This window comes from Sceloporus occidentalis, unplaced genomic scaffold (genome assembly GCF_023333645.1).
Source record: "Sceloporus occidentalis isolate IW3139 unplaced genomic scaffold, rSceOcc1.0.p SCAF_4, whole genome shotgun sequence".
Taxonomy (NCBI): domain Eukaryota; kingdom Metazoa; phylum Chordata; class Lepidosauria; order Squamata; family Phrynosomatidae; genus Sceloporus; species Sceloporus occidentalis.
This window is the reverse complement of record NW_028316984.1, coordinates 124372450-124631078: the sequence shown is the minus strand read 5'-3', so window position 1 is coordinate 124631078 and position 258629 is coordinate 124372450. Positions and strand designations below refer to the sequence as shown.

Genomic DNA, 258629 nt, shown 5'->3' with positions numbered 1-258629 from the left:
AGAGCATCCCTGAACTCGTTTTTAGACAATACATGATACATACCCAGGTTGCTATTTTTCCTCTTTTATTCACACTCATTCAACAGATAATTAAGTTTCTCTATGACTTCAGCACAATTAATGGTTCACTTCCTTTAAATATACATGCAAGAAATGCTCACTGTTAGCATGACACAGTTTGCCTTAAGCTGAACAAGCACAACACAACTTCAGAAGAACACGGAAATAAAGAGGGAGACACCAATCTCTCTTTCTCCGTGTACATTCTTTGCACTCTTATTCTAGTCTGAATGCTTAAGTTCTTTTTAATTCTAATGTCAAAGTGTACCATAGGAAGATATTTTTTTAATTTTTAAAATAATTTTTCCATTAAAATAATTTGAATGAACTTTCTTTCTGTACTTTATGTCATTTTGCTTTTGATGCACTATTAATACAGAGGTGGCAAGGACAATTCTATAAATTCTGCACTCCAACTCATTGTTATAAAATTTAATATTATTAGTTCTACATTCACCCCCCCCCCCCCCCCCGATTCCAGTACTGTACATTCCACATTTTTACCACTTTATCAATAGGGTGTTGGGTGGTTCACACATATATGAAGTTGACTGATTGCTCTACATTTGATTAACCAGATCTGAATGTATGAACAGACTCAACTGAAATGTTGTAGGAGAAGATAATGGAAGGGGTGATAAAATGGTCTATCCATGAAGTGAGCTCATTGATAGCTTTACTCATGTAAGTTGTAAAATGTCATTCAATGAGTCAAGTGATGAATATGCATGGATAAACTGCCATTTATTCTTAGGTATTGATAATTAGCCCCACCCCAGGCATGAAGTATAATGGGATCATAAATTGTGACCATTATTTTCAGTTGATCAAAGAGACAGGAAAATGTGTGTGTGTCAAGTCACCTGTTGACTTATGGCAACATCATGCATTTCATAGGGGTTTCTTAGGCAAGAAATACTCAGAGGTGGTTTTGCTAGTTCCTTAATCTGGAACGTAGCCTACAACACCTAGGTATCATTGATGGTCACCCATCCAAGTACTAACCAGGGAAATATAAAGTTCTAAATTGGCTCTCATACATTGTTGCCCAAGCATGTCCTCATAGTGTGAATTGCAATATGGGGGGTTGGCAAGAAAGTCTGATGTTGCCTAGACATCTTTGCAAAACATAATTAGTTGCTGTATTTGTTGGTTTACTATTCATAAGGCATGATTTGTATTCTTGGGTAATCAACATTTACTAAATAAATAACAACAACAACAACAATTTTTACTAATAATACATTATTATTTTACTCTGCTCCTGAGGCCAATTTAAGCCTTCCTGATTCACCAAAACTTCCTTGTCCTCTTCTTGACAGCTTTTGTGGTTTCTCTTCCATTCAGGTAGAAATAAAATGCATGTTTATTGAATTTTCAGATGACACCAAATTAGGAAGACAGAATCAGAATTCAAAATGAAAGATTAGAGAGTTGAGCCAAAACTAACAAAATGAATTACAATAAAGAGAAATGAATAAGTACAGGAATACCTGGTTAATCTAAATGAATTTAAGTCTCCAGGACCAGATGAACTGTGTCCAAGGATATTAAGGATATTAAAAAAACTGGCAAATGTAATCTCAGAGCCATTGGCAATAATCTTTGAGAACTCCTGGCGAATGGGAGAAGTCCCAGCAGACTGGAGGAAGGCGAACATCCCCATCCTCAAAAAGGAGGGGGGGGGGGGAAAAGAGGATCCCAACAACTATCATTCAGTTAGTCTGACATCAATAACAGGAAAGATTCTAGAACAGCTCATTAAACAGAGAGTATGTGAACATTTAGAAGGGAATGCCATAAGCACTAAAAGTCAGCATGGGTTTCTCAAAACTAAGTCATGCCAGACCAATCTGATCTCTTTTTTTGATAAAATTAACAGGTTGGTAGATGAAGGGAATGAGGTAGAGATAGCATATCTTGATTTCAGTAAATCTTTTGACAAGGTCCTCCATGATATTCTTGCAAACAAGATAGTAAAATGTGGGTTGGACAATACAATTGTTAGGTAGATTAGTAATTGGTTGACTGACCGAATTCAAGGGTTGCTCAGCAATGGTTTCGTTTGATCCTGGAGAGAAGTGACCAGTGGGGTCCCACAGAGCTCTGTCCTGGGCCCAGTGCTATTCAACATCTTTATCAATGACTTGGATGACAGATTTGGGGGCATACTTATCAAATTTGCAGATGACACCAAATTAGGAGGAGTAGTAAATACCCCAGAGGACAGGATCAAATTTCAAAATGACCTTAATAGATTAGAAAGCTGAGCCAAAGATAAAGATACGGTTAAGAAGTGACATGATAGCTATGTTTAAATATTTGAAGAGATATCATATTGAGGATGGAGCATGTTTGTTTTTTGCTGCTCTAAAAGACTAGAATATGAAGCAATGGGTTCCACCTAAACAGTATGCAGAACTTCCTGACAATATGAGCTATTTGACAGTAGAATATGTTGCTTCAGAGTATAGTGGAGTTTCCGTCTTTGGAGATTTTAAACAGGGAATGTTTAAATGTGTAGAGAATGTGCAGATTGTATATTCCTGTATGGCAAGGGATTAGACTGGATGACCATTGTGGTATCTTCCAACTCTGTGATTTTTTGATAAAGCTTAGTTATTGACTTTAAGCCAAACTGCACTGTTAAGTTTGGTCCAGCCTGTGTGCCTTCACTGGAATGTGATCCCAACACCTTCACTGAATTATGTCCTTAATTTATATGACACAACCTTCTTTGATTAGCTAATATGCTATTAGTCAGTTACATTGTAAGCTTAGCTTACAACCATGTAAATATTCCCCTTTCACATTCATGATCATGGTACCATTCTCATTATCATAAATGCTCCTGAAGCCTACCTTAAAAGCCAGTCCCAAGTGATGGAGTTCTACAGTGCTGATGAGTAGGGTGCTGCAGATATCACACTAGTGAGTGATGGTGTGAAGAGCAAAAGCAGAAACCCTTTTCAGTGTCCTATTGCAACTCTTTGTTACACCCAAGTTAGCTGGGGGAAAGTGGCTGGTCACATCCTGGAATGCTCTGCTTACCAGTGCCACAATTCAGTCTCTCAGGGCAGGTGACTGGCTTTTTAGGTGGGTTTCAGGGTCTGGAACAGAAGATGGAATGGAGCTACAACATCACAGCTATGCCTTTAATGCAGGACCTCAGCCTCTGTTTAACAAATTATTCATTTATGAAAGTTCAAGTCAATGTCAGCAATGGGCAAACATGCATCAAGCACAAACATAGCAGTCCCCTTCTAATGCCTCTCATCTGAAGGAAAAATAACCCACACTGGCACAAAATAGCCATAGAAGTTTGCAATACTCTGAAGTTCAATTTGCAAGCAGAAGACGATTTTCAGGGGCAAGGAGCTCACCTTGAAATACATTTACAGATTGCAAACTGGGTAATTTCACAGTGTGAGACAAATACTATCAAACTTCATTTCAACGCCATCTCTGCTTTCAAGTAAGCCTGTTTAGGTGTCAAGAGTGAATTTATATAATCATTTATGATAGGTGGAAAATGTTACCATCTCCTGGCATTTCCTGCTAGTGCGCGTTTCTTGTGAATATGGGTCAGATTTATGTTTAACTTCATCTTGAAGAATGATATAAAGCAAACAATTTCTTTTCACACAGTGGTTTAATTTAATTTGAATCACACATGCATAGAATCAATTGCAAACTAGAGAGTTGCAGAGTGAAGTTACTAAATAATTCATATAATTAATGATTGTATAAATTGACCTTTTAGGGAAGGGACACTTTATAGACATGGCCCTTTAATGCCACCCCCAAAGGGAAAATATGCTATTTAATTTAGAGCAAGACTGAAACCCATATTTCTGACAAGTAAATGTCTGTGCCTTCCTCCTCAGTCAGCATTACAATAACGTAAGATTGCCCTGGCCTACATAGATCATCACTCACAAGACCTTCTTTCCCTGAAAATTCCACTCAGAGTTGTAAAAGGAATTGTTATGGGAGTATTTAAAATGAGGGTGGATAGCTTGGAGGCAAAACAGACCACCACAAAGGAGCAGCTCTGGATTGGGGCTGCAGCAACCGCACACCACAGCCCCAATCTAGCATTTTTCCAGCCCTAAAAGAAGTGGCAAAATGCCACTCCTTTTGAGGGTAGAAAAAAGCCGCCCTTGTCTCTGCTGCCGTGGGTCTTCTGTGTTTCTTAGGTGTAAATGCTGCAATGCAGAAACGTTGTGATGCCGCCCACCGTCTGGTTGGGTGGGCAGTGTGATGCTTTGGGGGTGGAATCAGGGTGGGCAGCATGCAGTCACCATGCCCCCACTCCACCACAATGCTGGTGTTTCTTGCTGGTCTGCACAGCCCCTTGGTCTCCCTTATAATGATTTTAGCATACCACCTCATGAGAGTCCTGCCGCAATTTCCGCAATCCCCCCTCCCTGGTTGATTTTCCACCAATGTCATACTGGTCATTCCTTCCCCACTGATGGTGAGCAGAAAAACCAATTTGTATGAGGAGTTCTTGGAAAAGAAGCAAGAGAGCGCTTTTTCCCCCTGACTCCCTCAGTGATCCTCATGCAGGCCACTCTTACTGTCCTGGGACAGGGGGAATAAAAACAAATATTTCAACTCCCAGAGAGGAAAGAAGTAAGTTGTTATACATGTCTGCATGGATACATGCATATATAGCCCCCACCTACTGCAACAATCTTGCCATATGGAAGTGGGCTGGCCAAAGGGCAGACAAACAAGGCATCCAAAAGGAGGGAGGGTGGTGGGGCAGTTCATTCCCCTGCTACCTCCTTAACACTAATCATAGAGATACCACTGCTTTCCAGTGTTCATGTTTTTGACCTTGGACTGGCTACTACTTACAAATCTGTTTCATTTCTTGCTGGCTTTTTTATCTGGATAACTGACTTGTACGATCTCTGGACTGGCTGAAGACCATTCTCTTGCTTCTCCTTTATTCTGATGGATTCTCTGTGACTGACCTTGTTTGAATTAACTGCTCAATAGCTCTTGTATTCTAACTACCTGATTCCTGGGACACTTGCTGAGTGGCTTTGCAGGAACCACCTTGATAGCCAAGCTGTACTGCTTCAGTTGCAAAGCACCCAGCTGAGTCTTCTACCCTCCCTTCAGCCATCAGGCTATCAATTACTTTTATATTCCTAATCATGCTGTAAGAAAAAAAATGATTGCCAGCCCCACTTAAAAGAATAATAATATTCTGTACAATTTCACCTTCAAAACTTACTTAAATTGTAACACCATCATGACCAGAAGAATAAACTGGAGTTTCCTTCCATTTCCTTGGTAGAGGATTAAAAAGAACAGGATTCTGTTATAATTATGGCTATATATTAGTTCCTGTATCAGAGACAGTAAGCTTCTGAATACCTGTTGTGGGAAAACATGGGTGGGAGAGGACTACTGTACTCATATCTGGCTTCTGGTCTTTCCACAGTGTCCACTTGTGTGGGTACTGTGGTAGCAGAATCTTGGACTTGACAGAGTTTTGGTTTGATCTAGGATGGCCCTTCTTATCCTCTTATGATGGTAAGCATATTTACTCCAGAATGAGCACTATTTTGTTGTAGCAAAGGATAGTGGGTTTATTTTTCTCAAATAAATATAATAAAATGTACATGATAACCATGTACATACCTAGCTGGCTATTTCATAACTCTAACATGTTTATAGAAAGTGGGAATGGATGCTGTGGCAATTAATGCCACCCCATGGGCGCTTGGATGCCCATGTGTACCTGAATGCTTATTCCTTTTCTGCTTGCCATTTTCCTTATTACCTGGCATTCTCTGAATGCGCAGTTTGGGGGACCCAGGGTTACAAGACCATGCTTATGGCCCTCAGGTTCTGCCTTTACATTGGGCATACACTGACTGGGAGTTATGAGGACTGATTTTTGTTAAATAAATAGTTATGAAGAAACCACAGCTATTGTATTTCCTTCTAGGCGTCATGATAAATACATAGCAAGGTACTATGTGGTGCTTCACTTACATCCTACTCATATCAATGCATATTTTTATCCATTGATTGGGGTTCAAGAATGTTTCAGTTTGCAAATTAATCTCAAGGTATCCTATGGAAGAGCAAAGCCGAAAGACAGTAGAAAGAGTAGCCATTTAAATATACTCCCCATTAAAAAGAAGCAGGGCATCAGAAAGAGTGAAACAATAACAATAACAAAAAGTTCAAAGAGTTACACAAACTTGTGTAATACTTGCATACGCTAATTCATATGCATAAATGCTAATCTGTAAATGTCAAAAGGGATTATAACTCTTCTAAACACACTGATGTAAAAACAAACAGCCTTGTGGTATCTTAAAGCCTACTTATTACTGAGGACTGAGTGGGAAGAGAGAAACCAGTGGGTATTCTGTGTCAGGAAGATATGTACTTTCTCCTGTTATGTTTTCTGCACCTGCCGCAGAAGACGCAGCAGGAGAGATATGGTGCCTATATCCTGATGTGCATTCTCTACCTGGGAAGCTGACTGGAGAAGACACAGAAGAACACAATGCTTACAGTTGCTCTTGGTTTGTGTGCTTTTCTGAAGAGGAACTATTGTCTAAGAGCAAGGCAGCTCACCACAACCAAGCCCCCTCAAAATAGAGGAATATCCTCTGAGAGCCCTCCATACCGAAGACTCTTCTTTTTGAACCAGGACAGGTAGACTAGGGCACCATTCCCACTATAAAAAGAATCAGATTTCTGAGTGAATTAAATGACCCTAGTTCCCATTTGAAACTGGTTCCTGTCACGATGTGATCGAATCTGTTATGATGAAGTGAGGCAAAGGCAAAAGAACTGTTGTTTTTTTCCAGAAACCAGCTAAAAAGAGGTTCTTTTGAAAAAAATGTGATTCCAAAGCTTGTTGAGCAAGTGGGAAAGAAAGATTGGAATAACAGCATTCTGGAGGGGAGGGACTAATGGCAGAGGGGTGTTTAACATCTCTTCCCATTTTTTGGAAGATGTCATCCCCCCCAAGGGCTGTCTTGTCATTATTGGTGTGATGTTTGGTTCCTTTTTAAAAAAATAATAATAATAATGCTAAGCGATGAAGCTACAGAATGGTTTAGCAACTACTTCCAAAGGTGCTAAACCTCTCTGTCCCTTAAGCACTTAACTGTATTTACAAAAGAAAGAAAGAAAGAAAGGAAAAGAAAAGAAAACATGCCCTGTCCTCATTACAAGCCTCTCTTGGTCCCTGTGCCCTCCATTTCCATCCTCCTCCTCCTCCTCCTCTTCTCCCTTCCTGGCATGGCGATGTCCCTTCTCCGTCCCCCAAGCTCCCTTCCCATCCTTGCCTCCGTCTCCTCCTCCTCCTCTCTTCTCCGCTCCCCCCCTCCACCTTGCCTTGTTCCATTGCCATCCTTGTCACACTATCTCAGCCTCACACTCTCTCAGCCTCCACCCCCTCCCCCCATTTCCAAGCTGGGCTTACGTCAGATGATTGACAGGGGAGTTTAAAGCGGTGCTGCCAGTGTGAACCACAATCGCCTCAAAAAACCTCCGATCACACAGGGTAAGGAAAAAAACCCTTTCATAATGAGAACTAGGGGTCTTTTGAAATCGCTTTCCAAACCGAGGCAGGAGCAAATCACGAAGCAATTCATCCTGCCAGTGAAAATGACCCCTAAGATCCTGCATCACACAGTTTCATGTCCTTCCCTCACCCAAGCAGATGTCAGGTCTAAGAAGGGACCACTGTTTTTTGCTTACCAGAGAACAGGAGAGAGAGGGGAAAGGCAATTCTGATGAGTAAGAAAACAGCTTGGTTTGGGGTGCGGGGAGAAAGATGGATGTTTTCACAGGTGGAGTGCATCCCTCTTTTCCTTTTCCTTTCCTCTCCCCTTGGAAACCAGACCTGGCTCACATCCATTGTCTGAACTGCTCCCCCTCCCAAGTTAACACCAGCAGAAGTGTTTGCTTCATCTAGGGCTTGACACCTATTGGGGGGAGCCTTTTGACATGGCACAAAGGGGCAGAGAATAGACCCCCTGTGCCCCATCTGTAAGGGGAAAAATGTCAGAAGACCTTTGTACAAGGAGGAATAGGATGTCAATTCTTTCATTATGCTGACCACTTTAGCAGTTTTCTCTTAGAAGCTCATGCAATATTGGCCTTGACTAACTGTAAGCTTATGTAATCTTGTGTTTGTTTTAGTGTATGGCTGATGTGGGAGGCATCAGTACCCATTATTTGCTGTGATTCATCCTTGTCCAGTTAACATAAACATAGAGGTTTAGTGATTAAAGCAGATATCCTTAATTAGCTTGCTTGAATTTATCAAATGAAAACAGATGTAACTGGATACACACATCCAATGGAGTGCAGGTGTGATCGATCAAAGAGGCAGTATTCTGTAGAAAGCCCTGTGGACTAGCATTGCAGGAGCTTGGTGCAGACCAGAAAGGGTGGCAAGGTGCTGCATGTTGGCCAGAGAGGGATACCACCACTGTTGCTTCTCTGAGATGTCCAAAAGCTGAACAGAGATGCGAGTTTCTTCTGTGGAACCTGTTTGGTTTAAAGTGTTGTTGTTGTTGTTGTTGTTGTTGTTGTTGTTGTTGTTGTGTGTCTTCAACTAATTTCTGACTCATGGTGACCCTAAGGCAAACCTATCATGGGATTTTCTTGGCAAGATTTGTTCAGAGGAGGTTTGCCATTGCCTTCCCCTGAGACTGAGAGCGCATCTGACTTGCCCAAGGTCACCCAGTGGGTTTCCATGGCTGGAGAGGCAACTGAACCCTGGTCTTCAGAGTCATAGTTCAACCCTCAAACCACTATGCCATGCTAGAAAATGCATTTTACAACATCTAGAGCTCTTGTCTACTAAGTTAGCATATATGTTAAGCTTTCCATACCTTGGTGTGATCATTGTCCCTCTATCCAAAAGAACTACTTGGCTTCGGCAAAACACTATCCAAAAGAGATGTTAAATATATGACCATTAGCCACACTTACATATGCATTTGTCACTAACAGGATGCAGCCCATGGTATAGACCTTTAACAAGTTTATACGTGGACAACTAGTAGGAAGAGCTGAGGTAAGAAACACTTGGAAATTGGCAAGTGTTAGAATGCTTATGTCAAAGATACTCAAATATTTTCTTAGATTTATTGAGTAATGTTAAAACTTAAACTATTGGCTGATTCCTAAAGGTTTTGTTTGTTTGTTTGTTTTGGAACAAGCATGCATGAGGCTCCCTGTGTTAACTCTTAATGGAGCAGGTGACATTGATTTCCAGCATTATCACTTGAGTCAATGTTTCTTGAAAACAAATTCCCCTGTGTTCAGTATGCTTTTCTCCTAGGTAAACATGCGTACAACTGCAGCTTTATGTACCAAAATGTTTTGTGCCAGCCCAATGGCCTCTGAAAGCAATTTGGAAGAAATTCCTTCCATACATCAGCTTGTTTGGAAGCAATGTTCAGTCAGACAGCCATTGAACTAGCATTCCCATTAAGCTACATGACTGAATAGGTACTTGAATTAGGATCTCTCTGGTTTACTTGTCACCTTGTATTTATTATATTGTACTGAATCTCTATTGTCTTGTCTGCTACATCCAGATTAGGCTACATGTTCCAAGGAAAAACCTAGAAATTGATAATAACAAGCACAATTAATAATAATGAGTACAGATGAAGGCTTTCATGGCCAGCATCCATAGATTTTTGGGCTTTTTTCGGGCTACATGGCCATGTTCTAGAAGAGTTTCTTCCTGACGTTTCGCCAGCATCTGTGGCTGGCGTCTTCAAAGATCTCTTGGAGGGCCCCAGCAACGGCAAAATGGTCGGCAAAGAGGAGGAGGCCTCCAGCGCTGGTGGCCCCCGCCGGCTTTTTTGCTGGCCTCTGATGGGGCATGGGGCCCCTTCAGGGGCCGGCAAAGAGGAGGAGGCCTCCAGCGCTGGTGGCCCCCGCCGGCTTTTTTGCTGGCCTCTGACGGGGCATGGGGCCCCTTCAGGGGCCGGCAAAGAGGGGGAGGCCTCCAATGCTGGCGGCCCTCACCGGCTTTTTTGCCGGCCTCTGATGGGGCTTGGGGCCCCGTCAGGGGACCGCAAAGAGGGGGAGGCCTCCAGTGCTGGCGGCCCCCGCCGGCTCTTTCCCAGCCTCTGACAGGGCCTGGGGCCCTGTCAGGGGCCGGCAAAGAGGAGGAGGCCTGGCCCCCGGAGGGTGGAAGCTCCACCCCCGGCACGCGGCCCCGCCCCCGGAGGGTGGAAGCTTCACCCCACGGCTTCAGCCCCCCAGTTGTCTGAGGGACAGCAACTCAGCCCCCCCGGCTCAAAAAGGTTGCCTACCCCTGATCTAAATTATTTACACCTGTAATTGTTAAACATGAATCTTAGGCGCGTTACAGATGCGCTGAAGGGGTGTATTAGGGTTAGGAAGGGGCGTGGTTGGATTGAGAAGGGGCGTCACTTCCGGATGCCCCTCAACCCTAGTACGGACCGAGTCCGTACAAAATGGTGGCACCTGTCCACACAGGGGCCGCCATCTTGACATAGCGGACATGTTGCTTCCGCACGTTGCACAACGCAACTGATGCCGTGAGTGCGCCATTGGCGCCTTGCGGTGTCATAACGAAGCCACAAAGAGAAGCACCATTTTGGGGCTTCTTTTTGCAGCGTGGAGGAGCCACACGGTTTGTACGCTGGGGCTCCTCCGCGCTGCAAATGATGGTGGCGGCAGACCGCCTGTTTTGGGCAGTCTGTAACGCGCCTTAGTTTTAGGGTGAGATGGAAGGTGGGATTAGCTTGGAATGGACAGAGTTCTGTGCTTTTGGTGTTTATACAGTAGTTGCCTAGATTAGGTTAGGTTCTTTAGTGCCAGACAACCAGACCAGAGATGTAGTATTTCAGAAATGATAAAGCCATGGGTGAGGGGAATGATGAGACTTCTTATAGAATTTATATCTTTGTAAGTGGCCTTATGTCTGTGGGAAATAGAATTGAGCAGTTTCACAACATACAGCAAGGGACTGCTGTGATGTCAGTAGGTGGAGGAGCTAGTGAAGTGACTGATGCACATTGGGACACTCTTGCCAGTGCCCTGATACTCATGGTCAAAATTTAGTAGGAGGCATCCAATGCTAAGTACACAGCATAGACTGAGAGATAAAATTGTGGCCAAAAATTGGAGGGGGGGGGGAAGGAGTATTAACCACCCTCTTTTACAGATCAAAAGTCATTTTATTGGTTTAGGACTGTAATTATATATTTGAACACACACACATATGCACACACACACAACTTTGTTTCGCATACAACTATGTTTGATATACAGTTGCCAGCTTTGAGCTTACACAGAAAGCAAGCCCTGGAAGAATGAATTTATTTATTTATTTATTGTATTTATACACCACCCTTCAGCCCTAAAGGCTATCAGAGCAGCTTACAATTATTATTTTAATTAGATGGTTCCCTGCCCTTAGGCTTACAATCTAAAAGACACAACACAAAAGGAGAAGGGAATGGTGGTGGGGGATGAGATCTGTGTGCCCCTTGTGCTTCCATGAGCACATGCCCCATTATTTTTATGGGGCTTGAGCATATGCTCTTTTCCCCATACGCGGGGGGATCCAGAATGGATTCCCCGCCTATGGGGAGGATGGACTGTATAAAGCATAGTTTATTCAGAATGAAATTACAAATAGACCTTATTTTCTACAATGTTTATTTTTTGCTACAAGTGGTGCTATAAGGTCCTGAACTGTAAGGAATACTTGAACTGATCACAGAATCATAGAGTTGGAAGAGACTACAAGGGTCATCTAGTCCAACCCCCTGGGATGCAGGAAATCACAATCAAAGCACCTCCAACTGATGGCCATCCAGCCTCTCTTTAAAGATCTCCAAGGAAGGAGACTCCACCGCTCTCTGAGGGAATGTGTTCCATTGTGGAACAGCTCTTACTGACAGGAAATTCTTCCTAATATTGAGGTGGAATCTCTTTTCCTGTAGTTTGTATCGATTGTTTCACATCTTAGTTTCTGGAGCAGCAGAAAGTTAAGGTTTATATTTTTTACATATTCTGTTTTAATTCATAACTGTTTTAACATTTAAAATGGTTTCATGTTTTTAAAAAATCGTATTTATACATTTTAATGTACTGTTTTTACATTGTATTGTTTTAAATCTGCTGTTCACCATCTTGACTCCCTATATTGTGAGAAAGGCGAGATATAAGAAAATAATAATAATAATAATAATAATAATAATAATAATAATAACAAACAAGCTTGCTCTAACCTCAACATGACATCCTTTCAAATATTTAGACATAGCTATCATATCACTTCTTAACTTTCTCTTCTCCAGGCTAAACGTAGCCAGTTCCCTAAATTGCTTCTCATAACGCGTGGTTTCCAGACCTTTCACCTTTTTGGTCGCCGCTGGACACATAATGCACTCCTTTTTGTCAGTTTGAGCAATAGGCCAAACAAACAAATCAAATAAAACAAGACAGTAGTAAACAGAGATACTTATTTTGTCTCCACTAGTTCTGCAGAGTATCAAACACATATAGAGCTAAAACAGATAGGTCAAAATAAAGCTGCTTTGGGTCACTTTGGAGGTATGCTGTTTAAATGATGCATGTGTCATAAAAGGCCGGAGGCCTCCTAAGGACTGGAGCGCAGCTTTGGTGCAGCTTCTGGCCTCTTAAGGTGTGTGTGTTATTTGTACTTCCAAAGTGACCCGAAGCAGCTTTATTTTGGCCTGTCTGTTCAGGCCCATAATTAACTAATAAATGTCTTCCTCTTATATAGTTTTTAAAATTAATTTTGGGGCAGTAAATACATGAACAAGAGCCAGCGTGGCATAGTAGTTTGAATGTGGAGCTACAATTCTGGAGATCAGAATTTGATTCCCAGCTCAGCCATGAAACTCACTGGGTGACTTTGTCACATGTTCTCAGCTTCAGGGGAAGACAATGGCAAAGCATCTCTGAACAAATCTTGTCAAGAAAACCTGATGATAGGGTTGTCTCAGGGTCACTGTAAGTCTGAAATGACTTGAAGGCAAACAAATGCGTGAACACCTTGTCTAAAACATTTTATTCATTATTTTGAAATAATATTGGAAGAAAATATTCAGAACCTCCCTCATTTGCTGGAATAAAAGTGATTCATAATCAAATAGGGGAAAACTGTAAAAAAAAAGCCACACACAACTTTCTACTTGGGGGGGGGGCTTCATATTTTTAAACTAGACACTGCCAGAGCTGGTGAAAGCTGTGGCAGAGACCTCTAAAACTGCCAGGCAGGAGGTGGACTTGCCAACAGCAACCAAAGAGATTGATTTAGAGCAGCTTGATCAGGAGCCTTTGAGGAGGATAAACAGAGATAAAGTACTCTGTTTCTTTGGCTTTGCTCGGTAAACCTTTGACAGATTGGGCAGGTGCTCACAATCTGTCCTTCTTCCAAGCAAAAGAGGCACTTAGAGTGACCATTTGTCAGGGCTGTTTTCTCCCCACCTACTTTTTCAAAAAAGCTTTGATGTCAGTACAATGTCCAGGCAAATGCCCTACTGTAATAATGTCTGACTGTGTGAAAGAAGCAAAAAATGAAGAAAATCCACTAGAAAGCAACTACACCAACAGTAATAAAGTAAAAAGAAAGATTGCTACTCAGCCATGTTAGACTGAGATGACTTTAATGCAGAATTTCCTCACACTGTTGCTCTCGTGGAGGATGAAAATGGGAAGAGATGCTGAGATGGGCCAGATAGCATACTCCATGGGGTTCAGGACAAACATCCTGGAATGTTCTGAATGTAGCACTGTACAGGTACAATAATTATTTGTATGAAACACAGATACTACAAAGAAGTATACAAGCTTCCATCTGCACCCTACAATGATCCTGTACTGAGACTAGTTTGTCACTTCATCTCCTCCTAGTGTGTATCAAGCTATATAATTTTGGTAACAGTTCTTTTGTGTATGTAATAAGACTGACCATTTGAAAGAGTGGATGGTATATTTCTAGGAGACTCACATTGTGTGTACAGAATGTTGTTTGCATATGCTAGTTTGTATAAAAACAACTTTATTGCTAGCTACAACTATTTGTTTCAAAGGACCCTTGCAAAATAAGGTGTTGGTGGCTTTCATGCAAATTTTTTGGTGCAAGACTGTTGATCAAGCAGGTGATGGATATTTGTAATTAAACTAACCGACACTTATACTCTTGCAGCTGAAGGATCAGTCACACTTAAACTCAAAGGTTTTGTAGGTCACATTGTGAACCACTGTAGGGTGGCCATAAGTCAGAAAGGACTTGAAGGCACAGGACAACAACAATGGCCAGCAAATGGACTATTAAGCAAGTTATTCTTGGTGAATGCTCAGTGCTCAAGTCCCATTATATAGCAAAGGGAAAGTGGAAACTCCTCTTGGTGTTCTTTAGGCACTTGGACAAAGTCATCAAAAACAGATATACTAGCCCAAGAAAAATGACCTGTGCTTGGTTTCAGGACCTCTCATGGATACCAAAATCTGTGAATGCTCAAGTCCCATTATATTCAATGAGGTTATAATATGGTGTTCCACATATAAATCAATCAAAAATCAAGGTTTGTTTTGGGAGTTTATATTGTTTGAATATTTTCAAGCATGGATAAATGACTCGTTGCTTCACCTGTCATCCCAGGTGGACACGACAGCCAGGAGTGTCAATTATCAGCTCTGGATGATTCACCAGCTGTGACCCTTCCTGGAACAGGAAAACCTTGAAATGGTTGTACACTCCCTGGTAACCTCTCGTCTCGATTTCTGCAATGTGCTCTACATGGGGCAACCTTCCACGTTCGAAAGCTGCAACTGGTCCAACACATGGCAGCCTGATTGGTGACTGGGGGTTCCAAATTCGATTCTATCACACCCATTCTAAAATATCTTCACTGGCTACCTATTAGCTTCCGGGCACAGTATAAGGTGTTGGTTATGTTGGGCCGTAGAGAGACACACTGTGTCCACTACGACCACGAGTTGATCCACGCAGGCAGGACACCATGAGAAGGCTATTGGAGAGACATCTGCAAAGGTTTCAGGCAGAGAAGGAAAAATTCCTCCTGTGCAGGATTCAGCCTTGAGCTCCTGGCTTGCAGAAAATAAACACTGCTGGACAGCAACACTCTCATTCAAAACAAGAGGGCTTTAATCACTTGTTACAAGCTATTTCTTGGATCGCACAGAGTACCAGACAGCCGTCTTGGTTACTCACAGCTCTATATACAGACAAACAAAGGGCTTCGCCAGTCACCAACCACAACAACTGAACAATGGAGATAGTCACCTTCTCCCTTATATAGGTGGTCTTCTGTGAAGTCGATAGCCATGACACCAATGAAACCTTTCTGGTTTCATCCCCAGGGCAGGTTGCATCATATCATATCCCATGATGCACCCCTTCTCTGACTTCATGTTGCATGTTGCATCAGATGTCCCATGATGCACAGCTCCCAAATGCTGACTCACATACCTGCCACTTGAACCGTAGTAACCTCTGCTCCAGTTCCACCTAGTGGCCACATCCATGTCATTTCCAGGCCAAGTGTGCCACATGGTCCTGACAGGTTATTACCTATAAAGCCCTACATGGCCTGGGTCCAGCTTGCCTGAGGGAACGCCTCCTGAACTCTCAAGATCCTCAGGGAAGAAACTTCTACAGTCAGAGAGAACTAGACTGGTAACTGCTTCCCAGAGGATGTTTTCTGCTGCCGCTCCAAAAATCTGGAACGATCTGCCAGACAAGATCCACCAACGAACATCTTTGGAGGCCTTTAAGAAGCCAATAAAAATGGATCTCTTCCAGGGGGCCTTCCCAAACTGATCCCCTAATCTCACTCTCCACTTGATTAAATTCTCTTCGAACTGATTCGTTTTTGACTGATCTTATTGCCCATTGTTTGGGAATTGTTGTGGGGGGAGGGAGTGGGAATCTGGAGTCTAGTGTACTTTTATCTACCATTTCTGTGCTTTTGATTTTATTGTTTTCTATTTTTTATATGCTGTTACCCGCCTTGATCCAACACAGGGAGAGGCAGGTTATAAATTATTATTATTATTATTATTATTATTATTATTATTATTATTATTATCCTCCATGGATACAGGAGGCTGATTGGATTTATTCATACTGTAGTTTTTAATGCATAAACCAAAATATAAAGGAAACCCACGCTAGGTCACATATTTTTTGTTGGTTCATATACTCCTGTACTTTTTCTCCAAAGTACCGACTGTTGCATTAAACAGCCAATCATCAAAATACAGCCATCAAAATACAGGATTAGAAAGTGAAGATGTGCCTGCATCAGTCTCCTGTGTCCCAAGCTAGCTGCCACTACCTGCCATTCAAAATATTGCCTTGTTCAGTTCTGAAGCCTTCCTCTTCTGTCTTGTTCTTCCCAGCAAATGAATGTACTCTGCATCACCAAGCAGTCATGCACGCCTCTATGTAGTAGAGTCTGTTGTGAGTGTCCCCACCCTGAGAGGTTGACAGGTTTTTTCTCTAGCGGCATCTTCTTGAGGAAAGTTGAGCTGGCCCCATTCCTCTTGAGCAGGGGTAGGCAACCTGCGGCCCGCGGGCCGGATGCGGCCTGGCAAGGCCTTGGGACCGGCCCCAGCCTGGTCCTGCCGCCGATTGCCACCGGGGCCTTTGGGGGGCAATTGTCTATAGAAGCCTCAGAAACATGCATTTATATTAACATTTTTTAAAAAAATCAGCAAATTTTTTTGCGTGTCCTCCATTTTTTAAAAAAAAGTGTCTTCCATTTGAAAATGTTGTCCTACATTTGTCCTGGTTTATTTATATATTTAATTTTTTAATTATTTATTTTTTGGCTTCGGCCCCTCAGTTGTCTGAGGGACAGCAACCCGGCCCCCGGCTCAAAAAGGTTGCCTACCCCTGTCTTGAGTTTCTGTTGAGCAGCTAAGACTGAATTGTTTCCTTTGGCCATCAGTCCTTAAAACTGTGGCTGAGAGCTCTGGCTGTTTTAATGTTAAAAATTATTTTTAAACAAAGTGGTTTTAGTCTGTTTTTAAATAGATTCTTTACCTGTGTTACCTGTGAATATTTGATATTTATATCTATTGTACAGTGAGCCCTGGCAGACTGAAAGGTGATGAATAAATGTTATAGACAGATGAATAATATTGCAAGATTCCATAGAAGACCATTTATGGCCCATTACATATTAGGGCTTCTTTGAGTCTCATTCTTGGAAGATGAGATATAAAACAATCACATAAATCAGTAACCACAAATGATAAACTTTTTTTCTAGATAGCTGTGCTGGTTGGGGATATCATATATTTAAATGTCCCCCATCTAAAAACTGTACATTTTAAAACAGCATGTCATAGAAGGCTAGGCTGAACATAATGCTTTGACATGCTTATTTTCTATATCTAATGAGTATGCTTTAAAGGGAGTATATTTCATATGCAACCTTCCCATCCCACTGGTCACTAGGTGTACTTCAATACAGGAGAAATGCTCCTGCTTGTACAAAATAGACAATATGATCAGACAGTAAAATAAAATCTCAACACTTCGTACAAGTTGGATGGTACCATTGAAACATAAAAGACTATTGAAACATAAAGCACTCTGCTATCACATGAGTGACACAGCTGAAATGATACAGTTTTCTTTCTTGAGAAAGTAGTCAATCCAAGGCTGTTAAGGCATGTTGGTAATGCCTTTCCAGCTCTGTTGTTAAATGGATGATTACTTCCCCTGGTATTGATGCATCCCTGGGTGCAATTTAAAAAATAAAAGAATTCAGGCCTTTGATTTTAAAGGGGATACTTAATAAAGGGTTGTAAATTTCTCTTACGAAAGCTCTCACTTGATTTACTGGCAATCAATAAGCCATCTTTCCAGAGAATCCAGAACATCAAAGCTTGTGGGGCCTTTGGCCCTTTTGACTGACAGGTAATCTAGCCTGAAAGATTATATTGATTGCAAGTAGCTTTCCAGACACAACGTGAACGGATCATTGGTATGCAGTGGTGAGTTTATCATTTCGGATGTAGACATTAAAACTAAAGAAGTAAATACAAAACTGGCCTTGTAAAAATAGATTTATCAGTGAGCTCAGGAACCAAAAACAGATACATTATTGTACATAGCTGTGTAGTACCTGGAGAGCCACAGTTTCTTCTGTCCGAGGTCATATTTCAGTAAGTGAGACAAAGATGGTCCAGGGTGCCATTTAAGGAGAATGGGAGAAAAGCCACCCTTTGACGTTTTGTCACAAAATTGGGGCTGGCAAATGAGGGGCACCATTAAGCCCAAGCATGAAGAGGTACAAGAAGTAGGAGGGAACACTTTACCTGTTCCTGGAGGTCTGAGGCAGAGACAGCTTGGGAGCTGAGATAAAAATGAGCAGAGCTGTATTTCATAGCTGAAGAACGAAAATCATTTCCCCATCTCACAATGAGATCTCCAGGTCTTATGAGATTTACCCGAGCCAATCAGAGTCAGTAAAAGCTATGCCAAAAAGGCTGCCCCACTTTTATGGCCCCATTTGTAGGCTGCAAAAGTGGAGCAGCATTTTCTGTTATTTTTCTCAGGAGGCAAGTAGAGCTCTTAAAATTTTAAGCCTCTGGAGGGGACTTACCTTGATGAATTGTGGAACAGCACACAGCCGTTTGTGTGTATTCTTTTTCTGTTTAATTGCTCTGCTGCCACTTACATCAGTGGGGCTTCAAATCAGCAACCTAGTGGGGCATCATTTCCCCCACAAGGCTTCTAGAAGTCCTTGATGTAAAGAAGTTTCACTGCAGAAATGGGGAAATTCAGGGCCTCATTTGTGAAAAGCACAATGAAAACTAATCTCTTCACCTCTAGTACCTGCAAACAGAAAGGTGAAATAGGGGAGGACATTTCTTCCCAACTTCAAAAACCCAAACATGTCACAAATTCCATTAAATTACAATTCAGCAGGAGAAGGGGAGAAAGAATTCCCACAAGCAATCCAGCAAAATGGATTCTATGGAATGCTAGCCATTACCATGCAATCAAGGAAAGAACAAAAGCTGTATGATTTCCTAACTTTACCTTCCATCAATACGCCTTCCCCCAAATTATTTAACTGAAGAAATCTTACTTTAAAAAATTATTGCCCTTATGTACAGCATATGATGAAAGAGATACTTAAAGGAGGATTTTGGTGCACATAATGGAGTCCCATTTCTGCCTGGGGCCATCAGAGGGCAATGCTGAAATGCTAATATAATTAAAATTACAAGCAATATCATGGTCTCATTTTAAAATACAGTTAGAAATGAGAAAGGAAAATAAAGGAATGCTCCCTGTATTTTTAAAAATAAACTGGATTAATATGTCGCCCTTTTTCTTATATAAGCATCTATATTAAGTTCTACATTTTAAAAAACATTTAATGCTTCCAAACAATAATAAAGTAAGAAGACATGTAAAAAAGTACCGTGCATATGCCATAATTCAAAGGTGACAAAACTTTTGTTAACCTTCCAACATTGCCACGTTGGTGCCCACAGTGACACCTGGCTTCAGCTGGATCTTGAATACTCTCCCTTCTTGATATCACTCAGGTTTCATTTGATAAATAGGTTATAGGCCAAATAAAACAGCCCTCGGTAATGCAGTACATGTCATCTGGACTTGTTATTTCATTGTTGGCCATCAATAACTATAAAGAGCTCCAGAGTATACTTAATCTGAAACATTTCCAGATATTTTCAGGATGCCTTTACCAGGCATAGATTTAAATCTCTAAATTCCTACAGCATTAAATATAAAACAATGAAAATAATGAGAAAAAGAAACCCATGTAGTTTTGAAGGGGCAGGGATTTTTATGTGACTGTTAGAAATAAAAAAATAGGCATTTGTCTTGATAAAATTCTGCCTTTTCTCAATTAAGCTAGAAAAAAAAAAAACCCTTCTATTTTGCATAAAAGCCTCCCTTAGGCCTCAAATAGCCCGAGGGCATCCCTTTAAATATGTTGCTCCAGAGACTAGGGAGATAATTTCATGTCATTTTCATGCTGACCCAGACACAGGATGGGATTGGGCTTTCCATAGTAGCAAAATAGGCCGCCAGAGCACTCTTTGAGGATGGGTGATAGGCGGCAGTGCTGCAGCAGTTTTGCATACAGTAAAATCAGTTTTAATCTGTTCCAAGTCAATCCCATCCCGTGCCTGGCTCGGCATGAAAATTACATGTGATAAACTCTTAGGATGCAAAATAATGGATGCAAGCTACAGGAAAAGAGATTCCACATCAGCATTAGGAGGAACTTCCTGACAGTAACAGCTGTTTGACAGTGGAATATGCTGCCTCAGAGAGTGGAGGAGTCTCTTATCTTTGGAGATTTTTAAACAGATACTGGATGGAGTGCTTTGATTGTGTATTCTTGCATGGCAGGAGTTGGACTGGATGGCTTTTGTCGTCTTTTCAAACTCTACGATTCCATGTCCCCAGGTGTGAAATGTTGCTGCTGGGGCAATTGCAATAGTGACAATTACATGGTGTCAGTGTCTCCTCTTCTCCTTCTGTCTCACCCCCCTCACAATTTCCAAGTAGGGAGGCAAGGTAAAGTAAGGGGAAATCAGGAGGAGAATGCAGTGGCTGAAAGCACCCTGTCACGTGTTTGACTTGTGATAATGGCTGCTATAAAATCACTGTTTTCATTTTTATTAACTGATGCTAATGTAGCAAAAATGCAACTTGTGTGAAAATGACCTCAGTTCAACATTCCCAAGTCCAAGAAAATTTTAGGTGGTAGACCTTACTATTTGATGTTTTTACCCCCAACAAAGGTAAAACAGTTTCCCCTACAACTGGTACTGGATTGGCATGTTTTACCTCAACATCAACTAAAGTTTCCCTGATGCAAAAGCATGAAGGCTTCTTGAAAAATTCAGTGTCCTCTGCCTAACAAAGGGGCCTGTGGCCTCACAAAGGATGGAGATATACTGGATTGCAAAGGAAGTATCTTTTTGTGTGTTCCAAATGGATATTCAATTTCCTGGACTTTGAAAATCTCCTAGTAGCCACATGGCCAGAAGGAGGAGGTCCCAGCCTTCAAGAGATACTCCTCCATACTATCTGAACTTAGAACAAAGACAACAAAATGCAGGCCTGTGACTAATATCTTCATTTCCCCCCTCCCCCCTATATGGTTTTAACATCTTGTCTGATGAATAAGCCAGTGGAGCTTTGAAAGCTTGTAATATATCTATTGTACATTTTGATTGGTGGAATTTTTTTATGTGTAGACTAGCTGTTAGAGGCATTGAAACATATGCTCTGTCCGCAATATACAAGGGTATGTGAACTTATGTTATGCCTTTTGAATACATTGGCCTCTTCTCACTCCAAACAGGAAAGGTCTGTTAAAAATAAATGAAAATAGGAAAATGCATTTTTCAAGTAGTTTGACATTTCTTAGATCTGCTCTAAAAAAAGCAGGAGGAAAAAAGCAGAGAAGCAAAGTCTTAAAATTCTGGCAAGTCTGTAAATAGACCTGCTGGAGCACAGCCAATATCTGTCTTGAGATGGTGATTACAAAGTGCTTTAATTAGTAACGGGGGAGTGTGTAATGGAGAGGGTACATTGTGAAAAGCGAATTGAAGGTATATAGCAGATGCACAGGTTAATAGTGGCAACTTGCTTGCCTTCAGGCATATCTGCACCAACTCTGTTTTTTTCTTACAAGATTTATTTAAAGCAACTTTTTGTAAAGTTGTATTTAAAAAAAAATAAAACTATATACTTTTATTATTATATGCTTTATATAATATTAAAAGCTATAAATGCTTTACATTTTAACATGTAACATATTAATGCAACCAATGGCCATGAATAAAATGTGTTCTACTAAACATTAGGAATAATATTCTGATGGCTTGTTTTATAAGCCTTCCAAAGTGGTAGATTTCCCCTCATTTTAAAGCAGAGACTTGATGGCTAGTTATCCAGGATTCTGTAGTAGCAGATTTCCTGCACTGAGGATTAGACTAGATGAACTCTGCAGGATTTTCCTACTTTTACGTATAAATTGACTATGTGCAATCTGCCACTGAAAACAGTGCAGAGAGCTATCGTAGTCTGTGTACCTTATACGATTTCCTAAAAGTTGATCAGCCATCTACTTCCTTTTTCTTTATATTAAAATTTCCAGATTTTATTTAGTGTACTATGGCCATCCACAGAGAGTGCAGTAGATACCTTGTCTTGTAAGTAAAGTATGAGGGTGAAATAGCCACCTTGTCTTCTAGGTAATGTACGTAGAGTGATACAGGAGTGACAAATGTGTAATGCAACATATATGTGGGGTATTCATTTAAAAAAAAAAAACCATAGTAGCAATCTTCAAGCCCTTAGGTATGTGCCTAAAGCAGCTCTTTAGATCTGGATCTACATAAACAACTGCAGTACTTTAGGTAAGAGAAACTTAGCTAATGCATTGCAGGGCAAATAAAAACTGCACCATTTATGCCTTGCTATTTAAAATAAGTTTTTAAACCTCATTTTAACCCGAGGTTTGCTTTAAATCCTGTTATGAAGTGCTCAAATTCCCAATATTCCTCAAAATTTATGGCCCCTTCAGGGGTTTAGTGTTTTCACATTAGAGTACTCAATATTAAGATACATGAATATGAAAATATAACTGCCTTTGAAGGATATTTTAACATCCACCAAATGTGCACGCTTCAGTGATATGCTGGGCTAATATGTCATGTTATCAAGTGATTTCCTAGACTGAGCTGGGAAGGCACAGTCCATTTATATTGCTTTATTTATACCTTATTTAATATTTTTAAACCCCCTCAAAACAACCCAAAAGTTATTCCCTGGTAACCAAATGCATAGTAATCTTGGACAGGGGAAAAATGCAAACAAACCATTAAAATGCATTTATTTTAAAAGTCCAGATCTAAGTATCTCAGCACAAATGCACATATATACATCTTAAAGTGTTGTGGGGGAGGGGGAGGACAGTTATTTAAAAAGTATACACTGCATTCAAATAGAACCTATTAAGACAGGACCTTAAGGTCAAGCTGAACATTACTCCAAAGACATCTGGAGCAAGCCATGTCTTCCTTTCCTGTGTTAAAAAAGCAGCATGGGGAACCTAATCCAGACACCAATTCTACTGTGTTTGGGGTGGCAAAGATTTAACTTCCCTCAACTCCACAGTAATTCTGATTGAAAACTGGCTCCTGTGCCTGTAATTTGAATGGTCAAAAAAGTATCCATTAATAGGAAGTGATTTTTTTATTTTGGCATTGCAAAAATACTATGGGCCAAATTATGAAGGAAAAAAATTAGTTGCTGGGTACATCCTTAAAATACTAGGTAGTCTGAATGATGCCCAAGTACTGCATCATTCTAAAGGCTGATTCACACCAAGCTGTAGCTGTGTGTACTACATGTCTTTGCTGTAGTAGATATTTAAAGTATACAAGTAAAGGTAAATCCTTGAACAAGAGCTGGTGTGAATAATCTAATGAGATTGATGTGCAAAGTGTGAATCAGTCATCATTACACCCAGCAAACAATAAATTGGTACTAAACTGCACTTTACAAAGGGTAAAAAGGTAAACAAGGTTTTTCTTCATGGAAAAGTTTGTATCTCACACATACGGCATGAGAATGATTTCCTGATGAGTTGCAGCTCTGACATTTGGTATCTGCATAGGCCAAGGCACTTCAAATGACCAGGAAGAGATAAACATAAGGCATTTATGGTTGTATCCACACTGGTGCCACAACAAACTACAATTCCCAGAATTCCATAGCATTGAGACATGGCAGTTAAAGTGGGGTCAAACTGGATTATTTCTGCAGTGCAGATGCAACCCATATTCCTTTCCCTTAAAATCAGGGAATCAAGGAAGCTCCAACTGGTTCAGGCACCCCAAAATCTTACATTTTGGCACACACAGAACCTGAAATAATCCCAATATAACATCTACATTGTTAGATGTGTGGCAGTGAGGACAGGAGCAGGAGAGAGATCAGCATCTCTCTTTGTCAAAACAAGACATTCAAGAGTGTACTCCTAAATCCTTAAACTACTCCTCGAAATAAACTGGTTCGCTCACTGAAATTATTACAAAAATCAAAATGGGAGCTTTTGAAATCTTAATTTGGAAAGTGATATTAGGTTCCTGTAATCACCCAATGAGTCTTAAAACAAGAGATTTTTACAACCTTATGGTCAAACCAGGGCATACAGTTTATCAGATAACAGAATAAATCTTTATGCAAGTGACAGGCCTAAATCCAATTGTTAATCCCAACTAGAGTCAACACTTCGGTTAACTCCATTGCTCCAACAGATATATATTAGTTGAGACTAATATTTGGATTTAATCTATACTGTTCTGTATGAGTTCCTTTTCAACTTTGGAGATATTTAAACAGGGAGAGATTTCCAGTAGCCACCAGCAACACCATACAATGATTGCATAATGCAAGCTTCCATTTACTCATATATTATGTACATACTTACAGACATAAATAGACAGTTTTAAAAATACAGCAAGAGATGTTTTCAAATATAGGAGTATATCTAGGTGCATGTATATATAATATAGTCTGACACATGCACACAATACTCCTGAAATACCTTAAAAGTATAACATGTTCCAGAAACCGGCAACATGAATCTAAACTGAAATTTTGGAACTGTTCCCATGAACTCAGCATACAACATTTGTATCTAGCATGGCTAAGGCCACCTGCACCTTCCTCCTGTTTGTATGCCCTTGAACCAAACTGAGAAATTGTTTAATGGAGGCTTGCACATCTCTAATTCATTTCAATAGGCCTTTCCATTGGGGAAGCTCCTGCGAGAGCTGCACTGGTTGTGTGGGAAGAGTCCAAGTGACTCCAGACTTCTTAGCTCCTCTCCAAGCCCAAACCAATATCCAGAAGAACTTCATAAATAAAAGTTTATAGTTCCCTGACACAAACTGAGTTAATCAGAGAGTCACTTTGCTCAGCTGGAACTTCATGTTCAGTACTGTGATAGTCCAAACTTGTGATCGTGCTTCTTGGTGGAGTACTGTCCACAGTCCCTGGGCTCCTTGCTGTTGCATCGTCTGTGCTTGCCACACTGCCAGTTCGAGATCGATAAGGAGGTAGGTCTATGTGACTTTGGGATTCTGTTTCTGAGGAATAAGGAGGCGGCGGAAGATCAAACCATGGGGGTCTGCTGTAGGGTATAAATAAAATATCATGTCACTGGCTATATGGAAAAGGAAGTGGACCATCTGATTTTTTTTCTAGCAAGTTATGAAATCATTGTGCTGAAGCAGAGATTCGTGCAAAATGGATATGATCTGACTGGTGAAGTTTCTGTGGAAGTATCTTTACTGCGTTGTATAGTGGCAAATGTTATTTTGTCCAGAACTCCAGAAAACTTGGCTTTGACTGTTTGGCTCACACCTGTCTCAACAAACTTAACTTCTCTTAGCCAGGTGTGATTTTACAAACCTTTGATTTAAAGAAAAATCTGGCAAATTAATGTTTAAATGAACGATTTTCACAGACCACTTAAAGAAATACTTTTCAAAAAGTAGAGCCCCTGCCTGAAGTATGCGAGAGGTATCTGAATTGTTTTTAAGTACTATTTATGAAATGCACTGTAAGTGTGTGGATGTGGATGAAGCTGGGACTATTATAAGGAGGAAGAAAAAAAATGACTCTTTTTTAATGGTACATTTGTAACTATCTTAATACAAATAATGAAAGCTGAGATCATGTACTGAGAGATGTGGTTATGTTTCCCACTCCTGTTTTAAGCCAGGCAGCCTACCAACAGGGGAATTTCTGAGGCAATGAAGGGTAGGGGTAGTGAGCAAATGACATGTCCAACCATCTGTACAGGCCATGCTGCAACTGGTAGTGGTAGGGACCCTGTGGAGACTTGTTGCCACTGCATGATGCAACACACCACACTACCAGGCAAAGGTTGAGTGCAGCATTGCTCTCTGCCCCACTCACCAGTATCTCAGAAGGTATCAGTGACGAAGTGAACTAACTAGCTTCTGGTTTCTAAAAAGCTAACCTGTAGCTTCCATGACAGTTTGTTGTTATTGTGTGCCTCCAAGTCATTTCCAATTTACGATGACCCCAAGGTGAACCTAGCATGGGATTTTCTTGGCAATATTTGTTCAGAGAGAGGTTTACCATTCCCTTCCCCTGAGGTTGAAAGCATGACTTGCCCAAGGTCGCCCAGTGGGTTTTTCAAGACTGAGCAGGCAAACCTGATGAAAGCAGACATGCCATCAGTTTCTCAGAACTGCATCTGAAAAGTCTGAAGCTAAGCCAAAATTTCAGGATAAATACACAAAGCCCCTAATTAGTCATTAGCTATCACAATTAAGTATGGAGGGGAAAAGTCCTACAGGCTACATCTTTTTCAAAAGGAGTTTTCATTTTATTGTTGCTATCCAGATGTCTTCTCTCAAGGTAACAATTTCACTGTAGGAACATTGCACTTTTCCAAGGGCACAAAACTCAATACTTTGTCATAGGGAAATAAAATGTCTCCTCCCACAATTGGGGATTGTGACTGTGAGTGCTCTGCAGAAGAAGACTGCAGGGATCTCATGGGCACTTAGTGATGCCATTAATGGTGAATGACAACTCCCTGCCCCCTTTGCTTGTATGCCATCTTTTAAAAGATTAATATTATCTTAAATTATTTATTCCTTAGAAGTTCAACATTCCCATGCAGCATCAGCTGTGTACCCTTTTAAGGAAAAGTGGTGAAAAACAAAGAAAAAAACACCTTACATTATCAAGCAGCAAGACTCCATTTTTTAAAATTTTAAAAGATTATGTTTAGTTCTTTAAAATTCTGTACCTCACATTACAGATGGAGTGCACACACCTCTCATTTTTTAAAAAGAGCAGCAAACACACTAATTGTGGGTTCCTAATTAAATAACACATTACTAGAGTTGGATCAAGGCTATTTGGAATGCAGCGCTTAGGAACATATTGATCTAGGCCAGGGATTGGAATTATGTGGCTGTCCAGATGCTGGATTGCAAATTCCAGTAGCCCCAACCAGCACAGCTGATGTGAGGAAAGGTAAGAGTTGCAATTCAACATTTGGAAGACTGAACAATTCTTATCTAGGTAGAGAACAAACTTTAATGGGCTGGACCAGTTAGTGTGTCTGTGTATATACATGTACACACACACACTGCACATTTAATAGAGAAAAGGCTGTTCGTCAAGTCAAATTTCATATTGTCACAAGAGAAATGACAAAGAAAATGGAAATCTGTAGGTAGATTTAATGGAAACACAGCAGGCCTGCCATATCCACAGATTCCTTATTCATGGATTCAACCATCCACAGCTTGAAGATATTGAAAAAATATATAAAATCCAAAAAGCAAACCTTTTTATTGAAAGGACACCATTTTATTATGCCACTGTATTTATCAGGACTTGAGCGTCCACAGATTTTGGTAACCATGAACCCTGGTGGTGCAGCAGTTAAATGTCTGTACTGCAACCACTCACTCACAAACCATAAGGTTGCGAGATCAATACTAGCCAAGGGCTCAGGGTCTACTCAGGCTTGTATCCTTCTGAGGTCATTAAAATGAGTGCCGAGCTTGTTGAGAGCAATTAGCTTACAGCTGTAAACTGCTTAGAGACTTCTTAGGTGGTATGAAGTGGTATATAAATGAAGCTGCCACTGCTATCCACGAGAGTCCTAGAACCAAATCTCAGACGATACCAAGGGCTGTAGATTATTTGAATAAAATCTAACAAGATGATTAACTAATTATATGGTCTACTAAAATAAAATTTTACAGCTACATGTAAAGCTCCTACATACAAAAATCAGGATAGATGGGTTAAGAATGTCAAGTACAAGAAAGCTAATGTCATATAGAAACAGAACTCTTCACAGAAACAAAGTTGCAATAGTTTAGAAGTTCCAGTCATTTTATAACTACTTAGTCCTGAACTGTATGCTTGCTGAACATACCTTTGGTCTAGTACAGCTTCTGAATAAGAGGGTGGGGAGTCTATATCTGGTGGCGGCCTATGGTAGGCCTGGTTGGACATGTACTGGACCCCATTGTTGACATTGTAGGTGACGCTGCACTGGTGTGGATGATCCAGGACGACTAGCCGGGACAGGAGGACAGGGTGCTGCAGTCGATGCACAGGAAGTGTCATGAGATTGTTGCGTTTTCGCTGATGGTGCAAAACCAGAGCAAGAAGAGCCACTACCAGTACAAAAATGGCTGAGCTTCCAATGATTGCATAGGTAATGCTGGGATAGAAGATCAGCTGAGGCTCTGTGGTCACATAATTCTGGTTGCTGTCAGCTTCTGGAAATCAGACGAAAGGAGAAAGGTAAGATTAGTCTTTGTGGAAGAAATGTTGCATTTTCTTCCATAGATGTATAATGTTAATATGCTGCTGGCTGGCTTCCCACTGAGTTTTCCTCTTTTTAGGAAGTGTGGAAAATGAGCTTATCAAGAACATATGCATACAAAATAGAGACCAGCTGACTTAAATGGCACATTTCCTCTAGCTTGCCTCAGATGTTTCTGCTTTGAACAGATGTGCTCAAAGACTGTAGAGCAAAGGAAGATGCAACAGGAAAGACACAAAGATTTATTCAGCCCTGTATCAGCATTTACAGATTTATTCATTCATTCATTCATTCTATTTATTTATATCCCGCCTTCCTTCCAGTATAGGAACTCAAGAAGCTGACAGATTAGCTTTTAGCAAATAGTTGAATGGGCAAAGTCACATCGTTTCCACGTGGTAAGCCTTACGGCAGAATTCAAATCAACCAAATCTTAGCAACAGAGGTTCAAATTTTTTCTACCAGCCCATTTACTTATCACTTATCACCTCTACCTATCTTTTCTATGCATTTGCAATGCAGTTGCCTGCAGGTGGTGAAACAGATGACTATGCCATTCTGTGTTAGTTACTGGCTTTGACCATGTAGTGCCAGCTGTGTCATCTTCCTTCCACGCTGAAAACAAACTGAATGAAAAAGGTAGCTGTTTTGTTTTGTTGTTTTTAGCTAAGAAAATAAAATAAAAGGAAGAGGAAATAATTACAAAGGCTTCATTTTCTTTATGTATTTACTTACTTACTGGAACAATATTATATCAATATTGTATTTTGCATGCATCTACTTGCTGTTTTTGTTGCAAACGTTTGTTGTTGGTAAGCAACAGGCTGCACATATAGATCAATAAGATGTAATTTGATAAAAAAAAAGAAGAAAGAAATTCAAGCAACTTCTGTGGTTTTCAAAAGACTGAAAATGGTTTTCTGGGATTCCACAAACTGTGTGTATCCCCAGTATCTTAAAGCTAAAATCTAGTCTCCTCTGTTGTAACATTTCAGAATTGCAACTCCCTGTATGGTGAAACTCAAGATGCATATTCCATGACAATTAAAACAAACAACAACCAGCAACCCCAGTCAGAATATTTTAAACATTTCCATTGAAATAATGCTTGCTGTGCTACACAAGGAAGAAAGGAAATAATATGATTAGATAATATAAGTCATACTTTACTCTATTGTGTTTGAAAAAATGCTAAATAAGAGCCACTAATGTCCTATGGCGTTATTACTGGAAATGTCTTTCCCGCTACACGCCACATTGAAGCCTTCCCAAACAAGTCTGCATTTCCTGATCTTGACATTTCCCTCTCTGATGGAAAGTAATTGTAAGTAAAGGAAAGTCAGTGTGAGACAACTACTCATCTCAGCAGAACTCGGCTGTTGCTATTGCTGCCTCTGGGCTTATTGCTTATAGTCCCAACCACAACATAATTAAGAAAGGCAAAAAAGAGAGAAAGAAAGGCAAAGAAATGGAACAAGGATTTAGATTGCTGTAGCTATAAGTTAACAGCACATGCTTTGCATGCAGAAAATCCTAGGTTCAGTCTGGCAACGTCAGGCTCAGCTAAGAAGGAAGCCCTGAAACCCTCGCATGGCACAGCCACACTTGACAGTCCTGGGCTAAATGGACCAAGGGAAGCCTCCTATGTTCCACTATGAAAACTTAAAGACTGAGTGTATGGCAGGAGAGGCAACCTGGTGCCTTCTATTTGTTTGGGCTACAACTCCTGGTACCTTTGGCAACTGCCAATGCTGCCTGAAGCCTATGGGAGCCATAGTTCAAAAGGTGATCTTGCCTATGCCTCATATACAGAAAGGCTTTCATGAATGCTGCCATCTTTAGGATCTTGCCTTAATAACCACTCAGTTTTGCCTCAACTACTTACTTGGCAGTATTTTAGAATGTGGCCACAACATCTAGAAACAAGTCTACTGTAATTAGCAGAGCTTAGCACCATGCATAATTCTGTTCAGCTACTGAATCTAAAGACTATTAGGGGAGAGACACTTTTTTTCTATTTTGCAACAAGGAAATTTCATGCCCCTGTTCACTCCTTCAACAAATTAGTTTCTCTGTCAGGATTCTGGCACATCCTGTCATAAGAAGTGATTGGCTGTTATTTTGGTTACTGAAATCCTTTGCTCTTTAATATCAGAAATGCATATATTTTAAAAGTAACATTTTAAAGATACTATGAACTGGGTGTAACATATAATAGCAGCTTGGAAGTTTAGCTGGTGAGAGTTGTAGTGTTTGTTCTGGGGAAAAATAAATTGCTTGGCTAGAGAATGCACAGATCTTGGTACTGAACTCCATCAAGGTCAGTCTCGTGAGAAACCTGAAAGGGCTAAAAGTGAAAGTATATAAGAGGGGCAGGTAAACATGAAGGTATGCAAGTATGTTTTGGCCTATGAACAAATCAAGGCAACACACACAAATTAACAGGGCAGAGTGTTGCTTATTTTATGCTTGCTTTTGGGATTATGGTAGTACAGATGTCATATAGTTAACTTCTCTAGTTACTGAAATAAAGTTTTGCTACTGGAATCAGAAAAGGAAGATCTCTCTCTCTCTCTCTCTCTCTCTCTCACACACACACACACAGAGGAATAGAAATTGAGAATATTGTGGTTAATATGTTCTATGTACAACAGCTGCATCACACTCTCACTATGATATACCTACCTACTCCCCCAACCCACCCCACACAATGCCTAAGACCAGAATGAGGAACAAATGTGATGCCCCTCAATAGTGAACATCATTAAACTTGACAGCCTTGATGACTAGAAAAGCATTATTTATACTATGTTTAAGCCACGGCTGATTGGCTGACTGAACATTGGATTTACGTGAGGAAGACCAAGTACCAAAATTTCCCTCAGTCATGATACATGCTGGGTGACTTGAAGCCACTCATCAACTCACAGCCCAACGAACCTTGCTGAGCTTTTGTGAAAATATTGGGAGAGGAGTCCTGCAAGCTTTTCCAAGTTTTCTACTGGCACAGTGAAAGTGGCTAATACAATCAAAACTACAAAACAGTATGAAATTGCATGAAAGATACAAAATTGGGCTAGGCAGCTACAGCTGTCAGAAAACTGAAGCTTGGAACTTACTATAGTGTTGAATAACGGATGCCAGCAGGAGAGGTGAACAATGGAAAATATTGCTGGGCCCCCTCCTCTTCCTGCATCCCACGATGTGGGAGTGAGTCATCCCCTGTTTGCACAACAGGGAAGGCAGAGCTACACAAAGAAAATGTTTGCTGCCAGCAGATTGCTTTCACCAAATAGTGAAAACAGCTAGGTTTCTGGACTAGGACTTCCAGAATGCCCTTTCCATTTTCCTCTGGATGTAATATACCATGGCAGGAGATGGAAGAAAGGTCTCTGGCAACACTTTCTTGGATACTCAGTTTACAGTTTTAGAGAAAAGTATGGCTTTTTAGTTCTGCTCCAATAATTTTCAGCAGATGTTTATTCAGTTCCAACTATCAAGTTCCCTGGTAATATAGGTGTAACATTTCTGTGTATGATGCCAGGTATAACATGGTGAAAGATGCAGAATACTTTTTGTTCTCTTTTATGACAAGATTGTAGAAAAGCTGAATTAATTCAAATGTATGCTGCTCCCATTCTTCCCACTCTTTGCAGTATGTAAGTATTCTAATACTTAGATACTAAGAGACAGTTAATCAAAGTTACTACTGCCTATTAAACCTCATTATCTGAAAACATGCTGACTGTGCACATTAGAAACTCTGAGGATAAAAATATGTATAAGAGGTCTGTGAATAGTTAAAACTGAACGGAAGGTTGGTAATGGAAACATTACAGGGTGCACTTGTAAGATTGTTTTATTAACCATGAACAAATTACACCATCTTAAAATCATTGACAAGGTCTAGGACCAATTGTATTAAGCCTCTTAGACACTGAAATTGGAGCACCCATTACTTTGTCTCTCTTGAATCCCTCCACCAGCCCAGCTGCTTCACACTTCATCAGGATTAAAAGCTTTTGAAAGACATAATCAGAGCAGGCATCTGCAAATTTACTGAACACAAGAAACTGGCCATCTTCAACAAAAGGTTCTATTTTAACACCTCATGTATGTATTGTTCATTTATACCTTTCTCCCCCCAAGAAGTTCTTGAATCTGCTAACAACAATGAAATACACATTAAAAACAAACTCTTTCTGTAAATATAACACCTTCCCAAATGAAAAGATACAGCCAGTATCCAAACAGCCTCTTCCTTCAGCTGCTGAAAGGCAGTCTCAATAAAAAATGTAAGCTGGAATTCTGTATGACCTGTTACATTGTATAACTTTGTGTATACCTAGCTATGTAACAGAGGAACAAAGAAACCACATTACTGAATTGTGAAGATGCCCACCAGCACGAGCAACCGATGGACACTGGTATGCAATGCACATCACTGTACAATGTGTATCAGAGTGCAGTGTGCTTATTGTACACTGATACGCACTGGATACTGATGTGCATTCCTTACTGGTGAGCATCACACACATTGTAATGTAACAGCATCCCTCTACTGGATACGGATATTATGCAACTGTGCAATTTTAATTCCTGAAATTGTAAATCTTGCTGGTAGTGACATCTGTATTTCTCCCTAATGGGAGTTTATATTTTTGTACGTTCTCCCTTAGCGAGAAATAAAGATATGTCACTGTCTGGACACTTTACTTTCATCACATTACATTGACATGACATGTAAGGCATCATGCATTCATTACATTACATTACTGTGTATTCTAGTATATGGCAAGTAAGATGTTAGACTTTCCTAAGGATTAAATATTTATCTCATCTCCATCTCTCTAGCATACTTCTCTATAGTTTACATATAGAGGAACATTACCATCTAAAGCAATGCAACTCAGCACTCTATCCACTGAGAAATACCATCTCATTTGGTATGGAATTATATATCTCTAAACAGGCATCTGTGAACACACAGGTTTTCATGGGCTGACATTCTTGAGTACTAGACTAAAAGATTAAATCAGATGACAGGCAAGTATACGGAAGGTGGGCTGGGGCTATCTCCTGATCAAGACCCAGCTCAGATCCAAATTAGGGACAACAGACAACATTGGCAAGTCTTCTGAATGTATGTGATGGAAAGCACTGTGTCAAACACTGATTGCTCCAAACTGTGCCAGGGCTAGGGGACTGGTATTGCTCCCTGTTTTCTCTCATTTTCAGTGTGGAAGAGTGGAAAGGGGTGGAGAACAAGACAAATCATTAAAGTGAGAAAATGAGCTGAAAATGCATGAATATTAAATTACAGGTTAATCTTAAAAGCTATAAAAGGAAGGGTGTTAAAAACAGTGAGACTGGAACATGACATGAAAACCAGTTGAGAGTGCTTAGATGATTTATCACTGCAAAGTATTTGTAGGGTAAGTTAGGGTAGCACTACTACTGGGACAACTCACATAAAACTCATCACCATGGTAGTTTCAGAAAAAAGGCACTCCATACTGGCGGGGTACAGACCGCCGCTTTGCGGCGGTCTGCCGCCGCCGCCAGTAGGTCCGCGGGGGAGCCGGAGCCTTCAGACGGCCCGACTCCCGCGCGGACCGAAAAAGAAGCTCCAAAATGGAGCTTCTTTTACCGTCGCGTTTGCGACGTAGCGAGGCGCCAGGGGCGCGCTCGCTACGTCACAAGCGGCGCGACGCGTACGGACGCTCAGCGTCCGATACGCAAAGATGGCGGCGCCCATGTGGAAGGGGCGCCGACATCTTGTTCGTATAGGATACGTACTAGGGTTAGGGGGGTGCGGAAGCACCGCCCCTTCCTAACCCTAGTACGTATTCTATACGTACTAAATGGCGGTATGTATCCCGCCACTGATTTGTATCCTGGCTGTGTTCAAATACTAACCAGGTTTAACCCTGCTTAGCTTCCAATATTAAATGGGTTATTGTGCCTTTAGGATATTTAGGCCACCTTAACTCCAATTTATGCCTATACATATATTTTTTTGGTTGTTGTTGAGGTTGGCATTCTCTTCTACCCTCCACAATGACAAAATCACCACCCTCAATTTAATGTGTAGCTGCTTCAGTCCCTCCCATGGCCATTTCATGACTGGTAGACAACAGGCCATGGGATCAGAGATTATGTCCCCATAGCCAATGCAGGCTGATTACTCAATTCACTAAGACCTCCTTGTTCTATATCTGGCTACAAGGACATAGATATATGCTTCTTCAGTCCCTGTCCTGCTCCCCACCAGCCACAGGATGGCAATGGGATAGGAGGTTGCAGCAGCCTGACACTGAATTGGGGTGTGTGTGTGTGTTGAACGGATAGCTGTAACAGAGTTCCACACATGGAACTATTGCACTATGCTGTGCCAATGTATGAATCAGCCTTTCAGATGAAAGTTCCACTCAGAGAATATGATGTTGACTAGGTATTTGAATTGGCTTCTTTCAGATCTAAACATTTACCAGTATAGGTAATCCAAAAATTTGCAACTGTTTTACTAATGACATCACTCCTTAATGAAAAACACACTACACACAATACACACATATTTTACCAATATGTAGGAGCTTTATGGGTTATGCTTAGGGCAGATTTATATGATACAAAGAGCTCTGCTGGATCAGGCCAAAGGCCTATCTAATTGACCATTCTGTTCACACACAGGCCAGACAGTTTCCTATGGAGAGCCAAGAGTAGGTCAGGACTGCAAGTGTACCCCTAGCTTCACAATCCTCAACAATTAATTCCTGGAGTCAATATATGGCTATCCTGACTAGCAACCACTGACGGTTCTATCATCTTTGAAATTATCCAATGCCCCTTTAAAGCCATCCAAGTTAGCCACTGTCGGCTATACCTTGTGGCAATAAATTCCACAGCTCACTATGTGATACGTGTGTAATGAAGTACTTCCTTTTATTTGTTCCAAATCTCCCACCATTCAGCTTCTATGGATGATGCAGGTTTTTTTTTTATTATGAGGGAGAAATGTCTTATCTACTTTCTCACACCATGCATCTCTTATACATGTCTTATCAAGTCTCACCCAGCTGAACATTCCCAAACATATAACCTTCTCTCACTCAACAATCACTCTAGTCCCCTGGTTATTTTGACTGCTAGGTTTTGTTTTTGTGGTGGTGGGGGGTGGTGGCACTTTTTCCAGCTCCAAAATGTCTCTTTTCAAGTGTGGTAACCCAAATACACTTTAGAAGATCTACACATATAGGACGGAAGAAAACATCTGTAGGAGATGGCAGGAGAAGGATGAATCTTTACCATTCGGCAGTTCTCCCTTACAATGGCCATTTCTACACCATCCCTGGTTAGACTCCAAGGCTTGAAATAGCTGGAATGAAGCTGTTATGAGGTGAATCAGAAAGTATGGGGGTGAGAAGAATTAACTATGTCTTCTTCCTGCCTGCTGTACGTCTGTTACAAATGCTCTGCTCACTCCTTCATTCGAATGGATTGTGGGAATACAGTTCTACCTTATACTGTAAACTTTCTGCAAAGGAAACATGCCACTTTATGATCCATATATGTTAAGTCAGCTGAGTGGACACAAATATAATGTATTTGGTGCTATGTGGAAACAGCAGATTAACTAATAGTAACATATTGCTATGGGTACTATACAGTATTGGTTTGTATGGGAGGGAAGGCAGGATAATAAGAAGGTTCACTTACAATACAAGGATTTAATGAGCTTGCGGAGTCAGCTGCAGTTAGCAAGAAATACTGCTAGCTTAAGCGTGATTTAGATATACTGTAAAGTGTATTTTAATCCACTTTTAAATGTAGTGTAGTCATTCAAAGAATATTTTCAGGAAGTGCTGCTCTGAAAAAGTGCTAGCACATCTATCTGATCTGGTATATTACTTTTATGAACACAATTCTTTTAAAGAAATATTCAAGGGAATGAACCCCTGCAGATATCTAGTTTTGAAAAACTAGCCAGGGAGGGTTTAGGGGCTGCAAAAGCTGGTTGGGGGGGGGGTATATGTAGCCCTAGGAGCATACTTTGGACACCTCTTCTTTAATAAATAAGGGAAATCTAAGCTGCATTCCTTATTTATTATCATAACTAGTTCTGTCGTACATGATGAACAAATGATCACACAGCAAACACGATAGGATTGTTAGTCTACATGGCTAATCAAATTTGACTTTGGAAGATTCAATCTTGATGTACCTAACATTAAAATCCCAGAAATCTCCCATGTTTATTATTTCATCTTTTGAGCATTTCCTCCACTTGCAAAACTGAGATGCACATTTTGGTGTGCACACATGTTTTTATGGAATTTGGCCCTGCAGTTTAGCTCAACACTATTGGAACTTATCCTTGTAATATACTTTGCAGTGATTAAATTGTAAGAGTTGTTAACATTTAAAATACCTGATCTTTGGAAAGACTTAACTTTTCTTATCATAATGTCTCAAAATATTTCAGGATTTGCAATCACCATCTGGAGAACCTGTACATATAAAATATATATGTAAAGTAAAAATGAGACCCACATATGCTTGCATTTTGAACCTGCTGACATTTCTGTATTCCTGGATGCATACATTTGGTAAGTATGTTGTCTTTCTTCAAACAGTAAGGGCTGTTTGATAATGGAACATACTCCCTTGGAGTGTGGTGGAGTCTCCTTCCTTAGATGCCTTTATACAGAGGCTGGATGGCCATCTGTCGGGGATGCTTTGATTGAGATTTCCTGCATGGCAGGTTGGGCTTGATGGCCCTTGTGGTCTCTTCCAACTCTTTGATTCTATGATTCTATAAGCAATCCATGTGGTTTCAGTCTCCAAAAAGATAAGTGTCTAGTGTCCAGATTTAGAAACTTTCAGCACCCCCTAACCAATATTGAAAAATCATCCTAGAAACCAGAAACAACAAAGAACTTTTATTCACTTTCTGAGGGTAGCTCCCTGTTTATGGACATCATGTCCAGGGCAAGTCATTTGGTGCCTACACTGAAGACTTTTAAACTGACACTGAAAACATATCTTCCTTTCAACATACTTTTAACTAACATTTTGATGTCAACTGCTTCTATTTTTAACTGCTTTGCTGCTTGGTTTTATAATTATATTGCTTTTCCCTGCTAGAACTGTTTACTTACTTGCTGCACATTTTTAGAAGTTTTAATTATAGTTGTGTATTTATGATTTCTCATGAGTTGTGCCTGATTATTTAAAAAAAAACTTTAAAAATACATAGTGAGCTATCATCATTCATTTAGTGATTATCATAACTAGTCACTCATTTAGTGAATTAGATCATTGTCTGCTGCCCAACTACAATGGAGTAGGAGACTGGGAAGAACCTCATAGCTTCACTGTAAACTCCATTTGTGCCCTGCCCTGCATATTAAGCAGGAAAACTGGGTGGGTCCCATCTCTTGCAAAATCATATTTATCTAGCCAGCTAGAGATATTTGGCATGCCTGAGCCATTACTGGATCCCAACTCCCTTCCCACTGGTGGAGAATAGACTAGGTTGTGCCCCACACAGCAAAAATGGTGCCAGTGATGGGCAACAAACACTCTCAATGCTTACAAGCCACCTGAGGCTTTAAATACCCAAGAGACCTGAAGGAAGATTCAGCCCCAATTCAGTGTTTTCAATGTGCACATCAATAAAACAGTTCTCTGCACGCTGTTCTCTATACACTGATCTATATATTCAAGAGCATATCTGGATACAAACTACCTCCCAGGACCAAATTACTTGGGGCATAGCTCACTGAAGCATCCATTGAAATCATGGACAAGAAAATGACCCTGCCTTCTGTTGGGATGGAAAAGCACAAAGGTTCTAGTACTTCTTAAGCCCTTTTCAGCTTTTCTTATCTAAGGATTCTTACTGCATGTGGAGTCCACCGGTGGGGAGATCATGGATGGCATCATGGCTTTAATGGAGAGGCCGGAATGCCACCTTCACTGGCACAAAGTTCTTAATTGAGGTGGTTCTCACACATTGATTATCTCTCACTTGACTATACTTCTACCATTCATCCTGGATAGCAGGCTGAAAAAAGGGAAGGCCTTTGTTTAACAGCAACTTGTCACTGGAAGTGTGGTTATCTGCTTTTACAGAATGAAGCAACATTAATAGCTTGACTCATTATAGGCATGATATCTGTGTGTACCGTATACCAATAAAAAGGTCTGAAGATCTCATACTGGGAGAAAAAAAATCCCTGTGCGCCTGACAGCTGTGCAAATTAAACCAAAAATGTATTAAAATGAACTTCTAATATTTATGATCACATAAGGTAACAGTTTATTTCAGAGTACATTTATGTGCCCTAGTGTAAAAATCTGAAAATGTCATCTAGCCCCAAAGGTACATGATTGTTAAGTGGCCACACAGCAAGACATATGAGAATGTACTTTATTTGGATACAAGAGTAATAGTTGTGAATCACTTCCTGCATTGCTATGTATTTTATATGTATTATCCTATTATTTCTTACATTGTACGCCATAGGCAGGTTTACTCTTTTATATTTATTGTTTTTATGTACAGCGCTGTGCAAATCTACAGCATTATACAAATTAATAATAATAATAATAATAATAATAATCAAGAACTTTTAAACTTTTCACATCATTTCTTTTTAAAGGAAGAGGAGCAATACGCAAGTGAACAAATCACATCCTTAAGAGTATTTACAAATTCCCAGAGAAAGGAAAGACAGTATTATGCACCAGTGTTAGTTTAAGAGGAAAAGGGGAGGGCAAATCTTACTCTAATAGCTAAGATAGCTTTTAAAAACCGAGAAAACAACATTTCTCTACAACAACATTTTTAATTCCACAGTTGCAGAAGATAGTTAACAAGAACTTATTCAAGTGTGAAATGCATATCTGCCTTTAAGTATCATAATTCTTATTATCTTTGGGAAGTGGAAAGGCTTTACATTGTTTTAAAATTCAGACTTGCTTTCACTAAGAATTATTATTTTTGACTAATGAGTTTCTCTTTCTGAACTAGACAATGTTTTAAAAATAAAAAAAATAAAAGACTGAGCAAAGGATACACTGGAAAAGAGCTATTAAGTAAAATAAAATAAGAACTGCCTTCCTGCTTAAGTAATAGAACTGGAATATTGGTTCTAGATGGTTTTCTATATACCTCTTTGATTGTGATTGTCTCCCACCTCCATTTTATTAAAATACTGTATAAACCAAACAGTATCAGAAAACACTTATCACATTTACAATTTCATCCAAGTAAGGAATTGTAATAGATAGCACCTTATATTAAATTTAAAAACATAGCAATTTAATGAATATTATACGTATCTTTGTAAGTTGGAATATGAAACACCACTGGGTTTCTATCTGCACATAACGATAAAAATTATCATTATGTCTGCCTTCATTTCTTGCAGAGCACATTATATGAGCTTTTCCATATAGGCTATGGACCAAATTTTGTCTTTACATTGTACAATGGACAAGGTGTTTTGACTTTTCCCTTTTTTGAACTATAACTAGTTTTACTGCTAAGCAAGCAAAGTAGGATCTTATTCAATTATGACTCATTGGCATCTACAAATAGAGAGAGAAGACTTCAGAAAGGGACAGTTCCATATTCTGGTTGCTGATTATCCCCATTTTGGGCAACACTTCATATCAGAACTGGGCATCAGGGGGCATAGCCACCACTTATGGATACAGCTTCCCTCAGTCACCCTACATCACTAGCATTTATCTGGAATTACCTTACTAATATAACTCAGTTTGGCAGGTATTAAATACCATTGGCTCACAACTTTAAGAATGTGTTCTCTCAGTTTAGCAGATAATGAATTCACTAATGACATTTTACAGATTTTGTTTCAGAAATTTACTTCAGTTAGTGATAATACATTTTTCTCACAAGCTGTTTTTATTCTTGGGAAATGTGAATATATCCCTGAGATCAAGACAGTATAAATTTTGCTGACTGGAGAAGGATCCTGTTAAATTCAAACCTCCAGACTGGCAAGATTGAACAAGCTGTAAGACAACATTGTATATATTTTAGTTTATACTTTTCAGCTCTAGACTATCACCTGCTGCTGTGTGCCTTCCAGTTGTTTCTGACTTATGGAGACCCTAAGGCAACCCTATCATGGGGATTTCTTGGCAAGATTTGTTCAGAGGAGGTTTGCCATTGCCTTCCTCTGACTATCACCATCCAACTATTAATACCCGAATACAAGTTTATATTTAGGAACTCGCATATAGAACCTATATGTTTAATAAGTAATATACAAGAGAGTTCAGAACAGATGGGGGTAAGACAAGAAAAACAGCTATATTTTTGTGGGGTTTTGGGACTATGTGGCTGTGTTCTGGAAGAATTTATTCCTGACGTTTCGCCTGCATCTTTGGCTTGGATTCAGAGGATGACAGCCCTCTGAAGATGCCAGCCACAGATGCAGGCGAAGGGTCAGGAATAAATTCTTCCAGAACTCGACAACATAGCCTGAAAACCACACACACACAAAAAAAACCCTATGGGTGCCGGTTGTGAAAGCCTTTGACTTCACAGAAAACAGCTATGTTTTCAACAAACACCTGAAGCACACTAGCACTGATGTTTGATGTTCTGCTGAAGGGAGATCATTCTCATGAACAAAGCAGATAAGTTCAGAAACAGTAACTTATTTTAAAATGAAATGAATATAGAAGAATCTAGTTAAACTTTACTGTCAGGAATCTAGAACTACTCATTAAAATAATTTGCTAATGCAGCTTGCCTATGGGGAGCCAACATGGACTCCATACCATAAAAACAAAATGCAAAGGGAAAGCACCTTTGGGAAAAACTGAAAGATAGATATTGGTAGCATGAGCTTTCATAGACTTGAGCCTACTTCCTTGGATGCATTTGGCAGAGAGGAAAGGCCAGGGATCGACCTATATAGCACTCTGTGTATGAGATAATGTCCATGAGAATGCAAAACTTTGTGACTGAGGAAAAGAGGTGACAGGTTCAGTTTTAATAAATGTTGGGAGACAAGGCACTGCCTAAAGCAAAGGTTAGATAACCATATTAATGAGTACAGGGATGTAGTGTGGGATCCAAAAGGATGAACTGGCCAACAGAAGTCCCATGAGGCCAGCTAGTGATAAAATGTGTGTAGTGTGCCAGAAAACCAATACTCATTCATATGGTCATCTACTAACCTTGGTTTTAGGAAACATCCTTGCCTTGTCCCCCAACAACTATAGTTAAAGCTGAACCTATCACCTCATCTCCACACCCACAAAGTTTTGCATGCATATTCTCACACAGAAACAGTTATACAGGTCTGTCCCTGGGCTTTCCACTCCACCAAATGCATGTGAAGAAGTAAGTGCAAGTCTTTGAAAGCTACCAACTTCTGTCTTACAGTTAGTCTCAAAGGTGTTGCAAGATCCCTTTGGATACTGATTTTCTAGACTAACACGGCTATGTGTTTGAATAAAAACTAAAGAAGAGATCAAGAAGTAGGTTCCCCCCCTATAAGGGCATCAACGTTCTCAGAGAGGATAATGTAAAGAGACAGATCAACAGGACACTTATCATGCATCCTCAAAACAGTACTATGGCATGTTTCCAGAAAAGAAAGAAACAACTACAGCCAATGGGGAAAATATGATACCTGGGCCCAGCATGCTGGGGGGAAACCCTGTGAGATTCCCACATCAGATAGTTTGTCATGCATTATTCTAAGTAATTCTAGCAAGTGATTTTTAAAAAATGGCTGAATCATAGCGATAAGTGAGGTGAAAAGGGAGGGTCACCTTGAAGTATGGAGAAAAGCTGATTTGGGAGAATCCTGCTCCAAGTCGGAATATAACTCCCTTTACTTACTTCCTACCCAACTCACTCCTCATATATACCCATTCCTTACTGGCTTACCAGCCTGGTATTCTAGTACAACCATTTGCAAGCTCTCACCTTCATGTCCCCTTCTTCAGTGACTGGAAGATGTTGTTTTTCAAGGGCTATAGCAATGTTTATTTTATTTTAGAAAATGTTGTCTCTGGCCTGGTAAACCACCACAGTATGAGGTTCCAGTGGCGAACCAGCAGTGGTGCTGGAATGCCACTTAGCTGGCAGGAGTGAGGGATACTGGTGAACAGAAAGGCGCTGGCTAGGTCGTAGCCACTTAGGAGGTCTGGGTAGGAGTAAAATGAATTCAGACTGACTCGGAAAAAAGCCAAGTAATTTCTTCCTGCAAATCCTTAAATTGTTTGGCTTATTGCCAAGCCAATTTGATGCGAGCTGGGAGGAGAAAGAAGGGAAGGGAGATTGCCCATCAACATTCCTAATGTAGCCTGAATAATTGAAGTCAACTTTATGTATCTGAACTGAATAAACCTGGGCTAAAGATCATATTTACTTTGCCAATTCCACCCTTCTAGATGTTGATGAAGAAAGCCATGCTCAATTGAATTAATTGAAGATGCAGTGATGGGAGGAAGAAAACTTTGACTAACTGTGCTTAGTATTAGCTTTGCAGCTCCATGACTCGTAATCAAACATGATTTTGAATTCTGTTAAAAAGTAGCAAATTTGAGTTATTGTTGTTACATTTTTGACTACATTTGGGATTTCAAATGAAAACCTGTTCTTACAAAAAGAACCAACTGCTGACCAGTCAGAATATAATCTTGTTTTATTTTAAATACTAAGTACAAAGAAAATATTTCAGGAACTTTGAATTGTGCCTGGTTCTTATTTCCTTTGTAGAGGATCTACAGTTTGCCAGTTGTGTGGAAAATATGAAATAAGCTCCCAGATCCTAAAACTGCAGTTGCCTCATCTAGTTTTAGTTTTTTTGCCTCATATGCAGTTATATTTCCTCCTAAAAGATCAAGTTTCCCATTTTGAGATTCTCCTAGAACCAAATTAATCAGTGGAGCTGAACTGCTCTGAGTGGTACAGAATATCTTTCCCACTTTTCCACCAGAATTTGGGAACAGCTTTTCTGGTCAGATGTAGTCTTAGCCATAGGTATTAATATTTTGTAACTTTCCATTTGTACTATTGTAGTATGTTCTATGTTGAGCTGACAAAAACATGAATGCAATTGCTAACTGGGGCTGGCCACAGGAAAGACAGTATGCAGCTGATGATCGAAACCCTTTTATTTCCTTCTTGTTTTCTTTTCTAGTTCAAGATGTAGGTGCTTACTGATAAACTTGTATGCAAACTATGCAGGGAAGATGGCATAAAAAGTGCATATGGTTAGCACTTCCAGAAGCTAGTTGAGACATGACCTTGGGAATCCCTGTTGGTATTTCTGCTAAGTTATCTCAGTGATCAGAGAGGAAAATAGGGATTCTTTGCCCAACTAGTTTCTGATAATTGTGCCCTGTTTGTGGAACTGTCCTCACAAAGAGACTCACCTGGTACTTGCACTGCAAACTTTCTCATACCAGAGAAAGACTGTAGAAAGCCCAGGACTGTAGAATGCTTTAAGTTGAAATCATTTCAGTTATTGATTAGGTGTTATTGCTGCTTTTTAAACATTGCTGAGCCCAGTAGTTCTGAGATTCAGCTACATACTGGCTGACATCCTGTTCAGCAATTATGATGTCGTTAGTCTGACTTATGACATCACAATTCATTTTTACAGTTATTGAGCCATCACAATTACCAATCCCTCCCCCATACCTGCTTTTTACACTGCATGGCATCCCAACATGACGATTTCCACATTGCCAGAAAACGGGGAAAGGAGAGCAGTGGCAGGTCCAAATTTCTTCCCCTAGTTGGTGTGCTGTGACAGGCAGCCTCAGGACCCCTTGCAAAGACATGTCACTGCTCATGCCCCCATTCTGTGGCCACTCAGAAATGGCTGTGTTGGAAAGGTAGTGCAGTTAAAAGGGAATGTTTTTGGAGAGTAGTATACAGAGACACAACTGCATCTGGATAGCTATGTCTCCCAATGCAGGATTTCAACCTTTTGTTTGTTTTTAGGTTGCTGCACATACTGTACTTTATTTTTGCAAATATTATTTAATGCAATCAAACAAGTTCACAGTAAAAAAAAAAAAAAGGGGGGGGGCAATGCAATTTTAGGCTGCATCAATAAAAGTATAGTGTCCAGATCAAGGGAAGTAATAGTGCCACTATATTCTGCTCTGGTCAGGCCCCACCTGGAATAATGTGTCCAGTTCTGGGCACCATAATTTAAAAAGGATGTGGAGAAACTGGAGCGTGTCCAAAGGAGAGTGACTAAAATGGTGAAGGGTCTGGAAGCCATGCCCTACGAGGAACGACTTAGGGAGCTGGGGATGTTTAGCCTGGAAAAGAGAAGGTTAGGAGGTGATATGATAGCCCTGTTTAAATATGTGAAGGGATGTCATATTGAGGAGGGAGCAAGCTTGTTTTCTGCTGCTCCAGAGACTAGGACCCGGAACAAGGGATGCAAGCTACAGCAAAAGAGATTCCACCTCAACATTAGGAAGAACTTCCTGACAGTCAGCGCTGTTTGACAGTAGAACATACTCCCTCGGAGTGTAGTGGAGTCTCCCTCCTTGGAGGTCTTTAAACAGAGGCTGGATGGCCATCTGTCAGGGATGCTTTGATTTGGATTTCCTGCATGGCAGGTGGTTGGACTGGATGGCCCTTGCGGTCTCTTCCCACTCTATTATTCTATGATTCTAGTTTTGAGCTTAATATTATGGTTTTAAAATGGCCCTTGCTCAGTGAATTCTAACAAAGTAACCATCTGATTTTGTTTTTGTATTTCAATTGTTATAACTAGGCTTATGGTGTAGTGGTTTGAGTGTTGGACTATGATTTTGGGGACCAGGTTCAAATCCCCACTCAGCATGGAAACCTACTGGGTGACCTTGGACAAATGACACCCTCTCAGCCCCAGAACAATCTGTGATAGGCACAAAGCAACAACAACAATAAACCAGGCTCTAAGTCTGGAATTGCTTTTCTGTTGAGGATAGGTAGGGAGAAGTTAGATCAGGAAGTGATTATAGCGTTCAAGGTGATTTGAAATAGAATGGGCTCTGACTTTCCATGGTTTAAAAACAGCAAAATAAAAGCCTTTCTTTCTGTTTAGACTAGGCTGTCAAAATCAGGAATGAATGGGAGGGGGGAAAAACCCTCAGACAAAGATTTGTGCATGAAAAGACTTGTATGCATGCTCCTCATATTAAAACTTTTCTGGGCTAACCATATGCTCAGAAAGGCCTTATTCACAATTCTGTGCCTGAATTTCTGAGACACTGTTTTGCATCTGGCTCCCTGGACCTCAGAGTCTTAAATAAAAAAGCACAGAGACCCTGCAAGTCTAAAGTCTTCCTGTAGCTGTTCTACGAGGAAAAATTAATTCTGAGCCTTTGCTATGGAAATCAGTTGTGAGTATAATCAACCTCAGTTAGTTTGGACACCATGACACATTTCTGGACAACAGGATATGTGATTTTGGCTGCGATTCTGAAATCTACATTTATTGTTATTTATTCCAATGATTAGTAATGTGTTTATAATTTACTAATGTGTACAGTTTGATTCATTCCACTGAAATTAATAGACAATAGTTTGATACAGGAGACCTGTATTGGTGTGTATGGTGGATCTGACACTCAAGCCACAACACTGGCTCAGACTGATTATATTTCCAACTCCCCGCCTCGGTAATGAGCTTAATATCAACCACCTACTAAAAGACAAAAACAGTGAGAGTTGAACAAATGGAGAAATAAAAGTTTAATATCCTGCTCTTCACACGCATATCATACTGTTATCATAGCCTCCTAGTACAGGAGTGATGACATAAATTTTAAGAAGCTACATTCTTTTAAGCAACTGGCACAGTTTAGAATACTTCTAGGTATCACTACCATCCTTACTAGCTGAAAATCAAATCTGGGAAAGTTACTTTTAAAAAACAATTAAATATACTTCCAGTCCTGATAATTAGTTATTGTTTCCATAAAATGTAAAAAGATGTCTTTGGCCTGATACAAGCAGGCAAAAAGCGCTGTCCTGAGGCTGAAATTAGGGCTCGGGAGAGCGGAGCGACTGCACACTCCCGAGCCCTACTGCACCATAATGGCAGCCCCCATCTACACAGGGGCTGTAGATGGTGTACGTGTGGCGTAGTGCCCAAATGGTGCCGTGCCACACGGATATAATCAGTGCACGCGAGGGCGATAATGGCACCGTGCACGCACACGACCTAAAAAAACCATGCCAGGAGTGGGTTCTTTTAGGACTCCCGGAGGTTGCAGTGTTTGGTTGCTGCAGTCTCCATGTGGAGCAGAAAGGGGCAGCGTCTCGGCACTCCTTTCTGCCTGTCTGTATCGAGCCTTTATTTCCTATTTTCCAAAAGTAATATCTGCATCCTACAAAATGCTGGTCTGTGGGATAAAACACAATCTCTGTGGTTCACCCTGGTGTGTCCTCAATACCCTTGACAGAACATGAGGTACATACATCATGAGCAAGCACATGAACCAGAGCTAGTGACTCTACAATCCCATCACTGTAAAAGTTACAGTTATACAGCAAAAATACTGAAACTATAATATGATGATGGCCAGAGAATGGCAATGGCAAACCCTCTGTGAATAAATTTGCCAAGAAAACCCTGTGATAGGGTTGCCTTAGAGTCACCATAAGTTGGAAATGACTTTGAAGGCACACAACAAATACACATGCACAGATTGAAATTATGCTGCAATATAGTAAATGATTGTTCCTAGCTCTAATGTCAGCGGCATGGTAAATCCACTTGTGAATTTGAATTTGAAGTTTAAAAGAGTTACTCAAGATGCTGAACCTCAAAAGACCTGTGACTTGGGAAGTTCCTTTAAAATTCAGACTAACACCCAGAGTGGATTAACTGACTTGGACTAGCCTCTACTGGATACATTATTAGAAAACAAACAAATTGCAAGCAAGTTCTGTTGAAATCCATCTTCATTATAGCAGCTATAATAAACCCATCACATCTGAACTCTGCCACTGGACTGCATCATTTGACCATTCACTTCCTCCCTTCCAAGACAGGCTAAGGAAGCCTATGGACCAGAAAAATTTGTCACATTTTGTTTGTTTGTCATAAAAAAAAAAAAAAAACTAGTCACAGCAGTGTGATGGCAGAAGTGGGGCTAACCCTCCCCAGTCCCAGTTGTTAAACATGAAAGGGTTTTTAAGGATATAAACAATTTATTCTTTATTTTAAAACACTATTTCTCACTTCTAATTTATGTAACAATGTACGACACAATACAGATTAGCCATACTCAGGCACTTGCAATGCTGTCACATCCAACTGAGTTATGCAAAGTGCAGGTACTCTTCTAATATTACTAGATCAGCATGAATGCATTATGAATTTCTGGCTATTGGCAGAGTGGAAATGCCATTAACTTGTCACTAGTATGTGTGTGTTCAAGTATAATTAATTATATTCTGATAGCAAAGACTATTTCCTCTAATAGATTCTCATTTTGCTAGTTAAATACATAAATGGCATATTAGAAAAATGCCACATGCTGCCATCTGTTTCCTTGCCTCACAGAAGCAAGAGCACCCTGCATTGGATCAAGTTCAGAATGTCTCCTATTTAGACAATAAAGGACATTACCCAGGGCTTGACCAATATATAATCTCATCCCAATGCCAATTTCATTAGACCACTTACACACAATTGGCAATTACATAAATTCTAACACTTTACAAGCAAAGCAAAGGGGCATAAAAATAGTCACCTGTTGAAATCATGTGTAAAAATAACTTGGATTTCTTTTGTAGATGGAATCAGCAAAGCATGTCTGCAGTAAATTAAGATACTACAATACCTGGGACTCTATCCAGTCCCTGTTTATTCCCTGTTTGATGTACACATTGCATGAAGATTCAGTCTTACTTCAGTGGGTTTTCAGAGAAAGAAATTAAAGAACTGCTTTAATTACAGAATGAAGGAAACTGCTTCACTTGGCAGGAAAAAAAAATCTTTTTCATTGCATGCAACAAAAGACTGACAGAAGTAAATTTATTAAAGTTAGTATCTTTGCAGGAAAATGTTCTTCTTGACCATAAAATTAACTAAATGCCATTGAAGACAAATTACTAACTAGATGGAGTTTTGATTCATCTCAGTAGGGCTTCTCTCTGTCAGGGGGCAACTCAATTTGGCCATGAAAGAGGAGGTAACATAATTTGCAAGATCCAGCACCAACTATACCAGTACTCACTATGAAGACCCCAGGCATGAAGACCTATAAATATGTTGGCTGACCCCTTGATTGATTGATGTTACTGTTTTTAGATTCTTATGTTTTTATGTTTTTATTTTTTGCTGTGGTTTTAATGGTGCAGTAACTAATGCTGCTACACTGTAATTGCAATTTTAACCTTGTTGTAATCCCGCTTCGATCCATTGGGAGAGGTGGGAAGACAGAAATAAAAATCATTAATATTATTATTAATAAGAAAAATAAAATGTAGCATATACACTAAGATAACTCATTAAAATTCTATCATACAAAGCTAGACAAATACAGAAAATTTAAAGGGGATAGCACAGGAAATTTAAAGGGGAAAGATTGTGGTAACTACAGGACCATTGCACTAATTTTCCATACAAGCAAAGTGATGCTCAAAGTTCTGCAGCAAAAACTCCTATCATATATGGAGCAAGAAATCCCAGAGGTGCAAGTTGGATTTAAGTAAGGAAGAGGCACTAGGGATCACACTGCAAACATACAACAGATGATGGAGCACACCAGGCAATCCAAAAGAAAATCTGCATGCACTTTATTGACAATAGCAAAGCATTTCACTGCATAGATTACAAAAAGCTATGGAATGCTCTCAAAGAAATGGCAGTGCCACTACTTTAGATTGTCCTGATGCGTAGCCTGTACTCAGGGCAAGAGGCTGCCATCAGTACTGAATACAGAAAAACAGAATGGTTCTCAGTTGGCAAAAGGGTCAGGAAAGGCTGCATACAATTACCCTATTTATTCAAGCTGTATTCAGAAAATATTGTATGCAGAGCAGGCTTAGTCTCAGAGGCAAGAGGAGTGACGACTGGAGGAAAGAACATTAACAACATACGCAGACCAGACAATACTACTAGCAGAAACCAACAAAGACCTGGAGCACTTACTGAAAAAGTTCAAGAAGTAAAGTACCAAGGTAGGCTTAATGTTGAACATCAAGAAAACAAAAATAATTATAATGGAAGATCTATAATAATTCATCTTAAATAATGAGAAAATTGAAATAGTCAAACAGTTCCCAAGCCTTGGGTCAAATATTGGTTGAAATGGAGAACACAATGAAGAAATTAGAAGAAGATTAAGGCCTGGTCTAGGCGGGTGTGACAGGACACCCTCGTCACGTGCGAGGGGCGGCGCTTCTAGACGTCCCTCGCATGTGACAAGGGCGTCAAAATGGTGGCATCCTGTACAGATGGGCACCACCATCATTACGTGATGGACACCTAGTGTCTGCATGTCGTGACACCATAATGGCACCGCAAGAAGAACCCGTTTCCCTGTGGACCAAAGCTAGGCACCAGAAGACTGTCCTTTTTGGACGGTCTGCCCTGTGCCTAAGATTGGGAAGGGCAGTGATGAAAGAACTGGACAAGATCCTAAAGCAGGGGTAGGCAACCTGCGGCCCACGGGCCGGATCCGGCCCGGCGAGGCCTTGGGACCGGCCCCAGCCCGGTCCTGCCGCCGATTGCTGCCGGGGCCTTTTGGGGGCAATTGTCTATAGAAGCCTCAGAAACATGTATTTATATTTACATTTTTTAAAAGATCAGCAAATTTTTCGCGTGTCCTCCACTTTTTTTTTTAAAAAAAATGTCCTCCATTTGAAAATTTTGTCCTACATTTGTCCCAGTTTATTTATATATATATTTTTTATTTTTTAATTATTTATTTTTTGGCTTTGGCCCCCCAGTTGTCTGAGGGACAGCAACCCGGCCCCCGGCTCAAAAAGGTTGCCTACCCCTGTCCTAAAGTGTAAAAATATAAATTTGAACATCAAAGTGAGGATTGACCTAGCCATCATACTGCCATCACCATGTATGGATTTCAGAGTTGGACTGAGAAGAAAATTGACAAAAAGAAAATAGACTCATTGGAGATGTGGTGTTGGAGTAGAGTGCTGAGGATCTTATGGACAGCCAGAAAATCAAACAAATGGGTTCTAGAACAGATCAAGCCCAAACTCTTTTTCACATGCACTGTTGTCAAGCCAAATGTTCCCCATCCTATATTTGAGCATTTCTTTTTTTCCTGCCTAAGTGTAGTGCCTTACATTTCTCCCTATTGAAATTAATATTTTTTTTAGTTTTGGCCCAGCTTTCTAATCTATTAGCAACATTTAGTTCTCCAACTGAAAATTCAAAAAGCTGCATACAAAAAAGCTCTTTGAAAACCTAATCCTGTCTCTGTCCAGTGCGGAGCTTATAGTGTACAGTGAGTGCAGTGTGTTCCTCAAGAGGTCTCTATATTGTCAGGGACAGAGATAAATGTAGGCAGTGAATCAGGCAAAGCATGTTGACAAGAGCCAAATTGTGTAGCTTTACCTTGGGTTCAGCAAAAGCTCAGCAGTGGTATCCTACTGTGAAGAAAGATGTTTAGACCATTTTAAAGTGGGACTTGTTTTCTGAAAATGTATTCCTTCCAAGCAACTCTCACTTACATCCCTTCCCAATGTGTGAAATGGTGTTTCAAAGGAAGAAGGTACCCTCAGATTATGTCAGTGAGGGAGCAGATCACCACTGGAGTTTGAAAACTGAAGGGAAGGGCAAGTAACAGCATGATTTACAAATACTTTGCTTGGTATGACAAATACTATATGAGGAACTGAAGTTTACAGCCCAGCATGTGTCTTATTATTGCAAGTAATTAGAAAGCATTTTAGTGTTCAGTGTTTTTCTGGGGTAAACCATCTTGTCTGACTTGGAGAGGAAGACAACACCAAATTTTAAATCAGCATGATAGGACAAAGTTCAAAAATTAACTAACTTGCAATTAATTCCAGTAGTAATTGTGTTTAAAAAAATTCCAGGCATGTGTAAAAGACGAGGAGTGTGGCATAATTAGTTGTGGGATTTTTTTTCCTGCTGTAATTACAGTGATGAATATGCATGAGGCAGCTTGGGAAGGCAAGCACAGCAAGCAATTGTATTTAATTAAACTTTTAGCTGGCTTAGCTGTGGAAGCTGCTTTTTGTTTTAATCCCCTCAAAACTATTATAAAATTTCTAGAAAAATAAGCTGTATGCCAGGATACGAAAATGACATTTCATGTTCCATTTTCACTAGCATAGTTCGCTGGGGATATATATTTCCTGAGCCCTGGGTAGTTATTATACCTTAGTATACCCACTTCTTGATGTTTCTGTTTAAATGCTCTCTCAGAATACAATACACCTCATAACATTTTAGGTGGTGGTCCCCCCCACCTGTTCGTGTGTAGAGGATTTTTTCCCCCTAAAGTATTGGAAATACCACTGAAAACATACCATTGTGGCTGGGTATTTGTCCAAGACCAGAATTGGTGAGGGTGTGTGAAGAGAACGGAAACTCTCTGGTGAGCTTTTGCCTGTGGAATATGAAGTAGTGTACCAAGATCTGTCAGTCCCATTTTTTCACCCAGAATCTTAACTAAGATACAGTCTAGTGACATGCTGCAGAATTAATCCAGTTTGACACCATTTAACTGTCATGGCTCTATCCTATGGAACCTTGGGATTTGTAGTTCTTGAAGCACCAGAGCTCTCTGACAAAGAAGGCTAAATAGCACACAAAACTACAAATCCCAGAATTCCATAGTGGTGAGCCAAGGCAGTTAGTGGTGTCAAACTGCATTAATTCTGTATTGTAGATGCAGCCACTGTACGCCCCAGGCCTCAATTGATGGCTTTGACTGCTTTGTACATGGTTTTTGAGGATTTTTGTTGAATTGTATGAGATCGCTGATGTCACTGTTGATGTATTGTATTGCTTTGTGCTATAGCATGTGACATGTAGCTTGTATGTTGTGAACCGCTTTGATCTGGAGGAAAAGCGGTATACAAATAAATATTATTATTATTATTATTATTAGAAATATGTTTTGATCACCACTGGTTGGTGACAGGAATCCTTACAAGTATGAATTGTACAAAAGTACTAATATACTGTTAAAGAATTCATAAATGGATAGTTTGTTGTTAACTGCTTTCAAGTTTGATCTTGACTCATGGTGACCCTATGGATGTGACATCTCCAAGACAGCCTGTCCTCTCAACTGCTCTGCTCAGATCATGCATGTGGCCTCCCTCATAGAATCTAACCATCTAGCATGTGGTCATCCTTTCTTAGCATAATTTTCTGTTCCAGTGGTTATGCCTTGCAGATAATGTCATTGACCAGAAGATGGAAGAGGCAACAAGAGGTCCAGCTAATTTTGATCTGATTCTAACTACACTGATGACCTGGTTAAAGGGATAGAAGTGGCAGGATCCTTACGAGGGAATGATCATGTTCTCCTGGAGTTTGTTATCCAGGGGAAAAGGGGAATCCAAGCATAGTCAGACATGCATTCTAGATTTTAGGAAAGCTAATTTCAGTAAACTTAGGGAAATACAAGATGTGATCCTGTGGTCAGGAACACTTAAAGAGAAGGGGGTTCACGAGGGATGGGATTTTCTTAAAAGGGAGATACTGAAGGCTCAACTTCAAACAGTCCTAATGAGGAGGAAAAATTGGAGGTGTCTCAAGAAACCAGGATGGGTGACCAAAAAACTTTCAACTGAGCTAAATGGGGCATGTATAAGAAATGGAAAACATGGGAAATGATCAAAGAGGAATTCAAACAACTAGCACATGTAGGGAGGAAGTAAGAAAAGCTAAAGCATGAAATGAGCTCAGGATTGTTAAGAACAATCAAAAGGGCTTTTTTGGTTATGTCCATAGCAAAAAGAAGATGGCATGTAGAAGATGGCAAAATGCTAACAGGGGACAGAGAAAAGGTAGACCTACTCAATATATACTTTGTCTCCGTCTTCTCACAAAAGGAAAATGGTGCTCAACTTGAGGGAAATGGAGTAGATGAAGGAAAATGCAACATAGGCCTGGAATATATGGGCAGGAAAAAGAAGCTCAATACTGCTTTCCCCCCAAAGCAGTTGAAAACTCCACTGCCCACACAGCCCACTGACAAGGTGGGCCGAATGCACACAGCCAGACTAGAGAAGTTGCGCTGCTGGGTGATTTTTTTTTTCTTTGTTGCCTCCCCTCCATACATGAACAGCATTGCACAAACACACTGCCAGCCAGCCCCAAGTACCTCTCATGTCTGCCCAGATGCCATCCCATTGGATGGATATCCCTTTTAAAGGCAGAACAGTTGCATGTCTGATGCTTCACCTGTAAAGGGCATTGGAGCACTGGTGTGCCCCCATACATGTCCCCTTCATCCCCATGCCCCCCCCCCCCCACTGGACTGTCTCGTTTATGTAATTACATCCATTGGAGTTATCACACTTTCTTGTCTTTGATTTGTAGCAGTCCCACACTTGCACCAGTGCATTCATATGCATCATTAGGGTTAGGATGATGTATCACTCCTTTAGAACTGCTCTTGTGTCAGGGCGCACTGCCTTCAAAGTGAGTGGAAACTGTTTCATTTCACCTGTCTGTTTAACCTCATAGAATAGATAAAGAGGTAATATAGGAATACTTGGTCAATCTAAATGAATTAATGCCACCAGGACCAGATGAACTACAATGGTATTAAAAGAACTGGCAAATATAATCTCGGAGCCACTATCAATAATCTTTGAGAATTCCTGGAGAACAGGAGACATCCAGCAGACTGGAGAAGGGCAAATGTTGTTCCCATTTTCAAAAAGTGGAAAAAAAGAGGACACAAACAATTACCACTCAGTCAGCCTGCGATCAATACCAGGTCATTAAACAGAGAGTCTGTAAGTATTCAGAAAGGAATGCTGTAATCACTAAAGGTCAATATGAGTTTCTCAAAAACAAGTAATGCCAGACTAATCTAATCTTTCTTTTTTCGGACAAAATTATCAGTCTGGTAGATGAAGGGAATGCTATGGAAATAGTATATCATGATTTCAGTAAGGCCTTTGACTACTAAAAAGGCAGCTAAAAAAGCCAATGTGATTTTAGGCTGCATCAATAGAAGTATAGTGTCTAGATCAAGTGAAGTAATAGTACCACTCTATTCTGCTTTGGTCAGGCCTCACCTGGAATACCGAGATTAGGACATGAATTCAAGTTGCAACAAAAGATTCCACCTAAATATCTGAAGAACTTCCTGATGGCTGTTCAGTAGTGGAACAAACTGTCTCAGAGGGTGGTGGACTCTCCCTCTTTGGAGGTAATTAAACAGAAACTGTAAGGGCATCTTTCATAAGTGCTTTAGCTATGCATTCCTGCATGGCAAGGGAATTGGATTAGATAGCCCTTGAGATCCCTTTCAGCTCTATGTCTTTATAGAGTATGTAATCCTAACACTGTCACTCCTCCCCGCTTACTTTCCCCCTGCATGTTTTTTAAACCATCTTTTCCTGATGCAGAAGCACATGTGTTTTTAAAGCTTGCACAGATAATGTAGTGCCCTTTTGGGTTGGCCTAATATTCTTATGGAGATTGGGGTGGGTGGGATCCTCTTATGTAAGTATTCATAAAGTTGCATATGTATAAGATTAGAGAGGATACTGATTAAAACAAGTCTCTCTCTCCTTCCTTCCCTCCTTCCCTCCCTCTCTCTTTGTCTGTGTTGAAGAAGCAGAAGTGGAATAATATGGTCTCAAAGGAATGGTCTTGAGTTGGAGGATGAGACCCTATCTCCTCTTTGTGTGTAGGATCTTGAGCAAGTTGTGTTTTTGCTAGAGAAAAGTTTTCTTTTCTGTGAAATGAGTTTCTGTTGGAGCAGAAAACCACAGTTCAAAGGAAGCTTACTGAATTATGAAGCTCACTCCCTTGCCTCTGGCTCCCTGTGGTGTTTGCTCCACACACTTTCTAGTTTTCCATACCCTTGGCTCTGCCTACTGTTAGATGCGTTCACTTCTCCTGCAATAGCCCCAGTGAGCACTGGCCACCTTTCACTGTTGGAATTCACATAAAGAAAAAGCATGAGTCAAACCTAGAATGTGGGCCATTACCACTAATCCATTTCTAAGATGGAGAAAGTTACTACCAGGGTTGACAGACTTTTAAAGTACACATGCAATCCATTCTTAGTGCAAGCAATTCAGAAGCCTGTGTATTCCTTCAGCAGCAATGATAGAGGTGTGTTTTTACATTCTCTTTCATTTCTTTTACTCACATATATAGACAGTGACTTGAGCTGGCAAGTCACATAAGCAGTAAAATCGTTCATTTGGGGAAACAACTCCAATACCATTAGAATCTTTGAGACTTATAAACAGATCCTGCTATGACCACGTTTCAGTTCCATTATTAACAACGGTGGTCAATGAAACTGGTTACTATGACAGGGGAAAAATAGGTTTTTAATGACCAAAGCAAACACCCATTCTTCATCTTAACTAAAGCTCCTAAACCCAATGCAAATAAATATATTAGCAAAGATAGCTTGGGAACAGTTATAAATAACACTATAAAATGAGGTGCATGTTTATACTGTAGCACAGAACTACCCACAAAATGCTTCTGTGATTAGGTTCTTTAAGATTACAAGTTGAATCATAAGTTGTTTCCTGTTCACTTGTGTGGAGATATGTGGAATTCTGCCAATTTCCCTACTTCTATCTGCAGCTCTCTGCAGCAGAATACCACACACTATTCCCATGGCTCCTACCACATCCAAGAAGAGATATTTCAGGGGTGAAGTGAGAAAGGGAAACTCTGTAGTTTAAAAAAAGGGAAAAGTTGGGACTTAGGTCTGTGTGTTTCTAAGCACACAGATGCCCTTTTCAGCCCTTCTCCATTCAGATAATTATAACTGCACACAGGGTAGAGGATGGCACGTACAATGGTTAATCTCTGTCCATCCATCACACTTGCTCGTCATGCCTACCACTGTGTACATATTAGGGCCAAATCTATGAAGAAGGAAAACTGCTCTACAAGCACAGGCTCTTTGTAGGATTTAGATGTCTGGCCAATTTGGGAGCCCACATGGTTAGGGTCAGGCTCCCTATTTCACAACGTCTGTACCAATGTTTGGGTAGGACCAGCAGGAAACATGATGGTGGAGGTAGGGCTAGAAAGAACCGCCCTTTTCTCATACTCACAAAGCTGTGATCATGCCAAGGAACAATGAGAGAACTGTCAGAGAGTGAAGACTGGATCTTCTTATCTGCTGAAGAATGTACACAAAATACAGTAATGAAAATTGAATGCATTAGAGTAGTCTCAATGCTTCCTTTCTAATTGCTTTCAGGGTGTTTAATTTGGCCTTTTAAAATGCTTTGATAATTATTGAGCACTGTGGTTGTTTTAATGACTTCATGATGTAATTCATTTTCAGTGACATTTGTTTGTATAACACAGGTTCATTTTCACGTGTCAAAAAAAGGCTCTCTCTAGGCATGTTGTAGGCCCTCTAGCACAATTCTGTATGTATCTACTGGAAGCTGACTACAAAGTCAAGCTGGAGGACCCAGAGATTCCTAGAGAGATTCTAGGCATTCCTAGGTCTTCCAAAGTGACTCGCAGGTCAACTTCCAGAAGAAACATACTACAGAATCATGATGGAGGAGCTACAAAATGCCTAGCGAGAACACATTTTTTTCATTTCAGGTAAGAGAAACAAGGCTCCAGATTTTATGTGAAAACTGTATTATGTGAAGGGTTCTGGAACAGATCCCTCACATAATGTGGCCTGCATTTATATTTATACATATTCATTCAATATTACAAAGCAAATGGTGGGACAAATTGAGAGTGGCATTAATTTTGTTTGTTTTTGTTTGTTTTTTTAATGACATTTGTACTAGGGCAGGATGGCAATAGCTGCTATAAAGTGCTGGGTATGGTTACAAGTGTTCTCTCCCTTCATTTCCTATCCTTTAAGAGTATTTTAGTTACATATTCCTGGATAACTGGGGGTTGGACTAGGTGACCCTTAAGAGTTTCTTCCACCTCTATGATTCTCCAGAATGCTTCTAGGCCTGAAGTAGTAGGGTCCAAAAGCATTGTTGGGGAATTAAGGGTACTCAGTGGTTAAGATGCTGACTCATGACGATCACAAAGTCAGCTGATTGGCAGTTCGAGAACCAAGTGCCGCATGACAGAGTGAGCTCCTGTTACTAGTCCCAACTTCTGCCAACCTAAAAGTTCGAAAGCATGTAAGAAGCGTTTCAAACAAAATTTGAACTAAGACCCGAAATTTATCTATTAAATATGCTTAACAAGTTGCCATTACAGTTCAAAAGAAAACACTGGAGAATCTTATTGTATTTGATCACTGCGGCTATAATGGTAATAGCACAAAAATGGAAAGATGATGAGATGCCGGGGGTGGAAGATTGGCTATTGAAGGTAATAGAGATGAGAAACATGGATTATCTAACAGCTCTTTTAAACAACAAGGACATTGAGCAAACAGAGGAAGAATGGTTTCCTATCTTCGAAATATGTAACCAGAAATAGGTAAAAGGAAAAGGAAGCAGTAACTAATATAGAAATTTGAAAAGATATTCTTAGACCGGGGATACTCATATAGGTAAGAGTTTAAAATGAACAGTTATATGACAATGTAATTAAGTTTACTAATTAGTTATGTATAGAGAATAAGCTAGATAAAGTTAGGTTGGACAGAATCAACTTTTGTGATGATTTCAGGAAGTTATTAATGGATATATAACAAGGATTTATGAGTTATACTTTGTGGATTGTGCAGTTTTTTATTTTTCTTCTTTATTTTCCTTCAAATGTTGGAAATTTCTTGTGGATTTTTAGGGATGTTGAACCCAACAAGGGCTTTTTTTTTTTTTTTGACATTTTGAAGATAATCCTTGTGTCTTGGTATTGATGTTTGATATAAGCAATATATAAAATTAAAAAAAAAGTTCGAAAGCATGTAAAAGTGCAAGTTAGATAAATAGGTACTAGTCCAGTGGGAAGGCAATAGCGTTCCATGAATCTTGGTGTTTAGTCATGTTTGCCACATGACCATGGAGTCATCTTTGACAATGGAGTTTATCACACTACTTACCTCCCTGTCATGCCCAGCCTGGAGGATGGCTTGGAGGACTCAGAGGATGAGCTAGAGCCCCTGGGACCTGAACCTGTAATGGAGGAGCCAGAGCCCCTGGGGCTTGAACCTGTAACGGAGGAGCCAGAGGCTGGCCCTAGTTCTGCTGGAGCAGAGTCTATGGCCCCTCCAGAGATTCAGCAGTCAAGTTTGCCTGGTGCCGAGGCTGTGGACATGGAGGAGGATCTGGGCAGTGTGCCTACCTTCAATGAGCGTCGAGCAGAAAGAGAGGGCCTTCGAAGATCTCGGAGGCTTTATCAGAAGCGTCTTCGTAATCAGACACAGCTGAAGGCCGGCTCCTTGCCTTCTTAAGCACCTAGAGCATGTGTGGTTCTTTGCCAGTGGATATCTGACTCTTTTAGAGGAAAGACTCTGTCTCTGGCTCCTTTGGCTTCTTGTCTTGACTACCCGGAAACCTTGACCTTGGACTGCTTTATCGACCTGCCTATCTGTTGCCCTGAACCTCGGACCGTCTGACAATTCTCTTGGTAATCCCTTTTGGTTGAACTACTGTGAATCTCCAGGACTGTGTAGCTTACACTGACTTTGCTGTGCTGGGAGGGGGTTTGTTTGTTTGGGAACTAGCTGCCTTATCAGCCCTTTGGCTGCTTTCCCGGACACTCCCACTCTGCTCCCATCGCCCCAGTGTCATCAATTTGCGACGGGAGCCTCCTGGTGGGATCGTGGATGGTGCTTTTAAATGGGGAATGCTTCCATTTTCGTCATGGAAGTGTTCTCGTAATTGTTTTAAAAAGGGCCCTTTTTTAATAATGGATCAAATCGCAGATCGATTTGGGGTGATGGGAGCAGAGCAGGAGGTAAGTAGTGTGGTAAACATCAATGCTGGCTCTTTGGCTTTGTAATGGAGATGAGCACTGCCCCCTACAGTTGGACATGACTTGACAATCATGTCATTGCAATTAACATACATGTTTTCTTCTTATTCAAAAGTAATACCTGGAAACTGAATCTATAGGTTTGGATGGAGGGGGTAAATTCTCTGCTCGCTAGTGGGCAAACATTTTGAAATTCAGCCCACAATCCCAGACAATAGTTACAGCTAGTTAAAATATAATTGCCATCTTGCCCATGATACTGATCCATGTGCTTGGGATATTAGTCTTGAGACTAAGAGGTACAGTGGTATCTCTAAAGCATTTTATCATAACATATACTTTTTTTTAAAAAAAAGAAAATTTATTGTTTACAAAAAGTAAAACACAATTAAATCACCATTCTGCTTTAAAACACAAGCTTTAAAAACACGAGCTAAGATACAAGTTTACAAAACTGAGGTCTCATTCAGAACTCCAGACCAAAATCTCCCATGATGATGTGGTGGGACATGAACATGAGATTTGGAGTTTATATATTCTATAAGAGGTAGCCACTTTTCTTTGAACTGGTTATAGTTCCTTGCCTCAGAGGTTCTCCTAACATAATCTGTAAGCTTCTCCATTCACCATCATTCTCAGCACTTCATCCACCATTGATCCATGGACCGATCACCTAGTTTCCAGTTTCTGGCAATGATTACTCTAGCTGTAGCAACTAAAAAAGCTATGTTTTCTTTGTGATGGAGAGATTGATTATTAGATTGGAATACTGACAAGAGAAGCAACTCTGGAGTGGGTTGGACCTTTTGTTTAATAATAACTGAAATCAACTGAACAATCTGCATCCAGAACTGTTGAACATGTGGGCACTCCAACCACATGTTGCTCTATTTCATAGTGGGAACACGCCCTAGGTTTAATGTCCAATTTAAGGTAATGGGCACATAATCTGAAAAAAGTATTGGCTCAATCATGGTTCCATCTATCTGAGACATAAGGGATTTATCCACAAAGAAACAATCAATTCTGGAGCAAGACTGGTGGTTTGGGGAATAATAGATGTAATTCAGTGGATGCAAAGTGTGCCAGGGATCCATTAGACCCATACTGTTGAGGTGCTTTAAAGGAAAGTGGGGAGGGTTCTATTTCTTGTTACTGGGATGGTATGAGTGGTTTAGGGATGGATTTAGAACAGCATTTCCATCTCCCCCTATTACTGCCTCCCCTGCAGATATTATATATAAATTCATGCTGATCCTTGTTAGGGGTGTAAAAATTACTCAAGGTGACCAATCGATCAACAAGTAGACCTTTGTAGATATATGTGATGACTCTGCCACTGTTATTTGTTTTTAATAGCTATGTAATTTTAAATCTTATATTGTTTAATCTTTTTTAAGGGGGATACTTTGTATATATGGATGTACTATTTTAACTGTTGTAAGTCACTTTGATTGTTTTAACAAAAAGCAGGGTATAAATAAAAGTTTTATTTATTATTTATTTGTTAAAATGGCCCCTAGGGTCCTCCTCTTAACACCTTGGAGTTGAAATGATGTAGATTTGTCAAAGACAATAGCTACCCCTCTTGCCTTCCCATTGCCACCAGCCAAAAACTGCTCTCCAAATTGTGCTACTGGGAAGACAGGATTATATCCCCTGTCATGTGTCTCCTGTATAAACAGGATGTTGAGGTTCATCGGAGTAATTTGTTTCTAAGGGATTGCTAGCACACCCCCTAACAGATCTCGCAGAGGCTCCTAAGCAAGAAGTTCTTTTTTTGTGTTATAACATGGTAATGGATAGTGTCAGAATAGTTTTATTTAATGTAAAAGGACTAGGTTCAGGGCTTAAGCGAGCATAACCTATACTTTATACAAGTAGCTCCAAGTTATTCTCTCTCTCTTCCTCTTTTGCATTTCCACTTGAGGCACAAATCATAGGCTTCTGACACCACCATAGGCACAACTACATAAATGCCATGGACAATCTCTGCTTGTTCACTTATTTAAATATAGCTGTTAGCTCTATCCAGCCTGAAGCAGTTATATATTTTCTTTTTTGAAAATGTATATAAAAGAGCATATTTCAGTTCATGCCTCAACCCTTCTTGCCCTCAGAAAGAATAACCACCTGCCACTGTATTTTTAGAAATATCCTGAGGTGTTACTTTGTCTAGACAAAAAAAGCACAAGGAACAGAGTGCATAATAGTTTTTCATTGTCAACAGCTTTTATCTAGGTGTTCCTATGGGGAATTTGTCAATAAATCAGATTCAATGTACTGAAAATCATGCCCAACTGAACAAGAGTAAGGGATGGGCTTGTTCCATTTTAAACTACAGTAAACACTGCTTTCACAACTGGACATGGTAGCCTGATGTGGAAGAAAAAGGTACAATGAAACTGGCAATCTGAACACACCATTCATTTTCCTTCAGCTTTGTTACACACAGTAGCTGGGCTCCAACTACTGCTTCTATTGTACAAGCTGAGTCTCCCTTCTCTGGAATTCTGAAATCCAAAATATTTCAAAAACCAAAACTTTTTTCATGGGTGGCTGAAATAGTGACACCTTTGCTTTTTGCTGGTTTAATGTACATACACTTTGTTTCATACAAAAAATTAATACAAATATTGTATAAAATTAACTTCATGCTCCATGTATAAGGTGTATATGAAACATACACTTTGTTTCATACAAAAAATTAATACAAATATTGTATAAAATTACCTTCAGGCTACATGTATAAGATGTATATGAAACAAAGTGAATTTTGTGTTTAGATTCCAGTCCCATCTCCAAGATTTCTCATTCTGTGCATATATGCAAACACAGATATTCTGAAATCCAAAAAACTCTGAAATCCAAAACACTTCTGGTGCCAAGCATTTCTGATTGGGGAGACTCAATATGTATAACTTTTCAGTCACAAGCTGCCTTACAGAATATTCATCCTCTCAATGCTGTGAATATATCTTTTAAATCCTAGTTTACAGATAAGGAAGTACAGCTGTGAGACTAGCCCACTGAGATCCTGCAGTCTTTCTGTGAAGAAATCAGATCCAAAGCTATGTTTTGTGCTCTTATAGTCTTTATATAGGAAAGTCCTTTTATAAAGCTCATATAATCCTATTTTTCTATAAGATAAATGGAACTTCATGTTCAAGTTCACTTCAGGGTCATCTGGAGTAATAGGAACATATAAGAGTGCAAAAACTGTTTTATTTATTTAAATGTTTGTATGTCCCCTCTCCTAGAACCTCCAAAATAGGACCTTGGTGAGGACATCGCAGCTAGAAACATGCTTTAAAGACAAACTAAAACAATTTTTTTAAAACCAGTTTTTAAAAGATAAAATTCCACACATAATTTAAACATTACCAAAGGCTACCTCCTGGTTTTATGAACAAAAGACCATACAAAACGGTGCAGTCCTGGATGATTACCGGAAGCTCAAAAAGTAATCTACACATATGTCCACCAACTGCTCAAGCAGAACTTGAACAAGGGGAAAGAAATGACTGAATCCACTTTTCCCAACAACCTAAGATCAAATGGAGATGGCACGTTCACCTTTCCTTCTATTACTTCAGGTTAGGGTTCCCAGCTAACATGTTTTATATGGGCAGTCCTGTATTTAGAGGGGAAAAATCTGTCCCATATCAGTAATACAGGATGACCCAATCCCATATTTACGTCAAACTGTGTGGCGGGTGAAGAGTGGCACTGACTGTGTTTAACAATTAACCCAGCATTTGGTATGCATCATGGGTCTCACAACATATGCCAAATGCTGATGGGAAATCCATCTCTGCAAGTGCAGCTGACACCTGCTCTTCCTTGTGATGTCTTCTGGAGATTGCAAGATGTTAAGGGGTTTAAGTGTTCCCAAGATATTAGAGATATTATGGGATCACGAAACCCTCAGAAGAGGCCCTGCTCATGCAAATCTCGAGGCATGCCTTTTACAGTCAAGTTTATTTAAGAGGAATCAAGGTACCTCTATTTCCACTAATGGATTTTATTAGGAAAATTTATATTTTTGCACATATATATATATATAATTTATTTAGGGATGGTGGAGCATATATTGATAATGGGGGGGGGGGTGCGACAATCAATGCACCACGTTAAGACTAATTGATTTTGTTAGGCATATTTATTTTTAGGCATATTCATATTTATTTAGGGGTGTATTACAGATTATAAATATAGGTTAAGTTAGGACCAATGTAAATTATATAATAAATGCTCCAGTTAAAGCAGGGGTAGGCAACCTTTTTGAGCCGGGGGCCGGGTTAGTGTCCCCAGACAACCGGGGGGCGGGGGGATAAATAATTAAATAATTAAATAATATAGGACAACATTTTCAAATGTAGGACACATTTTTTAAAAATGGAGGACATGCAAAAAAAATTGATGATTTTTAAAAAATGTTAATATAAATGCATGTTTCTTAGGCATGATCAAAATGGAGCACATTTGGGCATTATTCCTAGACAGATGGCAGAAATGGACTTCCCTTTCTGGCCAACCCCCCTCCCCCCATTCCAAACAGCACATTTGGGCATTGAACATGGCTTTACTTAAGATGGCCTCTTGCATATTTCAGAGGCTTATTGCATAACCAAACTCTGTGGGTTTCACACTGAACATGGGTTCACATGGCTATGCATATTGAACATGTCAAGGTGGTTTCACAGTTCTTGCACCAAGTATACTTCTCAGAAATGTGTACTTGGTCAAGGGACTGTGTTTTTCTTCACTGCGCATGAGTTTGTAAAAATCACAGCAATTTACATTGGCCTTGCCTCAGAGGCTTTCTGATATCAATATCACCATTAAAGAACCAAAAACATACAGAAAAGGCACTTTGGAAAGTCACACTCTCTTGGCTTCAGAAACAGTGTGTGCATGCCTCTCAAGCTGACTCTCATCATCATCATCATCATCATCATCATCATCATCATCACACTATCACAACAAGGGAGACTTGTTAGCATTAAAAGCACCCAAAACACACTTTGGAAGGTGACACTCTCTCGGCATAAGAAACAGCGCCTGCATGCCTCTCAAGCTGACTCATATCATCATCATCATCATCATCATCATCATCATCATCATCATCATCATCATCATCATCATCACACTATCACAACAAGGGAGACTTGTTAGCATTAAAAGCACCCAAAACACACTTTGGAAGGTGACACTCTCTCGGCTTAAGAAACAGTGCCTGCATGCCTCTCAAGCTGACTCATATCATCATCATCATCATCATCATCATCATCATCATCATCATCATCATCACACTATCATTGTCAAACCAAGGGAAACTTGTTAGCATTAAAAGCACCCAAAATAAAAATTTAAAAAACCTTGAGGCCTCTGCCCACTCACCACCTCTTCCTTCCTCCTCCTTCTTCTGCTCCCCCTCCTCCTCTTCTTTCTTCTCCTCCTCCCCCTCCTCCTCTTCCTCCTCCCTTCCTCCATGCGCTGTGCGGCCTGGGGGCGGGGTGGAGGAGGTGGGTGGCGTGGGCCTGCGCGGGGAGGGCGGCGCGGGGCTTCCCCCTTTGCCTCCTCTGCCCCAGGCTGCGTGGCCCTCCTCTTCCTCCTCCGCGCAGTGGAGGAGGGCAGCGCGGTCACGCGGCCCAAGAGGAGGTGGAGGAGGAGGCGGTGGCGGCAGGACCAGGCTGGGGCCGGTCCTGCCGCCTCCGCGGGCCGCTTCCGGCCTGTGGGCCGGGGGTTGCCGACCCCTGAGTTAAAGAGTAATCAACTTCATTAGGCACATTTATTTTCAGACATATTTATGTTTATTTAGAGTTTGGCCATGGATTGCAAATACAGGCAAGGTTCAAAATACAAGATTTGTGAAAACTAATATATTTTAAAATATGTAAGTGCAATCAAGGTACTACTTCAAAAGTAATCAATTTTCAGCAGGCTCATTTAGTTTTAGGCATATAAGGTATACATAGACTATATGATTTTAACTGGGATGAATCTCACTTAGAAGGAAAACTCCATGGAGATTAACTTAAAACCAGAGAGTAGTATTCCAGCTTCTTTGAAATCCATATTTTCCTTGTTTAGAAGCTTAATACTAGGAAAAAGAAAAGATTTACAGTTGCTTGACTCAAACATTGATCAGAATGGAAACTGCAGTCAAGAAATAGGAAGAATATTAGGAATGGGAAGGGAAACAATGAAAGAACAAGACAAAATCCGAAAGTGTAAAGATATGTAGCTGAATACTAAAGCTAGAATCATCCAAGCCATTGTATTCCCCATCACCATGTTTGGATGTGAGAGCTGGAGAGTGAAGAAAGAAAACAGGAAGAAAATTAACAATTTAATTCTGTTTTAATGTATCACTTTTCTATGTTTTAATTGTATTTTTTTAATATTGTGAAGCCACTCTCAGTGCCAGTTCTGGGAAAAGAGTGGGAAACCAATAATAATAATAATTATTATTATTATTATTATTATTATTATTATTTCATTCGAGGTGTGTTGCTGGAGAAGCGTGCTGAATATACAGTGGACTCTCTGAAATCTTTCTGAAAGCCAAGGCCTTATTCCCACTATGGTTTAAACCAGATTGTTATTCCAAATGATTTAGTTTAAACCACTATGGTTCCCACTTAATTCTGAAGTGATACAGAAAGGGCGGGCCATGGTTTTTACCCATTTAATCAATGTCAAAAAGATGCTGGAAAATGGGGTGGTTTTTTGGGCTGATTTAGAAATAAATCAATTCAGCCCAACTGGAGCCAGGCGGATTTGAATCGGATTCAAATCTGCTCGGTCCCCACTGGCAGCGGCTTCCCCAGTCTCCCAGCCATACCTCCATGTTTGCTCCATCCTCCCAGCCTGCCTCTTTCCTTCCGCCCCGGTGTGCCTCAGTCCTCCCGGCCTGCCTCTTTCCTTCTGCCCCTGCCTCTCCTCTGCCCCCGGCCTACCGGTATGGCCAGGAGGATGGAGGGAGGCATGGCAGGGAAGCCACAGCTGTCGCTTCCTGCACCAATTCTTGAAACTGGAACAAACATAGTGGTAAACACTCTATTTGCTGAACCGGTTTCAGGAATAGGTCCAGGAATCGAATCAATAGGTAAATGAGAATTGGGCCCAAGATAAATTGGGGCTATCTTACTTTGGCCACATCATGAGAAGGCATGACTCATTAGAAAAAAACCCAGTGATGCTGGTGAAGGTAGAGGGTAGTGGAAAGAGAGGAAGACCACATGCCAGGTGGATATACTCAATCAAGGAAATCATCAGCCGGAGCCTACAGAACCTGAGCAGAGAGGTAGAGGATAGGAAGGCATGGAGAGATCTCATTCACAAGGTTGTCATGAGCTGAGGTCAACTTGAAGGCAGTTAACAACAACAACAGATGCTCATGGATTCTAAGTACAGTGCACCCGCATCATACGCGGGTGCGCTATATGCTGATTTGAGCATACGCTCAAACCTGCGTAGAGCCACGTGGGGCAGTGCATCCGAATGAGTGAATGGGGCTCGAGCATATGCATTTTTTGGCTTACGCGGGTGTGTGTGTGTCCGGAACGGATCCCCCACGTAAGCCAAGGGCGCACTGTACAGGCAAAATTCAATGAAGAGGAGAAAATAATGTAGAATGCTTTTATTTGACATTAAGATAACCCCATAAAAAGCCACTTCCTAAATGTCAATTCCATGTCATAGCATACCATTAATTCTGTCTGTCTCTTATTACTGTTTTGAAAACCTGACAACCTACTTCAGGAGTGAAGAACACATGGTTTTTCAATGTTGCTGAACCACAAGTCCTACTGGCTATACTAAGCCTTAGTGGGAATGGGAGTCTCAAAGACCATATGTTTCCCTCCTCTGCTTTATTTGCCTCATTCAGAACAAGGGAAATGTTATTGGTAAATATGGCATATTTTTTAATGGTTGATTCAGCCATTCACAGTGGAGGTCCTTGGACTAGTACTGGTATCTGAGCCATTTACTGCTGATCCCTGGTAGTTTTCCAGGAAAGAAAGAAACACATGTGCTCAATAGACACAAATATAGTGCTAGTCTTCAGCACATTGGGGAAAAATGCCTGTACCCCACATGAGATAAACTGAGAAGCACTGGGCTTGAGAATCCCTATTTCTGCTCTCACCCTCACCAAATGTTTCCATCCACTACTTGAAAAGGTTTCCATTTTTGGAACTGTTTAGTAGCTGAATAAGATTCCCCCCTTCCCCCGCATCAGACAAGTCTTAACATGGTACATGAGCTGAGAAAATCCCTTTTAGAAGTTAATATTCTCATCTGAAATCTGATCACTTCCCATCTTCCCTCACAATTGATATCACTCCAACCACCCATTAAAGGGGTTTACATTGTCTTGAATTATATAATTTAATAAAATAAGCAGTTATTATTATGAATCACTTTAAAGCAAAGGTTAAGTAAACACCACACTGCACAGTCAAGGACCATGGTCTTGAATTCCTCAAAGTCAGGTTAATTGGGATACTATTTTTCTAAATCATAACAGTGAAATCACACAAAAATTTGGCTCTGCTTAGAAAGTATTAAGTGGAAGACATGCCCCTTTAGTACATCCTTAGGCCCAAGGCATTAAGATCAAACAACCCTTTGCCACATCCATCCATATTTTGTTGGCATTCTGATTATCTCATTTATCATACACATTTCTTATTTTGTTTTACAGCTGGCTCTATACAAGCCAGTATAACTGTTGCTATAATATACATGTTGCATAGTATAAAAGGTCAATTAAATTATTTTAGAAATAACTGCAGTATAGTTAAGATGAGACAGAAGCTTTTAAACCATGTCAGTTACTATAAGGAACTGGTTAGGAAATGCTGGGAGAAAGCAGAATTATTCACTTTGTTAAACATTTCTGATATTTCAGTTTTGTTTACAGCTACAGTTCTAAAATTCAAGAACATAATGTTCTTTTAGTGGAAATATTTAGCAAGAGATTGTGAAAATATCTCAAAAGTAACAAAGAACTGTTAAGCATAGGGTAGTCTGACTTTTTTCTTTTGCCTTTTACTAGTTTCCAGAGATAATGAAAAACTTTGTTAGTTCATTACATGATGGTTTTACAGTACAATTTATTATCATATGTACAGGGAATGAAGCTGTAGTAAGGTCGCTCCTGCCTCTTTATTTTCCGAAGTATTGATTGATTGAGTGATTGACTGCATCTCTGCTTTAGGTACCCAATTCAATGCGAAGTACAAAGTGAAAATCCTCCATATCAAAAAACCACTTGTTACTGTAAGGATTCCAAAATTATTCCACAAGAAAGCAAACTCAAGAGTAAGTCCACAAGTGTAAAATCTGAAGTTAAAAATACATCAGATGCTTCAGATCATGGGTTGATGTTTCTATGTATTCTATTTCTTACTCTGCTGACTGACAGCTGGTAGCTCTTGACTACAACAGGAAGAAATTCACTAACTCTACCACTTGTCATGAACAGTGCAAATCCCCCACTTTTTTAAAAAAAGATACAATTGAATATAAACAATAATGAATTTGATTTATGCCTTATATTTTCTTAGTCTGGGCTCAGCAGGCAGTTTGTTGCTTGAGATGTGCACACTACCAATTATCATCTTTCCATCATTATAGAACACACAAAGAGACATTTTAGAAGCATTATAAAGTTTTGTACCCAAGTTTATTGTTCTGCTGCTGGGTTATACTGTGCCTGTTAAATTTTGAAATATTTAAGGAAAAATCAATTTTATGATTCCAGTGCTTTTAAGAAAGAAAATGTTAATGAAATATATGCTGCTACTGGGAGACATTTTCATTAATATAGCTTGTTCAAATAAAAACAAATGCCATTTCCCCTGATCTGTCAAGCAGGTGCACTGCAATTAAAATAAAGGAAAATGAAGATGCATAAAAAAAGGAAATGTCTTTTCAGAATAAGTATGTCAGTGTAGGAAGTGTCATCAATCATTCATTAAACTGATATTTTTAATATGCTTGTGACCCAATGTTATATCACAGAGCTATGCACACCATACATAGTGTAAGGTTTTTTTATAAGTCTTTACAGACTTTTGTGAGATGAATGTTTTTAAACACAGGGCTTTTAACAGAGAGTCATACTGCTATTAATTACTGTTTTTAAGCTGCTTTTAATGTTTTCATTGTACATTTTCAATGGCACTTTAATGTTATCAATAGTTTAATTGCATTTTAATGTTAACTTTTTATATGGTTTAACTATATAGAAGCCCATTGGCATCCACTGGAGTTGGGTTCCAGAATCCTCTGTGGATGCCAAAATCTACAGTTGTTCAAGTCTCATGAAATACAATGGATAGTAAAATGGTATCCCTTATATAATATGGCAAAACCAAGGTTTGCTTTTTGGAATTTATATATTTTAAAAATATTGTCAAGCTGTGGATGCTTGAATCCATGGAAAATGAATTTGTGGATGTACAGCGCTGTGTAAATTTACAGCGCTTTATAAATAAAGGTTAATAATAATAATAATAATAATAATAATAATAATACAGAGAGCCAATTGTATTTCTTTAGTTTTAATTTGTAACCTGCTTTAGTTTTGGTTTTGGGGAGAAAATTTAAACTGAGTTAATAACAGTAATAATAATGAGGAGGGAGGGGACAACAATCCTGCAGGACATAAGCAGAACTCTTGTTTAGTCTTTTCATTTAAAAAGTTATTTTCATGCAAGAGAAATGATATTTGATACTATACAAAGGATTATTTTTATTACGAGACCTCTTGCATCTAATTGAGTTTTTTTTCTGCCTATCCACACAACCTGAAAGGCTATATCTCCCTTTACAAATTAGTGCAAACTTTAAGATCCGCAGGAAAGAGCTTTCTTTTAGTTTCACCACCCTCGTTGGGCCATGGAAACCCACTGGGTGACCATGGGCAAGTCACATTCTCTATGCCTCAGAGGAAGGCAATGGCAAATCCTCTCTGAATAAACATGCCAAGAAGGAAAACTCTATGATAGGTTTACCTTAGGGTCACCAGAAATCAGAAATGACTTGAAGGCACACAACAACAACAACAAAGACCAACCCTACCACATATTTCTCATCATCCAGAAATTCTATTGTATTAAATACTATTCAATAAAGAGGTTTATATTCCAGCGACATAGTTGAGTATCAGGCATTTCTTACAGCACATGCTGATGTACCAATGGATTTCATTTCAAGTCCAGATGAAAGATGTTTTTTAATAAAATCATTCACCTCCAGATTCTGAGCATATAGTCTTTTTCCATAAAATCATTTTCAATCAAATGAATGATACAGGGTAAAAAACCTCACTCCAACAGAAGTGCCTCCAGGAGCTGGTTGAGCATGTCAAAGCACATCTATCTCAATGGACACAAGTTGACTCTTTTGTTCTGCAGCAGACTACTGAACAGTGGTTAAGAGGAAACATGACAAGAGCAACATGACAAGAGCAGAAAAGCCTAAGAAAAACTCCACATTTAATAAAATATGAACTGTGGCTCAAATCACAAATAACAAGTCTACACATATTCCTCATAGCTTCCCCCTCTCGATATTCTGAAGGCTTACTCATTTTGGATTTTGTTCTCTAGATGAACCTCTTTTGGATCACAATGACTGCATTCTGATCCAACAACGAACAAAGGCTGGACATTAGGTGAATGAGCTTCATCAACAGTCTCCTTTCAGTTCTTAACTGTTAACACAGAGGCTTTTCTTTTCATTTTTAACTATGGTTAGGGATGCCATATCCCGGCAGCCCCCGGGACAATCCTGCTTTTGGGGCCACCGGGCCCGCCCCGGCCCAGTTTGCCTTAAATCCCGGCTTTGGTCCCGGGCCTAGCCTCCGGGCCGGGCGCTCTCATGCGGCCATTGTTGCTGCCGCTAACGCGGCTGGCCAGCCATGCACCTCCCCCCTCCTCCTCCATGGCTGCGCTGCCCTCTGCCTCTTCCGCTCTTCGTCCTCCTCTTGTGCAGCTGCTGCGCCACCCCCGTGGCACTTGCCCGAGCCGCAGCTGGTGGCAGCGTGCGCTCGCCCCTCTTGTGCGCTCGCGTACGGGGCTTAAAGGGCAGCGCTCATCCCCTAAGCCTTCTGGCCAATGGCAGACGAGCAGGGGCTGGCCTAGTTTCCAGCCCCAGTCTGCCATTGGCCAGTGTCAGGAGCTTTGGAGGAGGAGGAAGAGGAGGAGGAGGCAAAGGAGGAGGAGGAGGAGCAGGAGGACCAAGAGCCGGGGAAGGGACCCTGTTGTGGGAAGAGCAGGATGGAGAGTTTCTAATAACTGATTTATAAAATATATATTCGGAACCATAAAAACAGAAGGACAAAACCCATGAATTTTTTAAGTCAGAAGGGCCTTGACTTCTTGTGATGGATTTCCCCCGCCGATTTGCTCTTTATCCTGAGTGCGCCTGGCCGCTTTTGAAGCGGCTGTAAAAGTGCCCAGCATTGATTCTCTTTCCCTCCTGGCATATTCTCTGGGCCAGGGGGAGGGAAAAGTTTTTTATTTTATTTTATTTTTGAATATATACAACCCAGCCTTGGTTTCTTATTTTTATTTTATTTTTGTTATTAAATATATACAACTCTGCCTTCTGGTGGTGATATTGATATTGATGGTGATATTGATATCAATCAGCTTCTGAGGCATGCTTGCACTCTTTCTGAAGGCAAGACAGTGTCACCTTCCAAAGTGTGTTTTTGGTGTATTTTTTGTGCTTTCCCTTGACCAAGTACACACTTCTGAGAAGTACAGTTGGCACAAGAAACCTGAAATGGCAAATCCACTTCTTGTGAAACCACCTTGACATGTTCAATATGCATAGCCATGTTAAACCATGCTCAGTGTTAAACCCAAGGGGTTTGGTTATGAAATAAGCCTCTGAAATATGCAAGAGGCCATGTTAAGTAAAGCCATGTGAAATGCCCAAATGTGCTGTTTTGTGTGTTTTGGAATGGATCCAGAAAAGGAAGTCTATTTCTGCCATCTGTGTAGGAATAATGCCAAAATGTCCTCCATTTCGAGCATGTCTAAGAAACATGCATTTAAATTAACATTTTAAAAAAAAAAACCATCAATTTTTTTCACATGTCCTCCATTTTTTAAAAGTGTCCTACATTTGAAAATCTTGTCCTACATTTGTCCCAGTTTGGAGGTCCTGACTTATGGCAACCCTAACTATGGTATAGGTTCATATCTGAACCTAGACAAACTGTGGTTAATCTTTACTATAGATTACTGTAACAAACTTGCAGCCTTGGTTCTGGAAAGCTGTCTTATTTAAGCAGCCATGTTATATTCAAATAAATCTTTTGGGATGAACCTTCTGTGATAAAGCAGCAAGATTCAAAGGAAAATGTTTGATATATGAAGGCTTGAGAGAAACCAAAGAATTGGAAAAGTACAACTGCAGAAGTAAAAAAAACCATTCCCTCGGAGGATTAACTCAGCAACTAAACAAAGGAGGGAGTTTCTGGAACATATAAAGCCACATATCACCATCCTCACCATTATTCATAACTTTCAGAGAAGTAAAATGATAATAATAAAAACACTGAAAAGAACAAATAATTTAAAGAAAGCAAAGACGACTCCTAACAAAACATGTGAAAAATCTCTCAGACTTAATTTCAGTGAGTTTCTTCAAATCCCACCTTCATTTTCTTTGTGTTCTAGTTATAGAACAGATTATGAGACTTTGTATTTTTTCCTGCTCTGAAATGCATCCATTTGTAAAACATTTTTCCTATTTTGTGCTCTTGTGCACACAATTTATCTAATTTTCAGAACTTCTCCACAAACATATTTTTATGAATCCCTCCCCTCCATTATATTCATTTTTGAAATTCACATTTTAAAATAAGTGGACTGCTTTGTGTTTGTGCCATTCCTCACAAATTCCCTGTGATCCTTGCAAAGATGTGAATAAGTGAGATGATGTATGCTTTTATTTGCAGAAGGTCTTGGTATTGCAGAAGTGTTGCCTTCCTTATGACTGTCATCATCAGCTACCCAATGTTAGTGGTGCTATACTGAACTGCTTGTAGCACAAAAACATTAACAAAATTAAATATGTACACAGTTACTCCTATTCAGATGGAATTTCTCAACAGAAACTAACAACTGGCAATCTTTCACAGCCAAAAGTTCCTCCCCCCCCCCCCCCCACAGGTTAAGCCTCATTAGCCAGGAGCAGAAGACATTTTGGATGTTAATTTTCAGCTCCAGTCAATGTCCACAAGGTTTCCATGATCAGATAGAAAGTACTTCCTTTGAAATAAGCCTTAATATGCTAAGAAGATTGTCCAACTGTAGCTTTTTATAATTTGCAAAGCTTGTCAATTCAAACAAACAGATGGATTATTAAGATAAAGAGTAGGGTACATGTTTCAGCCAGGTATATGTTGCTTGCATTTGACAATCAGCTCAAGCAAGGCATTTCTAGATTAAAAAGACATTTGGTAATTGCCATTACTTTTCTAAAGGGTTCCTTTCATCATATTCAATTTAGAAGACTTGGGCTGAAATGACAGAAATTTTAATTCTGTACAGCAGCAACAGCAGCTTTGGCATGACAGGAATCATAAGGCAAGATCAAAAACTTGTGAAACTATGTGTAGGCGTCTGAAGCTGAAATGTACAGATTTCCTGTTTGAGTCAAAACTTCTAATGCTGCACAAAGACTGTTCCTGAAGGTCCCTCAAATTTCTGAAGTGGTTCTGTGTGTGTGTGTGTGTGTGTGTGTGCATGAGGAGCTTGATACTTGAAGACAAACTGCTGTGATGGGAAAGGAAGTCTACAGCACAGGAGTTCCTGGATGTGACACTTTTAGATTCCCATATTCTGTGAATGAGAACATTTTGCCTGGCAATATATGTATACACATGCATGTATATGCCTTCAAGTCACTTGTCCACTGATGATGATAAATCTTATTCTAGAACAACAGTATTATTTTATTTTATTTGTTATGGCTTTTAAAACTGCATTCATGATTTAGACTCACATGGAAGCATCTTTTCCTTTACGCATTACAAATTCATGCCATGCCCACAAGTCTTCAGGCCAAGGGCAACATTTTGGATTATATCTTTTAAACAAAATGAAAACACAGGAACCTTTTAGAAGACTAGAATAAATAGGTTTTCTGGAAGATTACTATCTTGGATAATATTCAAGCTATACTATTTTGTATCTTTTATCCAAATGTTTAGAGATATTTAAAATTATAATTTTGAGGTTTAGTATGATGATGACAAGCAGCTCTATCTCTCCTTTCTATTCAATTCCAAGGAAACTGGGTTTTCCCCCCACTAAAGCAATGCCTGCACTCAGTAAAAGACAGGATGGGAGTGAACAAATTGAAGATTATTCCAGACAAGACAAAAATTCTCTTAGTCAGAAGGCAGATCATGGAATATGGATTCAGCCTGTGATAGATGGGGTTATGCCTCCCTGAAATTTAAAGATTACATAACATAAACCTAAATATGTTTTAAGTCTTTTTATTTGTTTTAAACTTATTTTTAATAATGCTGTTATTTAATACTCTTTTAAATTTTGTAACCACTTTTTCAGCTGTTATTGTTTCTAAAGCTATTGTAAGCCACCTTGAATCTCATTTGGAGGAAAAGTGGAATACAAATGCAACATAAATAAATAGATTCCATGTTCTTTGTTGCCTGCTAAACTTATGGCGTTGGTTCAACATTGGCTGAGCTGAGTAGATGAAAAGCTTTTAGGTAGCAAATCATAATTTCTTTAAAAGCACATTCATTGCACAGTGTGCAAATGGATCGGTGGTTTATTGTTCATAGAGCACTATAAAATTCTGTAACTGTTTTGTTATTTCCACTTGGCCTTTTCAACAAAATAGTTATGCACTTCAAAGTAATTTCTGAAGCTCATTTCTTTTGATTTTTCAGCTTGACCTGACTGAAGACACAAAATAGCACTAATGTAATCATTATTATTTTTTGAGATTCCAGCTGCTAATCTTTTCTAAGACTTGGCTGACAAAATCAGATTTTTAAAAAAGAAACTGAACATGCTTGAATTCCAATTCCATACATACGAAAAACGTTTAACCCAGAACGTTCAAAAATAAAGAAATGTGTATTTCACTGAAAATCCTCTGCAAATTACACATTAGAGGTGTAAAAGAAGAACATTGCCTCCTTGGCCAAGACCTCAGTTTCGTTTACTGCCAGCTGGCACTCTTGGACTTCATGTAGTTGAGAAAATGATTCTGTCCATGGCAAATGAAGCAGTGGTGTTCAGAAAACCTTCAAATGGTAGATTATAAACTTTGGTCATGAGCCTTAACAAATATCCTCAAACATTTCCCTCTTGCTTTTCAAAAAAGAGCCATATGCATCTAGTCTAGAGAAAAGATATTTAGATGCTTTTGTTTCCTAACATTTTTTTTTTCAGTTTTAAGATTCTGTTGTCCTCGCCTTTCCATGTTGCTAAAGATGGCATGTTTCAGAAGAGAATACAAGAGCTTTCTAAAACAGCATGTGGTAAACAGCATGTAGTAGCTTGCATTTCAAGTAGCAGAGTCTGTTTTTTATTAACCTGAATGGACATTCTGATACAGAAGGAGGAATGATGAGCATGCACATTACAACAGAACATTAAACAGTCCACCCGAAGAAGCAATAACTAAGCAGAAATAAACTGTATGAGATCTTCTACTATGCAAAACATCAAACATGATGGAAAATACCACTGAATGCTAAAATATGTAGTACCAAGGCTTTTGCTAAACCTATCAATTGTATCAGACTACAAGAGTGGTAGGGCTGCACCTGCACTGCAGGAATAATCTAGTCTAATACCATTTTAACAGTTATGGCTCAATTCCCTGGAATTCTGGGAACTGTAGTTTTGTGAGACAGCTCTGGCTCCACAATAAACTAAAATTCCCAGGATTCCACAGCAATGGTCCATGGCAATTAAAGTGGTAACTGGATTATTTTGCAGTGCGGATGCAGCCCTAGTCACTGGAAATAGGAAGCATGGGATTCTGCAATATCAATCTGACTTTTTCTTTAGCCAACGTTATTGTTGCTTGCTTAGTTTACTCGAGCGGTGTGTTCTAGGAACATAAAGGGTACTTCCACATTTTCACTATTTTTTATTTCTGAGATTTCTTTTTATAGTTAAAGCCATTTTGAGAAAATTTTACCAATGCTTGGTAACAGTGTTCTTGTACAAAATGTAGTTTTCCACAGTTTCCTAGCATTGTTTTCTGTATTCTGTTTTTGTGCGTTTTTACACAAACATACTTTTCACCAAAATGTTCCAAAATGTACAAAAACTCTCAGAATCTCACTGGTGGGGGTGGGACTTTTGAAATTCTTGATATTAGAATAAGACATGACTTACATTCCTACTATCTTCTCATTTTAAAAATATCCAGCAATAAATTGGCAAATTGTTAGTGCAGAGTGTTCTTTTGCAGAGTGTTTCTTTGTTAGTCTCTTTTATTCCCAAAGGCTAGAAATGTAAGCTTTTACTTGCAATGCTGGGATTAAAATGTACATGCAAATTAACTTCACTCTATACGGGATGTTATTGGTGAGAGGTCATTGTTTTTTTGAGCAACAATTCATGGAATTTTTTACAGAGGGTGGGTCAGATGGTATTCTCTCCAATTTGTAACTCCAATTTGTTTTCCTATCTTTTTCTTACCAGTTAAGGAGGAAAAGAAGGAATATATGAAGTCGAAGGCTTTCATGGCTGGCATCCATGTTTTTTTTTTGTTTTGTTTTGTTTTGGTGGGTTTTTTGGGCTATGTGGCCATGTTCTAGAAGAGTTTATTCCTGACATTTTGCCAGCATCTGTGGCTGGCATCTTCAGAGAATGCTTGCCTGGAAAAAGTGGGTCTATATATACTGTGAGCGCCTGGGAATGCAGGAGTGATTTGCATGTGTATTGTTCTGTTGCTGATGGCAGGCCTTAGGCTGGGAGGCTAATGCAAAAGAGGATTAATGTGTGCTAATTGGTGATCATTATCTGCTGGGAAAGCCCCTGACTCTGAATGGTTTCCCATTTGCATTTGCTGAGTCCTTATTTTGCTGTTCCTCAGGACTGGTAGCCAAATTTTGTTCACTTTAAGGGTTTCTTCTTTCCGGTTGAAATTATCCAGGTGTTTGTGGATTTCAATGGCTTCCCTGTGCATCCTGACATGGTAGTGGTTGGCATGGTCCAGAATAGAAGGAATAGTTACGCAATGCCTTTATTTATTAGCAACAGGAGCATTTATCAAGAAGTACCTTTGATTTCATGAAAGACTATTTCTGGAATCGGATTTTTCAAGGATTTCCTACAAAGAGTATAGGGAAAGTAAAACACAAGGCAACAGGCACAGATGCAGCTGCATTTTCTTTATTTTCATTTACTTACAGACAGAAGTGAAACAATGAATAGTTCAGTGTGTGTATGTGTGTGTGTACATGTACATTAACATTCAGCCACATTCACGACTTATACTCCTGTATATTGAAAACATGCAAATATCAAGAGGCAAAGTGGAAATGCATCTTTACATATTTTGCAGGAAAGGAATAAAAATGTATGAAGCAGAGATATCTCAAATGCAAATCATTTTTTGAAGAATGCTGCACAGTAAATGGATTTTACAATCGCTTCCAAATTGCCTATTAGTGAAGACTTTGGGAAAAAAACAAAGCTGTTTTTAATTTTCAGAGGATTTTAAGATCAGTTTTATGGAAGAAACAAAATTATTTTCAAAAAGCATGTTTTAATGAGAGATTCGGCACTATGACCAGAGACCAGGTGCTAGAAAGGTTGCTGTTGTAGAATCTGCCCCCATATGCAGGACTGGATTGCTTGCTACAATGTTTTCAGAGTAAATTCCCTTCAGAGTGAGAATTCAGACTTTTGAGATATGGATGAGCTATGCTTTAGCCTGATGTACATTTCACTGTCTTTTTAAATTCATACATCATTTATTTATTTATTTACAGCATTTATACCCTTAATTAGACTTAAACAATAATGTGGTAAAATAATCTGTTTTCACAAACCTTTCACCACCTTCTCCCTCTATTCCCTCTCCTCTCCTCCTCCAAGCCCTACAGCAAAACTTCCAAATCTGTTTTGGAAAAAAATAAAGAACACACAGAAATATTTGGATATCCAAGCTAAGTTTAGTAAGATGAGAAAGGAATAGCACTTTGGCACCGATGAACAGCCAAAAAGGGGAAGCTCTCTTCACATAATCAAAGCAACAGGCCAGAAAATTGCAGTTAATAACAGGCGGGTTACAAACCGCCATTAGGGATGTCCTGAGGACGTCCCAGTTTGAAAAAGGGGCGTCTCTTCTAGACGCCCCTTACCCTATCACGGACTCAGTCCATACAAAATGGCAGCACCCTGTTCATACGGGCACCGCCATTTTGACATAGCGGACGCTCTGCGTCCACACGTGGCACACCAGAAGTGATGCCGCAAGTGCGCCCTTTGGCACTCGTGGCGCCTCTTCCGGGGTCTGAGAAGGAGCGCGATTTCCGCACACCTTCTCTGCAGTGTCCGGGAGCCGCGCCATTTAAAGGCTGCGGTTCCCAGACACTGCAAGCAGAGGCAGACCGCTGCTTCTCAGCGGTCTGTAACGTGCCACAGTTTCCCATTACACCTGAACGCAGAAACTATGGTTAAAGGCTTCTGAAAAAGGCAGCACTTGAAGCCACAATCTGAAGTTGATTTAGATATCCTAGCTTGTTTGAAAGCAATTAACCACTGGCCTTGGTTTGGATGTAACAGGAATCTGAAGTTTCCTGGTTTGTTTTCCCATTCTCAAAAAAACCAAAAAACAAAACATAAAAGCTGCATGATGCTCATTGTTACTTCAGCTTATTTGATGATCCAAATATGACCAACATACTACCTTATGTCATCTGTGCTTCAGTATATTTATTTCTTATTTCTTAAAGCAGCATGTTCGTTCTCCCTATGTACTGATTTATTAAGAATGTTTGAGAAATGAAGGATCCTGGCATAGTTCCATGGATTAGACTAGGCACCTTTCTTGATTTTAGATCTACCATATATACTCGACTATAAATCGACCACATGTATAAGTCGAGGGTAAATTTTGGGGCTGAAATTATGGATTTTGCTATGACCCATAGATAGGTCGAGGGTAAAATTTAGGGGCATATAGCAAAGGATCTGAAGGATGAAGCAAAGCAAAATAATGTCAAAGAACTTACAAAACTCTAGCAGACATAACTCTTTGTGCTTACTCTTAAGACTGGATGGATGAGAGAGTAGAAGGAGTCAGTTCTTCCAGGACAGATCATACTCTTTTTAAAAAATAAAAGTTAAGATACATCATGGACACTGACCTGTGGATAAGTCGACTCAGGGTTTTTTGGGGTCAATTTTTTGACCTAAATTTCTAAACTTATACATGAATATATACATTATACAGAAAATGTAACTCAGGTTGCATGGTGAAGGGGGATCCTTGGGGAGGTGAACATCAAACTACTTGCCATCATGAATTCCACAGCTATCAGCTATTAATTGCAGCACACTATCCCAGATAAGTAAAAGAGAGTTAGGCTCTTGTGGCACCATTTGGATTTCTTATTTATTTTATTTATATTTTGTTTTCCTCCTGCGATGAGACCCAAGGTGCTATGCAGTCAAAAACACAGGGACTGCATCACAGCAAAAATCTCCTTAAGGACTAGCTACCCTAGATAGTTGCACCACTAGGCTGGATAGCCAGGAGTGAAGATGATGCTTTAAGAGCAGTCAAGGAGATTACAGAGCCTTGGTCCAGCCTGTCTTTCTGGCTTTGGGGCATTTCCACAAACTTCACTTTTTTGCTTCCAGAGCAAGAGTTACTATGTGGCCAAGTCACAGGATTACACTCCACTTCCTGCAGGTGTCTTCAGAAATAACTCAGTTTAAGGCAAGGAAAGAAATAGTCTGGGATGGTGGACAGACAACTCCACAGGAACTCAGCAAACAGTCTTCACTGGTTTTCCAGTTCACTTCACTCACTTGGAAACTTCCTTGTCAGGTCTTCTTTCTCCAGCTGCCAGGTCAAATCAGTGACTGCATCTTCCAGATGTTGCTACTACTTACACCTGACCTTCTCTTTCTTCCTCTCCCCTTCCTTCTGTGCCTTCCTGCTTTATTACTAATCTGCAGCAAGCTCTGCTTAAGTCCAGCTATTTCCTATTTTGCTCCTTAGCTTAGCATTTGCAGTGGCAGCAACTTGCTTTACCACTGTGGTGCCAGTACATCCTCTTCTTGCTGGGTTATGTGTAATCCAGTTCAATCAAAATGAGAATTTATGCTCTCTTGAATAATGAAGACCTAAGCAAAAGTATCACTATTATGGTCAAAATGCACAGTCAGTTTAAATCTGAGAGACATACAGTACATGTTTAGAGGCCAGTTCAGTTGTGGCATGTCTTGAAGATTTTGGGCAAACCACTAGCTGGAACTTTCAGCTGCTTAGTCAGAAACATGAGATGCTTTATGATGTTACAATGAGTTGCATTGTGATGTTTTGGATACTGAACAACTGAAAAACACTTTTCTCATTTAAAAGTGTTATAGAAATTAGTTCTAACTGGGTTAATAATTTTATGCAGATAATTATCCATAAAATATCATAATTACTACTACTGTTATATTTACCCTCAAAGGAGTAATATTTTGCTACTACACAATAAGAAATGGACATAAGCACACAATTAAAATGACTGCTCCAGCTACCATAAAAGTGCTCAAAGTGGGGACTGTACAAGAGTGAGCACCTCTTTCCCTGTGGCTCAACGTGGTACACAGACTGTAAAAAATCACCTCAGTTATGACTGCTCACGTCTTATATCTCTGTTTTGTCTTTGTTCTACTATTGATGATCTGATTTAATTTTTATTGTCTGTATTTGTATGATTGTATTTTATAGTATATAGATTAATAAACTTATTTTTTAAAAAATCAAAAAAATCACCTCAGTTATAAGAACTGCAATTGCTCTAAGCATCACATCTTTAGCCATCATCTAGGTGAGGCAACCCTTATAAGAAATTTTCTTGTCTGCAGTACCAATCATGTATCAGATTACAGTAACTGAAAGACAAAACTAAAATATAGATGTCACCACAACTTGTTAATACATACCTTCTGATATGGGAACAATACTTCACTAAGTGTGCACACAGTGGTCATTGACATTTACCTTTATAAAAGAGTTAATTTAGTATCACCTTTTAGTAGTTTGTGTATAAAGATCTGAGCACCTTTGGTTAGAGGAATGATTTCCAGTTTGGCATATTAGTTTCAAAGTAAGAACAATGGAAGTAAAAATATGGGGAGGGGGAACATCCCAAGAATAACTTTTGTTTGTTTGTTATTGTGTCCTCCAATCACACAATGTTGTGTGTCTTTTGGTTACCGTATAGCAAACCTATCATAGGACTTTCTTGGCAGTTTCTTCGGAGGAGGTTTACCACTGCCATCCTCTGAGGCTGAGAGACTGACTCACACAAGTTCACTAATGGCCGAGATATGATTCTTTAGTTAAAATTATTGTTCATAATGCTAGCAGAAATTAACACTGCTGGCAACATTCTGATTTGGTTTTTAAAAATGTTGTTCATATTATACCTATGGTACAAAACACCTATATTATGCTGATTATCTTAAACCCCTGTGACTGGATAACCCTAAATTGGTGTAGTATATGAAAGAAGCTTGGTGATTTATTTTCATAAGAAATTAGAGTTTGACAAATGCTTCCTGGGGCCAAAGAACAGATTTTTCTTGCCCTATTACAGCTAGTGATTAAGACTGCAGTCCTATAATATTTACCTGGGAAGCAGTCAATAGGATTTACTTAATGACAGTAATGATAAAAGTAAAACAAAAACAAAAACAAAAACACAAAGTTACACTGCAAATGCAGTGATGTTATTTTTCATTATATTACAGTGGTAAAGTAGCTTATTTATACATCTATTAGTGAAAGGAGAATTACAAACCTCATTTTCAACCATTTACAGTACTTTGAAGTTCTAATACTGGGTCATGATTAGATTGGCATGATTTTTGCTTACTGTGACTGCTTTTAAGGTCTGAGGATTTTGCTAAAAAAACAATGCAAAATGGCAGAGAAAACTGCAGTAGGCAGGGGAGACAGCAAAAACTAGGTGCTCCAACATTTGGAATCTCTTTTGCTTGGACTGGATACAATTCAAGGACAATACCAGCAATTTGGCACAAGTACAGAAGCACAATCTTAAAGTTTAGCCCTGCTAGAAGTAGAAACAGGAATTATTCTGACTTTTTTAGAAAACTAAAGAAGACCAGCTGATGATATGCAGAAATGTTTGCTGATTATGACTGAAATAGGAGCACCAGAAATAGTATTTTCATTAATGCCTCTCTGCCTTCAACTCACAAAGATGAGGAGCCTTCTGCTACACTGCATACTCTGAGGATTATGTAAACTTTCATTCAGATTCAAGAAGGCGCATTCCTTCAAATCCCAGTGGATGATAGCCGCATGCTTACTGATACACTATTTTAGTTCTGACAGATGTGTTTCTCAGACTAAACCCATTTGTTTGAACAGAAAGAAAAAGCCACAGAAATCTGGAGCTAGATTTCCACTCTCATTTTCTTTCTTTGCAGGTGCCAGAGGGACTCAAGAACAGAACTGTCAGACAGAAGGTTGGCCGCTTGGGATCTAGGAAAGAAAAAAAAAAAAACCCTGAAAATAAAACCTCCAGTAATGTGCAGCCAGCAGAGCCAGCAATAGCAATTACCTGTATCCAGTGCCAGAAGGCATAAAAAATGCCCACCACCCAAGTTTCCACTTCCCAGCTGCCATATGACAAGAAAGTAGGGTCATTTTGGAAAGAATGAATAAACCAACTCTTTCCAGACACCTGTTCTTTTGTATGAGTTATTTAATCCTCCTTAACATCCTGATATTGTAATGGATCCACAAACAAGTGCAGATATCTCTTACATTACTTTGAGAACTATGTAGTTTGCCACAATAAGCTCCTGGCACTACATGGGTAGTGGCACCAGTAGAAGCAATGCCAGTCAACATTGGGGGAAGAATGGAAAGTTTTTGGGGTACTCTAGGCCCTCATTGAGTAAACCAGGTAATAGTGCTTCTCCAGTATTATCTAGGCACCTAGTCTATATGTAACTACTTTTTCTTACCAGTAAGAAATAGCATTATCTCCTCACTACAAGAAGCTCCTTGAAAACTGTGCAGTTTTCAGAGTATTCACAGGGTTGAGTAACTCTGTGTAAAGAAAAAAAATGTGTTTGTGTGTGTGCTTCCACGTGCACCCACACAAGAAAACACAGATTTTCTGCACGGGACACTTGTTCTTATGCTAAAATAAATGGAGCTTCCAGAGCAGCAAATATTTCATTTCTGCACAAAAATAAATTTCCAAAGCAGAAAATCCTGTTGTCTGAGGGGGAAAAGGCAGATGAGGCAAATTTTGCAGAGAAGTCCCAAGTAAGGTTACTATACTGTTTCCTTTTCCCAGACATACTGTCTTTTTCAGAACAAAAAATTATGCTAGGAAAGATTTTTAAAATATTGGGGGATTTTTAAAATGTCCACTGCAGCTTTGCCTCCTGGCTGCCAATGTCCCCTCCTCACAACAGTTTTGCTGACTCCGTCAAGAGCACCATTAGGAGAAATGACAGAGGCTGGCCCAGCAGAGCACTGAGACAGTGACACTGGGATGGGAGTGGAGGGGTGAAGGGGACAGACCTAGAAAGAAAGGTGAGCTAGCCAACGCAGGTAGCTGAGGAAGCCTCCATCCATGTAGCGGCAATGGGATGAAGAGGTAGGGAAGGAGGAAAGAGAAGACAAAATTGTTGCTATTTAAATACAGTGGAGGTTAGGAAGATTTCTAGAAGCAATTATGTTATAAAGTAGGGTATTTAAAGTGAGAGTCATCGTAGCAAATCAGTGGTTGGAAGTAGCCAGTCAGTGCATGTATCCTCTGTTTTGCCTTTCAGAATAAGGTAACCCTACTCAGCAATGAAGGATCTCACAAATTCTCTTCAATGGAATTTCCAATGTTTGGGCAACCCCCTTTTCACCTATGTTAAAAATTCCTGCTATATTCTTTCCATCTGTAGCAGTGCCCACTGCTGTACTATAGGGGGAAAACGAGAGAGAGAGAGAGATTGCTTCTCAGTTACTGGCAAACATTTCCAGTTTAACTGATAGTGGTTCATCTTACTGTCTTGCCAGGCATTACCTTCCAGCACTATCCACTAAAAGAGCCAGCATGGTGTAGTGGTTTAGGCATTGGACTATGACTCTGGAGACCAGAGTTCAAAATCCCAGTTCGGCCATGGAAATCCACTGGGTGACCTTAAGCAAGTCACACTCTCAGTCTCAGAAGATGGCAATGGCAAACCCTTCTGAAGAAACTTGCTGGGAAAGCCCTGTGATAGGGTCACCGTAGGGTCACCATAAGTTAAACAACTTGTGGACACCAGCAACAACTTTATCCACCAAGCCTATTCAGGGCAGGCAGCTTCATATAGGAAACCTTCAAAGCTGTAGCTGGTCCTACAACCAGCAATCTCTGTCTACTGAATGACTAAATAGTAATATACAGATTCTCTCAACAATGGAAGATGAGGCAGTTGCTGGGCCACTGTTGAGTACTACTACATATTTTTCTCATTACATCACTGTCTGGAAATGGTCCAAGGCCTCTGATATAGTAACAAGAGAACAAAAGGTTAAGATTTATGTACCATAATACAGTAAGTTCAAGGCTCTCTGGGCTCTAGAATATCCAATAATGATTTCTGTGTCTTCCTTTCCTTTTTCCTTTGGTTACTCCATTTCTAAGGGGATCAAAGACTTACTAAAGCTCTTTGGGCGTGCCTTTTATATCTGCTGCTAGGTACATGATAGTCATGTTTTTCTTGTTCTTCAAATTTATTTTTTGCCTTTCCAAGTTTTAATAACTTCTGCAATTCAAGAATTGTTAATATCAGTAGTGTAACAACAAATAATGCTTGCCAGTGGCATTGTTCATATTTCTTTCACCAGAACAGCATCAGATTATTACTTCTAGTCCCAGTAGTCATTTCTCACTCTTTCCTCTCTGTTTCCCATAATTACAGTTTTTCTTTCAAGCTTGAAATTACTTGAATGATACCTTCATCATTTCTTAAAGCTTACCCCACCCCTGTGGTATCAAGGAGGCCATCTGTGTAAGCATATTGTCAACAACAAAACCCATGGAAGTTTTAAGTGCTAAGGAGAAATACTATACAGAAATCAGGAAGACATATCTAGATGATATGGAGGACAAATAATATTATATTAACAAATCTAGCTCTTCATCTTTTTTAAAAAGGGAAACTATAATTTATACTATTTAACATTTTTGTAAAAAAAACAGATCTCGTTAAAAGATCATGGCATGATTACTTAATTGAGATTTTCTTCTCCACTTTTCTCCCTTTCTTTTGATCTTGACCATTGTTGCTAACCTTGTAGCTATGAGATTTTCCTTGTCTGAGTAGTTGATATGTTCAAAGCATTTAAATACCCCGCACACTCCCTAATTTTATATTTTAAACACCATGTATGGCCATCTTCTCTCCTTGTGCTCTTTAGCTGTCAAAAGAGCAATTATGGTGGGATATAGACCGCTGCTTTGCGGCGGTCTCCCACCGGTGCCATTTGCTCCGCGAGGGAGCTGCAGCGGAGCAAAAAAGAAGCTCCATTTCGGAGCTTCTTTTTGTGGCGCCTTTATGACGTCGCGAGGCGCCGCTGGCGCATTCGCGACGTCATAGGAGCCGCGACATGTCTGGACGCTATGCGTCCAGTACGTAAACATGGCGGCCCCCATGTGGAAGGGGCGCCGCCATGTTGTACGTATTCTATACGTACTAGGGTTAGGGGGGTGCGGAAGCACTGCCCCTTCCTAACCCTAGTACGTATAGAAGACGTACTATATGGCGGTTTGTATCCCGCCTTTGTAAGGTGGACACTTTTGCTTCCACACCTTTCCAGCAGGGACATGGTGTCACTTCCAGTTCTGGTTCCAGTCCAGAATTGGTTGTTTTAGATTTAGGGTTTTTATGTTGTTTTGAAGGTGATGGGAATAGCCAAGAAGCAAATCTGTTCCCAGCACTGCCTTTTTTTAAAAAAGAGGTTTGGGAATTTTAAAGCAGATTCTGGAAAATTGCTCAGCCATTGGAAAAAAATCACATCAAGGGCTGGTGGGCTTTGGAGGATGCATAAAAAGGGGCTGGGAGTCACACTTTCTCCATCTGTTGACTACAAGAAAGAGTACTTATAAAATAATAATAATAATAATTTGTATTCTGCTTTTTCACAAGGGAATCAAAGTGGATTCCAACAGTATAAATAAAACATCAAACAATTAAAAATTACCCCCCAAACCCCAACCTTCCCCCAATCATAAAAACAGTGATCAACCCATAAAAAGAGATTAAACATCAAAAAATTTAAAACTATCCAATAGAAATATATTAACATTTCGGGCAGATTAGCGGAAGAAATGAATTTTTCTTTAGAGGAGGGGGTGATGGGGTGATGGTATCAAACAATTTTGGTGTCGAGGTGTCAACAGAGGGGGGAACAAGTCTAATGGATCTAATGGACAAACATATGCTCAAAATTTACTGTGGTTACTAGTCTTTCTTGCTTCTTCTCTACAGTAATTTGTATGAAGTTCAGTAGCAGCACAAAGTGAAGGAGCTGCTACACCATAGCACATTGACACTATATACTTTTGTTTACTGATGCTTCAAATGCAGTCAGTAACACAGAGGAAAACTACTCCTACAATGTATACACCAAATCGTGTATTTTATGCTCTTTTAAACAGTGAGAACTGTCCAAACCTCCTCAAGGGCTCCTTACTCAATAGAATCTACTATAAATATAACTGAATTCCTCCATTAGACTTTAGGACAGGGGTGGGGAATATGCAGCACTCCAGTTCTTGCCAGAGTGCAAAACTCTTCAGCCTTTTATAGGACTCCAGTCCAACAGTATGATTACCACCCTAAAACAGTGGAATGATGGAAAATTTTCATGGCCAAATACACTACTGGTATACATGGAGTCCAAATATGCACACTTCTTTCCAGGTTAGTTGTTTCCTTGGCTGATGCAAAGTGTAAGGATTTGGAATTTCTGGAAGAACTGGCAAGGAGTATATGCAGCTCTCACCCTGTTTACATGCTTAAACATGAACTCAATCTGTTGACAGTGGTTTCTCATTAATTGTGGGAACCCCAGTGTAAAGTAGTTGTGACAAAGGACTGCTTTGATCAGCTAAGGGACATGAGCTTATATTTTCTTTACCTTGAGTTTCATCGCTGCATGCTGCTTGATATCTTCAGTTAAACAATAAACACTGTTTTGATAAACCTGTGACTATGTTTCAATTTGAGAGACCCTTGAACATGAATTAGCCTGAAAACTGAGTGGGTCAGTTTTCAAGAATCGTTATATATAGTATGGCAACATGATCACCATTCTGAAAAAAAATGTTCTCATCCAGATTCTACATAGGTTGGAAAGTTTACAATAAACTAAGAGAGAGAACTTTTTCTAGTTAAGAAGTACAGAGTGCTGTTGCTAATCTTCAGAAGTACACCAGTATAGGTGATGGGGATACAGAGCACACACTGGTCACTGTTTCAAAATAATTGGGAACAAATGCAGGTCCTGTCTGGCAAAAAGACTGGAGGATTATGTGCCTTTATTAGCAACCCACTATACATCCTCTACCTGTACAGAAAAGGAAGTATAGTTTGCTGTTTCAAAACCTAAACAAGAATAGGCAACAGCAACTCTCTGCCTTCTTCCTGAAATTTAAGATATTCTTATCTATCAGGAATCTTACCAAATTAAATTATTTTAAGCATCTTCAGTAGACACTGTGTAAAAGCACTTTAGATATCAGACAGGTTTTTCTGCTTGTTCTACAGCTAGGTCTGTGTAACCTTACGAGTATGACTCCTTTCACAAAAGCATTTGCTCTGGAGATGTTGGCATTAAAATATCAATGGAATTAAACAGCTTAAAGTGCCATTCTTTATCAACAGCAGTCTACTTTGGACTCTGTTTTTGCAGCAAAGCAGAATGCTGACAGAAGCAGACTAAGAATTCACACTTTCTTTAAAGTAAGATAGTTCCAAAGTAATAACATGTTTGGGGGTATTAGCAGCTTAACAGAACTGGAGTGATGAATGAAATGATGTGTCACAGTTTGCACCGGAGTGGAGAGCAAATGCCATAGGAAACGAAGAGAAATTTTTGAATTACTTACATGCCAGCTAGGTTTGACTTTAAAATGTTAACCCTTGTGTAATAAAACATACACATGCTCAAAACTTGCAACTAGGACATATGTCAGGTTTTCTATGACTGGAATACATTCCTATTTGTGTTTTTAAAATTAAATCAAAACACATATCCATACATTTTCCCCAGGCAGAAATGTTAGTAATAGGATTCCATACCTGGGCTGCTTTTTTACAACCTAGAGCAGCTGTGGTGGAGCTGCCATTCAGACTTCTGCATCACCTCATTATGGGGTACAGTCCCTGTAATTCAGGGACTACCAGCATCTCTGATAGGAATAATGCCATGATGCAAATGAAAGAAGACAGGGATGAAAGGTTTAAAGTCATGATGGTGAACCTATGGCATGCATGCCACATAATGCCATTTCTCCCAGCACAGGCCTGTTCCTTCTCCTCTTTGCATTTTCCCAGCCTCCGCCAGAAAATGGTGCTGGGGAGAAGGAGCCACAGGTGTACTCCTGGAGACTGTGAAAAGGGCGGGGAGAGGAGGAACAACTGGTGTGTGCCTTTTTCTCCTCCTCAGAGACCTTTCCCAGCCTCTAGCTGTCTCTAGAGGGACAGCTGTGGATGAGGAAGGATCTGGGGAGAGGAGGAACTGGTGTGTGCCCACTCCTCCTCCTCCTCCTCCTCCTCCTCATGGGCCCTTCCTGACCCACAGCTGTCTCTCAGAGACAGCTGGAGGCTGGGGGAAGGGCAGCAGAAGGAAAAGCAATGGTGTGTGCCTGTCGCCCCACTCCTGAACCTTCCTCAGCTTCTAGTTGTCTCTCAGAGACAGCTGGAGACCAGGGAAAGGCGGGGGGAGACAGCCTCCGAAGTGCTGAATCCCCATCTCTAAGGTCAGAAGTTTCACTCCCCGGCACACAGCCTTGCCCTTGGGGGCAGAACTCCCAGCCCCGGCACGTGGACCAAAAAAGGTTCACCATCACAAGTTTACAATCCCCATACAATCCGCCCTATACCCTTAGAACATTGGGTAAGAATTTATTGGAAACTATGAACCCCAAATATGTTTCCACTTCACAAAGAGCCTTTTCAATAAGGGCTCCAAGATTGTGGAATAGCCTTCCTGGGGACATCCGTTCGGCGTCCTCATTGGAGATATTCAGGAAAGCAGTTAAAACTGAACTATTTCGCCAAGCATACCCAGATACGATGTAAGATAATAACTGACATGCCCTTTGAATGAGATGCTGCTTTATCTCCCCATTATATTGTATTGAGTATTGTACTGCTGTTTGTAATTAGCAGTTAACATGCTGGATTTTAATGTTAATAACTGAGTCGGAGAATTTTAATGTATACATTGTGATTTTATTTAGTCTGTAACCCCACTTCGAACCAACCAGGAGAGGCGGGGAAACATAAAAAAATATATTATTATTATTATTATTATTATTATTATTATTATTTAAAGCACCTTTTCTTTTCTTTTTTCTTTTCTTGTGTCTCTCCTGTACAATTGCCAAACACAAACCCTGTGCTCTGGTCCTTTATCTATTTTCTGGGGGAAAAGGAAGCTTGAGGAAAAACAGATGGGGATTGGGGGGGAATAATGAAGCCTAAGCAGGTAAGCCTGCAAAGGCTAGAAAAGGCTGCTAGTTGTCAATCTTTTCAGGAGCTTCACTATCTTCCAAAGAACACACACATTAATAGCTTACCTATGTTGTTTAAGTCAATAACACTATTGGCTGCCTCACCAAAAGTAAGCCTTAAAAAACCCTGACAAGCATATTTGGAAATATGTTCTCTTGTTTATTAATAATACTGAAAAATTATTCTTGGTCAGCAAATTTCTTTGATGCATATAATACAGCGAATAAGTCAGCCATTTACTGATTTCCAATCAATTAAAACCTACGTGCTCCAAAAACCCTTTGCCTTTAATATATGAGCTGCTGACTAAACATTTACAGACTGATTTTTAAAGAAGACAATGTATCAAGTGGGGCAATTATTAAAGATGTAACAAACTACTGAGGGACTAGATAACTCAGATGAGACCGTTGCATATACATACACCATTTGGAAGCTAACACTGAGATAGGGATCAATACATTGGCCCAGAAATGATTTGCATTAAGCATAATAACAATGCAGATCCACTACACTTCTTTTGCCTTGCCACTCTAAGCATCTAAACACAACTCCTACAATTGTAATAATCAACTAGAGCAGGCTGATACAATGGGGACTTGGCATATCACTGCTTAGATAGGTGCTATTGATTCAATTGTTCTACTTTATCTGAGACTAGAAATTATATTTAGAGTGCTTTTATACTGTAGAAATAATGCACTCTGACACCACTTTAACTGCCATGGCTCCACCCTACAGAATCATGCCATTTGTAGTTTTGTGAGGCTCCTGCACTCTGGCAGAGAAATCTAAAGACCTTGCAAAACTACAAATCCCAGGATTCCATAGGATGGAGCTACAGTATTTAAAGTGCTATCAAACTGAATTATTTCTTCATTGTAGATGAACTCTTGGGCCATGGTCAGCTTCTGCCTATCTATTTCATTAGTCTGCTGCCCTTTTCTTTCTTTGGCTCCTTGTAAATCAAAGCCCCCATTCTTCCTGCTTGCTCTTCCTAAGATGCAGACTGTGAAGGCAACATCATGAAAGAAAGTGTACTTCCTGGAACTTGGCTGGTGCACTTATGTCATTGGAGAGAATCAAAAACTTGCACAGATACTCCCAGTTAGAGTTGATGAACCTGCAATTTAACCAACATGGAATTGTATAGCGTCTTAAGATAGGCTGTACAAATAATAAGGCTTTGATTACATTCTGGTGAATTTCAGCATTTTGAAACAAGGTGCATTCAATATTGTCTCCATCCCAGTTTACACACATCTACTTCCAAGGGCTACATCATACAAAATGTAAATGTGAAGGCAGTCACTTGCTGTACTAAATATTTCATACATTGTGGTTTGCTCATAATGAAGGGCAGCCTCTAACAAACAACTAAAAGAAGTTATATTTGTTCTAGTTTGGCATATCATTATGCACACTTAATCCTTTAGGTGGGGGGAGGGGAGAGTTCTTATGCCTAGCATATTCATATCACTACCTATTAATTCCCCATTTCTGAACTCTTCATAATGAATTTGTTAAATGACTGACTGATCTGTATTGAGTAAATCACCAGAATGTTATGCCATTTTCCTTTTCTCTGATACAAAATAAATTATTACAGACTCTACAGCCAAATTTTTCTGAGCTATGTGACCTCCAATTTTATCTAATTAGTATAATTTTAGATTTCTGTATTGGAATTTATTGTATGTTTATGGATTCTATTTATGTAATTAAACTGGATTTTTAAATTAAATTTCCTTTGCAGTTCTTATGAGAGATGTTTTGAGTGGATCAATACATTTCTAGTTTCCTATCAATATACACTGACTTGTTTTTCTGCTCTGGCCAGATTACAAGACAACAATTGAGTTCCACCCAGGACATCAGTGCTAAACTGGTACACTACAATGATCTTGTATGACTCTAATTTGGAGAATAGGAAGAAGAAAGAAAGGGACTTGTAGAACATAAAAGAATAATGTTATTTTGTTCAAGAGAAACCCTGCCATAGACTAAGGTGTATTACAGACCGCTCCTTTGGGGCAGCCTGTAGGCGCTCCTTTCCCCGGTGTATCGGGGCCTCAGCTGCCACAACAGCAGCCTCCGAGGCCCCGATCCGCCGCTTTCCGGGCCGCGAGGAAGGGGCAAAAGGCCGCTTCTCCGCGGCCTGGAAAGGGGTGTCCTTGGGGCTTCAAGCTCCGAGGACACCCGATGGTGGCAGGGAGGAGGAGAAAGGGGCTGCTTGGCCCCTTTCTCCTGTGCGTCACTGGGCGCAGCCATCTAAAGGCTCCGCCCAGCGACGCAAACCTGGAAGGAGCTCCGAAACGGAGCTCCTTCTGGGGCCGCAGAAAGGGTGTACTAAGCGCTGCCGCTTCCTAACCATAGTACGTTCTCAGCACGTACTTTAAGGCCTGTCTGTAACGGGCCTAAGAGTCTGCAAAGTTAATACTCAGCTGAAAGCTATCCTATTTCTACACTTGTTCAAATGCTCACGCACACACACACACACACACACACAAGTGTAGTAATATATTATAATGTAGAAACTTTCTGCTCTGCACAGAATCATAATGCATAAAAAGGGGTAAGGGAGAGAGAAATAACATCTTTCAGACAACATTAAATCACCTTTGCAACCACTGAGATATCCATGCTACATTTTGTAAGAAAAAAAAGAAAAGATAAGAAATTGTATGAAAGCACCGAGGAATGGAAATAAATAATAGGCATATTCTACATTTTCATGTTTTCAATGAAAACTGAATTTAATTTACATACTCGAGGGAAATATTTCATCCATTACTTAATGGCATTTTCCAGACCGCCCAAAAGGGTGGTCTGCCGGCACCCTCATTTGCTGCGTGGAACAGCCACAGCGGCCAAACTGCGTGGCTGCTCCGCGCTGCAAAAAGAAGCCGCAAAAAGCGGCTTCTTTTTGCGGCGCCATTATGACACCGCAAAGCACACTTGTGGTGTCACAATGGCGTCAAGACGTGTTGACGCTAAACGTTTGCTACATCAAGATGGCGGCGCCCATGTAGAATGGGCGTCGCCATTTTGTACGGGCTCGGCGCGTACTAGTGTTAGGGGCGTCTGGAAAGGACGCCCCTTTCTAACCCTAGTACGTGCCAAGCACATACTTTTTGCCCGTGCAGAACAGGCCAATGTTGCTTTTTATTCATCAGCATAAGAATCACTACCCAAACCATGAGGCAGTTTTTCTATTAAAAATAATAATCTGTTTTTCATTTCATACAAACTTTCCAAATGTCTGAAGGAAACATACAATGTTTTTAGACATTTGAATCATGGAAACATACAGTTGGAGGAGACTGCAAGGGACATCCAGTCCAACCCCCTGTCATGCAGGAAATCTCAATCAAAGCATCCCCAACAGATGGCCATCCAGCCTCTGTTTAAAAACCTCTAAGGAAGGAGACTCCACTAAACTCCGAGGGAGTGTGTTCCAATATCTAACAGCCCTTACTGTTTGAAGAAAGGTAATATACTTAGCAAATGAATGCATCCAGGAATACAGAAATGTCAGCAGGTTCAAAATGCAAGCATATGTGGGTCTCATTTTTACTTTACATATATATTTTATATGTACAGGTTCTCCAGACGGTGATTGCAAATCCTGAAATATTTTGAGACATTATGATAAGAAAAGTTAAGTCTTTCCAAAGATCAGGTATTTTAAATGTTAACAACTCTTACAATTCAATCACTGCAAAGTTCATTACAAGGATAAGTTCCAATAGTGTTGAGCTAAACTGCAGGGCCAAATTCCATAAAAACATGTGTGCACACCAAAATGTGCATCTCAGTTTTGCAAGTGGAGGAAATGTTCAAAAGATGAAATAATAAATATGGGAGATTTCTGGAATTTTAATGTTAGGTACATCAAGATTGAGTCTTCCAAAATCAAATTTGATTAGCCATGTAGACTAACAATCCTATCGTGTTCGCTGTGTGATCATTTGTTCATCATGAAATGAAATGAAATGAAATTTTATTTATATACCGCCGTTCCCATGATCACGGCGGTTTACAACAGGTAAAATACAATACAATACAATTTGCGAGCAGCATAAAAAACATATACTACAATACAGCAATAAACCATCCTATACAATCAATAAAAAGCAATCTAAAAGTACATTAAATAATATACAGCAACGAGAAAAAGACAGGACGTGTCCCAATCAGTCCCTAATGAAAAAAAATAACTAAGACAGAACTAGTTATGATAATAAATAAGGAATGCAGCTTAGATTTCCCTTATTTATTAAAGAAGGGGTGTCCAAAGTATGGTCCTAGGGCTACATATACCCCCCAACCAGCTTTTGCAGCCCCTAAACCCTCCCTGGCTAGTTTTTCAAAACTAGAAATGGATTTATGAGTGGGTCCAGGGAACCGACTCCACCCCACAGATCTGCCACAGTTGATAGCCCTGTATTAGACAAATTTAAAGTTACTATTAATTGATCATCTATTACTTCAAATTATTGGAAGCTGAGAGTAAGCAGGAAAGAACAACTGTGATATCATATCCATGCTGCCTGCTTGCCAGCTTTTCACTAGGGAAGTTCACAAACTAAAAGGAGGAAAAAATACTTCAGGTAACTTCATTTCAATTACATTTGTCTTTAGTGCTTTCATAGCTTCCTTCCTTCCATGCACATGTGCATACCATTCCAAGAGAAGCAGAGAAGTGCAATTCCCTTTCAGTAAATTTCAGTAAATTTGTCATTGCAATACTAATTAACAGAGATTAATTAGTACATATTTATGCCATTTATGAAGGAGTCAAGAGTCACAGCTGGAGATGGACAACAGAAAAATAGAGCAGTACCTTTCACTGCTCTGCCTCAAGCAGTACAATATATTAGGCTTGCCCTGTGTGTATGTACCTTCAAGTTCATCTGTCGAATTATGGTGACGCTATAAGTTTCTTAGGTTTTCTTAGGCAAAGAATACTCAGAGGTGGTTGTGCTGGTTCCTTCCCCTGAAATATAGCCTATAGGACCTGGCATTTGATCCAGTTTACCAACCTAATCCAATTATTTGATCCAATTACCAACCAGAATTTAGTTCTGTCTAACCAATGTGCCAAAAAGCATGAATCTGTTTCAGTCTAGTTGTTCTCACAGATATTAGCTTTAATTTCTTTATGTGTTATGTATATACTCTCTAAGCACTTCCCTGTTTTCCACTGGTGGTTGTTGTTGTTGTTGTTGTTATGTGACTTCAAACCATTTCTGACTTTACAGTGACCCTATTATGAGGTTTTCTTGGCAACATTTGATCTCCAGAGTCACAATCCAACACTGAAACCATAGTTCCACCCTTTTTATCCCATTACGTTTATCCTTTATTTCCCCCCTCTTGAAATAAACATTTTACCAGATTGGAATCACTTATGTAATACAATTTCTGATCTCAACCTATGGGAAAAAAACCGAGCAATTTTATCTGTAAATTTCCTGTAAATTTCTTATATATCCATTAATTGCCATGTTAATACTTACCTTTAAAATAAATGGTCAAAAAAATTCAGGAAGAAAATAAGCAAATCAGGAGAAAAAAAACTGTACAAATTTCTATCTTCCTTAGTTTCCAGGCTCTATATGGCACAATGCTAGAACAGATAACCTTCTAGAGGCCAATTCAGAAGCCATGATAGTTTAGTTCAATCACTGCCCCTTTCAAATTTGACCTGGTATGCCATTTCTTTTCCTCAGTCTTCCTGGACTTTATAAAAGTACATGGTTTCTACAAAGATGTTCACATTACGCCAAGCAGGATAAAATGGGATGTGTGAGCTGAAGTAAAAATGAACCTTTAGCTTCAGAACTAAGGGAATGGGCAAAAAGGGTGCCTAGATACTGACTTCTGCTTTAGAACTCAAGTTGAAAACTTACTTGGTTTGTTTCATGAGAAAGTGACCAAGACAGTGGGGTCTGAACAGAATAAACTAGGCACAGATGGAAAAGGAAATAACCAGACAGAACACCAAAGGACTGAAACCCCAAATACCATATGCTTCAAATAAAAATTATAAATAATAATATAGTAATTAATAATGATGCAATTTTGGTGTAATCACCTCTTAAATGAGGTCAATATGCAATCAAAGTTTCAAGTGCAAGGCCCATTAATCTATGAGCAGAGGAGCAAGCATGTGTTGGTCAAGTTTCTTTTGTCCGGCATCCTTTTTTCTGAACTGGTCAATGAAGGATATTTTAAAAGTTAATAAGCAAAGAAGGACTACATTCTTTGTATCCTTTCTTACATATCTCCACCCTTAACTGGAAATTAGTGGCATACAGTTTCTAAATATGGAGATTCTTCATAGTTTTGGTCCTCCATCTGTTTCATTCCATGTTAAATCCATTTTCACCTAGAACCATGGCAATATGTTTGAGTCAGTGAATCCCTTTTATTTTATTGAACAGTGCATGAATAATATCTTTCGCCTGAAATCTACTGCAAATTTCACTGGCTGACTCTATGTTCCAGTAATGTAAGGAAAAAGTTCCTCTTCTGTAGTGCTACAATGAATGTTGTGTGAGAACTTCTGGTTAAATGTTGGGAAAGAAGGGTTTAAATTGGGCCCCTCAAGTTGGGATAAAATACAGGCACTCCTCAACAAAGCCTATGACAGTAAAGCCTTTTTGCAAAGCCTTTTGATGCTTAACCAGCCCTCCTTTTACCCTCATCCTGAGGCTTTTTACTACCACTGGCATTGGAAGAATTGTGAAAGAGGACTGGAGGAACACAGTGTTTGTGTGCTGCAGCACGTGTTTAGTAAACAATGCAATAAACTAACCCTGAGTTGGGAAAGAGCAAGAAACTATTCTAGTCAATCCTACTGTAGCAGTGTGTGCCTGTCTGCAACAGGCAAGGTAAACAGCAGCTGCTGCCAGAATCCTCTACTGAGTATGTGTAAACAGCAAAACACAGAGAACAGAGGAGAGCAGACAAAACTGCCTCAGCAGCTACCCCTCTCTCTGCGTGTTAAAGAAACATCTACTAAAACATTTAGTCACCAAAATGTAAATAATTTTTAAAAATAGGCCGAGGAATGAAGAAATCTCTGTTGGATGCATTTTGGGAAAGTCTTCATTTGGCCACTAGATGGTTCAAAATGTTTTTGATTTCTTTTAGAAAGTGTACTTGGTTGTTTCATTTCACATGCTCATGTTGTTAGTATTCAGTAAAAGTTTGCGGAAAAAATGTTGTTGCTTCTTTTTTGTTGTTGTGTAGCAACCTATCCCTATTGTTTCTGCATTATCTTTTGCCTCTATGATAAATAATCTACTGAATAAGTAACATTTGGGAAGACTTCCTTTGTTCACTGAGGTATACCTGTAGTACCAATCCCATCATAGATCCAGTGAGAACTATCACTTTATTCTTAACTTTTGTTTCCTGTTCTTTAGCTTTTCATTAATCTATAGTACTGCTACGTTTATTTAGGAGCCTTTGGTAATGAAATTCAATTGAAGTTTGTCTTTGCATTTGCCTACTGGTTAATATTGTTAAAGAATTCCAAATGTGTTTTGAGGGAAGGCTCTTCTTTTGCAAAAATCATAATGATTTTTTCCTCAGCAAGGTTTGCTCATCTATGAGGAGGATCCAGTGTTGCCTTGGTACTGACAAAACTGCATTCATTAATGGAACAATGAAGGTGATAATTGCTCCTTCCTTGCAGCCCCCACAAATCCTGAAAATCTGTTAGTGAGAGCTTGGAGGTGTTTCAGAAGGCACAGGAGGTTTCATGAGCAAGAGAAAGCAAGCCACCAGCTCGAACTATAACCATAATCCTATCATACTAGTGGACATTTGCTGCCATGGCATTGTAGGCTTAATAGATATAGATTTAATGTATTAATTAACGCAGAAAGGCATTGGCCTTCTTCCATCCTTTTGATACAGACACCAATATGAGCGAAGACACAAATATGTTTATGTTTGACAACCAACAACATCATAGAAAAAGTGGAAGATATCCACGACTAATTTTTTTTTAGAATTTATTCAGCTTCTCCACAATATCATGTTAGAGTTTTTTGAGTTGTTAGGGTTTTTTTTTTTTTTAGTTGGGAGATCTAGGTGGGAATCCATAGCGTACCTGGTTGTTTTTCCTGCTGCATACAGCAACTTCTTCTAAGCTCCTCAAGCTTCTTCTAAAAACTCCACCCTTTAAAAATGAAAAATCGCTACCAGTTTATTAAAATCTGTTGTATTAAAATATGTGCTATTTTATATTTTCTTCATAGGTCATAGACCACTATTTAAAATGGATTAATATTTTTCTGGACTTTTATAACATCCCTAACCATGATCAGTGATACACTGATGCATCACTTTTTTAAACTGACACATACCTTCAACTTGAGCAGCTTTTCCTATGTTTTAAACTACCTCCACACATCTTGAAGAGATTTTACCCTCTTGACTCTCCCTTTCCATAACTTTTTAAAACAAACCCTCTCATCTTTCAAAACTTTTCCTTTTGCAGTTAATGTGGCTTCACTGAACTTTCCAGGAAACTTGCATTTATATTTCATTTCGCAGCTCTCTGGTCACCATTCAACACATCACACACTAAATCTTGGCCACACTACAAGGATTCTCATCCCTCTAGTTGGTTCCATGGCTAATCTATGCAGTGTACATTTATTTATCACATTTACAAATGCTATTGCTTTGTTACAGTTTTTTCAGTCAATGTGCAAGCAACTGAAATTATCCACCTTTGTAATATGTTTTTCTTGTATAATCTGCTTTCATCCTCCTTTCATAGTTAGAACTCCTACATGCCCTTCTCAATAGAGGTGATACACATAAATAAGCACATTCCAATTAATATTCATCTTTCACCAGATTTGAGATATGCCCAGTATCTCTCATATATGTTTTAATTAAAAGTACCTCTTATCTGTGCTCTTTGATTGGCTGGATCTGCTATTTACATATTAACACAAATACATGATATTCATCCTTTAAAAAGAAAAGAAGTCTGTCAAAATCTCTGTGATTGGTTATACTGTGGGAAAAAGATGAAGTACACTTTGAGAAATGGAGCTGATTCAAAAATGGAGTGAAAGAGATGGGGCGGGGAAATCCTTGTCATTGCTTCAGATATCAACATTAATATTTTAAAAATTACATTGGGCCCTCAGTATCCATGAGGGATCTATTCCAGACACCACCCCTCACGGATACCAAAATCCATGGATGGTCAAGTCCCATAGTACTGAATGGTGGTGCTGCTATGTGGCCATTGCCCCCTCCCCATCCCAGCTTCACCATTCTCACTGTGGCAAGTAGCAGGGAGTACTTCTCTTCTCCTCCTCCTCTTCTTCCCCCGTTGCTGTTGCTCTTCCTCCTCCTCCTTCTCTTTCCCACCTCCTCCTCCTCCTCTCCTCATTCCCTTCTTCCCCGTTGCTACTGCTGCGGCTCTTCCTCCTCCTCCTCCTCTCTCACATTCTCTGCCTTCCTCCTTTTCCTCTCTCCCCCTCTGTCATGTTGCCGCCACCTGTCCTCCTTTTCTTCTTCCTCCTCCTCCCGCTCCTCTGCCAATGCCACCCCCCACAGGCTTGCCATCTACGTATGCTGAAATCCATATATGGCAAATTCGCAGATATGGAGGGCGGACTGTATTAGTACAACTAAAACCTGGCAGTGATATTGTTATTTGTCATCGTGTTGGCATCAGATTATGGCAATCCTATGAACTAGGAACCTCAAAGAAACTCTTTGATAGCCCTCCTCTGGCTTGAAAACTCCAGGTCCTTGATCATCCTGTTTTCCTACTGCCTTCAGTTTTACCTAGCTTTACTATTTTTTCTAAGGCATCATGTCATCTAACAGTATGTCCAAAGTATGACCACCTCAATTTAGTCATTTCAGCTTTTAGTTAGAGTTAAGACTTATTTTGCTTTCAGCTGCATTTGTCTGTCTTTTTTTAGCAGTCCATGGTATCTGTAGAACTCTCTGCTAGCATCACATTTCAAACGGGTTAATTTTCTCCTTGTTAGCTTTCTTCACTGTCTAGCTGTCTCAATCTATGAGCTTCTGTGCCAAGTCAGGGTTTGCACCTTGGTCATCAGAGTCCTAGTCCAACATCTAAACTACTACACCATGCAGGCTTTCTGTAGTAAGTACGTCTTACCACAATTATATTGCATTCTGCAAAGCACGGGTACATTGTTTTCTGTGTGATTTTCCAGCTGATGAATCGGGAACCATTATTTACTTGAGTTTTCAACTATGGAGTATTATATATCTATTAACAGGATAAGACCATGGTAATAATAATAATAATAATAATAATAATAATAATAATAATAATTTATACCCTGCTCTTCAGCCAAAAGACTATCAGAGCGGCTTACAAATTGTTAATTAGACATTTTCCTACCCTCAGGCTTACAATCAAGAAACAAGACACAAAAGGAGAAGGGAATGGCTGTGGGGGTAAAGGGAAAGTCCAGCAGATCTTCTCTCCCTTGGAGGCCAGGACCAAGGCAGATGGACTGGAGGGAGGGCTGTTCTTCTCACTATATTCTGGGGCTGGCAGCAAAGCAGCAAATGGTGCCCCCTACACACATTTGCCAAAGCAAGGGGGATTAGTATTTTAGGGCAGTTAAATTATTGTGTCACTTGAGGCAGAAAATCTCACAAGCCTCTCTCCCCCCTCTCTGGCAGTAAAAACACAATTACACTAAATTAAGTAAGAATTTGCTATGTTGTCCTTTCATGGCACCACAGTCCTTCTATTTGAGGTGGCTACCTCACTTTGCTTAATGGTAGGGTCAGCAGCACATGAAAAGGAACTGTTCATGCAAGCAGTTGATTTGCACGAGTAGAGCTTGTTTTGATCATCAGAAACTACTCTCAGACTGTTGGATCATTTCAAGTAACCAAGAATACAGTCGCAATTAAAGGGAAACTGAAAGAAAAAAGTTGAATAACATCAAGCACATACCAACCTACCCATTAATCTGGCCTCTGTAAACTGTTCAGCCATAAAATATTCCCTCAATCCACTTGAAGCCTCCCTCATTCAGTAAATGAAGGCCACCTAACAAGACTGAACTACTTCAAGGCACTCTACTTAAGAGGGCAAATGAAAAGATTTTCAGTGAATAGGAGAGGGAAGTTCTTTGAGATAGGTTGGAGCTACTTGTGAATGAATGAGAGATGACGAGATGAATAAATTGGTGAATAACTGAATTTGTTTTTAAGAACAAGTACTGCTAGATTTATACTGTCATGAGAACACTTCATATATTAAAATAAAGATTTTTATAGATATGCAACAGTTTAGCTACATACATTTAAAAAATAAAACATATGCTAAGCAAGTATTCCTCTCCATTCCTGACGTCATTTTCTATGCAGGTTGTTATGCTTGAATTTGTCTTCTCTAATCATTTTGCTTTCATTCACCAGCATCATCAGAGACACTAGAATTCAACAGTAGTGCATGAACCCTTGGATTACAGAATTATGATATTTAGTGTGAATACATCCAACTCCAAGTAATTTAATCAAAAAGGAACTCAGAACCCAAGGTACATTTGTGGGGAGAGCATAAATTTGCAAATCTTTATTTTCCTCCCACATACTCTAGTCCTATTAGCACCCATCTGTCCAGTTCTGACAACTGTCTATCCATCCATGTTAGTAATAGGTAAACAGCCTAAGGTATTTTAACCTTTTTTGTGTTGCCTATTTCCAATCACATGCACAATATTTTATTAATATAGCTCTAGATTTGCCAAACAACTAAAGGCACCAGCAAAATGACCTGCTAATAGTAGTAGTAGTAGTAGTAATAATAATAATAATAAATTTTATTTTATATCAGTTTTCCAAAAGATCAAAGCAGTGTACACAAAATTTAAAACCAGTTACAAACACATCATAAAATAGATAAAACCAATAACACAATACAGTATACAAATCTAAAACAATCATTCGAAAGGATGAGCCAGGAAGTTGATGGGATCAAAGTACACTAGTTCATTTTCCAGAGGGGAAGGCTTGATAGAAGAGGAAAGTTTTTAGCCTCTTTTTGAATGTTTCTAGGGGGGTGAGTAGGCAGAGTTCCTCGGCATAAAAGCCCAAACATGCAGGGAAATAAGTGATGATAAGCACAGAAGTATCGGCACACCTCTGAGGGAAAACGGTTTAAAAGCATTTAATGCAGTTTTGCTGTTAGGCAAAGTTCACTTTTCCACAGACTAAGTGGCTTTGGGGAGCCATAAAGTCTTAGTAAGAAATAGTTTTGCTAGTTTTTTCCAACCTGCCTATGAGTGACTTGTGGGACAAGAAACATGTGGCACAGCTCCATGAAAAATAGGTCAGCACCAGCAATGAAGCTGTAGCTAGATAATTCAGGAACACCTGGGCCATGTGTGCTTAGTTATAAGGTGACCATTCTTCTTCAAGACTTCTAGACCATATTAGAGCCTCTGCAGGGAAGATGGCATTTGCAGCTGACTGTGAAAGGCAATCTTGTTTGAGCCTTTGCCTTGGAGTACAGTTCTGCAGATTTAAGCAATGTGGTTGAAATCTAAAGTAATATTTAGAGAAATTAGAAACATTGCACGCATGCTTGAAAATAATTTATCTGCTTCCATGGTTTGAGTTTGGATTAAGTGCCAACATAACCTATCAAGTTCGAGTAATGAATATGCCAATCAGCTTTCGGGTATAGCCACAGTATCAAATGTGTGTGAACAGGAGTAGAATTAGTAAACAGGCTGTTGTGTAAAAATGTAATCATTTAGGAATAGTACTGGCAGTCCTTTCACCTCCAGCTGTGTTACTCAAAGGAACCTGGAAGACATTGCACAAATACATTTTCTCCCAAAGAAGGCCTTCTTGTACTAAAACAGGAACAGAATATAAGTGACTGAACAATTAAAGCTCTCTTGTACATAACTGAAAAATACTTCCTGTTATCTTCACTTGATAAATCAAGCCATATTTCAAGGATATTGAAAAAGTTAATGAAGCAGAACTTTAAGACTCAACAAAATCTGCCTGTCTCAATCCTTTTAGGAAGCTTATTTCCCATTCAGGCAAAGTTTAAATAGCTACCCAGTATTTTGAAAGTAAATTTTTTTTAATGTTTTTGTTTCTGGCACTATAAACTTTGAGGGAAAGGGACTCGTAACAACAGCACAGGATCTGGAAAGATACCAAGCCTTTGCATTTGCCACAAGACTGACTACTACCAGTTTCCATGTCTCACATTTTAATCTTGTTCTAGATATAGACAAAATTTACAACCATAACTAAGTTCATGCACTGTGAAGTTTTTCAAAGATGGAAAGGATTTAAAGAGTACATATTCTTATTTATTTATTTATATCCTAAACTTTATCCAAAGATATCAGGGTGGGTTACAATGAAATCAACTTAAAACAATAAATAATTACAAAAGTTTAAAAGATTTAAAATATATTAAATAGTTTCCAGTTTAAAACAGATAGTTTAAGCCAGTTAAAACAATCTTGAATATGTAACTATAAAATATGTACAACCTGGATAAAATCAGTTTTGCGTGAATGCTTTAATAAAAAGCCAGATTTTAACCTGGTGCATAATTATTCCAATGTGGGTGCCAACTGGGCCTCCAGAGGGAGGGATTTCTGCAATTGTGGTGCCACCTCAGAAAGGGCCCTCTCTCATGGCTTCCTACAATCTATTTTCCTTACTGAAGGGATGTGGAGTAGGACCTTTCCAATATATCTCAAATTTCGGGCAGGCATATACTGTATATATTGACAGAGAGACTAAACATGCTAAACATAGCCATTTTGGTTACATTTAGACTTGCAAAATTCATAAAGATATATAGATCAATACACCCTCCAGCAACAATTAATACAGAGACACCTTTCTGTAAACAGGAACACTTCACTGGTTCATTGTAAAGGATCAGTTTTTACTTAACAGTGAAGTACAAACCAAATGTGTAGGGTATTTATAGTCTGAATCTTAAAAACAACAAAGAATAACTGTGAAACAGTATAAAAGTGTGGTCCCCAATCCAAATATGTTTGGACTACAATGCCTATCATCCCCAGTCAGCATGAGCAGCTGTTATAGAACAATATCCTTCTGTTTTAGTCTCTGTAAGCAAAGACCAAATCCAGTTTATTCAAAAGAAATGAGAATATCGTCATTTTAAGGAAACATGCTTAGATTTAAGTTTATAAACATTATTTTCAGAACTCTAAGCACCACATTGTTAAATACCAAGTACTGCAAGCTATCATAGCAGGAACTACTAATATGACATGAGCATCAGCCCTCCTCCCACAAGTTAATATTTTCATCTGAATACTGAGAACATCTGTTTTCACTTCAATTCATTTCAAGAACATGTACACAGCAATTGTTACCTGTTTAGAAAGATGGAGATTATGGTTTTGTTAACAATATGGCATGGGTGCAGCATTTAGTCAGGAGGTTCTTGGCTTAGCTTCCATTAGCACTTAAAATGCTCTTTTAGCAGGTCTTTTTGCTGCAGCCACCTCTGCCTACTAGGAAAGAGTAGAAGCTGAGTGATATACTGCTGTTTTAAGAAATACTAAGGACCAGTGCCAGAGCCACTATAGTGTAGTGGTTTGAGTATTGGACTAGGACCCTGGTTTGAATGTTGACTTGGCATGGAAACTCAATGGGTGACCTTGTGCAAGTCACAACCTCAGAAGAAGGCAAATGCAAACCCCTCTGAACAAATCTTGCCAAGAAAACCTTGTAACAGGACCAGAGAGACCCTCTCACAACCGCAGGAGTTTACCGCATACCATGCAGCTGTGGACAAGTCTACATAGGGACCAACAAACGCATGGGGGCAAACAAGAATCAAGGAACATGAGAGACACCGCAGACTGGGCCAGCCAGAAAAATCAGCAGTAGCAGAACATGCCACAAACCATCCTGGGCATAAAATACTGTTTGAAAACACTGAAATTCTGGACCATGCCAACCACTACCATGTCAGGATGCACAGGGAAGCCACTGAAATCCACAAACACCTGGACAATTTCAACCAGAAAGAAGAAACTCTTAAAGGCGGGGTACAGACCGCCGCTTTGCGGCGGTCTGCCGCCGCCGCCAGAAGGTCCGCGGGGGAGCCGGAGCCTTCAGACGGCCCGACTCCCGCGCGGACCGAAAAAAGAAGCTCCAAAATGGAGCTTCTTTTTGCGTCGCGTTTGCGACGTAGCGAGGCGCCAGGGGCGCGCTCGCTACGTCAGCAGCGGCGCGACGCGTCTGGACGCTGTGCGTCCGATACGTAAAGATGGCGGCGCCCATGTAGAAGGGGCGCCGCCATCTTGTACGGACGGAGTCCGTACTAGGCCATGGGGCGTCTAAAAGAGACGCCCCTTTTTTAAAATGGGACGTCCGGAGGACGTCCCAAATGGCAATGTAGAAAGCCCCAAAGTGAACAAAATTTGGCTACCAGTCCTGAGGAATAGCAAAATAAGGACTCAGCAAATGCAAATGGGAAACCATTCAGAGTCAGGGGCTTTCCCAGCAGATAATGATCACCAATTAGCAGACATTAATCCTCTTTTGCATTAGCCTCTCAGCCTGAGGCCTGCCATCAGCACAGAACAATACACATGCAAATCACTCCTGCATTCCCAGGCTCACACAATATATATATATGCCCAACTTTTTCCAGGCAAGCATCCTCTGAAGATGCCAGCCACAGATGCTGGCGAAATGACAGGAAGAAACTCTTCTAGAACATGGCCACATAGCCCCAAAACCCCACAAAAAACTATGGATGCCGGCCATGAAAGCCTTTGACTTCACAAACCTTGTAACAGTTTCATCGTAGGGTCGCCGTAATGTAGCAAGAACTTGAAGGCATACAACAACAGTGCTGATCATCTTTATAATGCAGTGGTAGATCTTCTCATACATGAACTAAGTGTAATGTATAAAAACCCTACAAGACAGGCCTCTATAACCATCCCCGTATAAAAGATGCAGAAGGCAGGGCTTGGGAAAAATTGTTTTTTTGTATGAAAACGCCCAGAATTCCTTAAACCAGTTTACTGGGAAGTTCTGGGAACTTGTAGTTCCAAGCTGGGAAGGAGTACAAAACTGAAACATGGAGCTTTGCTTGCATCCACATAGTGATATTTAAACAGTAAACCTAGAGACTTACACTTACTTTCTAGTGCTGTGCTTTTCAAACAAAGAGAAGTAAGGTTGAACAGGAAACATACTAATAGGATTACAAGCTTCTGGTCTCACAGAAAGGATCAGGTTGCACCTTCCCTCAAAATCTGGTAGCAAAGCCCTGTAGCACACAATTTTGGCTAAGAGATAAAGGGAAAATACTCCTGCAGAGAGCCCTGGGTTGTATCCAGCCTCAATCAGCAGCCAGACACAGCAGTGAGAATAAAACAGACTTCTGCAGAATTTCACAGGGTAGAAAAATGAGGGGGGAATATTACTGGCCAAGCCCGCTCTCTCCAACATTCATACATTTAGGCCATGTTTGCACTGGTACCAATGAATAAACCTGAATATGCACAAAGCCAGGTCATTTGATCTACACTCCCATTTTAAGACAATACATATTATATGCAGGATATACATTAGATGCATTCATAAGAAGGAAGGCAGGGTATGATTGCCAATTTGGCATACATGGATCTCCTTCTCCCTCCTTTGTCCTTACAACAACCCTGTGAAGAAGGGCTAACTGGAAGAACATGGCGGCTCCAAGATCAGCCATTACTTTCATGACTCACTAGAAACTCAATCCTTGCTCTCCGCAAAGTCCCTGCCCAACCAGTCCACCACGTTGGCTTTTATATGCTTGCAAAAGTGACTGCAGCGAGGGTGGAAATAGCTAAATTATGGAAAGCTGAGGGGATTCCAACTTGGAATATGTGGATGCAGACGGTTAATGAATATAGAGAATTGGATAGATTATCCTGTAATGTCCAAAATTATAACAGGGTGAAGAGAGGAGAGGAATGGAATAAGGTCTTAGCTATATGGGAAAGGGAGTGGGATATGGTTTTAAGCCTTATCGAGACTTGATGCATTTTAAACCCTGGGGCTAAACTTAAGAAAATAGATGTATTTATGTTTCTTTTGTTTCATATCAGATCAAATATAGGTCAACAGATGGACGAGTTTATGAGACTCCTGCCTTAGCAAAGAATAAGGGGGAAGGAACCAAATGTTATTAAGTTACGCAATCAGGATTGTGGTATGTGGAAATAGGATAGCTTGATAGAAATTTTGTTAATTATCAATAAACCATTTGGCATGTATATAAGGGAATATTGTATTAAGGTATGTCAGAGTGCGTAACATATCTTAAAGAGCATGGGTAGGCTTAAAATTAAGGGAAATCAACGATTTGAAGTCTCAAGAATCCAAGGAAGAATTGATTTGGGTCATTGAAGACAAGAAGATTGGTACAATGGGGTTACAAATACCGCATTGTATATATATATGTATTTCTTTTTATGTTTGAAATAATAATAAAGAATATTTATCCAGCAAAAGTGACCTTGAACCCCTGAAATCTAGAGACGGGGCCTTGAACAAAATTTCCCTTCACCAGTGGATACCTGTATAGTAATAATAAAAAAGATGTATGTAGGTGTGTATATGTGTCTGTCTGTCTGTCTGTCCCACAGCCTCAAGGCTATGACACCTAAACACTTAAAACTAGGTACAGATACTAATGCGACCCTAGGAATTTGGACCTTGTGTTGTTTTGATTTTCAAATGAATTAACTTTAGTTTGTATCCTACAGTCACAAAGTGGCAGAATCTTCTAATCATCCCTAAACAGCAGAGATGGAGGTAGCAGTGAGCTGGTGAAGGAAGAGAAAAAAACAACATTTGGGTGAAGAAAGGGAGAGAAACAACACTTGAGTCGATATATATAGAGAAGGAGAATTTACATCCATCGAAGAGAGAGTGCACAGGAATAAGTGGCCAAATGAGGAGGGGGGGCTTTTTGAATTGATGGATGTAGCAGGGGGAGAAAATCTAGATGAACAGAAGAAAAAAGCCACTGGGGGAGAGAACTGAGGGGTTTCTAATTCTTGCAAAGCTGGGTATTTCTGCTACTCATGAATATTCACAGAAGTCTAATGAGGCCTGCAACCAGGTAAATGCTGGCAGCTTATCCTAAACGTTCACCTTCCGCATTAAAAGTTCAGCCATTCACTTGGTTGGAATGGGGTTATTTGGAAGTGAAGGAAAAGGGTGGGAGACTGAGAAAGACTTAAATCTGAGTTGTTAAATTCAATAATCTATTTAACCAGTTTGATTAAACACAAGTATAAATATGCCAAATCTTTCCCCAGCTTTCCTCTACTCCATAACAGTCTGTTCAAGGATGGTGTAACAGAGGAAAATGTTGCTGCCAAACACATTTGCATGCCAAAACTGTCTGGGAACTAGTTCCCTCTGCGTTAAACACATACCCAAAATTTCAGCAGAATTGCCCATGACACACACAGTAAATAAGAGTAACAATGCACAAGATCACACTGCAAGTCAAAAGACAAGAGAGAAGAAGAGGGAAAAGAAATACTAGCAAAGAGAAGAGGAAAAGCAAAGCTACAGCTGAGGTACAGAATCATTTCTAAGCCCATCTGACCAGGATGCACAGACAGGTGATAAGGTTTTGGTCAGCAGCAACACTGATCCTATGAATTTAACTAAAATGTCTGTCAGTTAAGACACATCACATCATGGATAATGCAACTATCACTGACAAAACCTTCTGTGAAACCTTGGTTTCTGATTTTGGTTTGCCAGCTAAACCCAAAGGATGGGTTCATATATCACACTAGATTACAGTTATGGTTCCTTAGTCATGGCTTAGCAAAATGTCCGAATTTAGCTGCAGACATCGTTTTCATTTCACTGCTTGTTTTATTTATATATTTATTTTGTAATCCACTTCCTTTTCAGTGATACTAACTGAATATTTCACAATGAAAAATTGAGAGAAACAGCTCAGTGTTTTAGTCCCACTGTATCGCTTGAGTGGTGAAATACTAATTATTTAACAGGAATACACCCACTGGTATTTCATCATGAAGATCTGAACCTCTGTTAAAGGTATGAGTGATATCATGCAGCAACACATGTAGGTAAGTTGCTTTCATAGCTCTGGTGATTATGGTACTAAACTACAAGGGTTTCCCCAGCAGACACATGCCCCTATAGACACATACCACCTGCAGGGAAAAGTATTTAAACTCTCTATTCTTTTCAAGGAAGACACATGCCCCTATATACTCATACCACCTGCAGGAAAAAGTATTTAATCTCTCTATTCTTTTCAAAGAGGACTGTGAGCTGTGAGTGAAAATGAATGTTCTAAACAGCTGCAACATTTTGTACCCAAAACTGGAAATTGATCCTGGAAGATAGGTCAACTTCTTTAGGATTTTTTTAAAAAACAACAACAGAGGAGAAGTAAGAGGAGAAGGAGACAGAGAAGAAGGAGGAACACCATTATGCCTAAGAATATGGCCAACATGGACATCCAATGAACTATGTGACCACAATTCTTTCAGACAAGCTAGTAACAGCCAATTTGTTGGAATGGCAACTCAAAAGATTTGTTGTGCACTGGAACCCTTCAGACAACCTCATCCATCATGGGATAGGAATAAATATGATTGTTTAGAGAAGACCTAAAGTATAATTGTTTGGAGAAGCTCTCCCACCAGCTGAAGAAGGAGAAAAAGAAAAATTGCACCTGGGCTTCCTCATTCCTACCCACCCAACTAGGGTAGCCAGAGTGAAAACTAGAAATGGTTCCTATATCTTTTATGGCTAAGTAGCAGATAAAATTACAGCAAGTATTGCTTGTTACCCGACTGTTTGACAAGAAACAGATTCTGGAGTTACCTTTTGGCACAACCATTAAAGTTATATCCAGTTTTAATTCTGGCAACCCTATGAGTCCTGGCCACCAGTATAACTGCTGCTGCTGGTCCCTTCCATTATTACCATTATTACTACTCTGCTCTAGAGCAGCAATAGCAGGGACCCTCAGAGAGAGAGAGAAGGGCAATTCACCATTTTACCACCTGAAACAGCTGCTTCATTGCAGATAGGTGATAAGCTGCCATATAATTATTTAACACTCACACACAAAATCTGAGGAATAGTTCAGCATTCCACGTGTTATCAGCCTTTGGCAGAAAATGTCTTATGGAGGTCACCAAGCAGGCAAGAGACTGAACATTAATCACCATGCACCATGCTTTCATCTTCTCTAACACAGAAGAGATGGAAAGGGGGAAGAACAAGCAATAAAACAAGGAACTCCCTCCTTTACCCTTTCACACTTTCATAGCTTTAGTACCACTGTTGATTTGATAAATGACTGGGAGTAAGTGGAGAAACTTAATGGCTTTACAGCTTCCCTTACTGGCTTCTCTCCTGCTGTGAGCTACCTCTCATCCAGAAGGAAGCCTGCAGAGCAATGTGCTTTTGTTAGCCCTGAGCCAGCACTGCTAAAGGCCTCGATCCCTGTAGGTGGCCATATAATAAACCCCAATACAATGCCAATTTCAATATAGATCCTCATAACTAAGTCCATTACCCCCCCCCCTACTTTTAATGAAGAAAAACACATGTTCTTTTCTGAAACACAACTTGGGCAAAGTCTTGAACAAACTACAGAATAAGAGCCCTTTAACAACATTGGGCTTTCTTAACATCTTTTAAGAAGTCTGCACACTCCTATATTAATAATTTAATATTAAAAGAAGATATTAACATTTATGTCAACATCCCCCAGAAGTATCAAGCAGCTGCTGTTTATGAAGAAAAATCTCCAGTCGATCCTGTGTTGTCCATACCTCCTTATCACTGTCCTTCCCTGGTGTCTTGTGAGTGTGCTCTTGTTCTCTACTCTCCCACCATCTTAACTTTTTGAATTCTTGCTTCTTCACAAGTCATTCTGTTCAACCACTGTTTTGTCATTTCCTTCTTCCATGTGCACTACCCCCTTTTCCACGTGTCTCCATCCTATGTAAATTCCTCCTATTCCTCTTTCACCACGTCTTCTCCCCTACTGATTTTCTCTGGTCTCACTCATGATGCTTGTGCATTCACCCTTTCCTTTCCTTTTTTTCACAAGCTGGCTTTCCCTCCCTGCATGTACCTCTGCATTGCTAGACACCATGGGTGTTCCTTTCCTGCTCCTCCCTCTGATTCTTTTCTCCCCATTGCACAGATGCTCCTTACTGGTGCCTTCCTCCACGGAGTAAAAAACTCTAGAAAGCATAGTGGAGAAAACAATACAGCAAACAAAAATGCTACACACAACCCCAGATTGCTGCGTGGAAAATGTTCTTAAAATTACTCTAAACTGTGTTGGGAGAAGTGGTGCTCTATGTTCTGAGTTAAATCTTTTTCCTGAGAAATGCAGTTTAACATAATCAAAGCATAGGTCCCAATCTCTGAGTCAAACAACATGTTATCTTAATTGTGGAGTGTACAAGTCTGTATTTTTATTTACTGAAAGAAAACACACCAAGCCCAGATATGGATCAGGAATAGTGCACAAGGAGGAAGAAGGCTAGTCTTTAAACCATCAGTTTCTTCTCTCTTGAAACACTTTCAGAGAATAGCACTGGAGCCTGATCCTGTGCTGTTCAAGCTATAGGGTGCAGCAAGGTACCATTATGTTCCCCCATGCTCTCTAGCATCTGTCTGAAGCCACTGGGAGAGACTATTTAGAGATTTAAGACTCCAGCAATATGAAGATACAGTACTTATGTCTGTCACTCCATTCCACATGAATTAGTTGAGGCAGTACCAGGGCTGGACCAGTTTCTGGAGGCAGTTAACAAGTAGGATCAAATATGTCTTAGTAACTTTCAACTTTCAACTCACATGGATTACTGTAATATACTCTCCATTTGACTGTCCTTGAATAAAGGCTGCTGAAAGAGCAGGATGCATTTGTTTGATCACTGAACACTGTGGAAAACTGGAATTTATTCTAATTCTCTGTGATCTCTACTAGTTCCTATAAACTTCTGAGCTGAATTCAAGGTATTACTAAGTTTGACTTACAAGGCACTAAAAAGTATGGCACCAAACTATTTTAGATTTTTGCAGTGTTGCTTTATTAGTTTTTGTATTTTATAGTTTCATTTAATTTGTAAATTGCTTTTAATTAAGAGCAGAGTTATTTTAATAAATAAATATCTTCTTTTGAAAGAGAAATATCAAGTATCTTCTTTTGCAATTTATCTAAACTGCTGTATTTTTTTAAAAAATTCTTATTGATATTTAGTTAGGAATATTTTTAATTATGAAGAAATGTTTAACTGATTTACCAATTGACCAATTAACCAACTTACCAGTTAACACAATCAACACACAATGACCCAAATTACATTAGTACAAAAAGTATAATATATTACATATATCAAAAGCCACTTAAAGTTTTTCCATGTCAAATCTACTGCAATGAAAAGTTTGAATTAACATACCTATACAAGACCATAAAACATTACAGGCAGTTGTTCTAAAAGCTTTATTTTCTCAGGCTGCTACTCCACAGGGCTCACTTATTTAAAAGAACAACAACACGGCAGTTCACTCAATTCTGACAAATACAGATCCACTGGCCAATTTTGTGGTATGAATATCTGCCAATTGCACCTTGATCCATCCCACAAAATGTATTTGTCTTCAGAGGAAAACTGCTTTAATTCTTTCAATGTAGCTACATTTAGGGAGCCTTATATAAAACAGTTGTGATTAACAGTTGTGAATTAGCAAAATAGGTTAAATTTCAATGTAATGTATAAATTGAAAATTTCAATGAGAGCAAAAGAAAGCTTTCCTTTATGCATAAAATTACAGAAAACAAACTGCTACAAACATAATTTAATATTTCCATCTTAAAAGATTTACAGATTACAACCAATAACAGTCAAAAATGTAAAGCTAAGCAAGTTCAGCAATTCAGCTTCAGGTTTAAAATACATACATTCCCTTATCCAGAATTCCAAAATAAATACTGCAAAATTCAAAATTGTCTACATGAGTGGCTGAGATAGTGACACCTTTGCTTTCTTATTCTTATTCTTATGCTTTATTTATATAGCGTTGTAGATTTACACAGCGCTGTACATACAAACAATAAAACAGATAAAGTAAACCTGCCCATGGCGTACAATCTAAGAAATAATAGCATAATACATATAAATAATACATAACAATGCAGGAAAGGGTACAATAAAGTAAAGCAGGCAACAAATAAAAAACGTCAGGTAACAAATAATAGTTTGATTCTGATGGTTCAATGTATATAAACTTTGTTTTATACACAAAATTATGAAAAATATTGTGTAAAAAATTACCTGCAGGTTATGTGTCTAAGGGATATGTGAAACATCAATGAATTCCATGTTTAGATTAGGGTCCCAACCACAAGATATATAATTATGTGTATGCAAATATTCCAAAATCTGGAGAGAAAAAAAAACCAAAATCCAAAACACTTATTTCTAAGCATTTCGCATAAAGGATACTCAACCTGAACTAGAAATTTAGAGAATGCCAGTCTACTTGTGGTTCTTATCATATAAAACAATTGCTACTGCTGGTATTGTTGCTGCTGCTGCTGCTACTGCTACTACTGTTGTTAGCAGCAATGAAAATTTGGGCAAGATATATTGCTGATATTGGTGTTGATTGCTCTAGGGATTGAATTTTAAATCTTTTATATGCAAGATTGTTATGTAGTGTATATACTCATGTATAGTATAAGTAAAAAAATTTATACTACAAAATGGACCCCAAAAAACTGGGTTGACTTATACACGAGTCAATATGGTAATAAGTCAGCAGGGAGAGTGAATGTTTGCTCTCCAAAGCTCTTCCCTGCCTGGTTTCTTCAGGAGGGGACAGCTGGGCTAGGAAAACACAAGACGAGCAAACGCTCCCTCTCCAAGCCTCTTCCCAGCCCAGTTGCCTCTGGAGGGGTCACCTGGGCTGAGAAAACACAGGAGGAGGGAGCGTTCACTCTCAAGCCTCTTTCCAGCCCATTTTATTCAATGGTGGTAAATGCATGCCAACATGCTAATGCATCTGCATGAACATCACCACCACTGAATAATATGGGATGCGACTATCCATGTTTTTTGCCATCTACTGGTAAGCTTGGATCTTTAGAAACAACCCGACTCTTTGCTTTATCTTTTGGACAGAGCAGATAATTATAAACATAGGAGAAGAATCCTTCTAAAAGGAGAGAACAACTTACAAGGCAACAAAACAATGATATTAATCATTCTAAGACCCACAAAGATTACACAAGACAAGTGAGGTCATGATGGAGATGGGACTCCCCTTTACCATCAATCAAATATCTCTCACATTAATCAAATAGCCCTCTTCTTGACCCATAAACACAAAACAGTATGCCTCCAAATCAAGCAGGTTTATTTATTTATGTTATCCACATAGATTTTCAAAACTGTCCATTTTCAAACAGTAAAATAGTTGCATACTGGTGCATTTAATGTTATTCAGTGACTCAACTCCTCATAGGTGCCACTTTAAAGCCTTCAACAAATGCTGTATCTGTTTTGCATCTTTTATAGGTGTCCTCTAAAGTGGTAGATTTGGGGGGGGGGGGGTTAAATGCTGAAGTACCATTTACTTTAGAAAAGTAGCTTGGGACTGGGTGGAGAATGAGTTATCAGGAAAAATTATTTACATCTGACAAAACTTTCTGAAAGCTATTTCTCCATACCAGATGCTATAACCAAGCTATTTTCAGTTACTAAAATATGCACAGCCACAGCCTTGCTTTAATTAAGCATTCAGTGTCACTTCATTTGTATCTGTTCTTATGAATTTTCTTGTTTTTTAGTCTTCCTTTAACTATTAAGTTCCAGATGAAGACTGCATTTGGATTAAGCTGAGGTACAGTAATTGCAAGTTAAGTTTCAGTTTACAGGCTATGTTAAATAACCAGCCAAATACAGAATCGATAAAGGGAAACTTGCAGAGCCAGAACAGGGCTAATAGGAGTCAGGAAGTCTGTGCAATACTGCAGCCTCTTGAGTTTAAGAACATTTCAATCACCCATGTGTAAAGGACTGGTTATGGGCTCAATGGGTGGCAGAACATCATGGAAACAATGACCATTTCAGAAATGGGAAACTGAGGTATTTTGTTACAAATTAGGATGTGCCTGCACAATTTGGCAGCCATTTCTAGAATCAACCACACTGCAGGATGTTGGTCCTGATTCATTTTGTTCTAGCTAACCTGTCAAGCTTCTGGACTGACACATTCTCTATGGATACTAACTAAAGAGAAATCTGGTATTGCTCTGGGAAAACGTAAATGTGTAACATAGAACCAGCGTTATTTTCCTGCAACTTTTTAAATAGTAATCAATCACATGACTTAATTTTTGGTTCAATGAAGAGAAAATTAGATCTCACACCTCCTCTTTGCTTACCTGCCCATTGAAATTCATCTAAGTTGGGGACCATCATACACCTCTGAAAGCAAATTCCATAGTCTGACTATGTGCTCTTTGAAAAAGCATTTCCCTTTGTCTGTCTTGAACTTGCAACCTGTCAGCTTCTGTGCATAAACCCAGTTCTTGCTTTATGAGAATATGAGAAAAACTGCTTCCTCTACACTGATTCTGAACCATACGTAACTGAACACTTCTTTATCATGCCCACAATTTATGTGCCCTTTCTTTATGCTAAGAAGCCCCCAAAACTTTAATCTATTCTCACAGGAGAGATCAGCCTGCTGATCATGTTAATTGTCCTCTTCTGCCCCTTTTCCAGCTCTATGACATTCCTCTCAATGTTAGGTGATGCGACAACTGTCTCTAATATGCTAAGTATAGTCATCTCATAGATCTGTATAAAAGCATTACTATACCTAAGGATTCCCAACATGGTACTCACTTTTTTCTTAGCTGCCCCATCTTTTCATCTAACTATGCAACTCAAACCCAAGATGCCTTTCTTAGCCAGTCACTGGTAGCTCAGCTACCACTAGTGTATATAAAAAGTTGGAAGGGTTTTTTGTATGTGTTCAACTGCAATTTATATTTACTTACACTAAACCACATTCTCCATTTTAATGCCCACTTTAATGCCTTTAGAGCCCCCTGCATTCCCTTTTTCTTTTAGGCATTCTGAACAGTTTGGCATTATCAACAAAGTTCTTCACCTTACCCCTAATTCAATTATCATTTCTGAACAACGTATGAAGCACCAGTCTCAATAGAGATCTTTGTGGACTCCACTGTTATTTCCTGCCATTATTTTCCTGCCATTCTTGTTCATTGCTTCTCCTCCCATTTTGACCAATGAGAAGGGGCTTATCTTTGCTTACTAGGTTTGACCCTAGACCTTTGGTGAGGGACTAGAAGAAAAACAATAGCAACATCTTGGTAGTGGTGATGATGATAATGATTTGGTTTCAACTGAAATTTGATGAGTGGAGGATTAAGATAGAAGAGGATTTGTTTCCTTGATCTTTACAATTTAATCTCTTTCTCTCATAATTATCCTCAAGAGGTAAGGACACAGCATCTCCAGGAAAAGCTGAATATTTTGGCACCCAGAAGCTGACAATGATATAATGTAAGAATATTTCAAGTACCACACACACAGCAGAAATATCAGATATGGCACATTCGCCATATCCATGAAATTGGGTTGAAAATCAAATGCTCAAAAGACTTGCCTGAATGAATAGCATGCACATCAGCTGAAGACTCTGCAATAACCATTATCAGATTCTTCAATCTTTCTTCTAGCATAAGCCCAAAGAACTGCTGACTCAAATGCAATCACAAATACTAACTTGCATCTTTTAATGGATCACTTATCCCTTCCACCTTAAGGAACTGGAAAACAGCTAAAATGGAAGGTCGATTCTGAAGACTAGACTGCAGTCTCAGCAGAACCTGGTGAGGGTTAATAGTCTGTCCTCCCTCTCTCCCTACACACTAGAAAATGTTTGAGATGAGACACAGAGGCTAATCAGAAAGAGAGTATCTTCCATGTCTAGTAACAGAACACGCAAACTAACGATTAATGAGGCTTGCAGACCACCCAGCCTGTAATTGGGCAACAATGTTATCATTAAACTAATAACAGCATTGAGGGGATATTACTGTGCTTTATCACTTTGCAAGCATCATTCAGAGTCAGTTAAGGAACAGATAAACGTAGTAATAAGGGGAAAATAAATTCACAATAGCCAACCACCTTTAAGTAGAGAAGAGCTTTTAACAAGTCTGTGAGAGAAAATCCAGTAGGAAAAATGAGAACGACAGTTCGGGTTTGTAACTGCCTTTACTTGAATTCACTCTTTAGGACCTATCTGTTGCAAAGATTTGACAAGAGGTAGCCATGCACTTTATGATAAGATTAAAGGAATACTTGGTTCGTTTAAAAATACAGTGTTGGATTCCAAAGAATGCAAAGAAAAGCCCCTGAAGTCTGTTAGGATTGTTGAAAAAGAAGAGGCAAAGCAGAACTGCAAAAAAGTTTTATTTTCAAAAATGTATTTCCAACTTTTAGGATTCTATCAAAAGATTAATTTCTAGAATTTATCAACAACTGTTTTTTTTTAATTTTTATAAGCTTTTTAAATATAAAAATATTCTCAGAACATGTTCAAAGGTATAGAAGAAAAGTGGGAAGGCCCCGGTAATAAACATGGATCAAACTCTGTTATTGACTCCCACTGAGGCTTTGAGCCGTGGCATGTTCTTTTGAAAACATTGAAAAGAAAATTGATCTGTGCCCTTTGTGTACTTTGTTTTGTTCTTGGCAGGGTTGGAAAAGAAAGGGAGAAAGGGGTCACCTTATTTAATGATGCGAGCACTAGCACAGAATTGAAGAAAGGGCAGGGGTGGTAGCTTCATGGGCTGGAAAAGTGACACTGACATGGCACTGGTACATGTAATTGCCATTAATATGTGCCTGCAGAGACAAACAGCTAAGGTTTGAAGAGGGCACCAGAGACAAGAATGGATTTTTTCATTATGTTTCCACCCATTTCTGACCACTCTCACAGTCAGAGTGGTGTCTGTGCATTATAAACACTGTTTTTTCATGACACAAAATTATCCAAGCTAATTGCTTCCTCCATTAACCAGAGATGTATCTGTGTTACATTTTTGTGCCAAATTAGAAAATCTGTACGTCTAGCCTAAGCTGATGTTGATGATTTCATTTTCGATTTCACTGACACAACATTTTGATTGACAGTATGTATAATCCCTAAAGTTTATTTCACAAGTTTCATGAAAAACAGGCCCAAACCAGCAATCTCCCCACCCCTCCTCCCCCCCACAAAAAAAGAAAGAAAAAGAAAAAGAAAAAAGAGGACAGGAAGCCAGAGTTTGCTGATCAGTCTCAAATCTTTATGAAAACAATCAAAATGTCAACTTCAGTATAAATAAAGCCTGGATTTTGAGGAAAAGCTGAACTTAGTTCAAAGTGGTGTGCTACATGCCTAGCTACAAGACAGGATAGTATTTAGCAAACCTTAGAAATGACATGCAGATCCTTATTGTGTTTACAGGTTCAGATTAACAATGTGTCCAATTATACACTGCACAGTTCCTTTACAAGACTTTATAACATTCATTGGAAAAGTGGCACAGTCATGTTAAGCGAAAGCACTTTTTTGATTACGGCAACACAGCAACACCCTCTCCCTAGTGAGATGCCTCTTGGCCCACAGATATTGCCTGCCCTGCCTTAAACAAAGATGTTAAATATTATTTGAGAAAATAGAAAACTTTGATTAAGAAGCAGTGGGTTAAGATAATTCTGTATCTAGTTGGAAAAATTGTGTTTGGTGCTTTCTACTTACCTTGAGAGTTTCCGCAACTTTCTTCATCACTGTTGTCCTGACAGTTATTTTGATTGTCACACATAAAGCTCTTATCAATGCACAGGCCATTCCTACAGTGAAATCGGTCAGTAGAGCATAGCAAGGGATTTGCTGCTGTGAAAACAGAAGCATGAGACTTTGATCAAACTTGAGACTTACATCCAGAGACATACAATTCCCAAGGGCAGTCGGATACAGTCCGTGATTCAAATTTCAATCTAGTGACTTTCTATTTCCATTGGGCAATATTTTGGGTATACCTGACACAAGGAATAAGGGCGATGCATTTGTGGATATTGTATTTCTCATCATATGTTTATGTGTTTTTGTTCAATGAATTTAAATTTTAAGTGTAATTTCTTTGTTTTATCTGTAATTTATATTTATTGTCTTTAATACTATTTTTAATAGAAAAGAGAGATATCAATTATTTTTTAAAAAAATATCCCAATATTGCTGGAGATTTTCTTAAACCAGAATAAACCTATGTCTGCAAAATCCCCCCCCCCCACAAAAAAAAATAGCTTTGTCCCTCTTTGTAGACATGAAGCACTATGTGATGTGGCATCTAGCTGTCTTACTATGGTAGTTTTTAAGATGCCAAGCAAGTGGTAGTGAGTCTTTCCAATGCTGGTGGGCAACTACTGAAGAATTAGCATTACTGTGTCCTCATTTTCACATGCACCCAGGTCTTGGCAGGTGGCACACACTTCTGTTGTTCAAAACAAAGCAACTTCTTCTTTTGGAAAGCAAAAAAAAAAGTTGTGTTGGGCCTAGCATAGAGCATGGGGATCCAGAGAACTGCAGAAGCCAGCTCCCATCCTTACATACTAAGGGTGAATTTCTGATGTGGGAACAATGGGTGAAGGTATGTAATACATAACCATTGTTAGATTTGAAGCAATGTGTTTCTTGGTGGGAGCTAGTGCAGAGGTTATTATAGCTAGCCAGCCACTGAGAGTAAGCAATCTCCATTACTTGGGTGTGCATATCTAGGACTGCCATAACCCAGTCTCAGATTTTGGCATCTATTTTGCACATTATGTAAATTAATATAATTACGTATGCTATTCTAATTTACATTCTAATTATGCAAATTCAAAATACTAATGGTAGCATTTTTCCTACCACTATGTTTCTGCCTTGGTACCATTTTTATAGCAACCAGGGATCTGCAAGAAACAGCACAGACTAAGTTTAAACTCTCAACGTAGAACTGCGACACCCAAGTTCAATTCCTGGCTAGGTCATGGAATTTATCTGATGACCTTGGCCCATCATTACCTCTTAACCAACAAACCTATAGGGCTGTTGTGAGGATTAATATACTGGCCACATACATCCTTAGTGCAATACAAATGAAAAAAACAACAACATTTTGGCATGTGCAATGACATTCTCAGCAGATCACTGTAATTTTGTCCGTCACCTTTTTACTAATGACAAAAAAATTAGAGATCCATGAAAATGCCACAGGAAGGTCACTATACCCATCTGGTTCAAATGGCTGAATGTACAGAAAAATACGGGCAAACAGTAATCATTTTCTTTAGATATAGAGTAAGCATTTAACTAGAAGCAAAAAATAGTCTGATTTAATTTACTGGATTTTCCATCAAACTGCAAATACTGATCTACACTAGGCTGTCTACCCCTATCATTCAGCCACTGTTTCTTAATGAGCAGTTAAGGTAATGATAAATATTTGTGCTGTGTAATTTATATTACCTTTCTCCCCACCAACTACATGCTCCAACCCAACCATGTATACAGTGGTCCACCAAATGAGAATGCATCTGATGAAGAAGGATGTAGTCCATAGAAGGTTGTGTTAAATAAATAATCTGCCACTAGATATTTCTTGTTTTGCTACAACAGACTCCTAAAAACATTGAAAGGTAATGCTTTTTGTAAGAATTTTTTTTTCAAAGCATGGGCCAATCCAGTATGGCAGACCTGCACACCCATCTTAAGAACACCCTTCCAAATTCTAGTTCCACCTGCATTTAAATCCAAACACTTGATTATACTCTTCAGAGACCTCTAGCCAGGATTTTTGTGCAAAATAGGGGAGTGAAAGAACAACCAAGGGTGCCAGTTGTAACCACTCTTTGCCCACCCTGGGGAAAGCTTGATTTAAAGGCAATTGATATTACTACAATGGTAACACTAAACAGATTTAGGACAAGTCAGTAAATATTTGGAAGAGCTGTGTGGGAAACCTAGGTGTCCAACCCTCTACTGGATGCTGGAAGAAAGGCAAAATATAAAGGCACTAGCCCATCCACCTCCACAGCACATTATGTGCACTTGCATAAGAACACTGAACTAGCTGTGGGTCAAATACCCAATGGATGTAACTGGAGGTGTAACATAGTTTCAACCAAGAAACCAGTGGTGTGCGATAACTTGCCACACCGATTCTGTGGTTACTTAACTAGCGTTTAATGCTGCAAAGATCCTTGGATTCACACAGCAAAACATTGCATAGGAATGTCCTGGAGCATGTAGCACTCATTTAAAAGGCACCCACATCTTTCCCTACTTGCTTCAAATATTCTAGGACAGTCATGGTAACTGCATGTACTTTGGCTGCTTAGCTATCTCCTACAGAATCTTACTCCTGTGCCAGTCTTCACTGAACTTTCATTAGTTTTTTCTAATGAAGAACATGAAATGAAATAGATTTAAACAGCCTTGGGAAAGTAAGATGACAATGTCCTTTAGCTTCACAATCTGCTTCAAAAATTCTCAGTTACAATTACAATACGGATTACAGTTCACAGACTCTGTGGCTTTCCTCTATTTTTAAGCCAACCAAACAGAAAGACCCTTCAAAGAGCACAAGTATAGAATCTCCATAAAGAAACAAAAGCTAAAGACTGGATGCACATAATCCATGGCGTTGAAACTGGAATTTACTGCTTTCACAATCCTCTTATAAAAGCACTAAGTCTGCATTTTACTGATGTGCATGGCAATGTGAATAGCAGGCCAGAGCATTAGCTAGAAATCCACTGCTGTATAAAATGGCACACAGGACAGAAAACGAGGCCTGGTTATCACCCATACAATGAAAACATACATTTTTCCATCAGAAAGACAAAAGAAATTGAGGAGAAAATTAAATATACAGAAAAAGAACCACGTTGTTTTCAAAGCATAACCGATTTTAGTACTACATGAAATTTATTGTACACAATGGGCAAAGTAATGTCAATTCCCTCTCAGATAGCTTTCCAAGGGTATTATAATGGAGTGTCCCTGTGCAAGTAGAAATGAACTTTGCTGGTGGGGCACAAAACTGTCCTGGAGTGGCCAGAGGAATAACACAGACACAGACTTCTGCTGGTGTTTGGCTCTGGAAAGCATCATCCCTGGTGGGTTTGGGACTACCTTCAATTTTTGGACCCAAATCTTGCTTGCTTCTCTGAGAGGCCCAAGAATTAAACCCATAACTATCCCAACTGCAAGATAATGCAGTTAATTTAATTCCAGTTGAAATCAACTCAGGGACAGGAAGAATTTCACAAACAAAAGCAAGCCACTGGAGGGCATGAGTCTTCCCCTCACCTTTGGAGAAAGCTACTCAACTACACTGTCACAAGATGTGATAGTTGCCAACTGAGGCCTGTTACAGACTGCCAAAATAAAGCTGCTTCGGGTCTCTTTGGAGGTATGCTATTTAAATGATGCATGGGTGCTAAGAGTCTGGAGGTCGCGCCAAAGCAACACTCCATTCCTAAGCACTGGAGTGCAGCTTTGGTGCAGCTTCCAGATTCTTAGGATGCATGCATCATTTAAACAGCATACCTCCAAAGAGACTTGAAGCAGCTTTATTTTGGCAGTCTGTAACAGGCCTGAGACAACTTTAAATGGCGATTAGATAAAGTCATGGGATTTAAAGCTTTTAAATACTAATCTGGATGACTATGGCCCCATGCAGACAGGCCAAAATAAAGCTGCTTCGGGTCAATTTGGAGGTATGCTGTTTAAATGGATCGTGGGTTTGGCGCGGCCTCTGGACTCTTAATACACATGCATCATTTAAACAGCATACCTCCAAAGTGACTCGAAGCAGCTTCTGTATGGGGCCTATATATCATTGCCAGTATCAGAAACAGCGTGCATCTTTATATCACTTGCTGGAGAGTGGGTCTTCCATTTGCAGGCTTCCTGTTTTCTGTTCTTTGTTGGATTAGATACTGTGTGAACAGAATACTAAATAGGCCTTTGATATGTTCTATCATTGCTCTTGTTACATTTATAACTGAGAATATATTTTTCTAGCTGGTAAAAAAAGGTAAAAAATAAAAGCTGAAAAAGAGGCTATCTATAATAATAAAAGAGAAAGTCTCTATGATTGTGGTAGTCACAACCCTTTGGGACATCATACTAGACACCTCAAAATTTGACAGCATGTTTTTAGCTGTCATCCAAGGTAAGTTTCCAGTTGAAATTTCAAAGGGGAGAGGACCCTGCAGAAACCAAAATAATAGGGGGACTGTGCCAGCCACAAGACATCGAAAAATCATAGTAGACACCTCACAACATACTTTTTTCATTGTTGCCAAGTTTTGATGGCTAGTTTCAAACTGAAATTTCAAAAAGGGCAGAAGCAAAAAGGAGACGATGCTGTACAGTGCGCCCTTTCTATCCATGAGGGATCCATTCTGGATCCCCCTACAGACAGTACAATACGTGGGATCTTAAGCCTTGTTCTTCTCAATGGATGTGCGCCCACGCTTGCACCATCGCGTGCATGCACAGCCATTCAAAAAGCTGGGGCTTGCTGTCCGTGCAAGCTCAAAACACAGATGACAAGCTCGCGTTTTGCACAGTCACACTATAATTTCTTGGGACATCATGGTAGATTCTTCAATAATTTCCATTCCTATTTTTGTTGTCACGCAACCTGCAGTGGCCAGTTTAAAGTCAAAATTCCAAGAAAGGAGAGGTTGTAAACAAAGAGGGAACAGTCGTAACTTATAAATTTTGAATGGGCTGTTGATCTCAGTCTTTAGGGGAAGTTTAACCCCATCCAGCACAGGGAGTTCCTATTCCCTGATCTGCCTTTTGACTGACCAGAGCATCTCTGTCTTGTCTGGATTAAGTTTCAGTTTGTTTACTCTCATCCAGTCTTTAACTGATTAGGACCAAAACAGCTTCCTTGACTTGTGGAAAACAGCAATGGAGTTAGATGTCATCCACATATGGATAGCATCAAACCCTCAAACTCCCGACAGCTTCCCCAAGCAGTTTCACATATATGTGAAACAGCATGGGCATTGAAGGACCCAACAGGTCAAGGGGTCAGTTAGGAGTCCCCAAGCACCACCTTCTGGGTTCGCCACTCTAGGAAGGAATGAAACCACTGTAAAATAGTGCCCCAAGTTCCATCCCAGCAAAGATGCTATGATTGATGGAACTGGAAGCTGCCAAGAGGTCCAGCAAAACCAAAAGGGACACAGTCTGCTGTCTAGAACCTGGTGTAGGTAATCCACCAAGCCAACTAAAGCCAACTCTGTCCTATAATCAGGCCTCAAACCAGGATGAAACAGTTTCAGCATTTTTCAGTTTAATTCACCTGAAAATAAAAATAGAAGACAAATATAAAGCAAGCAAGGTTACAGGCATCACTATGCTATGGTACTATTTTGTAGAGCTCAGAAGACATCCATCTTAGACCAAATTACATGAAGATCTGTATTTGTTTTTGCAATTGAAAGTACTTTTCCAGCAATAAAATCTCAGAGTGTTACTTGTCTGGGCATACTTTCAAAGCAAAGAACTGAAGCTATTTTTACTAACATCTCATTTTCTTCTTGGATCTAAAAGTATGAAGCAGAAAACTGGGTATAACGGTATTATTTTAACTGAGAGATTTTAATAGTATTCCATTCATCATTCTGCAAGAGAAAAGGAGTTCAGAGTGTTGTCTGATTGTTTTTTTAAATGTCTTGTTCTTCCACTTTAAAATATAGGAAGGGGTGGAGTTTTTCATCCTAGCCCCTCTTTTGAGTTTTTGTTTTTGTTAGATAGTAGAAAATCTGTACTGTATGCACTTCAGGTTGCCTGAACAAAATATATCATCGATTTTCCCCTCTATACAATTATTTTTGTTGCACACAGAAAACTGGTATGTGATGGAAAAGTCTAGGCTGGACCTATGGCTTGCCATCTGGCCAATTGTGGGGAGGAGGGTAAGAAAAAGGCCCATGATGTATACCAATGTAAAAATATAACCTATCTATTCCAGGTCACTGAATGCTATGAAGCTGGTAAATGTACAGCAGATTTATTCTTTTGATTCCAACTGGGATTAAAAATTTAACATTTTTCAAAACATATCTACTCTTTTTACTTCTCTCTCTCTTTCTCTCTCTCGCTCTATCTTGTCCTGACCTAAGAATTACAATTCAAGGTGTATTTTGCAACGCCCTTTCCAACCCTGTTTATTCAAGTATAGCCTAAAGTGATTTCCCTGTCCTTAAATCCTCTTCTTCCAATTGCATTCCATCTGGTGGGAATTTGCTCCTCAAGTTTCAAGAGGCACAAAAACAAGATGAACACAAAGGCTACTGAGAGATGGCATATGTGAATAAATAAAAAGGTCAAAGAAATATGAGTGCTAGCAAAGAGATGCCAACAGTGAAAAAGCAAATGTATTAGGCTATCTTCCTGCAAATCTTGTCCCTTTTGTTACCTTACAAAGTCAGTGTGCTGTCCTTTTCCTTTAAATACCATTAAAACAACATCATTCAACTGTCCTCTAGTAAAGATGTGTACCCCCCCCCCCGAATCTGTTTAGATTTGCTTATAACTGTCAAGAATAGGTATCCCTTATACCAGGAAGCAAAAAAAAAAAAAAAAAAAAAAAAAAAAAAAGCTATCACAAATGTTTTTCCCCTCCCAATAACCATTATCTCCCTCAGACTAGCAAAACAGGTAAGAGAGATATTATTCAGTCACTTTTATCACTTTTGGTAAAATAATTTTTTCTTCAGATCCAGATATCAAAGTTATTGGCCCATTACTGAAAGTTGCCTTTCCTGATGGGCTTCTGAGGGATTGAAGGCTCTCTATGTAAAATTTCTGCATCTTTAGATAGAGATTTAATCTCTTGAGGGCCAGGATTCCTCAGATACAGGTGTTTGTCAGTGAACAATGGAAGACTAGGATGGACTTGGGCTAGCTACCCACTCAGTACTTTCTAAGACAGAGACATCTTCTGGCCACCATGCAGGCCATGACTGAGTGTGTGCTAAGTTGGAAGAGTGTAGAGATCCCTTAGCTGCCACAATGCAAACTCTGTTTGTCCATTTTAATTTTCGCTAAGGTATCTTCAATTAGGCCTAGGATGCTACAGAGACTGCTGTGGAACGACACAGGCCAGTGATAGTCAAAGCTGTGGCAGAGGGCCATCTCTTCCAAGTGCTCATGCTGGTTTGGGGTAATTTCATCGGGGTGCAGAAAAGCTTTGGGGGATACACAGTGACCAGGTCACCAACCAACTTTTGGAATAGGTAAAGATTTCTCATATCAAGTTATAACACAAAGGGATGGAAGGAATATTTTAAAATAATTTCAAAATGGTTGAAGAATGTGTTTCTTGAGTGTTGGGAAACCCTAACAAAAAGAATCCTAGACCTACAAGAATCTTCATAATTCATATATGGCTGTGTTTTTCATAGAGAATTTCATCTTCAGTACATTATTTTCTATGCAAAAAATTCTGTTTTTTGTTCCAAAAGAACAAAACAAAAACCCAATCATCATGCAAATTTTCTGCAGAGTAAGTTCCAAATGGCAAATTTTCTGAAAGCTGCACAATTTTCAAACTGTTTGTTGAAGCAGGAATAAAATTGCTAAAATGACTTATTGCTTAGTTTGAGAATGAAATTAGTAAATTGTTGCATTTCTAGCAACATGCAGAATAGCAATGACTGGTTTTGACTGGCTTGTTGTATTTTTTAGCTATGATCTCCATGGAAGGTAGGAGAACAGAAGCTCAGTCATGATGGAAAAGTGGGTAGGCCAGAATCTCATGAAGACTTGCCACTTATATTTATCTTCTGGGATTCTGGTTTCTGCAAAGCAGGACTGAAGCCTTGGATCTCAAGTAAGTGAGGCACTAACTTGAGATAGTCACTGTGCATGAAAAATCTGTTTATTTCCCTTCTGAAAAAGGTTTGGAGAGTCATAGGAGCAGCCTCTGTTCCTGCCCCTTCTGTGGCTTTCTTGGACAGAATTACCTGGGGGAGGCAGATGGATGAGGTGACTCTGCTCCTGAGGTGATTGAATATTCCTCCGATACTGAGATGGTAAATGGCAGGAGAGTTCCCATCAGTGGTATCAATCCCAATAAGAAGGAGAGTAGGATCTGTAAGAGGAAGGTCGCTCTCTTCAGTAGTCCTCTGTTCTATAGCATTCCATGTAGGAAGCCAAGGTGTAGGAAGAATCCTCTCTATGGTAGTACAGCCTCAAGGATGAATGGGACAGGTTGGGACGATCCCCATAGGGAGCTGGAGAATGATGAGATCTGGCTGGAGAAGTGCATTGGGATCATGGATGCAGAGGAGAGAAAGAGAGTCTATCAGCTATCAATGGTGAAGCTAAGATCTGGGATGGTAACGATGCTGGGATTGGAGAAAGCATCATTATCGACATTGATAACACAGATGGAATGGGCTCAGATGATGGTATTGAGGTCACGCTTGGTAACGATGTCAATAGCATACCCAACATCAAGTCCACAATGGGGAATTAAAGGGGTATAGAAGCGGCTGGCCCTGAGATGTCAGTATCGAAGTTGAGGTGGTTGTCGGGGCTGGTGCTGGGGGCTTAACATGCATATGCTTCTTCCTCTCCTGAAACTTTCATGGGTCGATGTCTGACCCACCTTCAGGAGCTGAAGGCCACTTTTTGCCTTTTTGTACATGAAGTTTCATTGACTGAGAAGATGAAGGCATCCAACCTGTAATGTTTAATAAACGTTAAGGGCTGTGACCACACCGCAGCCCTACAGATATCATCCAAGGCCACCCCTGACAAAAATGCGGAGGATGCTGCTACCGCCCTTGTGGTGTGGGAGCGAACCCTTCCCGGTAAAAGTTTACCTAAGAGTTCATAACACAAACGAATGGTGTTAGATACCCACTTGGAGAGTCTCTGAGCCGACACCGGTAGTCCTTTCCTGGGGCCCGAGTAGCACTGGAGCAGTCTCTCGGAACGGCTCGAGTCCATGGTTCTATCGAGGTGGAATGCTAGGGCCCTACGGATGTCCAGGGTGTGGAGAGCCCTCTCAGCATCGGTGGTCGGGTTCGGGGCCAAGGTAGGGAGAACAATGTCCTGGCACATATGGAACATCGAAACGACTTTAGGCAAAAAGGTAATGTCCGTACGGAGCACTACCTTGTCTAAATGGAACCTAAGAAAGGGCTGGTCTCGTCGCAGGGCATAAAGTTCACCCACCCGGCGGGCAGAGGTGATAGCTACCAAAAAGACCGTCTTCCACGCCAGGAGTCTGATGTCCGTGGTAGCTAATGGTTCAAAGGGCTTGGACTGCAAGGCCCCCAGCACTGTCTCGAGACTCCAAGATTGGGGCGGCATGGACACCTGCGGGTGGAGGTTGTTGCAGCCCCTCAGAAACCCTTTAACCAAAGGGTCTTTTAAAAAGGAGGGTTTCCCCTCAAACTGAAAGAAGGAGCAGATGGCCGACAAGTAACATTTGATGGATGCAAGGCACAGCCCCAAGTCGACCAAAGACATCAGGAATTCCAGCACCACTGGTGTCGTCACCTGGGCAGGTGAGAGATGTCTATCTGACAGGAAACGGAGGAACTTATTCCATTTCAGTGTGTAGGATTTCCGAGTGGCTGGTTTCTGGGCAGCCAGGATGATCTCGCGCACCGAGGCTGGTAGCGATATCAGGGCTGGATTCTCCACACCACCAGAGGCAGGGTATCGATGTCGGGATGTCGAACCCATCCTCTCTGAACTGTGAGAAGATCCGGTCTGCGTTCGAGCCGGAGAAACGTCTCTCGAGAGAGCTGGAGAAGGGACGGGAACCATGGTTGTCCCGGCCACCACGGGGTGATCAGGATCGCGTCGGCGGCATCCGATGTCATCTTGGACACTGTCCTGGTGATCAGAGGGAAGGGGGGAAAGGCGTAGAGCATGACGCGTCTCCGAGGGAGTCCTCACCTCGCGTCCGGGAGCAGAACTGGAGACAATGACTGTTCTGGACAGTTGCGAACAAGTCTACCTGTGGGGTTCTCCACCAAGTGAAGAGGTCCTGGACAGTCTGCGGGTGGAGCCTCCATTCGTGACATGTCGACGGGGACCTGCTGAGGAGGTCTGCCAGATCGTTCAGGGTTCCCGGCAGGTGTACTGCTTGGAGCAGAATGTCTCGAGCGATGCACCAGTCCCATATCCAGAGGGTGATGTCGAGGAGGGTGTGTGATCTGGTGCCTCCTTGTTTGTTCAGATAATACATCACCGTGGTGTTGTCTGTTCTGAGTTGAACAACTTTGTTGGAGAGGGTGGATTCGAACGCTCTTAGGGCTTTTTCTACCGCTAACAATTCTAGAGCGTTGATATGGAGTGTTTTCTCGTCATCAGACCATAGGCCCTTGGCCCATAGGTCCAAGGCGTGCGCTCCCCATCCTTCTTCTGACGCGTCTGTGGTCAGGACCACCTCTGGCTGAGGTGGCAAAAAAGGCATACCGGCGCAGGCGTGTCGGGAGTCGAGCCACCAGTGTAGAGAGCAGCCGACCGGCCTTGGGATGGTGAGGCATCGAGATGGGGAGTCCCTCTCGGGGTCGAAGACAGAGAGGAACCAGGACTGGAGGACCCGGGATCGAAGCTTTGCCCATGGTGTCACAAAGGTTGTTGATGCCATATGGCCCAGGGCGACTTGGACCTCTCTGGCGGTGACTTGCCTTCAGTTGATGCATGGACGGAGGGCCAGGCAAAGCGCCCGGAACCGATCGGGAGGCAGGAATGCTGTACAACTGTCAGAGTCAAGGATTGAGCCGACGAACCTTATCTGTCTGGTCGGAAGCAGCTGTGATTTTCCCGGTTTACCACCAGTCCCAGAGCCATTAGAAGCTCTAGAGTCTCGGTGGTATGTCGGTGCAGCTCGCGCCTCGACGGGGCCACTAGCAACCAGTCGTCCAGATACGGGAAGACTCTGATGCCTTGACGATGCAAGAATGACACCATCGGTGCCATGCACTTGGTGAACACCCGTGGGGCTGTAGACAGGCTGAAAGGGAGGACGTTGTACTTGTAGGCGTCGGGCCCGACGGCAAAGGCAAGAAATCTGCAATGACTCTCTTGGATGCTGACGTGGAAGTAAGCGTCCTTTAAATCGATCGTCGTGAACCATAGGCCCTGGTGTAACAAGGGTAGAATAGAAGCAAGAGTTACCATACGGCAGCGGCGATAAGACAGGTATACGTTCAGAGCCCTCAAGTCCAATATGGGCTTGATGCCCCCATCGGCCTTAGGGACTGTGAAATAACGGGAGAAGAAACATCTGGGAATGTCGGCGGCGTCGACGGGTGAGATGGCGCCCTTGGCAAGTAAGGTGCGTACTTCGTCGAGAAGGGTGTCTGATGGGGGGTGGTGGTGGAATGAATAGCCCCGGTTGGTGGGAGCTCTTCGAATTCAAGGGCGTAACCCCTGCAGACGATGGTAAGGGCCCATGAATCGTTAGAAATTGAAGCCCAGATGTTGGAAAATGGCCTCAATCTGTCCAGGAAAGTAAGGGAGGGGGGAGCGACTGAGTACACTGCATCCCTTCAAGGCCTTTTCTTAGCTGGATCAGCGTCCTGCCTCCGGTAATTCTTTCTGTACCTAGGCGCGGAGCGGCGGCCTGAGGAGGAAGAGGACTGCAAAGGGTATCTGTCTGGGCTGATCCTGGCGTTGGAAAGGACGGTCCTGCTGGTAGGGCCTCTGACCCTGTCCGTACCACTGGCGGATTCCGGTAAATCGCTTGCGGGAAGAGGCATTGGGGGAGGATGACATACCATGCTTCTTCGCCGCGGTCTTCATCTGGTATTTGAAATTGAGCTTTTCGTCCGTCTCGCGGTGGAAGAGGCCATCCTCATCGAAGGGCATGTCCTCGATGGTCGAGCGGGCGTTGTGGTTCAGGTCAGACGATCTCAGCCATGCATGCCTGCGGAGATCTATCTCAGCGGCCATGGATTTCGCAGCACAGTCCGTGGAGTGTCTGGCCGAAGTGATGAGCCAACTCCCAATAGAGTGTGCCTAATCACGAACCTCCGAAAGGGTGCCCTGGGACTCGTCAGGAAGATCCGGTATCAGGGGAGAGATCTTCTCCATTAGCCACTATATATATGCACCCATACAGGTATTATAATTGGCCACTCTGATCCCTAGGGCAGAAGAAAAGTAGGCCTTTTTGGCCAGGGCATTGACCTTCTTGGCTTCCTTGTCAGATGGCATCGAGGAAGATTTCGAGGTGGAAGCCCGTTGAGCACCCTCTACAATCGCGGAATTTTGCCTGGGGTGTCCAAACAACCATGCAGGGTTGCTGGGCGCGATCCTGTAGAGGGACTCAATCTTCTTGGCCGACGTCGATGCTGGGGCCTCCCACTTTTCCAGAGACGGCAACAAGGGAATTGCAGGTGGTGTGGGCAGTTTGCCTTGGATCCACATTTCGATCGGGTCCGAGGCCTCATCTTCCATCTGGGAGATCTGGATGTCCAGAGCATTGCCCATCTTTATAACATGTTCTGAAAAGGTACGGACGTCATCTGAGGGCGAGACTGCATCGGGCTGCACAAAATCTTGATTTGAAGGCTGGTAGTTGCCCTCCACCGAAGATTCTGAGTCGCCCCGCGGGCAGTGGCAAACCCGAGACGATGCTTCATCCTCTGTCTCTACCAAGTCCACAACATCGAAGTCTGTTTCGGCCTCGACGTGGTGTAGAGGAGTCGCGGAGGTCCGGGAGGGCTTGGAGGAAGTCGGCGGCTTGGCCTTTTGTACAGGTAAGCCAAAGTGAGACCTGATAGAATCGTGGGAAACCACCATGTAGTACCTATCGGTCTCACTGTCATAGAAATAGTCGGGCTCGACCTCCCGAGGAGGGGAAGGAGAGGCGGTGCGGTGGACAAGGGCTCGATGAACCACCGACTTGGGCATTGGGGTGGTAGACCGACAGCCATCTCGAGAACTGGCTGGGGAAGCCGGCTCGGAAAGGACATCGATGGTGTCATCAGGCAGGTGTCGGAATGTCGGGAGCGACCGGCCTTTGGTCGGAGAAGAGCGACGGGGCTCAGAACGGCTATCGGGAGCCTTAGACTCCTTGGTGGTCGAACATTTCGATGCCTTCGATGCAGAACGGGGGTCTACTGGTCTGCGGTCGACGACAGGCTGATCTTGAGAGGCATCTCCATGCCTTGAAATGTCAGAATCCCGTCGGTCAGCACGGTGGTGTTTGGCTGTCGACTGCTGATCCTCTGGCGAGAGGGTGTGGGATCTCTTGACTGACGAAGGTGTAGCGGCTGTCACAACTGAGACCTTGTAAGAGCCCGTCGAAGCCGGGGCCTTGGCCGAAGAAGATCTTGAGGTGGAGCCTGTCGGGGCCGAGGCCTTGGGCAGGGAGGATCTCGAGGCAGAACCCTTCTGGGAACTCGAGTCCTTATCGGCCGTGCGGCCCTCCTTAGAGCCCTTCTTGTGTTTGTTCTTCTTGGGAGGCCGAGAGGTCTCCTCCGAGGGTCCCTCGGCGCCAATCCCCTCATCCCGGTGGACCGACACGGGCTCTAAAGCGGTCGATTGGACTGGCTCGGTGGACAGAGGCTGAGTCGGGGCCTCGACCAAGGTTGGCAATGGAGTAAAAGTGGCCGAAGATGTAGCGCCCGAAGAAGCCATCGCGCCCGCTGTGAAGACCTTGCTGTAGATAGCGGCCTTCAACCTAGTCTCCCGGTTCTTCCTTGCCTGGGGAGTGAGGGATTTACACAAAGCACAAGCCGCAGGGATGTGCGTCTCACCCAAGCAAAGGAGACAAGCTGAGTGGGGGGTCTTGGCCGGGAATTTTACCCCCACAAACGGAACACTTCTTGAAAGGGACTGGGGGCATGGTCAGCTTACAATCCGTGGTCAGTCAGTCCGAGGTCGAAGCCTTCCGGGAAGATTGCCAAGTTGGAGGGATAGCGAGCACGTAGTCGAACAGTCCGGGGTCAGTGAGGAGGTTTTCAATCAGAGGTCAAGCAAAGAGTAGTAAAAAAAAAAGGTCCGTTTTCAATGTTTAGTGATTCTAATCTGAGATCTCAAGAGCGAAGTTCCCTCAGGCAGCAAACGCGGCGGAAAAAAGGAACTGGGGAAAGAGCGGGAAAGCAGGGGCTTTATAAGGGATGAGCGGAGCTACCGCCAAAAAGTTTCTATATGTAGCAAAGAGTACTTTGCCCAGTGATTCTAGAAGTTTCCGAAGGCACTGTGCAGGCGCAGTACAACCCATTTATATGATTCGCAGAGACCACGAAGAAGAAAAGAAGGTTAAGAGGTGATATGATAGCCCTGTTTAAATACTTGAAGGGATGTCATATTGAGTAGGGAGCAAGCTTGTTTTCTGCTGATCCAGAGAACAGGACCCAGAACGATGGATGCAGATACAGGAAAAGAGATTCCACCTCAACATTAGTAAGGGCTGTTAGACAGTGGAACAAACTCCCTCAGAGTGGGTGGAGTCTCCTTCCTTGGAGGTCTTTAAGCAAAGGCTGGATGACCATCTGTCGGGGATGGTTTGATTGGCAGGGGGTTGGACTGGATGGCCCTTGTGGTCTCTTCCAACTCTATGATTCTATGATTCTATAATTCTATGAAGAAAAAATATATAAAAATACCAAATTTTAACTGTACATGAGATTACATAGCTCAAGAACAACCAAGATGAAGTTACTCTTCTGGTGGATGATAGAGAACTGAAGGTGGAGATAGATTGGCAGGTTTGGGCATGCTCAGTACATGAGAGTGGGCGGGGCTACTCGACAATCTGCTCAGCTTTTGAACTTCCAAATGGGGTCTCAGCGCATGTGCAAAACCCTAATGTGTAAGGCACAGAGATCATGACGAAGAAACAGTGCTTACATAGACCTTACAAAGATTTTGTTTTCACAGTACAGGTGTGAAACTGCACCATGTTCCTGGAAGAAGTGTGAACTAGTCATGGCAATGAATAGCTTATTTACATCTCATTTGGATTACTGTAATGTGCTCTATATCAAAAAGTGTTTGGAAACTTCAGTTAGTCCAAAACACTGCAAACAGGTTGATTGGAGCAGATTACTAGAAATATACAACCCCTTGTTACAATTGCTTCACTGCCTGTTTCTGAGCAAAATTAGATCACTATACAATTCGGACCAGAGTATTTGGGGGGAAAAACACCCAAAAAATCTAAAAAATCTCTCTCCTTTAGAAGCTTGCCAGGGTTTTAAGATCTTTAGAGAACAAGGCCTTTTTCTCAGTGTAATCAACCTTTGATGGGTATATAAGAGAGGCCTTTCTTGATGGCAACTTTGAAGGTCTAAAGCTCCAAGGTCTACAGCTGATGGAGGTCTGATTCTGTTGTCCTTGTCAGCAGGTAAATACCTTTTATTCAGACAAGCCTTTGACATCTATGCTTGGTTACAGCTGAAGAAGCCTGCTGTTTCTTTTTACTGATGTATTTTGAATCCATTTTCATGTTTTAACGGTAATTGTTTTTATTTTAAAATTATTGATCATAGCTACTCTGAGCACCAATTTTGGCAGAAAGAAGGGGCAAAAACTAGCAACTGAATAAATAAATAGGAAGATGCGAGGATAAGGCAGCTTTCTCTAAGCTGGTGCCTTCTTGAAGTCTGAGAAATCAGCTTCCATTGTAAGCAATGGTCAGGAAATCCTGAAATTTATAGTACAAAACATCTAGAGGCACCAGACTGTAGAAAGAGCCCTGGTGGCACAGTAGTTAAATGCCGGTCCTGCAGCCACAACACTGCAAGTTTGATCCTGGAGGGCTCCAAGGTCAACTCAGCCTTCCATCCTTTTGTAGGTTGGTAAAATGAGTACCCAGCCTGTTGGGGCCAATTGGCTTACACATTATAAACCACTTAGGGAGTGCTAGTTCACTGATAAAAGGTATAGAAATGTATTTGCTATTGCTACTTGCTAAGAAAGGGAAAAGAATACTACTAACTAAAGAGAGAAAAGGAAAGAAAATACATGCTAACCTGGAATCATACAGCAAATTAATCCTTAGGAGCCCAATTAATCCTTAGGAGCCCAATTAATCCTTAGGAGCCCAATTTATGACAAAAATAAATGATTCCCTTCAAAATGGCACTATAAACAGAACATTTTTATTCTGTACTTCTGTACTACAGCATGTCTCTTGTAAAGAAATATGTTAAGGGTCCACGACTTCTCATTCTGAAATTCATCTGTTGCCAGATATCCTATTCTGACCTAAACATTTAAAAAAGATCAGTTACAAAGAAATGCGCCTTATAAACATGGAGAATAGGGTAGATTAAATTACAGTTCAAAGACAAGTAAGTTGCTTGGTCTACATAAAGATACGTGTTATACAGACAAGTTAAAAAAAACTACATAACCCTTCAGATTTTAAAATGTTGGCTACCAGGAACTTTGATTCTGAATTCAATCCTGGGAAATTAGTAATAACCCATCACATCACCTAGTCTATGAAAAAGGAGGAACGTTTCTCTGTTTTCAAGCTGATAGATACTTACTGCAATTTTCTTCATCACTGCCATCTGGACAGTCCTCAAAACCATTGCATCGGAAGCGGCCAATGATACAGTGAATTCCACTTGCACAGGGAAAGAAGGTAGAGCCACATTTCGATTTGGCTTTTGCTGCAGGAGGGGAAAAAATGAAAGAGTATGGATCAAGAAAGAGCTCTATATCAGAAACAAATACAGAGCAATCAGAGTTTTTTTAAATCAGGTTGTTCATTGAAAGGCTTAGTAACATATGACAAAGAAAGGAAGGGGTTTATGCACAGCACCCACCTGGTTGGCTATGGTGACACCCATCTTATAAAAATAGCCATCCTTACAGCACAACACTAGGTCATTGCAGCCAAACATTTCAAGTTTTTCCAACAATTCTACATTTAATCCATAGGATTCCTAAGTGTTAATATAAACCTGGTTCTCAAAAAACATCAAATATTTCTGATTATCAGACTTGCCTTAGTAAATATGGCAACCCTCTCTGACAACCTATGTCCACCAGTGGCCCAAGGTCTAACTGCAGTTGTGGGGGTATGCCTCTTCATCCTGCCATTTCAGAACAGTAAATTCTACTGATGGAGCTCCCAAAGTTGAGGCTAAAAGGGAAGCAAAGGTCATCTTGATGGCCATGCAGGGATCACAGCCATCTCCTCAACTCAGTGGATGGACTGTGTAATTCAACCTGCCTGAAGGCTCAGCATCCAACTTGCAATCTTTTTTTCCATCTTATTCTGGATTAAGAAAGGCAGCCAGATAGATGTTGGATGCTGTTCCCTGAAGGCACCCAACTAACTATTCTCCCTGCCCACTTGTCCTCTAGGGGGAAGGAAAGAGGGGAGACAAGTTAGATCAATGTGTCAGCTGGAGTCCCTACTAAAATGATACAGCCAGCATCTCTCAATTAAGAGTGATTTCCTTTTGAAAATGGTAACTGGAGAAAGGTAAGAAGAAAAGAGCAAGCCATGCCTTTTGCTCAGAAGTAAATCCTCTGTGTTCTAAAGGACTCATATAAGCACTTTTCTCTTTGGGAACTGAAAAGCGAGAAGAGAGGAAGGAAGGGTCTCAATATGATTGCAACTGCACATCCTGTGGTGTGAAATCTTGGCTGTAAATAGCACTGCACAACATAATTTGCCCATAAAACAGCATGCAACTCAGTGGATTACCAGGGGCAGCACACAGATCAGGGTATGGAACTATCTTGTAAGTAAATGAGTAATTAGTAATTCTGTTCTGAGAACACATGCTATAATAATGCATACGACTGAAATGCTGGAATCTCAAGAAAAAGAGATTATTCTATTTACATTAATCTTACTCTATCTCTGTACTTAGATATAGGTTTAGTGTGGGCAAAATTGTGACAGGAAGCAAGCAAGCATTTTTGTCTAACCAGCAACAGGAGAAGCACATTTTTACCAATGTTATGCCATGTTCATAATAAATTAAACTATGCCCTCACTCCATACTGATAAAATGAAAGTGTACATTGATTAAGCTGCTGTTTCAGTGGGGGATAGTGAAAAGCTCATCACAGAAATAATCCTTTCAATTTAACTCATAAATTCCTGAGGCATATTGAAGACTACATATCAGGACACATACACCAGAAAACCCACAATCTGCAGATGAAATGCAATGCAAGAGTCCTACATCTACAGGAACTCTGCCACCTCCTTTCTTTCTCTGATTTTCTACTCATAATTACCTTCAAATATCCCTTCACTTAAGATAATCAGTGATGGGAGAATAGATATGAGAACAGGGGATTTGATTGTTTTGGATACCTGTGCAAGATAGGAGGAGATTACATCCAACTACAATAGTTACATATACCAACCAGTGTAACTAGGTCCTTCTGTGGGGTTGATGAGCTACATATTGGTTAATTAGAGGTAAATTTTTATCAGTACTGGCAGATCACCCCATTGAATCATCATGAGATGCGGTAGCTAACTGTAACTGCTTCTGCTACTATTTTGCCACAAGATCTGGCAAAGGGGAAAAGCATAAAAACAAAGTCTGCCCACCCCATATTAACTGATGCAGATGATGAAAGCAGAAAAATAGGATTTGGAAATCACAAAAAAAATTACAAGTGCTAGGAGCAAATGAGAGATGCTTAAATCATATACCAATCATCACTACATTGTTCCTTGGAGAAGATACACTAATGAAACGTCACTAACAAGATATCCTCCTCCAAAAAAGGTATTATTTGAAGAGACAAAGTAATGCCATTGGTTCACTTTTTTACTATTCCATCAACTTTCATGCTCATCATAAATCTCCTCGAACCATGTAATCATAATATGTTCTGCATAGCTTCTGGCATCTTTGACAGTTTTCTTTTTCCTCCTAGTCTAAAGTTGCAGTTAGGAATTAATCCAGAAATACACATTTCAGATACTATGAATGTGACTGATGGATGGACTCAGAACTGTGAAATGGAAACAAACCTGTGAAATTACAATATCATCTATGTACAGTTTAGCTTTCAGTAGCAACTCTACAGCAAATTGTTTTCTCCCTCTTGGGGCTGTTGAAAAAGAATACATTTCTCAATGCAAATTTATTTATATTTTCTCACTTACTACATATATATATATATACCCCATTTACAGGGTAAAACCTCTCACAATGAATTTCAAGATTAAGAGATAATCATGTTTGTATCTCCTGATCCTGGTTTGCTTAGTCTTTCTTAAGCAGCAAAGTGGTACACCGCCAATAGTTCATTCCTTTCCTGTGCAGTGGCCATTCAATTCTGTGATCAAATTAAAATCAAACACGCATGCCTGTATATGTACATGTCACTCACAAACAAGCAACACACAAACAGAGAAAGAGAGAGAGTACCAAACAGGCAAGCATTTGGATAAGGAAACTTTCAGAGCTGAAAGGGACTGCCATTGAACTGAATGCTTCTGCTGGCTGGTAATAATGTGTATATATAATTTAACAGCAGTCACAGTAACTTTTAAACTGATTTAGTATTTTTCAAAAACAAAGCAATACAAAATTTTATGGCATGGACTTTTTGCAGATGCATTAGTTTGTTGCTGGGATTGTAGAGCAGAAAATGAGACGTATCAACTAAATGTCACTTGCACACCAGCTACCATATTTTTCAGGGCAGGATCCAAGGACAACTCAGAAATAGGGAGCCATCATTCTGAAGGAAAGAGAAAATAAATTGCCTGAGAGTTACTGCTGTGACACTCCAGCTCTTGAAGGGGAAAATTCATAATAAGAAATACCTTTAAAGACTCCAGATTTTAAATCAAACATAACAATGACTATAAAGATGTGACTACACTGAGCTTTGCCATCTTATTCAGTAGCTTTGCTGTAGTAGATAAATCCATACATTGTTTTGAGTGAACATTTTACACCTGATTTTTGGAACTTAAAGATGTTGTCTCCTGGTGCCCCTCCAAGGTTTTAAATAAATCAGTGTCCTTACTGTAGACTATCCCATGATGAATTTTCTTGATCCCCATTCAAATATTATCCCATTCCTTCACAGGATCATTTTTCACAGTTAAGGAATTCTGATGTGGAAGAGTATTCAAACATCTATCTTCTACACAAGGAACTACATCTTGCTTGCAACAGACCTCTATTCTGCTACACTGCCTACTTTTTCTAAAGTAGCAGATCCACATGTCCAAAGAAATCTTAAACTTGGAAAGTATATTTTAGACACAGACTATATTACATGTCAGAGCATATCCTTCTACATATATAACCATAAATGATATCTAGTGGGAAACATGATTGGAAGTCAGGATGATCTGGCAGGTGTTTTTGAAGCTCACGGGACCCAAGTAAGTTAAAGGGACCCTAGCAGTGGGACCCTAAGGAAGTTAAAAGACACAACTAAAACACACTTTACCTTGGCTATGCTTCACCATGAGTGATGCACAAGATGACACATATTCCCCTACCAACTAATTTTGCATTTAAGATAGGAAAAGACAGCAACAGGAAGACAGCTGCCAAAAGCTAGAGACAATTGTACCCCTTTGAAATTCTTTTCCATTTTCCTCTGCCTGTCCCCAGATCAAAGGATATTTCCAATTGTATCAATGTGTATAACACCTCAGTGTGAAACCTCTTTTAGGTGACATCCATTCCCAGGATGACATCAAAGAAACCCTTTTTGAGTAGCCATTCCCAGGATAACATCAAATATGCTTTTAAACTCTTTGCAAAACATATGTTTTGATTTGGGGGTATAAATGCATCTTCAATCTGAAATGTTTTTGTTCACTTCATTGGGGAGGTGTGCCCTCAGCTATGGTTGAGTATCATCTTTTGGCTTTTTCCACTTCTCTTTGGAATGTTTATTTGCTGCTGCTGAGACTCCATCATTTCTTTTCCCTAAGTTCACTCTCTGCGTACTTCCTCTTTGTCACTAGCCAAGGGAACTGCAATTCCCATCTTTTCTTTTAGTCTTCTATTTCCTTCAAGAGAAAGAAAGAGACCCATGGCTAGTCTCTGTATTTTCTAGTCTCTATTTTCAGTGTTCTTTTCCTGCTTCAAAGCAAAAATGACCATGCCAAAAATGCAATCTAACAATGGAGTGACCTTTTCCACGTTCTGTTTATTTTATAAGTCTTTCTGCAAGTCATCCTCCACCTGAGGTAAAATTGCTCCATAAAAAGCAATCTGTTCAAATTGCTGTTCTGATACAGAAAACACAAACATTACCCACTGACTTGGTTAGCACTGGAGCATATGACTGTGTCTCAGGACATCTTTTTTTTTTTTTTTAAAGAAATTATTTTCTTTTCTCCCACAATTAGCTTGTTTTATGGCTTTTTCCAACAACAATTTCAAAAAACTATGCAGCAAGGTAGAAACATGATGTGTAATGCAGAAAACACAGACAATTATATATCATTTTTCTTGTACTTTTAAGCTAGAGAGTTGCTCTTTGAAAACAGTCCCTCCAAACCAGAGTTTGGAGGACCTCATTTTTAGAATATAACTCCCAGAATCCTCCAGAAAAGATATAATTTGAACAGTATCTCCCAGAATCCCCTGGTCAGCAAGGCCAGTTAGAAATCAATTTTTAAACATTTGAAAAATGTGGCCCAACTGCAACTCTGAAAAGGTTGTTCATAAACATTCACCAAGAGCCTGAAGGTAGTGTTACCATATTGAAACCTAGAGAGGGCAGGTAACAAACAACATCTGCTGAAATTCCTTCTTCAATGCACCCATTAAAGGTACAGGAGCCCTCTCCAGTTTTCAGTATGGCAACCCTAGCTAAAGCAGATGGAAAATCTGAAGTTGAAACAGGAGAAACTGTCCATTAGACAACTATCACCTAGATGTTCCTCGAAGCTAGGCTTTATGAAAAAGTGGCAACAGGAAAGCAATTGCTGAAATAAACCCATATCAAAGCCTACTTGGAGACTGCAAAAGGGATACACAGATAGCATGAAGAAAAAGATTCTCTGATCTGATAAGATCAAAAGTGATTTTTTTAAAGCATTGCTACAAGGATTATGGTGCAAAGTCAAGAATGCTCTTTGCCATGAGAATGCCATCTGATGCTAAAGCATGCTGGGGGGGGGGGCAATCATGTCAGGAGGATTGTGGGCAAGATAATTGGAACAAAAAGCAAGAGCCAAAATAATTGGAGCCAATAACTGGAGCCAAAAGCAGGGAGATTCTAAAGGAAAGCTTGTTTCAGTCTGCAAGAGATTGTGGAACTGGAGCAGAGGCTCACCTTCCAGCAGCACAGTGACCCTAGTACACAACCAAAGCAACACTATCACAGTCCTGTCACTGTTCTGTCACAGTCTAGGCCTCGATCAAATAGAGAATCCATGCCAAGATGTGAAAGGTGCTATTTTTCCAATGGTCACTGTCTGACCGGACCAAGTTGGGGCAATTTTGCCAAGAAGAATGAACAAAAATCACAAGTTCTAAATGTAAAAAGCTGATAGAGACTTAGGGCCGGTACAGACCGGCATGAAAAGCTGGCTTCCAACTGGCTTGGGGGCATGGCATATGCACGACACACACCCCCATGATTGACGTGAAGCCGTGTTCACGCCGCCCAGCTGCCCACCTGGCAGCCGGCTTCTGGAAGTTCTGACAGCATAGCATTTAGACACCATGCACCACCAGAGCACTGTAAAGCTGCGGCGGGGATGAGAAAAGCTGGCATTTTGCTAGCGCAAAAAAGAGCAACATTTTGCTGCTTCTTTGTGGGCTGGCAAAAAGGTGGATTAGGGCCACAGTGTGTGGTTGTCACAGCACCAATCCAGCCTTCTCAGGGGCGGCTTGAAGCTGCCCCTTCATGGTGGTCTCTTCTACCCCTTTGCCAAGTAGACTTGCAAATGTAATTGCTGCCAAAAGTGCATCTACCCCTCCTCAAAGAGTGATCATTTAGGTAATAAATAAATGCTAGTTGACTTACGTTTAGTTAACTTTTGTGCCACATGTATCTCAAATGGTAACAATGCCAATTAATATGTACAGAGATCTCGTAGCATCTTTGAGATTAACTGAAAGCAAGAAATTGGCAGCATGAACTTTCATAGATTTCAGTCTGCTTCCTCAGCTGCATTTGGTGAAGTGGAAAGCCTACATATGCCATTAGTGTGTGAAAACGTCAATTCAAATTCAAAATATTTGATGTATGCAAATGAAGTGACAAGTCCATTTTTAACAATGGTCATTGGTGAACAAAGAGTGTAATGTGATAAACAGGTCAAGGGTTCTACAGACTAACACGCTGTTGTTTTTGGTGGGTTTTTTGGGCTAAAACTATGGATGCCGGCCATGAAAGGCTTCGACTTAATACACTGTTATGTATCAGTGTCAATTCCATTTCAGTTCTATGTTGTAACACAACAAAATGTGAAAAATTCAAATGACAGAAAAAATACTGCAAAACACTGTATTTGTTAGACCAGAGGTTGTGTTACAACTACCCACCAGAAACAAACTACAATGCACCTGCGCTGTACACGGGTGCACTATATGTGGCTTCAAGCTTACACTGAAGCCACACGACAATCAAACATATGGCACAGGCATACCACGCACCACTGCGAGCACACTGCCCATTGTTTACAATGGGGCTCAAGCATATGCGGAATTCCCCTTATGTGGGCAGGGGGGGCACTGTATGATGTATTAAAGTTATCAAAAACCTTGACATACATGAATTTGGCCTCAGGATATTTCTGGGTAAGAACTTTACCGAACAAAGGAGTATGAATCCAAGCACCAACCTCTGTCAAATGGTAATGATGATGATGGATTTGATGAATTATGGCCTTGATTTCCTTTCATGCAGTAGAAACAATCAGCTATGAAAGAACTAGAAAAGCTCTCCCTTCATCCTCCATCTTGAGGGAGAGAGAGGCAGGTTAGCTCCAACAGGCCTGCCTGGAAGAACACAAGCCTTCCCTTCAGCCACCATCTTGAGGGAGAGAGGCAGGCTAGCTCCACCAAGCCTGCCTGGAAGAAGAAGACAAGCCCTCCTCCCTTCAGCCACCATCTTAATAAATAATAATAATAAATTGTTTATTTATTAACCGTTTTTCCCAAGATCAAAGCGGTGTACAAGTGTCAGTAAAGACAGTCAGTAAAAACAGTACCACAATTCACATATTAAAAATACACATTAAGACGAATTAAATCCAAAAGCATAGTTAAAAACATACAGTAATAATGTTAAAATCATGAATATCAATACATCAGAGTCAATAGGGGAAAGATAATCATAGAAGGAATCTTGAGGGGGAGAGAGGCAGGCTAGCTCCACCAGGCCTGCCTGGAAGAAGAAGAGCCCTTCCTCCAGTCCATCTGCCTTGGTCCAGGCCTCAGAGGGAGAGAAGAATGCTGGACCTGATCCCCCCTCACCATTCCCTTCTCCTTTTGTGTCGTGTCTTGTAGATTGTAAGCCTGCGGGCAGGGAAGCGTCTATTATCCCCTCTGTTGTAAACCGCTCAGATTCCCAGTGATTGGGCGGTATATAAATAAATCCTATTATTATTATTATTATTATTCGAAAAGATCCTAAAATGCAAAGATATACAACTGGACATGAAAATTAGGATCATACAAGCCAGTGTATTCCCTATTACCATGTATGGATGTGAGAGCTGGACAGTTAAGAAACAAGATAGGAAGAAAATCAATTCATTTGAGGTGTGGTGCTGGAGAAGAGTGCTGAGAATCCCATGGAAAGCCAAAAAGACAAATAAATGGGTCCTAGAGCATATCAAGCCCGAAATCTCTCTGGAAGCTAAGATGACAAAACCTAGGCTGTCGTAATTTGAGCACATCATGAGAAGGCACGACTCACTGGAAAAAACAACAATGCTAGGAAAGGTGGAGAGAAGTAGAAAGAGAGGAAACCCATATGCTAGATGGATGGACTTTATTAAGGAGGTCATCAAAATGCATGTACAGGAACTAAGGAAAGTAGTGGAGGACATCTTGGAGATGTCTCATTCACAGGGTTGCCATGGGTTGATATCAACTCGACGGCAGTTAACAACAACAAAGTAGAAACAATACTGGTGAACAAGTTTGTTATCCTATGAAGATAATTGTAATGCTTTACTGCCACACTCTCACAAGCTCTGCCTAGCAAAATCAGTGGTGAGGAGTGATGGCAGCTGCAATCCAACAACGTCTGGGGACTCATAGTCCCTATCCCTTGTAAAATGTGAAAAATCAGCATAACTGCTGAAGGAAAAAAGCACCTCATTTTCCAATGTTCAGTCATTTAGAAATCATCCAAAGAACACCCAAAAACCTCAGCAGTGGATCAAAAAATATTTCATAGTAAAGCTAAAGGGGAAATATTGTTTTAAGTTGGCTAGATTCACAGAAGGCAAGACATGGCCAAAAGAATGTCACAGATACAGGGCAGAAGGCGGTCAACAATGAACCTTGGCCCTAGTAAGAATGTCACCTTGCACATGGGCTACACTGTCCATACTCTACAGCTCAAGGAGGTCTCTGGTGACTACTTAATGCAACCTTAATTCAAACAAAAATTAGAATCCACTCAGTAACAGAATTCTGCAACATCTTTCATTCAACTTCCCAGTTCAACTCGTATGTATGTATGTATGTATGTATTGAACAGATTTACATCTCGGTTTTCCCCCAGGTGGTTTATAATAATTTAAAAAGATAGAACTAGAACATCAATTACAAAAGTTTTTTTTAAATAAATAAATAAATATTACTAATATTAAAACCTAGGTTAAAAACAGCATAGTTGAAACCAGTTAAAACCAGCAGAGCATTAAGAAGCACACCATACTACACAAGTAATATTCACCCTCCAAAAACCTAGCTAAATAAGGGAGCCCGGGTGGTGCACTGGTTAAATGCCTGTCTTGCAGCCACAAAATTGTTTGTTTGATTCCAGGGTTCCAAGGTTGACTCAGCCTTCCAGCATTTGTAGGTTGGTAAGATGAGTACCCAGCTTGTTGGGAGCAATTGGCTTACAGACTGTAAATTGCTTAGAGAGTGCTGAATTCACTGTTAAGCAGTATAGAAATGTAAATGCTAACGCTACCTCCTGCCCCGAACCCTATATTAGAACCAACAAAAGCCTGCTGTGACGACTTTAATAACTTCTTCGCAGATAAAATATCTCGTGATAAGGTCTGATCTCAACGTTGGCATTAAAACAGAAACAATAGAAGAGGTATCCAGAGCTTCCCCGTGGACTCCATTAAGCTGGATCACTTTGAGTTTGTAAATACCGATGAAGTGGACAAGCTCCTTGCATGTGTAAAGAAGACAACGTGCACTCTCAATCCCTGCCCTTCTTGGTTGACTGCCCAGGGAGGAGATGCTGTAACTACATTGTTACGATTCATAATCAATGCATCCTTCCGGGAGGGAAAATTTTCATCTAAACTGAAATTAGCAGTGGTTAAACCGCTGCTGAAAAAACCCTCCCTGGACCCCCTGGTGAGAAACGATTATAGATCGGTCTCCCTGTTGCCATTCTTGGGCAAGGTGATCGAGAGAGCGGTTGCCTTCCAACTCCAAGCTGTCTTGGATGAAACTGATTATCTGGACCCATCTCAAACTGGCTTCAGGGCGGGATGTGGAGTTGAGAGTGCCATGGTCGCCTTAGTCGATGATCTCCGTCTGGGCATTGACAGGGGAAGTGTGACCTTGTTGGTGCTCTTGGACATCTCAGCAGCTTTCGATACCATTGACCACGGTATCCTTCTGGAGCGCCTGAGGGAGATGGGCATCGGGGGCACTGCACTCCAGTGGTTCCGATCCTACCTCTCAGGCAGATTCCAGATGGTGAAGCTGGGGGACACTTGCTCCTCTAAGAGGGAACTGACATCTGGTGTCCCTCAAGGAGCTATTCTGTCCCCCATGCTGTTTAACATTTACATGAAACCGCTGGGAGAGATCATCCGGAGACATGGGGCATGGTGTTATCAGTACGCTGATGACACCCAGATATGTTTCTCTATATCTCTGACTGATGCAGTGACTAAGGATGGCATCTCTCTTCTGAATGCCTGCCTGGAGTCGGTAATGGGCTGGATGAGGGAAAACAAACTCAGACTGAATCCAGAGAAAACGGAAGTACTTGTGATAGGTTCCTCGGGCCTAAGGAAGGAAATCTGTCAACCTGTCCTGGACGGGGTCACACTTCCCCTGAAGGACAAAGTTCGCAGTTTAGGAGTACTTCTGGACTCGTCCCTGCAATTGACATCTCAAGTAGATGTGACGGCCAGAAGTGCTTGCTATCAACTTCAGTTGATACGCCAACTGCGACCCTCCCTAGACCGAAGGGACCTTGAAACAGTGGTACATGCTCTGGTAATCTCTCGTCTAGATTTCTGTAATGCGCTTTACATGGGGCTACCCTTGTACCAAGTTTGGAAGCTTCAGTTAGTGCAAAATATGGCAGTCAGACTGGTCACCAGTTCATCAAGGTTTGACCATATTACACCTATCTTAAAAGATCTTCACTGGCTCCCTATCTGCTTCCGGGCACAGTAACTTGGGCCCAAGTTACTTACAGGACCGCATCTCCCTATATAATCTGCCCCACACTCTTAGAACATCGGGTAAGAACCTATTGGAGATAGCAACCTCTAAGTATGTTGCTACTTCGCAACGAGCATTTTCAACATCAGCTCTGAGACTTTGGAACAGTCTCCCTGAGGAGATCCGCTTGGCAACCTCGTTAGAAACATTTAGAAAAGCGATTAAAACTGAGCTTTTTAGCCGAGCATACCCCACCTGATATGAATAGCCCCCTAATCTGAATGACTTGCCCTGTCTGCGTATGATCCCTGCCTTGTTTGTTGATGCTATTGTTACTGTATGATGTTGTATATTTTATTGTTTTAGCTGCTTTTAATTGAATTTTTATGTAAACACTTTGTGCTTTTTTAGTCTGTAACCCCGCTTTGATCCACTGGGAGAGGCGGGGAAACATAAATAAATTTTATTATTATTATTATTATTATTATTATTAAATGCTATTGCTAAATAAAAATGTCTTCAGCTGCCAATGAAAAGAGAGCAGGGAAGGGGCTGACATGACCTCCCATGGAAGTAGTTCCACAGTCTGGGAGCAGCCTCGGAGAAGGCTCTCTCCTGAGACCTCGCCAACTGTACCTGCAAAGGTGGTGAGAGTGAGCTAAAGCCCTCCCCTGCCAATCTTAGCATGTGGGCTGGCTTGTATAGGGAGATATAGTCCTTCAGATGGTCTGAATCCAACTCTTCTCACAAGTAGGGTCATTTTGAATTCACATACAACAACAGGCCAGGAGAGCAGCATTCTAAACCAAGCAGCAGTACGATAGTAACATCTAAATAAATGTGCCAAGCAGTTGTGAATCTTTCTTATAATTTTAAAGAACCAAAAGCCTCATGAGGATGTGATTCAAAGTGAAAAAGAGCAACTTAATACTTTCCAACCAGATTTTCTCCCATTTTGAGAGTTATTCCAACTGTCAAAAAATTATTTATTATTTATGTACAATATTTTACATACCACTCAATAAGAACAATTGTCTGGGCTGCTTAATATCAAATTACCCTTCCTCTGATGTTTTAGTTTTCTTGTTACTATTACTGCTCCTCTGAGGAAAAATGCAAATTATTATCAGAAGAAAGATACAGGCATCTTTTTTTGCATGGAGGGAGGAAAAAGCTGGGTTGTGGGTTGTTTTTTTTTAAGTGCATAAATTGCTGATAGGGAAAGCTTTGAGCAACCCCTTAGTCTCTGGCATGCTTATGTTCAAACTCACAGCCCACCAAGTCTGCTTTCAGTTACTCTTTTTAAGCCAGGGGAAAGATGCAAGCAATTGCGTGTCATGTCTACTTTAGCCCTAAGCTTCACATCTGCTTCGTTGTACTCAACTCTGCTAAAAACAGACATCTATGAACTCTGAAGAATTCCAGTCTGGTGATAAGTGGAACATGAAGAAGAGCCTGGAAGTTCTTTTATATCAGCTGAAAACTCATCAATTCTGTGCCACAGTTTCAGCATATCAAACTGTGATGTAGTTCACAGTGCAAGGTAGCGCTACAGTCAGGTCATTCAGACAGCTGTTTATATTATAAGGTTCCTTGAAATTCAGAATTTTTCGTGCATTACTTCCAGGTGTGATTTTCAAGATGATCCACTCCATCATCTTATTGAGCTTACATGAGTGGATCATTTTAATCCAGATCCTGGTACACTTACTGAATATCTGTAATCAGAAGCTATTACTACTCAGTTTGGAGACCAGAAAGTTTTTGCATGAAACTCAAGCTCTGGCTTGTAGATTGGCAAGATTTTGCATTGAAAAGGAGCTCTGATTTGCAGAACAGGAGGTTTTACCTGGATAAAGGTTTCATAGGCATTCTAAACTGGGGGAGATATATATATACACATACACACACAGCTTTGCTTTGAAGCCAAAAACAAAAACATTAACAAGATACAATATATAGGAGCGAGCTGAGGTTCTGGAGCTTATTCTTGAGTAGTGGTATACAGGACTGATCTGTGCTTTGTATGCCTGAAATTTATTGCTCTGGGGATTACTCCTCAGTAGATATGCCTTGAATCATGTGCTTTACATGCCTTTTAGAAAAATGTCCAGGTTAAGAAGAATGACACCTGGTCTTGTGCACTTTGCTATATCCTTTCCAATCTCTTAGTCCCCAACACCCTTCCCAAGCTACCAGGTCAATAACATTTCCTCGCCCTCTCCTGCTGCCAGAATATTTACATGCTGCAAAGATGAGCTAAAAGAATTATCCAATGGTTTATCTACCAAGCCTCCCAGAAGTTAAAAAAAAAAATCTTTCCCCACCAAATGTCATCTGGCAGGTTTATGGGATATTTTTGCCATGTCCCCCCCCCCCCAAAAAAAAAACACAGGAAATGACTTTTTTTTCTTGATCAGGAAGCAACTTCTAAAAAGGACTCTCCTCTGCATAAAATAGTTGAGCCCTCATAGCAAAAATGTCCCCATCACCCTACTGGGCATATGGCATATGGAGGCAATATGTGTGTCCATCTGCATGTGCACAGTTGCTGGGATAAGTCTCAAACCTTTAAATTTGTGCCATTATAAGGAACACTGAAATAGAGGGTTGCTAGACTTTTATAACTAAATACAGGTATTTCTAAAGTGAAGGGGGATTCTTCTTGTCATTTCTTTCACCAAATGTTGCCAGCAAGAAGAAAACAAGTGTGAAATGAGCTCTGTGCTTATGAGACATGTAGCAGCAAGTTGGAGCTTAATTGCCTTTCCCTGTCCTTTTGCCTTCTAAGATGAGTTTTCAAAGAAGTAGCCATGGGCCCATACAGACAGGCCAAAATTTAAGAAAAAGGCTTCTAAGAAACTGTAATAATTAAGTAAATAAATACAATTCCATGCCAACAGACATTTAGCTTTGTTAAAACAGTTCATGCCTACACACTACACAGGAGTAACAAAGTACTGACAAAGAGGTAGTGAAGGGAAGCAAGAATATATAAGCAGATACTGCAAGTTTTAAGAGTTTTTCATCTTGGATTTTTTTCCTTTTTCCTTTTTTTAAAATGGTTTGTCTTACAAACAGCAGACACTGCTGGAATACAAATTCTGCACCAGCTCCATTATACTGATTTATTCATGTACTCATCTATATGGAGAAGAAAACACAGTCTGCTTCCCAAAGATTGCAGTAGTACTTATGTGAAATACTGCACAGCCCAATGCCTGTCAGGTAGCAGTGGGAAATGCTCTTCATGGGTTCTGTTCATCTTCTTGACATGTCATTCAAATCCACTTGTGTGCCACTTATCTAAAAATAGGGGATATATTTACGTATCACAGGGGCATGTCATTGTTTTAAACTGATGGTATTTATAAACTACTTCCAATAGTTTGTACCATGGACCACTAAAGTACAATTGGCATTTGTTGGTTCCCTTAGTAGACTTTCAAGATAGTTATCCAACATGTTTACCAAGTGATCCTCAATTTATATTATTTGTCCTATCCCTACAGGAAATAAATGGAATTTAATTGTCTTAGCATAATAGTTTGAAACTATTAAATCCTGAACAGAATGTCTTGAGAGATAGTGTGGACAGTTGGTTAAGAATGTTGAACTAAGAGTTCTGGGTTCAGATCTCCACTTAGTCATAAAGTTCACTGGGTAACTTGCTCAGCCCCAGTTGAATCTACCTGGCAGTTCGTTGTGATGGCAAAATTGTCAAGAAACAAAGGGGTGAAATAGACTGTCGGAAGGGGCAGCTTCAAGCCGTCCCTTCCAAAGACAGATTGGGACTGCAGTAACAACACACCGCAGCCCCAATCCACCTTCAACCCCAAAAAAGGAGCAGCAAAGAGCTGCTCCTTTTTGGCCAGCAAAAAACTGGCTTTTCCTGACCCACTGGCGCTGGAAGCCGGCTTTAGAATGCTCTGACAAGGGAGCTTACTGCACAGGTCCTCCTGGGTCCGTTCTCAGAACGGAACGGAAGGAGCAGGAACGAGTGCGGAACGAGTGGGGGATGGATTTTACCGCACACACCAGTCCCTCATTCGTTCCATTCCCTCTCTCTTCCATTCTCAATCCGTTCCAGAGGGGGAATTTTGAGAACTGTTCAGAACAGTTCTCAAAAAGCGTTCCCTCTGGAACGGAATGGGAACAGAAGAGAGGGGGAACGGAATGAGTGAGGGACTGGAGTGTGCGGTAAAATCTGTCCCCCACTCATTCCATTTCCTGCCGGGCCATTCTGAGAACGGCCCACAAGCCCAGTGCGGTAAGCTTCAAGGTGTGGCGTATAAATGCTGTGCAGCCGGAGCACCTTGAAGCTGCCCACATGGAAATGGACAGAGTGGCTTTAGGGCAGCTTCAGGATGAGTGGCATATAAATGCCATGCTCCAAAGCCGCCCAGACAGTGGTGCAAAAGGGCCATCTGTTTTGGCCCACAGATGCCATTCTGAGATCCTTGGAAGATAGATGGTTGTGAAAAAATCTGGATAGTGCCTTACCACCTCTCAGATTTTCTCTCTGAATGGAACAGAATAGAAATTTTATTTTTATCCCGCCTCTCCAGCAGGATTGAGGCGGTAGAGAACTTACTCAAGAACTGTACACATTAATAAGAGATTCTAGACGAGACAGTGTGGTGAGGTAGTTTGAACATTGGACTATGACTCTAGAGACCAGATCTAGAGACCTAACCTGCTGGGTGACCTTAGGCAAGTCACATTCTCTCAGCCTCAGAAGAAAGTAAAGGCAGCCCCTATGAAGAAATCTTGCCAAGAACCTCATGATACGTTCCCCCTAGGGTTGACATAAGTTGGGCGGGAGGGGGGAAGAAAATTTGTTTTTGAGGCATCTACGAAAAAATTATTGTCCAGTACATCACTTTAAGACAACAAATAGCAGAGAATGGGAATGAGTTTTGCATAATAATGTGCTGGATTTTTTAAAATTATCTTTGTGGGAGGTGCTGTCATAGCTATTTAAACATACCGTTTACTGGATATAATTAGCAATAAAATGTTAAGATTCTTTTCTCAGTGAGATAAATCTTCAAGAACCAGTTCCTGTTCCTGTTTTGTAATGAAGACATGGCATAAGAGAAAAACAAAAAAATATTTTCACAACTATTTTTACACACTATGGGATGGCTTAGATGTCCAGGTATCCCTGATAATTCATCTTGTTCATGTTGTTGAGTGCCTTCACGACATTTCCAGCTCATGGTGACCCTAAGGTTTCTATCACAAGGTTTTCTGGAGCTTAGAGTGTGTGACCCACTCCTCCAGTGGGTTTCCATGGCTGTCTCCAGAGTTGTAGTCTTAACACTGAAACCACCATATCACACTGATTCCCTTGGACTTACTTCAGCCTATTTCCAAACCAAATAAAGATTGTTGTTCTTTGCTTAGCATCTCAGTTTAAAAAAAAACATTTTTGAGACAATGGCAAGCCTGAATATAGAGACAGATCCAGCACTCACAGAAGATCCATCCACCCCTAAAATCAACTGGCTGGCAGCTTTCTCACTTCAATATGAAATTAAAATTATATCTGCAACTAAATTCAATACATTACCCATCAAAGTTATATTCAAGGATAATTAATTCTGAGCAATATCAAAAGATGATCCTAACTACAACTGAGGATGGCTGAACACCTCTACCAGTAATTTTCCTATAATTCTTTCACTGGTAGTCTTGAATTTGCCATCTGATAAAACTGTCTTAAAACCAGAAGTAGAATAAGAAACAAAGTTTTGTAAGTAAGCAAGCAATAAATAACGAGTGTGATCAAGTCATTATGAAAATGCTTTCCACCAGTTGCTGTTCCTGTTCAAGAGAATACATACCATCATGTAGGACTAAAGTTTTCATAGCATTTCATAGGTTTTTTTTCTCTTTTAAGAAAAACATTTACAGAGCCAGATACAAGATATTTGGATTTCACATCATCTGAAAGACAGTATGACTACAGACATCTGCAGGATCAATTCAATAGTCTTGTTGAAGCAAGCAACATTACTATTGCTATTTTCTAAAGGACTCGTACATGATGGGGTTGCCTTAGGGTTGCCAGAAGTTATGAAAGACTCATTGCGAAAGACTCAAAGGCACAAACAGCAAATTTTTACATTGGTGTTCATTTCTATATTAATGTTAGGTAGAGCTTTTCTCTTACTTTGCAAGAATGCAATTTTTAAAAAAGATGATCATAGACATCTACCAATTTTTTTTAGCACCACTAAACTAGGCAACCAAATAGAACAGGGCTAATATGTGAAACGAAATCTCAAAAACTGGATATTATGCATTTTATTAGAGACAGAATAGGACTGTCCACCACCACTGTGATTTTGGTTTTTCGGTCTAATCAAGTTGAAATATGAGGAATGTACTAGGATTAGTACAATCTCCTTGCATTTTACAGTTCTGATTTTTCTTGTTTCAAGGTTATACATTTGTACAGTCCCTAAAATAATATTTTTGTTTCATTTATGAGTTGCCCTACAGGCAAAGCTCTCAAGTTGATCTGCATGATGAAATATCACCATAAAAACCAACAGTAAAACCAATAAAACATGAAGTAAAAGGAGCACTAAAAAACACAACATATTGAAAGTCTGGGGTAAGTATCAGACCAGCAGAGAAGGGCAATTTTGAAACATAGCTATCAGAAAGTATCATGGGGAATTAAGCAAACAGCAGTAACAACAACAACTTGACAGGAGTGTGCTAATAAAAGGGTGCTGAGATGTTTCAGGAAGTCTGAGTGTGTTTCAGTGCAGCAAGTGATGTGAAGTAAGGGCCCTAATAGACAGGCCAAAATAAAGCTGCTTTGGGTCGCTTTGGAGGTATGCTGTTTAAATGATGTATGCGTCCTAAGAGGCCAGAAGCTGCGCCAAAGCCACACTCCAGTCCTAAGGTATGGAGTGCAGCTTTGTCACAGCTTCTGGTGTCTTAAGATGTGTATGTCATCTAAACAGCATACAGTACCTTCAAAGTGACCTGAAGCAGCTTTATTTTGACCTGTCTGTTCAGGCCTTAAATATCTATGTGGCATCCTGCCACACAGTTCCTGTGATGGACCATCAAAGCAATAGTCATTCTAGCCTATTCTTTTCATTCTTTCAATCAGGATAAGAGATGGAAAAAATATATTTTCTAAAATATCAGCTTTATGCTTTCAAGATGCTCACAGTTTCAGCTTTGTAATTTAAGGCACAAGAGTGCCTTTTATCAGCTTAGGCTGGTACTCAATTTATGAAACCACCTGGATGATGCTACTTTGTTATTAGTGACTCATGGTCAAGCTACCTTCTGCTTAGATCACTATTATACTTACAGCACTACAGTTTCTAAATCTTGATTAGTGTCCAGTCCAGAATAGTAGTCCAAAAGATTTAGTTAGCATAAAATATTGGGGAAAAGTTTAAACTTCCTCATTTTCACTTGTAAAATTATTTTGTATATTTATTCTGTTTAAATCATTTGTTATTACAGTGGGCCCTTCACTTACATGGGGAATCCGTTCTGGACCCCTCGCGTAAGGGAAATCCCGCGTATACTGCAGCCCCATTAGAAATAATGGGGCTTGTGTCTGCGCTGTGACACATGTGGCACAGGCGCACGCCCCATTACTTCTATGATTGTCAGGGATGCTTTGATTGAGATTTCCTGCATGGCAGGGGGTTGGACTAGATGGCCCTTGTGGTCTCTTTCAACTCTACAATTCTTAGATTCTATTATTCTCTTTCTTCTGGGGTGTGCCAGGGCGTTTTCAGGGGCAGCTTGCAGCATATGCTGAAAGCTGCGTTTGTCGCACCCGCACGGACTGTATTTTCAACTGATTAAGTTGATTTTATTGTATGCCACCCTAAGATCCATGATATAGTGCAGGATATACATATTTTAAATAAATAAATCTGATCCTCTTGTGATGTCGGCAAAAGAACTCTATCGGTATCCCGAGCTCAAGGTTTCCAGGACCCACTGATCCCTAGTGGACTGTTCCCAGATTGTGCCAAAGTCCCGGACTCTGTCCTCCACTAGAGGTGCCCCATCAGGCCTGTTGGTGTTTTTGGGATCCACAGCGAGCCTCGGACTGACCTCTGGGCTGGAAAGATGAACGAGGCTGTCTAGGCTGAGCCTGGGCTTGCCACAGCACTATCTGAAGGGTCTGGAGTCCCTGGCCTGGAAGGAGGAAGAGGAGGTAGAGGAGAAGGCTCTGGGGGAATGAAAAGACTGACATCTAGATTTAGACTGCTTCCTTTCACCCCCTCTCTGCCCTCCGGCAGGCATTTTTTCTTATCCTTGTCTTTGACAAGGACTTGGTCCAGAGTCTCACCAAATAATATGGGTCTGTACAGACCATTATCAAAGGCCAACGTGGGGGCAGAGTGAGGGTGTGGCATCTGATGCACATCCTGAGTCCACCCCCATGCTGGTGTGACACTGTGTGCCCCATCACATGGCGGGCAGTGTCACAGTGCTCCTCTGGCACTGTGTCCAGATCACGCAGAGCCAAAGAAGTGCTGTAAAACCGCAGTGCTGGTGGCTGTGGCTTCTTTTTGTGCCACGTAAAGGCCAGATCAGGGGCACTGCATGTTCAGCCCCAGGTCCCCAGGAAGGGAGTGAATGCCAGACTTTGCTTAGATTTAGCATATGCATTCCAATTTTTCAGCTGCTGCTTGAGCCCTGGCACAATACTGAATGGTATCCAAGGTCCCATTGGCCTTACAAGCCGAGGCCAAAACTAACTTGTTGAGGCCCTGCCTGAAATGGAGTTTCTGGAGAGGCACCTTCTGCAGTAGCTCTCTTGTCCACTGGAGGGAAGCCAATGACACCAGGGCATCTATCACAGGGACCTGCAGCCTTTCCATAACTAGCTTAGGAAAATTGTATAGCCTCTTAACCGAGCTATGACATGGACCACTAGAGGCCGACCTGCTCCATTCACTTTTTATCACTTGCATGAGGTTGAGTGGACAGGGAATTGCTGCCAAAGAGGCACTGACACTGGGAACAATTCCTCCCCAACCCTGGGCAGCTCACTGTCCTGAGGGGGCTTGTGGTCAGACTGAATGGGAATTCCAAGGGCTTTAGCTATATTCGTAAGGAGTCTGCGGAAGTTGTCAGCCTTAAAAAGGCACGCAGAACCAGGAAGGGAATCCGTGTCCTATAGATCGTCCCCACTGGACAGCTCACCCTCTTCGAGGTCACCTTGGGCAGTCACTTGGCCTCCATCTGTCCCCTTCCCCTGGCTATGAGAAGAGGGATCGGCTCCATCTATCCCCCAGGACTGGCCATCCCATCTAGCCAATCTTGGCCTCGGTGTTGGAGAGGGACATCTTTTCCTCCTCTCAGTGGCCCTTGCCAGCCATGGCTCCCAAGGAGGCTTGGGCCACCAGAGGAAAGGAATCAAAATGGTGCCCCCCAGGGGCTGATTCAAGATGGTAGCCATTGCCAAAATGGTACCCGCTGACCACATGATCAAGATGGAAGCTGCCATCCATGTGCTCAAGATGGAGACCCCCATCCTGGCATCCAAAATGGCAGCTGCCAGCCACCAGGTCACCCTCACTGCAGTCAGTGAACTCTTCAGCCAAGGAAGAGCCCTCCCTGGCCGGAACAGGAAGCTGCGCTCCACCTGTCCCCTTCCCGAAGGCTGCTACTGCTGGGAACAGGCAAGCCCAGTTCAGGCCTGCCCTGGAGGCCCGGCTTTGAGTGCTCCCGGATAAGCAGGAGGCAGCTGAAAAGGGAGAAGCCCCTGAGTCCCCCCTCCTGTGAGAGCTCCCCATGAAGGGAGCTCCATTCTCACCCTTGGTGGCTGAGGCTTATGGGATGCGCAGCCTGTGGCAACTCTGCTGGGGCAGAGTCGGGGGGGGGGGACTGAAATGGGGGTCATTCCAGTGTCCATCTGGGGTCAACCTGGCCACCCCTCAAAATAAGATAACATCAAATCACCTAAAATTCTTTGGTCACTTATACAGAAGATTTCATGCCCTTTTCATTTTGTTGTTATTTGCCAGATCACACTGTTGACTCATGTTCAATTTGTGGTCTACAAAGACTCCTAGATCCCTTTCACATGAAGTCTTGTTAAGCCAGATGTCCCCCATCCTATATCTATGCATTTCATTTTTTTTTTCTGGCTAAATGTAGTATCTTAGATTTCTCCATTGGATTTCATTTTGCCAGTTTTGGCACAGCTTTCTAATCTATTCAGAGGGTTTTGAATTTTGTTTCTCTCGTCTGGGGTATTAGCTTTTGTTTTTGTTAAGTGCCCTCGTGTCAGTCTCAGCCCATGAAGATCCTGCTATGAGACATCTCCAAGACCCTCTGTCCTCCACTGCTCTGCCCAGCTCCTGCAAACTCACACTCATTATCTCTTTAATAGAGGCCATCCATCTAGCATGACATTGCTAGAAAACATTGTTACCTTCTCAATGAAGTGGTACCTATCTATCTACTTGCATTTGCATCCTTTTGAACTGCTATGTTGGCAGAAGCTGGGATGAGTGACAAGAGCTAACCCCATCATGCAGTACTCGGGCCTCAAACTGCCAGCCTTCCAATCTTCTGATCATCAGAATTGGCATCTTAACCATATTTCTCCCTCATTTTTCTACCCTATGCTCGTCAACATATACGGAGTTTTGGGATTCAGTGTTATCAATATGTTGATGTTACACAACTCTATCTTTTCTTTCCATCTGACTCCAAGGAAGCTGTTTCTTTAGCAAACCAGTGTCTGCTGTAAATAATGGCCTGGATAAGGGTGAACAAACACCTTGTTTGCCAAATGGCAGATTAGAGAACAAACATTCAGCTTATATTGGATAAGGTTATAAAAAGGTAGGTATTCCCCATTGACAAGGTTGTCAAGTCGTGTCTGACCACAGGGGGCGATGCTCATCTCTGTTACTAAGCCAAAGAGCCAGCGTTGTCAGAGGCTACTCTGTGATCATGTGGCCAGCAGGATTGCACAGAATGGTGTTTACCTTCCCACCAGAGTGGTACCTATTTATCTACTTGCATTTGCATGCTTTCGAACTGTTAGTTTGGCAGAAGCTGGGACTAGTGGTGGGAGCTCACCCCATCATGAGGCACCTGGGACTCAAACTGCTAACCTGCCAATATTGCAATCAACAGAATCAGCATCTTAATCTCTTGAGCCTTCCCCTGAAATTTCAAGTTACTAGCTTTAATGTTCTCTTTCTTCAGCATGGATGTTCAGATTTTGGCAGTGGCAAAGAATGCATTTGCACGGTTAAAACTAGTGCCCATTTGTGGAGATGTCAGATCTGGCTACAATGACACATGTTTTAATTATATCCCATTTGGCTTACTGTAATGTACTCTACATGGGGCTGCCTTTGGAAACTGTTAGGAAACTTCAATAGTTCCAAAAACTGCAGCCAATGTGCTGACCAGGTTGGTTACAGGGAACATATAAGCCCCCTGTTGAAATAGCTTCACTGGCTAAAGGTTCGTTTCTGGGCAGTGTATAAAGCTTTATATGGCTTAGGTCCAGAGTATTTCCCTTTATGAGCCTGCCTCTTTTTTAAGATCCCTGGGGCAGGTCTTTACTTCAGGCTCAGCATGCTTCCAGTTCCCAGCTGTGGAATTCTCTCCTAGGTAGAACCAGATTGCTCCCCTCCTGGTTCTCCTATGGCCAGCAGGTAAAAGACCTTTTTATATGAATGAGCATTAGATGATGAGGCAAAAAGGTCTTTTAATGGTATGTGTGTGTGCTGTACTTTTATTTTTAATATGTTTTAAATGATTTTACATCATTTTAACGATTTAATGAAAATGATTGTTCAACACTGTAATTTTCCAAATGCTGCACTGTGCATGTATAGATGACCTATTTATCTGTGTGACTACAAAAGATTAAAACAACAAACATGAAATCTTAGGATATAAAGGGAAGGGGCAGATGAGCTGTTACTTTAGTATGGTGTGGTGGAGAAGGGTGCATATTTGTTCCTCCCTATTGCTGAATTTGTACAAGCCTAGATGGATCATTGGTTTGACTCAATATCCAAATATAGGGCTTCATATGTTCATCGAAGTGACATCTGTTCCAGTGATCTGCTTCCTTGGAATTTAAAGTCATAGCAATTTCTATCAGAGGGGAGAAAATCGTTTTCTGTTTTTCTTCACTGTGTACCCTAAGGCAACAAAAAACAAAATAAAAAATCCAAAACAAAACCAATCCACAAAACATAAAGGCACAGAAATGACATCTGGCTTGTAAAGACCTTTCTCCCCTCCCCCACCCAATGCAAAATAAAAGGCCCAGAGGAGAATCACCACACTGCAGCAGGAGCAGCAACAGAACAGTAATATATAATCAAAGAGCATGGAATCTGGAGGCAGCACATGAAGCATGTGTTCCTTATCCACATCACAAAGCATTTCCCTTTCCCTATTCCAAAGATCAGCAACTAAGGCCTGGATCTGGTTCATTCTCTTGCACTTTTTCCAAGGTTGAGAAGCAGGGAAAAGGGAAAGTAGACACAGACCAAGATCCTGTATGGCACAATCTAACTAACAGTACTGTAGGCAGAACTAAAATACATCTTTCCTCTCATCACCTGCAACTCACTGTTGAACTGGTACCCCCCATCAAGTCATCCAGTGACTAGTGGAGAGTAGGAGGCAGGGGATCAGACACAGCTAGACACCGACCAATGCAGATCTGACAAGCTAGATGTTGCTTTTAAAAAGTAGTTGGATGGGCATCTTCCAGGACTGCTTTGTGTATTCTTGTATGGCTGGGGTCCTTGCACTCTCTTCCAGCTCTTAAGATTATGTAATGGCATCATCTTTTTTGATCTGCTGGAGACCTTTGGAAGCCTCAGTGGATTATATTCTACAGAGACATAGCTAGTCACTTTGATCTCCCTGGTTCTCCATCAGCCATTCAATAACTGTGGGAGAGCTGCAGTGGTTAAACAATGAGTCCATGGAGGTTTTGGATGGTGCAGAGTATGGAATAAGACACCACCCTCTGCAACAACCCCCCCCCAAAAAAAAACCATATTCAGGTATGAGATGGACTTAGGCCTGTATATATCATGAACAGGATGCCAGCTAAAATCTGCTGGTTCCAATCAGGTTGTTCACTCAACACCTTCCTTCCACTGCTTTTGTAGCCCTTTTGCTCCAACTGCCACCACCTAGTCTAGTCTAGTTACACAAGCAGAGTACTAGCCAAATGCCAGCCAATGTCTTTAATTAGAACATTTAAAGATCCAGCTGCTATAAATAAAGCCAGCTTGGTTTTCAGACCCCATGTTCAGCTTGAGGTGAAGACATACTCAGATACTTCCCTTCCCTTACACCAAATATCATAAAATGTGCTGAAAAGCAACTTTAAAATAATTGAGAGTCCCCTGGGTACCTTTTTTTGGCTTAACTGTAAGCCACCTTTTAAGTCTAGTGGCCCCAAAGATAAATGAAGCTGGTCACTGGGTGTCACTGTTGGTTTACAGACACATTTCTGAAGGCAAGCAGAACTGGCAAGAAAAGTTTTTCCCCCCTCAAAGTTGGAGGAGGGGCAAGGGTTATAATCAGAAATGTCTGGTTATTTGCTACAGCTTTAATTCTGGCTCCTGTCATGTCAGGCAGTAAGTCCACATGATGTGCCATACTTTGAAAATGCACCATCTGCTGCTCGTTAGCTGACAAAAGCAGCAACCTTCCAAATCTCCAAGTAGCTATTGCTCATTAGCTGACAAAAGCCACTTTCAGTGCTCACATATTATTAGATTATTTTGGACAGATGAAGATTATATTTGAGGAGGGAAGGGGGGGGGAAGGGGAGGGGGGAAACTCACAGAAAATAACGGAACATTAAATATGGCAGCATGATCAAGATTCAGCTCCCAATGAAGCTAATGAAGAGATTCCCTATCAAACACCACTATGATCTGTGGCTAGGGCCCTGGTTTTTTAAAAAAGCAAACAAACCCAAAACTCCCTGCTGTTTCAAAGCTATGCTTGGCAAATAATGAATGAATGAATGAATGAACATATTTCACTGTATCTGTGAAGAAAGTTTAACATTTTAAGCAGTGCTTCCCCTGTGGGTTTACACCTTTGTCTATTTCCTGTCATGCTTCTCTCTCTCTCTGTCTCTCTCTCTCTCTCACACACACACACACACACACACACACAGAGAGAGAGAGAGAGAGAGAGAGCTCAAAGGAATGGGAGACTTCTTCTTAAGACCCTTTTTACTGCTAGCCCATGTGGTATGAATGAGCAGACAAACATTTTACCAGAATGAACTTTAAAAAACAGAAAGTTAGCGCCTTCACTAATTTCCTCATTCTATCCTATCTTTTGTTTTGTATATGTCATGAGTAATCTCAGCTTGTATTGTAGAAGAACAACAGAAAACATTCCAGGTCAAGCCTTTCCTCCTCCCACATGCAGCTTTCTTAAGATCTGAGGGGGGGGAAACTTAATCACCACCATTATGCACGTTTCACAACTGTGTTGGCTATTCAAAGTCACCTCTATTTCTATTTAAGATGAATGAGAATCTCTAGAGGTCTACACAAGATATGTTAAACTGGAACAAGGATAAAGCAGGCAATTGCACAGTGATTTAAAATGGCATGCACAGGATCACTTATTATCATCCAATCACATGTACAGATACAATCCATTTTAATCATCCTTTGAGTGTTTTGTTCATTAATTGTTGCCCTATGCTTTCAGTTTAAGTAAGGAGAGAATGCTACTGTGGATTCTATAAAGGTACTGTATATACTCATGTATAAGTCTAGAAATTTTAGTAAAAAAAAAAAAAAAAAATGACCCAAAAAACCTGGGTTGACTCATTTACTGGTCAGTGGAGGTACTCTACCTTAACTCTTACAAAAAAGAGGAACCATTCCACCTCTGAGTAGAGTGGAGAAAGGCAAGTACTTAGTCCATTCTGAGAGAACTTAAAAGAAGCACTGATCCCCCCCCCCCACTCTCTTCACTCTGGCACCACTTCTGGCCTTCTGGAATACCTGGATGGGAAAACAACAGCATTCTTCATCATAGTCTTTCTTTGCTTCGTCCTTTGCATTCTTTGTTACGTACCTTTAAGTTTTAACGTTGACTTATACATGGGTTATATATCAAAATACATAATTTTGCCCCCAAAATCTGCCCCTGACTTACACATGAGGCCAACTTATAGTTGAAAACATATGGTATATATCATTCTTTATGGTGTGGAGTAATTATTAGTCTGTTCCTCAAATTACTCGAAAATGGGGTGGTCCAATGAAACTAAAGGGTGAGAGATTCAGGACACAAAAAATGAAGTAGCTCCTCAAATGGTATAGAGAAACTGAAGAATTCACTGCTGAAAAATTGGGTTAGTTTTAAAGGTGAATTAGGAAAAAATGTGAAAAAGAAGACTATCAAGACTTACAAGTCAAAATGACTTGTCACTGACTCCAGTATCAGAAGCAGAAAACATCTCAGTACAAGTTGCTATGGTATATTGCTGTCATCTCATGCTTGTGGGCTTCCCATAGGCAACTGGTTGACCACTGTGAGAAGAGAATGCCAGACTACACAGGCCTTTAATTTGATCCAGTATGGCTCTCATTAAGGATTGATATTTCAAGGGTAAAATGCTGGAGATATCACTGCAAAACTCCATGACTCATCTTTAAGATGAGATTCTGGAAATGTCTACAGATTTCATATGTACCAGTTAGAGATAGAGCAAAATTTTGTTCAAACTAATTTTTGATAAGAACTTTCAATTTGCCCCAAATGCCTCTACATGCTACCTAAGGGGCACTTATCTCACATTTTGGGGGAACCTGGACTATTTTAGGACCAGAAAAGATCTTTCCAATCACTTATCAGAGAACTAAAAACATGCAGAAAATGCTCTCCACATCCCCTGGGAGTAGGGGGACATTTGGGAGGCAAAAAATGTGTATTGCTTTTTTGGCAGGGGGGCATAGTAAAGGAGGTGAGGCCCTCCAAGATTTTTATCGGGGGTTACTGTGGCCCCCTAGCCTCGTACTGTTTCCCACCCCAGCCTAAAGAAAGAAGTCCAAGTTAAGATTATTTGCCACAAGTGAATTAAGGACTGCAGCTTTCATATATCATATAGATGAAATTATAATATATTTCAATTTAAAAAAAAAAAAGAATCACTTTGTGTATGGTACCATAATTTGACCACCAAATGTGAAAATAACAGGTTAAGATTAAAATCTTTGCTCAACAATGCACAATTTTTTTTTCAGATTAAGCTTTCCAAGTAAAATAAGAACTAAAAATGACTTTGCAGACTGCACTGGATAACAAAAAGTAGTCAGTTGCATGTTGTCATGAAGAGTAGGTTAATAGTAAGGAAATGAAAAAGACAGGATCCAAAGCTGGACTTCCTATGGCAGAATCCAACTGGGACTGGGATAATCTTTCTTCCTTACAGCTTTTCTTAACTGGTGTGCCCCCCAAACCAGCTCTGGAAGGCTAGAAATCCTCCTAAGGCCAGTTTTTTATTAACCCACAAGGCTGTAGAGGAAAGGAAGGAAGCTCTGCTGTATAACACTAATCCAGCCTTGGATTTAGCATAATAAACCAGTCAAAAAATGAGAGAAAGCATCATGGTGCTGAAAAACAGATAAAACAACAATTAATATAAAAATAGAGAGGGTGTGGTCTCAACTAAATCGTTTTTGGGTAAATCACACAATCAAAACATTGTTTAAATGGTAAGCAAGACTGTTTCTCTAGACTGCTCTTTCTCCCAGTTCCATTTATCACCTTTTCCCCTTTAGAAAAAAAAGTCTCTTTCTTAAGGAAATGTCAAATATTTGGTGAAACTCTAAGTAATAATGGGGTTTGCATATGAACCAAGACAAAGCAACTTTAAACTGGCTTATAGTACAGTTATCTGGAGTAATTCACACCACATTTTTGAGTTTCTAGGTAGATAAATGTCTAAAGAGGGAATCCTCCCTTGCTTTTTCCTACATCCCAAAACTGTGTGCTTGAGATGGAAGATGAGATATATGGGGGGCGGGGGCACATAAAACACATTTCCCCTGCATTTGCATAGTGTTCAAAGCTACTTCAAATGCAAAAGTGTCCTGGGCTGCTTCAGTTCAACAGAATTATTAGTCAAGTTGAGGAATTAATTCAGGCATTAAAAACAAAAAATTGTAGTTATGTTGCCTCTTTTGGTACGGTGACTATATACTGCTTTTCTAGAGATCAAGCAGCAGAATCCCAGCAGCCAATTACCTAAAGGGAACAAATTTTGCAGGGGATCAAACCAGCTAATACAGATTGTATCTGACTAGATTTCACATCGCCTTAAGGAAATGCATGTGAAAACAAAGTAGAACAAGAACAAGAAGAATTACCCTAATTACTGTGTTAAAGACCATACAGTTTTCTAGTTTTTCCCCCAGAACTGTTAAGCCTCATTCATCTCACAGCATCAGACTAATTTTTAAATTACTAACTTTAATACTTATTTTGGTGAAAGGTATATCATGTTGCATGTTGCAGACTGGACCACTGTGGTCCTTTCCTTAATTACCTCTCAATTAGACTGTTGTAATGCACTCTATATGCATCTCCCCTTGTTTGGAAGCTACAGCTGTGCAAAAGGAAGGAACCAGACTGTTGTTTGATGTGCACGTTACAGACCACATATTACTGGTCTTGTACTAATCATACTGGCTTCCAATTTTGTTCCAAGCTCAATTCAAGGAATGGCTTTGACAAATAAAGCATTAAAAGTTTGAGACAGGATATCGGGAGAAGTACCTTCTCCCACATGAGCCTAACCATAATTTGAGATCCTCAATGGCAATCCAGTTGCAAGTCTCATCACTGCAAGAGGCAAATAAGGGGAAGTATGCATATATCAAGGCTTTCTCTGTAGTGGTTGTGAAACTCCTTTCCAGGGGAAGCCAGACTAGCTCTGCCCCTTTTTTATGCCATGGCAGGAAACCATGACAGAGGTACATTGTGTGGCTTTTAATGAAATAAAAAATAAAATAAAATGGAGAAATGTCAAAACTGACTGAACTTTGATAAACAAAGCCCAGTTGTTTCTGTATCTCAGATCAATTATAGACAGTGTACCTCAAGGATTCACAGTGCCTCGAAGATTTAAACTACAACGTGTGCATTTGACTCTTGCTCATCGTGACTAATGAAATGCAATTCTAGGCTGCATCAACAGAAGTAGGGAAGTATTAGTGCCACTGTATTCTGCTTATGTCAGGCCCCACCTGGAATACTGTGTCCAGTTCTGGGCACCACAATTCAAAAAGGATCTTGAGAAACTGGAGTGTGTCCAAAGTGACTAAAATGATGTAGGGTCTGGAAACCATGCCCTATGAGGAACGACTTAGCGAGCTGGGGATGTTTAATCTGGAGAAGATAAGGTTAAGAGGTGATATGATAGTCCTGTTTGAGTATTTGAAGGGATGTCATATTGAGGAAGGAGCAAGCTTGTTTTCTGCTGCTCCCGGATCAAGGGATGCAAGCTACAGGAAAAGAGATTCCACCTCAACATTAGGAGGAACTTCCTAACAGTAAGGGCTGTTCGACAGTGGAACACACTTCCTCGGAAAGTGGTGGAGCCTCCTTCCCTGGAGGTCTTTAAACAGAGGCTGGATGGCCATCTGTTGGGGATGCTTTGATTGTGAGTTGCTGCATGGCAGAGGGTTGGACTGGATGGCCCTTGTGGTCTCTTCCAACTCTAGGATTCTATGAAATTAAGCTGAGATGGCCCAGCCTCTTGTTGAAGTTAATGCTACTCTTCAAGAAAGATGAAACCACTGTCTCTGAAAACTGTGGTTTCTTATAAAAATGTAACTGGACTCACCCCTTTAGAATATTTTAAATGATAAGCAAGTCTCAAATCTGATATTCATAAATAAGTTTACAGTAGGAGATACTGTTGGATCCTTGTTGCAGAAATCACTTGTGGACATAGCACACATAATCATTAAACTCTGTTTCTGTTGCGAACCAGTTGCAGACGTTAAGATCTTCAGCTAGCAGCAATAGAGGAGTGAATATCTTGAATTCATACGATGCACAGGTAATGGCAGTAGGTGAGAACAGTGACCAGAGTTATAGTAACCAGATTCTTTATTTCAAAAACTAGGTCCTGGATCTGGTACTGATTTTGGAAGAGCAAATGGCACCCACGGTACAAAAGAATAACACATTATGTTGTCGTGTTGCGGCCTGTGTGCTGCGCCCATAACCTGTGTTGGGACCTATGGACATGACGCGCAGTGTCCACCACAACCACCTTCAGAGTTCATCCACGTCGACAGGACGCCAAGAAGAAGGAATCTGTGAAGATGTCTTCAACTAATAACGACTCATACAAGTCTTCACTCTAAACGAGGGTTTTAATCTTTCTTTGCAGTATTTACAACATAGATATATACACAGTGTATTGGACATCCGTCTCTAATACACACTATTTACACCAACCAACAATAACACAACCTCTGAGGCAGCCACATTAACACACAACCATCTCACTGCCTCTCAGTAACAGACTCAGCCCACTCTCAGGCACCAACTGTCTCACTCTCCCTCAGTGACAGTTGAGAACTGACAGTTGACAGTTGCATCAACATGCCGATGATGCCCTGTTTGAATGCTGACACATTAGCTGCCACTGGAGCTGTAAATTATCTGCACAACAGCTCCCCCTAGTGGCCACACCAATGTCATTTCCCAAAGGCAGACTGATCTTGTCCATTGGAGCCCCACCCCAAAGAGTCCTAATTTTTACTGGCATTTGGGGCTTTTTGTTTTGTATTGAGGCATTTGTATTGTGGACTGATTTATTTATTTATATTTATATTTTTATTTTCTTATATCCCACCTTTCTCCCAAAATAGGGACTTGAGGCAATTATATAGCTGATTTAACTGTAGTGTTCTTCTCCCTTTTGGAAGGTAAGAAAGGGCATCATTTTATAGTGAGGAAGACAGTCTATAAAGGGAATAAAAAGAGAATATTCACCCTCCAGAGTTATTTGCAACTGAAAACACATCAGTACAGGCTCTTCTGTTTTCTTTACCTCACCTGTCAACTACAGGACAATACAGGAAATGAATCACCTGCTTTAGGTTGTTCTTCCTTCATGCTAGTTTTAAATTTATTCATGAGATCTGTTAAGTTAGCAGACCAAGGTAGGAAAAAATGAAAGAACAGGATGATTATCTTCACTTGGTTGAAGTAAAAATGACTTAGCTAAAATATTTTAATAATCTAATCCAACTAGAAAAGAACGTGTGGAAGGAAGCATCATTCTGCTGAAAGCACCAACTGACAATCCCAAGATTTAACCCAGTACAACTGAAGAAAGAAGTTTTATTAACTGAGGTTTTGCAGCTATTTAAATTTTATTGGCAGTCACTGAATTCATTACCACCAGAATCTTACTGAATTGAGCTTATTCACCATGACAAAAGAATATCCTGAACAGAGACTGTGGTCACTTACCGACTACTGCCATTCCATTCATAAACCCTGCCCAGCAACACTTCATTAATTGCCTCTTTGTAGAGTGGAGAAAGTAGAGACAGAGAGATATCCAGGAGTTAGAAGAGAATAATAGCATTATACGTAAATGGGTGGAGCAGTTATTTTAGTGACTAATTTTTATTTATACACAGCATTGTATTCCACAAGCCTCAAGAAGATTTTAGTCTTGAACAGTGTGATGGAAAAAAAATGTGGAATGGCACCTAATTTTGGACAGGGCTGATAATCTCTGGTCCCATAATGACAATTCCAGCACAGCTAATTCAAGTTACCATTTTGAGCAGAAAAGGAAATTCAAACCACTCTTGGATGCTAATGTTTATTCTTTGTTGTCAGGCTGTGAGGGCCACAGAGCTCTAGGCAATTAACATTACAACAGAGCAGTGGTTTCAGTGCCATGGAATTTAATTGCTAAATAGCCAGTGAAGGCCTTAAAGAAATTGTCTTTTCTTTCTTGGACCTATGGCTTCCCTTTTGCAAAAATGAAACCAAACAGTAAACACACAACACATGAGCCAATTAAATGTAGAAAATTCTCAATCCAAACTACACTTCATAAGGGAATATTTTTAAGCTATCAAATTCAGCCCTCACATGCTCGAAGGCTATCCTATTCAGACAATCTGCTCCCAATAAAAATTGCAGACAGCTTAGCTTACACTTTAAGGGCTAATTGTAAAGTTTGTGATGTAGCAAACAAGTTTTAAACAGAGGCTGGATGGCCATCTGTCGGGGATGCTTTGATTTAGATTTCCTGCATGGCAGGGGGTTGGACTGGTTGGCCCTTGTGGTCTCTTCCAACTCTATGATTCTATGATTCTATTCTATGATTTTAACAAGTTCTAAGAATAACAGAAGAATACTGATGGCTCTACCAGAGCAATTTCACAAGGACATGATGTTACAATGGCATTTCACATATATCTTATAGTTGGCAGAACATGTCAACCAAATATTTAGAACATGTTTTTTTTCTTTTAAAAAAACCAACAGTTCCTTTGCTTTGAAGTGATGTTACACTTATTTTCCATTCTGAAAAAAGAGAAATTACTTCTTTTTTATTATTTTTTATTTTTTTAATTACAAATAAAGTACACATACATAACATGTAACATATAACATATAACATAAACCAATAACATTCATCTCTATCATCCCCTCCCCTCCCCCCCCCCCCCTCCCCTATACTTAAAATACCTTCCATACTCCTTCTCTTCATACATTCCCTAGACTGGACAACACGAAACTGACTTCCTTGGGCTGAACCCTTGCCGTTTATTTTATTGACTCTAGTTGTCTATCTTTTTATTAGTAGTAACTGATTTTGTTTTGACTTCACCTATAACACTTTTGACTTTCCTGATCTTAATTCATTCTCCTTATTTATATTGCTTTCTTAAATGTTTCATTTTCTTTTAAGCTGACTTACCTACGTAAGTACCTTGTTAGATTTTGTCTTGTATGTTAGGCCATTTTCCCCTTATGTAACTATACAGTTTTTCCCAGACCTTTCTATCCTGCTGCCTTTTTTCTTTGGCTTCTGCATTTATGGCTGAGTTATCTCTTAATCCTTCCGAGATTATGTCTATTTCCATCATTTCTAACAGTTTGAGAATCCATTCTTCCAACATAATGTCTTTCTTTTTTTTCCAGTATTTTGCGTACGTTAATCTGGCAGCTGTTAACATGTAGAAAATTATTTTGCCGAATCTTCTTTCTATCTCATCCTCCAACATATTTAATAACAAAATTTCGGGTTTATGCTTTAACTCTATATCCAATATTTCTTTAATTCCTTTAACTATCATTTTCCAAAAATTTTCTGCATATACACAATTCCACCATAAATGATAAAACGTACCTTTCTCCCTTTGACATTTCCAACAAAAGATTTGACCATTATCATAGATTCTACACAGTTTGAAAAAAGAGAAATTACTTCTGAGCAGAAGAAGCAAGAGACTTCTATCAAACATATGGAAGCTGTCAATCAAGACTTCACTCTTCATTACACAGATTCATGATGTTGTTGCCACAGAAGAATAAAGAGATGCCAGAAAATACATATAAAAAGGAAGATTATATTCTCTTCTGCTTAGAGTCTCCAAAACAGAGACTCCTAGAACTGTAGAATCATGGACTTAGGAGGGGCCTCATGGGCCATCAAGTTTAACCTCCTGTTCAGTGTCCGATCTCCAACTAAAGCATCCTCAGCAGGTAGCTGTCCAAGCAAGGGAATTCAGCGTCAACATTATAAGTTTGCTAATCAATTCCGTCTGATAAACATGTCATTTATATTCCATATTACACGATTAGGGCAAGAGTAAAAGACAAGTAAAATGTGAAGATCCAACACAGATGCAAGTTACAGAATCCATTTACTTATCTGAAATAAGTAAAAATTGAAGGCACACAATAACAACAAGTCAGCCAGTGTTTTTGGTTTATATCATTGATGGGTCAAGTTCAAGAGCCATTCCTATGCACCCAGTTGCTGTGCACCTTTTTTGATTGTGGGTGCAGTTCTGAAATTGAGATCATAAATTTTTTCACTGACTCTTCAATCAACTCCATCAGCTTTCCTTTTCCCTTATCTGACTCCAGCAGAAGGAGAGAAGTGATTTTGCTGTAAGCTTCTATACAAAGTTTGGCTGGTGCCTTGAGGATTGCACTGGATGTTTGCCAGGATCCAGGGACACTGGGAAATGGAATTTTGTACATAAATCCCAAATTCATTCATCAGGCATCCTAAAAATCTCTTGAGCTGAGGCTTTTAATGTCAGGAATATGCCTAAGTCAAATCTGAGCTAGAAATAAATTTCTGAGGATAGCAGTACTCATTTTGTAATGCCAAGCAAGAAAGTGTATTCAAATAAATTTCCTTGCTGTTTTGTGGGGGGGGGGGGGGGGGGGAAGGGTGTTTAAGTTATCTGATCTTGTTTGAAAGAGTCTGTGATGCACTATTGTCCAATCTGATGTGGCTGGGTAGTTTGTTGCAGTTTTCAGTTTATTTTACTCCTTCAATATATCAATATACAGTTAGCCCTTCAGATCTGTGGACTTTGGATTGACGAATCCAATCATTTGTGGATCATCACACCCTATATTAGGAAATGGTGGCAACATGAATACAGGCACTCTAAAGCATGTGCATTCATGTCACTGCTATTTAATAATATTGTGTGGAGACAACAGGCATATTAGGACCGTGGCACTAGCCAATGGGAGTGAAGCCAGGAAAAGGTGGGGGCTGCTCCCAGGAGTGAGTATATAAGAGGGAGGAGCAGATTTGAAACTGATTGATGTTCATTGTGCCCTGAGGGGTGAAGAACCATTGAGGCTAGGTTAGGCTGCTGTGAAGGCAATTAGAAAGGGTTTTAGAAACCCAAGAAAGGGACATAGAGTGTCCTTAATTAAACTGTTGTAGTGTCCTGCAGGAGACATAGTGTTTGGTGACTAGTGGAATCATAGGTAACAAGAAGGGTTATAAGATACAAAAGTTTAATAAAGGTTCTGTAAGAACTTAGTCTGTAAGGAAACATATATAAAGCTAAAGAAAAACAATTACAAAAACAAGCTAAGGCAATTATTAAATTGTGTAATAAAATATTTATACACCATATCAATTGTGAACACCATCCACTAAAAGAGATACTGTATTCAGCCTGACTTATAAATAAATTTATTACTTTCTTTCAATAAGAATTTGTCTAAAGTGATTTGAGAAACACATTAAAATGCTACCAACATTGAAGAAAGTCTTTTAGGTTTGGGACACATTAGATAGTGGCTGTGTGGCTGTCAAAGAACAGTTGGTGCCAAGTTGGGGGAAAATTTGAAACCCAGAGTTATAGTGCAGGAGACATTTCAGGGAATCCTAGGTTCAAGTCATAGTGAAGAATTGGTGAGATAATGGCCATCATCTTCACTTAATTGATGGCAGTGGTGGGATCTAAAGACCCATTGAGCTGCCATCCAAGAAAAGTACTTAGGTGGGTGAGTCTCACCTTCACATACAGTGCACCCTTGTTTTACGTGGGGGATTCATTTCGGACCCCCCCCCCCCCCCCGCATAAAACAAAAAACGCGTATGCTCGAGCTCCATTACAAGTAATGGGGCTTGTGCTTGCAGTGGTGCATGGCGGAGGTGGCGCACATGCAACATTATTTCTTCCGGTGCATGGCCCGGAAGAAGCAGCACTGCTTTTAGGATATGCTGAAAGCAGCGTATAATGCACCCACATACAATGCGCCCATGTATGATGCAGGTGCACTATAATTGGTGGCAGCCGTGGCAAACATTAAAAAGGAGTGAAAGGTTTTAAGAGATTTTGGCAGTGCCACGTTGTCACTTTCACATATGGGATGCAATTACACTTGTCCCACCACATTTGCTGGGGTTAGGGGCACAGGACCTCTGTGAATGTGGAAAAAACATGAATGTGTTTTTACCTGAGAGAACACCTGTCTAGGAATTTCTAGGTCCTCCAGTGTAACTCTGTGGTCAACATCTGCCAGACATTGACCACACAATGGCTGTGGAAGAGCTGCAAATGCCTAAGCAAGTGTTCTCTCTAGGAACCTCTAGGTCCTTCAGTTGGAGGACCTATATATTCCTAGACAAAACATATTAACAAAATCCATGAATAATTAAATCCGCAAAAGTGGAGGGATGAGTGTATTTATGTTCTTTCTCATCTGCAGGGCATGCTGGAACTGAACACCTGCAGATCCAAAGGGCCAAGTGTACATAACACAGCACATCTACATTGAATAAAAACCGACAAAGGGATATCTTCACGTGTAAGATTTCTGTACATTCATTGTATCACTCTGCAGGAAGAAATCATTATTCATTCATACTCTTGCAAGCCCCCCGCCCCCAGGTATTGCATTCAAGGAGCATCTGCACATTTAGTAGTCTAGAAAAAAATTATGCCATCCCCACCCCAAAAAACTGGAAATTATCCAAGGTAAACTGGAAGACAGGCAGAGTGGAAAGGAAGGAATGACTAGCCCATTGAAAATAACCTAGAGCCTGGTGTATCTCATCATTTCTCATCTAAATAAGGGAGGCACAGTTGTCAGGAGGTACAATGAAGCTGAATCTTAACTAGATGGAGATTCTATTGACTGGAAGATCCTAAACCCAGGAATTAAGGAGGAAGATTAATCTGGATGCATGTCCTATGAACAGTAGATACATAACTTAATGGTGCTCCACAACTGTCACTAGAGGACCAAGTAGTCTTTGCAGAAAGAGCACCCATGCCTTGTTGTTGCTGTTGTTTGCCTTCAAGTCATTTCCATCTTATGGTAACCCTAAGACAAACCTATCATGGGGTTTTCTGGGGCTGAGAGTTTATGACTTGTCCAAGGTCATCCAGTAGGTTTCCAAGGCTGAGTGGGAACTCAAACCCTGATCTCCAGTTGTACTGGAGTACACCATGTTGGCTCACCTATGTCTAGCTTTGGCTTAATTGCCAGCAATGGGTGTTCCTGAACTGCATAACGTTGTCTCGCTGACCTATGCTCTGGTAACTTCCCTGGATAACTATTGCAGTACACTTTTATGTAGGGCAAACCTTGAAGATCATCTGGATGTTGAAGTTGGTGCAAAATGCTAGGACCTGGCTGTTGTCAAGAAAACTAAGAAAAGATGGTATCATCCTTGAGTTTGACATGAGTGACGTGTCTTTTTGTTAGATTTTTACTATGAACTGTAAAGTGAATTGTGTAATCCAAGTGTAATGCTAACGTTATGGTTTATTTTTATTTCTACACCTCAGAAACGTTTTAAGTGAATTGTAACGGGGGCGGGTTATAGACTGCCGCTTTGAGGCGGTCTGCCGCCGCCGTTTGCTCCGTAAGGGAGCCGTCGCAGCCACACCGCGCGGCTCCCTTACGGAGCAAAAAATAAGTTCCAAAATGGAGCTTCTTTCTGCGGCGCCTCTGTGATGTTGCAAGGCGCCAGGGGCGCATTCGCGACGTCACAGGCGCCACGACACATTTGGACGCACAGCGTCCGATACGTAAAGATGGCGCCAGCCGTGTGGAACGGCCGGCGCCATATTGTATGGACAGAGTCCGTATTAGAAGAGACGCCCCTTTTTTAAAATGGGACGTCCTGCGGACGTCCCAAGTGCCGGTTTGTAACCGGCCTGAGTTAATGAGAACTAGCATAGTGACATGATTTAAGCATTGGGCTACAACTCTGGAGACAAGGGTTCAAATATCTGGTCAGGTATAGAATTCCATTGGGTGACCTTGGACGTGTTACACTCTCTCAGCCTCTGAGGGTGGCAAAGGCAAACCCCCTCTGAACAAATCTTGCCAAGAAAATCCCATGACAGATTCACATTATAGTCTCCATAAGTAGAAATAGTCTAGAAGGCATACAACAACAAAAAGATTTAAATGCAAATAAACTATCCCATTGTGTTGGTAAAATACACACTCTACTGTGTTCTGTGGAAGAAAGAAAAGAGGCAAACAGAATAAAGTGTCATACTACTAACAAAGAAGTGAACAGTCCATCTAATCAGATAAGATATTCAGAGACATAGCCATGTTAGTCTAGAATATCAATATACAAAGGGATCTTGTACCACCTTTAGACTAACTATGTGGAAAATGGTAAGTTGCATTATAAGCTTTCATAGAGTTTGGTCTGAGGAAGTAGGTCAAGTCTATGGCGCAGTACATACCACCAACAAGCGGCATACCAGTGCTGATTCTAGGATTAGGGACCGCGCAGCAATCGCATGGTCCCTAACCCTAGTACATGTGGGCAGCATAATAATGGTGGTGCCCGTAACAATGGCGGTGCCCTGTGTACACGGGTGCCGCCATTGTTACGTAAGCACCATGCGGCATATGCACATTGCCACACAGCGCTTACATAACAAACCTGTGGCTCAAAAAGAACCCGTTTTTTCCGGGTTCTTTTACCTCCGTAGGGAAGCCATGTGGTTTGGCGGCTGCAGCTTCCCTATGGAGGAAATCAGGCTGCCGGCAGGCCGCCCTTTTCGCCTGTGAATACTTATAATTTCTTTCACACAGTTAGGTCCAAAACACACTGCAGAAATAATTCAGTTTAAGACCACTTTAACAGCCGTGGCTCAGTGTTAGGGAATCCTGGGAATTTTACTTCATTGTGGCACCAAAGCTCGCTGACAGAGAAGGCTAAATGTCTCCCAAAACTACAGTTCCAATAATTCATTAGCATTAAGCCAGGGCACTTAAAGCAGTTTCAAACTGAATTATTTCTGCAGTGTGTACTGGACCTAAGTCTCAAAAATGCTACAAGATCCCTTTCCATATAGTTAAGTCAATGTCAAAGATGATATATAAGTACACCAATCTGCAAGTTGGATTTTGATTTCACACGGCTGGGGCTTTCTAATCAAAATATGAAATAGTGAGCAAGTATAAATACTCACGGCATTCCTTCTCATCACTTTCGTCAAAGCAGTCTGGTAGCCCATCACACTGCCACGCACCCGGGATACAACGTCCATTACTGCACATAAAGTTTCCAGGAATATTACATTCATTTGTAAAGTTATTCCAAGGCAGCAGTTGGCCCTCTGCAAGAACAAACACAATTACACAATTAAACATCTGCCGAAACTCTTTTTGCTAATGAAGCAACATTACAAAGTGCAAAATCAAGGTGTAAAGAGTTAGCCAAAAAACAAAAGAAAACAAAAGTCAAAAGATTAGTCTGGCCTAATTCAAAGCAATACTGAACAATCTCCCCCTTCCTACCATCACCATGTTCTACAGGATACTTTACATACAGATAACATGGAATAGTCTCTTTTCCATGAGTAGGGGATGTTTTTGGATCAAAAACCTTTTCACAAACAGAAAGGCACCACTGGGTATAATCCACAAAGTCATCCACATTCTGTTCTCTGCTTTACCAGGGGACCAAAAGTTCTGATTAAAGCCAGAGGCAGTTCTGAATACCCGATGGCTTTTATGTTTTTAAGGAGAAAGCTGCCACTGTTTGTTTGCCTTGAAAAGCCTTGCTACACCCAGAATTCACAATAGACAAGGATTGAATTTATTGCATCTGAAGCCCATCTTATCCATTCCATCTTAATAATTAAAATGCCACCTGGGATTATTTATTACACCAACAATATCTTAATCTACTCTTCATTCCTCATGTGTTAATGCCAAAAAGGGACCACTTTTCCCAAAATGACTCAATTAGCTTATGCTGAAACTTCCAACGTACACAGAAAAACATCAGACGTAATGGGCTAGCCAAAGCAGAAAGCGTTTCCTCCATAGGGAAAGAATTTGACAAGTTCTAGCAACTTGCCTGTACTGTACTCAACAAAGACATTGCATTAATTGTTCACTAGGTGCTACTGGAAGGACAGTTGATTAATCCAATTTGGATGTTTCACTCACACATTCTTTTGTGTAACAATCCAAGCTTGGACTGAATCTCCAGTTAAAAGAAAGTGGTAGCATGAGCTTTTGTAGACTTGAGCTTGCTTCCTCAGATGCATGGGGTGCAGTGAAGAGTTTAAGGAAGGACCTATATGAGCTTGGTTGTGTGTGAGAATATTAACTAGCATTCTACATTGCACAAACAAGCCGATCCCTGTGTCAGATGATAAATGGACATAAATCAGACATTAGAAATGGAAACACACAAAAATCAGTTGTAGAACACTTCAGTTTTCCTGCGTGTTCCATCTCAGACCTCAGAACAGTGGTCCTTGAACAAAAAACTACAAATAAAGATTGGAAAGAGAAATAACAGGATTGGACTGTATATACAAACTCCAGTTCATTAGCAGTGGCTTGAACAGAGACAATGATTTCCTGGGACACTACACACATTTCAACACCATTTAACCTACTGTTCTCATGAAGGTGCCCTTGACCATCACATTTCCTCTCTGATTCCTACACAATTCCAATACTCATTCAAATGGTTATCTACTCTCCTTTGCTTTAGGCCAGTGATGGTGAACCTTTTAGAGAACAAGTGCCAAAACTCAATGGCAGTCCTGCCCTGCACCGGGTGTCATTGGGTGCTGGAGGCAGGACTTCCAAGGGTGTGATTTCCACCTTCCGGTGGGGGGGGGGGGGGACATCCGAGGGAAAAATACAAGACACACTCTGTAAGCTTCAGGCTAGCAATAGCATACCCCTCTCTGATGAAACTAAGAAAACTCTATGATAGATTCACCTTAGGGTCGCCATAAATCGGAAACGGCTTGAAGGCACCAAACACAAAAGTCACGTTCTTTCACCCTCCGAAGATGGCAATGGAAATCCACCTCTGACAAATCTTGCCCCATGGCAGCTTAGGGTCACCAGGAACCGGCACTCAGAAGGGAGGGAGAGTGCTCTGGACCCGTAAATTGGAAATGACTTGGAGGCAAACAACAACAACAACAAGCATAATAAAGCACAGAAGGCACAGCACAATAACAAGAACAAATAGCAAGCGGTTTCAGCATGAGACTCTGGAGACCAGGGCTCGAATCCCAGTTTGGCCATGAAACCCACTGGGAGACCTTGGGCAAGTCACACTCTCTCAGCCTCAGAGGACAGCAATGGCAAACCCCCCTGACGAAGCTTACCAAGAAGACCTTGTGGTGGGGTCACCTTAGGGCTGCCTGAAACAATCTGAAGGCACACACACACACACACCCCCCCCGCAAGGAGAATGTAATGGTGTCCCCAAGGGGTGGGACTTCCAGCTGGAAGGAGTGGGACTTCAAGAAGGAAAGGCTGGTTCTCTTTCTCCATGTGCTTGGGTGAGATCTTAACTTTTAAACTTTGAGATACTGCTGTGGATCATTGGTGGGTGGAGCCAGAACCCTAATTCTAGTGAAGTGCTGGAAGAGGCACACACTTAACAGTGTGTGAATTTTTAATTCTTGTTATATAGTCAAGGAGAGTTTGGAGTACAGAGAAGAAGCAGACCTGCGTACATTGCTGGAGGGGTTCTCCTTTAATTTTCCACATTTTCTTTTCCCTTTTTTCCTTAAAGGGCTTGTGGGGACTTTTGCTCAGAGGAAGTGAGTCAGAGACATGTCTCTGGAAAAAGATAGTAGCCAGGAATTGAACTCGGTGACAGAGCTTGGAGACAAAGGCCAAGCCAGCATGGATTGTGTATACTTGTGTTTAGCAGAGGAAGCCCACAGTCTTGTTTCAGTGCCTCCTTAAGACTTCTCAGTATGGACACTGAAGGACCTGCTGCAGTCACCTGCAACACTTGTGGGATGTTTGTCTTCTTGCCGAGGGATGTGGGGAACTTCACCTGCACCAAGCGCAAGTTGGTAGCCCTCCTAGAAGAGAAAATACAGCAGCTGGAGGCCCAGGTATCTACACTTCAGTGTCTTAGGGAGCAAGAGGTTTCCCTTGACAGAATGGACCGGACAGTATTGGAGGGGAAACACACAGAGGAGGTTGCTGGGAAGGAGGAAGTCATTTCACATACAACAGAAGTAGATGGTTGGAGGAAAGTCACACACAGAAGTAGGGAAACCAGGGATCATTCAGTGAGCTTGCAGCTACAGAATCGATTTAAATCTCTCTCTGTTATCAGGGAGAGACTTCAGGGACAGAGAAGGGGAGCCTGAGAGTACCACCAGAGGAAACAGCCGCTGCTAAGCCTTGGAGGAGGCGTGTGGTGGTGGTGAGGACTCCTTGTTGAGGGGTATTGAAGCAGTGGTTTGTGGGCCTGACAAGATGTCTCGGGAGGTGTATTGTCTCCCTGGGGCAAAGATCCATGATGTGACAGAGAGGCTGACAAGACTTGTCAAGCCAATTGACCATTACCCCTTTCTTTTGGTTCATGTGGGAACCAATGACACTGCAAGACACAGCCTTCAGAATATCATAAGGAATTATGGGCTCTGGGGAGGAAGCTGAAAGACAAGGATGCACAAGTTGTCATCTCGTCTCTTCTCCCAGTTGAAAGGCATAGTCCAGGAAGGGAGAGGAAAATAGTAGATGTAAACAACCGGCTCTGCAGATGGTGTCACCAAAAACAGTTCGGATTCTTGGATCATGGGCTGCGGTTCACAGAGAGGGGACTTCTGACAAGGGATGGGTTGCATCTCACGCCAGTTGGCAAAAACGTTTTTGCCAATAGTCTCAAAAATTTGATCAGGAGGGCTTTAAACTGAGTTATGTGGGGGAGAGAGACAGTATTCTGGAAGGCAAAAAGCTGGAGAAAATAGCCAAACTGTCATAGAGGGAAGAAGGCAAACAGTGCAAGGACCCAACAATGGGAGGCAAATTTTTTTGCACAGGCAGCAAGTAAAGGGAACACATGGTCTTAAATGTCTCTACACTAATGCACAGAGCATGGGAAATAAGCAGGATGAACTTGAACTCCTAGCACAACAAAGCAAATATGATATAATAGGCATCACTGAAACCTGGTGGGATGAGTCTCATGATTGGAATGTGGAAATAGAGGGGTATAACCTTTTTAAGAGAAATAGGCCAAACAGGAAAGGAGGAGGAATAGCACTATATGTCAGAGATATTTACACCAGTGAAGAGATCCAGGACATCAATCATGGAAGTCAGGTGGAGAGCATCTGGATAAAAATTAAAGGGGAGGGAAACAACAAGGATGTTGTGGTGGGAGTCTACTACAGACACCCAAGTCAGACGGAGGAATTGGATGATGCCTTTCTACAACAGATGGCCACACACTCAGATAGGAGAAATGTAGTAGTGATGGGTGACTTCAACTATCCTGATATTTGCTGGAAGTCAAACTCAGCCAAATCTTCAAGGTCTAGCTAGCAAATTCTTCACTTACCTTGAAGACAATTTCATTATTCAAAAGATGGAAGAGGCAACAAGGGGGTCAGCTATTTTAGATCTGATTCTAACCAACAGGGATGACTTGGTTAATGGGGTGCAAGCGCTGGGATCATTAGGGGGAAGTGACTATGTTCTCCTGGAGTTTGTTATACAGTGGAAAGGAGAAGCCAGGCAGAGTCAGACACACATTCTAGATTTTAGGAAAGCCAATTTTACTAAACATAGGCCCCATACAGACAGGCCAAAATAAAGCTGCTTCGGGTCATTTTGGAGGTATGCTCTTTAAATGTTGCATGTGTCCTAAGAGTCCAGAAGCCATGCCAAAGCCACAATCTAGTCTTAAGGAATGGAGTGTGGCTTTGGCACAGCTTCCGGACTCTCAGGATGCATGCATTATTTAAACAGCATACCTCCAAAGTGACCCAAAGCAGCTTTATTTTGACAGTCTGTATAGGGCCTTAGAGAAATACTGGAGGTGATGCCATGGTCAGGAATAATAAAAGAGAAGGGAGTTCAAGACTGATGGGAGCATCTCAAAAGGGAGATACTGAAGCCACAATTTGAAACAGTTCCAATGAGGAAGAAAAATGGGAGGTGTCTCAAGAAACGAGGATGGATGATTAAGGAACTTTCAACTGAGCTAAGTTTTAAACGGAACATGTATAAGAAATGGAAAAATGGGGAAATCACCAAAGAGGAATTCAAACAAATAGCTAGCACGTGTATGGGTAAAGTCAGAAAAGCTAAAGCGCAGAATGAACTCAGGCTTGCTAGAGTGGTTAAGAACAATAAAAAGGGTTTTGGGGGGTATGTCCACAGCAAAAGGAAGAAGAAGGAAGTGGCAGGGGCACTGCATGGAGAAGATGGCAAAATGTTAACAGGGGACAGAGAAAAGGCAGAATTACTCAACACCTTCTTTGCTTCAGTCTTCTCAGAAAAGGCAAAGGGTGCTCAACCTGAGGATAATGAAGCAGAGGACAGAATATGAAAATTCAGTACAGAATAAGTAAAGATATAGTACAGGAATATCTGGTTAATCTAAATGAATATGGATGGCCATCTGTCAGGGATGCTTTGATTGTGACTTCCTGCATGGCAGGGGGTTGGACTGGATGGGTCTTGTGGTCTCTTCCAACTCTATGATTCTATGGCTTCTGCCCAGAAGGGCTGGGCTTCCACTCAGAAGGGCCACACACCCGCCCCCTCCTTGTCGCAGCTCAGTTTTCCGTGGGAGAACGGGGCCATAGCAAAGAAGCCAGCTGCAATGCGCTCTCCTGCCCCTCCTTCCTGTAGCAGCCATGTGCCCTCTCAAATGGCTTTGTGTGCCATAGACAACATGCATGCCCTAGGTTCAGCAACACAGCTTTAAGCAATATCCTTCCTCCTGCCTTTGTTCTGCAACGATCATGATTAAAACTGAATTTGCCACCTGATCTCCATACCCACATGGTTGTGTATTTCAACTGGCATTCTCACATGCACACAACCAACTCACATAGGTCTGTGAAGTCGAAGGCTTTCCTGGCTGGCATCCATAGTTTTTTTGTGGTTTTTTTCGGGCTATGTGACCATGTTCTAGATTCTAGACGATGGCCACATAGCCCAAAAAACTCACATTGGCGGGATACAGACGGGCAAAAAGGGGTGTGTTCATGACGTCATGAAGGTATAGCCTTCAGACAGCCCTTACCTGAATGCCGCCATGAACATGCCGCCCGCACGCCCCAAGCGGGAAGAAGCGGCATTAAAAAGGTGCTGCTTTTCCCCGCTTCTTTTCTATATACTGCGCAGCTGCGCATCTCCGTCTATAAGCTGCTGCACCGGTACGCCAGAATTGTTATGCCGCTAATTTAAGTTGCCCATTTAAAAGCTCCGTGTCTGCTGCGTCGCATAATGAGTCGGGGTCCTGGAACATGCGCAGTTTGCACCGAGGCTCTAATTAGAGCGTCAGATGCCATGCAGATGTGGAAGCTGCAGCACAGCTGCACTCTATTTTAATGCTCGTAACCCTAACCCTAACCCTAACCCTAACCCTAGAGCAACATGTATGCATGCGCTGCTAGAATTGGGGAAAGTTTGGAATTTAAAGTGAACCCCTACACACATTCCTGTGCCATTTTCACCTAACAATAAAAAACCCCTAAAACTTTAAATATTTACATATGTACAAGGGAGGTGATGGGGGATGGCAGGGGGACAGCGGTGGCAGCGGCGACAGCTGTGGCTGTGCACTGCAGATTCAGCAAGAGCGTGGGGACCAAAGGAGAGGAGGCATCCATGATGCTGGTGACACTACCAACGTGCAAGCGGACAAGGATGCCAACACCAGCTGATCACCAGCTGGCAGGAGACCACCATTGTTCTTGGGCAGGGTGAGGGAAAAAGTTTAAAGGGGCCTGGGCGCTTTAAATGTGCACATAGGCTTTCTGCTGCCGGTGCTGAGCGCCGCAGCTGCGCAGCTGTGCATCCGCCAGCCGGCAAAAGAAAAAAAAAAGGCCCGTTTTTGGCCGCCCGTGCAGAAGCTGCCTCTCTCTTTGCAGCGTCCTCCGAGGCAGCGGTATGGAAACTGCGGGTCAGAAACGGCCCCAGGTGAGGCGTCTTCACTGCCCCCCATGTGGAAGCCCCATACACCTGAGCCACGCCCCCGGGGCAGGCGGTCTGGAGGCTCCGTATTCAGCAGAATACACCTCCAAGACGTCTTCCCCTGCCCGTCTGTACCCCGCCATAGATCTGTTTCTGGACTCTCCACCCCACCCCATGCACTGAGGAAGTAAGCTCAAGTCTACAAAAACTCTGCTACCAGCTTCTTTCTTTCAGTTAGTCTCAAAGGCACTTCAAGATCCTTTTGCATACTGACTTTCCAGACTAACATGGCTACATTTATGTTTCAGATACACCTTCTACACATAACCTGAAGGTAATTTGATACTGTATTTTAATAATTTTGTTCATGAAACAAAGTTTGTGTACAGTGAACCATCAGAAAGCAAATGTGTCACTAGCTCAGCCATTCATGAAAACAATTTTGTTTTTTAGAGTAGTTTTGATTTTGGCATTCCAGACAAGGGTAACAACCTGTAACTGCAGACTTCAAATAAATGCTTCTGTATCTTTTCTACAGATTTAAGACTGCTACACAAATACTATTTTTCTCATATGGAACCAGTATTATTTCTCAAATGCTTATTTTGTCACACATGCTCACAATGTTCCCGTAAGTAATGTTCAAATTACAACAGTCACATTTAGCTCTGCAACCTCTTTCCAATACTTTCTATTATTGAAACTTATGAGATGTGTTTCAGAGAACGTACTAATTTCTGCTTGGAAATTTTTCATCAGAATTAGAATTGCTAGAAACATGTCTTTTTAAAAAAGTTGAGAATCCTTAAATTCTGTGGTTCTTCTTGGCTATGGCAAAATCATATTCATCCTCTGTCAAAAAGAAGTCAATACAAAACTCATCATCAAGACATCTTAGCTTCACTAGAGATGAAGAAGCCATCAAGAAGGCTTTCTACCATGCTCACACCAGATCCACCAATGATCCTGGGCAAAAGAAGAGCCTCATCTCAGAACTCAGGGAGGCTCATAAAGGAGACTATAACCAGAAATTTGCCAAAAACACACAAAAAAACCCTATGATAGGTTTGCCTTAGGGTTGGAAAGGACTTGAAGGCACACCATCACCTCCACAACAACATAACCAATGCTATTTTTCTTTCAATTGCATCGTCCTTAACTTTAAATTGCAGACCACAAAATTAATTTTCCAAGCTTTGAACTAAAGACAAATTAACCACCAAAAATACTACAACCCTCAATGCTTCTACTAAATTTGTTTATCCTTTATAACCTGCCAAATCTCATCCAGAAGTTTTCAATAAGAAGAGATATTTAATTGACTTCTTTACCCTCTGCAAATAATTCACTACAGTGTAGGCCATCTGTTGTAAACAAAAGGATAGCTACTGAAGTTTATCTGATGACTTCCATAAGCCTTTTGACTAGTGCAAATCCTCCTGTCTAAAATCATCTAAATTGTGGGTTGACTACACTGGAAATATCCGAGACACTGCAATGTTTACTTGTAAAAACCAGTAAGCAGAAACCAGCATAATTTACTTTTTCAGAGAACACAGATGCTTCATGTTTTGCCTTAATACAGTGGTTCTCAACCTTTGGTCCTACAGATGTTTTGGATCGACTCCCAGAAACCCAAGCCAACACAGTTTTAATGGGTAAGGATTTTGGCAGCCAAGTCCAAAATATCTGAAGGACCAAAGGTTTAGAACCACTACCTTAACATAACCACTGAATGCTTGAAATCCACAATCTAGAACTGGACAGCCACTGTATTCATTTCTATAAATCCTCTGACTCTCTATAAAACCTCTGCCTCAACATCAAAACTTGTTTCTTAAGTAATGTTTTAAAACTTCTCCATGGCAGCCAGCTTCACAGCAAACTTCTAGATCAGTTCACAATGCAATTAATGGTACCAATACAGAATAAATACATTTGTAAGTACACTGAGCCAGGTGTTTATATTATGTAGGTCATTCTTGGGAAAGAACATACTAAACTTGTGGCTGCAACTGTCTGCAGCTTTTTACACCATAAGATCCAATAGTTGGGAAGAGCTTGAAAAAGACATTTTAAGTTCTGGGTCCAGTAAAGACACTTGTTCCTAAAGAAGTGGGCAGCGATGTCTTCTCAGACATTATCCAAATATCATGGACAGGCCACCTTCATATTTTATTTATGCATATATTATAGTTAAGTCAGTCCCTCTTTGTTATTCAGCTTTTTTGGTAAAGCAGAAATCAGTGACAAAAATCTAATCTGCACTGCAGAAATAATGCAGTTTGACACAGCTTTAATGGCCATGGCTCAATGCTATGGAATTCTGGAATTTGTAGTTTTGTAAAGATATTTAGCGATATTTAGCCTTCTGTGTCAGAGAGATCTGGTGCCACAACAAATTACAAATCCCAGCATTCCATAGCATTCAGCCATGGCAGTTAAATTGGTGTCAAACTGCATTATTTCTGCAGTACAGTTTAGACATATATCAAGAGAGGGAAATATCCCCCAGGAAAAAGTGCTTTTACAGGCACACCCTACTTATCCATTGTAGTTTTCTACCTATTGCCTTCAAGCCACAATTTAGTGTCTTGCTGATCAGACTGAGTTAGGATTCCAAGCTTGAGTGCTGTTCTTTAAAAGCCATCATAGTGTGACGGATAAAGTGTCAGACTCTGCAGTCACCTCAAACGCAATGGATTTCAGTGGAGTCCCCAAATGCATTCAGCTGTGAAACATGAAGTGCTGAGTAATCAAGTGGCATGACATTATACATTTATAGTGGCCCACCATTTCTTTGAAATAAATGGGGCATAACCTATAAACTCCATTTTATTTCAAAAGGATTTTTCTATTACTATTTTTTTAAATTAATTTTTAAATAAAAGACCATTTTTACCAACTGGGATCATAATAGAACATCTGTTTTGTATAAACCTCCCTGGGAGTTAGTTTGAAAGGCAATATATGAAAAGATAAAATAATTAAGCATGCAAAGATGAACTTGTTGGCCAGTAATTATATTTGGGCAAAGCCAACTCCCGACACCCAGTCAAAAAACAACGTACACAGCAGAGCATAGAAGCCCCCCCCCCCCCCCAGCAGCAGTGCACGGACCACTTTTTACAATTAAAAGAAAACTATCACAGACCTTTCAGGCATCCAATGTTCCTGGAGGCTTTTATATTCAGTTATAATATATTTGCAATATAAGACAGCACACACACACCTCTGACATAAATCTGACATATTATTTGAACTTTTTGTTTTTTCTTACATCCCTTTAGTTTAGAATTCAAAGATATAGCCATGTTACTCTGAAATATCAGTATGCAACAGGATCTTGTAGCATCTTTGAGACTGACTGGAAGAAAGAAGTTGTGACATAAACTCTTGTAGACTTACTAGATTACCACACTACACTCATTTATAGTGCTGCTATTGCACTTTTACTGCTCTGTTGCATTCTGCGGCTTATAGTTCAATGAGGCCTAAGAGCTCTTTGGCTGAGAATTCTAAATGCCACTCCTTAAACTCCAAATCTCAGAATGCAACAGGAGGCAGTCATAGCAGTTAAAGTGGAATAGAGCGCTGAGTGGAATGCGATAATCTAGTCTACTTTGTCACACACATCTGAGGAAGTAGATTAAGTCCACAAAAGCTTATGCTACACCTTCTTTCTCTTCATTTCCTATGTCTCAAAGGACCTACAATAGCCCTACTGATATCCCTTTAGTTTATGACACACAAACCAAGCTGATTGTTCTGCCAGAATGGCTTGATATTTCCATAGACAGATACTGGAGGTAAGAGACCTTGTTATATTCCACATTGTTTAAACAGAAATTAATTGCACTTTTGGAATGTGCCATATGCTCTTTAGCATATTTGTTATATGACTCTCATATTTTACCTCAGAGCTGGCTGCAGTTCAAATTCTGGTTGGAAGGTTTATGCACATATTCTCAACATTTTCTGCCAGAAGAGGAAACCCCAGGAAGATCTGGAGAGTCAACAAGAGGCAAACACCCACCATCCAGCTACTGTTCCTATTGCTGTTACCACCTGCTTGTGTTCTAATTGTGGAGAGATGATCTACCCCTTTTCAGATTCAGACCCAACACTGCTTGTGATTCAGCAGATTTTGCTAACCAGTTCCACCTACCCCAGGTGTAGAGTTGAGGGATCTTGCAGATAAAAGCAAGAGTCCAGCAGGGACAAGTCTACCAGGGAATGACACCAAAGGGGGGGACGGTGTCACTCTCTGAGGGAAGCTACTTGGAGAAAACACAAAGGCAAGAACCTGTCATGCTGCTTGAAAGAAGGGGCGAAACTGCATTCCCATTTTATAATTATAACATTGTCATCTCTAAGTATACAGCCAGTCTACCCTTCTGAAAAGCAGAAGGGGAACACTGGATGTGATGGGGCAGCCATTACTGTGATACAGGACAGAGGGAGACACAGAATGGGAAAACAGTTGCACATTAATGACAGGGACAGGATATTATTGTCCTTAAACTTTCCCCCAACACAAGTAACCTGGATAGTCTTGGCAGCAGAACCATTTGTTTGGAAATGCTGAAAGCTTTCAGTAGCAGGTGGGGCCTATTCCAGGTTGATGAATGGGAAGAGAGCTGCCATTCTGGATGAGCCTAACCACCTGGCATGTATCACAAAAGAACTGGCTAGATGACACTGGTGGATTAACTTCTCTTAGCTCTGTCAACCAGAGTTCACTGGTTCAGCATCACGTGAGACCTGAGGGGCAGAGAGATGGAACTGCAGTAGTCGAAAGTCTATCCCCCCCCCCCACAGTTGTCCCATCTCACAGCCTGCTGGTTCGAATGTGTTTATCTAAGCTCGGTGGTCAGGCAGATTAGGGATTCTGTTGGCATACCGCTGCTGAACAGTCTCCCTTCTGAGCTAGCCATGGTAGTCTCGGGTTTGGTGTTGGAATCCCCCAAGCTTGTTGTGCTGCAGATTTTCAGCATCCATGCTGAGACAGCCATGTTGGGAACAATTCAGGACTTTAGGTCTGCTATGATAGTCATGTGTCTATCCCAAGTTGTATCTGAGGCTACCGCATGAGGCTGGGCACCCTCTGAACCTTGTTTTCTGTAATGGGTGATGTAAATGTAATCTGGGAGCGGAAGAACTGTTCTGCAGCCATGGAAAGATCACAACCTGATATTGTTTAGACTTCCTGGGACTCATAAACTCTGCAGGGGTGAGAAGTCTATTAAAATGGTCCTCTGCAGGAGGTTTATGGATCCAGATGTATTCCTGGTGGCTCTTGGGGAGTTTCCTGCTGCTTTGACAGGCAATATTGTCCAAATCCTGTCTGATCTTTGGAATGGAGAAATGGCAAGGGCAGTAAACACAATTGGTTTTCCATGGAGCAATGAAACAAGTGAGAAGACAACTAGAACGACACTGACAGAAAACTCTGAGAAAACTCAGAGTAGGCCTGATCAAACATAGTTTATCTGAGGCAATACAGACAGCAAAGGCAAAATTTCTTCTCTATTGTATCTGCAAGGAGCCAGCCAGCAGAGCTGTTTCAACTGGTCAGCGGTCATTTACACACTGGCCCAAAGAGGAAAATCCAGATCACTCAACAGCCTACTGAAAACAACTTGCCTAGCACTTTGCAAATAAAACTGCTCAACTCCCTCTGATTTGAATGCTATAACTGATACAGATTCAGTGGATATGACTTTGGCCCTTGCTTGGGATACTTTTCAGTTTGTACAATCTGAGGAGATGGACAGGATTCTTGGAGAGAAATGAGAGCAACTTCATGTGTGTTAGACCCTTGCCCTTCCTGGTTTATTAAAAAAGCTAGAGGGGGACTGACTGAGTTGGAAGAGAGAGTGGTTAATGCCTCGCTAAAAGAAGGCAGAGTTCCAGCTTGCCCAGAGGAAACTGTTATGAAACATTTAGCAAAAAAGCCCTCCCTATATGGCTCAGGTCCAGGTTATATCAACGCATCAGCCCGTGATCTGCTCTTTTCTCTGTCCCACCACTCACACAGGTACATCTGGTGGAAATACAGAAGAGGGCCTTCTCAGTGGCTGCCCCCAGGCTCTGGAACTCCCTTCCAGAAAAGTTAGAATGGCACCCTCTCTGTTTTCTCTTCACGAACAAGTAAAGACCTTTCTAGTCCAATAGCCATTTGATGAGAATGGCTCACCTAAACAATACACTGCATCCTACTAATTGTTGTACTGGTGTGTGTGTGTGTGGGGGGGTTAATACTATATGTTTTAATCTGGTTTTAAATCATTTTGACTGTTTAATCTTGTTTTAACTTTCATATCCTGTGACTTTTTAATGATGTGTTTTTTAATTTGCTGTAAACCGCTGAGAGTCTACATAGTGTAATGATTTGAAAATTGGACTACGGCTCTGGAGACCTGGGTTTCAATCATGGAAACCCACTGGGTGACCTTGGGCAAGTCATACTCTTTCAGCCTCTGAGGGAGGCAAAGGCAACCCCCTTCTAAACAAATCTTGCTAAGAAAACCCAATAGTAAGTTCACTTTAGGGCTGCCATAAATTGGAAATGACTTGAAGGCATACAACAAGAAAGCAGCTTTGAGTCCCAAACTGGGGAAAGGGTAGGACAGAAATAAATATTATAACAGCAGCACCAGCAGCAGGAGCAACACCATTAAGATGCTTTCTAACTGCTGGGGTGTGCTACACAGATTACACACACACTTTATAAGATCTTCAAGATAGATATAGAAATCATTAAAACCAAACTGGACTCTGCCTTGTTTAATCCACTAAGCATGTCATGATTAGGCTTCACAGTTGGAGGTTCTTGATGAAATCCCCAGCCTCAGGTTTTAGCTGTTTTCACAGCCGTTGTTGCTTCTGCTTGGAAAGAGACAAAAATAAATATTGCAGATAAACTTCACAAGGCCTTTAAATGGCTGAGAGAAAGCAGAGAACGTGTACCATTGCAAAACAACATTTATGTGGAGACTGTAGATGGCATCAAACCAATATACTGTCCAACCCAATCCAAAATGGCTGCAGTAGCAGCAGAAGCCTGTGGTTCCATGCTTGGGTAAGAAATGTCTGTGTGCTGCCAAAAAAGAACATTACAACTATGACTGGCAAACAGGAGCTCAGCAAAAAGGTCAAGGACAAGAGGTGTTTAGCATGTGATTGGCTGAAAAGACAAAACAAGGTGAGCCTGTAGGGTTGTGATAAAGGCTGGCTATTTGTCAAGAGTTATTTGGAAGTTTGCTTTTAGTTTTTTCTGTGTTTTGAGCTATGTACTCTACCTGCAGACATGCTGTGACATGGGGAGGACCTGGGGATGTTTTTACTAGGGGGGTCATTTATTTATTTATTGCCCCAGAATGCCCCCAAATGCACTCTAGAGCATTCAAAGGGCACTTCCACCATGTATGGGTGGGGCCTGGACTCCCTGGGGATCAGAAACAATTTTTTCAAAACAAAGATTTTTTTAAAATTGCACCAAAATGCTCCAAAATGTTTACCAAACGACATGGAGTCCATTTCCACAACAGTTTTCTGGTAATTTAGAACGGACGAAAGGGGGTTGAGGTTTTTAAAACTGAAAATACTAGGAAAATGCCTCATATTCCACAGAGGCATTCCAGGTGCAGCCATAAATAAATGTTCCTCTGTTAATTTGGCAGATTTTGTTTTAAAGCCATTTTAAACTAATGGCCATAACTAAATCACAAGGCACTGAATTTCAGCATATGTATATTTTTTATGGGTAAAAGCCAATACTCCTGGCCCTTTAGCTTCGGAACAAAAATGTTCATAGGATCTGGGAAAACATGTGTTTGTACATTTCATTTTCTACTTAGTTTAGTCTTACTATTATGACTGGCTGTATTGAAACAATACCTCTGATCAGCATTACAATGGCCTGAAACAGATGGACCAAAAGGTCCACCGTTGGGCTGCATTGGAGGTGTGGCATTTACATGATGCACACTCCAAACATAGCCAGATGGCATGCCAAACTCACCCCACTCTGGAAGAGCTGGGCCAAAAAGGAGTGGACAAAAAGTGCTCCTTTTTGGCAGCGGGCTCAGGACCGCAACAGAGTCCCAGATCAGGGCCAGGCACATGCAGTCATCACTGTTCTGCAGCGATTGGGCAGGAGCAGCCTTTTATCCCATCTGAGTCCAGCTTTATACAAACAGGTTATGGCATGAAAATCAGAAGTTTCTCAGTCTCCTTTGGTATGAAGACCAAAATGGTAAATCATATTTCTATACTTTCACAAAGAATTACACTTGGAGTTTAGGTCACAGATAACATAGGAGAAACTTCTTGATAGTAAGAGCTGTTTGACAGGGGAACACACTCTCTCAGAGTGTGGTGGAGTCTCCTTCCTTGGAGGTCTGTAAACAGAAGCTGGTTGGCCATCTGTCGGGGATGCTTTGATTGTGATTTCCTGCATGGCAGGGGGTTGGACTGGATGGCCCTTGGGGTTTCTTCCAACTCTATGATTCAATGACTTGAATTGGAAGCAGCTGCATTCAGTAGTGTCCAGAGGAATGTTTGAAGCTTTACTATCTTTACGCACGCCCCTAACCCTAGTACATCCTGGGGATGTACAAAAAGGTGGCGCCTGTTCTACACGGGTGCCGCCATCTTGACGTCGCGGACGCATAGCGTCCACATGTCCTGCGACAGAAGTGACGTAGCGAGTGCGCCATTGGCCACTTGTGGCGCCACTTCCGAGGCGCAAAAAGAAGCTGCTTTTTGCGGCTTCTTTTTGTTACGTCCGGGAACTGCGCGGTTTGACCACTGCAGTTCCCGGACGCAGCAACCAGCGGCGCCGGCAGAGCGCCCATTTTGGGCACTCTGTAACGTGCCTAAAATATGCTGAAATTAAAAAGAATCTGAGATGCTTTAAGCATTATTTTATGTTACTTTAATAACACGTTATTAATGTATTAAAGTATTAATACTGGAATAATGGGAAAACAATGTAACCAGCTTTGACAAGAAAGACATAATGGGAGCATAATAAATACAGAGAAGTTTGTGATTCAATATTTCACTGACAAGAACTTTTTGAGAGACTGGTTGGTGCGTGCTCCCTAACCCTAAAATTGACGCCAACACAGCGTAAAAGGCCGGTCTCTACCGCTCCATAATTACTATTTTGGAAATGCCACCCAAAATTGGATAACAGGAAAGATACAAATATATACAGGACTGGTCTGCAACAAAATTATTCTCCGCTCAGTTTTCCATTTCTTTTTACACCAATAGCATTAGCTTTCTGTGCATTCTAGCCATGTCCACTCCTTGCTGGGACTCTGAGGAATGGTATCCCTCTTCCTATAGATAATTTTTCTGAAATAGTTTTACTTTGGCAAACATTGCGGTTCTTTGAATGTGCTGATACCTCCCTCTTGTTTTACAGCACCCTGTTTTGGATATAGTCTTTTCTTCACCTACCACTTGAGTTTATGTTCCCTTCCACCTTTTATTTTTGGGCAGCAAATACATTTTCAAATTGAAATAGAAGAATACAGCTGGCAAAACCCTGCTGAGCCAAAAAATTTTTGCACGGTTGTCATTTTAAGCCATAAAAACATAAAGAACAAATGGATAAAGACTCTTAAGTGAGCACAATGCTCAAGAACATTGTGTCTATTACTGTACTGATGAATGGTTCTAATAAAAATCTGTGCATAAGTGATATTTTTCAAAGTTATTTTCATGATAAATGAAAGTTGTATGAGATTCCTAACTAAAAATTGAGCCACTAAAAGTACACTATTATAAACTGAATTCCAAAAGACACCCAACCACTTGCACAAATAACCAGAAATTATTTCACCAGATCAGATAATTGATCCCTGGTCATAATCCCTTGTTTTAAGATATGAAGATGGAAATGTACTTTAATCTGTACTAATTAGCTAAGCAACCAAGACAAGTAAGATGAACAGACAAAATAAAGCATCTTATTTATCACATGATGTGAACAAGCTGAGAGATGGTGATTTTCTCAAAGCATAGTGTCATACTAATGCCCTCAAAGGCCAGTGTTAAAGCATCAATTTCACTGGGAGATATAACAATTACTTAAAAGTCGAAACTGGAAAGCAAAGCTCACAGCTATAATGTGACAGTGCTAACTAGTAGAGTACACAAATATAACAGATTGCATTTCAAGTGATCAAATCTATTGACTTGTTTGTTCAAGAAAAACTGTTTTCTGATAGAAACACTTTTGACTATCATGGCTCAAGTACTTTATTCTTTTTTAAAAAACAAACTCTGCTGGTTTTTAAAGGCCACAGAATTGTTGTTTCTTGTTAGTAATTTTCAACAACAACTTATCAGTAGCATCTTGAATTAAAATAAAAATGTGTTATTCTACTTTTTTTTGGTATGCTTTGGTAAACATGCCCATCTGTCACATGTGCACATAAGTTGGAAGACTGGAAGTAAATTTCTCCCATTTCTTCTCTTCGGGGGCTATGCAGAAAGCCAGTTTCAAGCTGATCAACCTGTGTTTCTGATGAAGCTACATATTTATTTATTTTTTTAAAGACATAGGCCTAAATCCAATTAGTATTCCCAACTAGAGTAAGCCTACTAAATTAGTGTGGTTTGCATAAATGCAGCTTCATAATTTAGCAGTTAGTTCTGTGAATGTACTCGGGGACTATGTGTGTATATGTGCCTTCAAGTTGCCTATTGACTTATGGCAACCCTATTAATTTCAGGGTTTTCTTAGACAAGGAATACTCATAGGTGGTTTTGCCAGTTCCTTCTTCTGAGATACTGCCCACAGCACCTGTTATTGACAGTCTCCTATCCACATACTAACCAGAACTGACCCTGCTTAGCTTCCAAAATCGCCAGCTGCGCCCATACCTGACCCAGAGGGACCTTGAAACCGTGGTACATGCCCTGGTAACCTCGAGATTGGATTTCTGCAATGGACTCTACATGGGACAGCCCTTGTACCTAACCCGGAAGCTTCAATTGGTGCAGAACATGGCTGCAAGGCTGGTCACTGGCACGTCCAGGGCCAGCCATATAACACCGGTTCTAAAAAACCTCCATTGGCTGCCCATTTGCTTCCGGGCGCAATACAAGGTGCTGGTAATGACCTATAAAGTCCTAAATGGCTTGGGCCCAGGCTACCTGAAGGACCGCCTCTCCCCATACATTCCGCCTCGCACCCTCAGAACATCTGGGCAGCAACTCCTTAGGGTTCCCGGGGCGAGGTTATCCTCCACTTCCAGGAGGTCTTTCTCCATCGCCGCCCCGGCCCTTTGGAACACGCTGCCCATAGAGCTCCGCTCAGTCACCTCCCTGGCCCAATTCAAACGGGAGTTGAAGACCCACCTGTTTGGCATCGCATTCCCCGATTAGTCCTTATAGGCCCCCCCCGCCATAAGGCCGCACAGGCAATGGGTTCTAACCCGGGGGCATTTCTCGTTGTTTTCTTCAGTGTTGTTTGTATTTTAATATTGTATATTGAAACTTTTTATGTAATTTTTAATCTGCTGTGAACCGCCCTGATCTTCGGAAGGGCGGTATATAAATAAACCATTTATTATTATTTTATTATTACATGGAATTTTTAATTTTAGGGTATTTAGGCTCTTCCTAGTTGGTACTAAAAGAAAGTTCTAATCCCCAGTGGACTAACAATTCAATTTAGGATATAGCAAGCAACTGTGGAGTGAAGCAGACTGGTGGCTTGGAATGGCCTCTGGTTGCTCCAGCCCTGGTCGGCCCCCAGTTGGTGTGGGACTTCAGTGATTGGATGGCCAACTGTGAAAGTGGACCACTGGTGACGTCCCAAACAGGCCACCAGCAAAGAACGGACTTTCTCCACTTTTTCTCCAAGCTGCCTGAGGCCACCTTAGGCAGCCTCAGAGTGTGTTCTGGCCACTCCTGGGGGCATTCATTGTCTGCACGAGTCACCCCCAAAGCAACTGGAAGCTCATCTGCTTTGAGCCTATGCCTTTCTTTTCCTAGAAAGCAGGAAGGATCAGGACATAGGGAGGAGTTTTAACTCTCTGTGCCTGACTGCAATTCTAATCCAATTTGAGATTCATGTATCCATAAAGTGATTGTCAATAAAAACTGCAGGTGCAGCAGGTAGTGGCTGGAGCAGGACATTTGGGAAGATGCTTCAAGTCTTCCCAAATACATGCAAGAGCAATTCTGTAGCATTTAGTTTGTGTTTTTCTTGTTTATGATTCTGAGCAGATCCAGACCTAATACATCTACGTGTCAGACAGTTAAGAATGTAAACCATAATTTGAGCTTCCAAAAGTAAAAAACCTGCCTCTTTAATTTACTTCCCATGTCCTCTAGACTCCTTACACGGTACATTCTTAAGAAAGAACTACTCTTCAAGGTGCAGTAACTTTGAAAGGTGGAGTAATGGTCCTAACCATGGTTTGTCTATGGAATTCAGACCTAATAGCCAGTCACAGTGGTTAATAAATCAACCTCAAATTGTGGTTTAAGATCCTGGCTTATCAGCTGCAAACAAACCTTAGTTTTGTTTTACAGAGTATTTTTTTTTAATGATTGAAACCCAGCCTTTATTTTACATAGAGAAGAAGTACCTTAAGGAGGCAATATCCTGTGATATTTATTAAAGGTGACATACACCCTGTACTTACAAAAACCAATGATGACAGGAGTCAGCACACAAAATTAATTGCCCCTTCTCTAATATACTGGACAGGACTGCCTATGATGTCCTTTTTGAAGACAGAGATGAACTATATAAAAATAAAGACAGTATTGTTTTTGCTTTAGAAATTATGGTTTATTCACATCCAAATTTAGACAATTAGATACTCATTGTAGTTTAGACACATTAATCAATTGTTTTAACAGCTAACTGTATAGAAGAGATTCTAGGTTGGATCCAGACTTAATTGTGCATTGGGCAAAGAGATTAGTCAGAGATTATCAATGAAAATTTAGCAGTGACTAACACCATATTACTAGTGGATAACATCATAGACTTGAAACAATTGCTAAGAAAAGTTAAAGAACAAAGTGCAAAAATAGACTTACTGCTGAACATAATGAAAATAAAAATAATGACCAATAATGAGGATTTACATAAATTCAGCCCAAATTATAAGATAATCAAAATAGCTAAAGATTTTGATCAAACTTTGATCAAGCAATGATCAGAATGGAGACTGCAGTCAAGATATCACAGGAAGACTAGGAATGGGAAGGACAGCTATGAAAGCAGTTGACAAGATCCTAAAGTGTAAAGACACATAAATGAACAAAAGTCTGAGTCACCCAAGCCATGGTATCAGTAGGACTTACATCCATGTATGGATGTAAGAGCTGGACAGTGAAGAAAGCGGACAGAAAGAAGGTCAACACATTTGAGATGTGATGCTAGAGAAGAGTGCCAAGGATTCCATGGACAACCAAAAAGACAAATAAATGGGTCCTAGAACAAAACAAACCTGAACTCTCCCAAGAAGCAAAGATGACAGAAGGCATGATTCATTAGAAAATACAATAATGGAAATAATGGAAAGGTAGAAGACAGTAGAAAGAGAGGAAGATCATGTGCCAGGTGGATAGACACAATCAGGGAAGTCATGGAACTAAACCTGCAGGACCTGAGCAAAGCGGTAGAGAATAGAGGGTCATGGAAATGTCTCAGAGGCTATGCAAACCACCCCTAAGTGGCAGTCTGCAGCTGCCTCCAGCTGTGCCAGATCAGGTCCAGAGCAACCGCACACCGCAGCCCGATCTTGTCTTTCTAGGGTGCAAAAAGGAGCTGAAAAAAGCAGCTCTTTTTTGCGCCCTGGAAAGGGTGCAATAGCCACAGCAGAATGGCTTTAAGGCGCTCCTTTGGTGCTGCATTGTATGGATGCCACATCCTGACTCCACCCCAAGGCCAGTCTTAATGGCTGGTCTGCACAATCCCCAGTCACAGGGTTGCCATGAGTAGAGGCTGACTCAAAGGCAGTTAAAAACAACAAAACCTAAGTCCTACTGATTTCATTGTGTCTATATTATACATTATTTGGATAAACCTACTATAAGAGCCTTTGGTCTTCTGGATATTTTGGGCTTCACCTCCCAGAAACCTCAGCCAACATGACTAATGGTCATGAAAGTTCAAGTATAATACATCTGGAAGGCAGAGACTGAGAGCCACTCTAATTTACTTAAAATTTTAAATAACTCAAAATAATCCACATTTTTTTAAAAAGAAAAAAAAACCTTTCAGATCTTCATTCTTTCATTCCTTTGGACCAGGCAAAGTTTTTTTAGTGGTCAAGTAACTGAAACTAGAAACTAAGAAGTCAACCTGTTTTCTGTGTAGACAAAATCTTCAATAGCAGCAGTTACCTAAGAAAACATTACACATTTTGTGAAAAAATCCAGTTATGTGGATTCTTCTCTGGTAACTCTTCTGGGCTCCAGAAGTCATTCTATTCCATTCTGAACTTCTTAAACTAGCTGTGGGCAGGGCCTGGGGACTGACCTGGGGGAGTCCTCCTTTTGGCTCCATTTGTAACCTTAGGGCAGAAACAAACTAGGTGAGGAAACACTGTAGTTGCTTGCCAACTGATAACTTTACTTTCCAAAACAAACTCGTAAACAGAAACTTCGAAACACCCCCCTTTCAATAGTCTACTTCCCTGCGAGGAGGGATCCCAGTTACTTCACTGGCTTCAGTGCAGGGCGTCTTAGGCTTGACCCGCCGGCATCTAGAAGTCGTCATCGTCGTCGTCTCTTCCCCTCCAAGGTCTGTATGCTCTCTCGGCCTGTTCTGCTAGTTCCCGCTCGTCTTGGGGGCTCGGTCTACCTTGTCTTTGGTGCCTGGTTCTGTTTTTCCCCACCACGACCCTTCTCCCCCTTGCCGCCCAATAGCATTTCTCCCTATCTCTGGGTTGTATGGCTCTCCATGGGCAACCCCTTCCCAACGAGGACTGGTCAGGCACTCTACTTGATGAAGGCCCACTCATATGCGGACAGAGGAAGAGGGACGCGCGGGGTTGAGGGTTCCTTCACCTGGGTGCACGGGGTTTCTCTCTTTCCCTGGTTCACGTTCCTCTCCGCGTCCCTGTCTTCTGTGTCGCCTCTCCCTCCTCCTTAAGAACCCTCTCTACCCCCACTTCCTCTTTTCTCCCCAGGGGCCTTGTCCCTCCTTCCGCTCCCAGCTGTTCCCACTCTGCCTGTCTCTCTCCTCCCTCTTCCTCTGGGCCCTCTGGCCTGCCTCCTTCTTCTCTCGCCCGCTCAACCCTCCACTCTCTCTCTACTTCCTTACACTAGCATAAAAATAGCAAGTCATAACAGCATTCATATCTAGGAAGAAGTAATTTTTTTAACAGTTGAGAAGAATTTGAAAAAATTTAGCATATACTAGAGGAACTATGCTGTTAACAAGTGAGTATTTTGTTCCTCCTCAAGGTGTATCAAAAGAAGAGAAACCTGTGAATTTACCTTATACAGAGCTCTGAACTGTAACTAATGGTTTGTCAGTATTTTCACTATGTAAGCTGAACAATTAGGTTACAGAAAATCTGTATGTATAAAAAAATCACAGTCATTTTATTTATTCTAAAATAGCATAATCACTGCAAATCATTACCAGTTATACAGAAAATAATAACTCTCATAGTAACTTTTTTGTAAAACACTAGAGACTCTCCCTTCTTCCTTAATGTTCTCTATTCAGTAATAAATTTAAGAAATATGTGCAAAATATAATGCATCTCTGTCATTTCCTGCCTAGATTAGATTTCATCTGCTTTCTCTAAGCCAATCAATAACAAAAATGAACAACATTTGCATTTTGTCAATGGGAAACAAAACTGTTATGAAGATGCACAGCAGGAATTATATTGAAGTCAGCCACATTCTTCTCACAGGAGTTTAATTTCACCTTATCTACTCCAGTTATTCATCACAACAGAAACTGTAGCTGAAGGAAAATATATATCTCCATTACAATAGGACATATATTCAGCCAATGTAGATGGGAAATAAATGTGTACTGTCACAGGAGACATTTTCCAGTGGCAGACTAAAGAAAGAATAAAGGCTAATCTTATTGTGTGGCACAAATGACAAATTCCAATCCACAAAACCGGCCACAACAAAATGCCAGTCAAGGATATATCAAAGAAAGCCTTGCAGCTAACAGGAATGTAATACTGTGTCTTGTAATATACAAAGTGAACCGCACTTTATATCAGTTCAACTGATAGGCCCATTTTGCAATGCAATGAAGAGGAAGAAATGATAGAATGAAGTCCAGAAGGAAAAGACTGAGAGTTCAAAGTACAGCAACAATAAATGTTAAGACAATTTAGCATAGTGAATTGTAGCCGCTTTACTGAGAATATCCATCCAATATATCCAATAGGCAATAATTCTAGACTGTGGAGTTTATCAGATAAGGGAAGTATAATCCAATGGCAATCTGAACGCAATCATGGGGTTTAACGTTATTGCGTGATAACCCACTACATGCAAATTGGGGCAATGGGAAGTCCGAACGCAATCATGCGGTTTCACGTTATTTTGTGATAGACTGCCACACACAAATTTGGGCAATGGCATGCTATTTTGGGGCAACAGGAAGCCAGTTCGAACGCAATGCGCATTCACGTAATTGCGCTAAACCAGCGACTTTAAGTGAATGCATTCTGGCCCCACTTTCTTTTCATTTGAATTTAAGAGAAATTCCTGCCGTTTGATAAACTCCTGTGTTAAACAACTTATAGATTCAGCACAAGATCTCATTTCTAATTGTTTAGCTAAAATAAGGAGAGGTGGGCCAAAACTTGGAGTTGGTGAGGGGAGACAAAACTGAAGATATTCTTGACTGTTCATGATCTGAGGAATGTAGGTATTGTGCTTACAGAACAAAACAGAAGAAAAAGCTGATAACCTGCATATGCAGACTGAACTGCATAATTTACATACTTTGATATTGGTAGAATGACCTTATACTTTATATACTTTCCCTACACATTTGAAAAGCTTCACACACAGTTCCATGATTATGTATCAATAACCAATAATTTGGATCCTGGTAATATCCTAAGGCCAAACACTGCTTTTGGTGTTGTTCTGGTATGTTTTTAGGTCCACTGTTTGCCAAAGGAGGATATATTTTCTGCCTATCTATCCTCACTGATAAGAACTGGAAGAGGAGGGTTGGTCAGTGGGCAGTAGAGGCTGTGAATGGTTTTTTGAAAGAGGCTTATGTTTTAATGTAAGTAGTGATAAACTCTTCACTGGATCTCACCACCTTTTCTAAACCTTTGCAAAATAAGGCTTAAGAACTAATGGTGACAGCAGAATTCCAGCCCTACTTAGATGAAGCTGATTATTTGGATCCAATCCAATTTGGGCTTAGGGCTGGTCCTAGGAAATAGCTTAAGGCAATTTGGTGAATGACCTGTGCTAGTAACTGTATAGGGAGTGAGTTCCATTAGGCTTTACTAGACCTGTGGGCAGCACCAGTATCATCCTTCTGAGAAATGTGGCTGAGAAGGTACCAGTATTTCCAATTCTTTTTGGTTAAATGTTCCCAAAAGGTGGTACTGGTAGACTGTTATCTTATGGTTGTTTGCTTATGTGGTTCCTTTGATTAATAAATGCTTTTTAACATGTACAAAGAAGAGCTGAGGAAAGTTATACCAAAGAGACTGTGGAAATACTGTCAGGATCTAATGTAGGATTGGCTGTGAGTGAACAAATTGAGGCTCAATTAAAAATAAGGCAGAAATTCTGTGGGTTATCAGAAAAAACAATTTTGAATTGGAGTTACCATCTGTGTTGGATAAATCTCTGAAATACCAGGTTTGCAGCTTGGAAGTGCTCTTGGATCCAGCACTAATTTTGGAGTCCCACTGCTAGCTTTGACAATTATATACGCTGCCTCTCCAACACTTCTTAGGAAAGGGGAATCTTGACCCAGTGATCCATTTCTTAATTGCCTATCAATTAGACTACAGCAACGGACACTATCTGTGACTGCCTTCGAAACATGTTCAGACGCACACTTTCACAGGTATAGCTGGTGAGAACACAAGAGTGGGCCTTCCCAGTGCCTACCTCTCCACTTTGGAACTCTCTCCCTATAGGGAGCTAAAATGCCCCTTTCCTTGCTGTCCTGTCAGTACACCAAAACTTTTTTTTTATTCAGACAGGCTTTTAGACTTGAAAAATGTTTAAATGTTTAAAAATATAAATACATTCCTGAAAAGAAACCTTGGTGTTGCCATTTTATAAAAGTGACACCATTTTACTATGCCATTGTATTTACTGTGATTTTAGTATCCCCAGGGGGTCCTGGAACCAAACCCCAGCGAATACCAAGGGCCCACTGCAGTTCCTAATTTAATTCAGTTTTAATGTAGCTTTTTATGTTTTTAAGTGTAATCTTCTTAATGTGTAAGCTGCCTTGAGTTCAAGTTTTAAGGGAAAGGTGAGAGATAAATTATGTTTAATAGTAATAATAATACATTTTGTGAGAACATGGGTGAAGGCCTTTACAGTGGCTGTTTCAAGGCTCTGGAACTCCCTTCTCTGAGGGGCTAGACTTATACTTTCCAAAAATCCTTCCACAAGCAGGTAACCCCTTTTTTATACTGACCAGCCTCTGAGAACTGATTTTTTTATGGAGAAACCAGCCTTGTAAAATACATTGGACTTCTATCTGTTGTTGCTGCTTTTAATTTGTCTTAACCTATTCTAATTTTTATGATGGTTTAATTGCTTTTTAACTTTTGTACACTGTTAATTTTAACTATGGGGTCATGCAGATTGGGTGCTTGGAGCGGCCTATGGCTGCTCCAGCACCAGTTGGCACCCAATCGGCACAGAACTGCAGTGACCGCACAGGCCTGGGTCTGATCTGGGCCACCATTGCGGCCTCCAACCAGGCCACTGACAGAAGTGGATTTTCGCTGTCCCTTTTTGTGCTGGCTCTTCCAAGTTTGAGTCCTCTTGGCACACTCCCTGCATGGCTTCTGGCCATTTTTGGTGCATGCATCATGCGCCACCCCCAAAGTGGTCGAAAGCCATTTTTTCTTGCCCATCTGTTTTGGGCCCTGTTTGTTTTGACTGTTGTAAGCCACTTTGAGTCTCAAACTGGGAAAAGGGTAGCTATAAATAAAGATGATGATAGTGATGATGATGATGATGATGATGATGATGATGATGATGATGATTGTTTGATGTTGGCTTACAAAACCAAGCCAACATCAAACAGGTTAATTAAGCTAGTTTGTTTATACAAGCAATAGTTAAGATTAGTTGGGCTTTGAGTCCAGGCACACACTGTAATAGGAAGCAAAAGCTTCCAGTCTTCCTCCTTGCAACCATGACAGAGAAAGAAGAAGAGGGAAAAGGGCCCACGGCTTAAACATGTAACAATGCATAACTGATAATCACGATATCCAAACCAACCCTTTGTATTTGAACAAAACCATCTCTCAAAGCAGCTTATTTTTCTTCTTTCCTGTGCCTTAGGTTAAGCTCCCAATGAGCAAAGATCTTCTCTCTGTAAATGCTAATGTTCTGTGACACACTGTCACATCAGTTAAACAAGATGGCTGCACTAATTGTTACAGCAAGGGAAAATATGCCACATTGTTTAGGATTCAAAGGGAAGAAAGTAATTGGTGCCCACCAATGTCACATTTTTAGGTGGCCACTCTTTCCATTTTTAAACCCAAACATCTGTTATCTATTCCAAGATTCATTAAAAGCTCTGCACAGAATCAACAACTAATACAGAGGAATATGATGTCCCATCTGAATATCCACCTCTATTCCATTTTGCTCTCAAATGCAAGGTCTTTGCACCCAGGCATCGAAATACATATCTTTATACAAACAAAGACTGCCTCATGCTCAGCTCAGAATCAGAGACTTGTTCAAGTTACATGTTTCCCCTTATGCAGTACACCTCCTATAATCCCAGCTATTAACATGCCAAATGTAAAATGATACCCAGCAGTCAAAAGCTTCCTCCACCATACACTGCATTAATAATTTAACTATTAATGGCTATGTAACTGGAGTATTTTTCCTACAGACTGAACTGGGCTGTTGTACATCACATTGGCAGCATACTTTTCATCTGCCTTCACCTTCTAATTAAAGTGACAACATTCACCAGAAAGGCTATAGAGTGAATACTACCACATGAAAACTATAGGATACTTGCATTGTTCAGAGACTTGTTTTTAAAGAGGAAAATGATGAATGTGTGCAGCTTAAAAATAAATATATTGTGCATAACTTAAGATTTATAACCCTCACAAGTGCAGCAGAACATGATAAATGATTATAGGTTTTTCTACAATCTTCCCAACCTCTTTTAAGCAATTAATTTCCCTCTGTTCCAATGCAATGTACCCTGTTAATACACAGTGGAGACAGAGTTATATATTCATTGATTTGAATAATCGACACAGGTATTCCTGACTCAGGAAGTTAACATGCAGCAAAACATCTCAGTGCATTAAACATTTCAGCTGATGCCTTTCCAGATTAACATCACAATGGAATATAGGTAGGTTCATCATTGGAAAGATGGCATCACACCAATATTATCTATATCACATTGTGTGTAAGTGCATGCACGCATGCACATATCTGAAATACATTTTAATTTGTAGGATCTTGTTACTGTTGCACTATTATGCTAAGTACAGTGATATCCATGGGTTTGCCATCCACGGATTTAAATAGCAAGCCTTGATGAATTCAATGCACATGTGTTGTGCCTGCCATTAAGCACAATGGGACTCAAGATAGAGCTTTTTTTTAAACCCACGAGGGTGTCCAGAATAGATTTCCCCATGGATACGAAGGGCAGACTGTAGTACCTTCTCTAACGAAGCATGGCTAAACCACAAATACCTTATCTTTCATCACAATGCATAGGATTTCAAAAATATCTACATATTTGAAAAGGCAATACTCTTAAAATATGTCACAGCACCATGCTTTTCACCTTTTTCTCATGCACTATGCTACTATAGACAAACATATGAGAAAGATTAAAATTCTTATTGTAATTCTCTGGAAATACTTACCAGAGTGCAATTTAGCAATACAACTCCGTTTAATTCAAATAATAATTTTGGATTAGGAAGTAAAGAGGTAAAGAGCGAAATAAATGACTTGTATATAGATATATGTAAAGGAAGGATGATGATTGTAAAGGAAAATTGAAAGAGAAATATGTAATCTATAAAGGACTATATAGGTTGGAATGTACTAGGATGTGTACAGGGGGGAGGGGAAGGAGGGGAAGGGTAAGAGGGTGGGGGGGTTTAAGGGGGGAAAGGGAGGGAAGGGAATGGGATAAGGGAAGGTATAGACGATATGTATGATCTCTTATTGATGATTACTGAAAATAAGGATGTAAAGAAAAGAAAAACCAAATAAAAATAAAATTTAAAAAAAATAATAATAATTTTGGAAACACCAGTGTCCCATTATTGTCAATAGTTATAGTTCCAGGGTATGTGTACAACCATGAATAAAGAGAATAGTTTCTAAATCAAAGCTTGGAAGGAATATGTTAAATATAACTAACTGTATTTCTATAATGTGTTACTTTAGTGAATAGCATTTCTTTTATAAAATAATTATAATGACCGCTAATTGGAACTAATGGGTAATGTTTAGTTGTTACTCCAAAACACTCTGGCGTGGCATGGGAGAGCTTTAGTCATCTCCCAATTTTTAAGTTTTTTCCCAATTGACATAATGTAACTAACATGACTTGCAAAGTAACAGGTAACAAATAATAAGCTACCTTTTAATACAGATGGGCCTTTTAGGACATAAGGAATATGTGCTAGGGTTGCCTCAGGGTGTTGTTTACAGACGCCCCGCAACCCTAGTACGTATTCCGTACGTCAAAATGGTGGCACCCTGTACAGATGGGCGCCGCCATTTTGATGTGACGGACGCTTAGCATCCACACGTCGCAGCGCCATTGTGATGTCGTGAGTGCGCCATTGGCGCACTGCGGCATCACAATAGAGCTGCAAAAAGAACCCGCTTTTTGCAAGTTCTTTTTGCTGCACGAGGGAGCCGTATGGTTTATTTGCTGCTGCTTCCTCACGCAGCAAAACAAGGCACCAGCAGACCGCCCTTTTGGGGCAGTCTGTACCCTGCCTAAGACAATTGCCTTTCCTTTTTAAAATAAAATCACATTGGTGAAAGATAATGAATTGTAATTTTAACAATCACTCTCCCTGCTGCTGCAGCTCCCTAAATTCCATCCTTCAGAATTGGAAAATGCTCCAGAATAGTGTGGGTCATGGTTCTCGGCAATGGAGAAATCAATGAAAATCACAACATTTCCCCCTTAATCTAGGGTAGCTCTTGTTTCTTTTTGCAAATCAAAGCAGAAGAGTGAGTGCTGACCCTGCCTTCTTACCACTGTTACCTGTTAGGTTTAAAGCACAAGCACATTAATAATATTGACTCATATCTCTGCTAGCTTCTCATTTGAACCATTTGATGGATATACTGAAAATTAATATTTTATTATATGTGTTAAACTTTTGTTACAAATATCACATAAAAATAATTTCTTTTTTAAAGGGAACAATATTGTCACCGTTTTGTCTATGCATATTAATGTCTTTGGGGTTTGGCCTATGAACTTTAAAAGCAGAATAGCTCACTAGAATTTATGTATATATTCAATACAGCTCATAAACCCAGGATATACTGTGCTTCCCTATGCTCAGAATATTCTAAAAATTCAAATCTTTATTTGGTAATTCGTGATCACAAAAAGGATCAAGATTTAAGGATTTAGATTTAAATATGGAATTCCCACTTTTTACAAAAACATTAAATATAGTTTCCTTTTACTATTAAACATTTGTCTTGATATCCTCATTTATTAAGAAAAGATGGTTATTCCTAACAGCTGTAACATAACATATATGGCAGTGATGGTGAACCTTTTAGAGGCCGAGTGCCCAAACTGCAACCCAGACCCCACTTATTTATTGCAAAGTGCCATGTCCCTCTGGCTTTCTAGTAAGAAACTCTGGCAAACTCTGTGCTAGGGCGACAGCATGTGTGCCCACAGAGAGCGCTCTGAGTGCCACTCTGGCATGCGTGCCATAGGTTCGCCATCACTGATATATGGGGAGGGGGTTGTTGACATTTTATGTAGTTTTATGTAGTTTTACCAGAGTTTATCTTCAAGTCTGATGAGTGAACATCAAACAGTTATAATTATGCCTTTGCCATGGAGCAATCACAATCTGACAGAGCTCAGGATTCCTAACATTTCCAGTCTATATTTTTAAAGGTCCAGTCCTAGTAGCTGATGGAGCCTATCTTTGGGAATTCTTTCATTGCTATTAGTGAGAAATCCATCATTACTCTAATGGATTTCTGCTGCAATGTCTGACTAAACTCCTATTGGAAATTACATGGTTTTCCTAACAATCCTCTCCCAAAAGCAAGAAACACATGGTTCTCTAGTATAATTAAGGACTGCTGAGCAATTTAATTGTTTGGGTAACAGCTAAATGCACAAATATTTAGGATGTGTTATGATAGAACATAAAGAATAAAGAATAGAACAATGTTATGTGGACCACTCCACCATATAAATTTGTATTAGCAACGATAGAAAAAAATGCAATAAAGACTATATATAATTGTATGCCACCCCAGTGCGACTGTCCCAGGTAAATGGCAACCTAACTACACATCACTGGAGAGGATGTAAAGATATTGGCACCATGCTGTGAATGTAACTTACTTGCCCCAGTGTTAAAGCTTTTGGGGAGCAAATATTATCTTTCATATCTAAAATGACTAACCAAAATATTTCCCCATGTAGTTCACTCTTATTATTGTCTCTGTTTTGTGATGATAACACAAATGTGAAAAAGACACACCTTCTATAAATGCTTATACTAGCATTGGAGATTGCACATCATTGGAGATTGTTAGCCCAATAGCTTTTAGCAACTGCTATCAAGGGTTTGGAATACAGCCTTATGTGGAAAACAGACATGTAAAAGGCAAGGAAGGATTCAGAGACATAGCCGTGTTAATCTGGAATATCAGTATGCAAAACAATGCTGTAGCACCTTTAAGGGGTCATTCACACATCTTTTCTTTTCTTTTTTACCAGAATAATGCAAATATTCTGGGTTTGTTACATCATGGAATGGTATCAATCCATGCCTCTTCATGTTAGGAGGAGACGCAAATGGCTGGGGCAGAACGGGGGATTCCCCATTGCTGGGCCTGTGCTCGGCCACTGCAGCCTGTGGGGGGGCACCACTTTCCTCCCAGAAAGCTGTCAGAGGCCAGCCCATAGCAACAGGTGTTCAGAGAAAAAGGAAGAGGAGGAGTTTCTCCTCATAAGACTAACCAGGAGGAGCCTCGTCCCTCTAAAGCAGTCGACAATGTAATTATATTTGAAATGCATTCATGGTATACTGAGTTTAATCCAGGTCTGTTCACACCGTTATTCACAAGGCCAACTATGTGAATCTTTTTTAAAAACTCAGGAAAAGACCTGGTATAGAATATCCCAGGTTCAGTGGTTTTGGGTAGCCCTCCCCCGAAAGGAAAAAACCTGAACTGGGTGGATTCGGGGTGCATGCGAACAACAGGGATTCAACCCAAATTTATCCTGGATTATTTTCACTGTGTGAATAGGAAGGATGAACATGAAGACTTTATTAAAACACAGTATTGATTTATTATATTTGCCAACAAAGAATATTCCAAATATAGTCCCCCTGAAAAAATTCTGGATCAGTTCGTTTTGACAGGACACTACCACTGAGCCCATATGGAACACTTCCTTCTGGACTGGACATAAATGATAAGAAAATTATAATGTAAGGTCTTACAGCATGCCTATTAGTTGTTTGTTACTTGTTACATTCTTTTGTATGTGTGTGTGTAAAAGCATACAGAACTATGTAATACTTGAAAGTAAAAAAATGCAAAAATAATAATATGATTGGAGCACAATTTATAGCCCATATTAAAGCCTTTCACCAGCATGCAACGACCTTTTTGTTCAAGCAGGCTTTTAATGTATAAGCAGGGGAGCTTGTTATTGGGATGTTTTATTTACTTTTTAAAAACCTCTGAATGTTTTAAAATTATTTTATACTGTTTCATGTTATTATTATAATTGTTAATTTTAATTGCTAATTTTATACTGTTTTATGTGGCGATTTTGTTAAATTTTATTGTGAACATTTTTAATTGACCATCACGGAGTCACATTGGGTCCCACTTTGGGAGAAAAGCTACACACAAATGAATTTTTTTAAAAATAAAATAAAACCAACACTGATGTTGAAATGGAAATACTTCTTTGACACCACTGCATTGGCTAAAGCTACCCAATAGAATCGTTACAAGCAGCACATAACTTAACCTGTTTTTGCACCTCTTATAATATTGAGTCCTTAGTAATTCACTGTAATATCTGCCAAACACTTTATAGATACGATCTCTCACATGTAATCTGTTTTCCATGTTGTATAATTTGTTCATGCTGATGGTGCCATTTGCTTCCCCTCAGTTAACATGCAGTGACTGACAATTCAGGATCTGATCAAGCCTCTTAGGATGAGTCTGCTTAGCTGTATCCCAGTTGTTTTTGTTTGTTTGTTTGTTTGTTTAAAACCCTACATAGCACAGGAGGGTCCTGATTATCTACAGGAATAACACCACTTCTCCTCATTATTTTTTAAAAGAAATATTTATATACTGTCTTTCAGAATACATTTTTTAAGGCAGGTAACAATACCAAAAATATCATAAATAAAAATAACAATATTTTTCCCTATATCTGGGAAAATCCAAGCAACATGATTCTACAAGGTGCATGATGACAAGATGGCCCTGCAAAAGCAGCAGGGATCTGGAACTGGAGCACACTCAGTGTAAAGTAGTATTCATCAGCATGCCTTCCTCAGTCTCCTGGCATCCTTACCTTAGGGTAGAAGGGGATAGATGGACATAGAGGTGGGAAACAGTCTGGATAGTGCATTTGTGGTTGTATGCCTTGAAGTCATTTCCAACTTATGGTGACCCTAAGACAAACATATCACAGTATTTTCTGGGGCTGAGTGTGTATGACTTGCCAGTGGATTTATATGGTCAGGTGAGGAATCGAATTCTGATCTCCAGAGCTGTAGTTTAGTGCCACTACACCATGCCAGCTCTCCCAACATGGCTCTCCCTTATACCATGGATAATGCATGCTATAGAGCAAAGTTCATCCACTGTAGCAACCCAGATGTTTCTAGCCTACAACTCCCATTATTCCAATCCAGCACAGAGAATGGTGGTGGTGGTAGTGGTAGTAGGGTTTCAAAGAATTACAGTTGCCTAGCCATGTTCTAAGATGAAATCAATATGTCTGCCTCCCTCTGTGGGATATTTCCCACAAGACAGCTGACAGTAATGTCCATGTGACTAGGACAGTTTGACTGGAGCAAGTCGATATTCATCTGCACACCTCCTCCTTCTCCTCCAGTACCTTGTCAATTGTCCAGATGCTCCTTTGGCAATTTCCATGCTGTCTGCAATGACATCACTGAGGTTGGTGTCACCTGGTGTGGGGTGATGGGTGTCTTGCACTTTTTCCTCCCCAGCCACCTGCCCACCCAGATCACTGCTGAGGGTGGTGGCACTGAGGCCTCTAGAGTGCCTATTCAGGGTCCAGTGTGACTGCTCTCCAACAGCAGCCACGCTGGACCCTGATGATATTGCCACTGCTAAGAAGGGTAGACTGCAGCCTCCCGTGGGCTCATTTAGGGTCCGATGCGGCTGCTGGGCAAGTGGGAAAGGGAGGCAACATTCTTTCTCACTTGCCATAGCCACACCAGTCCCTACATGTATACCACCTCGCTAGGTGACCCTGTGTGGCCTATGCCCCCCAGTAATGCTCCTGGCTGGCTGTAACATAGCATATTATTATAAGATTTACAACTTTTTTTTCATCATGCTCCACTTGCAAAATCCCCCTAGCCTTCTGGCAACAGAATGGACTTTTCTATGGCTGGATTGTTTTAATCATCATTGCATTTCTTTGTGAACCATTATAACTGGGGGTTTTGTTGTTGATGAAGATATTATTATTGGAATACTTTTGAGAACTACTTCAGAAAATAGAGCAGTAATTTAAGACTACACAAGTAAGCATAAATTAAGCAGATTGTAAGGATCCACTCCGACAACAAGGATTGAAGTGACACTGGCAGACCTCTACTACAGACATATCCTGCTTACACGGGACACCCTGGCAGCAGAAACCCTTTGCTAAAAGCTATAAATCAGGATCAAACATGTTTTTCTTTTTTAAAAAAATGCTGAAAGCCACTCTGCACTGAGAGATAAAAATCAAGCAACACCCTATCTAAATAAACATTACAGAACAAAGAGTGAAAACAGAGAACAGCATGAAAGCTCCAGAATTCTGATGAGTGGGATGGAAATTAAGCAAGCAATTATATGAGGACTTTTTCAAACCAGAATCTCTGTTAGTTACACCACTTTTATGCTGGTGTGACTTCTTAGTTGATAATAGAGTTGTGTGTGAGTGTGACCAAATACATAAAACAGGCACTTACACTAACAAAACTTCTGAAGCAAAAAAACATGCAGCAGGGATTTAAAAGCAAACACTAATTGTAGTTTTACGCCTTTCTTCCTTGAATGTCCTTCTCTCAAACACAGCCTTCAAAGTTCTTCAGAAGCCATGATCAGCAGGGGGGAATACCACTGGAGTTGCTTGTGTACCCAAGTGTACTTGGGACACATTACTCTAAAAGAGACAGCATTTGGCATGCATTATATGGTGGTGTGTAACTTTTTTTAATTGGTGGCCTTCTTTTCAAGGGTTCCCCCCCCCCCAAAAAAAAGACTTAATGACAGGCTGTCACATGAGAAGTCTTAAATCCTACTTTCAAAGACCTTTCAAAGACCATAGAGGGTTCATACCCAACTAGGCATTAGGCAAAAGTACTCACATCAGCATTTTTGCACTTTCCATTCACTTCAGCTGGATACGTCTTTGATCCCTCTTCTTGTACACAGTCTTGGGACAGATCTGTGTATCCCCTACTGGGACTAGAGTATAGAGGCTAGAACCTGAAGTGCTCTAAGAATATGATACCTGTACTCCTGACAAAGCAAAAACAAAATGCCCCTGGTATTTTGGCCATACCAGATCTGGATATAAATAGACTTCTTTCTACCTGTCAACCAAAGGGACCAATATTGTACATTTGTACTCTTTTCTGTGCCTGAAGATGACTCCAAAACAGGATGTACAGAAATGCCAGTGGACCACTAGACTAGATTCTATATTCTTCTGTATCAACATTAGATAAGAACTCTGTGGCTTTGAGTGCCTTCCAGTGTCAATATTGGATGGAAACTTATAGTTGTTCTTCTATAGCTGATAATGTACTTCTGATTTTCACAAAACTAACTGAAAAGGCTATTGAGTAAACTGACTGAGTTTTGTAGAAATATTTCCTTATTAATCATGCCAAAACAAAAGTGGTGGTCCTTGCAAAGAGGGAAAATCCATACATGGAAAATCCATACATTGTGGATCAAACACCCATAATGAACAGTGGTATAACTCCAGATATTAAGGATTTTGGTTCCATGTTCCCTTTTATGATGTCATAATTAGACGCAGGTAAGCTAAAATCCTCACTTTTTAAAATCTGTGATGCCTTTTTTTCTATATTCCAAGATGGAAGTCTGCCTGTATCATTACAGGAGATACTTTTGAAGAAAGTAGTTCAACAGTTGATGTGTGCTGTAGAAATACAGGGCCATTCAAAAGTCTCTTTGGAAGTGGGGCAGAGTTCTTTTATGAGATATTGTCAGCTGTCCCACAAGGTACACTTGCATTTCTTTTGAAGGTTAAAACACAACTGCATTCTTTAGAAACTTATGTTCACATTGCTCTTGTCTTATACTGGCTGAATTTGGCTTGCTAAAAATGTTTTATAGAATAAACAAGCTTGTTTTCTGCTGCTCCAGGGAATAGAACATGGAGCAATGACTGCAAACTACAGGAAAAGAGATTCCAGCTCAACATTAGGAAGACCTCCCTGACAGTAAGAGCTGTTCGACAGTGGAACATGGTCCCTCAGTGTGTGGTGAAGTCTCCTTCTTTGTCTTTAAACAGAGGCTCGATGGCCATCTGTTGGGGGTGCTTTGATTGTGAATTCTTGCATGGCAGGATGGGATTAGACTGGATGACCCTTGGGATCTCTTCCAACTCTATGATTCTATAATTCTAACAAGGGAAAACCACATCACAAACCTGGTAAATTCTTCTAGAAGTAGCTTGTATATCTAATGATTTAACACTGATGTTCTTAAACCTTCTCTTCACCAGAGTAAAACAGTTGTTTAAAAAAAGAAAAAAAACATCTTTATTCAAAATGGTGGGATTTATGCTCAATTGCCCAAACAGCAATAGCATGTACATTTCTATACTGCTTATCAGTGAACTCAACACTCTCTAAGAGGTTTACTATGTGTAAGCTAATTGCCACTAACAAGCTGGTTGTGAGTTCCTGCATGGCAGAATGGGACTGGACTGGATGGCCCGTGAGATCTATAAAAGGATGGAAGGCCGGGTCAATTTTAGAGCCCTAGGTTCAAACTCACAACGTTGTGGCTACAGTATCGGCATTTAATCACTGCACTTCCAGGACTCCCTAATATCTCATTCTATATACAAAATATAAAATATTTAGCTTAGAATAATATTTTACATTTCCCCTTAAGAAAATAATTTACAGCTCTACAAATCTAATATGTGCTCTCTGTTTAAAAAACAAACAAACAAACTACAGAGGTTTAATAATACCCATTCTCACCAAAGGTTTTGCTCCGCAAGTCTGGTGAAATTGAGAGTATCTTCCATTATTTATTAAGCTGTCCAGTGTATAAATCCCAAGACACACATTTCTTGCCTGTATCCTTTGTTCTTTGTCAAACAGATCCCTCTGGAACAGACATGTGTATTGCTAGGAAGTAGCAGCATTTTTATTACTATGCAGGTTGCAAAATTTACTCTAGCTGGTAGAAAAACAAGACCTAGGCACTGAAAACAAAATTTACCAAGATAAATAGAACTATCTGTTCTACTTTCAAGCTTTGTGTATTCATTTTTCATTTACTATGGAAGGGGGTTTAGTGTGCCTTTTGTATTAGCAAGGAAAGTTTTATTATAAACTTTACTTAGGATGCCCAGGTATGACTCATGTTTGATGAATATAAATGATATTTTATGCTAATTTGTGTTTTTATATGTATTCAGTATTTCGTATATGCTTATTGCCTATGGCTATCAACAATAAGTGTGCAGAAGAAGAAGAAGGTCCTAGACATTCAGATCACGACTCCTAGTTCAAACACAAAAGACTCTGGCACTGACAATACAGGGGTTAAGTTCCCAATCCAAATGGAGAATAATAGCTTTATGGGACCTCTCTTTCTGCTTCTGCCTGAATATGAGTCGGATCCCTTTAGGGCATATATCTTAACATACTGAGCTGCCACCACTTATTGATTTGATCCCCAATTTTCCTAGTAACTCAGTAGGAAGTTACTTTGGGGTTCCTCTTACACTTTCCATCTCTGACACTACAGAGATTTCCTCCTCCCACCAACCTTGGTGAGGAGATGAAACAGCAAAAGGCATGTGAAAGGAGTGTGTAAAAGAGAAATACTTTTAAAAGAAGGTTTTTATTCTAAGAAAGAAATCTACAACAGCAAAAGGATATCTCTGACATGAAGACATCTTCCTTAAGGCACACTTAGGAGTTACAAGTTACATAAACAGACTAGATCATTTCAGCCATGATCAAAAAAATAACCATAAGCTCTGGTGGAAGCTGGCTAAACAGTTCCTAGTTACTCATGATGCAGATGAGATTTGTAGTCTCTGGTGTCCATGGGGATAGTTAGGAGCCTGGGTGCTTTTGTCCAGTCTAAACCAGCTTTCCCCCAATGTGGGACAGATGCCCCTGCCCCCAAACATCTTTGTTCTTTCTTACACTCTCTCTCATGGTCTTCCCTCGGCTTCGGGTCAACTGGCCATTTTCATTGGTCAATTGTCTCTGTGACGCTGACTCTCAAACATGTAACTTCACCTCACCACATCATTAACCCTTTGTTATCTGGAAGGCAGACTATTCCTACAGCTGTGTTGACCAGATAATAAGACAAGCACCATTATCACAGTGTGTCCAGTATAACTGATAGCTTTCACTGAGCCAGCTTCCAGCAGAAATTGCACAGGCTCTCCATAGCTCATATGTTTTTTGTTGTTGTGTTCCTTCAAGTTGTTTCTGACTTATGGCAACCCTAGGGCAAACTTATCACAGAGTGGTTTTTTGGCAAGGTTTGTTCAGAAGTTATCAAACAGTAAATTCTGCATCAAAAAGTAATGCATAATGCACACAAGCTGACTCTTTGTCCATTGCTTTTGAGGCAAAACTCCAGATTCAAACGCACAGCAAAGTGCAGCATGTAAAGTCTGTGATAAGCACTGTGCAGTGCCTGGAAGCTACTCATATGCTGTAAGTTACCTTTAAAAAATTTCCACAAACAAAACTGCACCTTCCTTTGAACAGAGACAGATGCTAAAGGCTGCCAGATGGAACAATCACAGTGCATGAAGCATATTTCTCAATAGACTAAAATTAACAAGATAAACCAGACATTTCCTATCTTCCATTTCTTTAACTGTTGGATATTGCTGCATGTGAGTTTACACCCATACATGTCCCAAGTAGATGTAGAGTTGTCATGTACCTAAAAAGAAACCACCTGTTTTGTTTGCCAAACTATTTTGCCAATTATTTTGCAAAGCTAGGCTAACAAAGATATATGTGTAAAATCACAAGTATTCTGTCTCTACCCCTTGCTTTCTTTGTGCATTCAAATCCTATCTATGAAGCTTTACAAGCACAAGTCTGTATGTGTTGTACAAGTACACACCCAGAATTGGAATGACTTCACACTCCTTAATCCTCAAGGCAATCAAGTTTAGGAAGTTGCAGTAGCTTCTGGTTACTGTACCAATGATCCTGAGACTCAACATGGGAATGACTGCTTCCAGAATTTAAATCCACAATGCTGCTGTAGGTCATTATTTTATTTATATTTATTTGTTGGCAGCCTTTTACCCAGCTGATGAGCCAAGGAACATTTCAGAACAACCTACACAAATCAAAAATATAGTTCTTATCCCCAGACTTGTAATGTAACAGGCACAATCTAAAAGAAAAGAGACTGGAGGAGAATTAAAGCAGTATTGGATAACAGTACCTTCAACACCCCCTCCCAACACACACACACACACACTTGTGGCTTTGACTTTTACATATATGCTCATTCATAGATTTGATTAATATGTTCTCTCTAGGAATCTCTAGGTCTTCCAGCATGACACTTATGACCAAATTTTGCCAGAGGATGTGCTGGGGGACCTAGAGATTCCTAGAGAAAGCACTTATCTAGGCATTTGTAGTCCTTCCAACACAATTCTATGGTCAATTTCCAGTGGATGTTGACCACAGTTATTCTGAAGGACCTAGAGATTCCTAGAGAGATGTTCTCTCAGGCTAATAAGTAATGGGTTTTTATTTGCATATTTTTCCTACTTTCATGGGGGCTCTGTGTCCTTGACCCCAGAAAATGTGGAGGTTCCACTGTACTGTTACACAATTTTTGTGATAAGCAGCTAGAACAGGAACAGATTGAGGAAAAGACAGAGGCTGGGTATCTGTTGGATACTTATTCCATCATAACTGTCCATTATATGAGCATAAGCACTTTCTGAAGCTGGGATGGAGGAACAGCAAAAACCACCTATGCCAGGAAAGGAAGCTGCCCTGCTAGCACCTGCATTGCACTGGCACCAGTAAGACATCTTCTTGTGATGATGCAGGTGGCTTTTACTGTTGTACTCACCCCCATCATCATAGCATCTGTGACCACATTATCTCTGTCACTGACCTGCTGTCTCCTTTTCCTCCTCCACAACCTGAGGAATTGGGCTCAAATCTATGAAATCTCATACTCCCAACTTCTCTCTTTCAGTTTGTCTCAAAGATCTACAAGATCCCTTTGCATAGTGATTTCAAACATTAACATTGCTATGTCGTTACCTCCTACACAAGCCTACTTATACCAGCAAAAAGGATCACAGCCAACATTTATTTAAATACTTTATTTCCCACCTTTCTCCCACTACATGGTTTAAAGTGGCTTACAATAGCTGCTGGTGTTACCTGGTGAGCTGATGGAATAGCCCTAACTTCCTCCACTGCAGCCTGATGGAAGTGAACTGCAGCTGAAAGGTATCAGTTGATGGAGAGGGTGGCTGAGAAATCTGGATTCTCAATAGAAGTGATGGAGGCGTATTTCTTATGCTTGTTTCCCTTGTCTCCCTCTGCAGCAGCCCAATGGAACTGAACAACAGATGCCAGGTAACAGTTGATAAGGAAGGACCCTGACAAAACTGGATTCTGAGCTTTGCTAATGGAGTAGCCATGTTTGTTTCCTTTCCCTTCACTGCCTCAGTCTGACAGAAGGGAATGGCTCATGCTGGATGACCATCTTCGTTTGGCCACTGGTAAGATTGATCCAGTAGCTCTCAATCTAAGTACTTCTTTGTTTTCTTCTACTAAGAAGGGAAGGAAAGCTTTGCCTGTAATGCACTTTCATTCACAAAAGAAAATGGGCAAGGTTACAAAAATGATGATAGTTGTACATAGATAACACTTTTTGTCAAGAGGTCTGTAGGATTTTAACTGGCCTTCCAACAGGTATAATCTGTTTCCAAAGTGCAATCCTGCACTCGTAGCCACAGTTTCAAAGTTAACCTTCCTTAAATGTTTTAAAGGATAATCCCTGCAGTCAGTACTCTCAAACGTGGAGTGGCAACTGCTGACATTCATACCAATAGGATATCATTTCATACTAAATCTCTTTGATTACTGTAGTTCTTTCTTCTGTTCTTCTTTTAAACTGTATTTTATTTTGCTTGTTTTTTGTTACACTTTTTTTTAAAAAAGTTACACTATGCAGTGTGCCCACACCATACGTGGATGCACTATACATGGCTTCCAGCTTACATGAAAGCTGCACAGCAAGGAAAACAATGGTGTGTGTGCCTGTGGCGCGTGTGCCGCTGCCGTGTGCACATGCCCCATTGTTTCCAATGGGACGCGAGTATAGGCAGATTTTCCCTTACGTGGGGGATCTGTAACGGATCCCCCGTGTAAGGGGAGGGCCCACTGTACTTTATTTTTGTCAGTAGCCTTGAATGCCATTTTTGGGATAAAGTTGGGATATAAAAATAATGAATTAAAAAAGAGCATAAAATTTATCACCAGAGGCTATCTTGAGCAGATTTCTAATAAAACCCATATTAGTTATGAGAGTCTAGCTTTTTAAATCCTGGGTCTGCACAAACAGATAAAACTGGAGCACAAGTGGACAACTGCAAGGGGACCAGGGTCTAACCTTCATAACCATAGGCTACACTGGTGATGAGATGCCACTTCCCATCATTATTTGGGGTTGAATGAATTTCTTTATTATGGTCAAAATCTGGCTACATTATATTTATATTGAAGTTGGTATCTGAGAGCTATGAAGAAGTATAGAAAAATCCAGTGCACCTTTGATATTAGTGCAATAAAGGTAAGATAAGTCTAGAATGTATACCTCTATAAAAGAAGCACTGTAGTAAAGCATGCTTTGTTGCTTCTACTTATCCCAAATCACAGGTCAGCTGAGGGAAGGGCATAACATGGGGTTGCTTTTCTTTTGCTAAAGAGGTTGAGGGAACTGTGGACAGAAATATAATTGCTGGATTTGTGGGTAGTTTTGTCAATTAGTGGGGAGAAAATTATCCAGAAAATGTTCTGACTTTTAAAAAAAATATTTGGGGGATGAATTCAAAAGTTGGCTTGACTTACTTTGGCCTATAGGCCACCCTTTCTCCGTCCATTTCTCACAGCTGCAAAGTGAAGAGTAAGAAGAATAAGATGGAGATGATTACTTTTTGGGCCCACTTCTTAACATTCCATAGTGTTTTTCTCTTTGCTGAACTCATTTCCAGTATTTCAATATTACAATATTACAGCTCAGCTGACAGAAAGCTAATGTAAGAAAAGAGCAGCAGGAGTTTCTCACAGGTATTTGAAGGGTTTAATATCCCCTATGCAATGTGTATGCTCTGTAAGTTATATATGTTGTGAGCTGCGTTGGGTCTGAACTTGTGAGAAAAGTGGGATAGAAATAAATAAGTCAGACTCCCATCTCCTGCTTTATCCGTAAAAGCAGCTGTGGTACAACTCCCATCATCCCTAATCACTGGCTCATGGGAGTTAATAGTCCAAAACAGGGGTAGGCAACCTGCGGCCCGCGGGCCGGATGCGGCCCAGTGAGGCCTTGGGACCGGCCCCAGCCCAGTCCTGCTGCTGATTGCCGCCGGGGCCTTTGGCCTCTCGCACGCAGGGGCAAGGGGGGCAATTGTCTATAGACGGCTCAGAAACATGCATTTATATTAACATTTTTTTAAAAAAATCAGCAAATTATTTGCGTGTCCTCCACTTTTTTAAAAAAAGTGTCCACCATTTGAAAATGTTGTCCTACATTTGTCCCGGTTTATTTATTTATTTAATTTTTAAAATATTTATTTATTTATTTATTGGCTTCGGCCCCCCAGTTGTCTGAGGGACAGCAACCTGGCCCCCGGCTCAAAAAGGTTGCCTACCCCTGGTCCAAAACATCTGGATAGCTTTATTTTTGAGGATACAGGATACACAAAGAGGGAGTCACATGGTCTATTGAAAGTGAAAATAATCTAACAGTAACATCTTAACTTTACTTTGCTGAGGGAGGAAAATGTTGTGACCACAGGACAAGAAATCTCTTTTTGTAGTAAGCTTCACAAACCAGCTGTGGTTATCTTCACAGGTGTGACTGTGCAAATTCACTGTTAAAGGCTCCCTTTATATTTATAAGGAAACTTTTGGAGGTGGACAATGTTATCACATTCTGGTTATGTTAATTTTTCACTTTTGGGCATTATGTCATGCCTACCTTGATTGCATTTTGTATTCATTTATCCTCCCATATTCTAATAACATTATAGAAGAAGATGGGCTTGCATCTAGGAGGCCTCAGCTTGCAATGATCCCTACTCTCCTCCTGTTGCTACAATGTGTCCCAGCCTCAGACAGCACCATAAATCAAGGGTGGGGGAAATAAGGGTTGCTCTTTTTTCTGTCTCTCCCTATGTCAATCTGTCAACAAAGCCTCCAGGATACCCCTTCTTTTGAAAATGTTTTTGGAGGGGGGAAATACCCTATAATGGCCATAATGCCACCTAAAGCAGCATTGTGCAGTAAAACAACTCCAGCCCCTTTATCTCCAAAACTTACATAAAATCAGACAATAATATCTGGAGGTTCAAACTGGAAGTATCTTCCTGTCATTCCGGGGTTACATTTTTGGCTCATTTTCAGCTAAAAATAAAATTCTGCAGCCTGGCACCAGTGACGTAGCCAAGGGGGGGGGGGGGGTTCTTGGGGTCCGGACCCCCCCTTCCATTAGAAAAATGAATGGTGTGTGCTCCTGCGCCGCCGCACCCAAGCGTCATTATAATGGTGGCACTTAGTCTGGACCCCCCCCCCCTTCCTAAAATCCTGGCTACGTCCCTGCTGGCACAGAGGCAAAAATCGGCCTCTACTGGAACTGGAGGCAATTAATAACTTGAGCCATTATTCATTTAGGATGCTATCCACCTTGAATGTATTCTTTCTTTTGGGGGGCAAAAAAGGAGAATATTAAATCTATAAATAAACAAATAAAAGAAGTGGGGCATACCTATTCCTACTCCATTTCTTGGCAGCTGTCTCCCTTCAGGTAAACCCCTTCTCCTTCTTTGTGATGACATATAGAAATTATGCATTTAGGATGAGGTGGGAAATACATGGCCCTCCACATGTTGGACTGAAACTCTCATAGTCAGTTCTAAGGAATGCTGGAAGTCCCAATAAAATCTGAAGGGCCATTCTTTGCCCAGTCCTGCTTTAGACAGTTAAGTGAGCTCCACATACATTTGTGCCCTTATAAATTTGCTAGTTTCAGATAAGCTCAGAGTGGCTTTCTTGTAAATATTATCAAGATAGTAGGGCCAAATAAAATAATAATGGAAGTGTTACCTGAGTAATAAAACCTCACACAAGATAAATTAAGCTCGACTCAGGCTTGCATCCTTCCGAGGTCGCTAAAATGAGTACCCAGACTGTTGGGGGCAAATTAGCTTACTTGCTAATTAGCTTACTTGCTGTTCACCGCTATGATCTTTGGAATAGCGGTATATAAATAAAACAAATTATTATTATTATTATTATAAATATATGGTCATTGTTATTATCACACACAAATAACACTGTCATTAAAACAAGCCCTTACCAATGGAAAACAAAACCAGTAAGAGGCATAGTCATTTGAGTGTTGGGCTATGACTCTGGAGGCCAGGGTTCAATTCCCACTTGGCCATGAAACCCACTGGGTGAGCCTGGGCAAGTCCCACTCTCTCAGCCTCAGGGGAACACAATGGCAAACCTCTGAACAATCTTGCCAAGAAACCGCCATGATACATCAAACTTAGGGTTGCTGTAAGTCGAAAATGACTTGCAGGCACACATGCACACAAAGCACTTGAAGAGGCACAACGTACACTACACAAATTTGAAAACACAGAAGTAGGTTTAGCAAAGGACACCAAAAAAGCATATAAGGAAGATCTCCCAAACTGTTCTGCATCCAGTGTGCATTTCTGTTTTGCATTTTTAAAATGAACAGGAAATATGTTCCCTTAATCAAAAATGCACCAACTGTAATTGCAAAAATGTTTCAAGGCTAAAATTTGTATCACAAGGGAACCTGCACATCTGTTACAAAGCACCAGAACCAGCCTCAGAATTTGTCATCCAATGTCAGATGATCAATCTTTCTTGTCCTTGGTTCACTGACTGATCCAAGAGTTTTCCTGGCCCAGTGTTCCAAGCAGCTGTAGATGTCTAGATTTCACCAGTGCTGTAGCTTTCCACAATATCCACAACTTAGCAAACAGAAAATGTTTGGTGCTGTTTTTACTGCATGGTATAGTTCACCAGGGCTCACAGAAAGAAGAGGGGGTCCATCAGAGAACACTGCAGCTAGACATGATGAACACTCTAACAAGGAATATTGTCTACAAGGATGCATGTTGTGTTTTTAATATTATTATTTATACCAAAAGAAAAATGCACTTAGGAGAGCTAGCTGAAGTGCTGCAGAGATAAAATTAAGTTAGATTAGGTGTTATACTAATCAGGATGCTGACTGAAAACCAAGCTCCCCCTGAGAACACACTAAGGATTGCAGCCAAGAAAACAATTAATAAATTATATGGGCAAGCAACCCCTCTGCTCAACCTCAGTTAGCACTTTAACATCCTGTCAGAGTGATCAAAGCTGCTTCTTCAATTTTCACATATAGTTTGACTCAGCTAATTACATGATAATATCCAATGAATCAGACACTTCTCCACCAATAATGTTCAGAAATTGGAAAGCAAGTGCCTGGAGGCCAACCTGAGGGCTCTTAACGAACTAACAGGCCAGGGTGTCCATAAAAGAAAATTATTAGAAAGTCTAAAAACTCCCTTGGCAGATTTTCAACAGTCCTATTAGGAATCTTCTGGAAACTCATTTTGATTAGATTATGAATTCTACCATAATTTGAATAGAGGCCCATCGCTGAAACAACAGAGCACTCTTTAACCTAAGCAAAATGCACAACCAATTTAACAAGGAGGAATGGCTAGACAGGTGAGATATTCATTTGATGTAGCAATGGGTCTTTTAAATAAGGCTTGCTTACAAAGCAAGATAATCTAAAATGCTAAAGTACATTTTCTTGACTCTCAATGATCTCAGCTTCTGATAATTACATCACATATGGAAGCCAACTTTTCAGGTTCAGTAATCAATCTATAAATAGAACAGATATGCCTACAATTTTGAGATTTCCAAAAACAAAAGCACAATGGCCTGTTACAGACTGCCAAAATAAAGCTGCTTCGGGTCTCTTTGGAGGTATGCTATTTAAACGATGCATGCATCCTAAGAGTCCAGAGGTTGCGCCAAAGCCACACTCCATTCCTAAGCACTGAAGGGCAGCTTTGGTGCAGCTTCTGGATTCTTAGGATGCATGCATCATTTAAACAGCATACCTCCTAAGAGACCCAAAGCGGCTTTATTTTGGCAGTCTGTAACAGGCCAATATGTATTTCCACCAAGAATTCCACAGGTTAAGCACAGGAATGTTGATTAAACAGTAGTTTCTTTTTGCAAAGTGTAATCTTAACAGAGAAAAGTGCAACATACTGAACAATATGTTGCGTATTCCATAATTAGATATCAAAGCAAATCATTCTGAAGAAACTTCCAGGATGAAGAGATGAAACTTGCTTTATGCATATATCCCAGGTCCTAAAATCAAGCCATTCATATTGCTTGGAAACATTTTTAAGTCCAATGTATCAACAAAAATTCTAACTCCCGAGAGAGAAAATCAGAAACGGACATCTTTGATTGTTACAAGAGAGCCAAGACACCAGCCATTCCCCATCAAGAGGCTGGTTCCCTACACTACCACACTGTTTCCTTCTATTTTTGACAGAGGTCCCAGCCTCCTCCACAACTTTCTGATGAATCTGTATTTAAACTCAATCAGGAGAAGACAGGACAGCTGCACATGTCAGTACAGTTGTCAAAAAAAGATTAGATCAACTGATACTCTTAACTGTATGTGGTGGTCATGTCCCCAAGGAGACATATTTGGAACAAGAACCTCACAAAAACTAACAACAAGACACCAATGAAGGCAATTATGGGTATTTCCCCCGCAAAGAACTTGAATACATATTGCAGAAATATTCTGACACTTTTTAGCAACAAGTAATTACAACCCAATAGAAATGTTCCATTGTTAATAGACTGCTAATGACCAAACAAACCTGAAACTTTTTTTTTTAACAACATGGTACCAACTACAGCCAGGAAATCAGAAGAAGATTAAGAATGGGGAGGGTTGCTATGAAAGAACTAGAAAGGATCCTAAAATGCAAAGATATAAATCTCAGCACAAAAGTTAGAATCATTCAAGCCACTGTATTCCCTATTACCATGTATGGATGTGAGAGCTGGACAGTTAAGAAAGAAGACAGGAAAAAAAATCAATTCAGTCAAGATGTGGTGCTGGAAAAAGAGTGCTGAGGATCCTGTGGACAGTCAAAAAAAGAGCAGATCAAGCCAGAAATCTCCATGGAAGATGACAAAACGGAGGCTGTCGTATTTTGACATATTATGAGAAGAGAGGACTCATTAGAAAAAACAATAATGCTGGAAAAAGAGAAAGAACTAGAAAGAGAGGAAGGCTGCATGCTAAATGGATGGACTCTATTATAGAGATCATGATATGAGTTTGCAGGAGCTGGGCAGAGCAGGGGACCTTAGAGGTGTCTCATCCACAGGGTTGCCATGGGTCAAGACCAACACAAAGGCAGTTAACTACAACAAAACCCCATTTTAAGTGCATTGATCATACTACACATTCTCAGATCATTTTATGACTTCCTCTTAAATATTTACACCTCAAAGGTTTTGTGATTTTGTTACCTGACTAAATTTTGGATGTTTTCCACACTGCATTTAGCCTATGTTCAGCCCAATACTGATTTAAAACACAAAAACAAAACATAAGCCCATATAATAACTTTTTAAATATATAAAAAAATCATTTAGGTTTTTATGGTACTGATTAGATATCATTCCCATGTCTCTTACCACAAGTGCAAATCAATTGCCTTTAAAATATCAACCTATTTTAGTTTAAAGCCCCTACAGCCAGTCATGAAATACTGTAACTACCAGTAACTAAGCCCTATAGATTCAACCTTTTAGAAAAACTTTTTTTAAAAGCCATACAAAAGCAATGGAATTATGAAGCAGAAGGTGTCACTACCTGGGGAACTACAGAGGGCCAGACTGTGATCTGAGCCTCGGGGCTTGAGGTTTCATACCCCATCTTACAAAATTTCTATAAGCATAAGTTAGAACATTATAGAGAACTGTTCTCCAGTAACCTATAACAGTGGCTACATGACAGCAGCCCCAACAACCATTCCCAATGCCCAGGGATGATAAGATTATAGTCCAAACTATTTGGAGGAATAACTCAGATCCAATCTACATTCTGGTTAGAATTCTTCTGCTGTTTAACAGCAAGTAGAAAAGAAGAGGTGTTTGCATTTTTGAATGTTCTGATTGCCACAGGCAATCAAAGGAGATACTTCCAAAAACATCTAAATAATGATACCTTTATTGGGCCAACCAAAATGTACAACTACATGTTGCAAGCTTTTGAAGTCACACTGGCTTCTTCATCTGGCAAACAGGGTAAAAATATTGACGATGTTAGTCATAGGCCTGCATTTTCTGTTTCTGGTCTCAGTTCCGATGGTAGGGAGGGCTATCCGCAGGCTGGCACCTCCCCCTTTGGCCATGCGGTCACTGGTAGATTTTCAAAGTCAAGGAAATTTAACGTCCATTTGCAATTCAAAGAAGATGTTTCTTGGAATCCAGCATGTCTCCTTGCTTTGTGAAGCTACAGGCTCTTATGTAGGTAGAGAACACTGAATTTCTCAAGAAGTCTTCATGTCTTGCATCAGGAAAACTTAGGTGGTGTAGAGGTAAAGGATGCCAATCAGTTCCAATATTAGAAAAAATTGCTTTACCTTTGTTGGGGGCAGTCAGCCCACTACAACCACAGATTCGTTATCCACATATTTAACAATCCATGGCTTGAAAATATTCAAAAACATATATAAATTCCAAAAAGCAAGCCTTGATTTTGCCATTTTATACAAGGGACACCATCATACTGTGCCGTTATATATAACAAGATTTGAGTATCCACATATTTTGGTATCCACAGAGGGTCCTGGAACCAAACCACAATGGAAACCAAGGGCCCATTCACCCTGATGGACCAAGCTACAAGAGTTTTTGTACTTTAATATTCACTACACAAATGCCATACCTAAAGGAAGTAATAAAGTGCAAAAAGAGTTGAAATACATTACTTTGTTCAAACCTTAAGTTAACTAACAAAAACATAATATGTTTGGGATTCTCTCTTAACATTCCATGAGCCAATTAAAAACAGTACAGTATTTCATAAGAAGGGTGTGTTACTGTATGTGTAGAATAAAATGTACAGGAATTATTCCAACAGTAATAGAGATGGCATATCCAACTTCTATTAATGACAAATGATGCTAGCCTGTAAAGTTTCCAATGGTCTATTTAAGTTAAAGGTCAGTAGGCAATCTGAGGCACAACACTAATAAACTATGTGAAAATCTGCCTTCCTATTTCAACACATTAAAATATATAACTTGAAGAAATGTTTGTTCATGTCCTTTTTGCCAAGACCAATAACATTCTTTTTTTAAAAAAGCCACTCTAAACTGATACAAAGAAGCTGAACATCTCTCAGCTTGACCTACAACTACTGTCAAATCCAACCTTTAACACACTGCTTTAAGTGCCTATTAACAAACCATTCATTTGCTGAAGAGAGGATACCAATAAAACAGAAGAACTGAATGATGATTAACCAGGGGCCAAGAAAACTTGCAAAACTCATTCTACTGTACTAGGCATGAAAAATGCTTTGCCTGTACAAGTTTTTAACTCCAAAATGAAAATAGTAAAAGGCACAGATTTTAGTATCTATGAAAAATGTAAACAAACACACATTGACTCTGCAAAATGATCTACTACCTGTCCAACATATTGGATATATATATATATATATATATATATATATATATATATACACACAGAGAGAGAGAGAGAGAGAGAGAGAGAGCACTTGGTATTTGCTGGTTTTTGCTTCTACAATCCCCCCTACCCTCGTGGATACCAAAATCTGTGGATGCTCAAGTCCCAGTATATATAATGGCATAGTAAAATGGTAAAGTGTCAGCGTGGCATAATGATTTGGGCGCTGGACGATGAATCTGGAGACTAGGGTTTGACTCAGTCAGAGAAACCCACTGGATGACCTTTGGCAACTTCACATGCTCTCAGCCTCAGGGAAAGGCAATGGCAAACCTCCTCTGAACAAATCTTGCCAAGAAAACCCCATGATGGGTTCATTTTAGGGTCACAATAAATAATAATAAATAAAATTTTTATTTCTATACCGCCCTTCCGTTGATCAGGGCGGTGTACAACATATTACAAAATACATACAACAACATTAAAATACAATATTAAAAACAAATTAAAAACCTAGTCAGCCAGTTATCTTGCCGGGAAAAAGAGGGAGGAAGCCATCAGGGGCTTTATTCGGGGAATGCCGCTCGAAATAAGAAGGTCTTCAAATCCCTTCTAAACTGAGCCAGAGAGGTGGCTGAGCGGAGCTCTGTGGGCAGCGTGTTCCAAAGGGCCGGGGCAGCGATGGAGTATGTCCTCCTCGACGTAGAGGTAAGTCTAGCCCCTGGAACCCTAAGTAATTGCTGCCCAGAAGTTCTGAGGGTGCGGGGCGGAATGTATGGGGAGAGGCGGTCCTTCAGGTATCCTGGGCCCAAGCCATGTAGGGCTTTATAGGTCATCACCAACACCTTGTACTGTGCCCGGAAGCGAATTGGTAGCCAGTGCAAGTTTTTAAGCACAGGTGTAATATGGCTGGCCCTGGAAGTACCAGTGACCAGCCGGGTTGCCATATTCTGGACCAACTGTAGCTTCCGAGTATGGTATAAGGGTTGCCCCATGTAGAGCGCATTGCAGAAATCCAATCTAGAGGTTACCAGAGCGTGTACCACTGTTTCAAGATCCCTCTGGGCCAGGTATAGGTGCAGCTGGCGAATAAGCAGAAGCTGATAACAGGTGCTCTTGACCGTCGCATTCACCTGAGATGTAAGGTGAAGCGACGAGTCATGAAGCACCCCCAGACTGCGCACGGAGTCCTTCACAGGAAGCGTGATCCCGTTCAGGACAGGTGGAACCACCGCCATTCCTGGACCAGGGGAACCTATCCCAAGTACCTCCGTTTTCTCTGGATTCAGTCTGAGTCGGTTTTCCCTCATCCAGCCCATTACAGACTCCAGACAGGCCACGAGAGGAGAGACGCCATCCTCAGTCACTGCATCAGTCGGAGACATAGAGAAGACTATTTGGGTGTCATCAGCGTACTGATAACCCCGCGCCCCATGTCTCCGGATGATCTCTCCCAGCGGTTTCATGTAAATGTTAAATAGCATGGGAGACAGAATGGCTCCTTGAGGGACCGCAGTTGTGAGGGCCCTCCTATCGGAGCACACGTCTCCCAGCTGCACCATCTGGAACCTCCCAGAGAGGTAGGACCGGAACCACTGGAGCGCAGTGCCCCCGATTCCCACCTCTGCCAGGCGCTCCAGAAGGATACCATGGTCTATGGTATCGAAAGCCGCTGAGATGTCCAAGAGTCACAATAAGTCAGAAATGACTTGAAAGCACACAACAAGAAAGTAAATATTTTCAAGCCATTGATCCATGGGTGCAGAATCTGTGGATATTGGTGGGGGGAACTCTACATATTGCACAGAAGTCTTAAGTTTGTATCATTTATACTCATTACTGTCCCAGAGCGTCAAGATGACCTGGGAAGAGCATTGGGCATTTAGATCTGATCCCTGAATAAAAATGTTGCATCAGCCAAATAAGAAATCACATTTTTCAAAGTTCTGCCACTTATTAATCAATAAGCATCTAAAATATTTGATAGGCACTGGTTCCACCATTAAATAAGGAAGGAGACAGCTAGTATTGAGGCGCCCTTCAGGGACAAAATGCAAATTATTTAGAGGAGGAGGATGGCAGTGGTAGTGGTGGTCATATTTTTCCACCACTTTGGGTTTTTTTTAATCTTCATTCAATGAAAATTCTTGGGACTATCTCTGAGGCTTACCTTCAATAGCCTAAATCCAGTTGCTAACTAGAGTAGGTCCAATGAATAAACTGCTGAATGTTAAGTGAACACTTAACTAAATCCCAGATTCATTAAGTTTACTGAAGCTGGGAGCAAATGTTAGATTTAGGCTGATGTCTTCTCTACCAAACTTGTCCCTCATCAATGAAAAAAATATATCTGCTTGTCTTGTATGGGGATCCATATGGAAAACAGCATAAATCTGGAAAATGTTCAGCCATACCAAATCACTTCTGCAAATGCTGACACATCAGAAAAAGATAAACATCCTCTCTCAGCTATCTACATAAGTCAAAGTATGTTCTACATAAGACAAAATTATGTCCTGAAGTATGACTTATATTTTAACACAGTTCACATGTACATTATCATATTAAAAAGAAATGAGTTTTTAATAGCTACGCCTTAGTTACTTACCATTTTTTTCATCCACAACAATATCTATTGTTTCCTTATTCTTACACTTTTAACCTATCAAGTGAAGTTTACTAACCCATTCACAGGCAAGACAAGACACATGACGTTACTCTACTTTCTACTCCATAAATATTTCATCTTACCTAGTAGCAACCCTTTGCAGTTTTCATTGTTTCTGAGCAAAAAAAAAAAAATGTATCTCCATTGCCCCTAGTTATAAAAAGACAGGATGTACAATAATTTTGGTTAGTTTTGCTGGGTTAGGGAAAGATCAAATGATTGAGGAGATAAAATAAAATTCTATCCTGAAAGGTCCTGAAAGAGGTCTGGAATACAGAAGCTCAAAGGCTCCTGAGCAGGTGTATTTAAGACATGAAATATGTTTTCTTCAATTACTTCACAGATTGGATAAATAAGTGTCCAGAAAAGATGGCCCACAGACAAGTAGCCTAGAAGCAATTTTGTCTGCATCCTGCTCTCCTGAGTCACAATTTTATCAAATTTTCATAAAGAGCGTGTTATCAACAACTGACGTCACTGCTGAAAGGAGGTACAGATATTATTAAAGCACCTAACTGTGACAGAGGTGCAATGTTTAACAAAATAAATGTCTTGTCTCTGGACCACAAATTGAAAACCTCTTTCCCTTGCCTGCAAGATACAACAGCTGTATGCTTCTAGTCTACAAACGATATTTGAAAACATTACTACAGGTCCCATTGGTCATGTTGACTAGGAGGGATTGGGGATCTGTAGTGCACAACACAGGTGCTATATTAAAAAATGAATTAATACCTTCCCGGTTCTGACACAGGTAGAGTATAAAGCAGTGGTTCTCAAGCTTTCTTGTCACAGACCATTTGAAATTTTTGGACAACTTTATGTCAAGATCTGTATTAACTTTGAGATGTACACTCACATAACGGAACAAGAAGTTACGAATTCATGGAATTTCACAGCGGGAACCAAACAACATCATCTCCCATTTGTAACCCTCCCATGCTGACAGCACTGCTTTCCCCCTCTTGCTAATACAAACCCATTACAGAAGAAAACAGAATAGAGGCACCCTTTGCAACCTTTTCCAGAGTAGCTGCACTGTTACAAACACAACAAAGATTTTTGTGACATCTTCTACACTAAAAAGAACACCTTACTAAGGGGAAGGAGAAATGCTGTAACTACATCTAGTCTATAACATACAGAATGAACAAAGGATCTTTGCTTGTGCAACAAAATTGCCAAAAACCAACTTGGCTTGTGACTACACCTAATATAATGTTGTGAGGTGCCTTGTATGATATCACAAAACAGGCTTGCTGTTTCTCCATTTGAAATCAAATACATTTCAACTTTATTTCTTAATAGTGCAAGCAACAGTTTCATTCAAGATCTAGGAAAATGTGTGCTTGTCTTTTGAAGAATACTTGAACAGGAAACACCTTCTCTCCCTGACAAAAGAATTTTAATTAGATTGCCAAGATGAAGTAATTTATTAATTGCATGCTATTATTTTATTAATGTGTAATTAAAATATTATTGATGTTGCATGTGTTTCTCAGAAGCATAGCTACGTTAGTCTGGAATATCAGTATACAGATGGATCTTGCAGCACCTTTGAGACAATCGAGATTACCAAACTACACACAACTAGTACTGCTATTCTACTTTTAGTGCTCTGGCTGCCTCCTGTAGCATTCTGGGGTTTGTAGTTCAGAGATGCCTGAGAGCTCTCTGGCTAAGAATTCTAAATGCCCCTCCCTCAACTTCAAATCCCAGAATGCAACAGGAGGCAGCCAAAGCAATAAAAAAGGAGTATAGTGTGCTCATCCCCTGACTGTGCGAAAGACATTGTAGCACAGCTTGGTTGCATCTGAGGAAGCAGACCAAGTCTATGAAAGCTTATGCTAAAACATTTTTCCCATAGTTAATTTCATAGGTGCTGCAAGATCCCTTTGCATGTGTTTCTCAGCACCAAAACACACTGCAGTTTGAGACCACTTTAACTGCCCCGGCTCAATGCTAGGGAATTCTGAGAACTGTAGTTTTGTGAGACATTTAGCCTTGTCTGTCAGAGAGCTCTGGTGTCACAATAGCCTACAATACCCAATATATTCAGTATTGGGGGGTGCCTTTAAGTCGTCTGTCAGTTTATGGTAACCTCACGAATTTCACAAGGTCTTCTTAGGCAAGGAGTATTCAGAAGTGGTCTTGTCTCTTCCTTTCTCTGAAATGTATCCTACAACACCTTTTGGCAAGTCATATTCTCTTGGTCTAAGAGGAAGTCAACAGCAAACCCTCTCTGATAATCATGCCAAGAAAACCCCATGATAGGTTCACCATAAGTCAGAAATACCTTGAAGGCACACAAGAGCAACAAAGGCATTTATACAGTAAGACAAACCTTCACCTACGACACAAAAAGATGGTATTTCATTTCTAGATGAAATGCTACATGTATAAGAACCCCAAGCCTTTGCTTTAGAAGAATCTAAGAGGTTACTTAAAGGATAAAACAGATGCCAAGCTTGCTATCACGTCCAATTAATATGACCAGACAAGGATCAGCTCTGTCCTGGAATACTCCCAGATGAGGCCATGAAAAAAAGAATTGAAACAACTGATGACACATCTGGTCTGCAATTGGACAGTTAACAGCAAACATGAATAAAGAGGTAAAAGGTTTCCCCTTCACATGAATGTCTAATTGTAACTGACTGTAGGGAGCAGTGCTCATCTCCATTACTAAGCCAAAGGAGCCACTGTTGTCCAAAGACGAATCTAGTGGTCACTGTTACCTTCCCACCGAAGTGGTACCTATTTATCTACTTGGCCTTTTACATGCTTTTGGACTGCTAGGTTGACAAAAGCTGGGGCTAGTATGGGAGCTCACCATGTCATGCAGCACTTGGCCTCAAACTGCCAACCTTCTAACCTTACAATCATCAGAACTGGTGTCTTAACCACTAAGATGCATCCCCAAAAAATGAATAACAGAGCTGAAATTTTGAATGGACTAAGGGGCTTAGGAGTATATCTGGCCTGAATGTGTGGGAATAGAAACTAACTACAAGAAGGAGGAATCCCTGTTGCAGGACTGAATAAACATAAATAATAGCCAATTATTATTTATATTTTAGCATAATTGAAATCAAAGGAAGCAAAGGAAGTTAAAAGCAATGCACCTGGAAATCTTAAGAGCATCATCTTTGGGACACCCTCTGCAATCCTGTGCTGAAAATATCAATATCTAGGTGTGTAATATCAACCCAGTTTCGCAAGGGTTCCTGTAAATGCTGAATCTGTAATCCTTTTTCTGTTGCCTGATGGACCTGTTCTTTAAATAAAATTACCTAAATTGATTTGATCTTGTAGTGTTGGTAGATATGCAGTGAAAAGTTTGGATCCAAGCTTTATAAACAAGTGTGAAGGGTGTTTTAAAGGCACCTCACATTGAACAAGTAATTTAGGCCCAAAAGCTGGTTACAATTGTCTTCAAAAATTCTGTTATACAAGTTCCTAAAAACTAAAACAGTGAGAATATAGTTTTTCAATGGAAGCTTCAACTGATTACACCTCTCCGTAAAAGTGAAATTATCATTCTGGGTTTTTCACTTCTACATTAGAGAACTACTGAGTATCAGACATAGCTACACAACATTAGAATGCCTTTGCACTTTGCTATTGAGGCAGAATGCCTATAAAGATAGTGCACAAGTGAAATTTTCACTAAAAGATGCAAACTCAACTAGAAAATGACACTGGCTTGAGAGGCACATGCCCATTATTAAAAGCGTTCTTGCAGGATCAGTTTGTCAACTTGAAAATTTTCTTCAAATGTTATAACCCTGCTATGAGAGCACAACATTTTTGTGAAAAAAAATCACTTATATATAATGAAATATTTGACAGTTCCTCCTTGCATACCATAACATTCTAGTCTATTAAATGAGGTTTTTCGGGTGCTGCACAGTGGTCTCCTAGTTAGACCTTAATCCGTTATATTACTAAGCATAAAATCCACTGGATTATAATTATCATTGTGTAGCCAACAATATACTCCTGATAATCTTTTGTAAAAATGAAATTAGCAATATGAGAAAACTCAATTCTCCTATTCACTCAGTGACTCTCTGTGAGATGTTTAGATTATACACTGAATAGATGCAAAGTACTTATCAACTTAGAGTTGCACAACTAATGCCCTCTGGTATAGCTTTGAATCCCACAATCTTGCTTTCTTGGCTCCATATCTCAAAGATAAGGATAATTAGTGCTTCCTGCTGTCTAGAGATATTTGTTAATAATTGGCTCTTAAATAACAGCAATATATCAACAGACACTTGCAGTAAATATGGCTCTGCTTCATCATTCTTTATTACATGTTACCACCACTTCTATTCATTTTACTAGCAAGTCATAAATTCACCCATTCTCCAAAGTAACTTCAGCACAATAATCTTTCTGACCATCTGTACATTCAGTAAACCAGCAAATAGAAGTTAGGAATTAAACTCATGGTTTGAATAGCCAATAGAGAGACATGCTGGACACTGATTTCCTAAAAGGCTAAGCTATACATTATAGACACCTTCCTGCATCAAACTGTACTGACAAACCATGTGATAAAGATGTTGTATGCAACACACACAGAATACATGGCTTCAGCCGACACTACCACTTTTGGAATAACAACAGTTAAATCGCATTTTAAACATCACACAACAGCATAGCAAGCTGTTAAACAAAAGTACTCATAAGACAACAGTCATTATTTGTAACACTTGTAATATATAATCCAGGCCAAAACCCAAAATTAGCACAGTTCTAATTAAATAATTAATCATTTAATAATGGTATATAAGATAATAGTGCCAACATGTATATTCGACCCCAAAATAACTCTGCTTATGTGTTTCACCTTAGCAATATTAAAATGCCTTCTAATGACCAGAGGTCCCTTGGGTGGACTGCATGGCTTTTGTGGTCTCTTCCAACTCTATGATTCTATGAATCAATCAAATAAAAAACAACATTTTAGGATACCCACTTTAAAAACAAATCAAAGAAAAATGTTTTGTCTCTTTCATGTTTATAGGCAGCCCCTCAACAATATATTAAAAGTTAAGAAACCAACATCAAAGTGACATTAACCTTATTACTGGAATACTGCTGACTACCAATAATAATTTAAAAGCCAATAAAAAGTTTGTTTGCATCAAAGAGAACACAATTGCAGAATACAAACATGAAAGTGGCATCTGTGGTCTAAATCCAATTGTAAAATCCAACCAGAGTAGATCCACTGAATTAGTAACATTTGTTCAGTGTTCACTTAACAAGTCCAGTTCATTCAATGGGTCTACTTTGGTTGGGAGTAACAACTGGATTTAGCCCTCTGTCTTCCACAGTAGAGGCAAAATAGCATCCAAACCCTGTGGAGTAATAAATTAAAATTAAATAATATATGCAGGCTGAGTCTCCGAAATTCCAAAATGTCCCCAAACTAAAACTTTTTTCATGGGTGGCTGACACCTGTGCTTTGTGACAGTTCAGGGAACACAAAATTTGTTTCATCCACAACATTATATAAAACTTTGTATAAAATTACTTCGGACAGTGTGTATAAGGTGAATATGAAACATAAATTAATTTTGTGTTTAGACCTGGGTCCCATCTCCAAGCTATCTCATTATGGATATGAAAATATTCCAAAATCCAAAATACTTCTAGTCCTAAACATTTTGGATAAAGAAGACTCAACCTGCAACACTTGTGCCCTAGTTGTGTTCTTTTTAAGTGCCCATGATTCATCACTTTTATGACAGTTATGCTGAAATGATGATCGGGAGAGGGACTGTCATTTGACAATAATCTGTGAGTAAAGTATTTATTTTATATGTATATATGATCATTCAGACAAAGTGCACACACGATTATATGAACAGGTTATCACCAACAGAGAAGATGAACTATTAGAGAAGCTAACTGACTAACATAACAATATACAAGAACCTGCTAGTAACACAGGGAAGCACTGTGTATACAATAATAAATCTGCAAATATGGGGGGGGGGGGGGGGAACAGTCCAAGAATTTTGTCTGGTTCTGTCCCCCCACTCCAATACTGTTTGACTCAAGAATACTAATTTAATCTGAGTAGTCTTAAAGGCATTTGAAGAACAAAAAACAAAACTAAAGGGTTCTGCCAAAGAAAATCTATATGTGTAGAAATTAACTAAATTAAATTATATCCCACTTCCAATTACCAAAGGACACTACTATGAAGAAATAAGGGATTAAATAAACCCTGGAGTAGAGAAGCCAGTAAAATTTCTAAAAGGGTATAAATACCCCACTGAAAAATGAGCAAAAAATATCCAAATTCTAATCCAGAATAATTGGACCCTGAAGCAGGAAAGCCAGTAACATTTCTAAAAGGGTAACAATACCCCACGAAGAGTTATGCAAATGTAAAAGATAAAATCATAAAATGATATAAAACACTAAAGGCCAGATGCGTTTCGACCTCAGTCTTCCTCAGCGGCCTATAACCATTTAAAATGTATTGTATCTGCTCATCAACTCACACAATGTGTCTGTACTCTATTCAAAAGCAACAAATGGACCTGTTCTCGACTCAGGCTTCTACTATTTTAACAGATACATCAAAATAAAAGTTGGACACAAACTGTCCATTCTATGAGGTGAAAGTTAAGGAAGTTTTCATTTAAAACAAAATATAAGCAAACATCAGAAGATACCTGGTGCAATACACATACAACTGGATACAAGTTGCCACAAGTTGTACTTAAGCCACACAATGTATTTAATGAAAACATTGATGGTACACTTTTATGGAAGAGAAAGTGAAAAGACACTTTCAACTTTTAAGATTCAGACAATGGTGATACAAAAATAGTTCATATTGCTGTGAAATACTCAACGTTCTACTCAAGTTGAGATCCCTAACTTGGTCTTCTTCAAATGCCTAGACTGCAAGTCCCAGCTTTCCTGGCCAATGAAAGTGATGGATGGGACTTCTGGGAGCGGATGGTACCATACTGTGAAAAACTAGATCAGTTTCCTAACTCTATTTTATCATTTTTGAAATTTATCAAGTAGAAGACTATACTCACAAATGAAACAAGAACAGCACATCCCCCCAAAATATATTTAAAATATTAAAAAATATTATGAAATGTGTGCCCTTTTGATTTTTGGTCTTGAAACAACAGGCTGTAATGCTGAGACCAAATAATTCAGAGTTTTCTAAAAGTACAGAAAAGGTCAGTGAGTTTGAAAATAAGGCACTCCTTATATGATGTAGCACATGACAGAACTCCCCAAGAGGTTTACAGTCACTCTTTTAACTGCAAAGCTGCTATAGCAAAGTTCTCCTTTTCACTTATAGCAATTTCTGCCAACATCTACTATAGCCAAGTATCATGCGTATGTAGGCTCATTATCAAGTAAAAAATTCAGACAGTTATCACCAACAGAGAAGAGAATGAAGATTTTTACCTCTAGCATCAGTATCAGCCTTCATTTTGTTTAAGTGTATCTACAAAAGGAGCTAGTAGAATATAGTGCAGCTGCAGGATTGCTGAATTGGTTTGCCATTCCATATGTATTTCTTCCACTTGGGCAAAATGCTCCAATGGTGAAAAAGAGTGTAAAGATGTACAACAGAGAAAGTGCTTAGATCACATACATTCTGTTGGTCTTCTCACTCAGTGCTTTTGAAATTATGTTGCCAGTATTTTTACATTCAATAAGAAAAGTCCTTCTTCACACAGCTTTCCCTTTTGCTACCAGCTGAATTCTTCAACTCCATAAATGTGTACGTGCTTTCAAGAGCCTGCTGACTTATGGCAACCCCATGAATTTCATAGAGTTTTCTTAGCACCATAACAGTTTTCTTCTCTGCTTGTAAATGCTTAAATCCAACTGTTTGTATCAAACTAAATGGTATCCTTCTGGGCTGCCTCTCTGGGATGGGACTTGGAGGTATTGTTTGACACTGGCTCCATTTCTTCCTGGAGAGGCGAACCCAGAATGTGGTGCTGAGGGACTTCTGCTTGATGCCCTGGTCAGTGGCCTGTGGGGTCCCTCGGGGTTCTCTGCTGTCCCCTATGCTATTCAAAATATGCATGAAACCAGTGGTAGAGGTTGTCCAGAGCTTTGGGGGTGTGATGCCATCTGTATGCAGATGACATTCAACTCTACTACCCCTTTCCACCTCAATCCAAGGAGGTTCTCCTGGTCCTAAACCAGTAATGGACTGGACGAGGGCAAACATGTTGAAACTTAATCCAGACAAGACAGAGGTGCTCCTGGTCAGTTGGAAGGAATAGGGATCCAGCCTGTGTTGGATGGGGTTATGCTCTTCCTGAAGATGCAGGTTTGCAGTGTGGAGGTATTCCTAGACTCAGCTCTGAAGCTGAAGGCCCAGGTCTCTGCAGTGACCAGGAGTGCTTTTGCACATTTAAAAATTGTGCATGCACTGCACCCATTCCTTGAAACGCCAGGTCTGGTCTTGGTGGTACATACCTTGGTTACATCCCATTTGGACTAATATAACACACTTTCCTTGGGGCTGCCTTTGAAGAGTGTTTGGATACTTCAGCTGGTCCAAAGAGCTGCAGCCACATGGTTAACAGGGGCAGGTTACAGAGACCACACAATGCCCCTGCTGAAACAGCTTCACTGGCTGCCAATTTGTTTCCGGGCATAATTCAAAGTGCTGATTATGACCTATAAAGTCCTATATGTCTCAAGTCCAGCCTGTTTGGCAGACCATATCTCTCTGTATGAGCCAACCTGGGCTCTGAGTTCCTCAGATGAAGCCCTCCATCACAAGCACGGTTGGTGGGCACACGAGAGAGAGCCTCCTTGGTGGCTGCCCCTGGAATTCCCTTCCCAGGGAGGCCAGAATGACCCCTTCCTTGTTGGCCTACCACCAACAGGCTAAGACCTACCTGTTCAAACAGGCTTTTAAAACAGAATGTTTTTAAAAGGACCAGCTTGGGGTGTTGTATCGTTTTAAAGTGTTTTAAACACTTTTATCTTTTCAAACTGTATTTTATTCATTTCATAAGCAATCTTTTTAATACTGTAATAATTTAATTCCATTTTAATGTAGCACTTTTCTAGGTTTTTAATTGTGCTAGGAAAAGAGCAGGATACAAATATAATAATAATAACAACAATACCTAAATAGACCTGTTCATTCAATGGGATTTATGTAAGTAATGACTTATTAAGTTTTCATTAATTCAATCCACACTCAGTGGTATTACCAATTGGATTTAGACCAAAGGTTTTAACATATATATCAGTCTTCAGTTTGCAAGGTCTCCTGTTTAGCAATGTTAAAATGCCTCTTCCATGTTATCCGCAGTTAAGTATTCCCCAACTGTCTGATCTGGTGAATCTGAAAGGGGTGGGAAGTTCTTGCCTTAAAGCAACAGACTGAAACAGCTTGACATCTGGTTCCACCTGTATTTTGTTCTTTCCGAGTTGGGAAAGTCTTTCAGGTTCTGTTTACTTGTATAAGTAAAGTACCTGTAAATATGTCAGGAATAAACTTTTTTGCAACATGGCCACATTGCCTGAAAAACCCACAAAAAACTACCTGTAAATAGTTTTTACTTTTTATTGGTTAAAAAGCTATTTTTATTAGATACATGTTTACTGTTGATAAGCGTCCCATTTTTATCAAACAGAGGGTTCTCTCTGGTCAAGAATGAAAGAGGATTTAAAGAACACAAATTCATATTCTTCTGAAATCTGTTCTCAAGCTGACCAGGGCTTTCAAGTCTTAAGAGCAACACACAACCACAGAAATGAATGTTACAACCAAGAAAAGTTGGTCAACATTATTACAAACACCAATCAAGAACAGTAGACAAAGTACCTTTGACACTGAGAGGGGACACTGTTGACAAAGCATGGCATACATCACATTGGGGGATAATCAAGTAAAAGTACTTCTAACATTGTGGGTGATGTGAAGTTGAAGGCTTTCATGGCTGGCATCCATAGTTTTTTGTGGGTGTTTCGGGCTATGTGGCCATATTCGAGAAGAGTTTATTCCTGTGGGTGATGTTATTAGGCCCTGTTGCCTGTTAGGCCCAATGAAGGTGCTGCTACAAGATCTCTTCGTCTACTGACACAGATTAACAGAACTGTGTCTTTTAATACAACCCAAAACAGAGACACTTTGGGAACAGAAGGGCCTGCAGTTCCATGTATAATTCTTAAAACTACACCAAGATAGCACCTAGCAATAAAAGTGTGTATTAATCAATGACAGATTTACATTACAGGCAAGATCTGAAGAATTCTGAGGCAAAACGAATCTGGAGTGAGTGGCCACTGTCTACATATTAAATAGCAGGGCTACTCAATGTAGTAGTATGGGGGCTATTGGCTGCTGCCCCACCCTGTACTTCTGAGATACATAATTGTAGTCAATGGTCACAAAAATGGTGTTGGCTGACTGGGGGGGGGGGGAATCTTACAAGTCCCACACATTAGATAGTTTAAGTAGTATTGCTTTACAGTGCTTCTTTGAAAGACTGGATAAAAGCACTTCTCAGGCTTTTGCATATGTTTCTACTATTTCCCTACCTTTCCCTTAGCCCAGGATAGAGCTCATCCAAGCAGATGATCTCAACTAGTGTGTTATAAGTGTCTGAAATTGTAAGCCGCTTTGCAAAACCTTAGCGCCACAACCAACTAGCTAATAATAACTTTTGTAAAGGGCGAAGCAACAAGCTCCTCACAGGACACTTTGACCACATCGCTGCTCTGCTGCGTACAGTTCACGATTATTGCAAGGCACCATTTTAAAGTTTACAGTATTAACTTTAGGATTAATAAAGAAGGTCCAAAACACACTGCAGAAATAATCCAGTTTGAGACCACTTGAACTGCCCTGGCTCAATGCTAGGGAAATCTGGGAACCGATGTTTCGTGAGACATTTAGCCTTCTCTGTCAGAGTAGTGGGCCACATTAAACTACAATTCCCAGGATTCCCTAGCACTGAGCCAGGGCAGTTAAAGCAATCTCAAACTGGATTATTTCTGCAGTGTATTTTGGACCGAAGTATTGGCAAAACCCTCAACTTTATTAAGGCCTCCCTGAACATAAGGAGGGATCCTGGGACGCCTGAAGATTAAATCACATAGGAAGTTTCTGAATTCCTTTAAATGAATAGGTTTAACAAACTACAATCCCCAGAATTCCTCAGTTATAGTGGTGCCAAACGGGATTGTTTCTGCAGTGTGTATACAGCCAATGCTAACAAACACACACCACAACACACCAAGAAGCCATGATTCCAACTCCTCAGGTATTGCAACAAGTCGCTGGAGCTGAATACTATCCCAGCCAACCTCAAAAATAAATTGTCACCTCAAAACACACACACACAAAAAGTTGCCACCTCAAAACAACACACACAAGCTGCCACCTCAAAACACATACACACAGACTTACAAAAGTTGCCATCTCAAAACAAAACACACACACAAAAGTGGGAGCAAAGGGCCTCCCAAGTTGTTGCCCGTGTTGTGGCTTCGCTGTGAGTGAGCCTTCAGGTCCCCGCCCCTCCAAAGCCCAGGCGAGGACACACTTGGGGTGCTGTTGTGTCTCACACACACAACGCACACACAAACCCCTCTCCTCCTCCTGGACAGCAAAGCCCTCCCTCCCTCTTCCAAACTGAGTCAAAGCGGCCACCAAAGTCTTCCCTGGCGCCTGAAGCAAGGAAAGCCCATCCCATGTGTGTGTTTGTGTGTGTGTGTGTGTGTGTGTCCCTTCCCTTTCCCCGCCCAGAGTGTCCACCAGACAGATCCCCAAAAGGAGGACCACCAGGAGCCTCAAAATGGAGGAAAGCAAAACAAAAGCAAAAGCTCAGGAAGACAACTCCAGTGCTATAAATCCGTGCAGTTTAGATGGAAAGGCTGGAATGGAGGGCGCGTCCTGGAAAAGGAGGACAGGAGGACAAGACGCCTCTGCCCCTCCCCCAGCAGCAGCATTAGCAGTCCTCCCTCGGTCTCCCATCCCGCCTCCCTCCCTCGCTTTTCCCACTCACCCGCCGAGCCCAGGAGCAGCCAGAGGAGCCACATGGCCCCCGATGAGGAGGAGCACTTTGGGGGCTCTTTCCTGGGCGCCTCTCGGCCAGTGCCCGGCCCAGGCCCAGGCTGCAGCAATGGAGGAGGAGGAGGAGGAGGAGGAGGGAAGAGAAGAGGGGGAGGGCCAGGGCAGGCTCCCGCCCAGAAAGCCAGAACACCCCCCCCCCCCCATGTCCAGCAAGCCCTCCTCGTTGACACACTCTCTCTCTCTCTCTCTCTCATAATACACATTCACAAAAACACACTTGATCATCATGCCCCTTTTCCCCAAGTTCCTCCCGGGTCCCAGGTCGCCTTCCCGCCCTGCCCACTTTTCCCAGGGCAAGCTCAGCCATTGCAGCTTTCCTCTGATCTCCGGGGAAAGGCAAGGGGTCCCGAGTGGGAAGGGAGATCCACGTCCCTCCAGGGCTGGGAAGCCAAGCCCCTCCGACTTTACTCTGAGTTGGAGGGTGGTTGCAGGGGCTAAGGTGGTCAGAGTAAACCGTGGGCAGAAGGGCTGCAAAGCTAGGCCTGACGTAAGTGCCACAGAAGTGTGTAAAATAGACATTAAAAGTAAAGTGCAAAGCTAAGAGTGAGGTAAGTGCCACAGAAGTGTGTAAAACAGACTCTAAGAGTAAGGCGCAAAGCTAAGAGTGAGGTAAGTGCCACAGAAGTGTGTAAAACAGACACTAAGAGTAAGGTGCAAAGCTAAGAGTGAGGTAAGTGCCACAGAAGTGTGTAAAACAGACACTAAGAGCAGGGGTAGGCAACCGTTTTGAGCCGGGGGCTGGGTTGCTCTCCCTCAGACAACTGGGGGGCCGAAGCCAAAAAGTAAATAATTAAATAATTTTTTAAAAAAATTAATATATAAATAAACCAGGACAAATGTAGGACAAAATTTTCAAATGGAAGACACTCTTTTTAAAAAATGGAGGACACGCGGAAAAATTTCTTGATTTTTTTAAAAAATGTTAATATAATTGCATGTTTCTGAGGCTTCTATAGACAATTGCCCCCCAAAGGCCCCAGCGGCAATCGGCAGCAGGACCGGGCTGGGGCCGGTCCCAAGGCCTCGCCGGGCCGCATCCGGCCCGCGGGCCGCAGGTTGCCTACCCCTGCTAAGAGTAAGGCGCAAAGCTAAGAGTGAGGTAAGTGCCACAGAAGTATGTAAAACAGACACTAAGAGTAAGATGCAAAGAGTAGGTGCAAAACTGCCATAGTTCCATGCCCTGGAATCCTTTAGTTTGTTGTGGCACCAGAGCTCACTGGCGGAGAAGGCTAAATATCTCACAAAACTACAAACCCCAGAATCCCATAGCATGTAGCCATGGCAGTTAAAGCAGTGGAAAACAGCAGTGGAAAACAGATGCTGCACTAGTCCAGCACTCAAACCACTTGGGAAGGTTTTCTCTGCTTCCTACCCTGTCTTAAATTTTCCCCCAGGGAATAAAATAGAAGCAGAAGAACCCAATGACAACATGGGAAGGTTATGGTTCTACTTCACTCCTGCTGAGCTGGATGGGGCCCCTTGAGACCACCTTCATCCTGAAAAATACTTGCTAAAGCCACCCAATGATTAACCTTTTTTAATGTCGTGTCTTTTTAGATTGTAAACCAGAGGGCAGGGAACCGTCTAATTAACCATTTTGTAAGCCACTTTGAGAGTCTTTGTGGCTGAAGAGTGGGATATAAATACTCTGAATAAATAAAATAAATAAGCCACTCTGAGTCCCATTTCTGAGAAAAGAGCAGATACAAATAACTATAATAAAAAATAACTGACAATCAGTAAAGCACTAGCTGAGCTAAGGCCGTTAAAAGGAGTGTAAAGAGGCAAAGTACTGAAAAAAAGGTTTAATATGAAGTACAGAACATTAAAAGGTAAGATATGGAGGACACTAGTCCTCCAGGCACAAACGTAAAGTATCAATTACAAAATCGCAATCATGTCAGCCAAATATGAACATGCTCCCAAGCCTGACTCTCTGACTCATAGACAGGCCCATAGGCCAAGGCCTTGCTCTCCCTCAGGCCTTCTTCCTGTCTCAACTGCTTTAACTTTAAGCCCAAACAGACAAGCCAAAATAAAGCAACTTTGGGTCACTTTGGATGTATGCTGTTTAAATAATACCCACATCTTAAGAGGCCAGAAGCTGCACCAAAGCTGTGTTCCAATACTTAGGACTGGAGCATGGCTTCTGGCCTCTTAGGACACATGCATCATTTAAACAGCATACCTCCAAAGTGACCCAAATCAGCTTTATTTTGGCCTGTCTGTTCGGGCCCTTGGTCTCTCCAGCAACCATCCAGAACAGGGGTAGGCAACCTGCGGCCCGCGGGCCGGATGCGCCCCGGCAAGGCCTTGGGACCGGCCCCAGCCCGGTCCTGCCGCCGAAGCCTTTGGCCTCTCGCGTGAGGGCGTGGGGCCTTTGGCCTATCAGGAGGAGGCGGGCAAGGGGGGCAAACGGCGGGCAAGGGGGGCAATTGTCTATAGAAGCCTCCCAAACATGCATTTATATTAACATTTTTAAAAAAATCAGCAAATTTTTTTGGGTGTCCTCCATTTTTTTTAAAAAAAGTGTCCTCCATTTGAAAATTTTGTCCCACATTTGTCCCAGTTTATTTATTTATTTATTTATTTAAAAAATTATTTAATTATTTATTTTTTGGCTTTGGACCCCCAGTTGTCTGAGGGACAGCAACCCAGCCCCCGGCTCAAAAAGGATGCCTACCCCTGATCCAGAAAGTTGTTTTCTAACTGCCCTCTGACTGGTTGCCTCACACCACAGTGATGTCATCCTCCTCATAGATTCCAGCACCCCTTCCCAGGGAAAAAGGCCCTGATCAATGGAGGGATTCCCATTTATCACACCACTACACCACACTGTAAAATATAACACTGTTTTTTTGGGACTGGCTCCATAATCGAGTCCAACACAGCTTCTGGGAGAAAATGCATTGCATCTGGCTGAAAGATTGAAGAGTGTTCAACTGGCTCTTGGGGAAGTGGTGCTCAGCCTTCCTCTTGAAAATACATTATAACATTCAACATAGCAGCTTTGGCGCACATTAAATCCTTAATTCTCTCAGAACCTAGTTCCAGGCCAAGGCTAGGGAAAGATTGGCCCATGAGCTGCATCTGCCCCCCCCCCCCCCCCGGGCAGGTTTTAGGGTTTTTTGGGGTGGGGGTTGCAGCTCCTAGTACTCTCCACAATTTTTATTTCTTTTTAAATGAAATTATGGTTAATTGCCAGAGTTTAGTTGCAAACTCTTAAAGAGCTAGTGTAGTGTAGTGGTTTGATATTTACACTGGGATTCAAGAGATCAGGGTTCAAATCCATGCTCAGTTGGAAACCGTTGGATGAATTTGAGCAAATCACACCCTTTCATGTCAGAAAAAGGCAAAGGCAAACCTCCCTGGGCCAATCTTACTAAGAAAACCCTGGGATGGGGTCACGTTAAAGTCTTCATAAATTGGAAACAACTTGAAGGCACACAACACACAACAAGTACATTTGAGGTTTGTTTATGTGCAAAAATAAATCTAAATTTGAGTAGAGAATTTAACTTGTTAATGAGTGCAGAGGACGTTTAATGAATTTAATAATATTTAATGAATAATTTATTAATAATTGCTTTCAGTTAATTTTCATCTATTTTACATGTATTAAGCCTTTTATTATTTTAAACTCAGAAATACTTCCCACCCATTCCTCCCAAAAAGTAACTCTCAAGCGTCTGGCCAACCTCAAATGTTGCCCCATAGCATTTGTACAGTCCATTCTAATCACTTTTCCAGTAAAAGAAAGTGCAAATTGAAACATTCCCACTGAATTAAGTGGAGAGTCCAAATACACACACACCCATGTATAATCTGACTTCCTAGCCACCAAATAACATGACCTTTCTGTTAAGCCATGTTGAAATTAAGCTAGTAGGGGGACGTTCCAGATGGGCCCTATTGGGCGTTGTTGTTATGCGTGAGGGGTGGCGCTTCCTGACACGACTTGCCCCTCGCACATAACGAAGGCGTAAAAATGGCGGTGCCCTATACAGATGGGTGCCACCATTTTGACGTGATGGACGCCTAGCATCCGCATGTCTCGGCGCCCTTGTGACACCGCAAGGGCGCCATTGGCACCTTGCGACGTCACAACAGTACCGCAAGAAGAACCCGCTTTTTGTGGGTTCTTCTTGCTGTGCAGGGAACCCCGCGGTTTATCCGCTGCGGTTCCCTCGCACAGCAAACATGGGTGCCGGCAGACCACCCTTTTGGGTGGTCTGTAAAGTGCTTTAGTCTGAACAGTGGCATGGTGGGACAATCTAATTATCCTGTTAGCTATCTGGCACACATGCATACCTACAGAAGAGGAAGTAACAGGAGTAAGAACTATTTTTGTGACTTTTTGGTTTGGTTTGGTTATAGTGGAATGTTAAGGATATTCTAGACAGCACTAGATCTGTAAATATGCATTATACATAAGCAGGGATACCAGGCAGCTTGGTTTCGTCAGAATAGGGAATTGTGTTGAATTATTTAGACGCGGAGAGTGTGTGTGTGTGTGCACTGTGCTGAACTCTGTTTACTCCACTGATTCACATTTATGAATGACTGCAGCTTCACAGAATTTTGTACATCTACGTATGGCACTTTGCCAAGACAGTTGCTACTTTCTTTGTTTGGCACCATTAGCATTTAAGAAATCCACACAAAAGTTCTTAATGCTGTTTGCTGTTATGTGAGTTAGTCGGTCTGCTGAAGCTGTAATACCATATTTAGAGGTGGACCTACCCCACTGAAATCAGAATTACTTATGAGTACACATGGATCAAGTCAAGGTTCATATCACATTCTTGTTCCCCAGTTTTTAGTACCTTTACAGACTGTAAAGCAGAATTATGTAGTTGCCTGTTAACACAACAATTCTTTGACTTCACTCAACTCCTTTTAGAGTTCTCTGTGTTCTCTTGTATGTCAAAGATGCCCATCTACCAATGTGGTATCATAGTTTTTTTTAAGGCTATCCTCTGTTGATTCAAATGCCACAAATCTCAACACAACACAGGGCCCCAGTTCCTTTCATTTCAAACCTGTATAAAAGATTGTTGTTTCTGTATGCCTTCAAGTCATTTCCAGCTTATGGCAATCCTAAGCTAAACCCCAATCACAAGAGTTTTCCTGGAAGGATTTCTTCAGATGCAGATTTGCCTTTGCCTTTCTCTGAGGCTGAGAGAGTGTGACTTGACCAAGGTCACCAATAGGTTTCCATGGCTGTGCAGGGCTTTTAACCCTGGTTTCCATAGTCATAGTCCAATGCTCAAACCACACTGGTTCAACTGTATAAAAGATACACATATTATAGTCAACAATCATACACATAAACACACATAACATTGTGTTCAACCATTAAACCCAGCAATGGAATACATACCCATGCATTTAAAAAAAACAGCCTTTGTTGAACTCATATAATTATTGGATTCCTTGGGAGTAATTTTCCCTTGGGGGGAAGCCTTTCTACTTCTAATTCCTGAGGGGAAACTTTTCAGTTGGAATTAGTTGTATGAAAACTAGCTGCATTGATACAAGCTGAAATCCTCCCACTCATCTGGTGGCGCTTATATTCATCTAGCTATAAAATCTAGCTATAAAATCTACACACACACACGCACACACACACACACACACACACACTCCACAGCAACTTAACATATGATTATAAAATGTTTAATAAATCTGACTGCTCAAACATCTAGGATTGTTCCAAGAAATTTTCCTGCCTAAAGTAAACAATTCTCCCTCCCCCATTTTCCATGCACAACATTTAGTCAGAGTAATGGTTGGGTCTTACTATAATACTAGTAATGAAACACCATCCTTCTGCTGCACATGAGGATAAATGTGCTGATCAGAATGTAAAGCACCCATAACTCTCCTCCAGTGCATTACTGCTACAAAAGGTGGCTGCTCCAGTTTGTACCATGGTAGACCCATCCATTGTGAATGCCAAACAAACTCACATCATATCAAAGCTTCCAAAATAATGGCTGAAACCTTGTATTGTCCAGCAGGTGGAACTATGGCCCTCTCCAGACGGGCCTAAAGTGTGCCCCGATCATGTGCTAGGGGTTGGCCGAGGGCGCACTGCCCATACTGGCCTCACCCCTAGCACATGACGGGGGTGCCAAAATGGCGGCACCCTGTACACACGGGTGCTGCCATTTTGACACGACAGATGCTTAGCGTCTGCACGTCCCGTCATCATTGTGATGCCACAAGTGCACCATTGGCGCACTGCAGGATCACAAACGTGTCACAAGAAGAACCTGCTTTTTAAGGGTTCTTTTTGCTGCGCGAGGGAGCCGCACAGTTTGTCCGCTGCGGCTCCATTGCGCAGAAAAACAAGGTGTGGATAGGCCACCCTTTTTGGGCAGTCTGTATCCCCCCTATATTCCAGCTGTCCATTCACTGACCAGTGGATCACCATAGAATCACTGGAACACTCCCCCCCCCCCAATAACTGGTGAGAATGGTGGGGGATCAGAGAACTGTCTGGCTATGTCTTTGTAGTCACTAGCAGGATGCTAATTAATATATGCTTATTCTTGTTTTTTCCAGAAACATCTTTTATTCAAGAAAAGATTGTACAGCTTCCTGCTAAGCTAAATATACATTAGCTACACTAATGTTACTGAGATGAAAGTCTTAAAGACAAAGCTGATTACCTGTATACTGGGAGCGTGCAATCTGTTAAAAATGTAAAATATAGTTTATATGAGAATACATCTTTAAAAAGCTATTTATCTCTAATACCTGTGGCATGCAAACCTAATGTTGGGGTCTGTTACATCCATCAAAATAAATAATTCACTGCTCAGTCATGTTGACCAGCGAAGTCAACAATATTTGTACCATAATACATAATACCTTTTCTTCTTAATTCAAAACTATACTCCTTTCCAATTAAACCATGCAAAAAATTGCCTGTGTTTAGTGTAGTACTTCCTATAGTAAGCCCTTTTATTTGATAACATTTATTACTGAATCCAAAAGAATGCCTCTGCATTGTGATTTCCAATACTTCAAAAGGAGAATTTGTTGGAAGATCTGTGTTTTTCGTCTGTGACAAAAGTATTTTGGCCCAAATCCAATTAACAGTTCTCATTTATTTTGTTAGTTGTACTCAAGCAAGGACTAACATTGGATGTAAACCTCTATTACTTATTGAACTTCATCATGAGCCATAGCTGTATATAAAGATTTAATATCTGTAGTCATAAAACATAGGGTGGACCTACATTATAGAAATAATACCATTTGACACCTCTTTAACTGCCATGGCATGATGCTACAGAATTCTGGGGTTTGTAGTTTTGTGAGACACTAGTACACTTTTACAGAGAGGGCTAAAGACCTTGTAAAAGTACAAGTCTTTATTATTTAGGATGACCCTAAGGCAGACTTGTCATGGAATTTTCATGCCAAGATTTGTTTAGAGGAGGTTTGCCATTTTCTTTCCCTGAGGCTGAGAGAGTGTGACTTGCCCAAGATTGGGCTTCATGTCCAAGGTGGGAATTGAAACCAGGACTCCAGAGTCATAGTGCCCTGTTCAAACCATTATGACATGCTGGTTACACATGAATGGTGGCACAAAAATAGAAGAAGAAGAGGACTATTTAACAGCAGCAGTCTTGGTTGTGTACATACTATGTTAGAACAGAAGCTTGAAGATGAAATTATATAGGTATAATCATCATCTGTTCTGGTATGGTTTCAAGTTAAAACAAACTTGAGCATGTTTCCTTCTGTCTCATCTCAGAGCTGTGTACCATGACTAAGAATAGCTATCACATCAACTCTGAAAAACTATAATATTTACACAGCCTTATTCCCAGAGAAATCCATAGAACACATTTAATAGTAGCATGAAACTACTGAATAACTTTATTCCAGCCAAGAACTCAGTTCTTTGTGTAATAGCCTAAAGCTGCCAACTGATTTTTAAAACTGTCATCAACTAATCTGCAGAAAAATACTGCTGGGTACAAGCTGAGTTCTTGTAATTCATTTTTAATACAGTCAGCCGAGAAGCTTGTGTTCTAGAGATTTATTGATGAGGATTTCACATAATTTGGAGGGATGAATGTTTTTCATTATTATTTTAATATCTACCCTACTTTTTTTTGGTTACAGCTTGAGTGAAGGTTTAACCCATAGTCATTAAATTCCAAGTGCAAGCAATTAATGTCTAGAGCTGAAAATTGCTATTCACTGCAGGATTTAGTACCAAAAATAAAGAAAATATTCTTGTCACTAGGAGGGCTACTAGAATGAGCTCTGTGGGACAGGCCTGTTTAAAATCTTCTTTCAGACAGAACATCAGTGTGGTTCGACCATCCTTAATAAGCCTTGTAATTTGCAGAGAAAAATAAAAGGCTGCAGTTTGCAAAGCTTTAGCAAAAATGTATCACGAAGTTGTTCATTTGCAGTAAAAGAAGAACTGAGTTAGTGAAGGAGCCTTTTTTATGTTGCATGCTAGTATTTCCAGATTCCCATGGAGTTTCTTTGCTGTCCTGAAAGTTACCATTTTTGTTATCCCTTTGGACTTTCTCCTTGTAAAATGTGGTTATGCCTTCATCATCTGGTTATGCCATCCTAACTGTATTTCTAAGAATTTCTATAGGTTATTATGAAATGAAACAATAATAGATGTTATTAAACCACAAAATATCCACATAATGCATTTGGAAGCAGTATTGTGTCAAAGAGACTGAAAGGTTTAATACCATAAGCTCAAAGTTTGTTTTTGAAAACAAAACCCTATAAAGCTAGATACCATAAAGAAAAGTCCTGTAGTACTAGATGCTATGCTATATACTCCTGAAAGAGATTAAATGGGACATGGAACTTTTCACAGTGTAAGCAGCTTGTTGTTTTTCTCTTTTCAAATGAGTTATAATAAGCACACAGCTTGCATAGTTATTTTTTGTACCACAGCTATCAGAATATCCCCATCAGCATGGTCATGCTTGTGGGAGGATTCTGGGAACTGTAGTAGAAAAAGTAATTTTTCCAAGTTCTGATATACTGTAATGTCTGAATCTGATATACTATCTTAATTTACACTTAACTCAGAATATTTCTGTCTTGTAAACAGTAACATCAGTTCTAACTAGGGTTGCCAGATCTCAGGGCTTGGTCCTGAATCTACAATTTTGTGAGTCATCTCCAGGTAGAAGACAAGGGTGCAAATTTTCCAGTTTGGGGGTGGAGGCTGAGCTACAGTCAAGAGGCAAGTTTTGGGTGCAAACCTCCAGCTCTCCTATTACAGCACCAGCTTCCTACAGTTTGCAATGCTGAATCAATCTCTTGCTGTAACTTACAATAACTCTCTTGGAGTTATTGTCCCTGCCATTCCTGTTTCTAGTCTTCTTATTTCTTGACTGCAGTCAAGAATGTTTTATCCAAGATATGGGAACTCTTTAACTATTTTGATTTCTTCATTATCTAGGTTAAAGTTATGTAGCTCTTCCATGGTCATTATTTTTGTTTTCTTTATGTTCAGCAGTAAGCTTGCCTTTGCACTTTCTTCTTTGACTTTCCTTATTAATTGTTTCATGTCTATGATGTTTTCTGCTAGTATTATGGTGTTATCTGCATATCCAACTGTTGATGTCCCTTCCTCCTCTCTTCAGTCTTCCTTCTTCTAAGTCTAACCCTGCACTTTATATGATGTTTTTTTTACATCCACATTGAGCAGGTAAGGTGATAAACTGCAGCTTTGCCTTACCCCTTTGCCAATTGGGAACCATTCTGTTTTTCACCATGTTCTGTTCTAACTATGGCCTCTTGTCCTAAGTACAGATGTCTTATCAGGGCTATCTAAGGTAATCACACTCCTGTATGCTTGTATGCTTCCTGTAAGCAGAATAAAATTAATGGTAAAAACACACAAAAGTTAAAAACATGACTAAACCACACAACCCACAGAAAAACCATACTGTTATGATTTTAAAAAGCCTGCCAAAGTAAAAATGTTTTTACTTGCTGGTGAAAGGCAAGCAGGGAGGGGGCCCAACTAGCCTCCCATGGGAGTTCCAGAGATTGGGAGCAGCCATCAAGAAGGCTCCCTCTTGTGTCTTCACAGGCGATCCTGTGATGATGGTGGGACCAAGAGGATGCCTCAAGCTTCTAATTTTTATCATATATACTAAGATAATATATACTGATCTGGAATGTTTTAGGAATCTGTACTTAGGACAAGGGGGTTGAGTACCATTCGTGTACTGATGTCACCTGGTTCTACTTGTCGTTGGAGTCAGCTAGCACTGTGGAGATACAGGAACAGTGCCTGGATGCTGTAATGGGCTGGATGAGGGCCAATAAACTGAAACAGCATCCTGATAATGAGGAAATTCTGTGGTTATTAGGTATGGGAGTTTAGTAAATTACCTGTCTACATAATGTTGCATTCCCCCAAAGGACCAAGTGGTATGTAGCTAGGAAGTACTTTTGGATCCAACTTTGTCACTGGACACTCAGCCGGACTCTGTGGCTCAGAGTACTTAAGGCCAGCTTTGGCGGGTTCATCAGCTCTGGCTTTTCCTGGACAAGAATAGCTCAGACACAGTAGTCAATGCACTAGTAATTTCCTGATTACACTATTGCAATGCACTGTACCTGAGTTTGCCCCTGAAGACAACTTGTAAACTCCAGCTAGTACAGTCAGCCCTTCTTATACATGGATTTTTCATACACGGATTCAAGCATCCACGGTTTGAAAATGTTCCAAAAAAGTATAAATTTCAAATTTCAAACCTTGATTTTCCATTTTTTATAAGGGACACCATTTTGCTATGTCATTATATTTAATGGGACTTGAGCATCCACAGATTTTGTTATACATGGGGGATCTTGGAACCAAACCCCAGCGTATAACAAGGGTCCACTGTACAAAATGCAGCAGTTAGACCTATTGCTGGAATACCATGAAGAAATCATGTTAACCTGTTCCCAAAAAATTGCCCTGTCTGACAATGCATTTCTGGTCTGTTGGTGATAACATTTAAAGTTGTAACAAACTTGGGACCTTGATACTTAAGGGAAAACTGAGATTTGTTGGTGAAGCCCTTCTCTGTGTCCCACCAGTGGGAGAAATACATTTTGGGAGGCATTAAAGAGGGCCTTCTCTGTGATTGCACACCAAATATGAAATACCCTCCACTTAGGGGCATAGTTTAATTAACTAACTAAGAATGGCAGACGCCTTCTCTGAGTGTAGTAAAAAATATCATCACAAGTACACAAGAAGGGCATATCAGAAAGCTGGAAGAGAGCTAAGGTTGCAGAAGTACCCATGAAAACAGAGTAAGGGGAACCATAAGAAGTGGAAATAAAAATGAACAGCCAAACGTGTCCTGAGATATTTCTCTCTCCCTCTTCATCTCTCCTTAGGTGCCTTGTAGTCACCTGTTGATTTATGATGACTTTATGAATTTCATAGGGTTTTCTGAGGCAAGAAATATTCAGAGGTGTTTTTTCCAGTTCTCTCCTCCGAAATATAGCCAACAACACCTGATCTTCATTGGTAGTCTCCCATCCAAGTACTAATCAGGACTGATCCTGCTTAGCTTCCAGGATTAGATGGGATTGGTCCCTTTTCAGGCATATAATCTACATGCAAAATCCTCCAGTCATTTATCTTAAATGAAGCCCATTCTTTTTATGGAACTGTTATCCATTTCAGAGAACAGCAAGATGAAGTGTTGAATCTGTTGCTTTGGGCGTGTAACCGTGTCTGGACATGATTACACTCTCGAAGACTGTATGCCCATAGGGTGTGTGCCTATAGGGTGACAATCTGTTAGAGTCAGATTGCTAGGATTACCAGAAATGTCCCCTGTGCCTTGCCTAATCTATCTATCTCTTACCTAGACTGATATTCTTGATGACTTTACTTCCTCTGCCGCTCGCTCTCTCAGGGTGAAAACGCTGTCTATCTAGGCACAGAGCTAGCTGTAGCATCCCAGCCGTATCTCTTTATCACCAGATGTAGTTTCTGTAAAAACATGTTCCCTTTTACTCAGAATGACATTCCAAGCAGTAGCTTCTATACGTATCCAACTGCATCTTAAGATTTTGTGTACAGCAGTTCTGCAATTTCAGATAAATATTTGTTGGCTGCTTGGATGTTTGCAATTTGCAGAGGCATGCCGGTGCACCATCAAGCAGATATTTCCACTTTTTGCTTGTGTTGTAATGAACAAAAGGGGACAAACTTTCCTGCAGGGAGGTTCCTGGCTATGATGTAAAGAAAGCTGTACTATCTCCCCAGAAGGGAGATGCACTTTACAGGTTATGGAAGTGCAAATCCATTTGCTTTTTTACTTGCTTCCATAAGAAAATTGTGTATAGTAACCCTTTAGGCCTGGCCTGTATAAATTCTGTTCATTTCTACCAATGCAAAAACTCTGAGGATGAAATTGCTAATCGCTCGTTAACTATCAACATCAGTTGATTTGGACTACATTAATAATTTAGCTTTCCCCTCACCAACATGGGATTTTGTAATAATTTATGCAGTACTGGGACAGAGGAAAAATAACAAAAATGGCAATGAGTGGTTCATCACTACAGAATTCCAGTTTTATTTACTTATTGTCAAATAAAGCCTGCCTATGTAACTGCTTCACAGAGCAGAGGTGAGGTAGATTGCAATTTAGAACATGATAATAATTATAATAGGTAGTAGTAATAGTAGTAGTAGAGGAAGTAGTAAACAATATCTATCAAAAGTCTGCTATCAGATACAAATCAACCAGTGTCATAATAAAAATACAGCTGCTTTTAAAAAAATGAAAAGACTGTGCTAAATTGTAGCTGTCTTCACTTTGTCTTTTTTTCTTTTTCTTTCAAAACTGTGGTCCTCTGTATATCCTCTTGCTATGGACATTCTTCCTTTGACCCCTTTTCTCTAAAGGTTCTACTATTAATGTTCTAATTACATTTAAGAGTGTTCTCTCTTTTCCCTAGACTGCTAATCCAGACAAGACAGAGATAATCCTGGTTGCCTAAAAGGCAGATCAGAGAAGAGGGATTCTGTCTGTGCTGGAGGGGGTTACACTCCTCCTGAAGTTTGAATGCGCTCTTGGAAGCTCAGGTTTTTGCTGTAGTGTCTAGAGATGTCTGATCTGACTACAGTGAGAGATGACTTAGTCCCATCCTAATTTTGTTTGCAGTAATGTGCTCTAGGTGGAGCTGCCTTTGAAGAGTATGCAGAAAGTTTACCTGATCCAAAAAGCTACATCTAGTTTATTACCTGGAGCAGTTGCAGCTGCACTGCAGAAATAATGCCATTTGACTCTGTTTTCATTGCCATAGCTCCATCCTGTGGAATCTTGGGATTTGTAGTTTGTTTGTTTGTATAAACTGTTTAAACCTTTGATGCTGTGAGTACCAAAGCTGATGAAATGGCAGGCAAAGGGATGTTGATGACAATGATGATTGGGGGTGGGGAGGGAGCCAGTGTGCTGTAGTGGTTTGAGTGTTGGACTAGGACTCTGGAGACCATGGTTCAATTCCCCACTTGGCCATGAAATCCACTGGGTGAGCTTGGTAAGTCACATGCTCTGAGCTTCAGAGGAAAGCAATAGGCAGGGCTGACTCTAGGTATTTGGCCATCCTATGCGAGAAATATTTTGGCACCCCTGTAGCCCCTCATAATTATTTTTACCCCTTGATTTCCACTGAAGCTAAACATGACATAAAACTTAGATTCCAATCTCTTGTCATAGTATTGAGAATTAGTCAAAAAGCCAATTAAGGCAGGTTATAGACCGCCCATTTGGGGTGGTCTGGACCCGCCCCTTTCCCCGGAGTATCGGGGCTTCAGCGGCTACACCGGCAGCCGCTGAGGCCCCAATCCGCCGCTTTTCGGGCTGCGGGGAAGCAGCAAAAGGCCACTTCCCCGCAGCCTGAAAAGGGGTGTCCTTGGGGCTTCAAGCCCCAAGGACACCCCGCGGCGGCAGGGAGGGGGAGAAAGGGGCCGCTTGGCCCCTTTCTCCCTTGCTTCGCTGGGCGCAGCCGTCTGAAGGCTGCGCCCAGCGAAGCAAAGCGGCGCCGCGGACCAGGAAGGAGCTCCGAAACGGAGCTCCTTCCTGGTTCGCAGAAAGGGCGCCCTAGGCGCCCTGCTGCGGATTGAGGACGTCACATCCGTGCCGCCCCGTCTAGAGGCGGCGCGGCCGTCACATCCTCATGGCGGCAGCCATATGGAAGGGCCGCCGCCGTTTAGTGCGTGACGGGCACGCACTAGGGTTAGGGCGGTGCGGAAGTGCCGGTGTGCAACCGGCCTAAGTTTTTACAGGTTAAAGATTTTTTTTTATTGCTGTGACATTTGGAATGGAGTTTCAATAAAAAAAACACAGAAACACAGGAAAATAGTGTTTTAGTGCAAAACTATAAAGAAACAATATATCAACAGGTGGTTATTACCCCTAAAATGTTTTTTTTTAATCAAAAACAGTAAACAGTAAACTCAAGACAATTGACGACTGGCGTTCTGTGTTGTGGCACCAAGGGTAAGGCGGGTGGGCGGTGAGGGCTGTTGACCTTGAGGTTACATTGAAAGTGTATGCAGAAGGCAGATGATGTACCATGTGACTGTACCACGGACGCAGGGGAGCGCATATTTATGTTTTAGCCATTGTACAAAGAAACCATCATACAGTAGCTTGCTTTTACGTCACTTGCTGTAATGAGTTTTCACTTTAATATTGTTTAATTATGCAAAAAAAATATACAAAAAAAGCTGCCGCACTGCACCACCCTAAATTTTGCCGCCCTAGGCAGTTGTCTAGTTTGCCTCTATAGATGAGCCGGCCCTGGCAATAGGAAACCTCCTCTGAAGAAATCTTGCCAAGAAAACCCCATAATTGATTCGCCTTAGAGTCTCCGTAAGTTGGAAATAACTTGAAGGTACATAACAATAACAAACAAAGGCACACAGAGAAATAAATAGCCTCAAGGAGTGTGTGTGTGTGTGTGTGCGTGCGCATGTGTGTGCATGCGTGTGTGGTAGAAGTAAGAAGCTATGCTTAAATTCAGAGTATTACCATCAAAGTCCATTTCTTTTGCCCAGAAGTGAGAAAAAGAATAATACAGAATATTTAAAGCTGAAACTTTGTATTTGAAGGTATCAGTCTAAAAAGTGTGGTAAATATTTAACCATGTAAATATGGTCACAACAGCCATACTATTCATTGTTCAAACAATAAAATTAATATATCATGGAAAAAATATATATATAAGACTCTATTAAGCTAATGCAAAGATGGTTATCAGTTAGGACACCTGATTTGTAATTCCTCAAAGGGCTCGACTACACAGGAGTCTTGGATCTGAATCTTGATGTTTGATCCTTTTGGAGGTAGAGGGGCTCAGCTTGGGATGGCACATGCCCTCCCTGGCTCCCTATTTGGAGTCCATGAGAGGAAACCATGACATGCTGTGAATTTTGCCAGTTCAGCAGTATCCCATTTCCTAGCATATCAGGGGGGAGAAACCTTGTGATGTCACAGAGACAGAGCAGGCAAGGGCTGGCAGGTACAGCTTCTTGGTCAGCTGATTGTAAAGATAGGCATGAGAATAATCTAAGTAAAATGGGACCACATGATATGTGAATCCAGGATTGTGGTGAAGGATAAGAGAATTATGCATGTGGCCAGCAAAACAGTGAAAGACATTCATTTGCGGTAGCAGTTGCCACTATTCCCAGTGAGGCTTGCATCCTGTGTGACCTTATCTATACCACACATGAGGGATGGGGAGTTTTTCCAGTTCCTCTGCTGCTGCTAGAGCTCATAGAAAGCTCATTGCCAACTCTCAAAGAGGGTTTACTCCCTCTGTGCGTGTGTCTTCCATACTTCCCTATGCCACTACTGCTAACTAGTACTAGAAGGTTCATGAGCTGGAATGATGGGCCAAGTGCATAATAATAATAATAATAATTATTATTATTATATTTATTTATTTATTTATTTATTTATTTATTTATTTATAGACCACCTCTCCCTGGAGGATTGGGGTGGGTTACAATCAAAATAAAACATAGTAAAATAATAACACAATCCCTAATCCACAATTTAAAATACAACAGCATAAAAATCAGTTATTAAAATCGCAATAAAATTACAGTAAAATTTAATCCCCATTGCAATGAGGCGACATGAGTGCATGAGCCCCAGTCCCTCCCATTGTGTTTCACTTTTTCATATTCCATTCTTCCAGTTGCACAACACGTCTACAAACACCTTAACAATGAGCCAGAAAGACCTGGCACCACCTGGGAAAGGGTGAAGATATATGTCCAGACTTTAAAGCCGCATCACAAAAACCAAACTTGAGATTTGTCTCCCGATTTGGTAGGCTGAATTAAACATAGCAATTCTCTGAGCCTTCAGCCTCACACACAACACATGCACCCACATGCCCACATATATATTGGATCTTCCACATGCCTTGGATTGTTCACTTAAAAAAAAATAAACAACCATATCTGATATTTTGACTAGTACTGGTACTAATGCAGCCTACTATTCTTTTCCACCACCTCTTTCTCTCTTCCCTGTTGATCTGATTGAAAATTCCACAACAAGAATATCTATGGTTTCTGTGTCGACCATTAAAGTAGAGATGAAGAAGCTGCAGCCCTTCAGATGCTGGCCCACAGCATGCATCAGCCAAGCTGCCCTATAGCCAATGGTGAGAGATTTGGGGAGTTACAGTCTAACAATATTTGGATGATCTTATGTCACCCAACCCTACATTAAAGAAGATGTAATCTAGAGAAAATTTGTCTGGATGATTCTCATTTTCTTTCTTGTTCTTTAAATGAACAGGCCACAAAGACTGACATTCTATAACTTGAGAAAATGTACTGTAGATGAAAAGTGTAACAGAACAATATAATGTTGTTTTTTAAATAATGTGTGTGGGAATGTGCCACACAGGTGGCAAATGAGACTGAAATGTGCCTGGGTCTCAGATCTGGCAGCAAAAGTAATGAATCTGAAGGGCTGAGGTCATGTTAATTATGGACCAAACCTTGTACTAATATACTGTGTGCATCATTGTATAAATGTGAACCAATGTGGTATATGATTTGAGCATTGGGCTACGACTCTAGAGACCAGAATCTGCATTTTCTCTCAGTCATGGAAGCCCACTGTGTGACCTTGGGCACCTCACACTCTCTCAACTTCAGAGGAAGGCAAAATCAAATCCTCTGAACAAATCTTGCCAAGAAAACTCATGATATGGTTGCCATAAGCCATAAATGACTTGACGGCAAATAACAACAACAACAAAGTTGCTTTATAGGTAATACTTTCAATGTGGCAGGATTATGCTTAGCTTCAGGACTTTGATAGATTATAAATAATAATCATAATTTTCTTTTAATTATATTACACATAATGATAAATGTGGCTTCTGAGGACATCAACAAAATGGGATTCCTCATTAGAATTTATCATGCTAACCATGCATATTAGTGCATTAGTGTATATCCATTAGCCTGTTAAAATTCATCTTCATTATAGCTTCCTAATGTTTTGATCTTTTAACTCTGCTTCAAGCTAAGTGATGTTGCAAAGAGTCAAGATTTAGCCCCAAATAATAATATTAGAGGCCAGTTACTGAACAAAAGTCTTTAGTAGGCATCTAAAATGCTGCATGAATGAGTCCATGTATGTGGAAATGTAGATGGGCCACCTCTTTTCTCATGAAAACATAGGCGGGATACAGACCCCCCCTTTGGAGCAGCCTGCACACGCCCCTTTCCCCTACGGATCGGGGCCTGAGTGGCCACAGCAGCAGCCCTGGAAGCCACACTTTTCCAGGCCTTGGGGAAGCAGCAAAAAGTCACTTCCCCACGGCCTGGAAAGGGGTATCCTTGGGGCTTCATGCCCCAAGGACACCCCGACAGCAGCGGTCAGCCCTTTCTCCTCTGTATTGCTGGCGCAGCCATGTAAAGGAGCGGCGCATGTGTCTCATGTCCACGCCATTTTGTTTGGAGACAGTGCAGCCATGACGTCGTAATGGTGGTGCCCATGTAGACGCAACGTGCCGGTCTGGATACCTCCCTACCCAGTGTTTCTTCATAGAATTCCTCAATGCTTCTCATAGGATTTGTTTTCCATGCTTTGATCACATCCATTCTCTTCTGAATTCATTCAACTTCATATGTAACTTTGTTAAAATGCAGTGCCCAAAGCAAACTAATCTAGATAAGGCTGGATAGTGTTACATAAAGTGTGGCATAATTATTTCTCATGACTTGGAAACAGTGGATCTCTTAATGCAACCTATAATCTCATTTTCCATTATTATTATTATTATTATTTGCATCTGCGTCACATTGTTGACTCATGTTCAGTTTATGATTGACTGCATTTCCAAGATATTTTTTCACATCCTACTCTTGATCCGGATATCTCCCATCTCTTACCTGAAAATAGATTTATGTTAGTCTGAACTTTGCATATCCTTCAGCAGAATTTAATGTT

General features: G+C 40.6%; 1 protein-coding gene across 4 annotated transcripts; it reads right to left on the bottom strand.

The window, feature by feature from the left end:
• Positions 1-22989: 22989 nt before the first annotated feature.
• On the bottom strand, positions 22990-240150 carry LOC149314590 (low-density lipoprotein receptor class A domain-containing protein 3-like). Of its 4 annotated transcripts, XM_089521442.1 has the most exons (7): positions 178186-178323; positions 177160-177344; positions 175385-175531; positions 136350-136475; positions 119566-119700; positions 28116-28464; positions 22990-25313 (listed from the first exon to the last, which is right to left on the bottom strand). In XM_089521442.1, the coding sequence occupies exons 3-7, from the start codon at positions 175470-175472 to the stop codon at positions 25052-25054; spliced, it is 960 nt and encodes a 319-aa protein (XP_089377568.1). In that variant the 5' UTR covers positions 175473-175531; positions 177160-177344; positions 178186-178323; the 3' UTR covers positions 22990-25051. The 4 variants fall into 4 exon arrangements, with proteins under 4 accessions (XP_089377568.1, XP_089377565.1, XP_089377566.1 ...); XM_089521439.1 differs by lacking the exons at positions 177160-177344; positions 178186-178323 and adding an exon at positions 240047-240150; XM_089521440.1 differs by lacking the exons at positions 177160-177344; positions 178186-178323 and adding an exon at positions 240047-240150 and having other exon boundaries at positions 22990-25310.
• Positions 240151-258629: the final 18479 nt, after the last annotated feature.

What these genes read in the sequence shown, in the direction of transcription:
- LOC149314590 (XM_089521439.1), bottom strand. Translation starts at nt 240,080, where the DNA reads ATGTGGCTCCTCTGGCTGCTCCTGGGCTCGGCGG. An exon ending in CAGTGATGAAGAAAATTGCA is followed by an intron (nt 119,701 to 136,349) that starts GTAAGTATCTAT and finishes CTGTTTTCACAG; the next exon opens with CAGCAAATCCCTTGCTATGC. An exon ending in AAGTTGCGGAAACTCTCAAG is followed by an intron (nt 28,465 to 119,565) that starts GTAAGTAGAAAG and finishes TCTGATTTCCAG; the next exon opens with AAGCTGACAGCAACCAGAAT.